The 288358-nt window shown below is 44.8% G+C and overlaps 6 protein-coding genes across 6 annotated transcripts; 5 read left to right on the forward strand and 1 right to left on the reverse strand.

The window, feature by feature from the left end:
- Positions 1-25434: 25434 nt before the first annotated feature.
- LOC124712453 (coiled-coil domain-containing protein 8-like) lies at positions 25435-26217 on the reverse strand. Its single transcript, XM_047242749.1, has one exon. The coding sequence runs from the start codon at positions 26215-26217 to the stop codon at positions 25435-25437; it is 783 nt and encodes a 260-aa protein (XP_047098705.1).
- Positions 26218-26296: 79 nt separating this feature from the next.
- LOC124712454 (antifreeze protein Maxi-like) lies at positions 26297-26989 on the forward strand. Its single transcript, XM_047242750.1, has 4 exons — positions 26297-26407; positions 26450-26647; positions 26690-26827; positions 26870-26989. The coding sequence occupies exons 1-4, from the start codon at positions 26297-26299 to the stop codon at positions 26987-26989; spliced, it is 567 nt and encodes a 188-aa protein (XP_047098706.1).
- Positions 26990-27016: 27 nt separating this feature from the next.
- On the forward strand, positions 27017-27856 carry LOC124712455. The gene has a single exon (XM_047242751.1). It carries the CDS (start codon positions 27017-27019, stop codon positions 27854-27856), a length of 840 nt encoding a protein of 279 aa, XP_047098707.1.
- An 844-nt stretch (positions 27857-28700) lies between these two features.
- Positions 28701-30014, forward strand: LOC124712456. Its single transcript, XM_047242752.1, has one exon. The coding sequence runs from the start codon at positions 28701-28703 to the stop codon at positions 30012-30014; it is 1314 nt and encodes a 437-aa protein (XP_047098708.1).
- Positions 30015-33914: 3900 nt separating this feature from the next.
- LOC124712457 lies at positions 33915-34808 on the forward strand. The gene has a single exon (XM_047242753.1). The coding sequence runs from the start codon at positions 33915-33917 to the stop codon at positions 34806-34808; it is 894 nt and encodes a 297-aa protein (XP_047098709.1).
- A 5-nt stretch (positions 34809-34813) lies between these two features.
- LOC124712458 lies at positions 34814-198440 on the forward strand. Its single transcript, XM_047242754.1, has 4 exons — positions 34814-36147; positions 129600-129729; positions 159727-159906; positions 198420-198440. Exons 1-4 carry the CDS (start codon positions 34814-34816, stop codon positions 198438-198440), a joined length of 1665 nt encoding a protein of 554 aa, XP_047098710.1.
- The last annotated feature ends 89918 nt before the right edge of the window (positions 198441-288358 follow it).

Raw genomic sequence — 288358 nt, forward strand, 5'->3', positions numbered from 1 at the left:
ATTCACTCGACTTCCTTACACCCGTCGGCTTAACCCTTTCCAGATCAGCATATCCCGCCTGTCACCGGACCACCCGGGTGACGAGAGACGCTGCGTGGGAAGTCCGCGTGTGAAGGAATAGCGACTTTTCTCTGCATGCAATTAGAGACGAAAATCGTAAGATAGAAATGTGAGAGGGGGCTCATGCCACCTCTCATAGCCCCTACGCCATTTTAGATTGTAATTGGTGAGCGGTTGCCTCACTTAGGAGCAAGGTAGTGAGTCAATCGCCCAAGAACAATCTCGCAAACTGGCTGCACATGCCGCACTCTATAAAGAAAATCACTGCAACTGAAAAATGCAGCTCATAGAGGGAGGATTATTTATGATGTAGCCAACTTCACCTTCTTAATATGGAACACTAACACTCACATCACACATCCATACCCAGGGAGCCCCTTCCAAACACCGATTCACACAGACATTCACTCTCTAAATATGGCCTGGGCATGTGAGCCAAATATGGAGCAATTTATTCTTTACAATCAGAGTTGGAGTGCTCCGCAATTAAATGCCCAAGATGTTACAACAATTTTAATCATTAAACTAACCTGAACTCACTCACACATGATACTATTTAAGTTAACAATCTCTTTGTGAGCTTTCAGAATCTAATTACAACCTCCGATTCATTCTGTCTGCCTGCAGCAAGAATAACCTTTACAAAATGTTCCCTGATCTGATGGTCCATTCACAATAACAGTGGTGGTATCTGCTTCAGTTTATGGGGACTTCAGGCACACTGTTTGCATACACACAACAATAAATACAAAATACAAAAAAAAAACATGGTGTGGATAACAATACAGTAATTTGTAATAAGAATTACAGTGTAAAACACAAACACATACAAGGTATAAAATACATTACAAACACAACACTAGAGGAAGAAATTTAAGAAAAACAACAAGGTTCATGGGGCATCAAGTTGTGCGTGCACAGTGCACAAAGTTCACGACTGTGCTGAGAATGAGGCACTAAATCACATTGTTAGAAATATTCGAAGCACTTCACAAATTCCACAGTACTGACATCACATAGGACTAAACGTCGGGTGTTGTTGCTACGTTGTTGCAACGGCAATAGGGTGTGCTGGAGCATCTGCAGTACTCTGTTGAGATTGCACCAAGACCCACGCATATGATCACGGCAGTACGGTAGGAAGACACAGTGATAGGCTCTCCTCACGTCGATTAATTGTCTCCGAGGTCTACTTGTTGGGATACATCACTAGTCTAGGTCTCTTCTCTCGCTGGACAGTACTTTACATTTCCCAATATTGCAGTTTGACGAGGGATGATGGCACGTGGAGTGACTCCACAAGTGTGTGAGGTCATCCATACAGGATCGAACTAGGAGCGACGATTGCTAAAACTGCTCTCTAATAGAGAGGAGAAGTTAGAAATGAGACCATACATTTGTTAGTGTGGCACGATACTGCTTTGCGTATGCAGATCAGCAAATGCTAGTGAGTATATAGCGTCCCTTTCTGTCCTGAGGCACATGAGGCGCAGGTTCTGACACGATACGTGATCTTCTTCATGTACTCACGACAACATGGTCTGCCACAGGGAATCCCTCCAAACGGCTGCCGCGTCCGGAGAGCTAGCAGGCTGTCGCGTGTGGGTCGCGTGTCAGTGTCAACGGCCAGCCTCTCTTTCGCTTGTGGCCCGGCGAGGGCTGTCTGCCGCCTAATCCCTCAGGTATACGGCCCGGTGACTGTCAGCTTGTAGGACCAGATGCTGTCGCGCCCTTCACGTCAGGTGGAGCGCTGACACTCTCTTCTTGCAGGTAGCCGATGACCTCTTGTTTTTGCTCCGGCTGGCCTCTGCATTGCCACGATTCCCGTCATCTGCACAGTTCTGACAAAAATCTTATGCCTAACTTTTTCCCATGACCTTCTATGTTATAATAAATTTACATAACGATACATTGATGGTCTGTCATTTCAGACACTCTCATTTTAATTTTATAGTTATCAATCTACGGCTATCACTATAACCAAATCTTGGTGTATCTAATCTAGACATGGAAATAATCTATCTTGATATTTGTGTAGAGACCGATCTCACTACTGTACGTGGTGTGTGACGCTATACTGGATGAACAATTAAATGTGCGGGCCCGCACTAATATTACTATTAATTATATAGATCGACAGTAGACATGCTCAAGAATTAACTACCATTTGCCAACGATCTACATTCTATGTCTTTTAATTAAATTATGTTGTTATGCAGGTCTAAGTTTTACTGTGCTGTAAAGAACATGCAACTATGCTACTTTCTCCCGCCCGTCGTCCCTCCATCTCGGGTTTGTGGTTTGGTGACCTGAAAAATAGCATCTCAACAGGCGCGCGCCAAACACTTGTGGTAGAAAACCGTCACAATATTAAGGATCTAGTTATTGTAAAATCCTAAAGTTTAATTTATCCTAGTATATGGTACTCTCTCTGTTATGGTTTTTTTTTTTTACCTTATACAACACTCTTACATAATTCCTGTTACGCTGAGATGTCTCGCTGCTCGCCGCTATTGACGACAGTGATGTGCGCGCCGTACGACATGGCCTCCGAGTTCTCACTACGCCTCACTGAAACTCCAGAGACTGGGTTAGCCATGGCTATACAAGACAATAAATTTATAGAGTAACTTCTTTTTCTATGTTAAGCAGTATTCGCGATCAAAGAACACCTTTCCAGAGGCAATATAATATGACCAAGCCAGGACTGGTTCCTGTTGAGGATTCCGTCGCCCACCACACATCAGCTACACAGTATGTCGCGAATTTCCAAGTATAATTCCTTGGCTATTCATCTGTGACAGTCACAAGCAGCACGCTAAATCCGCAACCAGCACATTGGGATGGTAGGCTTTATGCCCGCACTTCTACCGTCTAGGGCACCATTGGAGTCAAACGCTCACAGGTTCACCCCGACTTGCAAGACACCGATGCTGGCGCATCACTGTAAAAACTATACTGCACATGTTCATCCTCGAAATCACGCAATATACCACAATCTTGCAGTGCACTGACGCGTGCCTGCAAGCATTGGTATGAACGTCTCACGAACTGGTTGTGGCCGCTATGGAGCGTATCACGACTTCTCAGAACGCTTCTAAGTGCACGTTCTTGTATGCGCCCGTTTGTGCGATATCTCCTCACTCATCATTTTCCCTCAAAATGGACACCAGACAGGAAAGGACTAAAACATTGCATCATGGAAAGATAGTGTCTCCTACTCCACCGACATTGGAAGTCGCGAACAAAAAAAAAAAAAAGGATAGCAGCAGTAAATTCTTATGCGAGACAACGCAGCGTGTTAATACTTTAGCAATCTTAATCTATTAATGCAACGATTATCGTTCCCCGAAGGAAGGTTCATATATTTGCCTATTCTACTATGTACACCACTTACACTACTGCTATTCCACGAACTCCTTTATGTGAGAGATGTGGTGGAGTCCTATGGACTTCTTTCCTTTCAGCGTCTCCAATTCATAAGCATTGTGGTGAGCTGCTTTCCTTATACGGTACGGGCCGTTGTAAACAGAATAGAATTTTTGGCATTTCATTTTTTTGTTTGTTCGAAAGTCGGAAAGACTTCACGAGCACCTTTTGTTCAATTTGGAAGTGTCGTAGACGAGCTCCCCTGTCGGCACGTCTCTTCCTGACCTCTGCTGCAGCCCGTATCCTCTTGAGAGCCGAATCCACTATGGCTTGGTGCTGCGGTCGCGCCCTTGGTGCGAAGTTTACGACCTCGGTTATCAAGTCCTTGGGAATGCGGTTTTTCAGTACTGTAATGGGTGCCAATTTTGTTATCCCATGGGGTGCCTCATTGATCACCTCCTGGAAGTCTTTAAGGAAAACGTCCCATGTCGTGTGCTGTTTGTTATCTGCAGCATTCGAGCTCGGATGGTGTGAAGATATAAAAATGGGATCAATTTTACATCCACGCAACGTCTCCTTCCATGTTTTTGAGTTAAACTGTGGCCCGCTATAAGAAATAATTTTACTCACATGACCAACCTGTGGTAGGAAATCCCGGATTAGGGCTCGTGATACAGTTCGTCCTGTCGCCCTCTTCAGTGGCGTAAAGGTAACGTATTTGTACGTTAGTTCAACAAACACTGATACGTAAGTACATCCTCTTCTTGTTCTTGGCAAAGGTCCCATCAAATCTGTTGCTGCTAATTGCCTTAATTTGGTCGGTACGATTGGGTGTAATGGTGCCTGCATGCTCACAGTGGTGTGCTTAGCCTTTTGGCAGTCTTTACACACCGACAGTACCCTCCGTATTCGACGCTCCATGTTTCGAAAGTAACACATGGTCCTTAGCTTGAGATTGCACTTGCGTGGTCCGAAGTGTCCATAGCTGAGGTGAGTATGCCATATAACCTTTTTTATTAGGTATTCAGGGATGAATACCCCCCATTCAGTGTCATTGGCATAATTTCGGTGGAAAATTATGCCTTTCCGCAAGAGGTAGAACTGCCTGATGGTGGCGTGTCTTCTGTCTATCCATTTCTGTTTCAATAACACTAGGGCAGGGTCCTTGTCTTGCTCCTTCTTGATGTCCTGCATACTACAGGTAATAAAATTTTCAAAGGCTACTTTCTGCATATAGAAAAGGCAGTAGTGATTTTTCTCCAGATCTTCTTCCATGTTGTGCTCAAATCCTATCGGTGACCGTGATAAGGCGTCTGCAATAATGTTCTGACTGCCGGGGATATATTCTATCGAAAAGTTGTACTGCTGCAGATATGATTTCCACCTAATGAGCCGCCTGTGATTAAGCTTTGCAGTCATCAAGAACTCGAGTGCCTTGTGGTCTGTGTAGACCCTCGTCTTGCGACCAAACAGAAGGTATCTGAATTTTTCAAACGCCTCTAACTCGGTTACTGAGTAATTCCTCTCACTCTTGGCTAGCACTCTGCTACCAAACGGAATTGTCTTCCACACCCTGTTTCCTTCATGTACACAGTCTTGGAACACCATGACACACAGACCTGAGTATGAACTGTCCGTTACTATGCAAAGCTCTTCTGCTAAATTAGGATGTGAGAGGATGGGTGCTTGTAATAATGCGAATTTTAATGCTTTCCATTCGGATTCGGCCGCCTCATCCCATTCCCAAGGAATCTTCTTTCCTGTAAGTTGATGCAACCTAGGACTGCTCTGAGTTTTGACATGTATAAAGCGGATGTAAAAGTTTATGATCCCCAAGAACCCCCTTAACTGCTTCTTTGTCTTAGGAATGGGATACTTTTCAATCGCTTCGATCTTTTCGGGATTTGGCGCAATGCCCTCACCCGTGATGATATGTCCTAGAAATTTGACAGAGGACGTCCCAAAATTCGATTTTTCGATATTGATAGTCACTCCGTATTCCTTGAATGTCGCAAGGAGTTCACCGAGGACCGCATTGTGCTCTCCCCAAGATTTCTCCGCGATCAGCAAATCGTCCACATAGCTGGTGACATGACGTTTCAAATTATCGCTTAGTATGCCGTCCAGCCCCCGAATGAATGCGGCAGACGAAATGTTCAAACCAAATGGTAGACGACGAAACCGGTAACATCTTCCAAATGCTAAAAAGGCTGTGTACTGTCTGCAATTTGGATGGAGCTCGATCTGCCAGAAACTCGATTTTAGGTCAACTGATGAGAAGATTGATATTCCATGGAAGTTTTGTAAGTGTTTCTCTAATCGTTCCGGTCTGTCTGTTTCGGGTTCTATTATGGTATTCATTTGTAGCGAGTCCAAGACTAAACGAATACTACCATCTGCCTTCTCGACTACTCTTAACGGGTTGTTATAGGCTGAAGCCGTAGGTTCTATTATTCCTTCACTCAGCATTCGCGTAATTTCAGCTGCTACTTTCTGTCGATATGCCAAGGGGATTGGATAGGGTGGCACACGAAACTGGTTGTGCGGACGTACACGAAATTCATATTGGAAGATCTTTATTGATCCTGTCTTGGGAAGGAAGACCTCCGTATGTTCTACTAGTAATTTATGAAGGTCTTTGCGGTGGTCGCACCTTATGTTCTTTATTGCTTCCACTTTTTCTCCTATTTTCTCCTTTATTTCTCCCATTATTCCGACTTCATTCTCATCCGTGTCCTCTCCCCTACCCGCAACGTCGACCTGTTCTTCCTTTCTGTCTTTCAGACAGGCATAGTTTATCCGTACACAGTTAGACGGTAGTTGAGCTGGGATCAGCTGGTCGTCGAACTTAATGTGGACGGGATTCCCTTTCCTCAAAACCACTTCACCTCGTCCTAGATCAACTATCGCTTCATGTTCATTTAGGACGTCCGTTCCTATTATCATGTCGATCGCCAGATTTGGCACGATCCAGAAGTTAGACTCTATTTTGTGTCCTTGGCCGGAGAATTCCAGTCTTGTTTGTTGGGTGACCTCCGTACATTTACCCGCTAATGCCCCTTTTATTTTGGTTTTCTTAACCGATAGAACAGACCAGTCCATCTCCTCAGAGCACCTCTTGTATGCTGCCTCAAATATTGCTGTTATGTAGCTTTCACTATCTATTATCGCATTCATACTCTTTTCAGCTATTGCTACTGTGATAAGAGGCTGCCGATCTTGTCGAGGAGTTGCTTTATGTTCCTCGAGCAGGATTTCTGATTAATCTTCGTAATGTATCATCCGTAGTTGGCCAGGTCCGAGATTACGTGCGAAATTACGGCGGCCTGTGTTCGCACTAGTTGGCGTCAATCCCTTGTTAAGCTCCCCCTCCTCTGACGTGCATTAGGATTTGCGGGTCTAGTTTCAATCTCCTGGTTCCACTGTTGTCCTTGGTTTCACTCTCTCCAATTACGGTCGCTTTGCCGTTCCTTATTCCTCCTATCCCAGATTCCTTGTCTAGATTGACCCTGCTCCCTGACGTTCTGGTTTCCGTGTCTTTGGTTTGCATAACCTTGAATAGCGTAACCTTGACTTCCGTAACCCTGGTTTCCTAACTGACCAGTGCGATTATGCGATCTGTTGTCGTCTTCCCTTCCTGGCCCGTGGTATTTGTTACTTTGCCTCTTCTTCCTGTCCTTTGCGTCTTGTTTATCAAAGACTACTTCGAGTTCGCGCAATAGACTCTTGAATGCTTCTATGTCAGATCCACACTTCCCGACAAGTGTCTGTTGATACCTAACTGGTAATTTGGTAAAGCAAAATTTGATGATTTCTCCATTGCTATATGGACTATCTACAAACTGATTCTTCTTGAGTAAATCATCAAAAAATCTGGTTGCGCTCCTATGCCCGGACACTTCCAGTTCAGGACAAAATATTATTTCCTCTTTAATCCTGTCTTGCGTTTCCCTTGACCAGTAGGTCCGCAGGAATGCACCAACAAATTCCTGATAAGTCCGACACGTCACTGCCACACCCCGCATCTTTTCCGCGGCTTGGCCTTCGATGTGTCCACACATGAATTCTAATTTTGCCTGGGTTGGCCATGACGACGGTAATGAATTTGTAAACTGCATCACCCAGCTCTTGGGACGCATCGACCGTCCATTATCTTTGAACTTCTGGAATTTTAGTATCGACAGGAAGTGATTCTGATCAAAATCCTGTCCGATCCTCGCACTGGTGTTGTCACTCGTTTCCGATACTTGCACGTCTGCTGAGTGTCCTGATCTATCTTGCTGAAAACTGTGATGTGGTACCTCTGTATCACAGTGGAAGTGGCACTCAGAATTCACTCTCCTAAGTGGGCTATAATTATTGGAGCTATTACTCGCTGTTTCGGCGTGTGCACTGTTTGTTCCGCACTCTGTCACTGGGCTAGAGCACGGCGGGCTTTTCCTCGGAGACACAATTCTGTGTACTCCATCATTGGAATCCGAACGCGCAGTGCTCGTGTGCCCGTTTCGCTCTACTTTTGCTATTCGACTCTCTACTTCTTTCGTTCGTTTCGTGATGTTCGTAACCGCAATATTACCTTGAGTTTTTAAGACCGCTAGGGATTTTGAGTGGGCCTGTGTTGCACGTCGCAAGCGCCCTGCGAGTTGAGAAGTTGCTTTTGCGATTTTCATTGCCCCTTTTGCTGCCATTTTGGCTAGGCCTGCTGCTTTTTGTGCTACCATTGACATTTGTTTTACTTCTCCACATTCTTTCTTTATTGTTAGTAATTCCCCTCGAATTTCCCCTATATGCGAAATTATTGCCTGAGTGTCCTCGTTACGCTGTTCGTCAGCTTCTTCCTTCTCCTTCTTACGCTGTTTTTCCTCTTCTTCCTTCTCCCTCTTACGTTGTTTCTCTTCTTCTTCCTTCTCCTTCTTACGCTGTTCGTCAGCTTCTTCCTTCTCTTTCTTACGTTGTTTCTCATCTTCTTCCTTCTCCTTCTCACGTTGTTCGTCAGCTTCTTCTTTCATTGATCGTAGGAAGCTCAGTATTGGGTTAATGTCATCATTTTGATCCTCGTCACACATGGGTGATGTAACTCTGGACACCTGGGCGCTAGAGCTCTGACGTGGCCGAGCTGGCCCCTGTCTGCTCTCGTTCGTTTGATTATAAATTTCTGCTACCGTCTCGACCTGTGTGCCTGTCTCTGTTTCATCCTCTACCTCACTATCATAATCACGGCCGCGACGCTGCTCTATGATCGCGTCCAAATCACCCTCCTCATCAATGACCCTGGCGTCCTGTCCTGCTAAAAATGTGCCCATCTCATCTCCGAACCTATCCCCGTCACTAATCTGCCCCTTATCCATTATGCTATCCTCTTTCGTTTTAGCTACACTCAATAATAGTCGTGCCTTACTTCTCGTTATCATTCATGAAAAACAAATTTATCTAAAATGCACAATAAAATTAATCTACTCCACATATTTTTACACATAGACATAAAATTTCAACAACGTCGTTCCAACGATATAATTACATGCACGATTTGTTGTGGTACAGAAACCACACACAAACCTGACAAAGTGTGATGTGGTATGGACACCACATAAAAGAAACACAAAAAAACAATGAACAAACAAAAATATATACTTAAAACAAAAACTGTAATCATGCGCCGCTACTTAAAACTAATCGCGGAACTGCCAGAAAAAAACTTGGGTATTAATCAATAAAAAAAATTAAGCAAAAAAAATTCTGAATGTCCCTACTACTAATAATACTTGCTCATCAGCGATTCACAGGAAAGATCCGAGGCTAAGTGTCGCCATTTTATGCGAGGTGCTGGGGCTAGCAGTGTATTTAACACTAAATTCTTCTAGAATCTACATATGTAAATGATGCTCTAAGACCCCCCCTCCCCCCCTATTCTAATAACTCCGACTTTTGCTGTTGCACAAGGATTAAAAGAAATACGCGAACTGACTCTAATCAACCCTTCCAGTGGAGTAGAAGAGAGTTTGGCACCTGCATTAATTTAATTTGATGAATAAGTTAAATAAACGAAGGTTTCATTAACACAGTGAGGAATGATAGGGTTGCTCTACCGATTAACAGAATGAAAGTTCTGTCCAAAATAACAATATGATTTATTAAGACTAAACACAAAATAATAAACAAAAACACATGAAACATTTACAATACATCAAATTGGCTCAAATTGGATACGCAAACAAACGCTGTGAATGTGAAGTTGTCCCTAAACTAGATTGTGAGGATTATGACGAAGTGGTATGTGGAGCCAATTCCTTGCAACTCAAATCTTAAGAGAAAACACATAGCCAACCCAACATTGATTGCTGCTACTCAAGACAGAACAAAGTTAGAAAAAGACGAACAGGCGCGCTCTGCTGAGCTCTGATTATCACCTAGGAAAATCCCTGCCTGTCGGTGCTGCAGACATACATTACCAAACTGTCTTCTTAACTGCAAGAACACGATTTGGCGTACCGGAGGCGATGGCTGGTTGCTTCGACGTCCTCGACCGAAAAGCGAGAGCCGACCACCTAGAGCACCCGTACAGGCCGAACACACAACATTCCCGCCCCCACGACAGTGGCCGTGGTTAAACGTTCCAATCAGCAACTCGAAAACCGGCTGAAAATTCCACTCCATTGCCGGAGCACTACCATTCCACCAATGGAGATTCTTGGCGCCAATTTCTGCGCTGATTTTGCTACGTCACAGAGCTATGCCCTGAGCAAGCCAATCATAGTTACTATTTTGCAGAAAGCGCGGGAATTTTCCCGCCACAACTGCCTGGGTACACAAGTCATTCCCACGCCTCGCTGGTAGCCCGCCAGAAAGTGTTTTCGCTAAGTTTCTGCCAAGTAACGGAACCTCTAGCCCAGCCGCTACTTCAGGCCCCTCCGGGCATGTCTTTTGACAATGTCGGCGTCTGCAAAGCATTCACTCGACTCCCTCACACCCGTCGGCTTAACCCTTTCCAGATCAACAGTGCCCGCCTGTCAGTGGACCACCCGGGTGACGAGAGACGCTGCGTGGGAAGTCCGCGTGTGAAGGAATAGCAACTTTTCACCGCATGCAATTAGAGACGAAAATCGTAAGAAAGAAATGTGAGAGGGGGCTCATGCCACCTCTCAGCGTCACTTTTAAAGTTTTGTTTGAAACCACTGTGTTCCTTATGTGATGGTCTATGTGCTTGATATGCCACATGACACTATTTTCATTTGAAAATTACGAGTTGCATTGAAGATGGCAGTTTCGAAAATGGCTGCCACGTTGGTAACTTGAGGCCTAGGAATATAAGGTACCAACAGTGGCCTGATATAATGTGCTAATGTACTACAGCACACTGTAAATTTTGCACTAAAATTATGCCATTTCTCTTCGAATGCAAGATGTAAATCGTGTTAAGAGTACGCCATTTCTCTTCGAAAGCGAGTTGGTACGCAAATAAAATGGACGAAATGAGGTTTTTCAGCGCTCTCTCCTGATAAGTAGAAACCAGAATCGAGTGCTGAAACGATGGCCAGCCACACCACTGTCAACTGAGCCGACGAACCCATCTGTCAGCTGTCGACTGCGCATGCTCTGACGTGACGTCATACCTTCTGGCACTACACGTGCTATGTTGTTCAGAGCACTAGGTCAGTACTTTCCTTTGAAAGTGCGTTTTGTGTATCGTGCAAGGCAAACACACAGCTTGAGAGACTTTTGTAACTGTGCCAGGTCCGGCTGTAGCTGGCACGGTAGCTCAGCATGTTCGGTCAGAGGGTTAGCTGCCCTCTGTAGTAAAAGTACTGAGTGAATGGAGGAACTAAAAACTTGAACGGGTGTCGTGGGACGTCCTCACCAAACAAGTGCAAGAACAATTACGAACAAAATGAGATTAAAAAAAAAGGGGGTTTAAAGCACAGATTGGCAGGTCATTGACCTGGATTGGATTTCAACAGTTACCAACATCTTTTTTTTCATTTTATTCTATTTTATTTTTAGTAATGTTGAACAACTACCTATAAAATTTAAATATGTTCACACAGTTCAATTTATATACGTAAAATAAATATATTTAATTTAATTACGATTACTGCCTTTGTAAGTTCCAAGATGCCACTCCTTTGAGGTGTAAAATGAATGTGCGCAACGAAGAATAATAAACGCTAAAATGAAGATTTGGCCCTGTCTGACTACTCCCTGAAGCAGATCTTAGGATCTCTTAATTCTATAAATCACAATCTAAACATAAATGAATGATGAAGGCAAGTAATCCTACTAAATGACAAACGTTGTTCCTGCTTATATATTTATTGTGGATTAAAAAAAACCCTTATATTACAAAGTTTAAATTCCCTAAGTAAAATTACTGATCAGTTGCCCAACTCTGCCCCTTATTATGACTGCGCGGTCTAATATCAATAACGCGAAATGACTGACATCATCTACGCACCGAACAATAGAAGACACTACTTTCAAAGATGATCTACGGTGGTGTGGAACCTCAGTGGAAATAAACTAAAATGATCACAGTTGTTTAGCTTTATAGCCCTAATAATCTGAAGCAATTTGCGATATCACCATATGTACTGCGTCCGGTGCGTCGAAGTGATGGTTCTCGTACTCGTCTGCGACGATGGAAGAACTCCAGCCACAAATAAACTCTTTCAAACACTAGGACGGCCGTAGGCGGTCCTCTGACTAATGTAATACTGTCTTCTCCTCTCTCTGTTCTACAGACGAGAAACGCGAACTCCCAACGGCAAGGACTGAGTTAAGATAACGTCTCAACGTAAGTATAGACAGAGGAAGTGCTCAATTACTGAACGTGCGTACTCAACAACGACTTCCAACCTGGACGTGAAGTCGAGAATCGCATAGGTTCGCAACAGTACAGTGCCCATCTGCTCTAACTATCCTGAGAGTTTATAAGCAGCAAGTCCATCCACATCAATAAAGCTGATATCGAGCGACCGTCACCCACGAGCCCTCACAACGGAAGACCTGTCTCTCCAGCGCTGGCTTCCCAGCAAGGCTCAGCTCCCCACCATCGTAATTCCGAAAACGAATCATATCCCCGATACCACGGAATATTCTCCCTTTCTACAGATTCTTCCGAACGCCGACCAACCATATTTTAGTCTTTTGCTGTCCAGCGCGGAAAGTTTGCGAGGAAATACCTATACTCGTACAATGGTACGCTTCTGAGTAAAAATCCTTGGAAATAACCCAGCCTGCGTGGTTTCCGACGTGCCGCTTCTTCGTTCCTCTCACCTGCGCCCAAGATTTCCGTAGTATCCGAAGTATAATCCTTCTGGTTCAGTAACAATATCGGCCGGTCGCGACTCTATTGAGCTTCAGCACTTAGGTGCTACAACGTCCGTCTCCTACTTCCTGTGTTTAAGCTGGACCAAAACACCTGTGTGGGCCTTCCACCCAGGGCTTGAGTTCCGTCTGCCGTTTCATTTCCACTGTCGTTCCAACCTCTACTAGTATGATAATAAAGACACTCCGTCACCTTTCATGCAATAAGCGTTAACAATTATTTACAAGGCGTACGTGACAATGCCGGTTTCCTTTAAATATTCATATATACGATGTACTACTATCAAATAATACCTAATGTGGTTGTAGATCATGGCAAAGTATGTGGATGAGTGCTTGTAAGGTGCGAAATTATAGCCACCTTACAAAGTCAAAAGGCTAGAGGCACACTCCTAAAATTTTTCACGAGCTGCCACTAATAAAGACCCTTTCACTGCCGTGATAATGCTTGAAACGATCATCTAAGTCATACGAAAAAGGGAAAGAAGTCGAGCTTCTGTAATTACACACCGTACATGGAGAAGGTAAAATTTACAGTTCTGCTTATTTGTACGTGGTTTTAACAATTGAACGACTTGTTGTATTTGATTTACGCATGTAACAGTCTAGTTAAACTAATGCACACTGCAATTCACAATATTAATGTGATAGTTATTGGTTTGTGTGTGTGCGGGGGGGGGGGGGGGGGGGGGGTTGAAGGAACTAGACTGCAAAGGCTGACGGCCCCTGCGATAGTTACTATTCTTACATTTGGCCAGGTGCAATAGTAAATAAAAGCCTCAAACATTGTATTCCCAATTTTACAGTCGAATGAATTAAAGTTCTTCAGTAGGTTCGTCTTCCTGTTGCTCCCACAGTAGTATAACAGGAAACAACAGTGTGGCAGCGAACATTTAGTTTTTGAAGATTCCTGAACACTAGATGATTTGTTTTACCGTGTTTGTATATGAAATGAAATCCGTTTCCATCTATAAGGTAAGCGTTTGTGTTTTATGACTTTCGACTAATCCGTAGGCCGACAGGGTACCACAACAATATCAAGATAAGAATCATAATATACGCTGCCCTGTAAAACTTGAGGACGAGATAGATACGTAACATAAGATACTAATAACTAGGTGGCAATAAATGAAAGTGCGGGAGCGAGTTGTAGGGATGTCACCAAGTCGTGCGCAGAAAGCAGGAAGTCACATTCCGTGACGTCACCGTGAGCGTGGCGCCAAATGGGGCTGGTCTCACAACACGGCACAGGTGAATGAACGGGAGAAGACTGTGTGCGTCAGTCAGCTAGCAGGCACAGTGTACGGGCGCAGCTCCGAATCCTCCCGCGGTCAGAAAAATGGTACCGAATTCTCCCAAGCCCACAAAGGTCTGAAAAACGATGGGACCGAATCCTCCCGTTTGAAGCAGGTAGCAGTTCTAAACGTTATGAATACTCCAAGCAGGCAAAGGAAAGCATATGAAGCTACAGTATAAGATGTAAAAAAATTTTCGCGTGTATTGTGAGTATGTTTAAAAGTTTGATCTTTTAAGGTCACGCGCAAAGCGTGCATAAGTGAATCAATATTTTTTGTTTAAAGCGTGGGAGGGGTAGGAAAAGGAGATAACGAACATGGCAGAAATAATTATATTGTTGTTTGTAATCCAACATACAATGTGTCAGTTTGGGAGGTCCTGTTACCTGCTTACCTACCTGGTTTCGGGAGGATTCGGGGCTGTGCCCCAGAGTACTGTGCTGGTGATGTTCTCCATTACAACGTGACCCGGAGACAACATTTGGATGCTTCACGTCGGCAAGAATCGAAGGGAAATTGGAAGGAGGACGAAATGTGGCGAATGTAGCCCAGGAGTTTTGTATTGCTCAGAGCATTACTTCACGTGCATAGGGAGCGTTGTGGATGACAGGCACAGCTGGCCAAAGAAGAGGGGGTGGTCGGCCACAGTCGACTACAGCAGAAGGAGGCAGTTACTTTGTGCAACAAGCAAGAAGGGAGCCACGCCAAACAGCGCCTACAGTTACAGGGATATTTACCAGCGCTGCAAGGCGTGCAATCTTACACTCCACAGTGACACGGCGACTGTATGGGGGGTAGTGTCTTTGACTCATAACCATTTGTGTTCCGTTGACACCCGCACATCGGCAGCACCGTTTGCGAGGGTGCCAAGAGCAAAGGGAGTGGACCAACAGCAGTAGGGTCGCATGCTCACAGCGGAAGAATGGTTGGGTGGTTGGGTTGATTCGGGGAGGGGACCAAAGAGCGAGGTCATCGGTCCCATCGTATTAGGGAAGGATGGGGAAGGAAGCCGGCCGCGCCCTGTGGCAGGAACCATCCCGGCATTTCCCTGAAGCGATTTTGGGAAACCACAGTAAACCTAAATCAGAATGGCCGAACGCGGGTTTGAAGCGTCGTCCTCCGGAGTGCGAGTCAAGTGTGCTAACCACAGAGCGTCAACTCACTCGGTCGTATCGGAAGAGAGGAGATTTAGGGCGAGTAGTGATTCTGCACGTACCCTCATATGGCGACAGGTGGGAACACATGATGCTCCCAGGAACGTTGTCGAGTGTGACTGTTTTGGTAGTCCAGATGTTACGGTGTAGGGAGGCATAATGTTGCATTCAGGTATCATCATCATCATCATCATTTAAAACTGATTATGCCTTTCAGCGTTCAGTCTGGAGCGTAGTACCCCTAATAAAATTCCTCCATGAACCCCTATTCAGTGCTAACATTGGTGCCTCTTCCGATGTTAAGCCTATTACTTCAAAATCATTCTTAACCGAATCCAGGTACCTTCTCCTTGGTCTACCTCGACTCCTCCTACCCTCTACTGCTGAACCCATGAGTCTCTTGGGTAACCTTGCTTCTCCCATGCGTGTAACATGCCCCCACCATCTAAGCCTCTTCGCCCTGACTAATCATGAGTCACGGTGACTTCAGTGTAATTATTGTCTTTGAATAAAATTCTCATTTCTTTTCGGATCGTTGTGGGTATCTTTCAGTTACCTTCTTTACAATACTGTAGCTGTTCTTTCTATATATGATCGAAGATTCATCGAAGTACGTTACTTGGCAGTGACAGATTTTGTGAAGTTCACTTTCGTCCTTCAGTTCTGGATGGAAGTGTATTAGAAAAATTTGATTGTACAGAACGCCCTTGTGTCATCTCAGAATCTTGTAGGTCTGAGGGGCAACGTATTTTGACGATTATATGACGCTTATCGTTCAGTTCGTAATACCGGTGTTTCAAAATGAATATCGTGATTTTAAGACTTTGTAGCATTTATTGCATTCAACTTACAATTGTAAACAATAGGGCGGATAAGAGAGCAACTTGAACAGTTTTGCTGGTATACCTCTGTACATGCGCCTGCAGTATTTCGTGTGTCTTTCGCCAGGAAGCGCTAGTAGCAAAGATGACGATTAGTGAACAGGAAGATTTCTGGCTTTTACAGTCTCCAAGGACTGAGTCTGTTATTACAGTGGAACCTGCGTTCTGTGTTAAGTCTGTTGTAGTCCTTCAAGTGCTAATGATATCCGTAGATGGTATAATCAGTTTGAAGAAACCGACAGTCTTTGCAAAGGGGAGAGTACGGGACAGCGAAGAGTGACTAAAGAACATGTTCAGCGATTGCGAAAGTCTTTAAAGCGTAGCGCCAAGAGATCAGTTCGGAAGGTTAGTTGTGATTTGGCAGTTCAAGGGATGTCTGTGTGGATACTTTGCATCCTTAACGTCTCCAGCTGTTACAAGTCCTGAGGCCTTTGAGATTACGGTTTACGTGCCAGTTCTTCAAATCAAATGCTGCTGCTGTGTGATAAAGAATTTCTGGGTCGTACCATCCTCAGTGATGAATCGACACTCCACCTTTTCGGGTTCATAAAGTATCATACGCAATACCTCCGCTAACAGCTGCTTTACCCTATTTAACAAACAGTATTCATGCAGTTGTTACAACTATTACTCCAGACACACTGATCACGGTTTGGGGAGAAATCACTCACCAACTTGATGAGTTCCGTGTGACGAGTGGTGTTCACATTGAACACATGTAAGAAAAACTGTTCGAGTTGCTCTTTCACTTGAGGTGTTATTTGTAATTGTATGTGGAATGTAATTAATACTACAAAGTCTTAAGACTGCGATATTCATTTTGAAACGCCCAGTAATAAGGCACAAACATTTACTCTCAAACAGAAGACCGCTCGCATCTGCTTCGTTACGATAATCCACCTCAGCTTCCCTCTGTAAATTCACCGAGCTAATCTCGAGAGATATGTTCACGAATTTCTTTACATTTTGACGATGTGGAAAAACCAATTCTGGAAAGGGACTCAACTTCGCACCAACACCTGTTGCAGATTTCGTCACTGGTATGGAACAAGTAATTGTCTCCCTCCCTGGTGGCAACATGAAAGAGATACGTCGGCAAACGTGGCGCGCGCTCACTAGAGCCATCTCAGCGAGGACAAACGTTACGAAAGCGGAAGAAGCTGCCATTCGAGAACTACGAAAGGAACCTGATGTAGCCATTCTACCTGCGGATAAAGGAAATGTCTCTGTGCTGTAACCGCAAAATGTATGACCTACCAGAGGATCCAGCGTACAGAAAATTCAAGGGAGACTCGACCAGCAGAGTGAAGAAGAAGACTATTGAGGCTCTGTACCAGTCGCTGCAGAGGGAAGTCCTCAAGAAGTTTCGACCACGAGCTGTTGCACCACCAAGGCTCTAGGGCTTACCAAAGGTTCACAAATGTGATGTTGCTCTACGCAACATAGGAACGCCAAGTAACAGCTAGCCAAACATCTAACGCTAGTATTAAGTCCCTACGTCCGTAAAACGGTAAATGTCAACACTACATTAGGCACTCTGCACATTTCATTCAACAAATGCAAAAACTGCGCCTCCATGACCTTTAGTGAGCTTTGATGTGGCATCCCGTTTCACCACAGTGCCGCTTGCTAATTGCCTCAAGTTGATTACGAAGTAATTCATCCCGACAATGACTAATCTCTTCGAATTTGTCCTACCAGCAACATTTTTTCGCGTCTATTCTGAATAAACGGATGGCATCGCCGTTTATTCAGAATAGACTTGTTTACGGAGGACCTCGAAGAGAAAGTTCTGAAAACAGGTGTAAAGAAGCCTACATGCTTTTCAGATACGTGACACGCTTGTGGTGTGACCACATAGGAATGAAAGACTTCAAGGATTCTTGAAGTATTTGAACGTCGAATCAAGGGGATTCCGTTGGTTGCTCTGTTGTTTTTTCCGGATCGTATCCTCAAGGTCCGACTCTCTCAGACTTTTACTCTCTTTGATGCAGAATTTTTTGCGATCTTGAGGGCACTGGAGCAGATGAGACATTCTTCCTGTCCTAAATTTCTTGTCTGTTCCGATTCACTGACTACCCTTCACTCTTTGCAACCTTTGTATCCAGCAGATAAAATAGTCCAGACCATCCAGGATGCCCTCCTCCGACTACAGCGACTGGGGAAGGTTGTAGCTTTCTGCTGGGTTCCGGGGCATGTCGGCATTGCTGGGAATGAACGGGCAGATCTCGCAGCCAAGGAGGCGTGTCTTGATCCACACGTATCTCAGTGTGCTATCCCCCTGCAGGCACTCACCTCGCTGTTGAGCTCACGAGTCATGCGTCGGTGGGAGGATGAGTGGCTGGAAGTGACTGACAATAAGCTCCGTATAGTCAAGCCCACAACGCGTGTGTGGTGTACTTCCTTTCAGCCCCGTCGACGGGACGAGGTTCTCCTCACTCGGCTTCGGATAGGCCACAGCCCTATGATGCATGGCTTCCTGCTCTGGCGAGAGGACCCTCCAATGTGTGGTGCTTGTGGCGTCCAGGTCACTGTGCGCCACGTTTTATTGGATTGCGTTTTATTTTCTGACCAGCGGGCCGCGGCTGACTTGCCAGCGGACCTGCCATCTCTTTTAGGCAACACTCGGACGAATGTGGTTAAAGTTTTAAAGTTCTGTGCCATGTCAAATGTTTTTACAAAGATTTTAGGGAGAGGATCTTAATTTGCTCACTGTGTGACAAGCTCGCCCATATTTTATGTAAGTGGCCAGCCAATGACAATTTACTGTGGCATTCTTGTTGCTACGTTTTCCCTTTCCTTACGTTCTAATTTCTTATGTCCCATTTTCCTTCTTTTCCTGCTTTCTTTGCGTGTGTGTTTAAGTTTTATTAGGTCTGTCCACATTCGTTCCCGTTAATGTGTGTCAGGGCGCTGATGAACTCGACGTTGAGCGCCCATAAGCCCCAACACACACACACACACACACACACACACACACTCACTCACTCACTCTGCACCCCAGTATCAAATTGACCGTGGAGGTGGAAGAGTTTTGTGGCGGCGTTCGTAGCGACAAACAATTCGCTGTAGAAACGGCTTACGAAGTCACCGCCACACTTTTAATAGCGGGCCGACCGGTCCGCTGGAACAGTGAACAGAAAGATGAAAACCCAAACACTCTGATTAAATAAAAGTCGGTACTTATCTTTATTAACGAAGATACAAAACACAGTAGTGAACGCCGTGTCTACAGAGATCTGTCTAGTTCGAGTCGGAGCGGCTAGGTCAGCGTCGGCTGACGACAAACAACAACTCTGCTGCGATGAACACACGACTGACTAGCAAGTACACAATTCGGTGGCGAGTATACAACTGAGCGGCGAATACAGAACTGTCCTAGCGCTCGCGACGCCAGCGCTTAAGAAGCCAGAAGCCAGCGGTGGCGCGCGCAGACTTGCGGCGATTTCCTGTATCGCTGGCGCTGCTTATGCGGACGGCGTCCGGACTTTGATGCTGCCAACCTTTTGGCAGCGGGCTCGGGTGGGATTACTGGCTAGGATATAACAAAGAGAATGGCCAACTCCGTTTTTGGTCGTCTTAGTCAAGCACAGAATGGACGGCACTATAGGCCCCTGTGGAAAATCAGACGACGAAATCCTGCTAAGGAGCCTCAAGCGCTTTAAGCACGTTTCCAAGGAAATCGTGTACCACGAGAGACAAATCCGAAGTGCCTTCAGGCAGAAAGTGGAAGTCAGGAAACAACGAGGAGGAGAAGACAAAGACGTATCTGTCGTTCGCGAGTGAAGTATCGAATAAAATCGGTAGAATCCTGGCTCGACGTAACATTAAATATGTTTTCCTTCCATCTCCGAAAACGCGTGTCGTGTTAATTACGATGAAAGATGATTTAGGGTTCCATAAATCTGGTGTTTACAGTATTCCATGTAAATGTGGTACTTACGTCATGGAGACTGTACGGACAATCGAAAAACGGGGAGGCTTTACGGACAATCCAAGAAACGTGCAACTAAAATATTCTGCGTTACAGAACACTCCCTGGCTACAGGGGACTCCAGGAAGTACGAAGAAACGGAATGCCGAGACAGACGTCGTCCGTTTGGGTCTGTGTTCTGAAGGAGAGTACTGAAATACGAGTGGCTGAGGGGTTGATCAACAAGGACACTGAGTTCACTCTCAGCAGTGCTTTGTACGCAGCACTCAGCCCACTAAAACACAGTGTCGGCCGAGGGGGACTTCCGCGCCCGACGCAGACCGGAGGCGCACTCAGCCGTCACCCACTCCACTCCGCCGTTCACGACGTGCCACCGCCAGTGGAGGAAGGGCTGGAGGGCGATCGCAGTATAAAAGTGGTGGGGTCTAGCAAAGACGCTCGTTCTACAGGTGTCACTTGAAGATGATGGTAACGTGCGCTGTCGAAACATCATGTTATGAAAACGACTGACAAGGCTGGACACGCGAGAACAGTACAAACATTTTGGAAACAAGTTTACTGGTGGAACGTAAGATTAGTTCTTTCCACATGTCTTCCGGGACAACCAAATGCTGCACAGCACTGTACCATTGAAATAAAGAAACCGTTAAATATAAGTTGAACAATTTTCTAGAAGTTGTCTGAAAATGGATTCCCCCACTAGTCGGATCATCGAGATGATGTTCTCAATATAACGCTATCAGATGTGTGCTCTATACAGGGTGTTTCCGTAAGATCGGGCAAAAATTTAGCAGGACATAGAGGATGCTCCACTGAACAGTTTCAGGTAGGGAACCTGAGGTCTGAGAAGCCAGCTTGAGGGGATAATAGCAATAAAATCACATTACTTCGTACTTTTTTATTTACATTAATTACAGTTAACTGCAAATACCATCACTGACGCAATGAACGTATCATTTTTAGTGTATCTTACAAAATGTGCTGAAACTGATGGCCATCAACCTCATTACAAGCGTGACATCGGCGAACAAGATTCTGATGCACCCTGACGAATATACCTGGTATGTTTCGAATCGCACCACAGGCAGCTACAATTCTGGCAGCTAATTACATCTCCGTATCCGCTAGGGTTCTATACACAAGTGACTTTAGATATCCCCATTAGAAATAATTAAGGGGATTAAGGTCAGATGACCTGACAGGCCACGGAATAGGACCACCCCTTCCAATCCAGCGACCAGGAAATACAGCATTGAGATGGTTGCGGGCATCCCCACTGAAGTGAGGCGGTGTACAATCATGTTGTATCCACAGCCTCTCACAGACAGCCAAGAGTGCAGTCTCCAACAACTCAGGTAGAACCCTTTGCACCAACCTCAAGTACAGGTGTCCATTCAGACTGTCAGGTAAAAGATATGGCACAGTGAGATTGTCGCCTGCAATACTGGCCCACAAGTTCCCAGCAAAACGTACTTGATGGTGAGACACTACTACAGCGTGAGAGTTTACCCCATCCCACACATGGCTGTTCCTGCTGTTCAGCATACCATCGCAATTAAATGAGGCCTCGTCCATGAACAGCACAATTCGGAGGAAATCTGGTCGATCAATCCATTGTTGAAGCAACCACTGATACAATGCCACCCTTCGTACAAAGTAAGTGGATTCTTTGAGGGTGATTGTTGTATCCTGCCTAGTTGTCAAAGATTGGGTGTCTAGGAAACCTGCTTCTCAGGTCGCTAGACAGCAATATAAGAAAATCGTACTAATGAGTTTTTATTACAATAAGATCAATGACAATACTTAACTCAGAGAAATACGTGCATGTGTCGCATGCATAGGGCGACAGACAATATAAAAGTGTGTCCTTTAGTATACGATTCCAATACAAGTCAAGTAATACAGGGGATGTTTCTATCCAGTTCGCTGGTCTTGAGACCTTCTGTAGAAATGTCTGTTACCGTCTTTTTTTTCCTTTATTGTCATTTACATTCGCCATCAGGGGTGAGTTGGCAGCAGCATAAGTGCTGCTCTTCAGCCAAGAGACATAAATAGACAAGAAGACATTTAAAAAAATATTAAGGGGATAACACGGCAGAATATAGAAACAAAAAAGGCGGAACACAAGCAAATAAGACATACAAAGCGGTGACTGTAAAACGTGAATAAAAATCTCAAAAAGTTTGTTACACAAAAAAACCCACACACTATAATAAAAGGCACCAGGCAAAGTACAGCATAAAAGCCCGAAGAGCAAGTAAAACAGCCGCATGACGGGCGGCATAGCATGTAACAGTCATGGACAATAAACAGGTCGAGCACACAATTAAAACCCACATCACTAATGACACTGTAGAATGGCACCGAAACACAAAACTAACGTAGCACACAGATGTTGAATAAAAACCTGGGAGGATCTCCATGGGAGGGGGGGGGGACAAGGAAAATGGGAAGAAGGGGAAGGAGGCGAAGAGAGAGATAGGGGGATGAGATGGTGGGCACGCCAAAGGAGGGATGAGAAGGGAAGGCACAGGAGAGGAAAACAGCTGAGGTGGGGGTGCAGGGACTCAGGGAGGGAATGAGGAAAATCGGCTCTGGGAGGAGGAGGAGTGAGAGAAAAGGGGGCCCTGGAGGGGGGGGGGTTACAAGGCCAGGTTATAGTCAGAAGGAAGAGTACATGTCACAGTAAAATTCATCATCCAGGGGTGAGAGGCGGTGGAAATTGCCCTGATGAAGGAGATGGAAGGTGTGGAGGTGGAGAGAGGGAGGGATACAGTGATAGAGGCGTGGCAAAGGATGGAGGAGGGAGGAAACCAGGGGGTGGGGGAGGTTCAAGCCTGTGGACAGTGCAAAGGATGCGGATATGTTGGAGGAAAAGGAGGAGGTGGGGGAAGGGGATGAGTTCATACAGGAGCCATGTGGGGGAAGGAAGGTGGATATGGAAGGCAGGGTGGAGCACATGGTATTTGAGGATTTTGAGAGCCTTGTGAAAACAGGTAGGTGTAGAGATCCAGGCAAGGCTGGCATAACAGATGATAGGTGAGGGATTTGTAGGTGTGAAGGATTGTGGAAGGATGCAATCCCCATTTCGGCCAGACAGGAGTTTCAGGAGGTGGAGGTGGGAATGGGCTTTCTGCTGGATGGTAAGAAGGTGAGGGGTCCAGATGAGGTAACAGTCGAGGGTGAGGCCAAGGTATCTCAACGTGGGGGTGAGCTGGATGGGAGGACAATAAAGGGTGAGGTAGAAATCATGGAGACAGAAGGAGCAGGTGGTGCAGCCTATGATGATTTCCTGGGTTTTGGAGGGGTTTAGATGAAGGAACCACTGGTTACACCAGGTGGTGAACTGGTCAAGGTGGGTTTGGAGGGTGTGTTGCGACAGTTGAAGGGTAGGATAGAGAGCTAGGAAGGCGGTGTCATCAGTATACTGTAGAAGGTGGACAGGTGGGGGTGGCTTGGGCATGTCAGCCATATAAAAAGAGATAAAGGAGAGGGGAGAGAACAGAGCCCTGGGGGACACCAGCTGTGGAATAAAAGATACGGGAGTTGGTGTTGTGAAGGGTGACATAGGAAGGACAGCACGAGAGGAAGGAAGCGACCAGATGGACAAAATTGATAGGCAGGGCGTAGGTTTGGAGTTTAAAGAGGAGACTGGGATGCCATACACGGTGATAGGCATTTTGGAGGTCGAGGGAAACAAAAATGGCGGAGCGACGGGATTTAAGCTGGAGAGAGAGAAAGTGAAGGAGGTTAAGGAGTTGGTCTTCAGTGGAGGAGGGGGGTCAGAAGCCACACTGGGTTAGGGGAGGAGGTGGTGTTGATTAAGGTGCTGGTGGATACAGTGGGAGATGATGGATCCAAAGACCTTACTGAAGACAGAGGTGAGGCAGATGGGACGATAGGAAGAGGCGATTGAAGGGGGTTTGTTGGGTTTGAGGAATAAGAGGACGCGGGAAGTCTTCCACAGGTCTCAGCGACCAGTCAGGAGTGGTGCTTATATTCTTTTCGCCTAGAGGCCACTGCTCTAGGTCAGTGTGCTATTGGCTGACGTCTTCTTCTCAGCCCTCTCTGCCCTAACATTCTCAACTGGCGTACCGGCGCTTGACGTTACGCCGGAACGGTGATATTGGTGTAATTGTTGTTTTTGGAGTACTCGCCACACATGCAGCACAGCCCGCCCAGCTTGATGCGTGGTCTAACGCGATTCTTTTGGAGAGGGAAGGATATGAATCTTCCTGGCGGATAAGTGTCGAGGTCCAGTGTGCCTGCCAGTCTGTGGATGGTTTGTAAGGCGGTTTACCATCTGCCTCAGCGAATGTGGGCGGTTCCCATTATTTCGCCTCAGTTACACTATGTTGGTGCTTGGTGAAAAACGCTGTCTGCATGTACGCGTGCACCGTAATCACTCTACCATGCAAACATTTGGGGCTACACTTGTCTGGTATAAGATATTTTTATGGGGGTCCACTGGGGGCAAAACCGCACAATAACCCTCGGTTCGGTGTGGGGCGGCGGTGGGGTGGGTGGACTGCTGTTGCGTGTTGAGGGGTTTTGAACCACTGAGTGGTATGGCGGGATGAAGCGCCTCTGTCGTTTCTAGGTCCCCACTTCAATACACAATAAACACACGTGTAACGCTCATTTCGCGTGCAATACGATGAGTACTCGTAGTGGGATCCGCTGCGACATGTTTTAGCACATTCTCTTTACACATGAGGTGTGTCAGTGGTCCTCACGTTGGCAGGTCCCTCGTTCCTTCTTTCCAACGAACGAGTCTCCCGCGTTCGTCGATCGAGAGAAATAAACTCTCATTGTGACGGTGGCGCCTTTTAGGAAATCGCTCTCTGTACAGTCTTTAAGCAGCGAGAGCATTGCACATACTTCTCGATACACAAGAGTTCTGCGAAACTGTACCGGTACCACTCCATCGTATTGTACTGCATATCTCTGGATATAGTGAGTAATGGATGGGTCTGTCGTTGATTCATAATCCATTATGTCAAGGGACAGTGTAAAGACGATACAATAGAGCCACATTATAGATAAGTTAAGTAAACAAAACCTACACCATGCCTTTGAAGAATCAGGCTCGTCTTCCGTATTTGCAAGCTGAACATTAAGAATATGCATGTAAACAAACTGCACAGTATGTGTAAACTTGTACGCGTGTTAGTCGTAAATAAGATGAAAAACAGTAATGTTAGACAAAGTGGTTGAAAAATTCACTTGCTTATCTCCTTAAGCTGGTTTATCTGACCCCAGGTTCCTTATCTGAAATTGTTCCGTGGAGCGTTCTCTATATCCTGTTACATTTTTGCACGCTGCTACGGAAACACCCCGTATGTATCCAGAGTCTAAAGTAAGTCTCATTGTCTCAGAGGTTTTCCGCCATCTGATAACTGGCGACTTTAAGTATCTGGTTATCCACCTGTTTGTGTTTCGGAAGTGCGTTTCCACGTGTGTGGACCACGCAGTGGCTGAGGCCAGGCTGTGGTGAGTAGGATGTCAGCGCGCGTGCGCGTGGCCGCTGCCTCGGCACGCACGCTGGCTGTGGTGAGTAGGATGTCAGCGCGCGTGCGCGTGGCCGCTGCCTCGGCACGCACGCTGGCTGTGGTGAGTAGGATGTCAGCGCGTGTGCGCGTGGCCGCTGCCTCGGCACGCACGCTGGCTGTGGTGAGTAGGATGTCAGCGCGCGTGCGCGTGGCCGCTGCCTCGGCACGCACGCTGGCTGTGGTGAGTAGGATGTCAGCACGCGTGCGCGTGGCCGCTGCCTCGGCACGCACGCTGGCTGTGGTGAGTAGGATGTAAGCGCGCGTGCGCGTGGCCGCTGCCTCGGCACGCACGCTGGCTGTGGTGAGTAGGATGTCAGCGCGCGTGCGCGTGGCCACTGCCTCGGCACGCACGCTGGCTGTGGTGAGTAGGATGTCAGCGCACATGCGTGTGGCCGCTGGCTCGGCACGCACGCTGGCTGTGGTGAGTAGGATGTCAGCGCGCGTGCGCGTGGCCGCTGCCTCGGCACGCACGCTGGCTGTGGTGAGTAGGATGTCAGCGCGTGTGCGCGTGGCCGCTGCCTCGGCACGCACGCTGGCAGTGGTGAGTAGGATGTCAGCGCGCGTGCGCGTGGCCGCTGCCTCGGCACGCACGCTGGCTGTGGTGAGTAGGATGTCAGCACGCGTGCGCGTGGCCGCTGCCTCGGCACGCATGCTGGCTGTGGTGAGTAGGATGTCAGCGCGCGTGCGCGTGGCCGCTGCCTAGGCACGCACGCTGGCTGTGGTGAGTAGGATGTCAGCGCGCGTGCGCGTGGCCGCTGCCTCGGCACGCACGCTGGCTGTGGTGAGTAGGATGTCAGCACGCGTGCGCGTGGCCGCTGCCTCGGCACGCACGCTGGCTGTGGTGAGTAGAATGTCAGCACGCGTGCGCGTGGCCACTGCCTAGGCACGCATGCTGGCTGTGGTGAGTAGGATGTCAGCGCGCGTGCGCGTGGCCGCTGCCTCGGCACGCATGCTGGCTGTGGTGAGTAGGATGTCAGCGCGCGTGCGCGTGGCCGCTGCCTCGGCACGCATGCTGGCTGTGGTGAGTAGGATGTCAGCGCGCGTGCGCGTGGCCGCTGCCTCGGCACGCATGCTGGCTGTGGTGAGTAGGATGTCAGCGCGTGTGCGCGTGGCCGCTGCCTAGGCACGCACGCTGGCTGTGGTGAGTAGGATGTCAGCGCGCGTGCGCATGGCCGCTGCCTCGGCACGCATGCTGGCTGTGGTGAGTATGATGTCAGCGCGCGTGCGCGTGGCCGCTGCCTCGGCACGCACGCTGGCTGTGGTGAGTAGGATGTCAGCGCGCGTGTGCGTGGCCGCTGCCTAGGCACGCATGCTGGCTGTGGTGAGTAGGATGTCAGCACGCGTGCGCGTGGCCGCTGCCTCGGCACGCATGCTGGCTGTGGTGAGTAGGATGTCAGCGCGCGTGCGCGTGGCCGCTGCCTAGGCACGCACGCTGGCTGTGGTGAGTAGGATGTCAGCGCGCGTGCGCGTGGCTGCTGCCTGGGCACGCACGCTGGCTGTGGTGAGTAGGATGTCAGCGCGCGTGTGCGTGGCCGCTGCCTCGGCACGCACCCTGGCTGTGGTGAGTAGGATGTCAGCGCGCGTGCGCGTGCGCGTGGCCGCTGCCTCGGCACGCACGCTGGCTGTGGTGAGTAGGATGTCAGCGCGCGTGCGCGTGGCCGCTGCCTCGGCACGCACGCTAGCTGTGGTGAGTAGGATGTCAGCGCGCGTGCGCGTGGCCACTGCCTCGGCCCGCACGCTGGCTGTGGTGAGTAGGATGTCAGCGCGCGTTCGCGTGGCCGCTGCCTCGGCACGCACGCTGGCTGTGGTGAGTAGGATGTCAGCGCGCGTGCGCGTGGCCGCTGCCTCGGCACGCACGCTGGCTGTGGTGAGTAGGATGTCAGCGCGCGTGCGCGTGGCCGCTGCCTCGGCACGCACGCTGGCTGTGGTGAGTAGGATGTCAGCGCGCGTGCGCGTGGCCACTGCCTCGGCACGCACGCTGGCTGTGGTGAGTAGGATGTCAGCGCGCGTGCGCGTGGCCGCTGCCTCGGCACACACGCTGGCTGTGGTGAGTAGGATGTCAGCGCGCGTGCGCGTGGCCGCCGCCTCGGCATGCACGCTGGCTGTGGTGAGTAGGATGTCAGCGCGCGTGCGCGTGGCCGCCGCCTCGGCACGCACGCTGGCTGTGGTGAGTAGGATGTCAGCGCGCGTGCGCGTGGCCGCTGCCTCGGCACGCACGCTGGCTGTGGTGAGTGGATGTCAGCGCGCGTGCGCGTGGCCGCTGCCTCGGCACGCACGCTGGCTGTGGTGAGTAGGATGTCAGCGCGCGTGCGCGTGGCCGCCGCCTCGGCACGCACGCTGGCTGTGGTGAGTAGGATGTAGGCGCGTGTGCGCGTGGCCGCTGCCTCGGCACGCATGCTGGCTGTGGTGAGTAGGATGTCAGCGCGCGTGCGCGTGGCCACTGCCTCGGCACGCACGCTGGCTGTGGTGAGTAGGATGTCAGCGCGCGTGCGCGTGGCCACTGCCTCGGCACGCACGCTGGCTGTGGTGAGTAGGATGTCAGCGCGCGTGCGCGTGGCCGCTGCCTCGGCACGCACGCTGGCTGTGGTGAGTAGGATGTCAGCGCGCGTGCGCGTGGCCGCTGCCTCGGCACGCACGCTGGCTGTGGTGAGTAGGATGTCAGCGCGCGTGCGCGTGGCCGCCGCCTCGGCACGCACGTTGGCTGTGGTGAGTAGGATGTCAGCGCGCGTGCGCGTGGCCGCTGCCTCGGCACGCACGCTGGCTGTGGTGAGTAGGATGTCAGCGCGCGTGCGCGTGGCCGCTGCCTCGGCACGCACGCTGGCTGTGGTGAGTAGGATGTCAGCGCACGTGCGCGTGGCCGCCGCCTCGGCACGCACGCTGGCTGTGGTGAGTAGGATGTCAGCGCGCGTGTGCGTGGCCGCCGCCTCGGCACGCACGCTGGCTGTGGTGAGTAGGATGTCAGCGCGCGTGCGCGTGGCCACTGCCTCGGCACGCACGCTGGCTGTGGTGAGTAGGATGTCAGCGCTCGTGCGCGTGGCCGCTGCCTCGGCACGCACGCTGGCTGTGGTGAGTGGATGTCAGCGCGCGTGCGCGTGGCCGCTGCCTCGGCACGCACGCTGGCTGTGGTGAGTAGGATGTCAGCGCGCGTGCGCGTGGCCGCCGCCTCGGCACGCACGCTGGCTGTGGTGAGTAGGATGTCAGCGCGCGTGCGCGTGGCCGCTGCCTCGGCACGCACGCTGGCTGTGGTGAGTAGGATGTCAGCGCGCGTGCGCGTGGCCGCCGCCTCGGCACGCACGCTGGCTGTGGTGAGTAGGATGTCAGCGCGCGTGCGCGTGGCCGCCGCCTCGGCACGCACGCTGGCTGTGGTGAGTAGGATGTCAGCGCGCGTGCGCGTGGCCGCCGCCTCGGCACGCACGCTGGCTGTGGTGAGTAGGATGTCAGCGCGCGTGCGCGTGGCCGCTGCCTCGGCACGCACGCTGGCTGTGGTGAGTAGGATGTCAGCGCGCGTGCGCGTCTCCGCTGCCTCGGCACGCACGCTGGCTGTGGTGAGTAGGATGTCAGCGCGCGTGAGCGTGGCCGCTGCCTCGGCACGCACGCTGGCTGTGGTGAGTAGGATGTCAGCGCGCGTGCGCGTGGCCGCCGCCTCGGCACGCACGCTGGCTGTGGTGAGTAGGATGTCAGCGCGCGTGCGCGTGGCCGCTGCCTCGGCACGCACGCTGGCTGTGGTGAGTAGGATGTCAGCGCGCGTGCGCGTCTCCGCTGCCTCGGCACGCACGCTGGCTGTGGTGAGTAGGATGTCAGCGCGCGTGAGCGTGGCCGCTGCCTCGGCACGCACGCTGGCTGTGGTGAGTAGGATGTCAGCGCGCGTGCGCGTGGCCGCTGCCTCGGCACGCACGCTGGCTGTGGTGAGTAGGATGTCAGCGCGCGTGCGCGTGGCCGCCGCCTCGGCATGCACGCTGGCTGTGGTGAGTAGGATGTCAGCGCGCGTGCGCGTGGCCGCCGCCTCGGCACGCACGCTGGCTGTGGTGAGTAGGATGTCAGCGCGCGTGCGCGTGGCCGCCGCCTCGGCACGCACGCTGGCTGTGGTGAGTAGGATGTCAGCACGCGTGCGCGTGGCCGCTGCCTCGGCACGCACGCTGGCTGTGGTGAGTAGGATGTCAGCGCGCGTGCGCGTGGCCGCTGCCTCGGCACGCACGCTGGCTGTGGTGAGTAGGATGTCAGCGCGCGTGCGCGTGGCCGCCGCCTCGGCACGCACGCTGGCTGTGGTGAGTAGGATGTCAGCGCGCGTGCGCGTGGCCGCTGCCTCGGCACGCACGCTGGCTGTGGTGAGTAGGATGTCAGCGCGCGTGCGCGTGGCCGCTGCCTCGGCACGCACGCTGGCTGTGGTGAGTGGATGTCAGCGCGCGTGCGCGTGGCCGCTGCCTCGGCACGCACGCTGGCTGTGGTGAGTAGGATGTTAGCGCGGGTGCGCGTGGCCGCCGCCTCGGCACGCACGCTGGCTGTGGTGAGTAGGATGTCAGCGCGCGTGCGCGTGGCCGCTGCCTCGGCACGCACGCTGGCTGTGGTGAGTGGATGTCAGCGCGCGTGCGCGTGGCCGCTGCCTCGGCACGCACGCTGGCTGTGGTGAGTAGGATGTCAGCGCGCGTGCGCGTGGCCGCTGCCTCGGTACGCACGCTGGCTGTGGTGAGTAGGATGTCAGCGCGCGTGCGCGTGGCCGCTGCCTCGGCACGCACGCTGGCTGTGGTGAGTAGGATGTCAGCGCGCGTGCGCGTGGCCGCTGCCTCGGCACGCACGCTGGCTGTGGTGAGTGGATGTCCGCGCGCGTGCGCGTGGCCGCTGCCTCGGCACGCACGCTGGCTGTGGTGAGTAGGATGTCAGCGCGCGTGCGCGTGGCCGCTGCCTCGGCACGCACGCTGGCTGTGGTGAGTAGGATGTCAGCGCGCGTGTGCGTGGCCGCTGCCTCGGCACGCACGCTGGCTGTGGTGAGTAGGATGTCAGCGCGTGTGCGCGTGGCCGCCGCCTCGGCATGCACGCTGGCTGTGGTAAGTAGGATGTCAGCGCGCGTGCGCGTGTTCGCCGCCTCGGCACGCACGCTGGCTGTGGTGAGTAGGATGTCAGCGCGCGTGCGCGTCTCCGCTGCCTCGGCACGCACGCTCGCTGTGGTGAGTAGGATGTCAGCGCGCGTGCGCGTCTCCGCTGCCTCGGCACGCACGCTGGCTGTGGTGAGTAGGATGTCAGCGCGCGTGCGCGTGGCCGCTGCCTCGGCACGCACGCTGGCTGTGGTGAGTAGGATGTCAGCGCGTGTGCGCGTGGCCGCCGCCTCGGCATGCACGCTGGCTGTGGTGAGTAGGATGTCAGCGCGCGTGCGCGTGGCCGCCGCCTCGGCACGCACGCTGGCTGTGGTGAGTAGGATGTCAGCGCGCGTGCGCGTGGCCGCCGCCTCGGCACGCACGCTGGCTGTGGTGAGTAGGATGTCAGCGCGCGTGCGCGTGGCCGCTGCCTCGGCACGCACGCTGGATGTGGTGAGTAGGATGTCAGCGCTCGTGCGCGTGGCCGCCGCCTCGGCATGCACGCTGGCTGTGGTGAGTAGGATGTCAGCGCGCGTGCGCGTGGCCGCCGCCTCGGCACGCACGCTGGCTGTGGTGAGTAGGATGTCAGCGCGCGTGCGCGTGGCCGCCGCCTCGGCACGCACGCTGGCTGTGGTGAGTAGGATGTCAGCGCGCGTGCGCGTCTCCACTGCCTCGGCACGCACGCTCGCTGTGGTGAGTAGGATGTCAGCGCGCGTGCGCGTCTCCGCTGCCTCGGCACGCACGCTGGCTGTGGTGAGTAGGATGTCAGCGCGCGTGCGCGTGGCCGCTGCCTCGGCACGCACGCTGGCTGTGGTGAGTAGGATGTCAGCGCGCGTGCGCGTGGCCGCTGCCTCGGCACGCACGCTGGCTGTGGTGAGTAGGATGTCAGCGCGCGTGCGCGTGGCCGCTGCCTCGGCACGCACGCTGGCTGTGGTGAGTAGGATGTCAGCGCGTGTGCGCGTGGCCGCCGCCTCGGCATGCACGCTGGCTGTGGTGAATAGGATGTCAGCGCGCGTGCGCGTGGCCGCCGCCTCGGCACGCACGCTGGCTGTGGTGAGTAGGATGTCAGCGCGCGTGCGCGTGTCCGCCGCCTCGGCACGCACGCTGGCTGTGGTGAGTAGGATGTCAGCGCGCGTGCGCGTGGCCGCTGCCTCGGCACGCACGCTGGATGTGGTGAGTAGGATGTCAGCGCGCGTGCGCGTGGCCGCCGTCTCGGCATGCACGCTGGCTGTGGTGAGTAGGATGTCAGCGCGCGTGCGCGTGGCCGCCGCCTCGGCACGCACGCTGGCTGTGGTGAGTAGGATGTCAGCGCGCGTGCGCGTGGCCGCTGCCTCGGCACGCACGCTGGCTGTGGTGAGTAGGATGTCAGCGCGCGTGCGCGTGGCCGCCGCCTCGGCATGCACGCTGGCTGTGGTGAGTAGGATGTCAGCGCGTGTGCGCGTGGCCGCCGCCTCGGCATGCACGATGGCTGTGGTGAGTAGGATGTCAGCGCGCGTGCGCGTGGCCGCCGCCTCGGCACGCACGCTGGCTGTGGTGAGTAGGATGTCAGCGTGCGTGCGCGTGGCCGCTGCCTCGGCACGCACGCTGGCTGTGGTGAGTAGGATGTCAGCGCGCGTGCGCGTGGCCGCTGCCTCGGCACGCACGCTGGCTGTGGTGAGTAGGATGTCAGCGCGTGTGCGCGTGGCCGCCGCCTCGGCATGCACGCTGGCTGTGGTGAGTAGGATGTCAGCGCGCGTGCGCGTGGCCGCCGCCTCGGCACGCACGCTGGCTGTGGTGAGTAGGATGTCAGCGCGCGTGCGCGTGGCCGCCGCCTCGGCACGCACGCTGGCTGTGGTGAGTAGGATGTCAGCGCGCGTGCGCGTGGCCGCCGCCTCGGCATGCACGCTGGCTGTGGTGAGTAGGATGTCAGCGCGTGTGCGCGTGGCCGCCGCCTCGGCATGCACGCTGGCTGTGGTGAGTAGGATGTCAGCGCGCGTGCGCGTGGCCGCCGCCTCGGCACGCACGCTGGCTGTGGTGAGTAGGATGTCAGCGCGCGTGCGCGTGGCCGCCGCCTCGGCATGCACGCTGGCTGTGGTGAGTAGGATGTCAGCGCGTGTGCGCGTGGCCGCCGCCTCGGCATGCACGCTGGCTGTGGTGAGTAGGATGTCAGCGCGCGTGCGCGTGGCCGCTGCCTCGGCACGCACGCTGGCTGTGGTGAGTAGGATGTCAGCGCGCGTGCGCGTGGCCGCCGCCTCGGCCCGCACGCTGGCTGTGGTGAGTAGGATGTCAGCGCGCGTGCGCGTGGCCGCTGCCTCGGCACGCACGCTGGCTGTGGTGAGTAGGATGTCAGCGCGCGTGCGCGTGGCCGCTGCCTCGGCACGGACGCTGGCTGTGGTGAGTAGGATGTCAGCGCGCGTGCGCGTGGCCGCCGCCTCGGCACGCACGCTGGCTGTGGTGAGTAGGATGTCAGCGCGCGTGCGCGTGGCCGCTGCCTCGGCACGCACGCTGGCTGTGGTGAGTAGGATGTCAGCGCGCGTGCGCGTGGCCGCTGCCTCGGCACGCACGCTGGCTGTGGTGAGTAGGATGTTAGCGCGGGTGCGCGTGGCCGCCGCCTCGGCACGCACGCTGGCTGTGGTGAGTAGGATGTTAGCGCGGGTGCGCGTGGCCGCCGCCTCGGCACGCACGCTGGCTGTGGTGAGTAGGAGGTCAGCGCGCGTGCGCGTGGCCGCTGCCTCGGCACGCACGCTGGCTGTGGTGAGTGGATGTCAGCGCGCGTGCGCGTGGCCGCTGCCTCGGCACGCACGCTGGCTGTGGTGAGTAGGATGTCAGCGCGCGTGCGCGTGGCCGCCGCCTCGGCACGCACGCTGGCTGTGGTGAGTAGGATGTCAGCGCGCGTGCGCGTGGCCGCTGCCTCGGCACGCACGCTGGCTGTGGTGAGTAGGATGTCAGCGCGCGTGCGCGTGGCCGCTGCCTCGGCACGCACGCTGGCTGTGGTGAGTAGGATGTTAGCGCGGGTGCGCGTGGCCGCCGCCTCGGCACGCACGCTGGCTGTGGTGAGTAGGATGTCAGCGCGCGTGCGCGTGGCCGCTGCCTCGGCACGCACGCTGGCTGTGGTGAGTGGATGTCAGCGCGCGTGCGCGTGGCCGCTGCCTCGGCACGCACGCTGGCTGTGGTGAGTAGGATGTCAGCGCGCGTGCGCGTGGCCGCCGCCTCGGCACGCACGCTGGCTGTGGTGAGTAGGATGTCAGCGCGCGTGCGCGTGGCCGCTGCCTCGGCACGCACGCTGGCTGTGGTGAGTGGATGTCAGCGCGCGTGCGCGTGGCCGCTGCCTCGGCACGCACGCTGGCTGTGGTGAGTAGGATGTCAGCGCGCGTGCGCGTGGCCGCCGCCTCGGCACGCACGCTGGCTGTGGTGAGTAGGATGTCAGCGCGCGTGCGCGTGGCCGCCGCCTCGGCACGCACGCTGGCTGTGGTGAGTAGGATGTCAGCGCGCGTGCGCGTGGCCGCCGCCTCGGCATGCACGCTGGCTGTGGTGAGTAGGATGTCAGCGCGTGTGCGCGTGGCCGCCGCCTCGGCATGCACGCTGGCTGTGGTGAGTAGGATGTCAGCGCGCGTGCGCGTGGCCGCTGCCTCGGCACGCACGCTGGCTGTGGTGAGTAGGATGTCAGCGCGCGTGCGCGTGGCCGCTGCCTCGGCACGCACGCTGGCTGTGGTGAGTAGGATGTCAGCGCGCGTGCGCGTGGCCGCCGCCTCGGCACGCACGCTGGCTGTGGTGAGTAGGATGTCAGCGCGCGTGCGCGTGGCCGCCGCCTCGGCATGCACGCTGGCTGTGGTGAGTAGGATGTCAGCGCGTGTGCGCGTGGCCGCCGCCTCGGCATGCACGCTGGCTGTGGTGAGTAGGATGTCAGCGCGCGTGCGCGTGGCCGCCGCCTCGGCACGCACGCTGGCTGTGGTGAGTAGGATGTCAGCGCGCGTGCGCGTGGCCGCTGCCTCGGCACGCACGCTGGCTGTGGTGAGTAGGATGTCAGCGCGCGTGCGCGTGGCCGCCGTCTCGGCACGCACGCTGGCTGTGGTGAGTAGGATGTCAGCGCGCGTGCGCGTAGCCGCTGCCTCGGCACGCACGCTGGCTGTGGTGAGTGGATGTCAGCGCGCGTGCGCGTGGCCGCTGCCTCGGCACGCACGCTGGCTGTGGTGAGTAGGATGTCAGCGCGCGTGCGCGTGGCCGCCGCCTCGGCACGCACGCTGGCTGTGGTGAGTAGGATGTCAGCGCGCGTGCGCGTGGCCGCCGCCTCGGCACGCACGCTGGCTGTGGTGAGTAGGATGTCAGCGCGCGTGCGCGTGGCCGCCGCCTCGGCACGCACGCTGGCTGTGGTGAGTAGGATGTCAGCGCGCGTGCGCGTGGCCGCCGCCTCGGCATGCACGCTGGCTGTGGTGAGTTGGATGTCAGCGCGTGTGCGCGTGGCCGCCGCCTCGGCATGCACGCTGGCTGTGGTGAGTAGGATGTCAGCGCGCGTGCGCGTGGCCGCTGCCTCGGCACGCACGCTGGCTGTGGTGAGTAGGATGTCAGCGCGCGTGCGCGTGGCCGCTGCCTCGGCACGCACGCTGGCTGTGGTGAGTAGGATGTCAGCGCGTGTGCGCGTGGCCGCCGCCTCGGCATGCACGCTGGCTGTGGTGAGTAGGATGTCAGCGCGCGTGCGCGTGGCCGCCGCCTCGGCACGCACGCTGGCTGTGGTGAGTAGGATGTCAGCGCGCGTGCGCGTGGCCGCCGCCTCGCCACGCACGCTGGCTGTGGTGAGTAGGATGTCAGCGCGCGTGCGCGTGGCCGCCGCCTCGGCATGCACGCTGGCTGTGGTGAGTAGGATGTCAGCGCGTGTGCGCGTGGCCGCCGCCTCGGCATGCACGCTGGCTGTGGTGAGTAGGATGTCAGCGCGCGTGCGCGTGGCCGCCGCCTCGGCACGCACGCTGGCTGTGGTGAGTTGGATGTCAGCGCGCGTGCGCGTGGCCGCTGCCTCGGCACGCACGCTGGCTGTGGTGAGTAGGATGTCAGCGCGCGTGCGCGTGGCCGCCGCCTCGGCACGCACGCTGGCTTTGGTGAGTAGGATGTCAGCGCGCGTGCGCGTGGCCGCCGCCTCGGCATGCACGCTGGCTGTGGTGAGTAGGATGTCAGCGCGCGTGCGCGTGGCCGCTGCCTCGGCACGCACGCTGCTGGATCCCTCCAGCTGCCGCCAGTCTTGCAGACTCGGCCGTCCAGAGGTTTGTTCGGCGTCCGCGGCGCCCCCGCCTCTGGATGGCGGCTCCACGGCGCGGCATTGTGGGGTCGCCAGGCGGACCGCGCCTTTGTCTGGCGCTGCGGGGTTACAGCTTTTGTGCCGCCGCTGCTCGCGCCGCGTCGCGCAATTACTGCGGATGAAGGACTGGCCACTGGCACAGCGGAGCGCAGAATCTGCAGCTCAGCCCCGTGTGGGCGCTCCTGGCCTCCAGTCACCTGCGATCACTGTAGGGATGGCGGCTGCCGCTGAAACACCCGGCTGCCGGTTATATAACTGTTACTTGTTATTTCTTTTCAATGCCAGTTTAATCAGACTGTTAAAAAACCTCAAAATAATCGGTTTCTGAAGTAATCTAATTTCTTTCTTTTTTTCTCCTGAATAGAATTCGAATACAGATAGAAAAATTTTGACTCCCTCTGTTTTAAGAAACATAAAATCAAAATATTAAATTAAATAAGCTAATAAGTGAAAACTTAGTCAAGCCACTGTTGGCTGATTTTCTTGAAAAGTGATACATGCTTAGCTACTACAAAAAATTACCAGTATTTTCCTCTTCATAGTAATTTTCTGAAACTCTGCTCAAAAACCATGTTGTAATCAGGGATCCTACCAATATTTGGACATTACGAATAATCAGTGCTGAAGGATCAAAACTGAGGTTGGAGTTAATTTGTCCGTTTTCATTGTCTACAAGCATACACAGACATATCATGTCGATGCAGGCAGAAGATCAGCTGGTTTCTATTTTTATTTTAAACTATGCATGAACTGTTGAGCTTTCTCTTTGTACACTACTGGCCATTAAAATTACTACACCACGAAGATGACGTGCTACAGACGCGAAATTTAACCGACAGGAAGAAGATGCTGTGATATGCAAATGATTAGCTTTTCAGAGCATTCACACAAGGTTGGCGCCGGTGGCGATACCTACAACGTGCAGACATGAGGAAAGTTTCCAACCGATTTCTCATACACAAACAGCATTTGACCGGCGTTGCCTGCTGAAACGTTGTGATGCCTCATGTAAGGAGGAGAAATGCGTACCATCACGTTTCCGACTTTGATAAAGGTCGGATTGTAGGCTGTCGCGAATGCGGTTTATCGTATGGCGACATTGCTGCTCGCGTTGGTCGAGAACCAATGACTGTTAGCAGAATATGGAATCGGTGGATTCAGGAGGGTAATACGGAACGCCGTGCTGGGTCCCAACGGCCTCGTATCACTAGCAGTCGAGATGACAGGCATCTTATCCGCATGGCTGTAACGGATCGTGCAGCCACGTCTAGATCCCTGAGTCAACAGATGGGGACGTTTGCAAGACAACAACCATCTGCACGAACAGTTCGGCGACGTTTACAGCAGCGTGGACTATCAGCTCGGAGACCGTGGCTGCGGTTATCCTTCACGCTGCATCACAGACAGGACCGCCTGCGATGGCGTATTCGTCGACGAACATGGGTGCACGAATGGCAAAACGTCGTTTTTTCGAATGAATCCAGGTTCTGTTCACTGCATCATGATGGTCGCATCCGTGTTTGGCGACATCGCGGTGAACGCACATTGGAAGCGTGTATTCGTCATCGCCATACTGGCGTATCACTCGGCGTGATGGTATGGGTTGCTATTGGTTACACGTCTCGGTCACCTCATGTTCGGATTGACGGCACTTTGAATAGTAGATGTTACATTTCAGATGTATTACGACCCGTGGCTCTCCCCTTCATTCGATTCCTTCGGAACTCTACATTTCAGCAAGATAATGCACTACCGCATGTTGCAGGTCTTGTACGGGCGTTTCTGGGTACAGAAAATGTTCGACAGCTGCCCTGGCCAGCACATTCTCCAGATCTCTCACCAATTGAAAACGTCTGGTCAGTGGTGGCCGAGTAACTTGCTCGTCACAATACGCCAGTCACTACTCTTGATGAACTGTGGTATCGTGTCGAAGCTGCATGGGCAGTTGTACCTGCACACGCCATCCAAGCTCTGTTTGACTCAATGACCAGGCGTATCAAGGACGTTATTAGAGCCAGAGGTGGTTGTTCTGGGTACTGATTTAGGATCTGTGCCCACAAACTGAGTGAAAATCTAATCACTTGTCAATTCTAGTATAATATATTTGTCCAATGAATACCCGTTTATCATCTGCATTTGTTCTTGGTATAGCAATTTTAATGGCCAGTAGTGTATTACGTCTTTCTTGTCGGTCCCCCTGTTTTTAATCTTTTAAAACAAATGGAGTACTGTACTCCATTGATACCGCACTCCGTAGGGTACTTCCAGACTGGGGATGGTGCCGTTCTGTAATACAACTGATGTCTGATGACGACAGTGAGAAACTGCAGTGTAGACCAGATGAGTCAGCTCTTGCACACTGTATCTACATGTGTGCCACATCATAGTTCACGCCACACAGTAACAGGTACATTATTGTCTCAGCAACGCGGTACTTATTCTTATGCCGTGTGCTTGTTTTTCGTTTCTGCCTGAACCTTATTAAAATAACACTACTCGCTTTTCCCATTTTCTATACCAACTCAGTATTTCAAAGGAACGCCAATTTGACGAATAAACATTACTCGTTCTTTAAAAAAGGCTTTATTGAAAAACGAAAAATTTTAGTACTGCTACTGTGTGGCTAATGGATATTTCGTTTTTTTACCCTTTATTAGTAAAAAATGAAAAAAACACTTGTTATAACCGATACCAAACAAATACCGAGAAATACCGGTTATTCAGAATTAAAATACCGGTATCTGTTTTAACCGGTCGGTTTTTCGCATCCCTAATTCACTAAAGTGGCGAATAGTCATCCGAAGTCGACGATTCTGCACTGATTTTGGGAGCCGCTCTGAGAGGCAGTTATCTGTGTGAATAAAGCACTGATAGTGTCGCACTGTCACACATGCTGGCCCCCAGTCTAACTGCTTCCAGGTGCAACAGAAATTGATTTCCGGTGTTTCGTATAATTATTTCCCCAGTTCAAAAGCTTTAAATGTTGTTATAATCTGCTGTTTAAGAGGTATGATCTTATGTTAAAGCCTTAACAAGTATTAAAGTTAGAATCTGTGTATGTGTCTTGAGGCAATGTAACTCAGAGGGAACGAATTACCAATTGAGTCAGTACCTGAGAATGAGAACGCGTAGCGACTATTAACAAATTATATGTACATGCTGCAAATTGTCCTCACACGTTACGCTGACCTCTTCTTACAAATTAAAAATAATCTCCCTTTGCATTACTGTAGAACTACAAAAGAACGGCCTGTACCCATGACTGTACAAAGATAACCTTCAAAATCTCGCACATAACTCGCTTAGACTCCTTGCCCTCTACAGATACAACAGGAAAAAGAAGTGAGCCGTGGCGGTTGGCGCTAGGGTGTTCTACTTGCATCGCTGATATCGATATTCGGCTGCCTTGCTGTCTTTGACTGCTCCCACCCGGCGGTTTTCCGGGTGAACGTGTGACGAGAGAGTCTCCGGTCGGCGTTCAAAGAGCCAACTTGTGTTGAAAACAAGCCGGCGTCCCTAACCGTGGTGCATGGGCCTCGCCGTGCTCGCCGCCCTTGTCTTTTGTCGCGCCGGATGCACGTGCAAAATTGTGGTGGCTTCGTCGTCTCACGCTGAACAGCTTCCCAGCTCGTAATTTGCTAGCTCCAAGCTACGTATGACTTTTATTCTGTGTTTAACTAAGAAGATTGTTGAACCTTATTGTGGCGTGGGTAGCTGCCGAAGATGGTTCTGAACTTGTTTCCACATTGGCTATTTTAAGGAGGCTCATGTTCCTCATTTCGTTTCTCATCATCCGTGGAGTGTGTGTTTTAAGTGGTTTTCATGCTAGTTTGACCACTTGGTTGTAAGGTAGCAGATTTTACACCTTACATGATGCTAAATCAGTACTAATACACCGAATAATAATTGGCAATTGGCCCACCGGTAGGAGAAAATGGGCACAGAAAGGGAAGTTGTGTGTGTCATGTCAGACTAACGAGATGGGCTCAGAGGCTGGAACACTGCCGGAACCCCTAAGGAAGGTGTTTACGTCATGTCAAACTAACGGGATGGCCGCGGCCGGACCCCTTTGTCGGCTGGCACGTCAGACCACCAGAGACGTTCGGAGAGGCTGGGCCATCACAAGAAGCGATAAGGAGCTATATGCGAAACAGAGAAAGACGATTTCGCGCCACAGTGGAAAATTTGCGGAAGACTATGACGGGGTTGGCGCAGAGAGCGTAGAGATACGTGTTAAAAGTTTGGCGGCAACAGTAACCGCGGGAGAATTCTGTGTCGTGGTTGGGTACAAACGCGCACGGATACATGGAAGTCTGTGTCTCGATTGGCTACCAACGCGCACGGATCCGTGTGGCGAAGTACGGCAAGGTTTGCAAAAACTCTGAAGGAGGACTCTGGGGTCGGCTGTGGAGAAGAGCAGTCGCGGTGTCTGGCTGCCCTGCTTGGAGAGCGTGGAGAGAAGTAGGTTGGAGAAGTTACCGGCATTGAGTCCAGTGGTTACTGTCCAAGTCTGAATAGTGTAGAGCATACGACTCCACACACGTAGCATTATCTGTTCCTCTGAGGAGAGAAACAGATTTGTACTAACTTGTGGTGTTCATATGCAATCTGAAGTGTACCTTTGGTGCCACGCACTTGACTCGACCAACTGCTCTTGGCATACGTGCAAGTAGCTTGAGTATTGACTAGTGACGGATTCCACAATATAACACTTGCGTACAGGAGTTTACAGGCGCAAACCATGTCAACGTTGGAGATTAAAGCCAAGCTCGCTCACGGGAAAGACGTTATCACAACACTGGCTGGGCCGACCGTCGTAATCATCACGGAGAATTACGGTGATATTAGCAATCATCAGCCAAAGTAGGGCACTGTAAATCTAAATGAGTTCGTATTCCGCTACCTCTTTGACTGGCGCTCTCTGAGTCTGTGTCCGTTCAGGCAGAACTTCAATAGGGTCACTTGCGGGTTCAGTGTTGACTTAAATCGTTAGGAAAAGAGGATGCATTGTGCCAATGATAGACTAGTTAGGTTAGCGCGTGTATTGTATTGTCATGTTAGGCTAGAGATAGTGCTCATCCTGTTTTCTGAATAAATCTTAATTTCATTTCATATGGTAATCACCGCATTATTGATATTTTTGTTTAATTATTAGAGTGTAATGGTAATTTCGATGCAAATGATACTGGGGGCATAACCGCGCGTTTAAACAGAGACAACTTAAATCAGATAGCAACTCATGGTCGACTATGACTACCAATAGATATTTTTCAATATATCGATAATTATACAACAAACCCGCCCGTAAGTTGTCGTTGTGTACGCGCCCGGCAACCGTGGAGTTAATGGTTTAATAATTTGTCACTGCAGGATTCGGTATGTTTATTTAATGTTGAAAGTGCCTTAAGGCAACTTGAAGTGATCTCGAAGTTTCCTGCTAATTTACTGGGAGACAGGTAATGTTAGAGTGTTGCTCCATAATAATTTGGGGGAATGCTTATTATACATTCCATTATGGCTGTGATTTGACCTTGTTTTCATTGCAATCTATTTGTGCTGCAGGCCATTTGTTAAGTCTGCTCGATTCCTGGCATCGGTGCGGTTATGGATTCTTGTCAGGACGGCTCATTGTGAGCCCGGTCGGACTATGTGTAAATGTATACCGCCTGCTGCTGAGCCTGTGCCCAAGCCGTGGGGAGTGAACGCTCGTATTGCCTGCCGGCCGTAGCGTTGTTGCGTCCAAATACTGCTGTGCGTCTTAACGCTGTTCTCTGAAGTTAAGCGCAATTTGGGATTCATTCTGAGTGATTATGTCCGTTAGTTAAGTGAGGCCACTTTGTTAATATTAGCGTTTCTGTCAGTTATTTTACTGGTTGAGTTATTACTAGCCATTCTTATTTAACTATTATGTTAATCATTTGTGTATCTTTAATGAATGTGCAATTTGTTATTCTTCCTGTGCGTCAGTTTTGCGTCCTTTGTTGGCCCACTTTGCGTTTTTAGTATAAGCATGTTCCACTGTGGACCTTTATGTGGGCAGTTCAGTTTTATTAACCTTTAAGATCTTTGTTTATTTTAATGAACTTGTGGTATTATGTGGCTGTGTAACTTTGGGTTGGAAGTGTACAGTGTTACTAGTCTTTTGAGATATGGTTAAACAACAACGATTGTTTATGATTGATTATTCACAGTGCCTACTATTTATGATTTCTTTTGCGGGCGCAAAATACGATTCTTATTCGTGTTTATGTAATTCAGTTAAAGTGAAAATTTGTATATTGCATCAGTAAGGGGGCAACTGTCCGAATTGAAGTTTGTCATACAGTCTGAGTCAAATTAAAATTGTGAAACCGTCACAAGCTTGTCCTTCACCAGTGATCCCGAGCTTCCTATTTCCTTTAAGGGGGTGTAGGGCGTCAAACGGGCCGACTTGGAGCAGAAGAAGCACCACAGGACATTTAAATTTCCACTGTCTATACTTTTACAAATAAATTTATAAAACTTTGCCAGCATTTTCATAATTTTTTCACTTACTAATGGCTGCATTTGTTGCTATAGGTACACTTTTCTTCATAATTAAGAGAGATTCTTCGATGAATTTTGCACAGCATACAAACAATACTTAAAGGTGTATGGAACTCTAGAATTTTCCAAATCTATTAAAAACTGTGGTAAAAAGTAAAGTAGTTAACTACTAAATTTGTGTTTTTCTAAACATAAAGTTTAAAATAAAACAGCTCATTCGTTTTTTCATAAATTAAATAAATTCTAGAGTTTCATACACCTGTAAGTATGATATGTATGCTGTGTACAAAATTCATCGAAGAATCTCTCTAACTTATGAAGAAAAGTGTACCTATATCAACAAATGAAGCCATTAGTAAGTGAACAAATGATGAAATTTCACACGTAAAAAAAATTTATTTTGTTATGTTTTCGAACTTCCACTGCAATGAGTGTGAATCCAGAATCCTTCCTGGTCATTCTGACAAAGTTTTATGAATTTATTTGTAAATGTATAGACACTGGAAATTAAAATGTCCTGTTATGCCTCTCCTGCTCCAAGTCGGCCAGTTTGACGTCCTACCCCCCTTAAAAAAACTGTGGTGATATTGTAATTTTTGATTTTCTAAAGAATTGAGCAGTTCCACGGTTCAAGAACCACAATAACTAACAGTCGGCTCACTCAGCCCACTGTCTGGTGAAACTGCATGCTGTGGTTGTGAAGCTGTGCTGCGTGGAGATCGACTGCGCTGGCACCATTCGCCAGACCAGGCCTGAAAGTAGTTCAGACGCCACCCTGTAGCGACCCGGGGATGAGTGGAGCTGCTACGGTGCTGTCGTGGAGTGTAGCGTTTAGGACGCGCAGGTGCAGCTTGGCTGTGGCTATGAAAACGCCAGTGCAAGGTACAACATACACTGAGCTCACAATTTGAAACGTCCCCTTTGAACAATTATACAAGACTGTCCTTAACCTGACACAAAATATTTTTAGCGCAACGCAATCTGACTATCAAAGATCCCTGCAAAAGAATGGCCCTGACTAACATTAAACTATACCTTTCACAAATCACTTACCTCACAAAAATCTTCGCTGCTCAAGCTACTGCAATACAGCAAGCGCCACTACTGCCAGCTAAATAAAAGATTCAAACTATGGCAGGCACTAACTACTGATAGGGATAGTTAGCAAATGAAAGATATTAATAGAGAACAAACAATGTATTTACCTTAATATCATCACAAGTCATAATATATATATCAGTTCATGACAAATTATAAATCTCCGCCATCTCTCTCCCCACATCCACCACTGCTGGCGGCTCACCTCCAACTGAGCAACGTTACGAGCTGTTCACAGCCAGCTGCCGCTGCCCAACACTACAATGGCAGACAACAATGCAAACTAGCCACAGACTGCACACAGCACAGCCAGTGATTTTCATATTGAGCGCTACGTAACGTTGCCAATAAGAAAACATAAACAGCCTACTTACATAGAGAAAACATAAACAGCCTACTTACATACAGAAAACATAAACAGCCTACTTACATACAGAAAACATAAACAGCGTACTTACATAGCCCCCATGCTCCCCACAAAAAATTTTTACAAATGGTGTTGGGCACTGGCCAATACAGATTTGACAAAAATTTTTCACAATTACAGTAACAAAGATATAAAATGCACACACTTATTGATACAATGTTGGTCAAAAGCTAAAATTTTCTCACAGTCTATAAAGACAGTCTTGATCATTCATCACAGTGAAACTGCCGTTTCTTTTCTCAAAGTCTGAGCAGTAAAAGACAATGCACACAGAAGTAGTGGATTTCCATGCAGTCTTGAAGAAGTAGTGTTGTCCTTCCAACGGAAAGACAGTGCTGACTCTTGACATGCTGACAGGTAATGGGCTACAACAGAGTAAACCCACAGCAGAGTTCATTCGACGTTTTGAAGAATATTGTTAGGTAGGTCATCACAGAGCAGACCCACTAGAGTCCTGGTAGAGATTGTGGTATTGGTGGGCCACCAGAGGTGCAGACCCACTGCAGTCCTTGTAGAAATAATGGCGTTGGTAGGTCATCATAGATGCAGACCCACTGTAGTCCTTGTAGAGATAATGGTATTGGTGGGCCACCAGAGGTGCAGACCCACTGTAGTCCTGGTAGAGACGGCCAGCAGCCATCCGTTGCGACTGTGCAGGTGCACAATCACCATCGAAGATTCTTGCAGGGAATATAGCAAGTCCATAAACCACCACTTGTGCACTCAGAAAGTTTTTCTTTTAATTGTCCTTAGAACCAGCAATGCTGTTATCCAGTCCCTTGCTGAATTACCAACACACGTGCAAACACTAACAGTCCCTACTTCTCATATATTGTCCACATACTATGACCAACAGAAACGTGTGGAGTGAAATGTAACTAACAAGTTAATAATGTCATGAACTGGTGACAATTACAATTTTATAACATAAGAATACAATTACAAAGGTACAAAATACATCATTAAAAACATAATAATACAGATAACATTTGTAGTACAGGCTTTACAAAAGAATAGAAATAAACATATACATGAGTGTTACAAAAATAGTGACATAAGTACATACATAAAATAATGAGAATAGTTTTCGAAACATTAATTTCACACATGAACATTGAAACAGAACAGAATTGCAAACAACTTTACCAAGAAAATAACATATTATTAATGCAACTTATATTTGAGGATAACAGTATTCCTCCTCATAGTGAATATAGCTTAGTATTAGAAGAGAAAAAAATTCTATGAAACAGTACACAGAGACAGGAAGAAAACAAATACTCAAGGGTACACAAACACATAGTGGGATAACACCAATAGGAAAGGACAGGGTTCGTTTTCAGTGTAACATTTGGTACTGCAGTCCAACCCAAAACTTCATATATCTTTCCTCTTATTTCATCCTTTGTTTCCACCAAAAAAATTCTATCTAAGCATGCTTTCTGTATTTATATGTTCACACATTTCTTACCTCAACATTTATTTCCAAGAAAATCCTACCTAAACCTGTTTTCTCAATGCATTTCTTCCAATTCATCGCAACTCATTCTCTTAGAGGCTACCCCCTCTTAAGCTAACTTAAATCTACTGAGCTCAGATGCTAAACTAAGGGACGAGGCAATGCAGCATCACATAACAATTAATATAAACAGCAATTACCAAAAAATTGGAAAATTGCAAAGCAAGCTACCGTAAATCTAAATTAACAGATAAAATGCAAAATTACAACTAATATGAGCCAATGTGCAGCAACATGAAAAATCAATGAGTAGTAAAATTGGCTTAGCAGAGTAACACAAATTAAAGTTCAGTAGCACTATGCCTGGCAAACAGCAGCTTATATCTAAACATGACATAGCTCAAGAAGAAAAAATATTACAGTAAAAACAACAATGCAGATAAGGGAAATGTATATTCACATCTTAATGTCTATGTAATTAAAGTGGTGCACCACAACAACTTATTGTAAAAGAAATATTACCATGTACTTGAAAAGAATATTATGTATGCAGTTACTAGTTCCTTCTTATTGTTCTTTCCTTTCCAAGTGCTCCTTTTTTAAAGAATGTGGATCATAAAATAATTATTTAATAGATCTGTTGACAGAAAGTGTTCACATTAGCAAATGCATTTTATTTTATAAAAGCAATGCTGCAACACAGCTGGAAACCAGATATCAAGTGAAATAAGCAATTACGCAAACCAAAGCATAAAAACATCATTCAATAGTCATGTGGCATTTCGTAAGTCAGTAGCTCTCAACTCTCATAGAAAGACACTTGTCATAATCAGGTGTGCAGATGTACGAATATTTCCCATCAATTCATAAGCATTTCAGCAATTAGCACAAAGTGCGAGTAATCATATGTTTTCAAGTAACGAGGGTGTCGCATTAGCGATGAAAGGCACACCCTAATGGCTTGTTCTCCAGGTGTTTTCCTGTGCTCTGAAAGGCACGCGCTAATGGCTTTTTCTCCAGGCGTCTGACACAGCTGGGTGCCCACGACGCATTATGTGTAGGTGGTCCGTTAACTTTCTTACGGAAATATTTACGACAGCAGTTTCCGCTACAGAGACAGTCGCACATAAAAATATTTCACAGGTCAAGAATTAGCGTTGCAAATCTGTAGAAACAAAATCCTATAAATATAAGTGTCCAAAAAAAATATTGGTCAGCATTGTGATACAGTCACACATTTCATAACTCTTAAAGTACGTTTCTTGGTTTCCAACATCCTTTTCATAAATCAGAGTCCCTAAACACTACTCATTATTCCTTACCTCATTATACATATACATATTCGTCGACACTTCTTCAATATTTCATCATGAGAAATACGTAGCATAATAAACATTCCTCAACAACATAATACACATCGTCGTCGTAATAATAACATCATAACACTTCAGTCAAATCTCAAAATCGTCGTAACTTCCTCCAATAATTTCTAAGCCTAAAATAATTCTCTGCTCATGTCAAAAGTGTCAGCTGCCTCAAACGTACTTTAAAAATCATGATCTCATACCAAATACATCATTCAAAGCTCTCATAGTATCACAATGATTCCGAAAAAATATGAACAGTTTACAAAGTACAGACAAAATACAGTTTCATAAGTGTGAAGTTATCCAACTGTATAATTGCGTAAACATGTGTCACTGATGTAGTAAAATAAATGTTTGTCTCTCTCAGTTAAATAATCAGATAGCTGTGTAAATTGTGTGTTAGAGAAATATGGTACCGATGTGTAAAGTTGTATAAGCAAATACCATATTAGCTAGGGTTCCTTGTGGTTGCCACACACATGGTACACAAAGTAAGCGTGTACCCCCCTGAGGATTAATGTAATTATACCCTCAGGTGTTACAGATTACACCAATGGAATGAAATATATCACGGAAAACTTTCTTTGTAATTCAAAAATCTTTAAAAATAAATGTTTTAAGTATAAAATTGATCACTGAAATGCGTGTCCTGTAGCGCTAAATGTGCATCTTGTTGTAAGATAATCTCTGTGGAAGTGTCGTAGTTATTTTCCTCCGAAAGCTAAGTTCTGCAGAAGCCAATGTACTTACCTCATGATAAATAAAAGTGAAATGCTTTGCGTATAGATATCGTAGTTATTATTTGGCGTGATGAAGAAAGCACTGTACAGTAACGTAATGTTGTGCCACGAAAAAGGCTGTCTCATTGTTGCTATACCACAAAAGTTACTACTAAAACATGTTTTTCTTTCCAGAAGAATTCAGAAAACTGTGCAGATACAAAACAGATACACCGCAAAAGCAACATTGTAAATTGTCACTCATTAGTAGCATCGTTATAAAAATCGTATAGCTGTCACATAAACTAACCTCTGTGTCATCTGGTATCTCTCAGAAAGCACTTTAAATACTGAATGTATTTTCAGGTAACCAAAATGTTGCATTAAAATCTCATTAGCAGTACTGGTAAATGTTCTAAGTATGTGAGCCTTATAGTCGTTACGTAATCGTACAACTAACAAGCAAGAATGTACACACACAATAACACTGTGACGTCTGTTCACTATAACAATGCATTCGTCATTTCTGTTTAAATAAGTTCTCTTGGTTCTTGATTGGATATTTAACTTCAAACATTGTTGCATGGTAACAGTTTCTAAAGCATACTAGTAACGTGAAGTGAAACGTTTTATGGCAAAGACAAAGGTAAAAGGCAGATTATCTGTCAATAAATGGTTTTACATGTGAAATGTGGTGTAAACCTTTACTCTTCCTAGTACGCAGAGTTTCAACTTCAACGCAATTATCATGCGGTATACGTCGTTAAAGAATACTGGAATTTTTCTTAATGTTAGCGTCTATGTTATTTTTTCCTGAGCCAGCCGGCGCAGGTGGCTGCCTGCGGCGCGAGTCATTGTCTGCCTCTTTGTTGGCGCGCGTCGTTATTGGGATTTGGAGACCTAACTTCTACAAATTCACCGTGACGAGAAGGCCCTGCTCTGTTTGAATCCCGCCAGTTCTGATGCAATTCAGGTCTGTCGTTACGATCATATCGTCTGTCGTCATGTCGGTAGATTCCATAGTTTCTTTCTTGTCGGTCACATGGTGGAGAATTTCTCCCTGACTCGTAACTGCGCGCTGGTCCGTTGCGTCTAAAGTTATTCTGTCTCCCCTGACAATAATTGTTTTTGCTCCCATATTGTCTGTTTCTCTGATTGTCTCTGTGATAGTCATTACTGCGGAGAGGTGATCTTTCCCTGTAATTATTACTACTCTGCCAACGGTTGTCATACGGGTGGTGTCTGTTTTGGTCACGATATGTGTTGTGAGAATAGCCTTGTCGTGTCCAGTTATTATTTCTTTCATCGTGGAATTGTGACAGATGTGACCTGTAATTGTTGTGCTCCTGTTTCCGCGTTCCCCGATTGTCAGTGTCAATTTCCAGTTCTTGTAACAGACCCTGAAATGCTTCAATGTCGTCTTTGCAACGTCCTGCCAAAATAATGTGTCGTAAATGTTCAGGTAATTTGATTAAGCAAATGCGGATGAGTTCTGAGGGGCTGTATGGATTTGACAGATACTGATTCTTATGCAACATGTCTTCAAAATATTTCACAAGACTGGAGAATTCAGATTGTTCGAAATGTTTCATCATTATGATGCTATGTTTTACACGGTCTTGTGTAGCTTGAGACCAATACGCTGAGAGGAAGGCATGATAAAAATCTCCTTCACTGTGACAATCGTGAATGACCGATCGCATTCTTACACCTGGTTCATTCTCTAAGTAGCCACACATAAATTCTAACCTGTGCTCCAATGACCAGTTGGGAGGGAAACAATGAGAGAATTGATGGAGCCACGCTTGTGGATGAATGTCGTTGGCAGAATTCTTAAACGTTTTGAATTTACGTGTAGTAATGAACAGCTTATAGTCAAAATCATCGTGTCGGCGAGTAGCATCTCGGTCATAGTTACGTCGTGTCGGCGGTTCCATCTCAAAATTCGGTGTACCTTGCCAATTTCTTTCATAATTTCCGAAATGCCCTTTGTTATTATTTTGCGGCTTTTCCGTGTTTCTAAGTCCCTCTTCCCGTGTTGGAGCGCGAGTGTCCTCTGAAATACGTAATTCTTGTATTACCTGTGTCAGCTGATCTTGTACTTCCCGGATTTCTCTTTGGTGTTGTGTATTAATTTGATTCTGATTTTGTTTGAATTTTCTTATTTGTTCATACTCTTCTGTGTCAGTGACGGCTACGGGTCTTGTGTCATTCAGATCATCATCTACCTTTGTAGATAGGTTAGTGACCTGATCCGAAAGTTCGGCTACTTTCTCCGATAGTGTACTTATTTCTTCAGTGTGTTTTTCTGAACCAAGTTTCAGAGTATCTACTGTGTCCTTAAAGTTTTCCTGAGTTTTTGCGAGTTGCGTAACCGAATCGGTAGATGCAACTGAGTCAAATTTAGCTTGCAAGGTCTCATGATTTTCATGAACAATAATTTGCAGTTCTTTTATGGCTGCTTCGTGATTCTGTAATGCATTTTCATGCCGCGAAAAAATAGGTTGAAAATGCTCACAAATTTGTGTTTTTACGTCATTACAGACTTTTTGACATTTCGATTCAATGTTATGTAACTCAGTAGTTAAATCTTCACGTGTTTGTTCAAGTGTTTGTTCCAATGAGTCTAACTTTTTAAGATTTTGTTCCACTGTGTCTAACTTTTGAAGCTTTTGCTGTGTTTGTCTCTGATTTTGTTCCATTGTGTCTAACTTTTTGAGATTTTGTTCCACTGTGTCTAACTGTTGCTGTGTTTGTCTCTGATTTTGTTCCATTTGTTGCATTAATTGCAATAATAATGTATTAGTGTCTGGAATCTGTTTCTCTACGCTGTTCGGCAGTGCATTTGCACCGGCAACATTCACATTTTGACAAGCAGAAAATGTGTCTTGACTTATTTGAGAAAACGGTGAGGATCCAAAACCTGAATCTACAGTATTTGCGAGATTGTTTCCTGTCATTTCGGATTCCTGAGGCGAGCTGTTGCCGACCGATCGATCGATAATGCTTCCCTGTTCTCTACATGTTTCAATGTCTACACCATTATTTGACGCCCGCTCCATTTCCCTATGCACAGTTACCAAATTACTACTTTGAATATTTGTTAATTCATTACATGGTGGCGTTAACACACTGCTTTCGTCCTCACTGTCATTTCTCAGTTTACTTTGGAGCCTAGTATTACGTTTTTCACACGCCATTATTGTCAGAGTATTTCACACGATAACAAAGAAAAGCACAATTTGAAAATCAAAAATAAGAGAACACATTAACATAGCACTGAAAATAATATCTAGTTAATTACCAGCGCAGCTGCGAAATACTTGGTGCAAATCTACATGCATGCCACAACTGTTTTACAGTACAACAATGAAAGACTGCAACTACAAAGGAGATTCTCTCTACAATTACGCGCTAGCAATAAACAAAAGCTACACTAAATACACAAACTACAAGAAAAAAATCAGAAGATTCCAGTGAGGTATCCTGGCAGGGTCGCCATATGAAACGTCCCCTTTGAACAATTATACAAGACTGTCCTTAACCTGACACAAAATATTTTTAGCGCAACGCAATCTGACTATCAAAGATCCCTGCAAAAGAATGGCCCTGACTAACATTAAACTATACCTTTCACAAATCACTTACCTCACAAAAATCTTCGCTGCTCAAGCTACTGCAATACAGCAAGCGCCACTACTGCCAGCTAAATAAAAGATTCAAACTATGGCAGGCACTAACTACTGATAGGGATAGTTAGCAAATGAAAGATATTAATAGAGAACAAACAATGTATTTACCTTAATATCATCACAAGTCATAATATATATATCAGTTCATGACAAATTATAAATCTCCGCCATCTCTCTCCCCACATCCACCACTGCTGGCGGCTCACCTCCAACTGAGCAACGTTACGCGCTGTTCACAGCCAGCTGCCGCTGCCCAACACTACAATGGCAGACAACAATGCAAACTAGCCACAGACTGCACACAGCACAGCCAGTGATTTTCATATTGAGCGCTACGTAACGTTGCCAATAAGAAAACATAAACAGCCTACTTACATAGAGAAAACATAAACAGCCTACTTACATACAGAAAACATAAACAGCCTACTTACATACAGAAAACATAAACAGCGTACTTACAAATTCATTCCATAGAGATGTGCACGTATACAGATGCCAGAGGTATCGCGTGCACAAGCCATAGCTCGCGCAGCACACGGTCGCCGATGTGCAATCACGAGTTTTCGTCCAAAGAGCTGGACGAGTTAACTCGCTTGTTCAGAAGGGGAGGCCGTCAAGCCCTTGCCGCCTTTCGGCCAGTCGTCGATGAGAGAATCGACGCTCACGTGCTGCAACCTTTCTGAAACGATTTTACAGAAACTATTCGCCAAAATAATTTCATTTTTGCTTTATTTGTAGCTATACAGGGTGGTCCATTGATCGTGACTGGGCCAAATATCTCACAAAATAAGCGCCAAACAAAAAAAAAAACTACAAAGAACGAAACTTGTCTAGCTTAAAGGGGGAAACCAGATGGCGCTATGGTTGGCCCGCTAGATGGCGCTGCCGTAGGTCAAACGGATATCAACTGCGTTTTTTTAAAATAGGAACCCCCATTTTATTACATATTCGTGTAGTACGTAAAGAAATATGAATGTTTTAGCTGGACCACTTTTTTCTCTTTGTGATAGATGGCGCTGTAATAGTCACAAATATATGGCTCACGAGTTTAGACGAACAGTTGGTAACAGGTACGTTTTTTAAATTAAAATACAGAACGTAGGTACGTTCGAACATTTTATTTCGGTTGTTCCAATGTGATACATGTACCTTTGTGAACTTATCATTTCTGAGAACGCATGCTGTTACAGCGTGATTACCTGTAAACACCACATTAATGCAATAAATGCTCAAAGTGATGTCCGTCAACCTCAATGCATTTGGCAATACGTGTTCCTCTCAACAGCGAGTAGTTCGCCTTCCGTAATGTTCGCACATGCATTGACAATGCGCTGAATCATGTTGTCACGCGTTGTCGGTGGATCACAATAGCAAATATCCTTCAACTTTCCCCACAGACAGAAATCCGGGGACGTCAGATCCGGTGAACGTGGGGGCCATGGTATGGTGCTTCCACGACCAACCCACCTATCATGAAATATGCTATTCAATAGCACTTCATCCGCACGCGAGCTGTATGCCGGACATGCATCATGTTGGAAGTACATCGCCATTCTGTCATGCAGTGAAACATTTTGTAGTAACATCGGTAGAACATTACGTAGGAAATCAGCATACATTGCACAATTTAGGTAGCCATCGATAAAATGGGGGCCAATTATCCTTCCTCCCATAATGCCGCGCACCATACATTAACCCACCAAGGTCGCTGATGTTCCACTTGTCGTAGCCATAGTGGATTCTCCGTTGCCCATTAGTGCATATTATGCTGGTTTACGTTACCGCTGTTTGTGAATGACGCTTCGTCGCTAAATAGAACGCTTGCAGAAAAATCTCTCATCGTCCCGTAATTTCTCTTGTGCCCAGTGGCAGAACTGTACACGACGTTCAAAGTCGTCGCCATACAATTCCTGGTGCATAGAAATATGGTACGGGTGCAATCGATGTAGATGTAGCATTCTCAACACCGACGTTTTTGAGAGTCCCGATTCTCGCGCAATTTGTCTGCCACTAAGGTGCGGATTAGCCGTGACAGCAGCTAAAACACCTACTTGGGCATCATCATTTGTTGCAGGTCGTGGTTGACGTTTCACACGTGGCTGAACATTTCCTGTTTCCTTAAATAACGTAACTATCCGGCGAATGATCCGTCCAGGATACCGAGCAGCATACATAGCACACGCCCGTTGGGCATTTTGATCACAATAGCCATACATCAACAATATATCGACCTTTTCCGCAATTGGTAAACGGTCCATTTTAACACCGGTAATGTATCACGAAGCAAATACCGTCCGCACTGGCGGAATGTTACGTGATACCACGTACTCATACGTTTTTCACTATTACAGCACCATGTGTCACAAAGCGAAAAATGTGGCCCAACTAAAACATTCATATTTCTTTACGTACCACACGAATATGTAATAAAAAATGGGGGTTCCTATTATAAAAGAAACGCAGTTGATATCCGTTTGACTTATGCTAGCGCCATCTAGCGGGCCAAACTTAGCGCCATCTGGTTTCCCCTTTCAAGCTAGAAGAGTTTCGTTCTTTGTAGTTTTTAGGTTTGATGCTTATTTCGTGAGATATTTGGCCCGGTCACTATCAATGGACCACCCTGCAGATGTCAGATTCACTATGATGTGCCAATCATTTCGTTAATGGTCTTAGTTACTGGGATATTTACGTGGAAGTAAGACACTTCGCGAAATTCGAAAGTGTTTGCAATGAAATATAGAGGTCGCTATGATTTTGCGTTTGATGCGTATTACATGACATGTTAATGCGTGTGTAATTTAGCTAACATACTGAACTTTTCTTTATACTTTGTTGGAGGTCTGTATCTATCAGCAAACACGAGGAAGTCGATATGATCTAGCACACTAATTTGCGATCGCACCGCGCCAGCACTAAAGCCAGAGTGAAACATTCCTCACATTTCATAAGTCATGTGAGATATCCAAATGAGATTTTGGCAAATGATATCACGCAAGGAGAAGAGTATTTTACCATATGGTTATTATACAAAACTTCATTATCTCTCAGGTTATTGCCAAACTACAGACTTTTTCGATGAAGGAATGTAATGTTTAAGGACCATCAATAGCTGCTGAACGAGAAATGGTATGGGTTTTCGAACAATGTCATTGCTCGTTTGTCTTTACCAAGGATGTCCTTTTTCGTGAGATGCTGTCCTTACTTTTCCTCAGTTCCTCATTTGATAAACTTAATAAGCCACTGCTTCAGAATTCTCTAGCAGTTGCGTCTGCACAACATGTTAGTGAAGTGAAACTGTGTAAAATCGGCTGTTTCCGTTGCAAGAAGGAAATTTTAACATGGCAGCAAGAGAAATGTGTAGGTTTTAGCCAAAATTCCCCACTCCTCACTCTTCTCTGAAAGTGCAAATGGCTAACAAACCAGGCGAAAATGAATACCTGCATTATTTGTAGGTACTAACCAAAGCAGAGGTGAGAAATCTTTTTGAATAGTCACCATGCAAGTGTGGGCGTAGAGGGGCTCCATTTAATATTTAACAGAAATGTGTGCGTGTGTTTCAGTTTAGAGCGCAGCACTTCCCCTCCAGCGCTCGGGGTGACCCCCCCCCCCCCCCCGCCCCGCTGATGCTTCCCCCGCGCTTCCGCAGCCGGCTGCGCATACAGCGGCCACGGCATTTTGCGCGCGCTATGTAAAAGGGCAGTGCGTTGCCGTAGCTGTCATTTGCACTCAGGTGCTACACACGAAAAGCTTTCCGCATTGTGGAAGCACGACGGAATTAACAGCCTTTGTATGCGGAATGGTAGCTGGAGTTAGAAGCATGGGACATTCGATTTTGGTCGTTAGGAAATTTCGAGGTTCACACTGTGAATAATGTGCCGAGAATACCAAATTGCAGGCATTGCCTTTGAGCAGGGACAGTGCAATGGCCGACGGCCTTCACATGACGACCGAGAGGAGCCTCATTTGCGTTGAGTTGTCAGTGTTAAAAGACAAGCGTGAAATAACAGCAGAATTCAATATGGGATGCACGACGGTCGTATCCGTTAGGACAGTGCTGTGAAATTCGGCGTTAATGGACAGACGGGGCTGCCTTTGCTATCAGCACGAGATACCTGCAGCCCCCTCTTCTGGGCTGGTAGGTTCGACTGGAGATGACTGGAAAACCGTGGCCTGGCCAGGTGCGTACCGATTTCAGTTGGTAAGAGCTGATGGAGGGGTTTGAGGGTGGCTCAGAGCCCAGGCAGCCATGGACCAATACTGTCGACGAGGTACTCTGCAAGCTGGTGGTGACTGTGTTTACATGCTTTGGGCTGGGTTCCGAACACTGACTGGAAATGGTTATGTTCGACTACTTGGAGACCGTTTACATCTACATCTACATTTATATTCCGAAAGCCACCCGACGGTGTGTGGTTGAGGGCACTTTACGTGCCACTGTCATTACCTCCCTTTCCTGTCCAACTCGCGTATGGTTCGCGGGAAGAACGACTGCCGGAAAGCCCCCGTGCGCTCTCGAATCTCTCTAATTTTACATTCGTGATCTCCTCGGGAGGTATAAGCAGGGGTAAGCCATATATTCGATACCTCATCCAGAAACGCACCCTCTCGAAACCTGGACAGCAAGCTACACCGCGATGCAGAGCGCCTCTCTTGCAGAGTCTGCCACTTGAGTTTGCTAAACATCTCCGTAACGCTATCACGCTTACCAAATAACCCTGTGACGAAACGCGCCGCTCTTCTTTGGATCTTCTCTATCTCCTCCGTCAACCCGACCTTGTGCGGATCCCACACCGATGAGCAATACTCAAGTATAGGCCGAACGAGTGTTTTGTAAGCCACCTCCTTTGTTGATGGACTACATTTTCTAAGGACTCTCCCAATGAATCTCAACCTGGCACCCGCCTTACCAACAATTAATTTTATATGATCATTCCACTTCAAATCGTTCTGCACGCATACTCCCAGATGTTTTACAGAAGTAACTGCTACCAGTGTTCTTTCCACTATAATATAATCATACAATAAAGGATCCTTCTTTCTATGTATTCGCAATACATTACATTTGTGTATGTTAAGGTTCAGTTGCCACTCCCTGCACCAAGTGCCTATCCACTGCAGATCTTCCTGCATTTTGCTACAATTTTCTAATGCTGCAACTTCTCTGTATACTACAGCATCATCCGCGAAAAGCCCCATGGAACTTCAGACACAATCTACAAAAAATGGTTCAAATGGCTCTGAGCACTATGGGACTCAACTGCTGTGGTCATAAGTCCCCTAGAACTTAGAACTACTTAAACCTAACTAACCTAAGGACAGCACACAACACCCAGACATCACGAGGCAGAGAAAATCCCTGACCCCGCCGGGAATCGAACCCGGGAACCCGGGCGTGGGAAGCGAGAACGCTACCGCACGACCACGAGATGCGGGCACACAATCTACAAGGTCATATATATATATATATATGTATACAGGGTGTTGCAAAAAGGTACGGCCAAACTATCAGGAAACATTCCTCACACACCAATAAAAAAAAGATGTTATGTGGACATGTGTCCGGAAACGCTTAATTTCCATGTTAGAGCTCATTTTAATTTCGTCAGTATGTACTGTACTTCCTCGATTCACCGCCAGTTGGCCCAATTGAAGTAAGGTAATGTTGACTTCGGTGCTTGTGTTGACATGCGACTCATTGCTCTACAGTACTAGCATCAAGCACATCAGTACGTAACACCAACATGTTAGTGTTCATCACGAACGTGGTTTTGCAGTCAGTGCAATGTTTACAAATGCGGAGTTGGCAGATACCCATTTGATGTATGGATTAGCACGGGGCAATAGCTGTGGCGCGGTACGTTTGTATCGAGACAGATTTCCAGAACGAAGGTGTCCCGACAGAAAGACGTTCGAAGCAATTGATCGGCGTCTTAGGGAGCACGGAACATTCCAGCCTATGACTCGCGTCTGGGGAAGACCCAGAACGACGAGGACACCTGCAATGGACGAGGCAATTCTTCGTGCAGTTGACGATAACCCTAATGTCAGCGTCAGAGAAGTTGCTGTTGTACAAGGTAACGTTGACCACGTCACTGTATGGAGAGTGCTACGGGAGAACCAGTTGTTTCCGTACCATGTACAGCGTGTGCAGGCACTATCAGGAGCTGATTGGCCTCCACAGGTACACTTCTGCGAATGGTTCATCCAACAATGTGTCAATCCTCATTTCAGTGCAGATGATCTCTTTACGGATGAGGCTTCATTCCAACATGATCAAATTGTAAATTTTCACAATCAACATGTGTGGGCTGACGAGAATCCGCACGCAATTGTGTAATCACGTCATCAACACAGATTTTCTGTGAACGTTTGGGCAGGCATTTTTGGTGATGTCTTGATTGGACGCCATGTTCTTCCACCTACGCTCAATGGAGCACGTTATCATGATGCTAGGACATGTGCCTTTACAAGTACGCTACAACATGTGGTTCATGCACGATGGAGCTCCTGCACATTTCAGTCGAAGTGTTCGTACGCTTCTCAACAACAGATTCGGTGACCGATAGATTGGGAGAGGCGGACCAATTCCATGGCCTCCACGCTCTCCTGACCTCAACCCTCTTGACTTTCATTTAGGGGTGCATTTGAATGTTCTTGTCTACGGAACCCCGGTACCAAATGTGGAGACTCTTCGTGCTCGTATTGTGGACGGCTGTGATACAACACCCCATTCTCCAGGGCTGCATCAGCACATCAGGGATTTAATGCGACGGAGGGTGGATGCATGTATTCTCGCTAACGGAGGACATTTTGAACATTTCCTGTAACAAAGTGTTTGAAGTCACGCTGTGTGTTTCCATTCCATGATTAATGTGATTTGAAGAGAAGTAACAAAATGAGCTCTAACATGGAAAGTAAGTGTTTCCGGACACACGTCCACATAACACATCACACACATCCATGCCCGAGTCAGGATTCGAACCTGCGGCCGTAGCGGTCGCGCGGTTGCAGACTGAAGCGCCTAGAACCGCTCGGGCACTCCGGCCGGCGAATTATTTGTCCACCAAGAATGCGGGACATGAATCCTGCCAAATATTTATGGTACATAAGCGAGAAGTTAATTGGTGCACAAAATCCTGCGCCTGCAATAATTTCGCAATTCTGGATGGGTATAGAGGCAGCGTGTCTCAATATTTGTAACTACTTGTTGAGTTAATGCTGCACTACGCCAGGCAAATGGAGGATCTGCACGGGTTTAGGAGGTATTCCATGACATTTAACACCTCAGTGCAATTTATTCGACTTGGATAACAACGCCAGGGAGCTAAGGCGCTCCTTAATACGCCGTCTGCAGATGTGTCGTCCAGGGCGATGCCGATGACGCCCGAAAGCCGCGACGGTGTGAGGGCCAATGGACGTCCAAGTCCTGCTCTGGTGGCACTGTTTACCTCCCTCAGCAGTGTGTGTCTGAGCTAACACTCTGGGGCCTCGAGTGAGCAGTGCCAGCGACGCGCGCTTCCGCTGAACTGCCATTGGCGACCAGGGCTGCTGGGGTAGGGGAGCCCGCTGTGAAAGGATGGCGGCCGCGAACCTCTGCCATCCCAGGCAGGGGTTCGCTGGCGTTATGGTCCTTGAGGAATGATTGCACATTGTCGCCCGCGTGTGCGGCAGTGGGCTTGGAATAGTGAGCTTGTCTGGTGAAGCTGGCTGCCCAGACCGGCGTCAGCTGTTGGCTGGCCCATAGTGTGCTGGACTCTGACGTGGACGCGATCCAGTGGAGCCGGCCGCGGTGGCCGAGCGGTTGTAGGCGCTTCAGTCTGGTCGCAGGTTCGAATCCTGCTTAAGTTCTAGGGGTCTGATGACTTCAGATGTTAAGTTCCATAGTGATCAGAGCCATTTGAACCATTTGATGCCGTGGAGGGCGCTGCCAGACTGCGCCTGACTGTGCTAGAATCAGATGGTATTTATAGCGATATACTGTGGCGTTACACTGCTCCCAGGCACGTACAGATGAACGCCTCAGAGTGTAAATATACTACAGACCGGTCTGTCATTTCAAAACCTGTCTGAAACGTCACCATGACTGCGAGGCTTCACATGTTCTGCTTGTGGTGCACAAACAGGCTCGTTTGGAAATTACAGATCAGCCGCCCCTGTGCCCGCCTGATTGACCCACGCACAGGTGCCATGGTACTGCTACGATTTAATAAGGACAAAAACTTAGCGAAGGCGTGACAGAATATATATGGAGATGATATCGGTGCAACACTGACTTACTAGAAGATAGGTTGGCTCAGGGTGTGGAAGATAGTTGAAGGCTGCCATCCCCTTCTTCTGGCAATTAATAGTTTTGGTCTGTTGTGGGCTTTCTGTTGGATGGTTGTCAGGTTTCATTTCCATCGAAGTTCTCAGTCGAGTGTTAGTCCCAGCTATTTCAGTGTGTTGCTTAACAGGATAGGATCATCATAAAGTCAAGTAAAAGCCATGGGAACAGAAGCTGCAGGTTGTTTGTACTGTAATTATGCCTGGGTATTGGTAAGGTTTATTTTGATGAGCCTCTGGTTACGCCATTAGGGGTGATTAGTACCCTACTGGCCATTAAAATTGCTACACCAAGATGAAATGCAGATGATAAAGAGGTATTAATTGGACAAATATATTATACCAGAACTGACATGTGATTACATTTTGACGCATTTTGGGTGCATAGATCCTGAGAAATCAGTACCCAGAACAACCACCTTTGGCCGTAATAACGGCCTTGATACGCCTGGGCATTGAGTCAAACAGAGCTTGGATGGCGTGTACAGGTACAGCTGCCCATGCAGCTTCAACACGATACCACAGTTCATCAAGAGTACTGACTGGCGTATTGTCACGAGCCAGTTCCTCGGCCACCAGTGACCAGACGTTTTCAGTTGGTGAGAGATCTGGAGAATGTGCTGTCCAGGGCAGCAGTCGAACATTTTCTGTATCCAGAAAGGCCCGTACAGGACCTGCAATATGCGATCGTGCACTATCCTGCTGAAATGTAGGGTTTCGCAGGGGTCGAATGAAGGGTAGAGCCACGGGTCGTAACGCATCTGAAATGTAACGTCCACTGTTCAAAGTGCCGTCAATGCAAACAAGAGGTGACCGAGACGTGTAACCAATGGCACCCCATACCATCACGCCGGGTGATACCCCAGTATGGCGATGACGAATACACGCTTCCAATGTGTGTTCACCGCGATATCGCCAAACACGGATGCGACCATCATGATGCTGTAAACAGAACCTGGATTCATCCGAAAAAATGACGTTTTGTCATTCATGCACCCAGGTTCGTCGTTCAGTACACTATCGCAGGCGCTATTCCTGTCTGTGATGCAGCGTCAAGGGTAACCGCAGCCATGGTCTCCGAGCTGATAGTCCATGTTGCTGCAAACGTCGTCAAACTGTTCGTGCAGATGGTTGTTGTCTTGCAAACGTCTCCATCTGTTGACTCAGGGATCGAGACGTGGCTGCACCACCCGTTATAGCCATGCGGATAAGATGCCTGTAATTTCGACTGCTAGTGATACGAGGCCGCTGGGATCCAGCACGGCGTTCCGTATTACCCTCCTGAACTCACCGATTCCGTATTCTGCTAACAGTCACTGGATCTCGACCAACGCGAGCAGCAATGTTTCGATTCGATAACCGTAATCGCGATAGGCAACAGTTCGACCTTTATCGAAGTCGGAAACGTGATGGTACGTACTTCTCCTCCTTACACGAGGCATCACAACAACGTTTCACGAGGCAACGCCGGTCAACTGCTGTTTGTGTATGAGAAATCGGTTGGAAACTTTCCTCATGTCAGCACGTTGTAGGTATCGCCACCGGCGCCAACCTTGTGTGAATGCTCTGAAAAGCTAATCATTTGCATATCACAGCATCTTCTTCCTGCCGGTTAAATTTCGCGTCTGTAGCTCGTCATTTTCATGGTGTAGTTTTGCAATGTTATATGGAGGGTTAGGAAACTAGAGTCGTCAACGTAGCGAAGGAGGTTAACAGTGATGGTTTCGACATATAGTCAGCGTAAAGATCCAGTAACATGCGTTTGTATACTAACAGGCAAAATGTTACTTACAAATATGAAGATAGGAAAATATTAATTCAGACTGTTGCCGAGTTATTAATGGTATATGGAAAAATTTGTTTCATCAAAGAGTGTGGTATCCGCCTCCCAGCATCAAGTTACGAAGAATTCAGTATCCAAAAAACTGATGTGTTCTGATCAGTCCGTCGTTTGATTTATATACTAAACTGGCTAATGTGATATTATTTGTTTTATATGTATTTAGTTCAGTCTGCAGTTTTTTATTGCTGCATTAATCTGAGATAGTTATTTATTTCTTGTTTAGTCAGTTAGTATTCCTGTTGGGGTGGAACATTATTAAAATTCCCCACATGCGAACTCGAGGCTTTCAATTATGGTTCTTATGTTGGTAACGTAAATTTCTCAGTGTATTCTTATTTCACTCCAGCGGCCGTTCACCCGACGCAAGTTATAATAAGCTGAACTTTTAATGAACTTCAGTTCTTACCTCTTAATGGTTCAAAATGGTTCTGAACACTATGCGACTTAGCTTCTGAGGTCATCAGTTGCCTAGAACTTAGAACTAATTAAACCTAACTAACCTAAGGACATCACACACATCCATGCCCGACGCGGGATTCGAACCTGCGACCGTAGCGGTCGCTCGGTTCCAGACTGTAGCGCCTAGAACCGCACGGTCACTCAGGCCGGCTATCTCTTAATCTTCAGATAACTGAAGGAGCCGACACAAGTTCCCGAGTGAGACGTAAATGCCATATGTCGCAATGGCGAATAATGTTTTCGCCGCGTAACTGACGTCTGTCTGATGCACGCACGCATGAGTGCGAGGCGGCTCCACCTACGACATTACTGCCGCGTTGTAACTGCTTCCGCCCCTCACCGCCGTAGCTCGCTGACAAGGCAGTCGTGCCTGGCCGGAGAAACACCTGGGGGTCGGCGGGCCTGGAGAGGTGTCCAGCTGCCTAACACAGCCGGGCTGGCGGCCAGCGCGCGCGGTTCGCCCGTCTCGTCTGTGCGGCCGTGCGGTCGCGTTAATCCCGGCGGGGAAACATAATCTGTGAGCGCCTGGTCGCCACGCGTTTCTGTGGAATTAGTTTGCGCTCTTCGAAACCGGACCGCTCCTATCCAGTTTCCAATTACTGCGAGGCATCTCCGGCTGCTGCCGCCGTTTCTTCTAGCTAGGACCTTTTTCCGTCCCCTCCCGGTCAAGAGCCATATGCTAGCGAACGGTGGCGATCTACAGTAGCTGTTTCTGGATCTTCTCAGCGCAGTACGGAGTGCTGCTTTCGACATGCAGGTGTGCCATCTGCGAAAGTCTTTCACCCGCGAATTACTTCGTCTTGTAATGCAGGTTTTGCAATGTACGAGGGTTATTCGCGGGGCGTGTAGCTTTACGTTGGAATCTCCCTGGCGGAAGTTGGTACGAATGTCGTGCAGCGGGAAGCCAGCGGAAGGAACGAGCGTTCCCAACAATCAAAAGTTCGTCGATTAGTGTTGTGGTGACTGTTAGAAATGAACGTTCTCATTGGGTGGTGGTGGTGGTTGTTGGGACTAAACAGCTAAGGTCATCAGTCCCCCGCTTCCGCAAAGTGTGAAGTACGCGCTGTTATTCGCTACATGAATGCTAAGTGCATGAACGGCACTGCGATTCATCACAAAATTGTTTCTGTTTATGGAGAGAACGTAACACCAAGGCAGCGTATGGCGAAATGGGTACGGAATTCCAATTCTGCAAGGACGGAAATTCACAATGAAGACAGAAGCGGAAGTCCGTCTGTTACGACTGATGATGTGGTGCACAAAATTGAAGAACTTTCTCTCTGATCACCGTTCTACAATTGACGACCTGCATGCAGTTTTTCCAAACATTTCATGAACTGTCGTTCATGAAATCGTAACTTATCGACTAAATTATCGCAAGTTGTGTGCGTGATGTTTGGCCATGATGCTTACTGAAGCACACAAAATGAACTGAGTAAGTGCCGCTCACAAATTTCTTGAGAGTTTTGAGATTGAAGGCGAGGCTTTTCTCAACTCTATAGTGGCAGGAGATGAAATTTGGGCTTGTCACCATACTCCAGAGAGCAAATGACAGTCGATGCAGTGCCGCCATACTTTTTCCACTTCAGCCAAAAAATTCAACACTCGGAAAACAGTGAGGGAAATACTGGTGTCACTGTTTTGGGACAGAAAAGGGGTTCTGCCCGTTGATTTGTTTTGGAAAGAGGTGAAACAATAAATGCTGCAAGAAATTGTGAAACCATGAAGAAACCTTGCAGAGCCATCCAAAACAAACGTCGCGGGATACTGACAAAGGGAGTCTTTCTCTTTCATGACAACGGGCGTCCGCACACCGCTCATGCAACACAAGAGTTGTTGGCTTCGTTTGGTTGGGAAGTTTTAAGCCAGTCCTCTCACAGCCCCGATCTCGCACCTAGTGACTATCATCTGTTCACCGAATTGAAGGAACAGCTTCGTGGAAAACACATTTCAGGCGACGCCGAGGTGAAAATGGAAGTGAAGAACTGGCTCAAAAAGGCGCGGGAGATTTCTATGACACAGAAACGAAAAAAAGATCTGGTGCCACGCATAAATGTACTGCGGTAAGTGGTGATCATGTGGAAAAATAACGCAAGATCTATACTACAATGCATGAAAATTTTTATTAAAATAAATTCATTTTTTGTATTCAAAACATTCTTGTAACCTTACTTTTCACATTAGCCAAGCATCTTTTATTCAGTGATAAGATGTAATAAATGGGATAACTCGGTGCTCATAAAATGTGCGAAGCGATGCACCCTTCATTCTTTTATAATATGTAGTAGTGTCTTATTTTTTATTCATACATTGAAGCTACAGGTGAAATAATCAGATCGTCCACTTTTGGCCGAAAATAAAATTTTGCATAATTTTACAATTGCTCGATCGTATAGTGCAAGAACGAGACCTGTCCGTGGGACCGACTCAGAGTAACGTAGGGAATGGGCTTGTCGACGACTGGTGTTTGGCGAAATAACAAGGCATGTTTAGGATTTGACAAACAGTACTCAGATTCTGGCACGTGAGGTACACCCCAGAAGTTGACTGTGGTGCATGTAACACAAATTTATTTTCAGACTTACAGTGTCACCCAAAAAATTGTTTCGGTCTAATAACAAGAAGTTTGTTATTTCAGAGTACACGTTCTTTGAATACTCCACACAACACAAATATATGCTTGTCTGTAGTGTATCATTATCACAATTTATTTATCAAGTTTTCGTCATTATTCAGAAAGCGTCAACTACATTGAATTTTTCACTGTAGTCGACATATCGGAAGGTTTATTGATATTCAAAATAGTTTTCACTTATTCTTCAGTCATTTTTAGTTACATGACATGCTTCGACCATCTTTAGAGGTACGACAAAGTTAAAAAAAAACAATATGTACCGTCAAATATTTTACAATAAATAGAAAATAATTGTACATAAATGTAGAATATATCTAAATAGTTGCGTCAGCAATCCATCTGGTCTATTCAGCACAAAAGATCACAGTACGGTGTTTTGCAACTGCGATCAATGTTTTAAACAAGTATCTGGTGGAAGTCAGGCAAAAGGGAGGGGGAGATGAAAAAGAGGGGACAAGGAAGGGTAATGTAGAGTGTGGGTCATTGGGGGAGAGGAATGAAGCAGAGAGAGGAAGTAATGGGAATGTCATGAGTTTAAGGAGAGGGAGCCAGCTAAAATTATAGAAACTATAATTACGTGAACACTGTCGTTAAAATATTAATAGCGTAGAGCGACGCGTGTGTACACTGTACACGACGTAGAACAATAAAATTATAAAGTGAATTGAGGGCGATTGAGTTTGGGGAAAGAAGACAGGAAGGCGGAGAGAGAAAAACTTCATAAATGTCTCTGTTAGTCCAATATGAGAAATATATACACAATGCGATCAAAAGTACCTGGACACCTAAAAAAACATGTGTTTTTCATATTAGGTGCATTTTGCTGTCACCTACTGCCAGGTACTCCATATCAACGATCTCAGTAGTCATTAGACGTTGTGAGGGAGCAGAATGGGGCGTTCCGCGGAACTCACGGTCTTCGAACGAGGTCAGGTGATTGGGTGTCACTTGTGTCACACGTCTGCACGCGAGATTTTCACACTCCTAAACATCCCTAGTTCCACTGTTTCCGATGTGATAGTGAAGTGGAAACGTGAAGGGACACGTACAGAACAAAAGCGTAAAGGCCGACCTCATCTGTTGACTGACAGAAACCGCTGACAGTTGAAGAGTATCGTAATGTGTAATAGGTAGACATCTATCCAGACCATCCACAGGAATTCCAAACTGCATCAGGATCCACTGCAAGTACTACGACAATTAGGCGGGAGGTGAGAAACTTGGATTTCATGGTTGAGCGTCTGCTCATAAGCCAAACATCACGCTGGTAAATACCAAACGACGGATCGCTTGGTGCAAGGAGCGTAAACATCCGACGACTGAACAGTGGAAAAACGGTGCGTGGAGTGACGAATCACGGTACAGAATTTGGCGATCAAATGGCAGGGTGTGGGTATGGCGATGCCCGGTGAACGTCATCTGCCAGCGTGTGCAGCGTCATCAGTAAAATTCACAGACGGTGGTGTTACGGTGCTATTTTTCACGGAAGGGGCTTGCACCCGTTGTTGTTTCGTGTGGCACTATCACAGCACAGGCCTTCATTGATGTTTTAAGCACCCTCTTGCTTCCCACTGTTGAAGAGCAATTCGGGGATGACGATTGAATCTTTCAACATTATCGAGCATATGTTCATAATGCACGGCCTGTGGCGGAGTGGTTACACGACAATAACATTCCTGTAATGGACTTGCATGCACAGAGTCCTGAGCCAAATGCTATAGAACGCCTTTGGGATGTTTTGGAACGCCGACTTCGTAAGCAGGCCGCTGTGAGCGAGCGGTTCTAGGCGCTTCAGTCTGGAACCGCACTGCTGCTACGGTCACAGGTTCGAATCCTGTTCGGGCATGGATGTGTGTGATGTCCCCTTAGATTAGTTAGGTTCAAGTAGTTCTAAGTCTAGGGGACTGATGGCCTCAGATGTTAAGTCCCATAGTGCTTAGAGCCATTTGAACCATTTTCGACTTCGCGCCAGGCCTCACCTCCCTTCAGTGCAGCACTCCGTGAAGAATGGGCTGCCATTCACCAAGAAACCTTCCAGCACCTAACTGAACGTATGCCTGCGAGAGTGGAAGCTGTCATCAAGGGTAACGGTGGGCCAACACAATATTGCATTCCAGTATTACCGATGGAGGGCGCCACGAACTTGTATGTAATTTTCAGCCAGGTGTCTGAATACTTTTGATCACATAGTGTATGAGAAATATAAAGATGTCATGAAGCCTGCCAAGAAGTATGTGCTAGCTTCAGACATGGAATTTTATAATAAAGAGCTATCTGGCAGAAATGTTACCGTTGCTGTGTGTAGTTCATCAGAAAGAGAAACACAATGATTTTCTTTTTGACCATCCGCACCTACTATTTCTGTTAGGGTATCATTTCTTTTTAATGCTCAGGCTCTTTACAATATTCAGAAACCACTAAAGAGCTAATGGTTATTGTATCTTTAATTACTTCTTCAGTTCTTGACATCATATTTAAAAATGCATGTTGCAGGAGTCCAGTTTTTTAAAATACAATAAATTGCATAATGAATCTTTCTTTTCTTGTGTAATAGGTGTTATGGTGTGTTGGTGGAGTACATAAAGGTTTGGAAAGACAAGAACGGTTAATAAAGTTTTCCAGTTTTTGAACTGTTTTTCAGTGTTCCGTGCCTCAATGTGCTGAAACGGAATCCTTTTGGGATCTCCCTGTTGTCCGTCTGCCTGCCTCTCTGTCCGACTGTTAAGAACCGTTTCTGTCGTGGACGGGTGGACGTATCAGGTTCAGATTTATACAGTGTAGAAGTCAATTCAACCAAATGATACGGCGTTTCATGTCATACACTGAAGAGACAAAGAAACTGGTACACCTGCCTAATATCGTGTACGGCCCCCGCAAGCACGCGCAATAGCCGCAACACGACGTATCATGGTCTCGACTAATGTCTGAAATAGTGCCGGAGGGAATTTATACCAGCCTGCAGGGCTGTCCCTAAATCCGTAAGAGGACGAGGGGATGGAGATCTCTTCTGAGCAGCACTTTGCAAGGCATCCCAGATGTGCTTAGTAATGTTCGTGTCTGGGGAGTGTGGTGTTCCGTGGAAGTATTTAAACTCAGAAGAGTTCAAATGGCTCTGAGCACTATGGGACTTAACATCTGAGGTCATCAGTCCCCCAGATTTAGAATTACTTAAACCTAACTAACCTAAGGACGTCACACACATCCATGCCCGAGGCAGGATTCGAACCAGCGACCGTAGCGTTCGCGCGGTTCCAGACTGAAGCGTCTAGAACCGTTCGGCCACTGCAGTCGGCGAACTCAGTAGAGTGTTCCTGGAGCCATTGTGTAGGAATTATGCATTTGTGGGGTGTCGCATTGTCCTGCTGGAATTGCTCAAGTCCGACTCAATGCAAAATGGGCACGTGTGGATGCAGGTGCTCCGACAGGATGCTTACGAACGTGTCACCAGTCATCGAGTCGTATCTAGACGTATCAGGTGTCCCATATCACTCCAGCTGCACATGTCCCACGCCATTACAGAACCTCCACCATCTTCAACGGTTAGGTGCTAAGATGCAGGGTCCATGGATTCATGAGGTTGTCTCCGTACCTGTAGACGTCCATCCGCTCCATACAATTTGAAACGAGACTCGTCCGATCAGGCAACATGTTTCAAATCACCAATAGTCCAATGTCGGTGTTGACAGGGCCAGGCGAGTCGCAAAGTTTTGTGTCGTGCAGTCATCAAGGGCACACGAGTGAGCCTTCGGCTCCGAAAGCCCGTCTCGATGATGTTTCGTTGAATGGTTCGCACGCTGACACTTGTTGATGGCCCAGCACTCTGCTGCAGTTTGCCGAAGGGATGCACTTCTGTGACGTTGAACGATTCTCTTCAGTCGTCGTTGATCCCGTTCTTGCAGGATCTTTTTCCGGCCGCAGCGATGTCGCAGATTTAATGTTTTACCGGATTCCTGATATTCACGGTATACTCGTGAAACGGTCGTACGGGAAAATCCCCACTTCATCGATACCTCGGAGATGCTGTGTCTCATCGCTCTTGCGCCAACTATAACAGCACGTTCAAACTCACGTAAACCTTGATAACCTACCATTGTAGCAGCAGTAACCGATCTAACAACTGTGCGAGACACTTGTTGTCTTATATAGGCGTTGCCGACCGCAGCACCGTATTCTGCCCGTTTACATACCTCTGAATATGCAACACTAGTTACTTGGGACCTTCAGTGTATTTTGATACTCATCAAAATCTGTAGGATTCTTCTCCTTGATATGGAATCCTGAAAGTTGGCAAGAAGCAAGGTTTCAGATTAGAATTACAGTAAGGGAATCAGAAAATTGTTGAATTGTAACTACAGCACATATAAACATCTTTCTGCCGTCAGAATTGTAATAGCACGAAATCCCCCACTGAAATCAAGGCAATTATAAACATACTGAAAAACAAGAGATAATGTGGTGTTGATGGAGTCTCTAACAGAATTTTGAAGTGTTGTTCTAATTTAATAAGTGAAGTCCTTAGCGATATATGTAATTCTTCGCTGGCATAGGGAATTTTTCCAGACAGATTGAAATACGCAATTGTCAAACCTCTTCATAAGAAAGGGGACAAGAGTGACTTAAATAATTATAGACCAGTCTCATTGCTGACTTCATTTTCTAAAATATTCGAAAAAGTTAGGCATTCAAGAGTAGTCTCACATTTAAGTGAAAATAATTTACTCAGCATGTCACAGTTCGGATTCCGGAAGAATTACTCGACTGAGAATGCTATCTATACATTTACCCGTCAAATAGTACAAGCCCTAAATAACAAATTATCGCCAGTTGGTATTTTTTGTGATCACTCCAAGGCAGTTGACTGTGTGGATCATATCACACTCTTAGAAAAGCTCAGGTTTTATGGAATTGAAGGCTATACACACAGCTGGTTTGAATCATACTTAATGAACAGAAAGCAAAAAGTTGTGCTGAATAGCACAAATGATGATGGGAGTTATCACAAGGGGAGTGCCACAGGGTTCAATTTTAGGTCCTCTGCTGTTCCGTATTCATGTGAATGACCTCTCACTTAACGTTCAGCAAGTGGAACTAGTACTTTTTGCAGATGACACGAGTCTTATAATAAATCTCATTCCAGAAAAAGCTCCTGAAGATATTGTTAAGGATGTCTTTCAAAGAATTATTAAGTGGTTCTCAGAAAATGGACTCTCCCTGAATTGCGAAAAAACTCACTATACCCAGTTCTGTACAGCGAATAGAGTCATACCGACAGTTTATGTAGCATATGAACAGGGCTCAATTAACAGGGTAGATTGGGTGTTCACATTGATGACAACTTGAACTGGAAGAAGCATATTGCTGAGCGTCTCGAACAACTAAGGTCAGCTTCTTTCGCTCTTCCTATAATCGCTAGTCTTGGTAATAAACAGATCAGCCTCCTAACGTACTTTGCATATTTCCGCTCAATAATGCCTTATGGAATAGTTTTCTGGGGTAACTCACCACTTATACATAAAGTATTGATTGCACAAAAGAAAGCAGTGAGAATAATTAGTAGTGTTCACCCAAGGACGTCACGTAGGCACCTTTTCAAGGAGTTAGGTATTTTAACTGCACCATTAGAGTACATATTTGTTACAAATAATGCATCTCAATTCGCGAAGAACAGTGATGATCATTTGTATAACACTAGAGGGGAAAATGACCTTTCCTATCCGTTATTGAAGCTGTCAGTTGCTCAAGAAGGAGTACACTATTTAGCAACAAAAATCTTTGATCATTTGCCCAACAACGTAAAGTGTCTGACAGGTAGCAGATCAAGTTTTAAATCTAGCTTAAAATCATTTATTTTGTACAACTCCTTCTACTCCATGGACGAATTTTTGTTTCAGAAATGGTAAAAAAAAAATTGTACCTCTGAATGTAGTTGCATGTGTAGAACTAAAAATTTCAGTAATATTAATATTAGCACTACTCGTGTGTGTGTGTGTGTGTGTGTGTGTGTGTGTGTGTATATATATATAACTTGTAATCTGACTCGTTCCACATCATATCGATAAAATAACCAGGAATATTATCTACGGAACATGACATAACTAAAACTAAAGTGAAAAACTAAAAGCGTAGTAGACGAACGTTACTGTAAGCAAACATAAAATATAAGTTTTAGTTAAGTAAACAAAAACATTTTATTTAAATCTTCTGTATTCACACATATAAACTGAAGTTCACTGCTCGTTTCTTTCTGTGTGTCTGGGCAAATCTAAGGAACCGCTGTAGAAGTTTGATACAGTCTCGGATTTTCCAGAACCGATATCTTGCTAGCATCTACATGGAAAACAGGCAAAAATCGAAAAGTTTGCACGGAACTCGCAGTGAGCAAGTGGCCGATTTCATTTGCTTTACTCGTAAGTATGTGAATGTGATTTATCTGATTATTGCACCAATTTCTTGAATCATCTTGGTCGCATTTGCTGTGTTTTTGACTGTTCACCAGTTTCGACCCTAATAAGTAACAAACGGAGTTACAAAAATCAAGAAAAGGCAACAGCACAAGATTACTATTAAATACGGGCAGGATTACATTTCCCATTACAGTCTTTTGGAATTGCAGAAGGAACTTAGTAGAAAAAGTTATCATAAGAAACCCACGTGATTAAACGCACCGTTCGGATGTAAAATGAGTGTTAAAATGAGTTTTCAAATCTCCCTGTCGAATGTACGTTATGGTAGAGTTGCACAACGCACGTACCGGGAACGTTTCCCGTATCGCCTCGGTCTATCATAGACCACTTCCGTCCACATCAACTGTTGCGATAGACTGCTGGGCCTTCACTCGCACCAGCGAACACACCCTCCGCAGTAATCAGAACTCGTTACCTCCGCTGTGTGCGTACCGCGAAGCGGGAGATTCGAAAGTGATCCTATCTCCAAATTTCTTTTGCGTCCAAACGGTAAATCACGGACACGGACTCCTTATTAAAACTTTCTCTACTAAGTACCCTTTTCAACACCTACAAGTATGTTATATGAATTGTGATAAAAAGTGCAAGGTAATGAGAAAGAATGAAAATTCACCCACCCCGTCGTTATGGAACTAACATGTCAAGTCGTCGTGTGCCAATCATTGCGATGACTTACAGTAAAGTCAACTGCCGTGCTTGCTCATGCTTTGTAGTTTAAACCTGGAACAGTTATGTTCGAAAAGGTCGCGTGAACGTACTTGACCCACATGTCGAGAATCACAATTTAAATAAATGTTGTGTCACGATAACTATAGCGTAATTATTGTTTTTCGTTTTTTTAAATACAATGACTACAGTTCAGATTGTTTAAAGAATCGTAGATGGAGGGGATCCACTCTGCCGATGAAACGAAGCGAACATATTTACAAAACAGATAGCATTCTGTATTTCGACAGTATCAGATTTCATCTTCCTTTCTCACACAAGAACGGGGCTTTAGAAAGAGACTACGGTACAAGTTCATTTCAAAGCCTCCAATTGGTTTTTCAAAACTAGGTTCCAAGGTACAACTTTCACTCTCATAAATGAGGACAGATAATATGTAACACTCATTCTGGATCTCAGTTGCAAACTGAGATGTGAGCACATGAAGTATTTTCTAATTTTGATGCGTTGTTTTCTAGCCCGTCTAGTTCTGGATTTTAGCGTGAAGTTGTGTTGTTAGTTCAAAATGGTATTTGAAGGAGAAGAGTTATTCAACTGTACTGTCTTCTGTAGATAGTTTTTTTGGTATTCCCTTTAGAGAGTATCGTGATTTTGGTCTTTGAAGAGTTAACAGATAGGACAAATCTCCACTGTGCGGAACTAGGCGGGTTTATCTTGCATTCGAGAGAAGGCCTTGTCTGCTGTCATTACGATGTTGTGCTCGTATGTGGAGTCATCACTAACTTTCCCATTTATCGTGCTCTCTCCAGAATCTTCTATCATCCCTTCCTTGAAAATTACGTTACAATAAAAAGAAATGGTAATTCATAGTCTTGAGCAACACCTTTCACGAAAGTGGTGGTTTATAAAGTTCCTTGATTAACTAATCTGCTGTCTGATTCCAGTACAGAGCAGTGATTACGTGAACATGATTGCGGACAATAGCGGAATGTCATAAAATATCTGTTTGTTTTTCGTGATGGATACTGTGAAAGGCCTTTTTCTAATCTATAAAACAGGCACACACACACAACCATGTCCATATCCTTGCGCCACTGTAGGCCTATCAGTATATTTAACGAGAAAGTCGTCTCACATGGACACTACCATTTGCCGGAGACCGAAGTGACTTTGATCCATGAAAGATTCGCCTTTCTTTCAGTTGCAGATTAGCAATAGGATGGAGTAAAAACTGTTCTAACGATCTGAAATCACTCAGTGCTTGTATAGGGACCACGTCTGTCATTATCATCTTGCTGAAGTCGAAGGTTGCTATTTTGTGTTTGCGTTATCATATTCGAGATTATAAGACTTCGCTATCAGCAATGGACAAGCGTGTTTCCTTTTCTTTTTACCCAAAGATATTTCGAGGTGTGTGATCTTCAGTCGGTCTCGTTCTAAATCTATTTTAGATCTCGAATTTTCATTGTTCTGTGATTGCTCACCTGAAACTCCTCAACAAAATTGCTAAATCATCTGGTTTGTGTGTGTAAAGTAAGTGAAGAAGATGTGAAAAATAGTGTATGTAGTTGTGAGCCACTAAGAATCTTAAAAAGCTATAATGAGCCTAGTGTTTTTAAAACCTTCCGAACTTCGGATGGAAAGTATGAGTGGGCAATATACAAATTCTTATTACTGTTATAAATTTTTAAATCTATCCAATAGTCACTCACACTTGTAACGTTGATGCATTAAGTTGTTCTGAAAGCGGTGCTAATATTCAAGACAATAAAAGTGGGTTAAAAGCTGTGAGCTATCTGGGGAAGTTAACCTTGCATTACTGAGCAACTGTTTCAACAGGTATCCAGTCTAGCTTACCAAATTCCCAACCAGACTAACATTAATTATTATCTTTTAATAGTCATACGACAACTGGTGATATATATATATATATATGTAAAAAAGAGAATTTAAATAAAAAGAAATAAATCAGTTTATATTTGGAAATTTATTTTAACATTGCTCATTGAAATTTCAGCATATTAAACTTGATTCATATCTACACTGGTGCCTTATTTAGGATTGTGAAAATGTGAGTTTGTAATCTTACGGAACACATCAAATATGGAGCCAAGATTGGGAGACTGCATACAACACTGCATTCATAAAATAACACACAAAGGACGTTGAAACATATGCAAGAGGAAATTAACCACAACCAACTGATTCAATTTTCACCCAAAGAAGTTACGTTCGTAGCACAATCCTGTCCATCATGAAATTACCACACACTGGTACACTAAATTCATACTAACTCTCTGTGAAATCTTCCCGAAAAGAATAGCTGAGGGCTACTTTGATGATTACACCACATGCTTCACGTCGTCAACTTGGTTCACACAAAGAGTGTAACTCCACAATAATTTTGATAATTAAAATAAATTACATCGAAACTCAATTTACAAAAGAAAAACCTCGAACTGGTTACTATCGTCTTACTATTAACCTGATGGGTCAAACAGCTGTATAAGCACGTGGTACTGGTCTCACAAAGTACACCCTACGTTGGTTGAACATAAAGAAAAGTTGCTATATTGAAAAATATTGTCAAGACGAGACGTTATAATCACACGAGCATTCGCATTTAAGATTGATCATCTTAGTTACAGTTACTGATCAACACGTGGTTCCACTTTACTCACAAAGTAGTGACAAAGCAACTACCCGAATATATTCCGAGCTTCACACTCGAATTACACTGAGTTGCAATTTAAGATAACATTAGATATTTTAGATCTAAACCTGAAATAAAGGTGATTACATTTTCAGTTAGGCTGAACTTAAGAAATCTATGTCCTACGGACTTAGCAGACACGCGCTTAGCCGGAGATCTTACCACCTGAGACGCTCGCCGCAGACAGACTGGCCTGGGCCCCTACTGAGGGTGCTTAAAAGATGCAAACGGAAGTAACCAGAGAGGCAGCTTCCTACACCAACATCACAAGGGACGGACAGGACCATACTAAGAATAGAAACCTCTTTGCTTTTAGAAAGTGTAGCTACCTGTTCTGACGTTGGTCCCACTGTTCTCTAGCAGACATACTTGTTTGCTACCATCGAGCATGCAACTAGAAACACATTTGCTCATTCATCCTCTCACACAGAAGGGAAGGGGGATGACAGTATCTTATCATATACAGTATATAAAAGAAGGCGGATGTAGGTTCCGTATGAGACTGTGTGACATGAATTACATATAATCTGTGTTTTAAAATGTAGCAGTGTGACAGATCGTTCTTGTTTATGTGTAGAAGTAACACGTTTCACTGCTCAGTCTCCTCCCAGGTATTCAGAAGCACCACAGTAAATTTAGAAGTGGAATGTATGCCGTAAATGACAACAGTCTTAAGAAATTAACATGAAAGGAATCCAACAGAGACCTTTCACACTATCGGCTCATTTTTTATCGTTTTATTATTAAGTAAACAGGTGATCGGGAAAATTAGATTCAAGGAACGTAAACTAAGCTTAAATTTTCATTTTTATTTTAAAATTCATCAGTGTTCAATAAAACGGTTAACACACGCTATGTCTGTCTCAAAGCTGGTGCCTTATTTACTATTGTAAATTAATTAAGAAAAGTGTTACCCGAGGGGGTTCAATTAACGTAAATTTTGATTTTCTAGGGATAGGAAACAAAAAATGGCAACAGGATGGGATACGACATTCAAACAAGCTCACGAAGATAGTTCAAGGGTACACAAAAGAAAAGGAACTGAACCATTACCAATCAATTCTAGGCAAAGAAATTCCGCTCCTCGCGTAGTAGCGTTCCCAATCCATAACCACACACTGATAATACAAGTTTAGACAAAGATCACGTGGTTCGATATAACCAAAATCTTTAAAAAATGCTCTATAATAAAGTTTCTAGAAATTGTGAAGCAGGAAAAACTGCTCGCGCCAGTGAGCGAAATATTATGCAAAAGGATAAATGAGGGCTAGTTTCGTTACTGCAGCAGATGTTCCACGTGCACAAGTACATTTACAGATAATGTGTAATCTTAAAACCATTTTAATGACGAAATCAAATCGAAACACATTAGTTACAACAGAAACTTCCGAACTGCGTTAATATCGGCATAGTATTGATCTGATGACTCAAACAATTTTACTAGCACGTGGTACTGCTACTACAAAGCACACACCACGTGGTTTGAACACAAATAGAAATTATTAATTTCAAGAATTTAAACGAGAGAAAACGCTTTTACGCGCATTCACACTAAAGAGCGATGATTTTAATCAGAATTACGCTTTACGACAACGTGCTTCCACTTTCATTTATTGGAGTGGAAACAAAGCAACTACAGCAATAGACTCCGAAACCAACACTGAAACCGCACTGCATCCCGTTTTAAAATGTATATAAAACATTTTCGATGTAGATCTGTAAGAAAAGTAATCAATATTTCAGTTAGGCTGAAAATAATATCATTGTCCTTCGGAGTCACCAAAGACGCGCTTACCCGGAGGTGTTACCACTGCCCGCAGACTGATTAGTGTGGGCCGCGTCCGAAGGCGTCCCACAGATACGATGGGAAGTGACCAGAGAGGTAGCTTCCTCCACCAACCTGACAAGGGAGGGACAGAATCACTCCAAGGAGACAAACCTCCTTGCCTTAGAAATCGTATCTACCTACTCAGACAGAATTCTCTGCTACCACCGAGCATACAACTACAAATACTCACATTCATCCTTTCGCTCCTGAAGGGAAGGAGATGACAATATCTTAAGACATCATATACACTACGTAAACGAGGCGGATGTGTGTTTCATAGCAAACTGTATGATAAGAATTACACATAAAAATGTGTTTGAAAATGTTGTGAGACAAGTCGTCAATATAACATATTCCACAGCTCAGTCTCCTCCCAGATAAATTCAGAAATATCACAGTAAATTTAGAGGTGCAAATGTATGACGTAAACAACAATAAATCGAGGAAAATAGCATGGAAGGAATCTAACAGAGACCTTTCAAAGCATGTACAACACGACGGAAAACGTAAGTACAGATCCTCCACTACTGCCACTCTCCGCAAAAGTAGGTGTACAAAACTACACTGATATGCCAAATAGTGGAGGGATACATCCTAATATCGTATCGAACCACCTCTTGCCCGCCGAGGACGTGGCATGGACTCAACAAGTTGTTGGAATCCCCTGCAGAAATACTGATCCATGCTGCCGCTACAGCGGTAAATAATTGTGAAACTGCTGTCGGTGCAGGATTTTGTGCACGACCTGACTACTCGATTTAGCCAGAAAATTTGCGGTGGGATTCATGTCGAGTGATCAGGGGGGGGGGGGGGGCGAAAGATTCGCTCGAACTGTCCAGAATGTTCTTCAAACCAATCGCGAACAACTGTAGTCAGATGGTGCGTTGTCATCCACAAAAATCCTGCCGTTGTTTTGGAACATGAAGTCCATGGATGCCTGTAAACAGTCTGGAAGTGCCCGCAGTTAATCATCTCGAGTCAGTGATGGGGTCAGTTGGGCCAGACAACCCAGTCCACCGCGCACACCATTATGGAGCCTCCACCAGTTTGCACAGTGCCCTGTTGATAACTTGGCTTTACAGTGTCTGAGGCACACTCGAACCCTTACCAACTGAAATCGGTACTGGCCTAACCAGGCCACGGTTTTCCAATAGTCTAGGGTCTACACGATACGGTCACGAGCACAGGAGAGGCGCTGCGTGCGATGTCGTGCTGCTAGCAAAGGAACTCGCGTCGGTGGTCTGTTGCGGTGGTTCTCTAACTCCCAACTTCGGCCCACTGTCGTAACGGAAATGTTCATCGCACGTCCCACATTTATGGATTGATTGTGTGTTAGCGCTGAGAACTCTACGCAACCGCCTCTGCTTTTGGTCGTTAAGTGAAGTCCGTCGGCCGCTGCGTTGTCTGTGTGAGAGGTAATACCTGATATTTAGTATTGTCGGCACAGTCTTGACACTGTGTATCTCGAAATATTGAATTCCCCAACGGTTTCCGAAATGCGTGTAGTTCCATTGTTATCACATGACTTCTGTCCCTCAGTGTTATCACACTTTGAACAAAGACCCACAAACTTCGGACTACTATGCATCTACATCTACATTCATACAAGGCAAGCCACCTGACGGTGTGTGGCGGAGGGTACCTTGAGTAACTTTATCGGTTCTCCCTTGTATTCCAGTCTCCACGAACGTGGACCGAAAGATTGTCGGTATGCCTCTGTGTAGGCTCTAATTTCTCTGATTTTATCCTCATGGTCTCTTCGCGAGATATACGTAGGAGGGATCAATATACTGCGTGACTCCTCGCTGAAGGTATGTTGTCGAAACTTCAACAAAAGCCCGTACCGAGCTACTGAGCGTCTCTCTTGCAGAGTCTTCGACTGGAGTTTATCTAACATCTCCGTAACGCTTTCGGGATTACTAAATGATCCTGTAACGAAGCGCGCTGCTCTCCGTTGGATCTTCTCTATCTCTTCTATCAACCTTATCTGGTACGGATCCGACACCGGTGAGCAGTATTCAAGCAGTGGGCGAACAAGTGTACTGTAACCTACTTCCTTTGTTTTCGAACTGCATTTCCTTAGGATTCTTCCAATGAATCTCAGTCTGGCATCTGCTTTAGCGACGATTAGTTTTATATGGTCATTCCACTGTAAATCACTCCTAATGCCTACTCCCAGATAATTTATGGAATTAACTGCTTCCAGTTGCTGACCTGATATATCGTAGCTAAATGATAAAGGATCTTTCTTTCTGTGTATTCGCAGCTCATTACACTTGTCTACATTGAGATTCAATTGCCATTCCCTGTACCATGCGCCAATTCGTTGCAGATCCTCCTGCAATTCAGTACAATTTTCCATTGTTACAACCTCTCGATATACTACAGCATCATCCGCAAAAAGCCTCAGTGAACTTCCGATGTTATCCACGACGTTATTTATGTATATTGTGAATAGCAACGGTCCTACGACACTCCCCTGCGGCACACCTGAAATCACTCTTAGTTCGGAAGACACCTCTCCATTGAGAATGACGTGCTGCGTTCTGTTATCTAGGAACTCTTCGATCCAATCACACAATTGGTCTGATAATGCATATACTCTTACTTTGTTCATTAAACGACTGTGGGGAACTGTATCAAACGAATTCCGGAAGTCAAGAAACACGGCATCTACCTGGGAACCCGTGTCTAGGGCCCTCTGAGTCTCGTGGACGAATAGCGTGAGCTGGGTTTCACACGATCGTCTTTTTAGAAAGCCATGCTGATTCGTACAGAGTAGATATGACACGTTGTCAAGCCATGAAAGACATAAAAATAGTTTAACCTGTGCAAACCTATTTTTAAAATTAATATATTTTCAGGCGAACAAACACTATAAAATTGAAACGTATGTGCTCTATTTATAGACCCAAGGTAGGAAACCAAGTAAAAATTTTGCACAATATTTTACAGAAATAAAATGAGGCCCATGTTTGCATAAAGAATAAAAAAGAGAAAAAACCTTCTTTGCTGCAGAATGTAGAGTTTTAAGAACTTAAATTTGTATGAATAATGTTTACCAATGGCAACTATGTGGTAACTACACTGCCTGACAAAAAATGTGAAGCACAAAGATGACACAATCGTTTGTCAGCGTAGCTTCGTGGAGTTATAGACTATGGGCGCCTAAGTAAATTAGAGTTGCAATTTTCTGTGACAGGTACAACGGCCACAACAGTTCATTTGTGCTGTGTGGTGTTAAGTGTTGTTCCTAGGCGTAAAAGGGTGTGTGAGGGGCGCGAACAGCGTTAAATATTGAGTGATCATGAGAGATGAAAAGGTAATGTGTTAAATATTTAACGTAAAGCGTGTGAAACCTCTACAGTGCACGAAAAAAAAAATTGATAACTGCTTCATGTATTCATGTAAGACCGTTTTTGGCAAATAGTTCGTTGTTTTAAGTAGAAGCTAGTTTTTAACACATCCGAATGTTTATGATGGAACGCCTCCTAAACTATGTGTCCTACAATTTTATGATTTTGCAGGTTGATATGGAAACAGTGCATTGCTCATACAGTTAGTAGTAAAGAAGTAATAAATTAAAATGTCATAGCTGATACCGACGTTTTACTGCTTGAGGAGCTAAAAATGTAATAAGCGGTAAACTATTTTCCTTTCAACATTTACTGGGAGTTGTCAGCGAGAAAAAGTTTCGATGAATTTTGAAATCTTGTATTAAGTTTGTTGGAAGTCAGCAGTTGCTTTCACTCTCAAACAGAGGATGAATATTGCCCGGATAATTTGCGCGCCGTCAGCTGTGCTGCCTCTAGACATGCAGGGTGTAACTAAAGTGCTTTTACAGACGTTGAGGACTTTTAGTGGGGCCAAGAGGGTTACGATTAGCATAGGAATTCATGTCCAGAAACGTAGCGGCTTCCCGTTAAATAGAAAATACAACAACGGACGTTCAAATTTCCCTCATTTTCGGCGCCACTGGTGGGGTATTACGTACGTTGCTCACAGGTCACCTGATCCCCCATGCCCAATTAAGATTTTTTTTTTTGCATGACGTTCAGTTCAGTTCGTGATCTGCCCACAGAGATCTGTAACTGCTGTTGTACTTGTGGTTTTTGTTCGTAACGTAGAGCTCTAGAGTGGTAATCATTCTCTACAGTATAGAGCCAGCTTGCGTGGCCGAGCGGTTCTAGGCGCTACAGTCTGGAACCGCGCGACCGCCACGGTCGCAGGTTCGAATCCTGCCTCGGGCATGGATGTGTGTGATGCCCTTAGGTTAGTTAGGTTTAAGTAGTTCCAAGTTCTACGGGACTGATGAGCTCAGCAGTACAGAATGCAAGCACTTCGTACTATTCATTTTGCTTGTGTTGCTGTTGAACGTGTTGTACTACACGTTTGCGAAATACGCCGGCACTGTGCTCGGTGCCACGAGAGGGACGCTGGTCAGTTGTATGCGGAGCGTTCCCCACGCCGCCAGACACCTTCGCAGTCCGTTTTTGCCACGGAGTACCAGCGAGCCTCAGAGAGGGGAACATTCACCACCAGCTGGGCTGGCTGCGGTGCTCTGCGGCGGCGCTGCACACTCGAGTTTGGAGGGGCTGGACGTCACACAGTAGACGTGGACGCGAAGACGAGAACCAGAAACACAGCAGGTAGACCGAATGTGAATCACCGCCTCGTTTTTCACATGCGGTCCTGGATCACCGAATATGAGAAGCAGCAGGCAGGTTCTGGTGGCCCGATTGATTGTCCTGCACGTTGTCTCGACTTGAAGCTGCTAGATTACTAGCTGTGGGGTCACAACGTATCCTTGATCTGCGACATCGCTGTGGCATCCGGAGTTGATCTACGGGTATGGGTTATGGATGCGTCTGGTGCTGGAGAACCAGGGGCTGGTGATGGTGTGTATCGGGACATAGTACGGAGGTACCGTATCTGTGCACACGTCGGTGGTCGTCACATCGAGTCCTGCTTCTAAGTGAACGCAGAGAATAAACATCAGGAATCAGAGAGCAATGCGTGTCACGGTGTTTTGCGTCTAGTGGGAAAACGATACGTTTCCACACATGTTAGACGTAACTGCCTTTCGTCCACGCTCCACAAATCCTCAGAGTCTGTAAAGGGAACTTAGTTACACTCTGTGTACACAGTTTCTCTTTTCAGTACTTGTCTATTATATTACACCTTTAACATAAAAGAATACCTGTTGATCAATTGATTAAGATGCCAATAATATTTTGAAATTCGGTCAAAAATTGAATTAAGTACTGAAAATCAACTTTTTTGTCCTTGGAATTCATGTACCCAGTTTGCAAATGGGACCAGGCACCTTTTTGCCCGTTTAGTACTGTAGATGAGATTCATGTTGGAAGTCAAATTACTAATAACAATGAGGGTTCCAATCATGAGCAATTTAGATATACACATGGCCAAATACGAAAGGCAGACAGTATGTGACGATGTGTTACTGGAAATGCAAGCTCCACGAACTCATTCGTTAAATACAGTTACATAAGCCACGGAGTGAACACACTAGGAAAGTGGGTAAGAGGACATAAAAAAAAGTATACGGGACGCAAGAACTTTTGTGTGGCCCAGAACAAGTGTTGAATTCCCATACGATTTAGTAATCGCGAAAGCGTTACGGAGATGATAGATAAACTCCAGTGGAAGACTCTGCAGGAGAGACGCTCGGTAGCTCGGTACGGGCTTTTGTTGAAGTTTCGAGAACATACCTTCACCGAGGAGTCAAGCAGTCCTCCTACGTATATCTCGCGAAGAGCCCATGAGGATAAAATCAGAGATTAGAGCCCACACAGAGGCATACCAACAATCCTTTTTCCCACGAACAATACGAGACTGGAATAGAAGGGAGAACCGATACAGGTACTCAAGGTATCCTCCGCCATACTCTGTCAGGTGGCTTCCGGAGTATGGATGTAGATATAGATACACGATCACGTTCAAGGGTGGAATCCGCGAAATCAAACTAATCGACATTACGAGGTCATAAAATGCCAAAACTCTGGGCTAAATTTTGTCTGATAATTAATTCAAATTACAGCGATGATCCAAGAAGACACTGAGCCTGCGAAATGTACAGAATGTCGCACGGGGAACGGTCAGTATTGAGGGATATGGCAAAAACGATTATTCGAAGCCGAATAGTGTTGGGTTCTAAAAAGAGCTACGAGCACTTGTTCAGCAGAAGAGACATCTTTCGCAGCAGCGAAGATGAATAAACCATCATTCGAAAGATTGTTCCTGTCATATTCCTTAATATTGACCATTTCTCCTGGGACACGTTTTGTAGTTGTTGTAAAACATAGCCCACTAGCTATAACGTTGCTTATGACGAATCTGTAGCGATAATAAGTTCTTATCGTCATTCACTTACTCTTAGACTCTTAATGAGTAAGAGATAGACTGAAAATGTTTATAGATATTAATAGGAATTATGAAGATTTTCGGTAGCAACTCCAGAGCTCACAACGTTGCCACATGACGCTTCTCTGTCCTACATTCAGCAAAACTTCGATTGTATCATAGTATCTTTGCTACAAAAAGTGCCTCCTGTGCTGAAGGCTCAGTAGTACTAGTACAGCCACGAAAATAAAAAGTTGTTGTTGTTGTGGTCTTCAGTCCAGAGACTGGTTTAATGCAGCTCTCCATGCTACTCCATCCTGTGCAAGGTTCTTCATCTCCCAGTACCTACTGCAACGTACATCCTTCTGAATCTGCTTCGTGTATTCATCTCTTGCTCTCCCTCTACGATTTTTACCCTTCACGCTGCCCTCCAATACCAAATTGGTGATCCCTTGATGCCTCAGATCATGTCCTACGAAGCGATGCCTTCTTCTGGTCACATTGTGCCACAAATTTCTTTTCTCCCTAATTCTATTCAGTACCTCCGCATTAGTAATGTGATCTACCCATCTAATCTTTAGTACCAAAATCAGTAATCAAAAGGATAAAAGTTCATTGTTGTATATGTAGGCAACTCAGTCAAATTTCAACCTGTTTGGATGTTCCGTACCCTCTATATGACTGGGACTGAGGACGCTGCAAGGCAAGTACAATGCTGGGTGCAGTCAGTGCTTTGCCACGTACTGGCAGGGAATCTGCCCAGATTTCTGTATGGGGAAAGTACGGGCAACTTGCCGGCAGCGGCCATGGTGGGCCCATGGCGCTGGTGCTTATACGCTGACCGCTACAGTTTACATGGGCGTTTTATTAAATAAGCAAGCTCAGGTACCCACGCGCTGCTAAAGGGGAGCACAGCCTTCAAACAGAACGTTCAGAATTGTCGAGAACAAAAAATGGAAGCATAATAAGGTGAAAACATGAATTTTCTAACTAGGTCAAACCTCAGTTTTCATTATGGTTGCATTCAATGACAGCTACAACGATAGATTTCGTGGTTATTACTACAGCTGCAAGCTCAAATAGTTATTATTGCCGTAAGTATTTGTAGGTCCCAATTGATAAACTCGAATCGTAAGAATGTAACCAAAACTAGGCTACAAAACATTGTTTTTACAAGGACATTTCAAAGCTCCGGGACAAACACCGACATTATAAAGCAGATACAGTGACGAATTGAGAAAAGAAAAAAACGTACGAGTGTAATCCCAAAAGTAAGGTCTCCTATTTTTTATAAGTACATAGACCTGTTTATTTCTACAATGGTTTACGTCAGTTTACAGCTTGAACATTTACCTATTTTTCGACATAATCACCATTACTGTCGATGCATTTTTGTAGACGCTGTGGCAGTTTTTGTATGCTCATGTCATACCAGCTCGCCGCCTTGCTGTTCAGAAAGTTGTGAACCTCTTCTTTCACCTCGTCGTCGAAGCTGCATCGCTTTCCGGCCAAATGTTCTTTTAAGCTAGGGAACAGGTGATAGTCACTGGGCGCCAAGTCAGGACTATAGGGTGGGTGGGTGATTATGTTCCACTGAAACTGTTGCAGGAGTGCAACGGTTTGCCGACCGATGTGTGGACGAGCATTATCATGGAGAATGTGTACGCCCTTGCTCAACATTCCTCTTCTCCGGTTCTGAATCTCCCGTTTAAGTTTTTTCAGAGTCTCTCAGTACCTGTCAGCGTTAATTGTGGTCCCAGCGATTCAGCTCCGACGACAAGGCGAAAGAAGAGGTTCATAAGTTTCTGAACAGCGTGGCGGCGAGCTGGTATGACATGGGCATACAAATAATGCCACAGCGTCTCCAAAGTGAATCGACAGAAATGGTGATTATGTCGAAAAATAGCTAATTGTTCAAGCTGTAAAGTGATGTAAACCATTGTAGAAATAAACAGGTCTGTGAACTTATAAAATAAAGTATGTGACCTTACTTTTGGGATTACCCTCGTAGTTATAAAACTGATATACTAGTAGAGTAGCTCCTGCGACGTTTTCCTAATCGCTCATTCATTATCAAGGCAGAATCACAGTCTGCAGCTCGTGAGCTAGAGGCTCCCGTTGCTACCTCTGGATCACGTCCCAGGTTCGATTCCCAGCTGGGTCGGGGATTGTATCTGCCTGGGGACCGGGTGTTTGTGTTGTCATTATCGCCTCATCAACATTCTGGAAGTGGCGAGATTAGAACTGGACAGATTGGGACTTGTACGGTCGCTGTTTAGCGCCCCACAAAGCAACATCATCACAGTACAATATTATGTAGTATCTAGTATCTGGTAATAGTTTCGTAATTTTGGGGAGGAATTTTTATTGAAACAAAATACTGCCCAAAACGTTTTTGTTATGTAAATAATAGCTTTCAGCTATCAGTCGTCCTTCTGAAAAATTTTTATTGGCCGATCTAGATTTCAGCTAGAAACTAGCCATTCTCAATGCACTATCATTTTTGATCAATGCATGGAATGACTGTTGGTCGGACTTCACACACAGTTCATTGAATACTAATGTTATGGTTAATGGAAAACACAGCGAACACCATCCTTAGTACAGATCTATTAACAAAGCACGAATAATTAACAGCACCCTTTCCTGATAGCTAACAGATCACACATGCTTATCTTTAGTGCAGTTAATTTTATATGTATGTCATGTACAGATGGCTGTACTTCGGTTTTGAACCTTCCGCAAATGTAATTCTACCTACATATTAAATATGGCGGTGGGGATGGAGGTAGTGACAAAAGTGTACACATTTCATATCATTTCTCCCTTCATAAGGAAGCCTAATAAAGTTTCCCTGCCTTCTGGGCCTCAAAAGTGCGGCCGAAAGCATGTCACTGTTGCACTAACACGAAACTTACGATAATACACAAGACTTCCAACGTTACACAAGCAACGTACAGATCCAGTTTGGCGGAAAATATCGCGTGATTAGAGTTCAGCGAATGACGATTAGCAGACGGCGGCAAGCGCTGGGGGGGAAAAGGTGGCCATACTTTCCCTACACAGAGCTTCAGACCTGCTTGCAGCTTCGACGCGGCCCGGACGATTGCTGCTGGAAGTGCCTCTTTTAGGCAGAGTGGCTCTTCAGCCAGAGGGACAGGTGGAGGGCGGGGCATTCACAGCGGGCTGGAGGGCATTCAGCGCTCCAGCCGCTGCTCCAGCGGCGATTCTGCGCCTTCCCTGGCTAATGGCTCAGTTCGCAACGGGAGGTACACTGTTGGTCATAAAAATAGCAACAGCACCAGCAACAACGTCTTTAATTGCCAGCGTTTAAGATTAGATTTTATCGCCACTATTATTGATATCAATTGAAACTACAAGTTAACTGACGTGATATCCCCGTAGCAACCTCGTGTAAAATCTTCTCGGTGTCCAGGCCGCCTCAAATCAGGTTTAAAACTCGAGCTTTCGAAGATTATCACCATCTTCTTCATCAGGAGATGACTGTCAGCAGCGAAGTATACTTTGTTAGTTGCGGCGTTTAAGCTTGTCATTGGTCAATGACGTTGCCTGGAGATCCTTTTGTAGGGGCCTAGGTCGAGACCCCTACTGATGTCTGGATGACAGAGTGTGGAATGTGGTGCAGGCCAGTTGTGTGCTGGGTGCTAATGATACAGTATTAGCAGAACAAGAATTTATTTGATTGAAGTTTAAAATCGTGTATATTCTGTGCATCAACAAGTTAGGAGCCTGCCTATCCCCCCTAGAGCAAGAATTGAAAGGAAAACGGTGAACGTTCGCGCTTTTCGATAACCATTTTGCTAACAATGATAACTGCATGTAAGGGGCGCGATAAAAGATGTCTGACGGGTCCGTCGTTCGGTTTCGTGACATATCGGGTTTGTCCGGAGTCCTTCATGTCGACTTCATTGTTTTTTCCATCTCTGCAAACGCCAATGGCGTAGCAGTTGTAGTGCCAAAATTGCGTGGTGAAGTTAAGGGTTGCAGTTTATGTTGGTAGCGCCGAGCGCCGATTACGTCAACATTTCCCCTCATACGTCTCTGCCCACCGCCAAGACTACTTTCGTCACTTAAATTTTTGTTCATCATTTTCAGCAATTGTGTTTAAAGAATCCCGATGTTAAGAAACAACACACTACTTGCGTTAAAAGTTGTTTTCAACGCAGCTGGTGTGCTATTGTTTCACATTTGAAATCTTTTTATTCCACTTACACAGCAACCCTCCAGTGCAATCGGACTCCTTCTTTGTGCCACCTATAACTGCTTCATACAATCAAAGAGAGAGACTAAACATGATGAAAATTCAAAAAGTTTTTCGACTACTTCACACAGCGAAAGTAAAATTATGTTCTAGTACAATTTCAAAAGAACAATTTAAAATATTCACCGAATATTCCAAATATATATGCTGACAGTCATCTTCTGATGATGAATATTTGAAATTGTTCGTTTCAAATTTTACTAGAACATAATTTTACTTTCACTGTGTGAAGTAGTCTAACAACTTTTTGAATTTTCATCATGTTTAGTCTCTCCCTTTGATTGTATGAAGCAGTTATAGGTGGCACAAAGAAGGAGTCCGATTGCACTGGAGGGTTGCGGTGTAAGTGGAATAAAAAGATTTCAAATGTGAAACAATAGCACACCAGCTGGATTAAAAACAATTTCGTTCTTTGTAGTTTTTTCGTTTGATGCTTATTTCGTGTGATATTTGGTCCGGTCACTACCAATGGACCTCCCTATCTATCTATCTATCTATCTATCTATCTATCTATATATATATATATATATATATATATAATACAATCTCCATTGATCTCAATTTTACAATTCCCATTGCCGACTTTGGCCCATATGAACAGGTACTCATCAGCATTTAATTTTTTCTTCCTTCTCGTACTTAAAACAAATGGCATGCTTGGAACAAGTGTTCCATAAGGCTGTTTAGCCAAGAGTCCTGTAGTCTCAGCTATACTCCACGTCTTCCAAGCCAAGATGTTAGCATCTGGAAATGCTTCAAGGCCACCATAATCTGCTTGGTTGCCCCATACAACAGCAAGTGTCAACCAGGTACTACCTCCAAACACTGCTTGTACATCACAGGTGAAGTTCAGATGGAGTCCACGAAAAACATTTGGACCTCCAATCAATTGCTGTTTATTAAACTGCTCAGCCAAGTCAATATCAATCGCCTTCAAACTGCGATACACTGGTGAATATATAATATATATATATAGGGTGAGTCACCTAACGTTACCGCTGGATATATTTCGTAAACCACATCAAATACTGACGATCCGATTCCACAGACCGAACGTGAGGAGAGGGGCTAGTGTAAGTGGCTAATACAAACCATAAAAAAATGCACGGAAGTATGTTTTTGAACACAAACCTACGTTTTTTAAAATGGAACCATGTTAGTTTTGTTAGCACATCTGAACATATAAACAAATACGTAATCAGTGCCGTTTGTTGCATTGTAAAATGTTAATTACATCCGGAGATATTGTAACCTAAAGTTGACGCTTGAGTACCACTCCTCCGCTGTTCGATCGTGTGTATCGGAGAGCACCGAATTACGTAGGGATCCAAAGGGAACGGTGATGGACCTTAGGTACAGAAGAGACTGGAACAACACATTACGTCCACATACTAACACCTTTTTATTGGTCTTTTTCACTGACGCTCATGTACATTACCATGACGTGGAGGACGCATAAGTTGGCCAGCCCGTTCTCCTGATCTTACACCTCTGGACTTCTTTCTGTAGGGTACGTTAAAGGAGAATGTGTACCGTGATGTGCCTACAACCCCAGAGGATATGAAACAACGTATTGTGGCAGCCTGTGGCGACATTACACCAGATGTACTGCGGCGTGTACGACATTCATTACGCCAGAGATTGCAATTGTGTGCAGCAAATGATGGCCACCACATTGAACATCTATTGGCCTGACATGTCGGGCGACTGCTTCACGCTACGCGCTGCGGCGCGCTTTTCAAAGCTAACTGTACTACGGCTCAGTGAACAATGAAAATGTTTTACTGTTACTAGTCACAACTTATTTTATTTCCATTATGCATGTCAGAGGTTTCAAATTTCCATAACCAAGTTTCAAACCTCCATCATCAGGTGGATTTCTGTAATTATACGATGTATGTGTGTAGTCTCTACACCTCTGGGAGTAGCCTGTGGCATTAGCTGTTTATAACCTCAAAACAATACGAAAAACACGAGAAAACATAACATAGTAACGTACTTGTAACTAATACATAATGCTTTTATTACATATATAAAAACAAACACGTTTTGAGGGCCGCTGAAGATACTGTGTAAATAAGACAAGCAAAACATATACAGCAGAAAACAAACTGGCCTAGATTATTTACAAAATCGCAAAATCACTCAGTGCATTTTGGAGCAACTAAGGGACGGCGGAGGACGGAAAACATGACAAGAATAACTCTACTGAAGTAAAAAAAAAATATTAGTAGTTGTAAAACTGACATTTTCAAAATCATACCGAAAGCTGACAGATATCACGCAAGTTACTGACAGCGGGAATGTGTCAAACCGTACCTGCTAATTTACGTCGTTACTTAACAAACAGCTATATGTCCTCTGCAGAAAAATTGAGCTATGTTGCATCTATAGCCGTTCATGAAAACAAAATGTTGTCGGTGCAGGATTTTGCGCACAAACTGACCTCTCGATTAAGAGTCGCGTAAATTTTCGATGGGATTTGATAAGATTGTGTATGGAGGTGCGTTTGCGCTGGACTGTTATTCCCTCCCATGTAAACTGTTCGGTTGACTGCTTCTGTATATTTCACGCTTTTATTTAGTTGAGGGAAGATCGATTGTGGTGCGTGCATGTGGCATGTGGAAGACACGTTTGCCTGTTCTCTAGACATGGGAAAGACCTCAGTTGGCTTGTAAATTATAGAGATGATTTGGAATTTGTTACATCACTGAAATCGGTTTTCGAGAGTGGAAATAACAGTTTCTTCTATTTGTTTCTAGTTACTCAGTGGTTTACAGCACGATGCACCTCGCTAAGTTTGGAGTTTGTAGAGCAATAATTTCCAGTCTATATCTTGGGAATTATGTTGCGCTAGCGATCGGTAGGATGCTGCCTAGTGCTTGATATTGAGAAGTACCGCGAAAATGATATAAGATTATGGAGAACCATGCGAAAAAACGAGTGTTCTTGTAATCCCCAAGTCCGGAAATGTGCGTAGAAAAGCGAGCAAGCAAGGAAGCAGAAACAGTAATGCGTTTATGCCGAGCGGAAACGATTCCAAATTTGTAGAACAGTTCTGAGGTGCTGTGGGCACCCATCAGGCATAGATGCCCTAGTGCTGAGGGGAGAATATATATGGTACTGTCCGTCTTCATGGTATATGTACAAATGACGTAAAAGAAATGATTTTGTGTGCCTGAGGATATGAATTGTATGTTTATTACATCGACCTGGTAGGCGATGATATATTGCCGGGTTTGAGATTGGTTTCGCGGACCAATATTCAAGTTCCTGTCCTTGGTGGGAGAGTAGTGTAAATGATTAAGAGTCTTCGCATATTTGACGATATGTATGGCACTTTGCGAGGTTTAGTTGTCGGTGCAATATGGCGATCAGAGTAAAATAGTTTATCGCCGTTGAATGTCACGTCTGTAGAAAGAAAGAAAAGATGGATGGTGCTTCCCTAGGACTGAGGAGCATTGTGACATAAAGTCGGTTTTTACGGATACTGTACAGATATAAAGGATAACTGCACTGTTGGTGTAAAATGTGTATATATTATATTGTAAAGTTACTGTGGCTTATTTTGCGTAAAATGTGTGTATATTGCATTGTAAAGTTTATATGGTTTATGTTATGACTAGACGGATGACTGTGCGTCCTATCATGAGGGAAGAATAGATTCAGCACATCGACAACGGCAAGGATATGAGAGAAATTTTTTACGTGGAAAATTATATGTGCTATAGATACTGAGACTCGTTCCAGAAGCACAACCATCAAGAGGAGACATTACCTGTACATCGATTGGCGTCAGACTGTAGCAGCCATCGTAATATTTAATTGTAGTGACACTGGTAAATATCTTCCTGGCTTCCAATATTCTTGTGAGTCTCATACGTTTTTGATGATCTGTAGTCAACTTTGCAGGTTTAACTGTCCATGCAATTTAGCGACCTGTGCAAAATAATTTTATCTCTAAAAGTTCCAGAAAGGAAAGGTCGATGGTGCTTCAATACTGGCGGTATCAGTAATTCGGTGGGTAAGTTCGATAAGAGCAATCATAAGCTCTATTCATTCCCAGCCTTTGTGCTGGGATATAGGAGTCTCTGCACAGAGGTGAGAACACTTGTGTATGTTGAGAGCAGGAAGGCTATCATGTTAGGTTCGTGAGGAAGACTGAATTCGGAGTTATTTTCGTAAACAGGTTCTGTTAGGGTAAGAATTTTCGTGCATACAAGCTGAGACATCAAGAAAGTGAGCGTTAACTATTGCTGGGACACTATACAGTTCCCCAGAGGTCGACTTGGCTGTTATTTTTTACAAAGCCATGTGACATAAGATTAACGTTGAGAATATTTTAGATGGCGAGTCGCCACTCGGGCGTATTGCAGCGAGGCGAGGCGTGAGCCACGCTGGGGCGGGTACGCATGGGTGAACACATCACGCATGGTCTGTTACAAATGCTAGGGGGAAAGCAGCCTGTGCTATTCTGTCATCAGTGGTAAAGACAAGTGCTGCCTTGAGGAGAGGTGTCTCGAGTATGAGACAGATGTGAACGCACCTTGGAGTTCTGTGAAGTCTGTATAAGCGTGACTGTATACTCTGAAATAGTGGCAATTTACCACTGCGTCCGGCAGCGGCTCGAGCAGCTGTGCATGCCCCTGGAGCACCTGCACTCCCTCTCATTCACGTCTGCCGTGTCGACCACACGCGTGCACTGCCCCGCTTCTAGCATCTGCGCTCTGTAAATAAGTCCGATCGCATCATCGTTTATTGTGATAGGATCTGGTATCAAGTATGAAAGGGCTGTTGACACCTCATGCCTGAAGCCACCTGCATGTAGTTTGAAAGCTGACGACCGCGTCACTCCGCGGGGGGAGCAGGGATGGTGGGGGATTCTTGTGCACATTGATTGCATTATTTTGTGAGCAGATCTGTGGGCAGCGTTATGCGTTATTTGGACAGTTTACGAGTACTGAGAGTGTCTGCACATCACTGTGTTGCATTATTTAGGATTAGTTTGCCAGTGTGTACTGAAATTATTTCTTTACTTTAGAAGTTGTTTGCGTGTTTTGAGAGCGTTATTTAGTAGTAGTTTACAAGTCTGTGGGCTGTGTGACATGGCCCCAAGCACATCAGGGCTAGTGTTTTGTTTCAGTGTGCTAAATGTACTCCATCCATAAATAAAATGTTCCAAAATAAATAGAGTGCATTCCTTCCTTACTCTATACTGCAACCCAGTGCAGGCTGAGTAATTTTCGCGCCATTTTCCCCCTACAGACCACTATCTTGGATTATGTCACAGGAGAGATAACAGCACAATCTGGTGGCAGTACTGTGTACTAGGCCAGTTGGAGTCTAGATCTCATGGTGGAGACACTGCCTGCAAAATAAAAACTTATGTGCAGCACAGGCAGAGTCGTTTTCATGCCATTTAGCCCCACCATCTTGGATTACATCACGAAATGGATGACAGCGCCCTCTGCTGGTGGTACTGAGTACTAGGTCCAGACCTTGTGGTGAACACACTGTTTGATGCCAACTTGGATAACAGTATTTGTGTCATCACCTGATGTCACGGTAGCGCCCTCTGGTGGTGGTGCTGTGTATGTCCTAAGTCAGTTGGAGTGCAGACCTTGTGGTGAATGCACTGCCTGCCGACATCTTGAATTACATCCCAGATAAGAGCGCCCTCGGGTGGTGGCGGTGTGTACTAAGTCAATTGGAGTTCGGACCTCGTGGTGAACACATATGATGACCGTACTACCCGTGGTCTAGGGGTAGCGTCTTTGATTCATAATCAAAAACGTCTTCGGTCCCGGGTTCGATCCCCTCCACTACCTAAATTTTGATAAATAATCAGCATTAGCGGCCGAAGACTTCCGGCATAAGAAGTCAGCCTCATTTTGCCAACGGCCTTGTCAAAGAGGGCGGAGGAGCGGATAGAGGTTCAGGGCACTCTCTTGTCCTAGGGGTGGGAAATTGTCCCTAAAGGCGGAAGAATCAGCAATGATCAACGACATGAGGGTGCAGAAGGCAATGGAAACCACTGCATTAAAGACACGTAAAGTGTATCCACAGGACATGTGGCCTGTAATTGAAGAAGTGTCAAGATGATCTCTCCATTGGCAAAAGATTCCAGAATAGTCCCCCATTCGGATCTCCGGGAGGGGACTGCCAAGGGGGAGGTTACCATGAGAAAAAGAATGAATAATCAACGAAAGGATAACGTTCTACGAGTTGGGGCGTGGGATGTCAGAAGCTTGAACGTGGTAGGGAAACTAGAAAATCTGAAAAGGGAAATGCAAAGGCTCAATCTAGATATAACAGGGGTCAGTGAAGTGAAGTGGAAGGAAGACAAGGATTTCTGGTCATATGAGTATAGGGTAACATCAACAGCAGCGGAAAATGGTATAACAGGTGTAGGATTCGTTATGAATAGGAAGGTAGGGCAGAGGGTGTGTTACTGTGAACAGTTCAGTGACCGGGTTGTTCTAATCAGAATCGACAGCAGACCAACACCGACAACGATAGTTCAGGTATACATGCCGACGTCGCAAGCTGAAGATGAACAGATAGAGAAAGTGTATGAGGATATTGAAAGGGTAATGCAGTAGTTAAGGGGGGACGAAAATCTAATAGTCATGGGCGACTGGAATGCAGTTGTAGGGGAAGGAGTAGAAGAAAAGGTTACAGGAGAATATGGACTTGGGACAAGGAATGAAAGAGGAGAAAGACTAATTGAGTTCTGTAACAAGTTCCAGCTAGTAATAGCAAATACCCTGTTGAAGAATCACAAGAGGAGGAGGTATACTTGGAAAAGGCCGGGAGTTACGGGAAGATTTCAATTACTCGTAGATTACATCATGGTCAGACAGAGATTCCGAAATCAGATACTGGATTGCAAGGCGTACCCAGGAGCAGATATAGACTCAGATCACAATATAATAGTGATGAAGAGTAGGCTGAAGTTCAAGACAATAGTCAGGAAGAATCAATACGCAAAGAAGTGGGATACGGAAGTACTAAGGAATGACGAGATACGTTTGAAGTTCTCTAACGCTATAGATACAGCAATAAGGAATAGCGCAGTAGGCAGTACAGTTGAAGAGGAATGGACATCTCTAAAAAGGGCCATCACTGAAGTTGGGAAGGAAAACATAGGTACAAAGAAGGTAGCTGCGAAGAAACCATGGGTAACAGAAGAAATACTTCAGTAGATTGATGAAAGGAGGAAGTACAAACATGTTCCGGGAAAATCAGGAATACAGAAATACAAGTCGCTGAGGAATGAAATAAATAGGAAGTGCAGGGAAGCTAAGACGAAATGGCTGCAGGAAAAATGTGAAGACATCGAAAAAGATATGATTGTCGGAAGGACAGACTCAGCATACAGGAAAGTCAAAACAACCTTTGGTGACATTAAAAGCAACGGTGGTAACATTAAGAGAGCAACGGGAATTCCACTGTTAAATGCAGAGGAGAGAGCGGATAGATGGAAAGAATACATTGAAAGCCTCTATGAGGGTTAAGATTTGTCTGATGTGATAGAAGAAGAAACAGGAGTCGATTTAGAAGAGATAGGGGATCCAGTATTATAATCGGAATTTAAAAGAGCTTTGGAGGACTTACGGTCAAATAAGGCAGAAGGGATAGATAACATTCCATCAGAATTTCTAAAATCATTGGGGGAAGTGGCAACAAAATGACTATTCACGTTGGTGTGTAGAATATATGAGTCTGGCAATATGCCATCTGACTTTCGGAAAAGCATCATCCACACAATTCCGAAGACGGCAAGAGCTGACAAGTGCGAGAATTATCGCACAATCAGCTTAACAGCTCATGCATCGAAGCTGCTTACAAGAATAATATACAGAAGAATGGAAAAGAAAATTGAGAATGCGCTAGGTGACGATCAGTTTGGCTTTAGGAAATGTAAAGGGACGAGAGAGGCAATTCTGACGTTACGGCTAATAATGGAAGCAAGGCTAAAGAAAAATCAAGACACTTTCATAGGATTTGTCGACCTGGAAAAAGCGTTCGACAATATAAAATGATGCAAGCTGTTCGAGATTCTGAAAAAAGTAGGGGTAAGCTATAGGGAGAGACGGGTCATATACAATATGTAGAACAACCAAGAGGGAATAATAAGAGTGGACGATCAAGAACGAAGTGCTCGTATTAAGAAGGGTGTAAGACAAGGCTGTAGCCTTTCGCCCCTACTCTTCAATCTGTACATCGAGGAAGCAATGATGGAAATAAAAGGAAGGTTCAGGAGTGGAATTATAATACAAGGTGAAAGGATATCAATGATACGACTCGCTGATGATATTGCTATCCTGAGTGAAAGTGAAGAAGAATTAAATGATCTGCTGAACGGAATGAACAATCTAATGAGTACACAGTATGGTTTGAGAGTAAATCGGAGAAAGACGAAGGTAATGAGAAGTAGTAGAAATGAGAACAGCGAGAAACTTAACATCAGGATTGATGGTCACGAAGTCAATGAAGTTAAGGAATTCTGCTACCTAGGCAAAAACTGTAGAGGAAGACAGAGATTGGAATACGTCAAGCAAATAATTGAGGACGTAGGTTGCAAGTGCTACTCTGAGATGAAGAGGTTAGCGCAGGAAGGGAATTCGTGGCGGGCTGCATCAAACCAGTCAGTAGACTGATGACAAAAAAAAAAAAAAAAAAAAAAACTGCTTGAAATTGGTTAAATAAAGACTTATGTCCAAGTCCTTTTCCCACAAACCCTTAGGAGGAGGTGGCGGTCGGGCGACTGAGGTTAGTACGAGTGTCCTTTCTTTCACGCCATTTTCTTAGATTAGTAACGAAAACCCAATTGACCTTTGTTTACTGCCAAAATGCAAACTTGGCGCCAGTTCATAGGAGGAATTGTTGGTCGGATGACTTAGGTTAGTGGAAGCAGTCCAAGTGGTCTATCTTTCCGCGATTTTCTTTGCTTAGTAGAGATATCCAGGGTGTGGTGCATTATCCTGTTAGAATTGAAACTTCCCGCCATTTTCCTGGGTGAGGGGGGCATGGCAATTTCCCACCTAAAGCCACCATCTTGGATAACTGTATTTGCGTCATCAGCTGACATCGTAGCCGCCATCTTGGATGACATCATGCACTGTTGCTAAGTCTACACGCCGCCATCTTGGATACGTCTGGCAACAATGCAGTGTGTCCCAGAACCCACCTTCTCCCAATACTAATGATAGGTTCAGTTGGACCAGAGAACCCAGTCCATTCCATGTGTACACAGTAACACCATTACAGAGCCACAAACCTGACCAGGCTGTGGTTTCCGATATGGTCACGAACGCACGAGAGGCGCTACGGGTGATGTCGTACTTAGGGCAAAGGCACTCAAATTCGTCGTCTGTCGCCATAGCCCGTTAACATCAAATTTCGCCACCCTGTCCTACCAGATACGTTCGTCGCGCGTCCCACATTGATTTCTGCAGTTATGTCACGCAGTGCTTCTTGTCTGTTAGCACTGACATTCTACGCAAACGCCGCTGTTCTCGGTCGTTGTGTGAAGGCCATCGGACACTGAGTTGTCTGCGGAGGGAGGTAATACTTGAAATGTGGTGTTCTTGGCACACTGTTGATTTCGAAATGTTGAGTTCCCTAACGATTTCCGAAATGGAATGTCCCATGCATCTAACTCCAATTGCTATTCCGCGTTCAGAGTCTGTTAATTTCCGTCGTGCGGTCATTATCACTTCGGAAACCTTCTCACACAAATCACATTAGTAGAAATGACAGCTCCGCCAATGCGATGCACTTTTATACGTTGTATATGGGATACTATGGCCATCTGTGTACGTGCAGCATGAATGTAATCGAACGTTATGGGACATAATCGGGAGCTCAGTTCGTGCAGAAAATCCTGAACAGGCAACACTGTCAAAATTATGGACAGCTATAGGAACTGCATCGCTCAATATTTCTGCAGGGGCTTTCAAGGACCTGTTGAGTCCACGCCGGGTCGGGATACTGCATTACGCTTGGTGAAGGAAGGTCCGACACGATGTTAGGAGGTATCGCATGATTTTTGTCACCTCAGTTTATATGCTACGTTGGCAGCAGATGGCGTACTGGTAGTTCTCAATCTTTACCACACCGTAGGATTAAGGACGTCAATTGTTCAGGAAGCCCCTGTTGCATGTGATAATATTACTTACGCCTACGTGAGTGCGTGTTCGACTGCTGGGGACTACAAGTTAAATGACTGGGAGTGATGACCTAGGAAACCCGAATCCACCGCACGTCAGCCCTGGGCCAGACGTGAGCCAGCGACATCGTTCGCAGTCACAGTGGTCTCAACCAACGGTATTTGTTTTTCCTTTTTTTTTTTATTCACACAGAGCCCATTTCACCAAATACAGTTATTACACATAATGGTGCAAACAAAACGTTCACCGGACTGCATTACATATTATAAAACAAATCAGAACGAATTAAGCAGTCAGTAAGGCAAGGTACATTACTCTGACTGCACCATTACATAAAAGCAACGAAATTTTGAAGTAAAATCCAGTTATATAGATATATATGTATCGAAATATAAGAAAATATTCTCGAATTTTCAAATTTCCTTTCACAAACACGGATGAAATTTCAAATACATTTGGGAACGGACCTATTCAACTAAGTGTTATTGTTAGAGGAAAAATAGCGCAAAATTTTCAAAATGTTGTTCCTAGGTGATTTATTTATAAAATTCTGTTAGGATATGTACTGTTCAATGACCTTATCACCACTCGTAAATAGAGAGAGGGAAAAACGACTGTCTATGTGCCTCCGTATGAGCCCTAATTTCTCGTATATTACCTTCGTGCTCCTTACGCGCCATGTGTGTTGGTGGCAGTAAAATCGTTCGGCAGTCAGCTTCAAATGCTGGTTATCTAAATTTGGTCAGTGCTGTTTCTCGAAAAGAACGTCGCTTTCCATCGAGGGATTCCCATTTCAGTTCCCGTAGCATCTTCGTAAGACTTACCTGTTGCTCGAACCTACCGGTAACAAATGTAGCAATTCCTTTAATCCGACCTGGTACTGATTCCAAACAATCGAGCAGCGCTCAAGAATATGTCAGACTAGCGTTCTATATGTGGCCTCCTTTGTAGATGAACCACACATTCCTACAGTCCTCCTAACAAACCAAAGTCACCCAGCCGCCTTTCCTACCACAATCCTCACATTCTCGTTCTATTTCCTATCGTTTTGCAACGATGTGCCCAGATATTTAAACCACGTGACTATGTCAAGCAATACACTAGTAATACTGTATCCGAACATTACAGTTTTGTTGTCTCTATGCGTCCGCATTAACTTACACTTCTCCACATTTAGAGCTAGCTGCTGTTCATCACACGAACTAGAAATTTTGTCTAAATCGTCTTGTATCCTACTACAGTCACTCAGCTTCGACAACTTACCACACACTACGGTATCATCAGCAAACAATCTGAGATTGCTGCTCACCCTATCCGCCAAATCATTTACCTCGAAGACAACGGTCTATTGACACACAGTCAACATGGGTTTAGAAAACATCGTTCTTGTGAAACACAACTAACTCTTTATTCACATGAAGTGTTGACTGCTATTGGCAAAGGATTTCAGATCGATTCCGTATTTCTGGATTTCCGGAAGGGTTTTGACACTGTAACACACAAGCGGCTCGTAGTGAAATTGCGTGCTTTGGAATGTCGTCTCAGTTATGTGACTGGATTTATGATTTCCTGTCAGAGAGGTTACAGTTCGTAGTAATTGATGGAAAGTCATCCAGTAAAGCAGAAGTGATTTCTGGCGTTCCCCAAGGTAGTGTTATAGACCATTTGCTGTCCCTTGTCTATACAAACGATTTTGGAGACAATCTGGGTAGCCGTCTTCGGTTGTTTGCAGATGACGCTGTCGTTTATCGACTAATATAGTCATCAGAAGATCAAAGCAAACTAGAAAAGGATTTAGAAAAGATATCTGAATGGTATGAAAAGTGGCAGTTGATCCTAAATAACGAAAAGTATGTCATCCACATGAGTGCTGAAATGAACTCGTTAAACTTCGGTTACACGATAAAGCAGTCTAATCTAAAAGCCCTAAATTCAACAAATATCTAGGTATTACAATTACGAACAACTTAGGGCGAGCGGTTCTAGGCGCTCCAGTCTGGAACCGCGCGACCACTACGATCGCAGGTTCGAATCCTGTCTTGGGCATGGATGTGTGTGATGTCCTTAGGTTAGTTAGGTTTAAGTAGTTCTAAGTTCTAGGGGACTGATAACCTCAGATGTTAAGTCCCATAGTGCTCAGACCCATTTGAACCATTTTTTGAACAACTTACATTGGAAGGAAAACATAGAAAATGTTGTGGGGAAGGCTAACCAAAGTCTGTGTTTTATTGACAGGACACTTAGGAAATGTAACTGACCTACTAAGGAGACTGCCTACACTACGTTTGTCCGTCCTCTTTTAGAATACTGCTGCGCGCTGTGAGATCCTTACCAGATAGGACTGACGGAGTATATCGAAAAAGTTCAGGGAAAGGCAGCACGTTTTGTATTATCTCGAAGTATGGGAGAGAGTGTCACAGAAATGATACAGGATTTGGGCTGTAAATCCTTTAAAGGAAAGGCGTTTTTCGTTTCAACGGAATCTTCTCACGAAATTCCAATCACCAACTTTCTCCTCCGAATGCGAAAATATTTTGTTGACACCGACCTACATAGGGAGGAACGATCACCAAGATAAAATAGGGGAAATCAGAGCTCGTGCGGAAAAATATAGGTGTTCATTCATTCCGCGCGCTATTCGAGATTGGAATAATAGGGAATTGTGAAGGTAGTTCGATGAACCCTCTGCCAGGCACTTGAATGTGATTTGCAGAGTATCCATGTAGATTTAGTACATGTAGATATATGTATCTAGAGAATAACAACGGCCCTATCAAGCTTACCTCTGGCAATCCTGACAACAGCCTTGTCCCTGATGTACTCTGCTGCCGGTCGTCCTCAGTCTAAGGATTAACTCAGACGCTGGTGTATCTCAGCAATATTCGCTACTCTCACAGCATTCAGTTCAGCGCTATCACATACAACTGAGTTGCCTCTTACTGTGCCTTTTTTCCCTAGGTATTTTCAAAGTCCCTTCCCAAATATCCTATTTGCTAATTCATTCAATAATTGTTGCTTTTCTCTGTCTTTTATTGTACCAATGCCTGTTGTGTCTGCACATACTCAGGGGCAAGGTACTACAGTGCAGTACGGTCTGGTGTACCACTGTCGCCAAATGCACACTTGTTTGTCGAAAGTTTCTCTATCACGAAAGTGGTAATGATCAAAACTAGAAGAAAATTCCCAGTATTCAAATGTCCGAAAATCAGTATTTCTTGAGATATGGTAAGTTTTACTTGTGACGAGTAATGTATGTTATTTGGTGATGAGACAGAATTGTGAAAGAGGTGGTATAGTAAGTTGGTGCAGTATGCACAATGGGGAAGATGGAAATTCTCTAGTAATCAAATGAGGCATCAGAATAGCTTCATCATATGTGTGTTAGTAGGAACTGTTGGGGAAAAGCTCACAGACCTATATACTTTAAAAGCACATTAACATGTGCTGTGTGTCATGCATTTCCGCACAATGAATTACTATTGGACAATATTAGCATTGCAGAAAGACAATGACTGTGCTTCGCGCACTAGAGGCACCACCCCATTTTCTATGGATTGTGCGACAGCTTGCACTATGGGTTATATAACCCCATTATCTGTGGATTGTGCAGCAGTACACACTATTGGGTACCACTCCATTTTCTATGGGTTGTGCATCAGTATGCGCTGCGGGCACCACCCCATTTTCTATGGATCATGTGACAGTAAACACTATGGGGTACCACCCCACTACCCCATTTTCTATGGATCATGTGACAGTATGCACTATGGGGTATGACCCCATTTTCTATGAATCATGTGACAGCATGCACTATGAGGCTGCACCCCATTTTCTACAGATCGTGTTAAACTGCCTCACCGGAACGTTTCATGGCGATGGACTGGTCGAGGAAGTCCGGTAGCATGGTCTTGTAATTCAGCAGATCTGATCTGTTGGAGTTGGGTTTGTGGAGACATTTAAAAGCACCGGTGTATGCCCATCTGAGGCCAACTTCCAGATATTACCGGAGGATGTGACTAATGTATTTGATACAATGCAAATGAGCTAGGGCAAGATTGTGTCTTTCACTGTGAAGAAAACGTAAAGGATGTGTCAGGATGTGTGGTAACCACAGATGCTTCAGTGCCTAAGGTGGCCACTTCTATGTAAAAGGCAGATGGAAATCAGGGGAAAGACTGGCCCATACCTCAACGCCATTGGTTTCAGGACATATCACTACAGGAACTTTTCTCCTACTTTTAACCAAATCTACCAGTTGTAGGAAAATGAGGCACTGAAAAACCTGTACAGCATTCAGGGTAAGGTTCTTGATCTGTAAGATAGTGAATCATGCCTCTTAATGGGTAAGGATCGTCTTCTTGATTTTAGGGAATGCCATCTACACTGCGGCTTATCGCGATCTCCCAGTCTAGGTCATTCACGCACTTGGCGTAATTTTAGCTGTAATGTGGTCAGTTGGACGGCCTCCCGAAACAACGCGCTTCTGCCGGCACAGCCGCGCTGTGTACTGCAGACGAAGAGCCACGGCAGCGGCTTGCCAGTGCGGCCGCAGGCAGGGGACCCTAAATATTTGTGCCAGTCGTAAACAGCGCCACCCCCGCAGAACTGCGAGCTGTGTGTAGGTGGCGGTGGTGAAGGGGGGGGGGGGGGGGCGGAGGCGGCAGTACTGCGTGGTCACGTGGTCCTCGTGCTGGGTTGCGGCCTCGGAGCGAGCTGCCTGCTGACTGCGCAACAAACGCAGCGGGTGTCTGCAGGAATGCCAAGCGCCGTATTTTGCGGGCAGCGTTCCGGACCAACGAACTTGCACCGTAAGGAATATCTCAGACGTAATCCGTTGCAAGCATGAACTAGATTCACACTGCACGAGACAGTAACTGTGTGATCACTTTACAGAAATCAGTGTCTTGGCCACACATTAAGAGTAGAGTGTTAAATTCTTTGTCTGCTAAAGGCATTGACATACAGCGTATATAAAAATAACATACACGCTGCTTGAAACCGAATCTCTCTTTAAATAAAGCTGATAGAAATTAATTTTTTTAAAAGTGGTACATGCTCAAAATGACCACCTTCTACCGCAATGCATCATCGACAACGAGTTGGGAGCGACGTACCAATCGTGTTGTTTGCAGTGGAACATCATCGCAGACTTGCTTAATTAGCCGCCTTAGATGATCTGTTGTTTGTGGATTGGCGCTGATACTATTCTCTCGACAATACCCGAAAGATAGAATTCCAGATGGATTATATCGTCTTCATGCTATCCATCTATAAGGTAGTGCGTGACTGAGAAATTCCATCACATGAGGCTGAAAGTCAGGTGACGTCCCATCCTGTTGAAATCAATAATAATCGTTGTGATGATGTTTGGTTTGTGGGGCACTCAACTACGCAGTCATCAGCCCCCGTACAGAGTCCCAATTTTTTCACAGTCCAGTTTTGTACGCAGTCCAATCTATTCACTGTCACGAATGACGAACTTTTGCTTTCATTGGATAGTATGTGTCTATTTTCAAGAGTCTATCAGTTCATTTCTTTTAGCATTTCCGTGACGTCCTCCCACACGTCAAACAGTCCTGTGACCAATCACGCTGCACTTCTTTGTACACGTTCAGTATCGCTTGTTAGTCCCCTTTGGTAGTGGCCCCACACGCTTTACCAGTATCTCAAGCTTGATCGCACAAGTGCTTTCTGAGCAATCCCCTTTATAGACTGTTTGCATTTCCCTACTATTCTACCAATGAACCAAAGTCGGCCACTGGCTTTACCTGCGACTGACCCCACGTTATCTTTCCATTTCATATCCCTATAAAGTGTTACACAGAGTTATTTGTATGAGGTGATTGATTCCAGATCTGACTCACTGATCTCATAGGGTGCTATGTTTTTGAAGTACACAGTTGTACATTAATGAACATTTTAAGCTAGTTGTCATCCTTCGCACTAAGTTGAAATGTTATCAAAATCTAACTGAATACTTGCGTGGCTTATCTTCCACAGATCACTGCGCCATCTGCCAACAGCCCGTCGTTACAATTAACAGCACCAGCAAGCTCAGAGGTTCACAACCAGTCACTTGTGTAGAACAGATTTCTCTGATTCTGTAAAGAAATACTGAAAAATCTGTTTCATTAGGACGCTAAAGGGAAATAAATTACGTGCAGGAAATTTTTACCTTAAACAGTAAAATACTACCATTTATTAGAAATGCAATAGATCTGAGAGATGTTCAGCATTTTTGTACGATCAAATTTTTTGTCACTTCTAATTTTAAATCCGATTGCATTTTACTCATTAAACAGATATATTGTAGTATTTACCAAATATCTAAGAAGAATAAGCGCAGTATATATTTATGTAAATTATATTTATTTCCACTCCGCGGAACTTCATCGTAAAAACATCTACAATTTCCATTACGATCCAGTGCTCTTCCAAGTTTTTTAATGTTGCAAGTACAGTTGGTGAGTTTGATCTTCACTTATTTCGATTCCACGTTGAGTTTAGCCTTAGAATTCAACTTTACATATCTATACCGGCTAGCACTCAGAACGTATTATACAGGGTGGTCCATTGATAGTGACCGGGCCAAATATCCCACGAAATAAGCGTCAAACGAAAAAAGTACAGGAACGAAACTTCTGTAGTTTGAAGTGGGAAACCAGATGGCGCTATGGTTGGGCCGCTAGCTGGCGCTGCCATAAGTCAAGCGGACATCAACTGCATTTTTTTTAATAGGAACCTCCATTTATTATTATATATTCGTTTAGTACGTACAGAAATATGAATGTTTTAGTTGGACCACTTTTTTCGGTTTGTGATAGATGGCGCTGTAATAGTCAACAAACATATGGCTAACAATTTTAGACGAACAGTTGGTAACAGATAGGTTTTTTAAAATTAAAATACAGAACGTAGGTACGGTTGAACATTTTATTTCGGTTGTTCAAATGTGATACATGTACCTTTCTGAACTTATCATTTTTGAGAATGCATGCTGTTACAGCGTGATTACCTGTAAATACCACATTAATGCAATAAATGCTCAAAATGATGTCCGTCAACCTCAGTGCATTGGGCAATACGTGTAACGACATTCCTCTCAACAGCGAGTAGTTCGCCCTCCGTAATGTTGGCACATGCATTGAGAATGCGCTGACGCATGTTGTCAGGCGTTGTCGGTCGGTGGATCACGACAGCAAATATCCTTCAACTTTCCCCACAGAAAGAAATCCGCGGACGTCAGATACGGTAACCGTGCCGGCCACGGTATGGCGCTTCGACGGCCAATCCACCTGTCATGAAATATGCTATCCAGTACCGCTTAAACCGCACGCGAGCTATGTGCCGGACATCCATCATGTTGGAAATACATCGCCATTCTGTCATACAGTGAAACATCTTGTAGTCAAGAAGACTATGAACTGTTTTTTGATGAACACACAGGACGTGGACATCAATGGCAGTTTAAAAACGCAAAATCATGCTGTGCGCGGGCATGGAACCTGTGACGTCACTTTCAAGCAGTAGCAGCATCACGTCCACGTCGGAATAACACAGACTGACTCGTTCTGTCCAGTAGACCTGCTGATCGCTTATCTTTAAGGTCTGACTTGTGTTCCCATGAACCAGTAATACGTCTTAATAAGGGGTAGTCGTCATGTTTTAATTTTCACCTCAAAAGTACAGTTACGTAGTATATGCCTGCAGTACAGGAACACAAAACAGCAAGTGTCAGCTCAGCGATAAAGTACACGATCGTGCGATAATTCGTTTTCTACATTTAGTGGAGAACAACGCTCTGGCGGTCCGTATTGACTTGGAGGTGTACGGTCACAATGCACGATCACATGACACAATGGTTAGGCGCTGCCGAAGATCACAATGTGGTCAATCAAGTCCGAATGACAAAAAAGCAAGCCGTCTGATTATGAATAACGGAGAAGAGCAAGAGCAGACGAAGCGTTGGGTTCGAAGCCGGGCGTGTCACAATCCAGGCGGTAGCGAAAACTGAGAATATCAAGACTGTTCAGTTTTCAATATTTTGCACGATATTTTAAACGTGACATAGGACGACGCCAGCTGGATTCCGCGGCTGTTCACATTCATTGGAACGTTTCAGCTGTTGTCAGGCCAATCCGGACTTCAGCCGCATAATCACCGTTGACTGGTGCTGGGTGTGTCACTATCTCACTGAGACCCCGAGACGAAACAGCAGAGCGGGCTGTGGAAACATTTGCTTCCACCATAGCCGAAAATGCCGGGCAGCCAATCATCGATGGGCAACATGGTGCTGTGGTTTAGTGCCCGGAAGTGGCAAACCGTCACAGGAGTGAACCGTGAAAACCTCCTGACGAGGTTACGGCAGGCTTTCGACCCGGTCAAGGAGGTGTGTTTCCTCCAGTGCAACGCCGTAGTTCATCCTGCACACCACACACTCACCAAACATGCTGTTTCCTTGTAGAATCAAATCTGCCTTCATTCCCGTATCCTACTTGTAAGAGGTCCATGATTAAGGAATTTATTGCGACCAGTCTGGTTTATCGAGTTGGCTGGGCCGGTCGTTGGGATCGATGGCAGTGCCTGAGCGTTGTAGTATAAGGTAAAAGCAGCGTCGCGCATATGTGCTATTGTTATATCAAGTCCCATGTAAATGTTTTTAAAAACAAATCTCTTAATAATAATCTTTCGTATAAAAATTAACTTTTGACAATCACTCATCTCAATTTAAAGAATTTACTAATTTCTCCAATCCATGGTCATCCCGATTATTGCAAAGAAAATCAGTTGTTTCTTTTTATACATGACAAATCTATCGGCCAGCATTGCACTGGGCTGTGCCAGAAAAATTTCTTATAGGAGCAGATATATACGCGTTATCCGGCGACCTTATTGAGGTAAGAATTTTCAATTTATTCAGTATCATTTTTAGGACCATGACGCAGCACTGCTGACGTCCAAAATTTACCACTTTAAATTCACAGCAATTATTGAAAGGTTATAAGTGAAGCACAATTTTATTGAGAGGTTAGTCATTTTATTATTGGTAGGTTAGGGAATAATGAACTGTTGGGAGATTACGCTAAATGCGAATGCTATAATTATATATAATTATATTTTTTGCTGTTGGGAGGTATTTTGTTATCTGTTGGTAGGTTATACTAAATATGAATGCTATACTTATATTTTTTACTGTTGGGAGGTTACATACTGACATGGCAGCCATTGACTTCTTCCTCTTTTCTGGGATCAAGAAACCATAGCGTGGCACATATTTCCAGAATGGAATGACGAGAAGGTGGGTCGTTTACCGAACCGACTAACGGCAAAATTCTATAATAAACGTCTCCGGGATGTCGTGCGTTGCTGGGAAGAAGTGTCGCATTGAAGGGTAAATATGAAGAGCAGGACCACTTAGATCATTACCAATTAGCAAGACAGCAGTACGAGTTTTTTGAGATGATAATTCAAACTTTATCCGTGCTTTTCGGGCGTGGTAAAACGTGTACAGTGTATTGGTGTGTCTGCTCCTACGCCACGGCTATGAACCGATTTGTTAATCCTCCGTAGCACTGTCAGGACGTAGCTGAGGCGTTCCACTGTTCCAGTGACCTCTCGGCGTCCTGGCAGATAACCTGTTTGAAGGCCAGTGACGATACTCCCCCTCTGTCGTTTCTTTCCTACCACTGTCACCAGCTGCTAGGTTCCCTTAGGGCGTGTCTCGTTCCTTTACTGGCCTCAGCCGTGACGGCCTGAAGCGCTTTAGGTATTCTTTGTTTTCCCAGAACGGCATGCCCGTATCAACCCACTCAGCTCTTTCATATCGACATGACCTTTCTGCCTTTCCCTTCATGTTGTTTTTTCTGGGGAAAAGTCTTAAGCATCTTCAGGTTCCTCCATGGAACGCAGTACGCTTTCACCTGTTACTGCTATATTTACTCGGGTGCAGCCTACATCCGTGTCGACTATAATGTCATGAAAATGTAAATGTATTGCAGCAGTTTCCTATTTTCTGCCCAGCAATCCTGTAATTAACACATTCGATGGCCTGTTACGCATCCTTGGGGTACACGTGGTGCTACGTACTTTTTTACTGATCATTTATCATTCCTCACAAAACTTAATACGAATCGTAATTCAATTTGCACATACGTACTGTAGAGCTACGTATAAAGTTCGCAGAAATTTCCTTCTTGAAATATTGAATACATGAATTTCTGTAGATTAATTAACATTTTTCCTGAGGCGATTCCTGTAGTTTCAACATGTGTTCTGAAACTGATCGAGAATACGAACTGAGCAAAAAATTCCCGCTGATTACAGCTTTAATCAATGAAGACAATTTCGCAATAAATGTCTATCTTGCAACGATTACAGCAGTGTTGTGATAAAACAAAGTGTATTTTATTATTTTATGTAATTCTCTAATCGATTAGGACAATTAAGCTACACGCTGGCGAAACCAAAACCCTGCGACGACTGTAATCTCTCCAGGTACCAGAGGCCACACTCAAGAGTGCAGGCTACAGACAGAATGTGACTGCGTTTGCATAACATCAGGCAGACGATGATTTCCAGCAGGACAATGCCCACCAATGTACACTCACCCACGTGCTCTCCGCCATGTTTGTAACATTCCGTGTGCAAACAGGCACCAGAGGCGGCCCCACTGATCAAAGCCAGGAAACATGACAAAGCATTTCTTTGTTTATTTCGGTTTTTGCCTCTAAAGGCGGACCCAGCTGAACGAATAATTGTAAAATCGGGGGGTCGGGGGGGGGGGGGGCAGGTGTGTTGGAACTATTTTAGTTTATTTCTGGGCAAATACTTTTTTTTACACATATTGCATTCCTACTTGTGAGAGTTGTACAGGCTGTTGTAGATAAAGACATTGTTCTTCGCAGCTAGTTGGCTGATAGTGTGAGAGAGGGGGGTCTTGACTGGGAACATTTGAGAGAAAATTTCTGGTTCCTCCAGTTGCCTGATGATTGTTTCTGGCGCATTCTTGTCCATTGTTTGAGATAAAAGTAAACAGTGTGTGTGTGGTTCAAATGGCTCTGAGCACTATGGGACTTAACAGCTGAGGTCATCAGTCCCCGCCGGCCGGGGTGGCCGAGCGGTTCTAGGCGCTACAGTTTGGAACCGCGCGACCGCTACGGTCGCAGGTTCGAATCCTGCCTCGAGCATGGATGTGTGTGATGTCCTTCGGTTAGTTAGGTTTAAGTAGTTTGAAGTTCTAGGGGACTGATGACCTCAGATGTTAAGTCCCATAATGCTCAGAGCCATTTGAACCATTTTTAATCAGTCCCCCAGAACTTAGAACTACTTAAACCTAACTAACCTAAGGACATCACACACATCCATGCCCGAGGCACGATTCGAACTTGCGACCGTAGCGGTCGCGCGGTTCCAGACTGAAGCAGTTAGAACCGCTCGTCCACACCGGCCGGCCAGTGTGTGTGTGTGTGTGTGTGTGTGTGTGTGTGTGTGTGTGTGTGTGCGTGTGTGTGTGTTTCTGTATGGGACTGTAATGGTTTTCTTCGTCTTTTATTCAAAACTCGTAAGAACAGGGCGGGCTGTTGAAGAGCAAATATCCTAGCAGGGCGGGAGTGTGGTAGAAGGAATACCAACTGGAAATATTGCGCAAGGGCTATGAGGGCATTCACCTTAAAACCAAGGGAAATGTCCCCGAAAGCCTCAGACGGACTTGGGGGTTCGCACTATTTTGATTTATTCCTGCGACAGTTCTTTGTTCTAACCAGGGATCAAAAACTCCTTTCTGTGTTGCATAAGTTGGTTGCTGCCAATTACAACACCCAGCCTGACCTGTATTACCGACGTTATATTTCCATACATCTGCGAACGGTGGCGTGTAATACTATCACTGACAGCTACATCCAGCATATCTATGGCCATTTCTGTGTGCTTCTGCAGAACTGCGTCGTAGCTATAAACTGAAATTGTGGCCAAATGTTTTCGCATCCACAGACACAATAGTCCACTGTGATGTTCCTGCACACGATTCTCTCAATAATCATGACCGTCACCATTAGTTTTCTGCTCTATGACAGGTATTTACTATCTCCTCTTATTACAGTCCATCTCTTTCTTTCTCCAGGTTCTGTTCTTTAAGCAGATAGTCCAGGGTCGACTCTTCTGCCCTTCTTCTCTTCATCTCTTCATCTCCACAGTTTCTTCTCAAACTGTTCCTAAGGTTTCTACACAATTTCTCAGTAATGCTGAAAGCAATTTCATTTTCCCATGTCCAGCAGTTGTCTCTCTTCTCCCCTCTCCTCAGAAACCCATAGATACTCGCTTTGTCTCGATTTTTCTTTTTTTTTCTTTTTCATTTTCCGCATTTCAGAAATCCTCAGTTTCTTTCTGTCTACGCTCCTCATGGTTCAAGTTTCGCCACATTGCAGGAGAACGCTTCACACAAAACGCTGTCAACCTTCCCTTTAACTCTATTTTCACTACACTGCATAAAATCTTCCTCATCTTACAGAATGCCAGTTGTGGCGCAGGTGTTCTCGATTAAGTGTTTGTAATGCATCTCCAAATGCTGTCTATTGTAATTCCTATAATCTTGAAATCCTGACATTCCAAATTCTCTACAACTCACATTAATGTTTTTCTCTACTTTTATTTTTTATCCTACAACCTTTCCCATTTGTTTAGATATTCTCTACTATTTTTTGGACCTCTTCCATAACCGTAGCAACCGATTTTTATTCTCTTATCTATTATAAAACGATATTCCATCATGTGTGTCGACGAGTGTGCGTGACAGATGCAACCATACCTTGGAGCTTTCCGCAGTTCTGCCCTTTTCTAAATCTGGCTTTTCAGTGTTACCGCAGGTGTTGATTGAGATATAGTGTGTTTATAAGCCGTCTGACTTTCTAGACGAACCTTTTTTTCTTGCAACATATTCGTAAGCTTTCCCCAGCTCAAGCCGTCAAAAGCTTTTCTTGCATTTTTCAGCGTCATTTTCCGTGCTGTGAACATATTAAGGAACATAAAAATCAATGAAAAGAAAAAAAGTAGAAGCTAACCTGATTCAAGAATAACGTAATGCGATTTGGAAGAAACGTGGAGACAAAGATTGCAGTAGCGCAATATTCAATACTTTCAGTATAGTATTTAGATATACTAAGTCTGACGCCTGTTTTACCTCAGAGGCATTACAGAAGCTGATAACTACTGTCAATGCTAGTGACAATGCAGGATTGATTGTCGAAGAAGTAGTTCATTTACGGGAAACGAAAGTCTTTTATGAATAAACAGGCGCTTCAAAAAGAACAATAGTTAGAAACAGTTGCATCTTCATATTACATCTTCCTCAGCTAACAACTAATGCAATATGTTACGTGAGACGGCTGTGTTATTATGTTTTTGGAGTTCACGACCTTCACACTGGCGAAGCCACAACGTTAGCATGGAGGAATAGCCAAAAGGGCTGTACTGAAACAGCTCTTAAATTTAGTACAGAAATATATGATACACAGTTTTTAGTGTATTGTTCGGTACATTGTATCAAGAAGTACGTTATTGCTGATTACATTTGTTTCATATTTAATTTTCATTGTTTAACATTACTTAGAATGGTTGAAGCTCGTATGTGACACGATATCATTAACACACCTACGAAGTTCAATAATAGAAATAACGTTTTTACGAGTTGATATTTAGTTTAAACAAAATTGTCACATTTAGAATCGGTTAGAAAATTGCAGAAAGGCAGTGCGGGAAAAGTAGAAAGTAAGTTGCGGAATCCAAAAATTTAACATTATAACTGAAATATACAGTATGTATATGTTTCAAATCGTACTAACTAAGTCATTTAGTAGAAATTCGCATGTTTTAAAAGTAATTGTTTACAACTGTTGTTTTACAAAAATTTGTGTACAGAAGACATAGAATAAAACTATGATGTCAAATTTTTACTTATTTACTGTAAAATTAATTGATACACACAGGTTTTGGTGGAAACACAATTTCCAATAGAAATTTTGCAAATTAATGTTTTCTAATAATGTTGTATTGCAGTTGTAATCGTGTGGGTTTATACTAGAGTGTATAGGTCAAAGGACCTCACCATTGTATCATTACTTCACAAATAGTCAAAATTTGGAAAAAGATTCAGTTCTGATTTTCGATGGGAACGCTTATCAAAATGAAAACCATAATGCTCCACATGGCCTCGACCTGGCACCATCCGAATTTTATCTGTTTCTAAAACTTAAATAACATCTTCGAGACTCCACTTTGATAGTGAAGAAGTGATGGAAGTAGAGGTGAAGTTGAGCCTCTGTCAGCTAAGTCGAACATTCTACGATAACAGTGTGAACAAACTGGTCACTTGTTGGGAGAAATGTGGTCGCCAGGGAGATTATGTTATGAAATAAGTATGTAGAAATGAAAACTAAAGATGTGGAACGTTAATAAAATTTGTTTTATTTAAAAATCTGAGGCACTACTTTTCAGCACGCGCTCGTACAGGGTGAGGCAGAAAGGACAGACGTTTTTAGAACAGATAGTATTCAGGATCAGGTAGTAGGAATGGTGGGATCCGATGTGGTCACGTGTTTGATAGCTCCTGCCATTTTGTATAGTCGAGGCTATGGAGCCGTGGACTGTGCGACATCGTGTGTCTGCTTACGATAGTTTTGTGCATAATGAGTTTTTCGTTGCAGTTCAGCGTGAGTTTCGTCACAATTTCAGTCTTGCGGGACATGACAGTGTTCCCATTAGTAACACCATTTTACGTTGGGCTGAATCATTTCGTTTTCGAGGAACGGAGGCGAACAGAAAACCGCCAGGTGCCCCTCGCCCAGTACGCACTGAAGAAAACGTTGAGAGTTCGCAAGCCGTACTGCCGTAGTCCCTGTCGATCTGCTAGGAGACATTCTGCTGAACTGCGCCTCAGTAATCGTTCTGAGAGGCGTATTTTGCATACTGATCTAGCATGTCATGCTTAAAAAATGGCCATGCTGCAACAATTGAACCCTAGAGATAATGTACAGTGGCAAAATTTTGCTCAAGAAGTTGAGGCCATACTAGAGCAAAACGACAATTATATTGTGTTTATGAGTGATAAAAGCGCATTTTTATTTGAACCGCATGGTAAATCGACAGAACTGTCGTTATTGGCCCAGTGAAAATACAAAACTAATGCAAGAGAGACCATTACATATTCCCAAAGTGACTGATGTGCTGTAACCTATACAGATGTTATTGATTCATACTTTTTCTAAGACAATAACGGGAACGCTGTAACTTTAACCTCGGAACGTTATAGACAGATGATCACTGAATTCTTCCTACCTGAACTAGGATGAAAACGTATTCCTATCCGCCGAGTTTGGTGTCAGCAGGGCGGGGCCATAGCTCACATAGCAAGAACATCAACTGAAGCTATTCGGACTGTTTTTCGAGATCGCGACATTTCCCGGTTTGATGACATTAGTAAGCCTCCTCGTTCCCCGGACCTGTCCATGTGAGAATACTTTTTGTGAGGTTACATCGAGTCTCGCGTATACGAACTTAAATCGCGTATACTTGAAGAGCTGGAGGATGCAATTAATGTGGAAGTCGTTCAATTTGACAGAGCGATGTTGGAGAGAGTGGAAGATAACTTCCGAAAGCAGCTTGAGGGGTGCATCGCTGAAAACAGCCGTCACCTGGAAGATGTTGCTTTCAAGCATTAATTTTTATTCTGTAAATAAAGTTTTTTTGAAGTACAAGTAACGATATATTGTTTTCTTTTAAACGTTCATCCTTCACGCCTCACCTGGTATAATGTCAGAGGAATGCTTTAGTTATGCCTCGGAAGTAACATAAAGTTATAACAGACAAGAAAATGATTTCAATTTTACCGCTCCCTTTTAAAATATAAAATTTTGTCGCGGTCTGCTTTTTAATTCTTGCACATTCTAGCAGAGAGACTTACTGCCTGCATAGTTGTTGTTGTGGTCTTCAGTCCTGAGACTCGTTTGATGCAGCTCTCCATGCTGCTGCTTCATCTCCCAGTACCTACCGCAACCTACATCCTGTGGTGTCACCGCCAGACACCACACTTGCTAGGTGGTAGCTTTAAATCGGCCGCGGTACATTAGTACATGTCGGACCCGCGTGTCGCCACTGTCAGTGATCGCAGACCGAGCGCCACCACACGGCAGGTCTCGAGAGACTTACTAGCACTCGCCCCAGTTGTACGGACGACTTAGCTAGCGATGCAACACTGACGAAGCCTCGTTTATTTGCAGAGAAGATAGTTAGAATAGCCCTCAGCTAAGTCAATGGCTACGACCTAGCAAGGCGCCATAGCAATTGATAGTTATCGTATGAAGCATGTCTCATCAAGAACGATGTATACAAATGATGGATTAAAGTTAAGTATTCCAGCAGCTACGTACTTTTCTTTATACCATTCATTACGTATCCTGTTTCACCGAGCGAGGTGGGGCAGTGGTTAGCACACTGGACTCGCATTCGGGAGGACGACGGTTCAATCCCGTCTCCGGCCATCCTGATTTAGGTTTTCCGTGATTTCCCTAAATCGTTTCAGGAAAATGCCGGGATCGTTCCTTTGAAAGGGCACGGCCGATTTCCTTCCCAATCCTTCCCTAACCCGAGCTTGCGCTCCGTCTCTAATGACCTCGTTGTCGACGGGACGTTAAACACTAACCACCACCACCACGTTTCCTGTTTCAGACCTCACGCCATCCTGCGTGAGCTTATAGCGTGCATTTCGGCCTTCCCTAGCTATATAACACATCCTGCTTAGTGTATTCATCTCTTGGTCTCCCTCTACGATTTGTACCCTCCACACTGCCCTCCAATGCTAAACTGGTGATCCCTTGATGCTTCAGAACATGTCCTACCAATCAATCCCTTCTTCTAGTGAAGTTGTGCCACAAACTCCTCTTCTCCCCAATTCTGTTCCATACCTCCTCATTAGTTATGTGATCTACCTATTTGATCTTCAGCATTCTTCTGTAACACCACATTTCGAAAGCTTCTATTCTCTTATTGTACAAACTATTTATCGTCCATGTTTCTCTTCCATACAAGGCTACACTTCATACAAATACTTTCAGAAACGACTTCGTGACAAATCTATACTCGATGTTAACAAATTTCTCTTCTTCATAAACGCTTTCCTTGTCATTGCCAGTCTACATTTTATATCCTTTCCACTTCATATCCTCTCCACTTCGATCATCATCAGTTATTTTGCCCCCCAAATATCAAAACTCCTTTACGCCTTTAAGTGTCTCATTTCCTAATATAATTCCCTCAGCATCAACCGAATTAATTCGACAACATTCCATTATCCTCGTTTTGCTTTTGTTGATGTTCATCTTATATCCTCCTTTCAAGACACTGTCCATTCCATTCAACTGCTCTTCCAAGTCCTTTGCTGTCTCTGACAGAATTACAATGTCATCGGCGAACCTCAAGGTTTTTATTTCTTCTCCATGGATTTTAATTCCTACTCCGAATTTTTCTTTTGTTTCCTTTACTGCATAGTATGTCAGTTGTGTTTCAGTTACACGGCACCGTCGATTTGCAGTTTTCGTAATTCATTTTATAGTGTTGTACGTTCTACAATTATGTTTTGAGGATTCTGCCTTGGGCAAAAACACAGCTCGAAAAGGAATTCTCAAAATGTAGGGCACTGTTTATTGAAGCGAATGCAGACGCAAATAAGCGAGCATCCTGCAGAACATCACTTAAAGAAAATTGGCCGTCCTTACGGAATGCCGGCCGGAGTGGCCGAGCGGTTCTAGGCGCTGCAGTCTGGAACTACGCGACCGCTACAGTCGCAGGTTCGAATCCTGCCTCGGGCATGGATGGGTATGATGTCCTTATGTTAGTTAGGTTTAAGTAGTTCTAAGTTCTATGGGACTGATGACCTCAGAAGTTAAGTCCCATAGTGCTCAGAACCATTTGAACCTTTTGGACATTGGGGAATATTAGGTGAAGGCAGGGGTCATTATCTTGGAACGTACAACTCTCATACAGGGTGTTTCAAAAATGACCGGTATATTTGAAACGGCAATAAAAACTAAACGAGCAGCGATAGAAATACACCGTTTGTTGCAATATGCTTGGGACAACAGTACATTTTCAGGCGGACAAACTTTCGAAATTACAGTAGTTACAATTTTAAACAACAGATGGCGCTGCAAGTGACGTGAAAGATATAGAAGACAACGCAGTCTGTGGGTGCGCCATTCTGTACGTCGTCTTTCTGCTGTAAGCGTGTGCTGTTCACAACGTGCAAGTGTGCTGTAGACAACATGGTTTATTCCTTAGAACAGAGGATTTTTCTGGTGTTGGAATTCCACCGCCTAGAACACAGTGTTGTTGCAACAAGACGAAGTTTTCAACGGAGGTTTAATGTAACCAAAGGACCGAAAAGCGATACAATAAAGGATCTGTTTGAAAAATTTCAACGGACTGGGAACGTGACGGATGAACGTGCTGGAAAGGTAGGGCGACCGCGTACGGCAACCACAGACGGCAACACGCAGCTAGTGCAGCAGGTGATCCAACAGCGGCCTCGGGTTTCCGTTCGCCGTGTTGCAGCTGCGGTCCAATGACGCCAACGTCCACGTATCGTCTCATGCGCCAGAGTTTACACCTCTATCCATACAAAATTCAAACGCGGCAACCCCTCAGCGCCGCTACCATTTCTGCACGAGAGACATTCGCTAACGATATAGTGCACAGGATTGATGACGGCGATATGCATGTGGGCAGCATTTGGTTTACTGACGAAGCTTATTTTTACCTGGACGGCTTCGTCAATAAACAGAACTGGCGCATATGGGGAACCGAAAAGCCCAATGTTGCAGTCCCATCGTCCCTGCATTCTCAAAAAGTACTGGTCTGGGCCGCCATTTCTTCCAAAGGAATCATTGGCCCGTTTTTCAGATCAGAAACGATTACTGCATCACGCTATCTGGACATTCTTCGTAAATTTGTGGCGGTACAAACTGCCTTAGACGACACTGCGAACACCTCGTGGTTTATGCAAGATGGTGCCCGGCCACATCGCACGGCCGACGTCTTTAATTTCCTGAATGAATATTTGGATGATCGTGTGATTGCATTGGGCTATCCGAAACATACAGGAGGCGGCGTGGGTTGGCCTCCCTATTCGCCAGACATGAACCCCTGTGACTTCTTTCTGTGGGGACACTTGAAAGACTAGGTGTACCGCCAGAATCCAGAAACAATTGCACAGCTGAAGCAGTACATCTCATCTGAATGTGAAGCTATTCCGCCAGACACGTTGTCAAAGGTTTCGGGTAATTTCATTCAGAGACTACGCCATATTATTGCTACGCATGGTGGATATGTGGAAAATATCGTACTATAGAGTTTCCCAGACCGCAGCGCCATCTGTTGTTGAAAATTGTAACTGCTGTAATTTCGAAAGTTTGTCTGCCTGAAAATGTACTGTTGTCCCAAGCATATTGCAACAAACGGTATATTTCTATCGCTGCTCGTTTAGTTTTTATTGCCGTTTCAAATATACCAGTCAGTTTTGAAACACCCTGTAATTTAGGGGCACGAGGTCGCTTTAGGAAACGGCAGGAGTTGTCGCACAACCTCACCCGTGTTGGGAGGGCTGGAGCTGTGCGCCGGTCACATTGCCGGGCAGCGACGACGGACTCGTGCTGTGGAGAGCACGGGCGCGATGGCTGGCTGACCCGTGACGTACGGCAGTCGAACAGGATCTCAGATAGCGCCGCGCGCCCGTTGCGTCACGCCGCGTTTATCTGTGTCCGGGACTCCGCCGCCGCGTCTTCACGTTTCTTCTGCTTGCTCGCGCTGTGACTGCTCTGCACTCTCCAAGACGCACAGCTGCTGGCGTAGCGTACGCAAACGCTGCCGACAGAAAAACAGTCAATTTCTCTGTCTGACTAATACTTCCTTTCACGCACACACACACATACACACACACACACACAAGTAAGAAGAAGCTGGTAAAGGAATGCACTACCAAAGTCTCTCTAGTCGAGTTAGGAACTTTCACTGTCATTATGAGGCCAGAACACGTGAGCAGATAAAGTGAATTCTTTACGTATTTAGCTTTCACAGTTAATGAAGACGTGGAAAGTGTAGCGACGGACAAATTAATGTGCGTACTAACCACGTACGTGTTTCGACCGTCCGTGGCATTAAAACACTCTGGACATTATTGGTGAGCACTGCATAGGTACAGATCTTAACTTACACAATTCGTCGGAAATAAACTTTTCGAATTACGAGGCGTACTAACATGTCTCAATAATTTTATTTTTAGATGAAAACCTGTACCTTAATCTACTTTTCTACATAATTTTCTTCAAAACTGAGGTACTTGTCATAACGTTGTATCAGTTTTTGAGTACCCTCCTCACAGAAGTCTGCCGCCTGACTTGTTAACCACTGCATCGCCACTGTTTTTACTTCGTCATCGTCCTGAAGACGCTGACCGCCCAGGTGTTTCTTCAAGTGCAGGAACAGATAGTAGTCACTGGGCGCAAGATCGGTGCCGTACGGAGGATGATCTAGAGTTTCCCATCGAAAAGATGTGATGAGATCTTTGGTCTGATTCGCCACATGCAGACGGGCCTTGCCTTGCAGCAAAACGATGCCCTTGCTCAACTTGCCACGTCTTTTGTTCTGAATTGAACGGCGCAGATTGTGGTGACTACCATCTGTTCCTGCACTTGAAGAAACACCTGGGCGGTCAGCGTCTTCAAGACGATGACAGTGGTGATGCAGTGGTTAACAAGTCAGGCGGCAGACTTCTATGAGGAGGGTATTTAAAAACTGGTACAACGTTGTGACAAGTGCATCGGTATTGACGGAAATTATGTAGATAGTAGGTTAAGGTACAGGCTTTCATCTAAAAATAAAATTATTGAGATATCTTAGCACGTATTTTTTAAATTTCTAAACGGTACTTACTTAAAAAACACGCCTCGAACTTGAAAATCGCTGGAATAGGATTGTGGGATCTCAGATTACTTCTTCATAATCTTCTGGGAAGTAGTAGGCGATTCATCTCTTTCTGTCAAAGAGGAATGTGTTGCCAAAATTCACTCGGTCACACAATATCTCTTCTACCACTCGATATATGTGACAAAGCATATGTTACGGTAGTCTTCTTTCCTGCATTTTGCCCAGGTGAACCAGCCGCTTTGGCCGAGCGGTTCTAGGCGCTTCAGTCTGGAACCGGACGACCGCTACGGTCGCAGATTCGAATCCTGCCTCGGGGATGGATGTGTGTGATGTCCTTAGGTTAGTTAGGTTTAAGTAGTTCTAAGTTCTAGGGGACTGATGACCTCAGATGTTAAATCCGATAGTGCTCAGAAGCATGGTATGAGAACCATCAATCATTATTTTTGTCGATTCTGTCTTCTATTTTAAAAATGTTCCCTTCTATCCACAGATGGTCGTTTTTAACATGATCTAGTCTCGTGCAGTGTTCCACAGATCTCTGGAATCTCTTTTTCTGGTCCCTGTACCTCACTGAGTGTTTAACATTCGCCCGCCACGCCTCTCAGCTGTCCAACAAAATTGGCGCAGACATGTCTTCATAAAACTTCATTCTTTTTTTTTTTTCATCCCATTTTCCTTCGAGCTCTTCCGCATTTGACTGTTAATGATTCAAATTCTGATTCATAGGAAGCCGAACAGTTAGGTCACAGCAAAGGTACTAGTACTCAGACGCGTGCTCAATAGGTGTATTATGCAGGGACGGAATAAAAATATTATTATCCGCCCTCGATATACCGAAAAAAATTATCGATACATGGCCGGAAAATGTATCGACGTGCCGGAAAAAAAACAATCCGCTGTACATTGTAAATATATTCCGTGCGTCAACAAGCTAGCTGCCCGCTCAGCAAGAACTGAAAGGAAAACGATGAACGTTCACGCTTGGCGGTAACCACTTTGATAACATAGGTAACTGCACGTAAGTGGCACAATAGAAGGTATTCTACGGGTCTATCGTTCGGTTTCTTCACACATCGGTTTTGTCGGGAACACTTCATGTCGACCTCTCTGTTTTTTTTGCCATTTCTGCAAACGCCAGCGACCTAGCGGTCGCAGTGTCAAAATTACGTGATGAAGTCAAACGTTGTAGTTTCTGTTGGTAGCGCCGAGCGCCGATTACGTCACCACTTCCCCTCACACGTGTCCACCCACTGCAAGGACCAATATTGTCATTTAGATTTTTTTTTCATCATTTTCAGCAACTGTTCTTGACGAATGCCGATGTGAAGAAATAGCACACTAATTGCGTCAAAAATTGTTTTTAACGCCACTGGTCAGCTATTTCCTCACATTGTATATCTCCTCCCTCCTCCTCTCCCCCCACTGCAAACGGACTACTTCTTCGTGCCATCTATATTTGCTTCATACAGCGAAAAAGAGGGACTGGATGTTATAAAAGCTCAAAAAGTAGTAAGACTACTTCACAAACTGAAAGAAAAATTATGAGCTACTACAATAAAAATATCGGCGCTCGATATGGATGTAATGCTGTCTTGGTGAAATATATGTCGGCGATGTATATCGATAATTTTTGGAAAAACGTTGATATATGGTATTTTATCAACAGCCCTATTCCTCGAAGCTACTGTTTTCCTCGTTTTTGCAGAAATTTTCGTTTGTACCCGAAATAGATCTGTTGAAGATGACACACATTTCTCTGAAGGTCATACTCAGTTTTTGAATAAAACTTGATAATCAGCAAACACAATCATACTGAAGTATATTTGTCATCATTGGTTTTATTATGGACACTGGTGAACAGTGTTACGCTCGTCAGACATTAATAGCCATGTCAGGTAGAGGAATTCTCATTTTGCAAGATGCTGTCCGCTCAGCGGCACATTTCCTGCGCTGTTGAATGAACATGACCTCCAAAATTGATTTCGTAGAAGATTAAAATACTTTCCTTTCAGGGCGCCCACTCACAACTACAATACTACCGCTGAAATCGCGAAAGAATCGCCATGATACTTCATCGTTTAAGAAGACCGCCTGGGCCATGTCCTTTCCTTAATGTTCCCGATAGGGTACACATTTGTAGCTCGAAAGAATGTGAAAGGAGGTTCAGGGCATCACACCATAAGCTAAAGCCCGATCTTTGCATTCGCCTGTTTACAAGAATTTCAGCAATCACATTTTGTACGTCTTGTTCAGTTCCTTAGTCACTAAAATCAATCGCGCCTATTCCTGGTGTGTTTTTCTGTTCCATCCTTGCTAAACCCCAGTATGTGGCCATTATTATGACCCTCTTCTATCAAGGAACGTTAGAGGTATTCCTGCTTTTCCTTTCTGCGACACAAGTGAGAATGTGAAACTGTAATTCCACCAACAACTTCGCGAATTTGATTAGCGGGGAACAGGCGTCTTCTAAAAAAATGGCTCTGAGCACTATGGCACTTAACATCTGTGGTCATCAGTCCCCTAGAACTTAGAACTACTTAAACCTAACTAACCTAAGGACATCACACACATCCATGCCCGAGGCAGGATTCCAACCTGCGACCATAGCGGTCGCGCGGTTCCAGCCTGTAGCGCCTAGAACCGCTCGGCAACTGCGGCCGGCCGGGCGTCTTCAAGGACCATTTCTTTCTCCTTCAAGAAACATTAACCAGAAAATAGAACGACAAGATAAAAATGATTAAGCACCGCGATTCTCTTGAGTACCGCCATGTTTTTCACAAGTGGGATACGAATCGGGGTTTTATTCTGTCGATTTCTGTCTGCGCGAAAGAACTACAGTGTAATACGAAACCCAAACAACGTCACCTGCCTAGAGAATAAGCTTCAACAAGCCCTGGACGGCTGAAGTAGCAAAATATCAAACTTTCCTTTACTGAAGCCGCAGATGAATGCTGGCGTGCCGTATTTTCCATATAAACAGCATTTCACACAGAATGATGTAGTGATTACGGTTTGAAGCAACGTAGAAATGGGGGAAAAAGCGTCAATGGGAAGATGGGAGGGGGGGGGGGGGGGCTTGGAGGGGTGTCTTCTTTAAAATATTAACTTTTACGCAACATAACGGAGATCTGTCTAACACTGATTACACGTTGTGCAGTGTTGGGTGTAAGCATTTGATTAGCACGAGACTGTGCTTGCTTCCCCGTCTCCCCTTGCAGTCCCCTTTCAGTCCCCTTTCAGTCCATTGTTCCACCTAATTCAGGCTCCTCTCGGCTCCTTTTCATTAAACCTTCACGACCCCCGCCCCATCCCCCACAATGCGTCGGAGCGACCGATACAAAGAGCTCCACAAAATGTGTACACCAGGAATAGAGCAGCTACTACACTGTGGGCCACCCCTGCTGCTAAACAACCGTAACCTGTTTACAGTTACAGATTGCTTATCAAACAGAAGCTCATAGTCTAATTTACTTACAATGAAGTACAGAAGTAGAGTAAATTCACTGCTCATGGTCCCACTGTGGTGCCTCCGTCGGAACCAACACTTTCGTGTACTTTTTATTGGTAGCCCTCCACCCCTTCTTTTTTTTGGGTGAAGTCGCCTGCAGTGCAGGCGAGCGAATCGTTTAAAGGCCGCGTATAGGGCAGGCTGGCGCCCTCACTATGTTGCCATAGTTACATCGGTTCGCAGGAGAAAAGCGTTTGGGTAAACCCATTATGCCGATCGCTGTGGCCGTGCGGTTCTAGGTGCTTCAGTCCGGAACCGCGCTGCTGCTACGGTCACAGGTTCTAATCCTACCTCGGACATGGATGTGTGTGGTGTCCTTAGGTTAGTTAGGTTTAAGTACTTCTAGGGAACTGATGACCTCAGATGTTAAGTCCAATAGTGCTTAGAGCCGTTTGAACCATTTTTAAACCCATTATTTTACACAAGTCGCGCGGGACTAGTTTTGAGATCTGTGATTCAACCAGTATCGTGCTTGTTAGTCAGTAAGTTTCATGCAGGTACACATTGATAGTAGAACGTAAAATGAAAAGGTATCAGTAATCAGTGAATATCTGTTTAACTAATGCGGAAACGCTAAGTAGCAATGGTTATGTGAATGTGGCTGTGAAGTGAAATTGACAGAAGACTGGATGATTGTAAGTATCGTTAGATAAGTGTGTCACGTGCCAAAGGCACAAAAAACCAATGTAATTTGACTTGTACAGTTACTATTTCAAAGTTACATTTTCCATTTTCAACTGAATAACGTTAATATTGGGAAAGAATAATAAACACTGCTTCGTATAAGGAACATAGCCAAGATTGTTTCGTAACGGAGCACGTTCTCCTAGTAAAGCCACCATACTCGAATCCAAAAGCAGCAAAAAATACGTTCACAGACTAATAGCAAAGCCGGCCGCTGTGACCGAGCGGTTCTAGGCGCTTCAGTCTGGAACTACGCGACCGCTACGGTCGCAGGTTCGAATCCTGCCTCGGGCATGGATGTGTGTGATGTGCTTAGGTTAGTTAGGTTTAAGTAGTTCTAAGTTCTAGGGTACTGATGACCACAGCAGTTAAGTCCCATAGTGCTCAGAGCCATTTGAACCATTTGAACTGATAGGAAAGGAACAGACTTATTACTTTGTCTCTGTGACAGGACACAATTTATATTTTTTCACCACAACCTGTCACTATATTTTACTTGACTTACCATTAAGGGACAACTGCTCCTTACCGAGGATTAGTAACTAGATTTCTTCACACCATGAGCATAGGATGCGACGCTCAATAAAACTCTTGCCTACAAAGGACATATATTGTGTACAGTACCATACTCGTTAATGACCCAAAGTTTACAATTACCAACAAGTTGAAATGGAACGATGACAGCAGTCATTCTTACCACTTGACAATGACTGAGGAGAGCTCGGTCGAAAGCTCGTGGGATTTTAACCACCTGACGCGGCTGGAAGGTCGAGAAAATTTTATTAATTCATATCGCCGCGAAATCATGTATTCATACCTGAGGAATGATATTTCGCACAGAATCAGATCTCGTTTTTGCAGCACGCCATTCGAATGTGGGACTCTGCAGGAATAGTTCCAAGGTAGTTAGATGAACTCTGTGTTAGGCACATAATTGTGAATTGCAGAGGAATCACGTAGTTGTTATGAAAGTCATCACGTATGTAATTTGACAACAATTGCAGATTACTTGACTATGAAGCATACGTCACACTTTAAGTGCCAGGAACAGTATAGAGTACAGTTGTACAGCATGTACTGCTGGGAGAGCCCGAAGGGCAGCGTTTGCGCCTGCTCGCATCTTTCTTTCGCGCAGTATCAGAGCTGTTTGGGTAAGTGTATCTGCTAGGTGTAAGCGACTGTAATGCGTGTGTGAGTAGTGTAGTTTGTGCAGCAGATGATGAGGGAAGGGGTACGATGAAACTCAGTGCTGGCACGTAGGCTGCTCATCTCGGAGAGCACCAAGGGCGAGTCCGAGGATAGCGTCCCCAAACGGCGGAAGTATCACCATCAGTAGCGCCACGTGCCCCCACTGTGGAGAGTTTCGAAACTAAATCCCGGACATCAGTGCATGCACTGGTCATCAGAGGCCGTACGCCACCACCACTCCTGTACAGCTGTCACCTCTGCCGTAAAGGCAAAGGGAAAAATGTCAACAGCGCGCGGTGTACCCGGACGGTGATCCATCCACGTACTGGCCATGCCCGACATTGACTCAACTGCAACGGTATGACGGGAAAAGGTGTATCCACGTAGCCACAGCCGTTGATAAGGACAGAACCAAGTGGTAGCTTCGAGAGAGTGCAACAAAACATAAATGTGATTAGTAACGATACAGACTGGTGTTCACTGGTCCAATCGGCGGACTGAGAACAGATAAATTTCTGTCGTTGACTGACAGTGACTTAAGAGATAATAGAGAGGTAAGATGTCCACGGACAGGTCACGAAACTGGCGTAAAGTATGGGCTGCAGGTTTGAGCGTGTGTAGCTGGTGCCCGATAGCGTCTCAGATGTGTCCCATCGGGATCAGATCAGGCGAATTTGCTGGCGAAGACATCAGTATTACGGTCTTCAAACCAATTTGGCATGATTCTTGACTCTTGGCAAGGAGAGTTATCCTACTGGAAAATGTCATCTCCACTGGGGAAGGGATCGAGCGTGGAGGGATGCAGTTGGTCCACAGTAATTCCCGTGCCTGTGGTGAGGCCTCAGATTACTTCCACAGTTCCCATGGAAGGGAAGCTGGGTGTCCACTGTAGCATCACACTGGCCTGTGTACGTTGGGGCGGCTCATATTTCGAGCAGACGACCGCCTCGATGAGACCGGATCCGAACAGGATCACCGCCCTGGTGTAACAAATAACGTGATTCATCCGACCGAACTACAAGTTTTCTTTGATGCACGGCCCAGTCTCGATGAAGCCGTGTCAACTACAATATTAATTGATGACGTTGTTGGGACAGCATGCGAACAAACGGCGGCCATTAGCTGCGGAGCGTCATGTTCAACGACGGGTCCAGAACGGTGCGGTCTGAAACACTTGCGCCTGCACCAGCATTGTACGCTAATGTCAGGTCTCCCACAGATCTTACCTTACAGAGCGAGCAAGCTCCTCACATCGATGTTCTATGATGACGCATGGTAATCCGAGACCTCATCGCCCATTGGTGGGTTGAGCGTCCTTCAACAATTTTCCATAGATTCTGACGACAGTAGCGCACGAACAGCCGACCAGATTCGTCGTTTCCGTCATGTTCGTTCCCAGGCGCCGCACGACAATAATCTGCGCTTTGATCGAGGTCGCTTATGTCAGTCGATTTCCCGATTAGGCCTCCGCATCGTCGCCAGCATCAGTCTCTGTTCCACTTTCGCACGACAGGCGTTCAGTAAGTAATGCAACACTTTTTTTCTCGGACAGTTGCAGTTGGAAAAATGCAGAATGTGTTGTGGGGAAATCGTGGAATATTACCGCTTCAGCCGCTATAGTTTCATGAACTTCAGACATACGTAGCCCCAAAATGGCGTCTGTAACGGAGGTGCATTCCAAGCAGGGAGCTGTCATTGGCTTCCTTTTGGCTGAGAACCAGAAAATCGCAGATACTCATAGGCGCTTGCAGTAAATCTTCGGAGACCTGACAATGAACAAAAACACGGTGAGTCGTTGGGCGAACCGTTTGTGATCATAATAACAAGTTCACGCAAACCTGTCCGATACCTCCCGAGCCGGCCGGCCGCACACAGCTGAGAGTCCTGCAGTGCTGGAACGTTCTGAAACTGTCATTCGAGATGATTGACGGTGCACCATAACAACGCAGAGCCTCACGCAAGTCTGCGCACCGAGAGGAGCTCACAATTTCCTGCACTTTCATACCTTACGCATCCCACAGCCTGGATCTCGCACATCCCGACTTTCATCTGTTTCGTCCAATGAAGGATGCACTCCGATCGAAGTAGTACGCAGGTGATAGGGAAGTGACTGATGCAACAAGTTGTTGGCTCTGACGTCAACGAGTAGAGTGGTAGCATGCGGGAATACAGACCCTCTCAGTAAGGTGGCGTAAGGCCGTCCGCATTGAACGGAGATTATGTTGAAAAATAGAATACTGTTCCATAAAGAATGGGGAATTAATGATGCATTGGAATCAAGAATAAATCTAACTTGCTTTCAGAAAAAATACGTGTTGTATTACGTAATGAGCGCCCAACGCACTTTCCTTAGCGCATGCTGCCCGCAACGCCGCAAGGTGGCATTCAGTTTCGCGGTGGACGGTGATCATTATATTTCGGTTCATTATGCAGTACTCACAGAATGTAAGGTATAATATAAAATCCACCAAATAAGGGCTTCAAATGCATAGATATAGTACAGTAAGGTGTCTCCTAAACCCTTACTTGCGCCACAGAAAGACATGTATGTGGTGCGAAAAGTCACATTGATCCTAAAAAATAAAAAGTGTGTGGTCTTCGAATCGGTACCAAAATTATGCACTGAACTTCGGCTACACGATAAATCACACAAATTAAAGTTATCCGTTCAAAATGATACTTGCTCACTGTTCTGCTTGTCGAAGATGAGTTGTTTCGTCATTAGTTTTATTTGATGTTTAGTTGCATGAACTTCATCAAACACACGAGGGACTGAGATGCCAGGAGTGAGTCATTGTAATCCTTGCCGAAAGGTGTTATTGAATTATAGTAACGAAATCATGCCATGAGATTCGAATGAAACTTCATGTTCAGTGAGTGCTTCTATCTTGGATGACATATCGTACTTGTAAATTACTATTCAATGTTCTTGCGCGACAGATGCATTTCAAAAATGTACAGACTTCCCCGTTCAATTGATATACAATTTATTCAGTTCAGAAGACTACAACTATATCTAAAATACTTTTGAAATACGTTCTGTTTGGGTGCGACCCACTGTGCCGCTATCAACTGCTGCCAAATGTTGTACTCATGAATCTACATGCTCATCATGTAGATTTTAGTTATATGAGAAAAAAAAGTGTTACAAAATGTGTGTTGTAGGTAACCGGTGATAGTTCGATGTGTATCGTTCGCTCGATTGTCGTGTGTTTCATTTTCATTTACTCTTTTGTAATCCTGAAAATATTTGTACTGAATTCTGTTCATTGAAGTATCTGTTTTCTTGGAAGAATTATCATAGATAAATGTAAAGTGACTAGAAATCCTCTGAAGGCTTTTAGGAAAAGGGGAAATGTTGGCAAGCCAAAGTTATGTGATATTACCGTAAACAATGAAGAAGATAAGCAAGCGTGTGAACCTATCCTCGCTGGTATACCTACCTATTGCAATGCAAGTCAGAAAGAAACTACTTCGCATAGGAAGCTTGGCTCCGTTATCGACAAGTGTGAATATTTTATGGGCGAATGGGATGTGAACGAAATAAGAGATATTTCAGTTCTCAACCGAATTTTTGCTAACTGTGTAAGATGTATGCAGTGTAGCGAAGTTGGTCTGGAACTCTCTGTAAAAAAAACCACGTAGGACTTGGCGGTGAAACGGAACTGAAGTGTGGTGTGTGTTCAACATTAGGTTTGCTCATGCCTTGCGTACGATTGGTAAGGCTGCTGCCGCAGGTGCAGTTTTCTGTGGCATGATGAATCTTCCAAATACAACAACCAAGTTTACGAACAATAATAAATTTGTAGGGTGTAAAGTATAAGATGTCTGTATAGAATCTATGAAGAAAGCTATGGAAGAGGCAGTAATAGAAAACAGTGGTATTAGAGACTTGACTGCAGCATTCGATGGTATCTGGCATAAATGGGGGATGATGATCACGATGTTTCGTTCGTGGGGCGCTCAACTGCGCGGTCATCAGCGCCCGTACAAAGTCCCAGTGTTTACGCAGTCAAATTTTTTCACAATCCAATCTAGCCACTCTCACGAATGATGATGATGATGAAATGACGAGGACAACACAAAGGGCCGGGACTCGAACCCGGGACCCCGTGATCCAGAGACAGCAACACTACCCACTAGACCATGAGTTTCGGACATAAGCGAGGACACACACCTCTTCATGGTGTAGTATCTGCCATCAGTACGTATACAGGGAATGTCTTAGATGTAGCAGTAATATCTAAATATTGGAGGCTTCCACAAAAATACAAAGTTACACGTGAAAATAATTCCACAGCTAACTGTAGTGAGTGTAGTGGAGGAATGGAAGTTGCTGACGGTGATTCTAAGACTTTCAAACATATTCAACAACTGAAGCCCTATGGTGATGACGTTGTAGTGCAGAAATATGAGTGTACTAGACACACAGAAACGAATAGGGTCAAGAATTCGGCGACTGAAAGCTTTGTGCAAAAAACAAAAACTCAGTGATGGTAAAGGATTGGATAGGAAGGGAAGATTAACTAACAGTGTAATTGACAAAATATAGAACTATTATCGAATGGCTATTAGGCAAAACAGGCACAGTGTCGATGAAATAAAGAAGGCCGTTTGGGCTCTTTTTTCCCTATTTTTCCATCCGATGGAAGTCCCCATCATTACTTGTATCCCAGAGGAGAAAAAACTTCCTGTATGTACAATAAGGGATTCCTAACTGGTAAAGTGTTCACTCATAAACGTGGTCTGGAGGTAATAAAACCTGTTTTATGAGACTCAGCAGCACCTGAACTGTTGAAACAGTGTGTTCATGGAAAATCTCAAAACCCCAATGAAAGCGTAAATCGTCTTATATTGCCAGGAACCCGCCAAGACTGTGTTTGTTGGAGTAGAAATACACTCCTGGAAATGGAAAAAATAACACATTGACACCGGTGTGTCAGACCCACCATACTTGCTCCGGACACTGCGAGAGGGCTGTACAAGCAATGATCACACGCACGGCACAGCGGACACACCAGGAACCGCGGTGTTGGCCGTCGAATGGCGCTAGCTGCGCAGCATTTGTGCACCGCCGCCGTCAGTGTCAGCCAGTTTGCCGTGGCATACGGAGCTCCATCGCAGTCTTTAACACTGGTAGCATGCCGCGACAGCGTGGACGTGAACCGTATGTGCAGTTGACGGACTTTGTGCGAGGGCGTATAGTGGGCATGCGGGAGGCCGGGTGGACGTACCGCCGAATTGCTCAACACGTGGGGCGTGAGGTCTCCACAGTACATCGATGTTGTCGCCAGTGGTCGGCGGAAGGTGCACGTGCCCGTCGACCTGGGACCGGACCGCAGCGACGCACGGATGCACGCCAAGACCGTAGGATCCTACGCAGTGCCGTAGGGGACCGCACCGCCACTTCCCAGCAAATTAGGGACACTGTTGCTCCTGGGGAATCGGCAAGGACCATTCGCAACCGTCTCCATGAAGCTGGGCTACGGTCCCGCACACCGTTAGGCCGTCTTCCGCTCACGCCCCAACATCGTGCAGCCCGCCTCCAGTGGTGTCGCGACAGGCGTGAATGGAGGGACGAATGGAGACGTGTCGTCTTCAGCGATGAGAGTCGCTTCTGCCTTGGTGCCAATGATGGTCGTATGCGTGTTTGGCACCGTGCAGGTGAGCGCCACAATCAGGACTGCATACGACCGAGGCACACAGGGCCAACACCCGGCATCATGGTGTGGGGAGCGATCTCCTACACTGGCCGTACACCACTGGTGATCGTCGAGGGGACACTGAATAGTGCACGGTACATCCAAACCGTCATCGAACCCATCGTTCTACCATTCCTAGACCGGCAAGGGAACTTGCTGTTCCAACAGGACAATGCACGTCCGCATGTATCCCGTGCCACCCAACGTGCTCTAGAAGGTGTAAGTCAACTACCCTGGCCAGCAAGATCTCCGGATCTGTCCCCTATTGAGCATGTTTGGGACTGGATGAAGCGTCGCCTCACGCGGTCTGCACGTCCAGCACGAACGCTGGTCCAACTGAGGCGCCAGGTGGAAATGGCATGGCAAGCCGTTCCACAGGACTACATCCAGCATCTCTATGATCGTCTCCATGGGAGAATAGCAGCCTGCATTGCTGCGAATGGTGGATATACACTGTACTAGTGCCGACATTGTGCATGCTCTGTTGCCTGTGTCTATGTGCCTGTGGTTCTGTCAGTGTGATCATGTGATGTATCTGACCCCAGGAATGTGTCAATAAAGTTTCCCCTTCCTGGGACAATGAATTCACGGTGTTCTTATTTCAATTTCCAGGAGTGCACTTCACTTAAGTGTGTATGATGCTGTTACTACTTTCAGTGATGATAACACTGTAAATGTGCTGGCGCAAGCACACCGTTCGGCAAAGATGTGGGATGAAGATCTATTACAGGTGCTGGATCAAGTGTGCCTAATCACGAGAGAGCGGGCAAAGATAGACTAGCAAGCAACATGCCGCCAAGGCCCTCTCGACCGGAAGTATTTAGATAGCCGCCACTGACCGGAGGTCAGTTGCTCTGTCTCAGTCACTAGCTAGTCTCTCAATCAGTCTCAGGCACTAGCGCAATCGCTCAGTCACGCACCAGTTCGCACTCCAGTTTGGCGTCTGTCATTCATTGCATAGTGGGATTTCGTCTACACCAGGAGTGAAGCTAATATGGACTATTAGTGAAGAGCTTGGACCACATCACATGGTCTCTTAAAGTTAAGTAGCTTCCTGTTTATGTAAATAAATAACCCTGTTAATACATTAATACATGTGTGCAGTTGTGTTGTAGGAAGAGAGGGTACTGACCACCAAACATCCTTTCCCTTCATTCCTATCGTACAAGACTCAACAGTAAGGCGCAAATTATTTAGAAATATGGGAATGAAGATAGGTGTCAACATGGTAGAAACGATGCTCTGCTTTAGACAAGGAATGTCTTTGGGCTGCTGACAGAGTTGTAAATAGCCTAGAAGCACAAGCCAGAGTAAACAGGAGGAGGACATAGAGGAAGCTGGACGAGGAGTCTGCAGAAGACGAAGATAATCATCCTATGAATCTGGAATGTACTAATAAGGTAATCCAGACTTTGTCGCTCGATTCCCAAAAGTTTCTTTTTTTTTTTGTCATACAAATTACTTGTTTTCTCAGGATCGACCTCGTTTCCTTCAAATTTTTAGGAAATTTTACACAGTCCCTTCTGCGTGACTTGACAGTTTTTTTCTCCAAGAACCTGTATATTGTTTAATTTATAAGCAAAAAATGGCACCAAGTTAGTGAATTTAATTACAATTAGTCTCTAACAACGCAGTTCAATTTTTTAAAAATCCTTGTGTTAAATTGTAGCCAGTACTCCAATAAATAACGTGCAAAAATTTCAACTACCTAGTTCAAATAATTTCTGAGAACACATGTAATTTATAAGCGCTATTTCAACATTGGAAAGATAGGACTTTTCGGTGCCCATTAAAGATTGCCGCGTTGGTGCGAACTTAAAAGCAAACTACTGTAAAACTCGCGTAGTCACAGCTCAGGGAGATGTTATTTGTACTCGTATCGATCGAGATACAGCAACGGTTACCAGCTATATAACTAAGAATTAGAATGACAAGCAACTATTGGAAGCAACAGAAAGAAAATACTGTGGGGAAGACGAACCAAAGGCTGTATGTTATTGGCAGAATAGTTAGAAGATGCAACAGATGTATTAAAGAGTGCGCCTACACTACGCTTGTCCGTGCTTTACTGGATTCTAGCCGCGCAGTACGGGCTCATTGCCAGATGGGGTTGGCGGAACACATCGAAAAAACTCAAAGGACTGCTTCTTTTGTATTAGCGTGAAATATAGGACAGAAAGTCGCGGGTGTGATCAGCGAGGCGGGGTGGCAGTGATGAAAAGACGGGCTTTTCAGTTGCGCCCGTATCATAGCACTGAATTCCAGTCACCAATGTCCGACTCGAGTGTTGCTGGTTACCACCTATGTAGGGACAATGACTATAGTAACAAATTAAGAGCTCCCACGGAAAAATGCGGGTGTTAATTTTTCCCATGTGCTGTCCGACAGTGCAGTGGCGGAGGAAAAGTGTGAAGGTGGTTCTACGAAGCCACTGCCAAGGTTAAATCCATCCTCTCACGGGACGTGAAAAAGGACGCGAACTTGTAGCGAAGCCGACGAGAAAGACAGGCGGCGGCGCGTAAATCACAGCACGTGACACTGCAGGTCTCAGGAGTATCAGCAGCCGTCCCCGGCGGTGACCCTGTAACTATTTCAGACGAGCGTAATAAACTTTGTCTGCGTGTTTAAATGCATGCAAAATCTCTACAGCACACGAGAAAATTAAGTTTTTTTTAGTGGGTACCTTCTCAGTTAAATATCAATTTCCCGTGGACCCTCCACGGAGCCGAGCATTCGCGAAGTGTCGCGGACAAGCCGATTAGAGTGACGTCACAAGTTCGTTGCGGGGCCCGTATTTCTCGTAGGTCCCAACTAGGAAGTGGTGACGTCACACCATTGAATTACACGTTCCACTACACTGCGGAACGTGAAAGTAAGAACACCACTTGTCAGATGTTTTCCTGACGGAGAGGAAAGTGGCCGGTGAGATGCGCGACGCCACGTCTACAACTCAGCCGCCATATTGCATTGAGTTAAGCTACGTGTTTAACGGGTTTCATTTGTCATAGAGTACGTGGTATGCGCATAAGCTATTTCATAGTATCTGAAAATTGAGGATGTCTCAAAAACACGTCATTCTAGTTACGATTTGTTATAATAGAATTAAAGGGAAGTACGTATCGGTAGGTAAAGGCTTCTTGTAGTTTTTTATGTTGTAACTTGTGTGCTACGAAAGTATACCATTTAGATGCTATGGCACAATGATAAACTATAAGAAGCGCGTCTTTTTGGTACAATTTGCATGATAAATCTCAAAAACTGACAATTGTAAATACAGTCTTTAGAAATGTATGCTATTTTTTTAAGCCGCAGTAACAATGTTAAAGGTGGTTGGTAGCACTGTGAACTGTGTAGAGAAAGGTAGCAGATTCGTTTTCACGTCCTTCCGAACTTGATTTTCGCGTTTTGATTTCTTATTCATTTAACACAAGTATTACCTCAAAAGTCGATGTTATTCATTACAAATAATGTATTTGCTGCAATTCTTGTTGCAAAAGCCAACGACTCGAATGTTTCCCCAGTGGCTAGGAATATTAACGTGACTGTCAGTGTATAACAGAAAGTAAAAACAAGTTACACACTGCAAGGTTTTGCTACAATTAAACTTTCTGTAAAATGCTCGTACATATACCTATCAGTGGTGTTTTGGACTGGGTCATGTTTGTATGTTACCGGAAATATACGAGGGTTATTCCAAAAGTAAGGTCCGATTGATTGCCAAATTGAAACCACAGTGAACATCAGAAATGTTTTACTTGTAACAATTAGCTACACCTTTCAGCTACTTCTCTACGTAGTCGCCGTTCTGACTTAGACTTTTGTCATAGCGTTGTACCAACTTTTCAATAGCCTCATCATAGAAGGCAGCCGCCAGTGCTTTCCGCCAATTCTCCACGCTGGCCTACACCTCGTTGTCTGTGTCAAAATGTTGTCTTCAAAGACAGCGGTTCATGTGACCAGAGATGAAACTCAGGGGGAGACAATTGCGGACTGTATTGTGGGTAATCTCACATTTCCATTTGAAAACGATGCAGGAGCATCTTCATTGCCCCTGCAGAATGCGGCTGAGAATTGTCGTGAAGACGAAACAGCACGACAGTTATGTAATGTTGGCTGCATAGCTTCAGGCGAAATTTCTCACCAGGCCCTCGTACTTGGCGGCAGACACTATTTTCTAGACATCTTTACGCACTCACTGCGAGCTCAGAAATGAGAAGAGCGACGTGATGCTAACTGGGGTTATACTAGAGACACTACCCAACACATCTGTGCAAAGCTTTATCGGATTTTCATAGTCGTTTCCATTTCGCGACCGATCGGACCTTACTTTTGGAATAACCCTCGTATTTTTCGACGATGAGATCTCTTCTTCCATTCGAATGAAACAGCGAAACCAGTCTCGATTTTGAAAGCTGTGTGATGAACAACGTTACTTCAGAGTGTTGATAGTCAGTGCAACATCCAGAATATGTGTGTTATGCATATTCAGACTAACATTAGACACTATACATGTTAACTATATTGAATTTAAAACTGAGAATGGGATGAGAATTCAACTGAGCCAACGAATTACTTCTACTAGAATGTATCTCAGGGCATTATACAGCATTATGCATGTAAAAGCAATTCTCTGTTGAAACCCTCAACGAGTCCAAAAACGTTTCGTGATTTTCTCCGCTCGTCTTCGATAATCGCTAATTGAGCTAATGCGGGTACTATAGTGCGTCCATTTTCGAGGCAAATAAAACCGAAAACTACCGCTGGAGAGTGCTGGGAGCGCAATTCACGTTAACCACTCGTCCGGCGTGCCAACAACGCCGGCCGGAGTTGATTGCAGTGGTTAGCACACTGGACTCGCATTCGGGACGACGACGGTTCAATCCCGCGTCCGGCCATCCTGATTTAGGTTTTCCGTGATTTCCCTAAATCACTCCAGGCAAATGCCGGGATGGTTCCTTTGAAAGGGCACGCCCGTCTTCCTTCCCCGTCCTTCCTTAATCCGATGAGACCGATGACCTCGTTGTTTGTTCTCTTCACCTCAAACAATCCAAAATCCGGCCGGAGTGGCCGTGCGGTTCTAGGCGCTACAGTCTGGAGCCGAGCGAGCGCTACGTTCGCAGGTTCGAATCCTGCCTCGGGCATGGATGTGTGTGCTGTCCTTAGGTTAGTTAGGTTTAAGTAGTTCTAGGAGACTGATGACCACAGATGTTAAGTCCCATAGTGCTCAGAGCCATTTTTGAACCATTTGCCAACGACACTCTCTCTCCTGAGGGCGTATGTCCCATCACTGTCAACGTCAACGTTAGCTGCCTCGTCCTGTGTGAGGAGTCGTCGTTGAGATGAGCATGTGAATATAGATTTAGACATATTTTTAGACACATGTCTTTCCACGGTGCAAAAATCCGACTCATCCGATTCAGCCCTTCACAGCCCTAAATGTTCGGGAAGTGAGAAATGCGGGCCTCGCAACGAACGGGTGACGTCACGCTACTCGGCTTGTTCGCCTCACTTCGCGAACGTTCGGCTCAATGCAGGTATCACAGGAAATCAGTCTTATCTTTGTCACTATCGAGACCTTGCATGCATTTAAAAACGCAGCCAAGAAGTATGAAAACTCCCGCTGGAGATGGCTGCTGGCAGTGTAAGACCTGCAGCGTCACGTGCGCTAGCAGCGCTCGGCGACTAACAAGGGGAAGGCCTCAGATACGGCCAACCGATTCTCCTCAAATTTGGCAGGTCGCTTGTGTACAACCTAAAACGAAGGACTTTTAAGATATCTTGGGTCAAGGCCCCCGCGATTTTGAGAAAATCGCCCCTAAAGGTTATGACGAGCAATCGACTCAAAATTGGACGGATCGATAGATAATTGTAAATAGAGCATTTTTAATCATCATGTTTGGGGTCCGCAAACGCAAACTTTTCCAGAAACCGAGAAAAGAAACTTTTACAACTGCCGCTTCCGTACCCACATGGTAAACGCTTTTCGTCAACTGCACCGATAGCGCAACGGCCTAGGTAACTGGCAGGGAATCGCAAAACCAAATTTCGAATCTCGAAGAAACCTAACGGATGTTATTCTTTTCGTTTGTATTTTTCCATATCTCAGTTGATAGGGGTAGGAGGGTTAATAAGGTAAGTAAATCAATAAGGAATGATGATAATAAGGTAGGCAAACTAATTTCCCAAACGCCGTGAGTTAGTAAAGTATTAAACTTTTAAGCCTTGTCACATGAAAACAACTCCGAGTAAGAGTGCTGCGTATTCCTCACGAGGGATCACAGAAAACCAACTGCGCGACGCTCGTTTACAGTGAGGCATGGGACAGAATGCACGCGGGGAGAGTTATTTTGCGCCGGTTGCCTCTTCGTCATATCATAGTTATGAACCTGGAAGAGTGAAGGTGTCCAGCACAAGCCTTATAGAAGTCAATCGGAAAGAGTTGTTTTCCGTCATTAGGCTGCCGCGAACCTCGCGGATACATGTAGTGATTTTTCCATAGTTAGAGCGCCGAATGAAACACGTTTTGTGAATGAATACAGTGTTCCTCCGTTTCGTCTGTTTATGCCGTAGTAACTTAGTTATTATTTGTTGTGTCATATGTTTCAGGTGCATAATCTGAATAATGGAGGATGTACACCCTTCGACTAGTGCTGTAATATATAGCTGCGAGCCTGTCACATGCGGTGGCAAGCGGGAAGTTACCGACGCTGTGATCTGGTTTGTAAAAGTGTTGCAAGACAGATGCATTAACAATGCACTACCGGAAGCAGGCAGTTCTGTTTCTTTGCGTTCCAGATTGATGGGAGCAGCTGTCGTCGAGCGATTTTTGGAGCTGACGAACGAAATGACTTTGGTTGATACTGAAGTACTATACCATGAAGACGAAGCAGAAGGTGATTCTGTTGTGGATTGGCAAGACAGCCAACCCACTAATAGGAAGCCGAAAGGCACGCGTTTAAGCTCATGCAGGCTGGCGTGAGGTCTGGAACAGGTAAAGTAATTGAGACTAGCAAATAAAGTACATAGCTGCTGGAATACTTAACTTTAATCCATAATTGGTGAACATCGCTCTGTACAGTACATGTTTTGCCCGCATCTCGTGGTCGTGCGGTAGCGTTCTCGCTTCCCACGCCCGGGTTCCCGGGTTCGATTCCCGGCGGGGTCAGGGATTTTCGCTGCCTCGTGATGGCTGGGTGTTGTGTGATGTCCTTAGGTTAGTTAGGTTTAAGTAGTTCTAAGTTCTAGGGGACTGATGACCATAGATGTTAAGTCCCATAGTGCTTTGAACCATTTGAACCAGTACATGTTTTACAGCATCAATAGTAACTGGTAATGGCGCCTTGCTAGGTCGTAGCAAATGACGTAGCTGAAGGCTATGCTAACTATCGTCTCGGCAAATGAGAGCGTAATTTGTCAGTGACCTATCGCTAGCAAAGTCGGCTGTACAACTGGGCCGAGTGCTAGGAAGTCTCTCTAGACCTGCCGTGTGGCGGCGCTCGGTCTGCAATCACTGATAGTGGCGACACGCGGGTCCGACGTATACTAACGGACCGCGGCCGATTTGAAGGCTACCACCTAGCAAGTGTGGTGTCTGGCGGTGACACTACAGATTCAGTGGAAGATAGGCCGACTAATGAATCGCAAAATGGTCATAACACTTTGGAAATCTCCGTCACTGGGAATACGTGCTTCATCCGTTCCCGATGAACATTACGAACCGGTTACTAAACGATTGAACTACGGCGCTATACCCTTGAAGTAAAGGTAAAGGCGGTAGCGCTAGCCAGGAATGATCCAAATTGGAACTTACAAACGCTGCAAAAGAATGGAGGAACAACGGCCCTGAAAAGGAAGAAGGACTTGAAAGTGTGGGAAAGTGATATCGTTAAAGGAGGGACAAGATAAGACAAATACCAGGCGATAAATAAGTGGACATACGACCGATTAGTCGAATCTCGTTGTCGTAACGAGAATGTAACAACGAGAATACTTCAGGAGTGGGCTGCAGGTGCAGAAATTTCAAATTGGAGTATAAAACTGCACGTCACTAAATACGTCTCTCATAAGGAGGTACAAAATATAGAAGATATACAGAAAGTGGCAGCTCTTTTCTGCACCCAAACGGCGTCACTTATGACCAGTTTTAATCGTGATTACGTGATCAATACCGATCAAACAGGATGCGAGTATCGGGTGAACATTCGACGCACGTTATCGCATAAGGGAGAGAAACGAACCCTTGTCGCAATTGGTAGTAAAAACAAACCAACACATTCGTGCACGGCGCAATATGCCATCACAGCCTCTGAAAAAGTGTTGCCTGAAGTTTTCCTGTGTTTACAAGAAACGAATGTTACATTTGGTCCTCGGGTTATAGAAGAGGTCAATCGTTTAACCGACTCGTTGAAAAATGTTTACATTACCTGCTGCAAATCCGGGAAACTGACGAATGCGATTTACAGAACGTTTCTTGAGGATGTTTTAAAACCATACTTTTCTGATAACAAGTCTTGTCTAATATTGGATTCCTGGAGTGGACAAATTAATACTACAGTATATGACACAATGTTTACAGATGGCGAGGGTCAGCCGACGTGCACAGTAAAAGTAATACCGCCAAACTGCATACCTGTGTGCCAGATGTGTGATATTTATTTCTATCGCCGGGTTAAAAACTTTATTTCCAGGCTTCAGAATTGCAGTGTGCTTCTGGAAACCCAGTGGGAATTGCACAAGCACACGGATGCAATAACTATTCACAGCATAATTCATAACCAACTTTCAGCACCGATTTTTCAGGCAATGATAGCGGACACGTGGTACGCATCAAAATTAATTCCCGAAAAGGACATATTTTTAAATGTAAGCCGTTTGTTTTCCGCCGACTCTTCGGAAGGAACAGTGTAGTTGTTGAAAGATTGCATTCATTAGATGTTCTTGGTCCTGTGACTTTGTTTGTTTCTAATATTTGTATGACAAGTACTAGCCATCTAGCTGTTCGAAGAAAAGTGAGGACACGTAACAGTGAGTGGAAGAGCCATTGTAAAGTAACCTGGAGTAACATTTTAGTTGTTTACTATCCCAAGAAATTTAATAACTTTATTTGCCTACCTTATTATTATTCCTTATTGATTAACTTCCATTATTAGCCCCTCTATCCCTATCAACTGAGATATGGAAAAATACAAACGAAAAGAATAACATCCGTTAGGTTTCTTCGAGATTCGAACCCGGGTTTTCCGATTCTCAGCCAGTTATCTTGACCGTTGCGCTTTCGGTGCCGTCGGCGAAAGCGTTTACCACGTGGGTACAGAAGCGGCAGCTGTAAAAGTTTCTTGCCTCGATTTCTGGAAAAGGATGAGTTTTCGGACACCATAGTTGATGATGAAAAATGCTCTATTTACAATTATCTATCGATCCCTCCAATTTCGAGTCGATTGCTAGTCATAACCTTTAGGGGTGATTTTCTCAAAAACGCGGGGGCCTTGACCCAAAATATCTTAAAAGTCCTTCGTTTTAGGTTGTACACAAGCGACCTGCCAAATTCGAGCCGAATCGGTTGGCCGTGTCAGAGGCCTTCCCCTTGTAAGTCCCGTTCAAGGTCACACAGAGATGGCTCATGCAGAGTACAGGGCCTCGGATTCCGCATTCTGACATCACACGACTCGTCGAGCTCTCCCTGAAAGTCCGTTTTCGCGTCCCGTGTGAGGAGGTTTGAGCCGTGGTGTGAACGGCCAGAGCAGGTGAGCTGGGAGTACAGTAGCAGAGTCGCCGAGGGCCTACAGCCAGAGGCGCCCCCACCGTGCTGGCTGCCTCGTTAGCAGTTTGGGCGGCTGCGCGAGGAACCGCAGGACCGGCCGAGCGCTCGTAAACCATGGCAGAGAAACAACGCGCCCCGTCTCTGCTGCACCAACCATTATCCGCCGAGGCAGGTGTTAATCCTGTGGCGAGCGCCGGCGCTGCGGGCAGCTTTGTCTCTGTCCGCGTGACCGCGCTGTTCACTTGGCCAGGCTTTGCAGCAGCTGCCTCTACCTCCCCATCCGCGTGTCTTTGTTCTGCCTGGATGGAAAGCACTGCTTTCGGAGTACACATCTTTAGCGTGTCTGCAAATTCCTGTCCTGTTCATTACCCGCCAAATTCCTGCTACCCGAAAATTTTCGATCGCTCTGTACGTGAGTAAGAATTATCGTACATTTTTATTTTATGTGTTTATTCAACTTCTCTCACATCGGACGAGGGTTTCATGCATAAAGTACCATTTTTACAACATGGTTTCTTAAAAATGACAGTTTTAATGTGAGAAATAGTATTAAAATGATTTGAGTTGCTATACTGACAATGTGAATAAATGACACTGACTATAAACTAATGAACTAGTCCTGGCACTACTACTACTACTACTACTAAAAAGTGGTTCAAATGGCTCTGAGCACTATGGGACTTAACTTCTGAGGTCATCAGTCCCCTAGAACTTAGAACTACTTCAACCTATCTAACCTAAGGACATCACACACATCCATGCCCGAGGCAGGATTCGAACCTGCGACCGTAGTGGTCGCGCGGTTCCAGACTGTAGCGCCTAGAACCACTCGGCCACAACGGCCGGCCACTACTACTACTACTGCTGCTCCTGCCAACAGTAATGACAATAGTTGCTGTGACCAGACGAAACTACAACTGTCTGGGCATAGTTGTGGGCTCTTTGGATGCTAGGTGAGGTAGCATGTAGGAACCGTAACTCATGAAATACACTGATGACCCAAGGAAACTGGTACACCTGCCTAAGATCGTGTAGGGCCCCAGTAATCGCGGAGAAGTGCCGCGACACGACGTGACATGGACTCGAGTACTGTCTGAAGTAGTGCTGGAGGGAACTGACACGAAGAACCCTCCAGGGCTGTCCATAAACCCGTAAGAGTACGAAGGTGTGGAGGTCTCTTCTGAACAGCACGTTGCAAGGCATCCCAGATATGCTCAATAACGTTCATGTCTGGGGAGTTTAAACTCGAAAGACTGTTTCTGGAGCCGCTTTGTAGCAATTCTGGACGTGTGGGGTGTCGCATTGTTCTGCTGGAATTTCCCAAGTCTTTCGGAATGCACAATGGACATGAATGGACGCAGATGATCAGACTGGATGCTTATGTACGTCTCACCTGTCCGAATCGTATCTAGACGTGTCAGGGTTCCCGTATCACTCCAACTGCACACGCCCTACAACCATTACAGAGCCTCCACCAGTCTGAACAGTTCCCTGCAGACATGCAGGGTCCATGGATTCATGAGCAATGTTGGAGATTTGATGTTTGGCTGGATTCCTGATATTCACGGTACACTCGTGAAGTGCTCGTACGGGAAAATCCTCGCTTCATCGCTACCTCGGAGATGTTATGTTCCATCGCTCGTGTGGTGACTGTAACACCACGTTCAAACTCACTTAAATGTTCATAATCTGCCATTGTAGCAGCAGTAACGGATCTAACAACTGCGCCAGATACTTCTTATCTTCTGTTATTATAGGTTATCTGTCTTGAGGTGACTGCAATGTATCTTGTATAGGCGTTGGCGACGGCACCGCTGTATTCTGCCTGTTTGCATATCTCTGTATTCGAATACGCATGCCTATCCCAGTTTCTTTGGCGCTTCAGTGTATTAGTTCACTTTATTACTTTAATAAATAAAAGATTTACCTGAATATGACAAGCGTCTTTGCCATAGGAGTACTCAATTACTCACAACATTGACTAGGTAGCAAAGCACCATAATTGCCATACTGTCCGCTTGGGGTACAGTGTTCAACTTTTACTACTGTATGAGTTGATCATAAACTTTAACAACTCGTTGATTCTATACGATGATGCTGAGTCCTTCTGGTGAGACCACAAAGTGGACCAGTGCGGTTCCATGATCGACTCTACAGAGGGGTCCAAAAAAATGTATCCACTATTTAAAATTCCATAACTGGCAAACTAATTGACGGAGTTGTCTCATCTTTGATAGTCTAATAGTTTGTAGTTCCGGAAATCGGCACACAAGCGCTGTATTGCGTTGTTTTGTTTTGTCAGATGACAGCCGCCAGATAGTCAGTGTTTTGTTCTTAGTTGCACCTAGTTACTCGAGTAAACATGGCTGGCGCAAGGCTTACATTCGATGAAAGGAAGTCAGTTTTGAAGTGGTATTTTAAGTACGAAAACATTAATGAGATTGCAATGGCGAAATGAGTATCAAACAGAGCCACCGACCGGCTTAACGATTCGTCGCATTCGAGACAAATTTTAAGCCGAAGGCTGTGTTAAAGATGTACACAAACAACGATCTGAACGATCCGTAACAGTAACAAGTTCAGCTAACTCCCGTCATGTGTTACAACAATTCACTCGCTCACCACAGATGTCTGTGAGACAGTGTGCTCGTGAAACTGGAGTGAGTCGCTCAAGTGTTCGGCGAATTTTGAAGACAGCAAAGTGGAAGTGCTACATCCCACGGTTGCTACACGCAATGAACGAGGACGACCCAGATCGTGGAATGGAGTACTGCCAGTGGTTTACTAACTTGGTGCGCAACGATGAAGAGTTTGCAGAGATGATTGTGTGGTCTGATGAGGCACAGTTCAAACTCAATGGCCACAATTGCATCTACTGGGCTGCCGAAAATCCTAACGTCCCCGTAGACAAAGCCGTGAATTTGCCAGGAGGAAGCTTCTCGAGATAAGCTTAAATATTCTCTGGCTTCTCGAAACCCTTTAGTAATTGCGTGGAACGCAAATCTTCTCGAGATAAAGTTAAGGATTCTCTGGTTTCTCGAAACCCTTTATTAAATTAACTTTCTTGGGTTCTCTGGCTTCTCGAATGTCGAAACCCTCTATTACATTAATTTTCTTCGGAACTCTTGGGCACACACCGGGTTGTCTTACCGGGGCTTGATTGGGCCATTTTTCTTTGACGGCAGAGTTACCGGTGAGGTGTACATTCAGAAGCTTCAGACAACCATTTTACCTGCCATCCGGGACTTGTATGGACGGAAGAGTTTACTTTCAACAACATGGTGCCCCAGCCCACTACCAAAATCGTGTGGTGGTGAATCTCGACGAAAATCTACCAGGAAGATGGATAGGCCGTTGAGGTGCTGTGGAGTATCCACCACATTCCCCAGACCTGGCTGCACTCCGTACAAATACTTTCAGAAACGACTTCCTGACATTTAAATCAATTCTCGATGTTAACAAATTTCTCTTCTTCAGAAACGCTTTCCTTGCCATTGCCAGTCTAAATTTTATATCCTCTCTACTTCGACCATCATAAGTTATTTTGCTCCTCAAATAGCAAAACTCCTTTACTACTTTAAGTGTGTCATTTCCTAATCCAATTCCCTCATCATCACCCGACTGAATTCGACTACATTCCATTACCCTCGTTTTGCTTTTGTTGATTTTCATCTTATACTCTCCTTTCAAGACACTGTCCATTCCCTTCAACTGCTCTTGTGCCGGCCAGTGTGGCCGAGCGGTTCTAGGCGCTTCAGTCTGGAACCGCGCGACCGCCACGGTCGCAGGTTCGAATCCTGCCTCGGGCACGGATGTGTGTGATGTTCTTAGGTTAGTTAGGTTTATGTAGTTCTAAGTTCTATGGGACTGATGACCTCAGAAGTTAATTCCCATAGTGCTCAGAGCCATCTGAACCATTTGAAGGTCATTCTGGACAATTCGAGCGAATGATTTGGCGGCCCATAGAATATTTGTGGGATATAATCGAGAGGTCAGTTCGAGTACAAAATCCCACACTGGCAACACTTTCGCAGTTATGGACAGCTACAGCGGCAGTATGGCTCAACGAGTTGAGTCCACGCCACGTCGAGTTGCTGCACTGTGCTGGAAAAAAGTAGATCCGACACGATACTGGAAGGTATTGCGTCAGTTTTGTGGTCTCAGCGTACACAGACACTGCCGTGCTCTAAGTCACATTGAATTAAAACAGCGGTTAGCTGCGTATCACGCCGACACGAACCGCCGGCTTAAGGTAGCTGAGTGGTGAGAACGCTGTCCAGCAGACGGTGGGGATTACGCTCTCCCCACTAGAGTGGCCCCCGGCTGCGGGCGTGACTCCGCACCGCCTCCGGGGATTAGTCCGGCCTGGGGAGAGAGCCCCGTATTTATCACGCTAAGTGCCGCACATTTTTCCTGCTGCATAATTTCTTACGTCGCGTCCCTGAGTAGCTCGGCGCACGGGACATTTAGCAGGAAACCGCAGCACACGTATAGTAGTACATCCCCTGTGTGGTCTCTAGATGGTGTACACAAGCGGTGCGGTTAGGTTCTGTTAGGGGTGGGGTCACAGTTTGTTACACTCTCTCGTCCCTCCCCCATCAAACATTAATGCTACCGCTACCAGTTTTAACATGTCACACATGAATACTGTTTTCTTCTTCTTGCGTAGAATCCAGCCTTCTGTGGAAAACAATAATACAGAGCAGTCGTTCTTTACAATGAGATTCTTCTTCCTGTCTTTACGTTGCGTTTTCTTTTCTCTCACTTTCTGCTGTTTATTTTGTTCCTAGCTAAGATTCTTTCACGATTCCACCTTTTGTGGTTTCGTTCCTCAGTTGGTAAAAAAGTAACCCTTATAGAATCTATTTATTGTTATTTTACAATAAAAAGACAGCAAGCAAACTGGCAAGGCAGCTACCCATAGCCAGACCCTATTTCTGCTGGTACATTTTGTTATTAAAAAAAATAGTTGTGTGATAATACTAGTGTTAATAGATCAATGAATTCATATAGTTCTGGTAATGCAAAATTTTTATATTTAAGTAAATTGTTTTTAATTATTTCTATTGTTTCTTTGACCGGTATGTTTGTGTAGAGATTCGTGATGTCAAGTGATGCAAACCTAGCAGTGTCAGGAATCTGAATTTCCTTTAGACAATTAATAAGTTCATAACTGTTCTTTACTGAGTATGTCTCTTCAAATTTGAACGTGTTGCTAAGGATCTCATTCAGTTTCTTGCTGATTTTGTAAGTTGTGCTACTCCGAGAATTAACAATTAGACGTATGGGACAGTTGACGTTATGGGTCTTAGGCTGTGCTCGGAGACGTGGATAAGGGTGCATAACAGTGGATTCATGTATATCTTTCGCATTTAAGAGGAAATAATTTTTTTTCATCATATTTTTAACTTTATTCTGCAACTTAAGAGTGGGATCAGACTGAATTTCTACTATATTATTGTTACTGAAAAATTCCGGTAGTGCGCCTGTGTAAAATACGTGACAAAAAGTGTTTGTGTTGTTACAAAAAAGAAGAAAAGCCAAGAAAAAACGAGGAGAGCAGAATGTAAGGAAAATGAACAACTGATAGTGCGTAACTTTAAATTCGCGAAATTGAAGTAAATGATTGGAATCGTTGCTTTTGCACAGACCAGCTGCAGCATCCAAATTACTGTCGAGATTGTACCACTGTAGAAACTGAAGATACATGTAATTTGACAGCTGAAGATGGGTGCAAACACGAAATGCATATTGGCATAAATAAAACGCATTAAAAAAGTGGCTGGTTGCTGTATTTTTATAGTAAAATGTCATTATCCATGGCCACGGAACTCAACAGTCCAAATAAAATGGACAAATTGTTATTCTTTATTGTTCGTCTGTCTGCCCGTTCAACTGTTAAAAAGACTTCTTCTCGGAAAGACGTGTCAAGTTACAACTTACATTTGTTACTAAGGTCCATCCCCCCTTAGCAGTGTAGGAAATTGAATCTTCTAAATCAGTGCAATCAAAAGATACGGCCATTTATGTGACATGTCTTGATACTTGCAAACTCAATCATCGAAACCTATAGTGTACTTCCCGCAGACGTAGACTGGTGATGTTTGGAAAGAAGCAAGAGTTCACAGTACAAGTAAAGGAAAAAAGCCGAAAATTGTTAATCTGTAATTATATCACACGAAAAAAATATTTTGTCATTTGTTATCCAAGTGTCTGTCTGTCCTCCTGTCAAGATCCTCTTTCTCAGGTTTTCTCAGGACAGAGTATCTTGCCTTTCTCGATATCGATAACAGACCAAAATCGTCGAGATTTTGATTCCGGGGATGGGTGGTCTATTTGCTACATACGTAATTTAAGTTTGTGCGAAAGCGTCGGTGTGTAAGCCCTGCTAGCTCTCCTTCGTTTTTATTTTTTTTATATTTGTTTTTTTCCCTCAAAACCCTTCAAGTTCCAAATCTTTTTCGCTATCTCTGATCCATTGATTTTTCTTCTTGTTATTGAAATAGCGAAGAATTCCTTTACTTAATCGGTTGTCTCCATTCTTTTCAAACATCCAAAGAAATCGACATGCTGCCTATGAGCGCAGAACAGGGAGTCGCTCATAGGCAGCGCAACGCGCCTGGAACACGCGGCGCTCGGGGACCACAGCACAGTTACGACACCTGAGAATGGGCTTATAACAGGCCGAAACCGCTCGTGTGAAAATAAAATAATTTACAACTGAAGCGATATTTTCAACCTCTGCTATAATGCGGATGTTCTTCCAACAGGATTGTTTGCTTTACCAGGTTGTGTCTGAGAGTTCGAGATTTCCGATAGAGTTTTTTTCTTGCTTGTCAATTTGTACTTCCCATTTATATCAGTGACAAATTCCTCAATTTTTGGAGGATTAACTTTGCTGCATAGATATCTTGCGGTTTCAAAACTTGTTTCATAGGCTCTCATTTTCGCATTAATACAGTTTTACTTGGGAGGTTGATACGCCATTTCCGTCTTCTGCAACGTTGCGTTGATTTCCGCTTTTGTCAGTACATTGCTTTTGTTAAAGTATTTCCGCACTATCTGTGCGGAACGTAATGTTTGTGCCAGTACCTGACACGCTAGATCTCCCACTAAATCTGTGTGATTCGGGCAACGGTACCAAGAGGTTGCATGAAGCTTAACCAGTAATTAATACAGGCAAGAACGCTACGTTGTGGTTGCAAGATCATACGAACATCGGATACTAATTCCCTGAGTAACTATTAAATGAAAGATGTGATCCAGCAAATAATAATAATAATAATAATAATGATAATAATAATAATCCCGCGGAGGCCCGGGAAAAGAATAGGCCTCCGGCATGTTCTGCCAGTCGTAAAAGTGCGACGAAAAGAACAAACCACTAATAGGGCTAACCCCCCTTTTAGTATGATTACTTGTTTCAGGACAGAACTAAAGAAGCCTCGGACAAGCGCCGTCATGGTCGGGGACGACGCTTGAACCCTATGCCCGTCCACAATGCTAACGACACTGCTAGCCACACGGAAAATGATTTAAATCCAAATAGAGGTGTTTTGCAGGATATTCTTCCTGCAACCACTCTAGAAGGAAAACAAAGACAGAGGATGAGATGGTCAGATGAAGTTAACCGACACCTCATGTTCTGTTATTACCAAGCAACAAATTTAGGAACCAACACAACTGGATACAGGTCACAAGTATACACAACATTTATTACCAGATACCCAGAATTAAATTTTTTTAACAGAACAACGACTAGCTGATCAGATCCGTGTAGGCGCTTCAGTCTGGAACCGCATGACCGGTTCGGTCGCAGGTCCGAATCCTGCCTCGGCCTTGGATGTGTGTGATGCCCTTAGGTTAGTTAGGTTTAAGTAGTTCTTAGTTCTAGGGGACTGATGACCACAGGTTTTAAGGCCCATAGTGCTCAGAGCCATTTAAACCATTTTTTAGATCCGTGTAATAATAAAAAATAACAGGATACCCCAGTCAGAATAAGAAAACATCAAACAACAAGTACAACAAATACTGGAACAAAATAATGTGGAATCAGACCGGAGTCACACCACACAATATCCACGCAATACAGCTACATCCAAACGTATATATACAACTACAGAAATCTGTAATTATTGATACAAGTTCAATTAGCCGAAAGTTCCTAAATGCAATGTAACATATGAAATGAAATGAAGTCCCATGCTTCTTTACAGAGCGTAGGGGAACGATGCGGGAGACCCGCACCGCCTTACTAGGCAAGGTCCTAATGGAGGTGGTTTGCCGTTGCCTTCCTCCGACCGTAATGGGGATGAATGATGATGATGAAGACGACACAACAACACCCAGTCATCTCGAGGCAGGAAAAATCCCTGACCCCGCCGGGAATCGGAAAGTCACGCTTGATCAAGGTCCGTGTCACTTTCCATTCTTAACCAGACATAATGTCTGAGGAAGGAATATAATAATAATAATTAATAATAATAATAGTCATTAGCCAATGTGATGACTTGGTGATGCGGCCAAATTGGCCTCCAGTCTAGTAGTTGTTTTGACCACCTGCCATCTTTTCTTTCAGCGACATAAGCAGTCCACTGACATTTCAAAGTATTCACTCTTTCCATTATGTTAGTGACCTTTGCTGTCTGTCGGATATCACTGCTTTCTTTCTGTCTTCCTCTGTGTAGCCCAGCACTGATCTTTCCATTCCTCTTTCGGCTACTATTAGTTTCCTGACAACAAACTGATTTAATCTCCATGTCTCACAGCCATAAGTTATTACTAGCAGTTTACATTGGTCAAAAATTATTTTCTTCAATTCGGTCCACATCTTGTTCTTCCAAACTGAGGCATATCTTTCATAAGCTTACCATCCTAATTTAATACGTCGAAATATTTCTGGTTTTAAATGTCCTTTCATATTTAGCAACGACCCAGGTATACATATTCTGTAACCATTTGAAGTTGCATATTTCAGACAGATATATTACCCTCCAGTGTCCATTCTATCATCCAACGAAACGATTCATTAACTAAGAATAAACACAAAATTCGAGTCGCCACAAGTGGCTTACACGCTTGAAAATGATTTTGTGTTGCGTGATCTTTCGTCCAAGGGAAGGTAAGAGGACATTGGTACAGAACTAAATCAGAAAAAAAACTACGAAATTCGACATGTAGCATATATTCGTACTGAGAAGTAGTCGAAGACACCTTGAAAGAATAATTTTATTACCAAAACGAGACTCAGATATAATGTCCTTGGATGAGTATCCACACAACTACACAGAACAGAAATATTTATCCCGTGACGTTGTCCGTGATATGCCTACACGACAAATCAAAGAGCTGCGGCAGGCTGCTGTGTGAAGACCTGCGACGATACCGGGCCGGTGCTGAGGGCGTGCAGCTGGCAGCTGGCGAGCTGCTGGTGAAGACCAGTGCGAACGGGTAAGGGGCTGCCGGCGTGCAACGTTCAGACGAAACCTGCTGGCACTAAAGACCGGTAGAGCTGGAACTGAACTGCCGATACAGCCGGACAGAACTGCCGGTACTGTCCGCGTGAAGTTCAGGCCGTAATTGACTCCGCAGGCTCTGACGGGCGGCCTCAGTAGTCGGGAGCGGATGGATTCCGCGTGACGCGTCTAGGGTGCACGTGACCTGGCGTAGCAAAGTAGCGCCCTGCCGGCAGCGCTGTCTGCTGCGAAAGGCTAGCCGCCTGTCGGAGAGGTTGGCGCTTTCAGGCGCTGTCTAGGGGAGACCATGTAGGACTGTTGATATTTTTTAAAAATATCGCGAGTCCGATAAATCGATGTTTAAAGAAACATTATTATAGGATATCGATACACGGAAAAAGTTATCGATATATCGATGAACAAAGAATCGGCTACAACATTGTAGAGATACTGACAGTTTTAGAGCCGTATACTTAAGCATTGATTTGTTATTAGATATTCTGTACATCATCAAGCTAGTAGCTTGCTTATTCCCCATAGAGCAAGAATTGAGAGGAAAACGATGCACATTCACGCTTGGCGATAACCACTTTGCTAACAATGGTAACTGCATGTAAGTGGCGCAATAAAAGGTGTCCGTCGTTCGGTTTCGTCACGTATCAGAATTGTCTCGAATGCTTCATATCGACTTTCCCGTTTTTTTCGTTTCTCCGAACGCCAGCGACCTTGCCGTTGTAATGCCGAAATTGCGTGCTGAAGTTAAACGTTGGAGTTCCTGTTGGTAGCACTGAGCGCCAAATACTTCAGAATTTCCCATCAGTCGTCTCGGTCCACTGCAGAGACCAGTCTTGTCATTTAGTTGTTCATCAGTTTCAGCAACTGTTTTTGAGGAATGCTGATGCGTAGAAATAGCAGAATAATTGCGTTAAAAATTGTTTTCTAACGCAACTGGCGTGCTGTGTCTTCCTATCGGATACCTTATTACTCCATTAACACTTCATCCGCCATAGCAATCGGACTTTGTCCCCTAAACATGAAGGTCTAGTTCTCCACCTGGCTTCGCAGCGCAACATCGTTCCCGGCCCCCTTCACCAGTAGTTATACAGGCAAATGTGGCTCGCAACCAATATCTCCGTAATAATATTTGATGCCATACCAGTGCTACTACTGTAGAACGGTTAAGCAGACATGCTCTTACAAGAGGGCAGATTCGCGCAAATGGTTCAAAATGGTTCTAATGGCTCTGAGCACTATGGGACTTAACATCCGAGGTCATCAGTCCCCTAGAACTTACAACTACTTAAACCTAACTAACCTAAGGACATCACACACATCCATGCCTGAGGCAGGATTCGAACCTGCGACCGTAGCGGCCGCGTGGTTCCAGACTGAAGCGCCTAGGACCGCTCGGCCTCAGCGGCCGGCAAAATTCGTGCCCAAAATTTCCCCTACTCGGTTTATATGCACAGCCGCAACCATGTTTTACCTCCTCCACAAGAATGAGAGCTTAAGCCGAGCATGTAACTGTTCCTGGCGTCTTATTTCCACTAGGTTGACAAGTAGGACGGGAGTTCAAAAAGTAATGCAAAACATTTTCGGCCAATCCCGGTTGAAAAAATACGGAATTTGTTGTGGGACATCGTGGAGACACTGTAGTTTCATAAAGTTCCGGTACGAATTGCACTACACGTAGCCTTCAAAACGGTGTTTGTGTTGAGGATTGGCAGGAGAGCCAACCCAGGATTATAGAGGAAGCCGAAAGGCACGCGTTTTAGCTCACGCAGGCTGGCGTGAGGTCTGGAACAGGACAAGGAATTTAGACTAGAAAAAAAAAAAGGATGTAGCTGGTGGAATACTTAACTTTAATCCATTAATGCTGAACGTATCTCTTGTCTGTACATTATTTACAATATCAATAGCAACTGATAATGGCGCCTTGCTAGGTCGTAGCAAATGACGTAGCTGAAGGCTATGCTAACTATCGTCTCGGCTAATGAGAGCGTAATTTGTCAGTGAACCGTCGCTAGCGAAGTCGGCTGTACAACTGGGGCGAGTGCTAGGAAGTCTCTCTAGAGCTGCCGTGTGGCGGCGCTCGGTCTGCAATCACTGATAGTGCCGACACGCGGGTCCGACGTATTCTAACGGACCGCGGCCGATTTAAAGGCTACCACCTAGCAAGTGTGGTGTCTGGCGGTGACACCACAGTTTGTACCGGAGGTGCATTCCAAGCAGAGAGCTGTCATTGAGTTTCTTTTGGCGGAAAACCAGAGCAATGCAGATTCATAGGCGCTTGCAGAATGTCTACCCGAGCGGTCTAGGGCGCTGCAGTCATAGACTGTTCGGCTGGTCCCGGCGGAGGTTCGAGTCCTCCCTCGGGCATGGGTGTGTGTGTTTGTCCTTAGGAGACTTCAGGTTAAGTCCCATAAGATTTCACACACAGAATGTCTACGGAGAACTGACAGTGAACAAAAACACGGTGAATCATTGGGCGAGGCGTCTGTCATCATCGGGAGAAAGTTACACGACCATGTCCGATCTCCCGCATGTCGGCATGCCACACAATCCTTCACTTCTGTAGTGTTGGAACGTGCGGACACACTCATTGGAGGTGATGGACGGATCACAGCCAAACACCTCGCTGCACAATTGGCCCCGTCGGGGTGCTGACACACTCGTCCACCACTTGGGGCACTCAGAGGTCTGTGCCCGCTGGGTTGCACACCTCCTAACAGGAGACTCCCGTCTGTTTGGCCCAGTGGAGGATGCACTGCGCGAGAAGCAGTAGGCGAGTGATGGGGATGTTACCGATGCAGTAGGGCGTTGGCTCTGGCGTTGACCAGCACAGTGGTACCCCGCGGCCATCCAATAAGGCGGCTTTGGCCGTCGCAGTGAACACAGATTATGTTGAAAAATACAGGGTTATTGCCAAACGACTGTTTTATTGAAATCCTGAATAAAAGCAATCTGCTTTCAGAAAAGAAAGTGTTACATTACTTATTGAACATGCTCGTATTTCATCTCGGCCGTAATCTTCCGTTTCCTGCTTTCTTCGTTCACAAATTTCTTTGCGCGAACGTGCAAGGCCGCCGGCCGTACCTTAGTCACGACCCCCATGTGTTTATCTTTCCCGGAGGCAGACCGTAACTCCCTCTCTTCATAGACCTGCCAAAGGGGGCCTTCGTCCCACCCTCACGATCAGCTCGCACAGGAGGGCCTCCTAACAAGTTACCATTTATTCCAACCTAACAGAAACATAGAATTTCTGCATAGTTCCCAGGAATTTATGTACCTTAGTAAATTTTAAAAGTTAAAGGAAAAAAGAAATGGAAACTAAGTTGATGTTCCACTAAGTGAATGTCTTAGATCTTCATTCCAGTATAAAATAAACAACTTTATATCAAAATTACCATCGAAAACGATTAATTAGAATTTTATTTAAAACTACACTCCAAGGACAAACAGAATCGATGGCTGTGACATTTTCATAGAAACAAATGATTACAATTTCAGCAAAATTGTATGATTCACTCAAGAGAAAAAGCTTCTCAAATTGAGGAAGTCAGCGACCCTTCTGCAAGAAGCTATTCTGCTTGGCGTTGATTGATAACTGTTGTTAGATGTCTCCCTGAGGCATATCGTGCCAAATTCTGCCCAACTGGTGCATTAGATCGTTAAAATCCCGACCTGGCTGAAGGGCAGTGTCCATAATGCTCGAAACGTTTCCAATCGGGGCGGGGAGGGGGTGTGTGGTAGATCTGGCGACCTTGCTGGCAAAATTGGAAAATTGGGCTTTGGCAAGCACGAAGACAAGCAGTAAACGCTCTCAGCGTGTGCGGACGGGCATTATCTTGCTGAAAGGTAAGCCCAAGATAGCTTACCATGAAGGACAACAAAACTGCACTAGAATATCTCTTACGTATGGCTGTGCTGTAAGTGCGCCGCGGATGACAACGAAAGAGGTCATACCATGAAGAAAATTAGCACCCCAGACCATCACTCATGGTTATCGGGACGTATGGCATACAGTTGGTATCCCACCACTGTCTGTGGCGTCTCCAGACACGTCTTCGACTTGAGAATCTCATTGGCTGGAGTAAAATTGTCTCGAGTGATGACTACTGCTTGGAAGCCCGCCCGGTTAGCCGTGCGATCTGTCGCACTGCTTTCCGGCCGGGAAGGCGTGCCAGTCCACGACACGAATCCTCCCTGCGGATTAGTGTCGAGGTCCAGTGTGTTGGCCAGTCTGTGTATTGTTTTTATGACGGTTTTCCATCTGCCTCGGCGATTGTGGGCTCAGTTAGGTTATGTCGGTGGTTGCTGCAGAACACTGTCTCCACGTTCACGTACACCAGAATTACTCTACCATGCGGACATTGGGGTTACACTCGTTCCCGGTGTGTGTGTGTGGGGGGGGGGGGAGGGAGTGGGGTCCACTGGGGACCGAACCGCACATTAAATCTTGGTTCGGTGTGGTTCGGCTGTGGGGTGGGTGGACTGCTGTAGCCTGTTGTGGGGTTGTGTACCACTGAGGGCTACGGCGATAACAAAGTCTCTCTGTCGTTTCTAGGTTTAATACAATACAATACAATGCCGCTTAGAACTGATCCCCAGTGACCAGCAAAGGCATGTGTGGAGACACCCCAGACAGCGGCGGAATACCGGCCTGACTGTCGCACGCCATACGGCGCGTCAGCTGCGATCGATGGTTTGGGATGCCATTTCAGTTTATAGGAGGACGCCTTTGGTTTAAACCGTGGCACTCTTACGACATAGCGCTACGCGAACGTTATTCTAGGCCCTGTTTTGTTGCCGTTGATGGCTAGCCGTCCTGAGGTTACATCTCAGCAAAATAATGCCTAACCGCACACGGCGAGACTGTCTATTACTTGTCTTCGTGCTTGCCAAATCCTAACTCGGCCAGCAAATTGGCCGGATCTTTCCCCAGCTGAAGACACTTGGAAAATTATGGGCAGGGCCCTCCAATCAGATCGGGACTGTGACTAGCTAACGCGCCAGCGCGCCAGTAGGAAACAATTTGGCACTACATCCCTTAGGAGGGCGTCCAGCACCTCTGTCACCCAAAGCCAGACCGAATAACTGCTGGCATACGGGCCGTAGGTGGACCATAGTATAGCTGACTTGCCCAATTTGTGAGAGGAATGGGTCTCAGTGGACTGATGGGACTGATGTCTCACAGTTTTAAATTTGCGGAGTTTCTTATTTTTTTAAAGGATCTGCGAGTACCTACGGTGTTTCTCATATCTTCTGTTTTGGACGTCGAGACTTATTGGTGTGATATCCCTGATATTTTTCCAAAGACTTATATTTGGGTAACAGGTAATTCTATGTTTGCCAAAGATTGCATGATGATCCAAAAAGACATGACAGTTGTTTTCGATTCCTTTGTGTTTCGTTCCTAGTTTTATTTGTTGATTTTTTTTCCAGCCTTGTGGAATGCACTCGTCCATCCTGTTATAATTTTTTTCCAAAACGCAGTTAAAGAGACCGGGAAGAGTCCATCACCTTGTTGGACTCACATTGTGATTTAAAACGGTGCAGACATTTCACGAAGAAATGTAGCTTCTAGTGTAGCTTTCGTGAGACATTGTTTAATAAAATAAAGTAACTTGCTGTCAGCTCCAAATTCTTGTAGTGTACTCAGCAGCCAGTCGACAGAGTTGTAAAATTTTTTTAGAGTTGGCAAAGGTGGTGATATAGTTTTCATTTATCATATAGAACCTTATTACTAACTTCAAGATTTGTTCCAACCATGATTGCTATTCTATTTGATATTCTCCTGTATCTTAATGGGCTTGATTCTACAACTCTGTAAGAAATTCGAAATCTGCTCAGTGGAGCAAGATTACTCTGTATTTACTAGCAGCTGTTCTACCTTCTTCTTTGTGGAGAGAATGGGTTAGCGCAGATTTCCATCCTTCTGGTATTTATTTTACATCCCAGATGTTTATAATTGCATTTGATCAGCTTTTTGTTACATTTGGACCTTATATTTTTCACATTTCTATCAGCTGCCATCTTCTCCAGATTCTTTATAACTTTTTAGATTTTTTGATATTTTCTTTAATTCCTTCGAAAGTAAGAAAATAAGAAATTATGTTTTGCGTTTCAGATGATACAAAATTCAGTAATTCCCTCGTTTCTTCGCAAGTGGGCAGTGTTTCAAAGTAATCAGCTAGCAGTTCACATTTTTCTTTGTTGTTCAGTGTTCGTTCTCTATTTTCTCTCCGGAAGCACAAACTTGGAGACCGCTATTTCCATAGTTCTTTCCTAAACATTTTGTAAAACGTATGTTTTTCTGGCATCCTTAAATGTTTTAGCAGTTGGCGTCTGTTTTGTTAAGTTTTCTTGGGATTTATTGCTGCCTCATTTTTTGCGTGTTAGCATTCTACTGGCTAGGGCTTCATCACAATGTGCGTTTCACCATCTGTGTTTCAGACATCTTCTTGGAGGGCCCACTTCTGTAATTCTCCTGGAAATATGCGTCTTAGTGTCTTTATTGTCAGTTTCTTCAAGTTGTCTGAATGTAATGGAGTCTTTTTGAAGTTTTGTTTTGTCTACTATTTGCTTTTTCTGGGTGTGTTTGCGGGAGGGATAATTCGGACTTCCTTAGATAATGATACGTTTCGATATGTAACATCTTGTTGAGATGGGCATTCATAATTTCCTTCAAATGTGGCTGGATATTGCGACATGCTATTTTCGAAGTTGTTCACGTTCAGGATTTGATGATACCAAACCGTCTTGTTTTTTGGAAAATTTTTTGAAGTGTTTCGATGTTAATTTAATTCTAAAGGCCGTGCAGATCTCTCCTAGCCTTACGCCGTTTTGATTTTTTTTTTACCTGCGTTGAATAGCAATGTCAATATTTGTAAATAATTTTTCTTTCCAAATCTGAGTGTTAAGTACTGAAACAGCAGTTTTAAATTTTCGTTGGAGGCTTTATTTATTTCTTCGAGTTGTTCGCAAAATGTCTCTATTTTTAGAAAATTTTCTTTGTTGTCTTCATTAACTGGGTTGTGATAAGTGGTTGGTCTATAAAACTTGTTTGTACATATAGATGTTAAAGATGATAGCCTTTCTGATAGCGAGTGGAACTTAATGAAGAAGAAAATGTTTACTTAGAAAAAAACAAATAAAATGCTTGGAAGTGTAAATTAGTGTTACTTCTTTATGTCAGAAAGGACTTGTAGTCCGGGGTGATATGTTACAGTACAGCATCACCGGTCTATTGCGGTCTAACTGTGTTGGTGAGGCAGTAAATTTCCACAGGGCAGTGACTGCGTCACTGCAATTGACTTTGGAGGTGTGGCGGTGGGACTTGTAGTCCCGTACCACCCTCTGACGGTGATAGTACTACATGAGTCAGGCAGTAAAATTTGGCCTAACAGAGGCAGGTGAGGGTGTGGCGGTGGGACTCACCCTCCGCATGTGTGGTTGTTTATGTCAGTGCTTAGTACATCGCTTTAGCATAGCGTCCATGAAATTTCAGCTGAGAGAAATACGGCATCTGGTAAGGACCCGTTCGAAATTTTTGAATACATGTGTCATTCATGTAATTTAAGAACTGTAATCTCTGACGACTAGAAGAAGACGATATGAAATCGTGGCGCCCGCTCACGGGTTATCAGTGTTGCACTGTTGTGTACACAGGTCTGCAGGGTGTGTGGCAGGAAAACGCTGTTCGAGAGGTCAGCTTTTTGTGAGTATTTCCTGTTACGTTTTCGGCATATTCAGTTGTCTATAGTTTATCGGTCTCACCTATGGACCCTCAAATCGCGTGTGATTTGTTGTTGACAGCAGGAATGGTCTCGTAGGCGGCATCTGCCCACCTACGTGGAACTGCCCTGTGCTAAACGCTGCTTGTATTTTTGCAGAATTATTTGCTATTTTACAGACACTTTTTTGTTTTCATCCTAATTTACTCTCCGACAGTTAGCTTAGAATTTTGGCAATTGATTTACGTAAAAATATGAACGTTTTTGATAAAATGTTTGCTTCGGGGGAGGGTAACGTGATTATCATGAAAGCTCCCCCACCCTTTCCACAGATCCGCGTCCTGGCACACGAGCAAATAAGAACAGTACTAATGGCATGTCAACGTGAGATGCAAATCATTTCGATTGCGACTTCAGAAAACTGTGTATTCCATCAAACGTTGGAAGATAAAATATTCATTTCACAAGTTATTGTTGTGACCAGGCGAAACAATTTTCGTCTGCCCATAACTATGGGTTCTTTAATTGCTCTCGAAGAAGATTCATCAAACTAGAACATATGAAACACTAAATTCCTCATTTTTGTGGCCTTAGTGTCCGTATTTGTTTTACAATTCTTCAGGGTACTTTGTTCTGTCGTTGCAACCACAAAAATGCGTGATTTGTTTTTCACCAGACGCATTTCGCTTTATTGAGGTAAAGCATCATCGGTGTCTGTAATTAAGTTATTTACATTTTGATTTGCTTTTACCCGGCAGGATATCCGAGAGCGCTAACGCGCTGCTTCCCGGACTCGGGTAGGCGCGCCGGCCCCGGATCAAATCCGCCTGGCGGATTAACGACGACGGCCGGTTTGCCGGCCAGCCTGGATGTGGTTTTTAGGCGGTTTTCCACATCCTACTAGGTGAATATCGGGCTGGTTTTCACGTCCCGCTTCAGTTACACGACTCGCAGACATTTGAAACACATTCACACTATTCCATGATTTACACTAGACACAGACAGCTGGGGTACACTAATTCTGTCCCAGGAGGTATGGGGTGGTGGCAGGAAGGGCATCCGGCAACCCCTTGAAATTCACCATGGCAAATCCGTATTTAACCCTGCCCACCCTGCGGGATCACGGCAGTAGCGAAAGAAAGAAAGACATTTTGATTTGCTTTTAGGTCGAGAAATTAAGTGAAAATCACCGTGAGTACAATTCAACATATTCTTAACGAACTGTTTTTCGATCTATGCGAGGGTAATCAATCTCGTGGACAGCGTCGGACAATCAGTGAGGCTGCCTCGTGGACGATAGCGTTGTCTACGGCGAGGTTTCGGCGCCAGGAAAACTGTACCGAGCTGCAGGGGGTTGACGCCTGGGGTAGGAACTGGCAGCCGACAGTGAACATAAACAGGTGTGATGTACTGCGCATAAACAGATGGAAAGACGCGCTGAATATTTCGCCCATAAAGAACGGCGTTACGAAGGCTGCGACTGTTAATAAAGGCAAATAAAACAGCTTTCTGCCTCAGTCACTTGTTTATTTTGCCACTACACGTTTCGAGGGTTCAAACCATCATCTTCAAATGGAGAATAATTTATTTACATAGTTTGTGTTGGTCAAAAGTACAATCGTCTTTCCGCAGTGGCAGACCAATGGTAGTATATGTTATAGTGCGTCTTTTACCGATGATAAAAATTTCCATTTCACATCCCTAAAATTTTCTAAATAAGCAATTTTTATAATTAACAAAATACGAACATAGCCTACACTGCCCTTGGTCTGCTACTGGGAAAAGACGTCTGTACTCTTCACCAACATCAGCTATGTAAATAAACAATTCTCCACGTCAAGATTATGGTGTGAACCATTGACAAAGTAAACGAGTGAATGACGCGAAAAATTGTTTTATTTGAAAGATGCATTACAGTTTGATTACCTGTTGGCAATAAATAACTGGAAAGAGAAACGACTTGAAATATGTAGTACTGAGAGGAGATGTGAAGAGGAATTGTTCTTTTCATCGCGGGTACATTTGGTAAACGCTAGAGCATCGCGGGACACTCATCGAATTCCAGTTGCAGCCACTGCAAGAGCGGCGTTGTACGTCAGTCAGAGGTTTACCGATGAAATTCCGAGAGGGTGTATTCCAACAAGATCCAAGCAACACATTACGTCGTTAACCAAACATTTAGCGAACACACCATGATTCCATTCGCCTCACACGTAGAGAATACATAATGACGGTACAAATTTGCAAATTCCAGCTTGTATGAAAGCTTACGGACAGCCACTATTTCCGAGCGTCATTCACCAATGGGACAGAAATTGCGAAAAATTAAGGTTGTAGTAGTAACAAGCGTAACTAACGATGACATTCAATAGAGTTTTCTAAGAAGGGGAGGCCGCGACGGTCAAATTACGCATTTGGTTCAAACTTTGTACGCTCTTAGGAGTCCATTAGGATAACATAATATGTAAGTCGTACGGCGTACTACATAGACGATTTCGAGAAAATCGCAAGAGAAGTTTTAAGCTTCAGTGATGTACCGCAGCATTGCGACTCTGAGCACGAGATCGCGGCGGTCATATGCGTTCGAACTCCGTAATAGGTTGATCGCTGGGTCGAGTCCCGCTCTTGCCCCTTTTTTATTTCAATTTTTTTTCAACACTTCCCGTGTTATTTCATACACGCTATATTTGAAAGGTAATATGATGAAAACACACGTGTGTTTGCACGAACTTTTAATGGATTCCCAACGTCATTTGGTTGTTCGCAAATTTTATCATCAGAACAAATATTATATTTATAACTATAAACAAAGAAACCACAAACCTGCAGTCGGGTAAGCTACCGAGGACTGCTTTGCACCTGGGCGCTTCGATCTGCAGACACAGGTTTCAAGGAGGAGGGACAGGCTTGGAAAGCCCAAGTCAAACATCGATAAATAAAAATGTAAATAATACAATGACTTACAATATGCCAGAATATGAGAGTACTGAACGATTAATCGTCGGATATGCTTTCGACATTACGTATTGCAGAATGATATTTTCCTTACAGATACGGAAAACATAAATTAAAACATCTACTACACCAAGGGAATGTATTTTTTCCGAATGCACAAGAAATCTTCCTAGTTTCTAAAGCAAAACAAACCAGAGTGACATTTTGAAAAATTTCTCTTTTTTTCAACAGTTTCAACGTCTAACGCAAGATTTTCGTAAATATTGGTGCCGAAATTTTGCGATCTACGGCTCAACGTATTTTCAAGAGAAGCAATTTCTCGTTCGTTGTCAGTCAAATATGAACGAAATTGAAGGCGTTTTATGAAGTTTTCAACTTGTCTATAAAAAAAAAGTCGCATAATATATTACTTTTGAAATGTAATATTTACGAAATAATATGACTAGTATTGAAAGAAATATAAGTAAAAAAAAACATGACCAGGAGTCGATTCGGCGATCCAACGGTTACGGGCCTTTAATCACATGGCCACCGACAACTCGTTCTCAGGGTTGCAACGCACCGGTACATTACTGACTTGTTTTGTAATATTTTCTAAATCAATCGTCCGCTGTGACAGAGCGGTTCTAGACGCTACAGTCTGGAACCGCGTGACCACAACGATCACAGGTTCGAATCCTGTCTCGGGCATGGATGTGTGTGATGTCATTAGGTTAGTTAGGTTTAAGTAGTTCCAAGTTCTAGGGGACTGTTGACCACAGCAGTTGAGTCCCATAGTGCTCAGAGCCATTTTTTTGGTATCTGGGTGAGCAAAAGTGTGCTATTGGCGGCAGTTTGATATCGCCAAGGAGGGGTCTTATCGCGGCCGGAAGCTGGAGTCAGGGGGACCGCCAGATAACGCCCAGGAGGAGATGCCCAGCTGTAGGCGGCTTCCAGGGGCGGGCACTTCAGCGATGCGCCTCAAATTATCTCAGCCGTTCCTGCTGGCCAGCGTCTTGAGGATGCTCGGCGTGGTATTGAAAACTTCCCGTCTCCTCTATACCTCTTTTGTTGTTGATAACCTTCTCTTTTACAGTAACCTATGAAACCTTTCCTTACGATTTCTATCTCTTGCTTAATAATAACAAATGAAATCTTCCCTTTGAAATTATTCTCTTTCTCTATCGTCGCATGCAAATTTAATTGCTGCTTATTAAAAGTGATTTTGTGATTATTTCGACGAAACATAGAATGTGTCATCGTCGTGGCCCTCAGTCGTTATCTGCAATAACCCAAAACTGTTCCTTGCCTTTTTTACTGTTACTGGATCGCCATCTGGCTGCTACATCGAACTGCGACATGAATATACTTACTCTGTTTTACTATACTCGATTAGCTTCTGGTGGGCTTTCGTAATAAGCGGCTGTATTTATTACCAAAGCTGACGTTATTCTTTAATACCAAAGCTGACGTTATTCTTTAATTAATTTGACTGAGTTACGTAATTCATACTTAAACTTTTTCTTGACAACAATAAAGTTTTGCAAAGTTTTACGTTGATGGTTTTTGGGATGGATTATAATTAGAAATGCAATATTGCTGGCAAAAGTTAATTATATTCTGAATGAAATGATTTTAGAAACGCTCAAATGGGACTTACTTTTTACAATAATCTTACAACTAGCAATGCGCAAACATACCTTCAGTAGTCTTGAGTTTCTCAAAAAAACTAATTCAGTAACATTAGTTCCTCTTATTATAGTAGTTAGCTGATGTCTCTGTACATCCGTTTATAATCTCTTGTAAATCATAGCTAGTGGCTGGCAGGCACACCGCTCCTCTCAACCTCTCGCATCAGACCTGCCAACGACTCGCTTCACTTCTCGCTTACTACTGACATCCTACGAACCGTAAAGTGCGGTCTCTCCTGCCAACAATGCTTTCTGGTGCAGACAATCCCTGCTACCATTACAAAATGTATCAATGCGCGGTCTTTCCCGCACTTTTCTTAAAATGTATCCATACGCGGGCTCTCCCGCCCTTTTTAAAATTATATCAATTTGCGGTTTCTCTTGCTAACAATACTTTGGTGCAGACATTCCCTGCTACCACAGTATTTCCAACATGACAAATATTAATTATTCCCACTTAATCCTATTAATAAAATATAAACATCTTTCATAAATTGTGATTTGACAATAAACAATAGAAATATACACGACTTACAATTTACTACATTTACCAAAAAATTTTGGTCGTACGTAAAATCTATGAACGCTTCAAAGAATTCAATACCTTCTCTTGCTGGCAGTACGGGCAATGTAACTGATGATGGTAAACAGAAGGCCCAAATTCTAAGCGTAGCTTTCAAAAACTCGTTTACGATAGAGGACTGCAGCACCATTCCCCCTTTCAATTATCGAACGAACTAAAGGATGGCTGACATAGTGTTTAGTGTATCTGGGATTGTAAAACAGTTAAGATCCTTAGACGCCAGAAAGGCATCTGGCCCAGACGGTATCCCCATAAGATTTTATGTTGACTCTGCTACAAATATAGCACCATTCTTATCGGTCATTGGAACGGCGCAAAGTTCCACGGGACTGGAAGAAGGCCCAGGTCACAGCAATCTATAAAAAGGGTAGAAAATCGGATGCACGTAATTACCGGCCAGTTTCACTGACATCGATTTGTTGTAGAAGCATGGAACATGTTTTGTGTTCAGACATAATGACCTTTCTAGACTCTGAGAAGCTCATCTGCAGAAACCAGCACGGTTTTAGGAAACAGCGGTCATGCGAGACACAGCTGGCCCTCTTTGTGCGTGATATACAACAGGCTCTAGATACCGGCTCCCAGGTTGATGCCATATTTCTCGACTTTCTAAAGACATTCGACTCAGTTCCGCACTGTCGCTTGCTATAAAAAATGCGCGCTTACGGTCTATACAGTGACATATGCGGTTAAATAGAAAGTCTTCTAACAGACAGGGAGCAGTATGTCGTCCTGAAGTGGATAACTTTAACAGAAACAAGAGTGACTTCAGGTGTGCCCCAGTGCAGCGTAATAGGTCCTCTGCTTTTTATGATTTACTTAAACATTCTGGTTGATGGTATTGACAGCGGCCTTAGACTGTTTGCCGATGATGCTGTAGTCTACAGGAAAGTAGTATCAAACGAAAGTTGTGAAAAATTCAATGAGGATTTGCAGGAAATAAATGCGTGGCGTAATGACTCGCAGCTATCTCTCAATATTAGTAAGTGTAACTTACTGCGTATAACAAGGCGAAAATCCCCATTAATGTATGAGTACAAAATAAATGATCAGTCTTTGGAAGCGGTAACATCCGTCAAGTATTTGGGTGTGACTATTCGAAATGATCTCAAATGGAACGACCAGACTACACAAGTAACGGGTAAGGCAAACTCTAGATTACGGTTTATTGGTACAATCCTGAAGCGCTGGAGTCCTTCAGCAAAGGAAATAGCTTACAATACGTTAGTTCGTCCAGTCTTAGAGTATTATTCGTCTTTATGGGACGCTTACCAGTTGGGTCTGATTCAAGAGATTGAGAAGGTCCAAAGAAGATCGGCAAGATTCGTGACTGGAACATTTAGCCATCGCGAGGGCGTTACAAATCTCATAGAAAGTTTGAAGTGGGACACACTTGCAGATAGGCGCGCTAAACGGAAGGAGCTGCTCACTAAATTCCGAAATCCGATCTTCACCGAAGATGTAGAGCATATATTATTACCACCAACTTTCAAATCGCGTGATAATCACCATTCAAAGATAAGGGAAATAAGAGCTCGTACTGAAGCGTTCAGACAGTCGTTTTTCCCTCGCGCGATCCGCAAGTGGAACAGAGGGGGGAAATAAGACTTTGGCGCGAATTGTGCCCTCCGCCACACACCGCTTGATGGCTAGCGGAGTATATATGTAGATGTGGATGTAGAGTTTAGTCTGGAACACACAGTGAACAACATGGCAGAGGATATTACCCCAGTTTACAATTTGTTAGGCCTTCTTCCCGATGCATTTGCGTTTGCTCGAATGCCCTGAGCCTGTAACTAGTCTAGCGTCGTCTTGTCGGTCTCTACCGGAGTGTTACGTAGACGCCTGTTGTACAGTGCTAGCTTCCTCACTTACTGCTGGTTCTTGAAGCTTTTTAAGCGGGCTTTCGCGGAATAGACGCAGTCAATTTTCAAGAGTCTGCTAAGTCACGTTTTACTCCATCTGCGTGGCGCGCTTTCGTGGTCACGGGTGTAACAAACCTCTGACCATATATACTGCCGTTCTTCTTCTAAGTTCAATGTTCTCTGATGCTACATACTTGAGCAATATTCTAGCATTTGTCAGACAAGTCTTTTGTAAGCAGTCTTATTTATAAAGAGGCTCGAAATGTCTTACCAGTGAATGGAAATGTGTCACCTGCTTTATCTACGACTGCAATTTTGTGATGATCCCATTTCACATCGCAACATATTATTACATCGTGGTATTTTTATTATGCATTCCTGTTGTGACTCACTAACATTGTAACCATACAGTACAACGAATGACGTTAGTAAGTAATGCAGCATATGTCTTTTTACTGAAAGCAGGTATGTTTTATTCAGGATTCCAGTACACCAAATTATTTCGCACTGTCTTGGCTACAAAACCATATTTTTCGACACAGTCTTCGTTCAGTGCGATGGCCTTACGTCATCTTACTGGGAGGGCCTGTATACCTGCATGCCTTTACTGTGTGATGTCGGAGCTGACGAAAATACACTAACGGCTAAGAAACATCTGGAGTGTAAGTGCGAGGTACGGGTTGCGCGCCGTAGTAGCCAGCCTCCGATACGATGCTTTCCCATTGGAAGACCGTGCTCCCAGGAAATTGTTGGTTTTCATTTAAACATTATTAATTGTTTCCCTATTATCAGTTTACGGTGTTTAGTAAATAAATAAACCATAATAGCATCCCTTTTGAAAGTGATTGCGAATAATATAGCTTCTGGTTTCATGACGTGGAACCGCAGGAAGAAGAGTTGCACTTTACAGAGAACCCGACGGCGCTGATACTGTGTCTGCGAGGGACATAAACATCGAGAACTTCTCGGTAAAACGTGTAGAAAGGATCATACACGCCGACTCACTAATATAGTCCAAGGAAGGATGGTCTTTGTCTCCGAAAAATTCTGATTGGAAATTACGACCTGTTATACCACCCTCCACGGACTCTCTGGCAAAGATGAGACATATCTGCAAGTTTAGTACAAGTGGAGGGTAGGGGGTTTGTTGAAAGCTGGACGAGCGTATACAGGCAGGTGACACTGTGTTCCTGTTCTGCTTAAATTATGCCCAAGACGTACTGTTCTCGCGTCTTTACGCAACGCGGGTCGTTGTTCCGGATTCGCGTTAAACGGTCGCATCCAGTCCAATCGCACGAAAATATACAAACAAATTCTTGATAGGATAAAGTAGTGGCCAAATCTGTAGAGTCTTGCACCACACGGAAGCAACGGGGAGGATGTTGTTATGGGTGGCCAGTATCGTCTTTCCACAACACAAATGTATACCTGGATCATGCTGTTCTTTATTCACATGAAGCCGTTACTTGACTTGAATAGAGTCCATGTTCGTGGTACAAGCTCATCAGTAATAGTCCTCTAGCAGACAAATCGGTAACCTTGCTATTACAAACTTTGGTCTCGCTATAGTCACTGATGTAGTTGCTGTGTACTGTCGTAGCCTGAGTGAGCCAGTGCGACCCTCCGGTCAGCGGCGGCGGCCTAAATACACTACTGGCCATTAAAATTGCTACACCAAGAAGAAATGCAGATGATAAACGGGTATTCATTAGACAAATATATTATACTAGAACTGACACGTGATTACATTTTCACGCAATTAGGGTGCATAAATCGCGAGAAATCAGTACCCAGAACAACCACCTCTGGCAGTAATAACGGCCTTCATACGCCTGGGCATCGAGTCAAACAGAGGTTGGATGGCGTATACAGGTACAGCTGCCCATGCAGCTTCAACACAATACCACAATTCATCAAGAGTAGTGACTGGCGTATTGTGACGAGCCGGTTGCTCGGCCACCATTGACCAGACGTTTTCAATTGGTGAAAGATCTGGAGAATGTGCTGGCCAGGGCAGCAGTCGAACTTTTACTGTATCCAGAAAGGCCCGTACGGGACCTGCAACATGCGGTAGTGCATTATCCTGCTGAAAAGTAGGGTTTCGCAGGGATCGATTGAAGTGTAGAGGCACGGGTCGTAACACATCTGAAATGTAACGTCCACTATTCAAAGTGCCGTCAATGCGAACAAGAGGTGACCGAGACGTGTAACCGATGGCACCTCATAAGATCACGCCGGGTGATACGCCAGTATGGCGATGACGAATAGACGCTTCCGATTTGCGCTCACCGCAATGTCGCCAAACACGGATGCGACCATCGTGATGCTGTAAACAGAACCTGGATTTATCCGAAAAAATGACGTTTTGCCATTCGTGAACCCAGGTTCGTCGTTGAGTACACCATCGCAGGCGCTGCTGTCTGTCATGCAGCGTCGAGGGTAACCGCAGCATGGTCTCCCAGCTGATAGTTCATGCTGCTGCAAACGTCGTCGAACTGTTCGTGCAGATGGTTGTCGTCTTGGAAACATCCCCATCTGTTGACTCAGGGGTCGAAACGTGGCTGCACGAACGTTACAGCCATGCGGTTAAGATGCCTGTCATCTCGACTGCTAGTGATACGAGGCCTCTGGGATCCAGCACGGCGTTCCGTATTACCCTCCTGAACCTACCGATTCCATATTCTGCTAACAGTCATTGGATGTCGACCAACGCGAGGAACAATGTCGCGATACGATAAACCGCAATCGCGATAGGCTGCAATCCGACCTTTATTAAAGTCGGAACGTGTTGGTACGCATTTCTTCTCCTTACACGAGGCATTACAACAAAGTTTCACCAGGCAACGCCGGTCAACTGCTGTTTGTGTATGAGAAATCGGTTGGAAACTTTCCTCATGTCAGCACGTTGTAGGTGTCGCCACCGTTGCCAACCTTGTGTGAATGCTCTGAAAAGCTAATCATTTGCATATCACAGCATCTTCTTCCTGTCAGTTAAATTTCGCGTCAGTAGCACGTCATCTTCGTGGTGTAGCAATTTTAATGGCCAGTAGTGTACATTGTGTCGAGAGGCCGTTGGCGGCACGTTGCTTGTGGGTGTGTCTCTGGCCTCTCTCGTGATAGGCGCGCTTTACCCATCGCCTACTATCGATCTTCGCGCTATATCTTTGCCGACCGGTGTGCTGGCGACAGCTTATGCCAGCACATGCCTCCCCGCCGAAATGCCGCACCGTGGTCATGGAGGAAGGATGCGAACGACAACGGGGAGGGAGGGCAGGACGCTGGACATAGAGATGAGTCGGGAGGACTGTGAAGGACGGCGTACTCCCGACTGTACGCTGCCATCTGGCTAGCGAGGCAACAGGGACACCCTCCGGAGGACTGCTGTCAGGGCTCACGTCCAGGCCAGAGGGTGTGTCCTGAGGCGACGAAGACGAAGACGACGACGACGGATCCACGTCCATCGAGTCGGCGAGCGGAGACGGCGTGGGCGACGGCGCATCGTCCATCCGATCCTCCTGGGATGCCCTGGTGGGACTAGCGGGCGGCTGCGAAGGCCGAGCAGTCCTGCGAGGCCGTGAATCTAGGAGAAGAAAAGCACCAGAATCACGGGGAAAATGCCACTCACGAATTTGGTTCTGGTGGCGGCGCTGCAAACCATCGGACCTACAATCAAGTCAGTGCGTTCCTAGGTCACGCCTCTTTTTCCAGCGCCCACGGTTGCCATACACCCACTTGCGGACCATAGGCTGCAGTGGTTGTAGCAAGTGTAGCAGCGTCCGATGGCGATGTCCATGCAGAAGTTCCGACGGTGGTGGTCCGCCTCGTGGGTGGGAGCGATAGGAGGTGAGAAAGTGTTGCAGCGCCTGTTCCCATGCATGGGAGGTGCGAGGCTTGGCCATCTGTTGTTCAAAAGTGCGTACGAAGCGTTCTGCTTCTCCGTTGGTCAAACGGAGCACTTTTTAGATGACGAATACCATTTCATTCACAAAACTGTTCCAAATCACGTGAAGTGAACTGTGGTCCGTTGTCCGACACAAGAACTTCTGGCAAACCTTCTATGCAACATGCGGAGAACAGCGCTTGAATGGTGCTACGTGATGTGGTAGCAGCCATAGGCACCGCAAATGAGGACGTGCTAGAGGAGGCTACCACTATGAGCTAGCGAGTGTTCAAAAATGGTACTGCACTCGTTGTCATGGCGACTGAGTCTTATGCCAACCTGTCTGTGAAGAAGTGGATTGGTTTTCCGCGCATGCGCGACACGTTGACGTCATCTGTTCAACGTGGGCGTCCATGCCCTGCTAAGTAGGGTGCCGTCATGCTAACAGTTCGGTGCGAACAACTCCGCAATGTCCTTGATGGAAAAATCGCAATGCATTGGGAATAAGCACATACGATTGTCCACTGTCGTTTTGAACTAGAGCCACACCCTGTTGAACTGAAAGGTTATGTCGACGTGCAAAATACAGGCGCACAACTGAGTTCTGGATACTGTTCAATGAACGAGTTCAAGAGGTGCGAAGGCAATGCAACAAAATTTGAGATCTGGGTCTGCTTCCATGGTCTGTGCAATTTTTCAGTAGTGAAAGAGAAAAGATTCCAGCAATTCAGAGTCCTGCCCATCGATTTGGCAACAAGATGCGGCAGATGCATCAAAATCAGAGTCTGGGGCAATCGGAAGGCGAGATGGGGCGTCTGCATTGCTATCCTTTGCCATAGGTCTGTACACAATTTTACACTGATACTGCGAAAGCATCAAAGCCCATTGTTGCAATTTTTGAGCAGTGCGTGTAGGAACCGGCTTTGACGGATAAAACAATGACTACAAAGGCTTGTAATCTGTCAATAAATAGAACTTGTGACCATACAAATAGTGATGGAATTTGGTCACACCATAGACAATAGCGAGAGTCTCTTTGTGAGTTTTAGAATAATTGCACTGAGTTTGAGTTAACGACTGTGAGGCAAATGCAGAAGGTCTGTCTTGTGCACCAATTCTCTGCGAAAGCACAGCGCCGATTCCGTAGGAAGAAGTTCAAATGCCTCTGAGCACATGGGACTTAAATTCTGAGGTCATCAGTCCCCTAGAACTTAGAACTACTTAAACCTAACTAAGATCGCGGCTACACTGCATCGCTTGCGTCACAAAAATATACTTTTTGTGTGGAGTGTGCTCCCTGCCGCGGTTGGATAAGCAGCTGCAGCAGCAAGTCGTATACTCCTAGCTCAATCATTTGTTACATAGTTAAATTCTTAATTTCTTTGCGTGTTTTTGGTACTTGCATTGTTTAATTCATAAATTTCGGGCATATTATAGTATTTGAGGGTTGTAGCATCGCGTTTTAGTACCTGAATAGTGTAAAATCGCGTAGTCTCCTTCCGCCGCCGAGCAGTGTCAGCAGTGCGCAAGTACCAGCATTACTGCATTTACTAGGCAATCTTGTATTTTAATAACAGTTTAAATTTTGTCGATTTGTTTGCGCTCTCTGTAGATTAGTTCACACGTTCTTTGCAAAACAGTTTTTAGCATGGATAGGGACTGCAACTGCTGTGTTCGGATGCAGGCTGAGTTGGCTTCCCTTCGCTCCCAGCTTCAGGCAGTGTTGGCTTCGGTCACACAGCTTGAGGCTGTTGCCAATGGGCATCACTGTGGGGGTCCGGATGGGGGTTTGTCGGGGACGGCCAGCTTGTCCCACGCATCCACCGATCGGACTACGACTGTGGTTGCCCGGGATACTGCCCGCATTGAGGCTGATCCCTCACCTGTGGTAGAGTGGGAGGTCGTCTCAAGGTGTGGCAGGGGGCGAAAGACATTCCTGAGGGCTGAACGGAAGGCCTCTCCAGTTTGTCTGACGAACCGGTTTCAGGCTCTGTCTCAGGCTGATACTGATCTTCGGCCTGACATGGCTGCTTGTCCTGTTCCAGAGGTTGCCCCTCAGTCTGCAAGATCCGGGCAGTCGCAGAGAGTGGGATTACTGGTGGTTGGGAGCTCCAACGTCAGGCGCGTAATGGGGCCCCTTAGGGAAATGGCAGCAAGAGAGGGGAAGAAAACCAATGTGCACTCCGTGTGCATACCGGGGGGAGTCATTCCAGATGTGGAAAGGGTCCTTCCGGATGCCATGAAGGGTACAGGGTGCACCCATCTGCAGGTGGTCGCTCATGTCGGCACCAATGATGTGTGCCGCTATGGATCGGAGGAAATCGTCTCTGGCTTCCGGCGGCTATCTGATTTGGTGAAGACTGCCAGTCTCGCTAGCGGGATGAAAGCAGAGCTCACCATCTGCAGCATCGTCGACAGGACTGACTGTGGACCTTTGTTACAGAGCCGAGTGGAGGGTATGAATCAGAGGCTGAGACGGTTCTGCGACCGTGTGGGCTGCAGATTCCTCGACTTGCGCCATAGGGTAGTGGGGTTTCGGGTTCCGCTGGATAGGTCAGGAGTCCACTACACGCAACAAGCAGCTACACGGGTAGCAGGGGTTGTGTGGCGTGGACTGGGCGGTTTTTTAGGTTAGATGGCCTCGGGCAAGTACAGAAAGGGCAACAGCCTCAAAGGGTGTGGAGCAAAGTCAGGACATGCGGGGACCAAGCAGCAATTGGTATTGTAATTGTCAACTGTCGAAGCTGCGTTGGTAAAGTACCAGAACTTCAAGCGCTGATAGAAAGCACCGAAGCTGAAATCGTTATAGGTACAGAAAGCTGGCTTAAGCCAGAGATAAATTCTGCCGAAATTTTTACAAAGGTACAGACGGTGTTTAGAAAGGATAGATTGCATGCTGCCGGTGGTGGCGTGTTCGTCGCTGTTAGCAGTAGTTTATCCAGTAGTGAAGTAGAAGTGGATAGTTCCTGTGAATTATTATGGGTGGAGGTTACACTCAACAACCGAGATAGGTTAATAATTGGCTCCTTTTACCGACCTCCCGACTCAGCAGCATTAGTGGCAGAACAACTGAGAGAAAATTTGGAATACATTTCACATAAATTTTCTCAGCATGTTATAGTCTTAGGTGGAGATTTCAATTTACCAGATATAGACTGGGACACTCAGATTTTTAGGACGGGTGGTAGGGACAGAGCATCGAGTGACATTATACTGAGTGCACTATCCGAAAATTACCTCGAGCAATTAAACAGAGAACCGACTCGTGGAGATAACATCTTGGACCTACTGATAACAAACAGACCCGAACTTTTCGACTCTTTAAATGCAGAACAGGGAATCAGTGATCACAAGGCTGTTGCAGCATCCCTGAATATGGAAGTTAATAGGAATATAAAAAAAGGGAGGAAGGTTTATCTGTTTAGCAAGAGTAATAGAAGGCAGATTTCAGACTACCTAACAGATCAAAACGAAAATTTCTGTTCCGACACTGACAATGTTGAGTGTTTATGGAAAAAGTTCAAGGCAATCGTCAAATGCGTTTTAGACAGGTACGTGCCGAGTAAAACTGTGAGGGACGGGAAAAACCCACCGTGGTACAACAACAAAGTTAGGAAACTACTGCGAAAGCAAAGAGAGCTTCACTCCAAGTTTAAACGCAGCCAAAACCTCTCAGACAAACAGAAGCTAAACGATGTCAAAGATAGCGTAAGGAGGGCTATGCGTGAAGCGTTCAGTGAATTCGAAAGTAAAATTCTATGTACCGACTTGACAGAAAATCCTAGGAAGTTCTGGTCTTACGTTAAATCAGTAAGTGGCTCGAAACAGCATATCCAGACACTCCGGGATGATGATGGCATTGAAACAGAGGATGACACGCGTAAAGCTGAAATACTAAACACCTTTTTCCAAAGCTGTTTCAAAGAGGAAGACCGCACTGCAATTCCTTCTCTAAATCCTCGCAGAAACGAAAAAATGGCTGACATCGAAATAAGTGTCCAAGGATAGGAAAGCAACTGGAATCACTCAATAGAGGAAAGTCCACTGGACCTGACGGGATACCAATTCGATTCTACACAGAATACGCGAAAGAACTTGCCCCCCTTCTAACAGCCGTGTACCGCAAGTCTCTAGAGGAACGGAGGGTTCCAAATGATTGGAAAAGAGCACAGGTAGTCCCAGTCTTCAAGAAGGGTCGTCGAGCAGATGCGCAAAACTATAGACCTATATCTCTGACGTCGATCTGTTGTAGAATTTTAGAACATGTTTTTTGCTCGCGTATCATGTCGTTTTTGGAAACCCAGAATCTACTATGTAGGGATCAACATGGATTCCGGAAACAGCGATCGTGTGACTAATGCGAATGCGACCAGAAGGCTTAGGCAACAAAACGAGAGGATTTCCAATGGGCTAGCTTGAGTGGTAGCAATTACACCATTATTTTGGAACTGCCCTGGCTAGTTTTTCTCTTAAAGCAGTTCGAACGGGGCGGGTCGGGAAAAACTTGAACCGTGCAACGTCTTTCAATGTAACACGCGCGACAAAGTTATTAGCTTTTCCCATTACATCAGAAAAAAGTTCAGGAAATACTTTTAGCAAGCTAGCTACTCTGTCTTTTAGTGCAATAGACGATGCTGAAAGTACATTGTGTTGGATACTGTTCTTTTGTTGTTGTGGTCTTCAGTCCTGAGACTGGTTTGATGCAGCTCTCCATGCTACTCTATCCTGCCCAAGCTTCTTCATCTCCCAGTACCTACTGCAACCTACATCATTTTGAATCTGCTTAGTGTATTCATTTCTTGGTCTCCCTCTACGAATTTTACCCTCCACGTTGACCTCCAATACTAAATTGGTGATCCCTTGCTGCCTCAGAACATGTCCTAGCAACCAATCCCTTCTTCTAATCAAGTTGCGCCACAAACTCCTCTTCTCCCCAATTCTATTCAATACCTCCTCATTAGTTATATATCTAACCATCTAATCTTCAGCATTCTTCTGTAGCACCACATTTCGAAAGCTTCTATTCTCTTTTTGTCTAAACTATTTTATCGTCCATGTTTCACTTCCATACATGACTACACTCCATAGAAATACTTTCAGAAACGACTTCCTGACACTTAAATCAGTACTCAATGTTAACAAATTTCTCTTCTTCAGGAACGCTTTCCTTGCCATTGCGTCTACATTTTATATCCTCTCTACTTCGACCATCATCAGTTATTTTGCTCCCCAAATAGCAAAACTCCTTTACTACTTTAAGTGTCTCATTTCCTAATCTAATTCCCTCAGCATCACCCGACTTAATTCGACTACATTCCAGTATCTTCTTTTTGCTTTTGTTGATGTTCATCTTATATCGTCCTTTCAAGACACTGTCCATTCCGTTCAACTGCTCTTGTAAGTCCTTTGCTTTCTCTGACATAATTGCAATGTCATCGGCGAACCTCAAAGTTTTTATTTCTTCTGCATGGATTTTAATACCTGCTTCGAATTTTTCTTTTGTTTCCTTTACTGCCTGCTCAATATACAGATTGAACAACATCGGGGAGAGGCTACAACCCTGTCTCACTCCCTTCCCAACCACTGCTTCCCTTTCATGCCCCTCGACTCTTATAACTGCCATCTGGTTTCTGTACAAATTGTAAATAGCCTTTCCCTCCCTGTATTTTACCCCTGCCACCTTCAGAATTTGGAAGAGAGTAATCCAGTCAACATTGTCAAAAGCTTTCTCTAAGTCTACAAATGCTAGAAACGTAGGTTTGCTTTTCCTTAATCTTTCTTCTAAAATAAGTCGTAGGGTCAGTACTGCCTCACGTGTTCCAATATTTCTACGGAATCCAAACTGATGTTCCCCGAGGTCGGCCTCTATCAGTTTCTACATTCGTCTGTAAAGAATTCGCGTTAGTATTTTGCAGCCGTGACTTATTAAGCCAATCGTTCGGTAATTTTCACATCTGTCAACATCTGCTTTCTTTGCGATTGGAATTATTATATTCTTCTTGAAGTCTGAGTGTGTATCACCTGTTTCATACATCTTGCTCACCAGATGGTAGAGTTTTGTCAGGACTGGCTCTCCCAAGTCTGTCAGTAGTTCTATTGGAATGTTGTCTACTGCCGGGGTGTTGTTTCGACTCAGGTCTTTCAGTGTTCTGTCAAACTCTTCACGCAGTATCGTATCTCCCATTTCATCTTCATCTACATCCTCTTCGATTTCCATAATATTTTCCTCAAGTACATCGCCCTTGTATAGACCCTCTATATACTCCTTCCACCTTCCACCTTTCTACTTTCCCTTCTTTGCTTAGTAACTGGGTTTCCATGTTCCATCTTGGATGCTAAGTCCAAACAAATCAAACGCACGTAAACCGAATATGTTCTCACTGACTCTTGATTTCAACACAGTAAAATTCACTGTCCTAGTGTGTGATTGGTAAGTGGTACCCAAACTGCTCTGTCCAAGCACTGGAATTTCCTGTCCATTGTAAGCAGTGGGTTGCTTGCTAGATTTAGAAAGGCTTGGTGAGCCTAACTGCTCGTACGTACCACGATTAAGCAAAGTTTCTGAGGCACCTGTGTCTATCAAAGTTCGCACGACAGCCAACAGTTCGCAACGAAACAAGTAGTTTGTTAGAACGCCGTTGCACAGCACTAGGGCGAGAAAGAGGCACAACCTTAATCTTACTTTTGTCAGAACCTGTTTTACGTTTTGAAAACACAGCGTTAACTGCATGTGCACGAGCCTTTTTCTTGTGTGAGCGGGCAAAATTTGCGTTTTTGTGCCGTTGTCAACAAACTGCTTGGACATCGCCTTTTTTCTTCCGTTGCGTTACCACGTTGCCTCACATTATGGGCAATTTTGTTTTTTTTTCTGGCGAGCAAAACATCAAGGGCAAGACTTCACTAAATTCAAAGGCCTGTTTACATGTCTACTTGGCAGTCCACGGGGCTTGTACGCACTCGTCGTTTCGGCTGCTTGGGGCATTCGCGAACAGGGGGCGACTAGACCCGACAAATCTGGTCGTGGTCAAACATAGCGGTCGCTATGGCAGATAAATCATATTGCTCTGAGAGTTGCAATACTTTGGGAGGTGATGGATAAGAATACTTTGGCGTATTGTAGTAACTGGACACTGAATGTTTTTGCGCCCCTAAACATTAAATCACTGTAAAAGTTGCCACAACTACACTTGAGACGGCCGTTGTGACCGAGCGGTTCTAGGCGCTTCAGTCCAGAACCGCGCTGCTGCTACGGTCGCAGGTTCGAATCCTTCCTCGGGCCTGGATGTGTGTGTTGTCCTTAGGTTATGTTACGTTATGCTTTGTTATGTTAACTGGGCACCTAGAAACGATGGAGAACCTCCGTCCCCGCCGCAGTCGCAATCGTCCGCAGTCCCACGACTACCACCTTAGTCCACTTGACCCCTCCGCCGCCCCACACCGAACCCAGGGTTATTGTGCGGTTCGGCCCCCAGTGGACCCCCCCAGGGAACGTCTCACACCAGACGAGTGTAACCCCTATGGTTACGTGGTAGAGTAATGGTGGTGTACGCGTATGTGGAGAACTTGTTTGAGCAGCAATCGCCGACATAGTGTATCTGAGACGGAATAAGGTGAACCAGCTCGCATTTGCCGAGGCAGATGGAAAACCGCCTGAAAACCATCCACAGACTGGCCGGCCCACCGGACCTCGACACAAATCCGCCGGGCGGATTCGTGCCGGGGACCAGGCGCTCCTTCCCACCCGGAAAGCCGTGCGTTAGACCGCTCCTTAGGTTAGTAATGTCTAAATAGTTCTAAGTGTAGGGCACTGATGAACTCAGATGTTAAGTGTCATAGTGCTTAGAGCCATTTGAACCAACAAATCTTAAATTAACAGTTTCTATTCATGCTTGTAAATTCTGTGTACCACTGGCGGGACGTATCTTCCGGCTTTTTCTGCAAGTGAAAGAACTGATATCTAGCTGTAGCTGCTTGGACTTGCTGATCATAATATTAATACAGCGATTACTTGGTCATAGCTGAGTTCGTCTGGAGACGCAGTTGGGAATAGTTTTTCTATTAACCTGAACACTGGAGACCCCGCAATCGAAAGGGTATTGAAACTTTACAGTACCATGAACACAATGAAGTTGAGAATGCGCTTCGAACTGAGTCAGGTATTCGCGCCATTTTTCAGTACAGGCTCATCAGTAATGGTCCTCTTGCAGACAATATCGGTAATCTTGCTATTACAGACTTTAGTGTCCCTGTTAGTCCCACTTTGGTCGCTATGTGCTGTCGTAACCTGTGACGTGAGCTGAGCTGCTCTGCGATGATATTGACAGACACCAAGCTGGACTGTGAATCAGTGGGTCAGTGAGGCCCTCCGGTCAGCGGCGGCGGCCTAAATACCTGCTGTCGGGAGGGCGTTGGCGGCCCGTTGCTTGTGGGTGTGTCTCTGGCCTCTCTCGTGATAGGCACATTCGATCCAGCACCTACTGTCGATCTTCGCGCTGGCGACTACTTACACCACCACAGAACTGTTCTTCTTTTCTCTAGATAATCCTGCCTTTATAGGTGGAGTGAAGCAGAAATAGCAGTCATCTCTGTTGTTTGTAGGCTCCTACCAAACCATAGGCATAGCAAAAGACATAGATCGTTTCTTATTTTCAGCCATTCTCTCAGTGTGACTGAAGGTGTGGAGTGCAAGACTTACCCTGCCCCCTACTTTCATACTGAAATAATGCTGATAGGCATTCTTCACAAGAGGCATCGGATTCTGTGAAGAAAATGTTATTTAACCCTGAATGTAACCAAAATTATTCATCTTATTTACATATTTTCGTGGCATTTTTACGAATTTTACACAACAAAAGCACTCTCAAACCACTAATTCTGCTTTACTTACAGACGTGTGGTAGGTCCGCTGTTGTTTTCTATCTGCATAAATGATCTTTTGGATAGGGTGGATAGCAATATGCGGCTGTTTGCTGATGATGCTGTGGTGTACGGGAAGGTGTCGTTGAGTGACTGTAGGAGGATACAAGATGACTTGGACAGGATTTGTGATTGGGGTAAAGAATGGCAGCTAACTCTAAATATAGATAAATGTAAATTAATGCAGATAAATAGGAAAAAGAATCCCATAATGTTTGAATACTTCATTAGTAGTGTAGCCCTTGACACAGTCACGTCGATTAAATATTTGGGTGTAACATTGCAGAGCAATATGAAGTGGGACAAGCATGTAATGGCAGTTGTGGGCAGGGTGGATAGTCGTCTTCGGTTCATTGGTAGAATTTTGGGAAGATGTGGTTCATCTGTAAAGGAGACCACTTATAAAACACTAATACGACCTATTCTTGAGTACTGCTCGAGCGTTTGGGATCTCTATCAGGTCAGATTGAGGGAGGACATAGAAGCAATTCAGAGGCGATCTGCTAGATTTGTTACTGGTAGATTTGATCATCACGCGAGTGTTACGGAAATGCTTCAGGAACTCGGGTGGGAGTCTCGGGAGGAAAGGAGGCGTTCTTTTCGTGAATCGCTACTGAGGAAATTTAGAGAACCAGCATTTGAGACTGACTGCAGTACAATTGTACTACCGCCAACTTATATTTCGCGGAAATACCACCAAGATAAGATAAGAGAGATTAGGGCTTGTACAGAGGCATATAGGCAGTCATTTTTCCCTCGTTCTGTTTGGGAATGGAACAGGGAGAGAAGATGCTAGTTGCGGTACGAGGTATCCTCCGCCACGCACCGTATGGTGGATTGCGGAGTATGTATGTAGACGTAGATGTAGATATGTGAAACTCCCATTCGTAGCAACAGTATCTATCTTTATGACATACAGGCGGCTTGAAGGCATTTGTGGTTTGTTATTGGATAGGTGCACCACCTCCAAATACAAAATTTCCCCCAAACTGAAAACGTTGACTATAAAAATTAAATGTCACTTTATATCCAAAGCAAGAACTAATCTCTTATTTTTGTTGTGATTTTTTTTAATTCAGCAGGCGGACATATATAAGAATTAAGTACTTCTGAGCCCAAAATATTTCCATTGTTGGCCAATGTAATCAGCCTCCTTTGACAAATGTCTTCGAGATGAATTTCATCACTTATCTGCGTGCATCAACGGTACCAAATCGTTGGCACAGTGTATGGAAATTGTTGTATACTACTACATACACAACAGTAAGGAGAGGTGAGCAGAGAGAGGTGCTGCGTCTGTCATCGTAGGAAAAGCAGACAGGAGCAAAAATGTTTAGCAAAGACGTAAATACAATAAACAGAAGCGTTACGTAAGTAGTAGCTTTCTCCAAGCTTACTAAGTCTTTGCAAATGAACATGCAGCAATAAAGTCCAGCTAATACTGTAGTAACAATAGTAGCATCACGGAGAGAGAAGCTCTCTTGACTAATGCACTAGTGCTAGTCAGGGCCGCGACGAGGATTCGTCTCGATGACGATTGCATTGCAACTGGGCCGTGCCTCACTGCGAAAGGGGCGAGAGGCTGCTGGTGACCGCCCTGTACCACAGCAGCTGAGGGTGCCCGTGGTACACAGCTGGTACAGGCGTGGCGCACCGGGCCTGCACCATTGGGTCTGTTAGCGGCGTCTGACGGAACCTGCCTTGGCGCTACCAACTGTGGGACACCATCGTGGTGGCATCGATCTGGCATGCCACACAAATCATCTCCTCTTTCCCGAATGAAAAATTTTAATTTCACTTCAAGATAATGCAACCATATCTGTAGAATATTAACATATTTGCATCGATAAACTGAGTATCGTCCAGTAAGTCTTTTTTAGGAGCAACAGAAATATTGCAGCTGTGTCAGGCCCTGCCAGGTGACATTTTCACCAGTTTGGATTTGTCCGACAGCGCTTCAGTATTTCCGTTGCCGCCTAAAATTATACTTCATCAGTAGGCTGCAGAATTCTGTTTTGGCTCCTGCAGTAGAGTGCTTACGGTCCTGCATCATGGGGATTTCAGTGGGTACGACGACTACAGACACGTAGCTGCAAACACAAGAAATATATTAAGCAACTTTATTTTTTCGTGGTGATAATTAGAACCGTACGACTGGCGCCCGCTGACGGCCGCCCCCCCCCCCCCCTCCCCCTGGCCACTGCAGCAGCCATACAGGTGCCCAGCTGCCTGCCTAATACCGCTAAGTGGTATCGACCCGCCGAGACAGGGGCCCAGCAAACTTCCTCTTCATAGCCCTCTTAAACTGTCGCCTCCGGTAGTTTCCCGCCCTCAGAGTCGGAAGACACTTCGTCATGACACCACTTGTTGGTGTACACAGTGCTCTATAATCGTGGAAGCACCTTTCTAAAAGAAAAAAAAAGGATGGGTGAAGACAAATTGAAAGTCAAGTGGTATGAAATGGGCGAGAGGGAAAAACGGTGTGAAAGAAAAGTGCATGGATAATTAAAGAGGAACACCTTCACAAATTCAGTAAGTAAATAACGCGTTGGTGCAGTTCTGGTCCTTATGTAAACAGTTAATCGGCTTGTCACTGATGGACAGACTTGTTGAATATCCTCCAGACGGATGTCGTGGCAAATTCTGTCCGTCTGGAGCTTTCGATCGTCAAAATCTCTAGATGGTTGGAGGGCCCTTCCTATAATGCTTCAAACTTTTTTGACTGGGGAGAGATCCGACGAACTTGCCGGCCCAGGTGCGGTAGGGAAGCACGAAGACAATAGAAAGTCTCGCCTTGAGCAGGCGGGTATTATCTTGCTGAAATGTAAGCCCAGGATGGCTCGCCATGAATGACAACGAAGTGGGGCGTAGAATGTCGTCTACGTATAGGTGTGCTGAAAGGGTGCCGCGAATGACAGCCGAAGGGGTGCTGCTATAAACTGAAATGACACCCTAAAAAGATACATAACATGAGAGTCGTTTGACTCTAGCCCCAGCAATAGCTTAGAAATATGTAAAATAAATAGTTTATATGATGATGTGTACAATAACAGTGTAACAGGTGCTCAGTTTGTAATGTATATCGTCAACCTACATCTGTTATACGATAACAAGACGTGCAGAAGTCATGTAAACATTTGACACCACATAGATCGACAAATCGATAGTCAAATCGAAACCAGCTGTATTTCGACCGACATCTTGTCCACAGAACTGCAGATTTGTTTTTGTGATCGTGTTTCCAGGTTACTGGTACATTTATGAAAATTTGTGAACAGTGACCAAGAGAGCCACGGAAATGTAGACACCTCAGCGCATCACAACGAGACTGCCACGCCAGAAGAACAAAGTGAGTGACTTTTACAAAACATTTTCGTGCAAATATCAGGCCAGTTTCCAAAGTGACATCGCCTCTTACTAAGTTTTCTCTTCTTCCACAGGATAACCACATCATTTACGAAAAGACTATGTAACATCAGTATGACCTTATTGTAAAATTGTTTTTGTAATGCCTTTTAACCTGAAGATGAGGTATTCCCTCGAAACATGTCGCTAAATAAATAAGTCATACAATAGTCAACTAAGTTTGTGACTGGTAGCGGTAATTTAAAAACCTTTACATATTTGTTGAGACAGTCACGGTCGAAAAATAGTCAATGGCTTCAAATTCTGGTACCTCACCACGGTCCAGGGCGTCTCCAGAGACGTCTCCGTCCTGGAATCTCATTGAATAGAGTAGAATCTTCTTCAGTGGTGAATCCAGCTTCGAACTGAGCCCCGACGACCAGCAACGACGTGTCCGGAGGCGACCGAACCGGCTGTGGGATCCCAATCTGACTTTCACCTGCCATACGGCCGGACAACCAGGAGTCATGGTTTGGGGCGCCATTTCTTTTCATAGCAGGACTTCTTGGGTTGTCACCCGCTGTGCCGTTACAGCACAGCGGCGCGTCTACGATATTCTACGCTCCGTTTCGTTGCCATTCTTGGCAAGCCGCCCTCTGCTTACATTTCAGCAAGATAATACCCGCCCTCACACGCCTAGAGTTTCTTTTACTGCTTGTCTGCTTGTTTGCCAAATCGTACCTTCGCTAGAGTGGCAGTCGGATCTCTTTCCAGCTGAGAACGTAAGGATCATTATGGGCAGGGTCCTCCAATCAGCTCGGGATTTTGACGATCTAACGTTACAACTGGACAGAATTTGGCACAGTATCTCTCAGGAGGTCTTCCAGCAAATTCCTCGCTCAATGCCAACCAGAAGAATTGCTTGCATATGGGCCAGAGGTGGACCAACGCTTCATTGACTTACTCAATTTGTGAAGCTATTTCACTTCAATAAATCGTCCACTTTTTCTGAAATTTTAATCATTTGTTTGTCTGTACATGTACAACACATCTATCGATTTCCGTCCCATTCAGACAATTTCTTCGTGGTGTGTCGTTTTTTTGTCGTATAGACCATATAATCAAAATAGCGGCGTTTTCTCAAAGCGCGATGTTGGATGCAAATCCTAATGTACAGTTGGAAAGGATATGTGTGACACATTGTACAGTTAGAGGATCACACGAGAAACACAATGGCGCTTTTCATTCGAACATAGCTTCATTTACTTTCGAGTTCTTCCATTAGAGGTGTCGTGAAACCTCATGGCGTTGACACGGGTGCAACGTATTGAAGTCATCCTGATACCAGGAAAGATGAGCTCACATGCAATCGAAGTTAATTTCAACCAACGCCATTGACATGGCCCATCCCTACCTTTTGCGGAATAGCATGAAACGGGCATTGTCGGACGCCAATCGTGAAAACAGTAACATCGATGGCTGTTCTGACATCGTTCAGTAAGGGTCCAGAGGTGGCACTCGCTGCGTCTCGCAGGAAACTGGTGGCAGCCATGCATCTATAATGAGACTTCGGACACGCACAAATTCCGCGAAACATTGTCACGTTCCCCGGATTTAACTCCGTCAGATTTGTTTATCTTTAGGGGTATGAAGAAGGCAGTTTAGGAATATGTGAAGGCAGTTGCGCATGCGGTGAACAACCTCAGGCAGCAGATTGTCGGTGCTTGAGCTGCAATTCCCGTACAAGTGTTGCTTAAATTCAATGTAGAACCCGTGAATCGGATAACAATCACCTTAGATCGTGTTGCTCAACACGTCGATTACATCCAGCAACATTTATGTGTTATCACAAGCGTTTGCCTTGTTCTGTACTAAACTCTACCCAACTTGCCAATGAATAAAGTTACGCTCAGCTGAAAGGCACAATTGCTTTTCTCGTGTGGTCTACTGTTCGATATGTCATATGACCTCCCTTCCATTTCAAAACTACGAGTTGCATCCAAAATGTAGTTCTATCAAACACATTGATAAGTTTGTTAACAAGAAGTGGGAAGTAGAAAACACTTTTAATAATCATTTTTTAATTGCTGTAGAGAAAATAGGATCCAGATATTCATTAGAAAATACAAGGCAGTATAAGTATGAGGCAGTACCTAAGAAATTTGATAAAATTGAAATTAAACCCACCTCTCCTACTGAAATTAGGAAAATAATAAATTCACTCAAAAGTAAAAGCTCACATGGAATTGATGGCATTTCCAACACAGTACTAAAAGCTTGTTCCCAACAAATAAGTAGGCTTCTCAATCAAATATGTAATAGCTCACTGAAACAGGCCATTTCTCCAGATAGACTGAAATACGTTATTGTTAAACCATTGCATAAAAAAGGGGATGGGTCTGATGCTAACAACTACCGCCCAATCTCATTTCTGACAGGTTTATCCAAAATTCTTAAAAAAGTAATGTATTCAAGAGTAGCATATTTGTAAAAAAGAAGTACCAACAATATGTCAATTTGGTTTTAAAATAGGATTTTCAACAGAAAATGGTATTATGCTTTCACTGATGAAATATTAGATGCACTGAATAACCGAATATCACCCATTGGGATATTTTGTGATCTCTCAAGGCTTTTGATTGTGTGAATCAGGAAATTCTTCTAGATAAACTTAATTATTGTGGTAAGAGTGGGACAGTGCTCAAATGGTTTATTTCATACTATACTGGAAGAATGCAGAAGGTTGAAATTAACAGTACAGATAGTCTGCAAAAACCAGCAGAGTCCTCTAACTTGGGATGTATCAAGAATGGTGTCCCACAGGGTTCAGTCTTGGGCCCCTTATTGTTCTTAATATATATTAACGACTTGCCACTCTGTATTCATGAAGATGCAAAGCTAGTTCTTTTTGCTGATGATACAAGTATAGTAATCATTCCGAAAACGCAAGATTCAGTTGAGGAAATAGCAAATAATGTCTTTCGAAAATTGTTAAGTGGTTCTCTGCAAATGGACTCCCACTAGATTTTGAGAAAACACAGTTTATACAATTCTGTACAGTAAACGGCGTAACACCATTGATAAATAGAGATTATGAACGGAAATCTGTTGCTATGGCAGAATACTCAAATTTTCTGCGTGTGTGCATTGATGAGAAATTGAAATGGAAGAAACATATCAATGATCTGCTGAAACAGTTAGGTTTAGCTAGTTATGCTAGTAGGATTATTACAAATTTTGCTGATAAACGTATCAGTAAATTAGCCTACTATGCCTATTTTCATTCACTGCTTTCATATGGCATCATATTTTGGGGCAATTCGTCATTAAGAGAGAAAGTATTTATTGCACAAAAGCTTGTAATCGGAATAATAGTTGGAGCCCATCTAAGATCACCTCACATACATTTAGTTAAGGAAGTCAGGATATTCATTGTACCTTCGCAATACGTATATTTTCAAAAATAACAGCGAAGTACATGGCAACAACACCAGAAAGAAGGATGATTTTCGCTATTCTGGATTAAATCTGACTTTGGCACAGAAAGGGGCGAATTATGCTGCCACAAAAATCTGTGGTCATTTGCCAAATAGTATAAAAGCCTGATAGCCAACCAACATTTAAAAGGAAATTAAGAGAATTTCTGGATGACAACTCCTTCTACATTGTAAATGAATTCTTAGATATGAAGTAGTAACTGTAGAAAAAAATTAATTAATTAATTAATTATTTTGTGTAAAGAAAACTTATGTTAAAGTGAAACTTTCCACATCACTACGAAATGTCGTATTCATGACCTATGGAACAAGGATTAATGTATGTATGTAAGGCATCTTCCAAAACGGCCTCACAGATTTTCTCCCCGCTCCCGTATCACATTAACTTTAAATTTCTTTCTCACAACTAACAACGCCGAGTGAAAGAGACACAGAAGTCTGTGTTAGTTATTATAAAGCTTAACAGTCTTGATGGGAATAAAATGTAATTACAACTTGATGATTTCCAATTTCGGTTCTCTAGCAACAATCCTGAGGTGTTTAAACTCGTGTTCCAAGATAACCACAACCTCGTGCTGTGCAACGCATCCGAGAAAATGGCGATCAGCAATTTGCAGGGGAGCTAAATTCATGATGGTTTTATTGACGAGTGTTAAAGCCGACCTCTACGAGCAAAGTCAAGACAGAAAAAGTTGAGTTTGAGCGCTTGAAGCAAACTGTAATTTCTGGCTATCATTGATTACCTGAAACTATCCTCTCACGGGCTACACGACCTGCCGTATTAACAAGCGATGAGGAGTCCTCGTGGGCACTTGGTTGCAGATTATAGACGACACAGGCAGATTATAGACAAAAATAGAGTGACAGGTAGAAAAATAGGAGCAAATAAAAAAGCCAGTACGATGAAGAAAACGACGTGGCTAGGAAGTAGATACAAAAAAGTACATTTAAACCAATTAATTGAATGAAAATGATAAACTCTTTTGGTTAGGTTTAGGAAGAAGTAATGGCATTACGCGGGAATCGAACCGATGATCTTCAATAGGCCGAGTTGAAACGCTAAACATTAAACTGAAATACAATAGAGAATGATCTGCTGGCCGGCCGGTGTGGCCGAACGGTTCTAGGCGCTTCAGTCTGGAACCGCGCGACCGCTACGGTCGCAGGTTCGAATTCTGCCTCGGGCAGGGATGTGTGTGATGTCCTTAGGTTAGTTAGGTTTAAGTAGCTCTAACTTCTAGGGGACTGATGACCTCAGATGTTAAGTTCCACAGTGCTCAGAGCCGTTTGAACCATTTTTAGAATGATTTGCTTATATGTTTTTACTGTAAGCACCCTGGCACAATGATGAACTGAAGTCTTCAAAAACTCCGTTTCACGCAGTATCGTGCGAATCTTAGCTAATGTAAGCCGATCTCTGTGATTATGATAGCTGCATGTGTTGCCGCTGAATCGCATTTTGTACAGAAGTATCGATTATAGTTTAGTTAATGCTGTGTATGAAACGAGTGCATGTCATTAGCATCGTTCTGTGTGTGTGGTGTTTATGGTGTGGTTATCACGTATGATGAAATGCGAAATTAAAGTACCAGACTTATAATTCGGGATCCAAACACGTGCCAGACAAGGAACTGGAGGTGAACTGAACAACTGCTGTGGCAGTTTGTCAACGGCGAACGGTTATAGCGTGACGTGGAGCGCTCTGGTTGGAGGAAACCAGCTGCAGAGGTCAACTGACGACTGTCAAGTAATTTTAATCAGACTATAGTGGCGCTCTCTGAAAAATTTATTTTGCAGGGTGCCAGGAAATATGCTGAAGCACAGCAGATGATAGTAGTTTGCTGAGGTTTTGTCGTTTAGTTGGAAGACGGGGACACTCGGTAAATAATGTAAGGAGGGGGAGGTGCTGACCCGGCGGCGCTCGAAGAAGCGGCCGTAGAGGGTTTTAGCGGGGGGGGGGGGGGGGTTGTATCGCTTCCATTACGTGCGGCGCGCTGCGGCTCTGCTTTTTACGCCTCCATTTTTGCGGCTGATGCCGCCGCAGACGCAACGCTGCCTTTATTTATTTAGCGAGAAAGCGCTGTCGCCGTAGGGGCCGGGAATCTGCGAGGCCGCGAGGCAATAACGCGGGGGCTCCTCTCGCCTCCGTGCAGTCGGTGTATGGCTGAGGGTGCTCTGTGCGCCGCCCGAGACGCCACCAGCGAAGCGCGGAATAGCGGAGCCCGCTTTGAGCCGCGCCCGCTTCTAAAATGCGACTCCCCCGTCTCTGGTGCTCCTCCGAGGACTGTTCGCCTTGGCAGTGGGACCAGCATTACGCCGAACTGAAATACTTTGAAAAAGAATCTTACAAGTCCGAAGTTTTCCAGGCAGTGTAGATAACTCTGGCACAGCTGTTAATGAATGTTATATGAATACTCTCATACATTTTCATGCTTATTCATGTAATACAGTACAACTGAATTTTTTCGATGTGGTGAGTACAGACGTTCCTTTTTTGAAGACTCTGGTAGAACGGAATTAATTAATTTTCGTACAAAGTTTGATATACCATTATTACATACAGGGTGACAAGTATTTCATCCGACAAACTCTGGTAGGTTGTAGGGTTCAAATGGTTCAAATGGCTCTGAGCAATATGGGACTTAACAGCTGTGGTCATCAGTCCCCTAGAACTTAGAACTACTTAAGCCTAACTAACCTAAGGACATCACACACATCCATGCCCGAGGCAGGATTCGAACCTGCGACCGTAGCAGTCGCACGGTTCCGGACTGCGCGCCTAGAACCGCGAGACCACCGCGGCCGGCAGGTTGTAGGGTACATCAAAACAAATATTTTCCCCTAGTGTCATTTTTCCTATGACGATTATTTAAACTGGTGGAGGCCGTATTACTCTCTTCAGTTGTTAAAGGGCGTATTACTCTCTTCATTTGTAGGCAACTGCCGTCCTCCAGTGTAGTAGTGTATTGTCTCTGTTCACTAATGCAGCGATACACCTGGAGTGAGTACACTGATATGGTTGGTGCGTACTACGTAGCGCACCACATCGGACGAGCTGCACAGCGGGTTTATCAGCAACAATATCCTAATCGCCGTATCCCCCATCATGCTGCTGTGTACCAACGTCTGCGTTAGAGGGGGTCTTCTAGCAGACAGGGACGCCGTTGCACGGTAAGAACGCTGCAATTTGAAGAACCTGTCTTGCAGCATGTGGAGCTAGATCAATCAATCAGCACTCGTGCAATTGCGCGTAACATGGGGACGAATCAGACGAATGTAAGAACAGTCCTTCGTCCATTTCACTTACAGCGTGTCCACGACGTGGAACCAGTTGGTTATCCACCCAGAGCACAGTTTTCGCAGTGATACCTGGAACAGTGTGAAATGTATCCTACATTTCCATCCTCTGTGTTGTTTACCGATGAAGCAACTTTCGGGCGTGATAGATTCTTCAACATGCACAAATCGGATGTTTGGAGAGGATATCCCACATGACACAGTTACTAGCGCTCATCAAGTGCGGCTTTTCGTTAATGTGTGGGTCGGTGTTGTTGGGAACTGTTTAATTGGGCCATATCTTCTACCTAGGCCTTTAAATGGCAGGCACTATTACAATTTTCTCGCCACAGCATTGCCAGAATTGCTGAAAGATATCGCTCTCCATTCAAGACAGCGCATGTAGTTCCAACATGACAGGGCGCCGGCACATTTTAGGCGTCGTGTGCGTCGATTCCTGGACCGACGGCTCCCAGAAACGTGCACTGGCAGAGGTGATCCTGTACCATGGCCTGCTCAGTCCTCAGATACGTCCACTCTGGACTATTATGTTTGGGGAGAGATGCGCAACCTTGTTTACGCAACTCCTGTTGCATCAGAAGAGGATCTGGTTGCCCGGATAGTAGCACCAGCAGGAACAATTCAGGATACTCCTGCGATTTTTGCCCGTGTCAGACAGAACATGAACCGACGGTGTAACCTTTGTTTACGTGTCAATGGAGGCATTTTTGAAAATCTACTGTAATTGAAATTGCGTTGTGTTAATGTGTTGTCTCTTGGTCATAAAAAAAATGGAAAAGTGTTTGTTGGTTTAATTAATTTGCCGCCAGAGGAATCTTCCTCTACCACTTTAAATACTCCTCATAGGAAAAAATGACTTAAGGGAAAAATATTTGTTTTGATGTCCCCTACAACCTCCCAGAGTTTGTCGGTTAAATACTTTTCACCCTGTATATCTGGGGAATAGAATACTGGTATCTTCTTTTACTGGAATTTTACAGCTCCCCAAGTTTCTGTGGGAAAAAAAAGAAGAACACTACTTAGGACTTTTCTCTTACGTAAGTACCTTACTATTGTAGTAAATGAAAATTCTTTCCACAGAATGTTTCACTAGAGTATTGATTAATTGCATGCCTAATTCAGTGGTTTGTGAGGAAAAGGTATATAAAGTTACCAAAATGTAACTTACGGCTTATACGACTCAAAGATTTGACAGTGATTGTATTAGACCTTGCCTTATCTGGGTGTACTAGTGCAAACTATATTCGTTCTCCTCCTCATTCTCAAGCAGTATTTTCTTTGTTGTTCTCTTAACCTTACCGATTTTCATGTTATCGGTTTCCTTCCATATCGTCAGTGAGAAAGCTCCTGGATCAAATCATAGCCTATGTAGAATGCGTAGTCTATCAAGTTTAGCACAGTTGAAAACTAAACAAGCACCATACGCTGCAACTCCATCAGCAGTTGTGGAAAGAAATGTTGTCTAACAGCGTGGTTTTCCTATCACTGATTTGTAACTTCCATTAGGATTTTGAATTTTTACTTGTTCAGCTTTTGTGAAAGTTGTGGATCCGCTAAACACCGAAATATTGCCCATATTGTGACTGCATAAAACTGGAGGAAAACGCGGCAGGAATAAATAATATGAGGAAATACAGAACCACAAAGGGGCGTGGCCCCATGCAAGCATTTATTAATTATTATTTTTATCACATTTAGGAGTGGAATTGGACCTTAATACTCAGGAATTGAAATTTAAATACCATGTAGTAAATGAAGATTCAATAAAAATTATTTCACAATTTTGATCGCTTTCGCTTAGTACCTTTCTCGTTGATGCATCAACCAGAATAAACTGTCATTCCAGCTGTCAAAAGTATTTCTCGAAAATATTTTATACAAACAAAATTTACGTGATTATAGTGATCTAGCAACAGTTTACTCAATGATGTTATATGGGCATCTATTCCAACTAGATGTAAGCATGTATGTAAACTGACCTTTCTGTACATCTTTTATAAACGTAAGTAGACTCACCAAATGTAACGTCTACAGGTTTACTTGAGAATGCTGCTGTAGCCGAAACAACCTTCTAGTAATGAAGAAGGATTGCCAATTAAACCATTCGCAGTTTACCTGGAATTATTCATTACAGAATGTCATATTATGACGTATTCTATGCTGCGGGCCTGACTTAAAATAAGGAAACAAAGTTATTGGAGTTTTGCTTCTTCAACCATAAAGGGCTTACATGCTTAACATAAAATGTTTAACACACGAGCTGAAAAATGCTATTGCCGTAGCACAAAAAGGCGAATATGCTGCTCTTTAAAAGACTCTGACACAAAAGAGGGAAACCAACTGCCTCATTCGGCATTCGTCATCTAAAATTTTGGCATGGGAACACAGCCACGCTATTTCAACATAGAACATTCTAAATAGTTTTTCCCGTTTTCTCCATTTCTAATGAAACACCTTCATACTCAGCATCTCGTTCTCCCTGCTACTGTGTGTGTGTTCAAAAAAAATGTTCAAATGCGTGTGAAATCTTATGGGACTTAGCTGCTAAGGTCATCAGTCCCTAAGCTTACACACTACTGGACCTAAATTATCCTAAGGACAAACACACACACACACCCATGCCCGAGGGAGGACTCGAACCTCCGCCGGGACCAGCCGCACAGTCATGACTTCAGCGCCTTACACCGCTCGGCTAATCCCGCGCGGCACTGTGTGTGTGTGTGTGTGTGTGTGTGTGTGTGTGTCTCTCACACCACCACCTGCCTCCTTTTTCTCCATTGGCACTTCCTTCAGTCTGTCTCTGGCACTGTCGCTGTCTTCAGGCCTTCTCTCGCTCTTCCTTCTCTGCCGCTTCCACCGTTTATCTGTTCCATTGCCATTGTCTTTGTCCCGTTTTTTTTCTGTACCATTACTACTGCCTCTTTCTTTCTCGCTTATAGTCTGCTGTCTTTCTCGTCAGCCACCACTGCGCCTCCTGCACACATGTCTCTGGGGATTTTGACAACTACACCGGGAAACTTCAACACGAGCTTATGGGGGTGTTCCAACTGGGTGTGGTGGTTAACTGAAAGCAATTCTGTAGGCCTATATAAAAAAAGTTAACGGTTTGTTTATGTACTTCGACACACTCAATACTTTGATACATATAAACCAAAAATAACTACGCATATTATAACGTTAACACAAAATCGTCTCCCATCCAACGCAGGTTCACTTTACACTACTTTACGTAAAAATGTACACCATTTCTATGCTATTCCTACAGTATACCGAAAAATGCAGTGTTTTGTATGACATCATAACTTCTTGTGTGGTGCTCCATCGAATAACTGCCAGGTCAAGACATCTTTTACAGGTGTGAAGTGCTCATTACATATTCATAAAGTTTTATTCGTGAAAAAATGGCGACTAAGAACATAGACCTCAAACCGTTGAGACGGACCCAGAATCATTTCCATATCTTCACTACCTCAGTTAAAACATTTGCCGGCCGGTGTGGCTGAGCGTTTCTAGGCGCTACAGTCTGGAGCCGCGCGACCGCTACGGTCGCAGGTTCGAATCCTGCCTCGGGCATGCATGTGTGTGATGTCCTTAGGTTAGTTAGGCTGAAGTAGTTCTAAGTCTAGGGGACTGATGACCTCAGATGTTAAGTCCCATAGTGCACAGAGCCATTTGAACCATTTGAAAACAACATTTACGCCTCATACTGGATATTACACTCATATTTTACGAGCGTAACAACGGTAAATGTAAACCTCACATTTCGATAATGGCTAAAGACATCGTCATTTTAGGAATATATGGTCAAAAATTTCCACCATTTGTCATGAACAGAAATTATGAAAATACGCATCCTCACAACTGGTACTTTTCGTACTCAAAAACCATATTCTTTTGGCGTTTTCTCAGAGGCACTCATGAACAAATGCTGTCTTCATAAGCCCATCCTAGGCCACACCTAATGGAAACGTACCAATCAATTTGCTCAATTTGCCTGTGTTCGAGAAAGTTTTTAATGCTTAAATCACGACGTTGCTCTGTAACATAGCTACAGTATGCCCATTCTTCCGATAGGTATGCAAATGATGTCTAAGTTAAGGGCTAGTCAAAAAACCTATCTCTAGATAGATCCCCAGATATGCCGCCCTGATAAATCTCATTTTCACTCGCGAGCTTTTGGAATGTATTGGTGCCAAGCAATGTCGTGCACCAACTTTCTCTTTCGAATGCGTGAATATTTTGTTGACATCTACCTACGTAGGGAGAAATGGTCATAATAATAAAATAAAAGAAATTAGAGCTCGAACGGAAAGATTTAGGTGTTCCTTGTGTTCCTTTTTCCCACGCGCCATTCGAGAGTGAAATGGTAGAGAAGTAGAATGAAAACGGTTCGATGAACTTTCTGGCGGGCACTTAAGTGTGAATTGCAGAGTAACCATGTAGATCTAGATGTAGATGCACGGACCGATGAACTCATTTGTAAAATAATCAGTCGTTTGAATCTGTTTCTCGCAGTGGGTTCAGTTCTTTGGTCTGTAGGTGTAGCTGTCCACACAGTAGTATCCAAGAACAACACAACGTCTCCTCTTTGCAGCAAACTCTGTGTTTAGACAAATAGTGTCCAAAAATACGGATATACCGACTTCAAACGGTAGCTTTTATTTTCAAACAGAAAGCTACAAATTACAGAACTCTACATACGCTATAGCGGGCATGAATTTATTCTCCGGTATAAAACAAATTTCCGTTTCAATAGGAAGACAGAGCACGCCACGCAAACCACATACGCTTATACCCAAATCTCCTGACCTGTGACTCTCAGATCGATAACAAACGTTGTATGTCGGTAGAGAATGCACCAAGACACAGACTTCGTTCGTGCTGTGTTCTTTCTTCCAGTACAATATACGTAAAGGACAATTAAAAGTATCGCCAGAGTTACGAAGCAGAGGACAAGCGTATCTGTACGGTCTGTATTATAGATCTCGCATGGGTGAGAAGGTCGTTCGGTCGTCGTACCGAAGATCCCTCGTTCAGATCCAATTGATCACAATGTTTTTAATTGTTTACGCTTGAACCCCCCCCCCCCCATGAGCAATGGACCTTGGCGTTGGTGGGGAGGCTTGCGAGCCTCAGCGATACAGATAGCCGTACCGTAGGTGCAACCACAACGAAGGGGTATCTGTTGAGAGGCCAGACAAACATGTGACTCCTGAAGAGGGTCAGTAGCCTTTTAGTAGTTGCAGGGGCAATAGTCTGGATGATTGACTGATCTGGCCTTGTAACACTAACCAAAACGGCCTTGCTATGATGGTACTGCGAACGGCTGAAAGCAAGGGGGAACTGCAGCCGTAATTTTTCCCGAGGGCATGCAGCTTTACTGTATGGTTAAATGATGATGGCGTCCTCTTGGGTAAAATATTCCGGAGGTAAAATAGTCCCCAATTCGGATCTCCGGGCGGGGACTACTCAAGAGGAGGTCAATATCAGGAGAAATAAAACTGGCGTTCTACGGATCGAAGCATGGAATGTCAGACCCCTTAATCGGGCAGGTAGGTTAGAAAATTTAAAAAGGGAAATGGATAGGATAAAGTTAGATATAGTGGGAATTAGTGAAGTTCGGTGGCAGGAGGAACAAGACCTTTGGTCAAAAAAATGGTTCAAATGGCTCTGAGCACTATGGGACTCAACTGCTGAGGTCATTAATCCCCTTGAACTTAGAACTAGTTAAACCTAACTAACCTAAGGACATCACAAACATCCATGCCCGAGGCAGGATTCGAACCTGCGACCGTAGCGGTGTTGCGGTTCCAGACTGCAGCGCCTTTAACCGCACGGCCGGCCGCGGTGGTCTAGCGGTTCTAGGCGCTCAGTCCGGAACCGCGCGACTGCTACGGTCGCAGGTTGGAATCCTGCTTCGGGCATGGATGTGTGTGATGTCCTTAGGTTAGTTAGGTTTAAGTAGTTCTAAGTTCTAGGGGACTGATGACCACAGATGTTAAGTCCCATAGTGCTCAGAGCCATTTGAACCATTTTGAACCTTTAACCGCACGGCCACTTCGGCCGGCACCTTTGGTCAGGTGAATACAGGGTTATAAATACAAAATTAAATAGGGGTAGTCAGGAGTAGGTTTAATAATGAATAAAAAAATAGTAGTGCGGGTAAGCTACTGCAAACAGCATAGTGAACGCATTATTGTGGCCAAGATAGACGCGAAGCCCACGCCTACTACAGTAGTACAAGTTTATATGCCAACTAGCTCTGCAGATGACGAAGAAATTGAAGAAATGTATGATGAAACAAACGAAATTATTCGGATAGTGAAGGGAGACGAAAATTTAATAGACATGTGTGAGTGAAATTCGGTAGTAGGGTAAGGGAGAGAAGGAACGTAGTAGGTAAATATGGATTGGGGGTAAGAAATGAAAGAGGAAGCCATCTGGTAGAATTTTGCATAGAGCACAACATAATCATAGCTAACAGTTGGTTCAAGAATCATAAAGAAGATTGTATACATGGAAGAATCCTGGAGATGCTGACACGTTACATGTAGATTATATACTGGTAAGACAGAGATTTAGGACCCAAGTTTTAAATTGTAAGACATTTCCAGGGGCAGATGTGGACTCTGACCACAATCTATTGGTTATTAACTGTAGATTAAAACTGAAGAAACTGCAAAAGGGTTGTAAATTGAGGAGATGGGACCTGGATAAACTGAAAGAACCAGAGATTGTAGAGAGTTTAAGGAAGAGTAATAGGGAACGATTGACAAGAATGGGGGAAAGAAACACAGTAGGAGAAGAATGAGTAGCTTTGAGGGATGAAGTAGTGAAGGCAGCCGCAGATCAAGTAGGTAAAAAGACGAGGGCTAGTAGAAATCCTTGGGTAACAAAATAAATATTGAATTTAATTGATGAAAGGAGAAAATATAAAAATGCAGTAAATGAAGCAGGCAAAAAGGAATACAAACGTCTCAAAAGTGAGATCGACAGGAAGGGCAAAATGGCTAAGCAGGGATGGCTAGAGGACAAATGTAAGCATGTAGAGGCTTATCTCACTAGGGGTTAGATAGATACTGCCTACAGGAAAATTAAAGAGACCTTTGGAGATAAGAGAACTACTTGTATGAATATCAAGAGATCAGATGGAAACCCAGTTCTAAGCAAAGAAGGGAAAGCAGAAAGGTGGAAGGAGTATATAGTGGGTCTATACAAAGGCGATGTGCTGTAGGACAGTATTATGGTAACGGAAGAGGACGTAGATGAAGATGAAATGGGAGATACGATACTGCGTGAAGAGTTTGACAGAACACTGAAAGACCTGAGTCGAAACAAGGCCCCGGGAGTAGACAACATTCCATTAGAACTACTGACGGCCTGGGGAGAGCCAGTCCTGACAAAACTCTACCATCTGGTGAGCAAGATGTATGAGTTAGACGAAATTCCCTCAGACTTCAGAAGAAAGCAGGTGTTGACAGATTTGAAAATTACCGAACTATTGGTTTAATAAGTCACGGCTGCAAAATACTAACGCGAATTCTGTACAGACGAATGGAAAAAGCCGACCTCGGGGAAGATCAGTTTGGATTCCGTAAAAATATGGGAACACGTGAGGCCATACTGACCCTTAGAAGCTAGATTAAGGAAAGACAAACCTACATTTCTAGCATTTGTAGACTTGGAGAAAGATTTTGACAATATTGTCTGGAATAGTATCTTTCAAATTCTGAAGGTGGCAGGGGTAAAATACAGGGAGCGAAAGGCTATTTACAATTTGTACAGAAACCAAATTGCAGTTATAAGATTGAGTGACATGAAAGGGAAGCAGTGGTTGGGAAGGGAGTGAGACAGGGTTGTAGCCTCTCCTCGATGTTATTCAATTTGTATATTGAGCCAGCAGTAGAGGCAACAAAAGAAAAATTCGGAGCAGGTATTAAAATCAATGGAGAAAAAGTAAAAACTTTGAGCTTCGCCGATGACATTGTAATTCTGTCAGAGACGGCAAAGGACTTGGAAGAGCAGTTGAACGGAATGGACAGTGTCTTGAAAGGAGGATATAAGATGAACATCAACAAAAGCAAAACGAGGATAATGGAATGTAGTCGAATAAAGTCGGGTGGTGCTGAGGAAATTAGATTAGGAAATGAGACACTTAAAGTAGTAAAGGAGTTTTGCTATTTGGGGAGCAAAATAACTGATGATGATCGAGGTAGAGAGGATATAAAATGTAGACTGGCAATTGCAAGGAAAGCGTTTCTGAAGAAGAGAAATTTGTTAACGTCGAGTATAGATTTAAGTGTCAGGAAGTCGGTTCTGAAAGTATTTGTGTGGAGTGTAGCCATGTGTGGAAGTGAAACATGGACAATAAATAGTTTGGACAAGAAGAGAATAGAAGCTTTCGAATTGTGGTGCTACAAAAGAATGCTGAAGATTAGATGGGAACATCACGTAACTAATGAGGAGGTATTGAATAGAATAAGAGAGAAGAGGAGTTTGTGGCACAACTTGACAAGAAGAAGGGACCGGTTGGTAGGGCATGTTCTGAGGCGTTAAGGGATCACCAATTTAGTATTGGAGGGAAGCGTGGAGGGTAAAAATCGTAGAGGGAGATCAAAAGATGAATACACTAAGCAGATTCAGAAGGATGTAGGTTGCAGTAGGTACTGGGAGATGAAGAAGCTTGCACAGGATAGAGTAGCATGGAGAGCTGCATCAAACCAGTCTCTGGACTGAAGACCACAACAAACACTTGAAACTGTTATATGGGAGAACATTTTCCTGACGTGTAGCCATGTTCTTTAGCAATCTGTTTTCGCTTCGTTATTTGAACGTTATGTACTTATTATTGATCATATTATTTTGTTTATTATTATGCATTGTTATTATTCTTTTATCCACACATGTGATGCAGTTGTTTCTTTATTTTTCTGTTCTGATTGCATACTATATGAAACTACAAATATACTGTATAGATTTACTACTCTCAAAGAAACGAAGTGAGAGCAGACTGCCAAGAGAATATTGCTGCAAAGTCCATACAGACCATTTACATGTCATAAACTCGTCGTCCCATATAACACTTTCACGTATAGTGCAGTAACAAAATAATTGTCGTCATTGGGTTTTGGACCCGGGACTCTCGATATGGGGATGCAACGTTTTAACATCCTCCCGACGGAAGCAACATGCATTAGTTAGTCACCATTCCGCTTTTCGTGTGCTCCGTAGTTCTGGTGTTACTTTTAATTAACGTTTACGCCAGTTTTGGTGGACGACAGCACACAGTACGAAATAAATCGGAGGTTTGGTTGATACTCCATCGACATACAAATCTTGGTACCGATCTGAGTGTCTGACATCTGGAAGTATGGGTGTTAGTGGACAAAATATTTGTCACCTCTCCCACACCGATGCCTTTGGAGCTCTGTCGATTCTGTAGAACTGGTACATGGCGGTCATGTAACGATCCACTAGCGACCGAAGTCATGGCAGTGTAGTGGCGTTTATGTGTCAGTCCACTGTGTCCAGCAGAGCTGTGTCGACGTGGAGACAGAAACGGGCTGCCCCATGACAGAGGTGCCTATGACCAGACTGCTGACGAAGGCGCTCGATTTGTTGGTATACCAGCACATACTGTAACGCGTCTTTTATGTCGCAGCGATGTAACACAGCATAAGAAAAGCCGGCGAAAAAATGTCGAAATACGCAACGACCGGAGACGTGTGTCTCGCCTTGACAATGACGATAGGATTGAAACACACAAAAAAATGATGTTGACCGTGTCTGCAGTTCCATCTGCAGCTATAAGAGTCAAGGGATAGCAGTAAGTGAGAAAGAGGTGGGACAAGGTTATAGCTTACCGAACCTAGTTTCGTACTGAACATGTCTTTAATTATGATTGGCACAACATTACAGAGAGAAATATACTGGAGTAAAAATAACTTATTGCTCCTTCCTTTATTGCAACCGAAGTTACACTTTAACCGTGACAACAAAAACAAAGACATAATTTTATAATGTCACAGAACTCGGCTGCACACAGAATGAACACAAATATCTGGTCCACTCACACCACGAAAACTGAAAATGGAGCCACTAAAGAAAACTCAATACTACAGGCTCACTGCTGTCAACACTCCTACTCATGAACCAGGATGTTTATTTCAACATTTACGGCGCCCAAGTTCTTTTATGTCTTAATGCAATTTTGTCATATGATGACACGGTAGGAGATCGTGGCTGTTATTTGAAGACAAATGTTGATGGTGTTGGGTCTTAGTGGTGAAAATGGTCCTGACACTTCCGTTTCGCAAGATGGCAACAGCGCGTTCGCGATTCAACTTCGACTTACGATGAGACATTCAGTGACATCTCGACTGACCAACCAAATCACCGGCTGCTGTGTTGTCGTTGTTGTGGTCATCAATTCCGAGACTGATCTGACGCAGCTCTCCACACCACTCCATCCTGTGCAAGCCTCTGCATAACTACTGCAGCCTACATCCATCTGAATCTGCTTAATGTATTTATAGTTCCGTCTCGCCCTATAATTTCTCCCACCCTTTCCTTCCCATCGCCCCCCTTCCCATGCACGCACAAACACTCACTCACGTCCCTCAATTACCAAACTGACGATTCGTTGCTGCTTCAGGATGCGTGCCACAAATTTCTTTTCTCTGCAGTTCTGTTCAGTACTTCATCATCAGCTATCGGATCTTCTCATCTAATCTTCAGCATTCTTCTGTACCACTGCAGCTCAAAAGCACGTATTTCATTCCTGTTGGAATTGTTAATCACACATGTTTTGGTTCTATAGAAGCCTGCACTCCAGACAAATGCCTTCAGAAAGATATAAATGCTATTCGGAATGTTAGCTCCACTCGGTTGGAAATAGAAACCACAGTGAAAGTTCGATGATGCCTTGCACTGGTGTGTTGAGTAATGTCTCTAATATGCTTGTCGACCCCGTCACGTTGCTCTTTTCAGTTCTGAGACCACAGTAGGCACGTAAAGATGCCTAGAACAATACTGTCTCCCGCCAAGTACGTGTGCACGCCGAGAAGATTTGCCTAATTTTAGGGAACCCCACATAACGTATCTGTCATGCGTTTCCTTCTTCGGGACAATTCTCGGCCACACGCAGCATGGGAGGATGCCCCTGCATCGTTTTCGATGGGAAGCGTTCGATCGTCCACCACACAGCCCACATTTGGCTCTCTCCGATTTTCATGTCCGCCCACATGATCCGCCGGCTATGTAGACAACATGTTGGCACAGATAACGAACTACACACCAGCGTAGAGAAGTGGTTGAGAGCACAGGCGATAAGCTTCTACGACGAAGGTATTGAAAAGTTGGCATAACTCTACGACAAATGTGTAAGTCTGGGTGGTGACAGTGTAGGGAACTTTCTGGAAAGTATATCAAACTGTTGCAAATAAAACATATTCAGTTTTCACGGTGGTTTCCATTCCGCGACCAATCGGACCTCGTACTTCCTAAAACTAAAATTTATCTTTTTCATTAACGTTTTTTTCCTCTGTTACTAGCCGGCCGGTGTGGCCGAGCGGTTCTAGGCGCTACGGTCTGGAACTGCACCACTGCTACGGTCGCAGGTTCGAATCCTGCCTCGGGCATGGATGTGTGTCATGTCCTTAGGTTAGTTAGGTTTAAGTAGTTCTAAGTTCTAGGGGACTGATGACCTCAGAAGTTAAGTCCCATAGTGCTCGGAGCCATTTGAACCATCTATTACTAGTTTGCATTTTATATCCTGTCTGCTTCCGCTATCGTCGGTCATTTTAATGTCTAATTAGGAAATCTCGTCTACTACTTTCAGTGTCTCATTTCCTAGTCTAATTCCCTCAGCGTCGGTTGACGTAATTCGACTACATTCCATAACTCTTCCCTTAGGATTGTTGATGTCCATCTTATGTCCTCCTTCCAAGACCTGTCCATCCCGCTCAAATGTTCTTCAAAGTGCTATGCCGTCTCTAACAGAATTAAAATCTCATTGGAATATCTGAAAAATTTGCTTGAGCTTTAATTCTCTTTCCAAAATTCTCTTTGGTTTTCTGTATCGCTTGCTAATGTAAATGCTGCGTAACATCGAAGATTGACTGCCGTCCTGCCTCTTTTGCCTTACGAACTGTTGCTCCCCTTTTAATGTCCTTTGACTATTGTAGCTGAATCCTGATTTCTGTAGAAGTCGTAGATAATTTTTCACCCTAAGTATTTTACCCTTCCTACCTTCAGAATTTCAAAATGGGTATTCTAATCTCCTTCCTCTAAATTTTTAGTGTTAAACGATAAGGCTATTACACCGTATTAGCGTTATGTCTTCTTGTGTACCAATTTTTGCCCAGTGTTGTCATATATCGGTAATGGTCACTAAGAAATCTGGAATTTTAGCGGTATAAACATTAGTTCTTGGTGGTTTCAGCATTATCTAATTTTTTTTCCTTTTGTTTCAGGTAAGTGACAACAGAGGATGAATATTACACCCAAAGTGCAGCAGTCGAATTCCTCTACAGATCTGGGGACAACTCAGCAACATAGATTCGCAGTAAGTGTTGTCCGTCACAACAATGCATTTCGGAGGTTTCGATATTGTAATTCAAGCAGTCACGTAGACAGTCGTTAACAGTGACTATCACAACGTATAAACCCAAAGGTATACGTGAAAGTACATTTCGACTTGTAAGGAAAAAGAAATGCCGTAGAAAGAATATTGAAAGGAACCGGGGAGTTATGGACTATTTTCCGTACAAACCAATATTTACGAAGTTATCGTTACTATTCTGTGGCTTACAAACACGTCAGATGAACGAAAGAACTACTAATTCACATGCAGACTGATCACATTATAAAGGTTCCATGAAGCGGCTTTATCTGAACGAAGCAAACCGGTTGCAAAATACACTAAAAGAGGGTCATAACTCTGGAAACGATGTACTATCTCTAGGTTCGGCCCGCAGAGTTACTGGACCAATGTCTCCAAGCGAATCCGGCGTTCTTTTTCTTGCATCTGTCCGACTCTTGTAGGCTCGAGCCAACTTTACTTACAAGGGAACCTCCCCAACGCACCCCCCTCAGATTTAATTATAAGTTGTCACAGTGGATAGGCCTTGAAAAACTGAACACAGATCAATCGAGAAAACAGGAAGAAGTTATGTGGAACTATGAAAAAAATAAGCAAAATATACAAACTGAGCAGTTCACGTGTAACATAAGCAACATCAAGGATAATGTGAGTCTGAGAGCGCCGTAGTCCCGTGGTTAGCGTGAGCAGTTGCGGAATGAGAGGTCCTTAGTTCAAGTCTTCCTTCGAGTAAAAATTTTACTCTCTTCATTTTCGCAAAGTTATGATCTGTCCGTTCGTTCATTGACGTCTCTGTTCACTGTAATAAGTTTAGTGTCTGTGTTTTGCGACCGCACCGCAAAACCGTGTGATTAGTAGACGAATGGACGTGCCTCTCCAATGGGAACCTAAAACATTTGATTGCAAGGTCATAGGTCAACCGATTCCTCCACAGGAAAACACGTCTGATATATTCTATAAGACACTGGTGACGGCATGTGCGTCACATGACAGGAATATGTTGTCGACCCACCTAACTTGTACACTTGGCGAATGGGTAAAAAGATTCTTCTACCTTGCCCGATTTAGGTTTTCTTGTGGATGTGATAATCACTCCCAAAAAAGTGATGAAAACGTAAGAGTTTGTCACATAAACTGCAACAAATGAATGCAACAGTTTCATAGTCGCACAGTTTTCCCTGTGCTCTGTCAAAACATATGTTTTTAACGTTTTCAAGTTTTTCCGTTTGTAGACCGTCAAATCCTGCATATGTCCAAGCAAATCTGAACATGTCCTGGAATTTTGGAGAGCGAAGTTGATTATGTGTGAGTGCCTGAACTTTGATAATTGACACACGATCACGTAAACTATACTGCTGTGTGTCCCTGTGCAGCTTCGCAAAATAATTGTCTGACGATAAAAAATTAAACTTTTCGCTCGAGGAAGACTTGAACCAAGGACCTCTCGTTCCGCAGCTGCTCACGCTAACCACGAGACCACGGCACTGCTGAGCTCACTGGTTCCTTGATGTTGCCTATGTTGCGCATGGACTACTCAGTTTGTATATTTTGCTTACTTTTTCATAGTTACACACAACTTCTTCCTGTTTTCTCGAGTGATCTGTGTTCTGTGTTTCAAGGCCTATCCACTGTGCCAACTTATAACTAAATCTGAGGGGGGGTGCGATGGGGAGGTTCCCTTGTTAGTATTGAACATTGTCAGCCGAATAATAAAAGGGAGTGGAATTTTTGTCTGCACGTTATCTTTTCGTATCCACACACATTAAGAAGTCACCTAGTATGTGTTTTTTTATTCGGCTTCCTGCTTTCAAAAATATTAGCTGTCAAAACTTAGTAACCTCTTCTAATTTGGCGGAATACTATTCGTTCATTTTGACATATGTGGTATAGGGTGCGTAACGCTGTAGATGAAGTATCCTGCTTGACAATCGCTAAGGAACAACTGACACTTGTTAAGGAACAGCTTCCAATTGCTGCGGAAAAACCGGCCATTGATAGTAGGGGGACGGGACGTGTGAAGTTCTACAATCTTGTGCACGAGCGCTCCGTATGCAGTCGACACGACAGGTCATGCAGTACGGTTTTTGCCAAAGATTTTTTTTAGAACGGATTAGTTCAACATTCTCTGTGGCAAGTGATTCTGGCCACCAGTTAGTACGGAGGAAAAGGGGAACACGTAACGTGCCACAGAATGGTCACGAACGTCATTGGCCTGGCGTAGGCTTTATGAAGTTGGCCAGTGCCGCACTGCTACAGTACAGCTCTTTGCAGAGAGATTATTCTGGATCGTGTCCGTCTTTTGAGGGGTGTGGTAGGGCCAGAATTCTGTTTATGGACGACAATGCCCACTTACACAGAACAGCCGAGGTATCAGACACACTGGAAAGTGAAGATATTGAACGTATGGTTGGCTCTGAGCACTATGGGACTTACCATCTGTGGTCATCAGTCCCCTAGAACTTAGAACTACTTAAACCTAACTAACCTAAGGACATCACACACACATTCATACCCGAGGCAGGATTCGAACCTGCGACCGTAGCAGCCGCGCAGTTCCGGACTGCGCGCCTAGAACCGCGAGACCACCGCGGCCGGCGAACGTATGGAATGTCCTGCTCATTCCCCAGACCTAAACCGCTGTAGTGCACACCTGGAATGCTCTTGGCAGACAGACGTGTTTCTCAACGATCATCCGCTCCACGAACTGTACCAGAACTGAAAAACTTCTTGAGAGAGGAGTAGGACAGTATTCACCATGGCCTCCTGAATAGTTCGGTAGCCAGCATGAACAACAGATGCAAAATGTGCCTTATTGCCCGAGGAGGGCCTATTCCTTATCGAGTGTCTGGTTTCGAGATTTAAGATGCGAGTCTGCACAGTGTCAAACATGAATGCTGTTTATGTCTGTTATCCTGCTTTCCCATCTGGTTAAAGCCGTATCATTTTTCGTTATATATGTTCCACTTGGCCTCTACTACGTATGCTTTGTGTCTCATGTCGTCAGTCATTGCCTTTGATCATTCCTGTCCAACAGTGTCTCTGTTCGTTAGCAGTTGTCAAGCAGTGGACATGACGTTATATTTGAATCTGACGTGTCTGCTACCAGGATGAATCCATTACGAAAATAAGATTTTACTGCTAGATATACTGCAAACCGATACGTAACCATATTCTGTCATTAAAATGCTTACTTGATTTCTTTTATTAAATTCTACACTGATCTTGCCACGTATATTTCTACGTCTTCTTTCACTGACACGATATCCATTCCTGCTTGCATATACAACAACCTGGACACTACGAAACAAAGGCAATGACCGAGTTTCAAGAACACTCTCGAAAAGTTAGCTTACGATGTTCTGTGCCCTATACGCCCATTTCACTAAACTAACGGAGAAACAGTCATAACTGAGATGTTTTCGCAACAATGCTCATTATTAATTTCCTCTTCTTTGGGGGATGGGGAGAGAGGGAGACCTTGCAAAACTTTTGTGAGTGATTGTGTAGATCAGGGATGGCACCTTTGAACATCTACCTGCATTTTTTCTACAGGAATTAATACGAATTTGGCGTGCCATCAAAATAATTATAGAACTAAATTTTGAAACAATATATTACTCTCTTCTTCTTGCTTATTTTGTGCGTGTTTAGACATGTGAAATTGCATGAATGAATGCGTATTTTAAGATTTGATAGTGCTTAGAAATTTGGACTGGGCTTATTAATGAAGAAAACCTTAGTACATCAATACTGATACTCTTTATTTTCAGCTAGAGATAGGCCGGTATTCAGTACTCATAAAATAAACATTTTTAGTTCATCTAAATGAACGAAAACGTAATGTGATTTCTGCTGTTGCAAATTCGATGCCAAGTAATTTATATTAATGGAATGAAACTACTTGGATCCAGAGCCCTTTCAAGTCTCATACATCAATGACGTATATATTCAGACTGAAGCAATTTATGTTGGGTGCATACTCTTTCTAACTTTTAGCAGAATGCAAGTTGAACGCAAGTCATCTGACAAATGGCTTCTTATTGAGTCTTTAATTTTATCAATTTCAGGAAATAATGGCACAATTGCATAGGTAGTTCAAAAGATTGTCTGGATAGCAAACTCCAGTTTCTGTAGATAGCTATATGTGCTTGGAATTCAATTCAACGTTTCCATAATTTCAATGTCAGCATTTTTGCTCATATTGCCTGATAGTATTTCTAATTCGTTTACTTTAAAATATTTTCTTGTTTCGATGAATTATTGACTCCATATTGAAGTAAGTGGAATTGAATCAGATGCGTTTCAATTTCTTCATTTTTCAATCAGTCAGCTTTAGACAAGTTCTGTTTATCGAGTGAAGTCACATCTGGATACACAATAAACCTTAGTGTTAACGCCAGCTCTTTGAACTAAGAAAATCTCCATGCAAATTCTTCGATTAAAGAACTTTTACCGAAGATAATTCCTCGGCGACTCTTTTCTTGTCTGGCTTTTCCTGTAAATCCAAATCGCTGGAATTTTTTTTTTAAATTTGGGAAATACTTGTAGTTTTTTGAAATAATATCACAATTACAAACTTGCAGTTTAACCTCAATAGAGCGGACAAGATACACCATAAAAATGACTAGTTTGTCCCTACAAATTTTACGACGTTCGAACAGTTGAAATACTGGAATAAGTCAGTACAAAACATTTATTTTATAAGCCATGTAACATGCATTAACTGTTTTTTCCTTATTTTGTAAAAACAGCCTGATGGCTTCCAAGCTACCCTCAAATCTTTGAAGTACGTTGCCGCGGCTCAACCAGCGATCATTGTTATACGTCAGTAAGCCATTGTACACCGGATTGACTTAATCTAACAACGCTTCGAACCTTTTTTGTATTAGAAGCTTCAGAATTTTTGCGACTACTGCTTCCCTATCAAGAGAAAGCACCCTTTGCACACAAGGCGTTTTGAAGTATGCTGCTGTGGAATTCAAGAATAGAATGACCAATGTGTAATTCGAAGAAATTAAGAAAATAATTTTTTCTTGCCCATCATATTGGGAGCACCATCATTCGTTATGGAAACAATTGTGCCTTATTTCTATTTTAGTAAGAGAATTTTTAACAGACGTAGAAATAGCTGTGCCCTTAGTAGTTGCTGGAAACGATATTATCGCAATCAGTTGTTTTCTGTTGTCATTTGCAGTACAGTATTGTCCAAACATAGTTGAATGGGGAAATGTAGCTAAATCTGTACCCTCGTCAGGACAGACCGAAATATAAGGAGAGGACTTGGTTCTCATATTTTTTCCTTGTTTTACGTTTTCCTCCAGTTCTAGAATTCTCTCTTTTACAATGTTTCTAGATAAAGAGGTACCTTCAAAATCTTTCAAAACCTGAGGGGTGCCCACTAAGCATGTTTTCTTCGAAATTCTCAGTCTCCAAACGGTTTACCATGCAGGGCAATGACATTTGCAGCCAGGAAACTTACAACACTAGCATGAAAATCCCTGCCAACATACATAACCCTCCTACCACCACGATTTTGTTGTCTCACTGAGTGCTGCTGGCGTCATATGGACCCCAAGTAACTTACACCGGACATATAGGCAATATTTTAATGACTTAATATAAAAATGTGAACTACTGTTGTTCCGTGTAACAGTAATGACTCTCTTTTTGTAATTGTTACGTTCAAGAAACAAAAAGAAATTTTATGAGATCGGAAACTAACCAAGTGATGTAAGACGGGTTACTGAAATGAGGGTTGCTGAAAGCGGTACGTACAACTATGACCATAACTTTTTAAAAATCAGCAGGAAAACTAAAGGTACGTTATAAATATTTTGTTTGGTTATTAGAATGTCACTGTTATCTTGGTACACAATGAAAAAATGGGACACCCCACTCGTTAAATGAAGTATCGTGCGGTAATTAGTTTTTTGCATTTGATATGGAACAACATTGCTGAGTTGCTGTACGTGTACGCCAACAAGGCGCCATTACATGCTGCAGTCATCACCTGGTGCTCACGTCTTCGATGTGCTCAAACAAAAACCCCCTCACCCTTCCCCCCCCCCCCCCCCCACCCCTCCTAGCACAATATGTTCCAGCGCCTTCAAAGAGAAACACTGACCTGGTGCTGCGACCAATTTAATACTCATAATGCCGGAATGGATAACGTCCCGTAAGAGCATGCGCAGTCGAAAACGGACAAGTGCGTTCCGTCTTTGGGTTGATCGTAGTGTGGTTAACCGTAATTTTCGCACTAGAACCTGGTTTCCAGTTATCTCGGAGAGAGCACTACAAAACGTGTTTTAGTCCTTTTTTATATGCATAGCAGCACACATTCGAAGAGAAATGGCGTAGTTTTAGTGCGATATGCGGCTCACATTATAAGAAAAATGGCGTAATTTTAGTGAAATTTCCATTTCACTTTCGAAGATAAAGGGCATAATCTTAGTACAATATTTAAGTGCTCTGTAGCATATTAGCATATGATAATTGTCCGCCACTGTAAAGGAACAAAGAAAAGAGTGAAATTATCTGGATCCACCTCAGTGGAAGAGGGTGAGGATCCTGTACCTTTACAAGTATGTAGGTGAGCAGTTTGGCCGCCTAGAGCTGGTACGAGGGGAGGTGAATTTGCTTACAGTTGAGCGCCAGATCGCGCGGCCTGGCGGCAGAAGCGACAGGTAAGGCCCGACACCCAGGTGCATTCACGTGGAGCGAGCAACAGGCAGTGGGTGAGACACGGTTTGGGGAATATGGACAGCAGTCACTCGTGTCAGAGGACCAGCGGTGGCGGACTTCTAGACAGTCTCAAAAATGGCTACTTGCAGCTATACCGTAGTAAAATAATAGAGCAAATCTGAATACATCGCCGATCTCATATGAATGAGACGTGTCCAACGAAACAACAATTTCTTCAATATTTTTAACTACTGAAGCCCACATTTTGCAGTGACACATTTTAACAGTGAATCTTAGAATTCAACTAACTCAACTCAACTCGGTCCGAACAGGCCATGAAGGCCCCAATGGTACCGACCTGCCGCCGTGTCATCCTCAGACCACAGGCGCCACTGGATGCGGATATGGAGGGGTATGTTGTCAGCACGCCGCTCTCCCGGCCGTAAGTCAGTTTCCGAGACCGGAGCCGCTGCTTCTCAGTCAAGCAGCTGCTCGGTTTGCCTCGCCAGGACTGGGTGCAGCCCGCCTGCCAACAGCGCTCGGCAGACCGGATGGCCACCCATGCAAGTGTTAGCCCAGCCCGACAGTGCTTAGCTTCGATAATATGACGGGAACCGGTGTTACCACTGCGGCAAGGCCGTTGGCCATCTTAGAATTAACAACTTTTAAACGCTTCATGCGAGTTCGACAAATGGTATCTCAGATGACAGCACTGCAGAATAGCTATCATCCCTGAAAGCTACGTACGTGCATCTATTTTATTTATTGTTTTATTATGTTTTTTGATAATTTTCACTATGCAAAATTTCTCTCAGAACATCGTATTCTCCACAACAACACAGCAACTGAATGCAGCATGAATACCTCATGCCTTGTCATACTTGTGCCTTTAATTAATCAGTATGTTACTATTTTTTCTAGATAGTTATTTAACTATCGATTGCAATTGCTAATACAAAATCTTAATCTGAGAAGTTTTCGATTGCATGTATTAGCTGACACAACACTGTAAAAGAGTCCCGAAAGATGCTTCCATCAAGCACACGTAAATAATAGTTAACACAATATTTCAGAACAGTCTGTTGTCATATAATGAAAATGCACTTGCGCAAGAATGATGGCTTATTTTCTTATGAGAAAACTTATATTTATATGTATTATGCATTGTCTGTGTGTGACTGAACATTTAAAACATTTTGTTATTTACATATTATTTTAATACGTTAGTTTAGTGCAGGAAGTGGTCATGTTGAGTCAAACCATGTCTGTAGAATGTAGGAGCAATGTATTTTTGTTGGGGACGGCCTTCAGCCAATGGGGAAGCAGACATTGTGGCGGCACACAGCTGACGTCAAGTGGAGAGAGAGACACTTTTCTAGTGAAGAGCTCAAGGTAACGATTGTGGGCACTTTCAGTTTAGCTCTTCAAGAAGATACTTTTGGGCAAGTTCTTGAAGAAGGCAGATCTGCCAGTGATAATGTCTGTTATTCGCTAATGTGGGTGACTGATTCTGGACAGGAACGACCACTACAGTACTTTTGGTGGGACTTATTTTTCGCTAAATCTGAATATGCCGCAGTGCGGAACTAACTTTTTACTTTTGCAATGCGGAATTGAGAACAGAGTACCAATGTCCACTCGTTTTCTCTCATGTGTTGTGTAAAGTGTCATACCGAACTCTGACTTATTCACAGCTAGTCAGTGTTTCATATATTGTGATAACGATGCGTTTTCGCGAGTATTTGATGACTATTTAGCTTGGGCATTTTGGTACCATTCTCGTAATGATCTGTGCGCAACTTTACTGCATTTTAAAAGGTTATTTTCTGCCTGTATTTCAACTGGATGTCATAGGACCACTTTCCGTTTATTTGAGATGTGCTTTCTTGAATAAATTTACCCAGCGTGATACTCTGTCCTTGCCGCAGTGGATGCACCGGCTCCCGTGAGATCACCGAAGTTAAGAGCTGTCGGGCGTGGTCGGCACTTGGATGGGTGACCATACAGGCCGCCATGCGGTGTTGCCATTTTTCGGGGTGCACTCAGCCTCGTGATGCCAATTGGGGATGCCAATAGTAGCGGCTTCGGCCAAGAATTCCATCATAACGACCGGGAGAGCGGCGTGCTGACCCCACGCCCCTCCTATCCGCATCCTCCACTGAGGATGACACGGCGGTCGGTTAGTTCTGATGGACCACTTGTGCCCTGTTGACAGAGTGGTAATACTCTGTCGCATGCATCAATTACAGACTTTAGAATAGAACCCTTTTTAATAAATTATGCATTTATCTTTATTAATTCGCAGTTACGGCCAATATATAGGCTATTTGACTGCAGGATCGCAGCTATTGGGTATCATTTGCAGCGATTAGCTGCTAGGTATGAAAGCATACATGTACGTCTCGACCCTACGACATTATCGAGCTATTCTTTTAAACCGAGCCATCCATTACCCAGTGACCTATGGTACGAGTAACATTAAATAAGGTCGCTCGTATGGAATACTAGCTAGAGAGGAACCACTTGGCAGAAAAGCGTTGGGTAACAACGCAATCCAGAGATCGTAATGCAATATGATGCTGATGGTTTCTTGGGACGGCCGTGCCTTGTTAATAGCAGAACGTGCTCTTAAGGGAAAACCATCACAGGGGCAAACTACCGAATTCATCTGACGACGCTACGGGAGGCTGTCAAGATCAGGCATAACGGCGAGTTGACCGAGGGGCATTTTTTTTTCCTCCACCATATTGGCAACTCATTCCGCACAGTACAGTCACACGTGTTGATTCTATAGGCTGTAATCCACTGTATGATAGGCCTCTCCAGAATGACAACGAGTGATTCTATAGGCCATGTTTCTTCAATAGCGCAACTGCAGACTTCCACAACTACAGTCTCCGCAAAGAGAATCCATCGTTGGAAAAAAGTATAGCAGTGAAGTGTTGAATATACACTGTCTGATCAAAAGTTTCTGGACACTTAGTACAGTTCATTAGCATGGGGTGTGCCCACGTTTCGGCTTCATAACGGTTTGAACTCTTCTAGGTACACGTTCAATGGGGTGTCTTAACGCCTCTGGAGGAGTGACAGCACATTCTTCCTTAAGAGCTCGAACCAGAGGATGTAGTGATGTTGAAAGCTGGGCTCTGCAGCAGAGTCGAAGTTCTAATTCATTCCATACGTATTCCATTGATTTGAAGTTCAGACTCTCGTTAGGACAGTCAATTTAAGAAATGTTGCTGGCCGGAAAACATTTTGTCACGGCTACAGCTTTGTGAGTGTGTGCACTGTCATGCTGGTACAATCATCACCTCCGAACCATGCAGCTCTACACAACTACACAATGTTATAAAATGTCTTCATACCCTTCCGCATCAGCGTTTTCTTAAGGACAACAAGGTGTGCACATCCTAACTATGAAAAACACTCCCATATCGTAAGATCATCTACTCCATACTTCACTGTCGGCCGTACAGTTGATGGCAGATAACGCTTTGCAGGTATTTCCAAAACCCAACCCCTTCGCCGTTTGCAGTCTCCAGTGACTTCCCCTGCTACGCGTCCGCGGGAACAACTAAGTACAGACACCAGGAATTGTAGCTTATGAGGACCTGTACTTCGTCCTTTTGTCTCCCTAAGCAGAGTGATTGCGCAAACTGGACTCCAGGCAGCAGCTTGGAACGTACGAGTGATTTTTTCCGCTGATTTCATCCGATTTTATCAACCACCGACTGTAATTCTCGACGGTACCTGTGCAACAGTATAACAGCTTTGCCTGACCTTGGTTTAATTGTGGTTGTTCCTTCGCATTTCCACTTCCCTGTCACATCACCGACGGTCAGCTTGGGCAACTTTAGAAGGGTTGAAATGCCAGTGGCAGATTTGTTACTCACAAGGAACGTCTCCCTAGTCGAAGAGGAATTTGTAGTCATATTTTCGTACAGGGACCCATCTCACATTTCTGCCTGCGGCGTGCGACAGTGTTGTTTGGTTTGTATACGACAGAGCTTTCTGTCTTGAAAGAGGGGAGGATCAATACGCCAGTCAGTCTGTTACCTCAGCAAGTAGCTGACGTTTTTAGTATACACGTGTCAGTACTGTCGCATACAGACAGCAAAACTAACCGAAACCATTAATTTTAGGAACATTTAAGTATTAATCGTCAGTTGTGGCAGTTGGCCAAAGATGCTATATGTTTGCAGTTGCTATGGTGTGTTGACGTTATCATTTTGTGCTGCATGTATGATCTTTGTAATCGATAATTCTGTGCCTAGTTCTTTGTATCTATCCGTTATCTTTCTTTAGGAGTTCAATAAAATTTTGTATGAAATGCTTATGCTCTAAACCCGCTTGTTCATTTAAAATATCATCTACACAGTAGAACGCCCTGATGACATTTTGAACGAACAGGCGGATTTAAAAAAAAAATCATATAAAATTTTATTGAGCTCCTAACGAAAGGAAACGGATAGACACAAACGACTACATACAGAACTATCGATTACAAAGATCACACATACAGACCCAATTAATAACAAAACTAGTAACTGCAAACATATAGCATCTTTGGCCAACTGTCGCAGCTGTCGGATCACACTATAAAAGGTCACATTATAAAAATTACGAGAAAGGATGATTAACAGCAGCATCAGAACACAAAACAGCTTGTAAGGCTCCTAAAAATGCACCACGTTGTTACTGAATAGAGAGTGACAGCGACAAGTGATGACATATGGACATAAGTACAAAATTTGTGTACCCGAAAATACGATAACAAACATTATAATGAATTTAAAATATTTTGTAGCTACAGCAGATCGTCTGAAGATAGCAGCTCAGCCAAAATGGATTAAATAAATACTTGCGAGTTTGTCGCTTTAAATGACGACGCATTTTACACATTTCAATGTAGCTATAAAAAAGGGGGGAGTTTACCCGCATAACGTCCGTCTTCCACGTTGGAGTGTATTTTTAAGCCTAATAATTTTACTTGTATTTTATATATAAAACAAAAGTTTTCTTGTTAGAAGTTGTAGCTCCGGATGTCGCAGTATTGAGTGTTATATGGGCGGCCTCTTTATCTGAAATTACGGTCCTGTGCTTTTAATGTTCTCGTTCTAGTGGTATATGATACGTAAAATCTGTTTATGTACTGCATCTGTGTGTTGTACTATACACCTTGTTTTTTCATTTTAAATTTACCGCCTTCATTTATATTTTACTTCGTCAGAATTTTAGGATAAGTTATTGCACAGGTGTTGCCCCTAGTAATTCCGTCTTATCAATGTTTTATGTGCATTACATTTATAAAGTTATAGTGGGTATGTGTATCCAGTTTACGATCTCTCATTCTTATCACTGTTGCGTGGCAGCGCCGCCTGTTGAGGAGATCCTGTATTAGGCTTCAGTACTGGCACACGACGCTGTGCTGCATTATGCTTACTGCCTGAGCCCCCATCTTACTCTGTTACTTGCTCCTGTGAACGCGAACGCGTTATGCAGATCTTGGTGTCTTTCGCGTCCATCTCGAAAAGATAATGATTTTACTATATTTCTAGTTTTTACTGAGTTTAACGAAGGCGATGTTGGCCTGATATATTCGACGATGCCCTTTGGCTACACTGACTAAGGTTGGTTCAAATGGCTCTGAGCACTATGGGACTTAACTTATAAGGTCATCAGTCCCCTACTTAAACCTAACTAACCTAAGGACACCACACACATCCATGCCCGACGGAGGATTCGAACCTGCAAGCGTAGTGGTCGCGCGGTTCCAGACTGTAGCGCCTAGAACCGCTCGGCCACCCTGGCCGGCGACTGACTAAGAGGATTCTTCTAAGAAATACCAAATTAAGGTATTTACTCTTTCAGTATTCGATCTGTTTATACATGTTTTTGGGTTATCCAAGTCTGCACAACGCGATGGCGATTCTTAAGAAGATGTATTTGTTCTCTGTTTTCTATGTAGATAACCTGAAGACGCCTAAATAAGGTGAAACGCGTCGTTGAAAAATAAAAAAAAATAAAATTGTAACCAAGTCTGTTTTTAACCAATACGATTAAATAAATAAATAGAAAATAAAAATAAAGAAGCCTATGCAGCAATTTGGATATAATTACATAATTACTGTAAGATACATCTTGAACGGTGCGGGCCCACTGGATCGTAAAATATTACCACTACCATTACTGTGCGACGACCAGTGGAGCACAGGACACTTGAGAAGGAGTCTGGAGCAGCTGGAGAAGCCGTGAGCACGGCAGCAGCCTGGAAGGCGGCAGCCCACACACGAGCTGGAGTTAGGAGCGCGGTCGCGGCCTCAGATATTCATAACTTGGCTAAATTAGCGCCCACGGGGGGCAATTAGGGTGCGGCTGCAGCCCTCGGCGGTTAGCTAAGCGCTCCTGGGAACCGCCTGCTCTGCCGCACCCCCGCGAGGTACCGTGGTGTGGCCGCCCCTGACGCTGGCTCTCAAGAGACGGGGGAGGGCACGCAGCGTGAAGGCGCCGCCGTTATTCCAAACAGGCCCAGAGGCGTGGCGTAGGACATCACATAGCACTAAAAGATTACTGCACGTAAACTCACAAGGGAACCTCCCCATCGCACCCCCCTCAGATTTAGTTATAAGTTGGCACAGTGGATAGGCCTTGATAAACTGAACACAGATCAATTGAGAAAACAGGAAGAAGTTGTGTGGAACTGTGAAAAAATAAGCAAAATATACAAATTGAGTAGTCAATGGGCCACATAAGCACAATAATGGACTCTGAGAGATCAGGAGCGCCGTGGTCCCGTGGTAGCGTGAGCAGCTGGAGAACGAGAGGTGCTTGGTTCAAGTCTTCCCTCGACTGAAAATTTTACTTTCTTTATTTTTGCATAGTTATTATATGTCCGTTCGTTCATTGACATCTCTGTTCACTGTAATAAGTTTAGTGTCTGTGTTTTGCGACCGCATCGCAAAACCGTGCGATTAGTAGACGAAAGGACGTGCCTCTCCAATGGGAACAGAAAACATTTGTCGCAAGGTCATAGGTCAACCGATTCCTCCACAGGAAAACACGTCTGATATATTCTATAAGACACTGGTGATGGCATGTGCGTCACATGACAGGAATATGTTGTCGACCCACCTAACTTGTACACTTGGCGAATGGGTAAAAAGATTCTTCTACCTTGCCCGATTTAGGTTTTCTTGTGGATGTGATAATCACTCCCAAAAAAGTGATGAAAACATAAGAGTTTGTCACATAAACTGAAAATAAAAAATTAAACTCTTCACTCGATGGAAGATTTGAACTTAGGACCTTTCGTTCCGCAGCTGCTCACGTTACCACGAGACCACGGCGCTCCTGCGTTCCTATCGTCCTTAATGTTGGATATCTTCCCTTGAACTATTCAGTTTGTATATTTTGCTTATTTTTTCACAGTTCGACACAACTTCTTCCTGTTTTCTCGATTGATCTGTGTTCAGTTTTTCAAGGCCTATCCACTGTGCCAACTTATAACTACATCTGAGGAGGGTGCGATGGGGAGGTTCCCTTGTCAGAATGTACTGATGTACACTGACAGAAGAAATCGCAACACCAAAATACCGGGTGATCAAAAAGTCAGTATAAATTTGAAAACTGAATAAATCACGGAATAATGTAGATAGAGAGGTACAAATTGACACACGCTTGGAATGACATGGGGTATTATTAGAACCAAAAAAATACAAACGTTCAAAAAAATGTCCTACATGTCCGACAGATGGCGCTTCATCTGATCAGAATAGCAATAATTATTACAACACAGTAAGACAAAGCAAAGATGATGTTCTTTACAGAAAATGCTCAATATGTCCACCATCATTCTTCAACAATAGCTGTAGTCGAGGAGTAATGTTGTGAACAGCACTGTAAAGCATGTCCGGAGTTACTGTGACGCATTGTCGTCGGATGTTGTCTTTCAGCATCCCTAGAGATGTCGGTAGAACACGATTACACTTGCGACTTCAGGTAACGCCAAAGCCAATAATCGCACGGACAGAGGTGTGGGGACATGGGGGCCAAGGATGACGAAAGTGGCGGCTGAGCACACGATCAGCACCAAACGACGCGGGCAAGAGATCTTTCACGCGTCTAACAATGTGGGGTGGAGCGCCATCCCGCATAAACATCGTACGCTCCAGCAGGTGTTTATCAGCCAGGCTGGGGATGATGAGATTCTGTAACATATCGGCGTACCTCTCACCCGTCACGGTAGCAGTTACAAAACCAGATTCACGTATTTCCTCGAAGAAAAAAGGGCCGATAACGGTAGATGTGGTAAATCGAACCCATACCCTGACTTTCTCGTCGTGCAATGGAGTTTCCACGCCAGTTCTAAGAATTTCGGTAGCCCAAATTCTGCAGTTGTGGGCGTTGACAGACCCTCGGAACGTGAAATTAGCTTCGTCGGTCCACAACACTTTACTCAACCAATCGGCATCTTCCGCCATCTTTTGAAATGCCCACACCGCAAATGCCCTCAGCTTCTGTGCCCGTGCACAGACGTACCCGCTACAGCCTCCATTTCTTCCTGAACTGTCTCAGCAGCATTACGCCTTGTGCTCGGTCGGCCACTACGGGGTCTATCGTCTAAACAACCCGTGGCTTCGAACTTCGAAATCATTCTCGCCACAGCTGCATTTGTCAACGGACCTTTACCCGTTCGAATCCCCTTCCTATGACGATAGGATCGTAACGCTGAACTAGCACATTCCCCATTCTGATAATACAGCTTCACTAAAAGCGCCCTTTCAGGTAACGTCAACATGCTGCGACTGCTGGCGCATCTCATTCTCTCTCTCATTACAGCTCCTTTTATACACGATTGTCATGTGCAGTCACTGACGTTTTTCTGTCCAGCGCCATCTTTCGGACATTTTGTGAACTTTGCTTTCATTTTTTCCCTTGGTTCTAATAAAACCTCATGTCATTCCAAGCATGTGTGTCAATTTTACCTCTATATCTACATTATTCCGTGGTTTATTAAGTTTTCAAATTTATACTGACTTTTTGATCACCCGGCATAATGGAAGTAGAGTTATGAAATTTGTGGAATACATTTGCCTAGGTAACATATTCAAGTGATTAACATTGCAAGATCAAAGGTTAATGTAAATGGAAGATAAGCCGCTGCAAATCCGACGTGCTGGCACATTAATAACCGGTTTAACCGTCAGAATGTTGAACTCAGACATGCAAATCTGCAGGTATTGTGTTGTACAGGTGCCGGATGTCTCTTTGTGGGATGGAATTTCATGCCTGTTGCACTTGGTGTGGTCAATACAACGACGGTTACTGCCGTTTGTGGATGACGTTGGAGTAGTCTTCCCGTAATGTCTCATATGTGCTTCATTGGAGACAAATCTGATGCTCGAATAGGCCAAGGAAACATGTTAATATTCTGTAAAGCACGCTGGATTACAACTGTGGTATGTGGGCGAGCGTTATCCTGTTCATGAATGGCAGCACAACAGGTCGAATCACCAAAGTGACGTACCAATTTGCGGCCAGAATGCTCTTGTTATCCTGTCAAATCGTACTCCAGACCATAACTTCAAATGTAAGTGTTGTATCCACGGACCCAACCAACCGACCAACTCGCGCACGCGCGCCCTGACGGTGACATCGCTGGCCACAGTTCCCGTCGCGGCCGTCGGCGTCTCAGGGCGCTACCGCCGACGTAAGAGGTCGCGCCATGGCTGAGCTCGGGTCCGCAGCGCCCTCTGCCTTCTGCATATAAGGAGGAGCGCTGGCCCCGAGACGGACAGTCTGTTGTCGATTGTCTATTGCTAGCCTCTCGTGGAGTTCATAGCGGAGCCACTGCAGTGTGATATTTGCTATAGTATTCGGCTAGACTCAGTGCGCGGATTACTCTTGGATATTACTTGGACTTGTGTTGCTTGTGCACGTTTCATCAGAAATAAAGATAAGTTATCTCTTCATTCTAGCTGTGGCAATTCTATTAATTAATTTTTATTCGGCCAACAGACATAGCTACATCCTGGTCACTACCCACGCTTTATACAATTTGTGGTGCCTGCCCCAAAAGTACCGCCGAGGAGCTTGGGTTTGGGAGCCGTCACAAAAATAAGTACGGTGCCCAAGGACAGGTTGGTTTGAGACCTCAACTGGCCTCCTCCTAACCAAAACACGGCCACCATTGGCACCGAAGCAGAACCACCTTCCATCAGAAAGCACAACAGCCATCCACCTTGCCCTCCAATGAACTCTCGCTTGACAACCGCGAAGTCGCAAATGGCGGTCGTTTGAGGTCAGTGGAACGCACGCTTTTGGGCGTCTGGCACGGAGCTGCCCGTGAAGTAGCCGATTTGTAACGTTACTGTGGGGCCAACATTAATCAGATTGCTGCTGCAAAAGCAGTACGCCGCGCCAGAGCCGTACGCCGAAAACGATGCTCTTCCCCCTCGGTCGTGCCACGTGGCCGTTCGGAAACCCGTCTTCTTGCGAGCGTACATTCTCGTGACAGCGGTCATGTGCAGTGGCTACAGTCCTGCCAAATTCTTCTGCAATATCGCAAAAGGAACTTCCAGCTCGTCGTACCACTATTACACTACTTCATTCAAACTCAGTGAGGTGTTGATAATGCCGCCTTTGTCACCTTAAAGGCATTCTTGACTAACGACTCACCATGTCCAATCTCAAAGATGGCTAACACTAACACAATGTGGGTTTAAAGCAAACCTGATTTTCATCCTCATAATGGCGCTATTCTTATGCAACTGGCGCGAAATTTGATAGATAGCATTTTTCAAATGTACCTACCAACTTCCACTTAATTAGAATTAATTTAATACCTTCAGCTGCTCACGGACGTTGATACATATCAACTGGGAAAGGTGAAAATGTGTGCCCCGATCGGGACTCGAACCCGGCATCTCGTGCTTACATGGCAGACGCTCTATCCATCTGAGCCATCCAGGGAACAGAGGACAGTGCGACTGCAGGGACTATCTCGCACACGCCTCCCGAGAGCAGGTGATCCCGGATTCGAGTCCCGGTCGGGGCACACATTTTCACCTGTCCCCGTTGATATGTATCAACGCCCGTCACCAGCTGAAGGTATTAAATTAATTCTAATTTCGTTCTAGATGGCTGCAGGTCATCAATATAACTATATAGTTCTGGCAATACCGGCCATGACCTCCTTTTTCTGTGCAGATGCACTCATATTCCCCGAACTCTTACGAGACTTGGTAAGAATGTTTTCTACGAGTAATGAGTGTGTTGGGGTGGGACACTACAAATGTAGTGTATGGACATATAAGGTGAGAATGTGGGTCTCGCGAGAGGCGTGCGCGGGATAGTCCCTGCAGTCGCACTATCATCCGTGCCCTCGATGGCTTAGATGAATAGACCGTCTGCCATGTAAGCAGGAGATCCCGGGTTCGAGTAGCGGTCGGGGTGCACATTTTCACCTGTCCCCGTTGATATGTATCAACGCCCGCCAGCAGCTGAAAGTATTAAATTAATTCCAATTTCATTCTAGACGGCTGCAAGTCATCAATGGTCACATAGAAGTATAAACATCCATTTACGTCGCACAGATACTGCCTGGTGTTTAGATTTTCTTACCGTCAATGTATCAAATGCAATATAAGCTCTCCGTAGAAAGAATCAGTCATCTGCTAAAAGTCGCACAATGTTCGCTTTGGAACGAAAAGGTACCAAGCAGTCATGATACACTCCACCGCTGACAAGGTCATGGCACTAAAGTGGTGTAGATGAGCCGTTCGATGGTACGAAATCAGTGAAGTAGGTCTGGTCGCCTTGGAGACGAGAGAGAGTGGCAGGTACGAGCGTTCCGGTATGGTCTTGCCCAGCGCAGCAGAAGTGACGGTAGACTGACGACGTAGCAGGGTGGCGCAGGAAACTTGAGTGGTAGGCGTTCTTGCGCACGAAGCAGTATTCAGACTGCTGACATCGCGGAAGTCTTGAGCTGGGGCTCCTGGAAAACGAAGTTGTGACACCTTCGCAGCACACCGGGACTCAACAGTGTCGCCGACTTAGTGGAAGGATTGGGCCGCCTAGGCAGCGATGTCATGTTTGCGCAATGACTGTGTGTCACGCCCCGGCTCTGCTGGAGCGAAAGCGCTGCAGTTTCTGAAATTCTGTTGGACCGAGCTCTTATAAAAACCAGGGTCATACGGAAAGTCGCGAGCAATCTATTGTTATGATTCAAATTTCAACAATGTAACAAAAAGACAACAGAGTTGTAATCGTAATGTTGCCATATTGTGACGTCACTAACGTCCTTCACGTGACATCAGGCAATACTTCCAAAATGGCGGACATCGATGTTTCGTTTCGCCAGTGTGCTGTCACTGAATTCCTTGGTAAAGAGCCAAAATCTGTTGCTGAAATTCACTACAGACTTCAGTGTGCCTGTGGAGGCATGGATGCTAGCAGGCGAGGGATGTAAGGTATCAAAATTGGGAAAACGAGTGTCCAGGAGGAGTCTCATCGGTTCCAAAATGTTCCAATGGCTCTAAGCACTATGGGACTTAACATCTGAGGTCATCAGTCCCCTGGATTTGGACCTACTTAAACCTAACCAACATAAGGACAGCACACACATCCATGCCCAACGTAGGATTTGAACCTGCGACCGTGGCAGCCGCGTGGTTCCGGACTGAAGCGCCTAGAACCTCTCGGCCACAACGGCCGGCTTCTCATCGGTCACCCGCGATCTGCCGCCATGAAGCGCAACAAGGAAAGAGTTGATGAGATCATTAGAGAAGATAGATTTGTCACAGTGAGTGAAACCGCTGCAAAGCTTGCAGTAGGCCACAGTGGAATGCAAGAAATAATTCAAAGCTTAGGTTATCGAAAAGTTTGTGCTGTTGGGTCCCACCTTTGTTGGCAGAAGGTCTCAAAACTTCAGAAAAGAAACACCAGCCAAAAAATTCTTCAGAGATTTGAAACCGTAGGTGCTGCTTTTCTGACGAGTATTGTGACAGGGGATGAAATCTGAAAGGAACAGATGCAAGGATATTCAGGAAACGAAACATTGCGTCACTGTCTTCGCGCAGCTGGAATGAAATTGTGTCGTAGGTGTATTTTCAAACTCGCAGAACGATGGGGGAAACGTGTGCGGGGAAGTTAAGCCTACGTAGAAAAGTGAGAGAAAAGTCTGTAAATTACGATGATGATCTTCGTTTCTCTAAAAAATAAATATCAGGAGATTTACAAACCGTTGCTCACTACTTTCATAGTGACCCTTGTACTGCCAGTTTCCGACAAGCAGTATCAGAAACTACCAGCAGGCAGCTGTGAGGATATGTGTACGCCTCTCACTTTCTCAAAATGGATCACCAAGCTGTCGCCATTAGACTCTGTCTTTGCTAGCACTTAGTCTGCCTGAGTTTGAATGCTGCTGACCTATTAGCTTCCAGCATGTGGACCACTTGTTGCCTAACTGCCATTCACTGTATGGCACCTAACTTGGGGATCCGCATTTGGTGCCTGGGGCATTTAGCTGTCTAACCTGCGCTGTGCATGCTAACGCTGCTGCCCTTTGTCTCCCCCTTTTTTTGGCAAATACTGCTTTTGTTCATTGCCCTGCATGGGTAAACTCCTTGCCTGCCAGCACTGATGCTGACATCTACTCTGAGGTCCACGGTTCGACACTGCATGCCTTGCACATCCTGTATTGAATCGCGCATCTGCCCAGTGCAGAATCGGGCGCCGCCCAGCTGCCTGGGAGCAATATAGTAGGAGGTCTGACCGTGCAACACTGCCGGCTGTTAAGCGAGTTGATGCTGCCTGCCCTCACGTGAATCTGCTTATTGACTTCTGCTAGCTTCACAGTCCGCGGCCAGCCAGTGTCTGGGAAGCACTGACCAGTACCTAGCCCCACCAAAACCTGAGAAATAAAGGAATGTATGGTATTGCTGTCTTTATGACTGGACGTTGGACATCCACCTTGTACCTACTGAGCACACGACTGCAACTGTGCCATTGGTGGAGAGCTGGAGGCCCGACAGAAACCAGCAGTCAAGCTCCACCACCAACCGTAGAAGTCATTCACCCCTGGCCTCTGTAAGTGGTGCCAGAAGCATTCCTGCCATTGACAGCTCCACGAAGGACGACATTAACAGCCGAAGTGGGCAGCATCAAAAGTGCAGTTCAGTGAACGGACTGACTGTTTCCTCTCTCCCTCTCATGTTTCGAACGCAAAGGTTATCAGTTAGGACGTAAGACTGCAGTAAGAACTTGGAAGTAAAATTAATTAAGCCACAAGAACCTGTAGAGCTTTGACAGTTCCAGTGTTATAAATAAACAGAAGATCTCGGTGTAAACTGATATAATTAAAACATTTAGTTACTTGGCGATTTCATCTCGTGAACAGGTTTTGGTTAAAGCTGAGTATCCCATATAGCACATCGTAAATATCAATGGTTCCAATGCCACAATATTCTTTTTTGACAACATATTAAATGCTGTTTAGAGAAGTATATCATATGTCGACAAAATTTACAGTTACATCTTGTAAGGGATCCGTGATCCCACAAACATAGATGCCTGTATCCGACATACAGGTCGATAGCAGACAGGAATCGATTGTCGACCGCTGCAGGAGGGAGTGATACGAGTGTTGAATGAGTATTAGTACTGGAGAGACGGGCAAGAATGGTGGTCGAGTGAGCAGTAAACTGTAAATTCACCCAAGTATGACGAATGAGCGTGTCCCCATGATCGTCGTGGGGTTGACCCTCGCCAATACCGATACGCGAGTGATATGAAACCAAACGGACAAGTGCCGAATTACGTGTATCGCATCAACCTCGTCGGCCAGCAACAAACATGGATTGCAGCGAGGATTGTTGTGAATGTTAATCATCAGCATTGCGTGTGACGAAGTACTCAAAATCAGCAACCAATAAAAGATATAACCGTAACTAAACGTGAAAGATGAAGGTAGAAACTGCCTCAGAATTTCTGTGTTATTACAGAAAATACATATCAGTTTGTACGTCGCAATCTTTATGGTCTTTAATAATAGATAAACTTTCAATCATTAACTACTCCGTCTTAGAACAACCGCACTCGGTTGAAATATCCTCGAAACCACAACAGGGAAACCGATAGCCTTCCATCAATTAAGCCTAATTATAATAATTAATTGTTTTGCGCCTTTGGTAAATCACGCAAAAACCCAATAAAGGACAAAACGGGGGTGTTTCAATCTGTATCTCGATAAATAAAAATGTTTTGAGTGTTAATCGTATGGCAATATACGGACCTCTTTGCGTGGAGTCATTTGTAAAAATATCTAGTTTGATATCCTGAACCGTTAATGAAATGGGACGGGAACACATGATCACATGATTCACGTTCCGCAAGGAAATAACACTGGGCGCAGTTTGCTCAACCCTCCCGTGGATATAAGAACCAGTATCTTGAGAACAGTGATACTCGTACATATCGATATGTTCTCCACTTTAAATAGAATTTCCATAGCTACATTTCACCTACTGGAATCAATGACGCAAAGTCTACGCAATGTGTTTTCACCCCTGCAAAAATCTTAAAATATTATGCTGTTCCCTACTTCATCGGATGCAGCACAGGAACTAAAACGAAAAGTAATTCAGTTCTTTATCAAGCAAAGATATCATACTGTAAGATGTGAAATAATCTGTTGTTTTCTCAAACTAGTTTTCGCATAATGGTTTTACAAGTATTTCTTTAGCGGCTCGCATGTCCGCTCAACCGCATGCTGACCTTCGTGAATGTAAAACGTCGAGCGAAAAAGTTATTACAGTAATGAATTTTTCGCTCTACGTTTTACATTCACGAAAGTCAGCGACCGCTCAAGTAATAAAGCGATATCACTGATGCATTCGTCCATTCCTTGAGTTACTATAGGTATGGATATTTGTAGGATAGCAGGCTTATGGAAGGGTATCTCTGGAAGAACACCATGTTACTTCTGATATGAATCGCAAGTCACACTTCTGTTTCGTCGCAGGCTTCTGGAGAGATGCAGCTCGTATGCGTAAGACAGCATTGTCATACCTGAGTATTTCCCTATGCAGTAATTTCTTGCTAGAGAAGTTTTAAAGTCAAAAACTTAAGCAGCAGACACTTGACTATCCAGCTCGTTACTATCCAGCATTTTTGGCCTATTTTAACTGATACTGTAATAATACTTTTCCCTGGTAAAATGAGGATTAGTTTATTGTCTGTACTGTACTTGTCCAAAACTTCAGCAAGTGGGGACCAGCTACAATGCAGTGTGGCCTTTCAAAGCGTTTTATGGGTCTCTTGTGGTTCTAGAACATCTGCAGTCACAGTTATGAGATACATACTGTATTGTTAATTCTGAAGAAATATCCAGAACCACCCTTGAACAAACGATACTTAGTAGATGTCTTCCAGCATCACAAACAACAATTAACACACGTAGAGAGCAGCTCTCTTGGGAACGCAGTGTTCTTTGAGTCTCCACGTGCATAACAGACATCCAAACTGCGTGCATTGCGAAATTGTTGTATTGTGTGGTCCTTCGTGTTTTAATTAAAGAGTCCGAATGGGTACCATGTATTACGTAAGAGGTAAGAAAATGTTAGTAAAATCAGGTTTTAGTGTAAGAATAAATTGTTTCCGATGGTACGACAGTCGTCGATAGAGAGAATTTACAGAACTCGAGTGTGTCGTGCTTTTTTGTTTTCCTGCTTGACCTTCCAACACTTTAAGTCGGATAGTCAAGAGTCTACTGTATTTTGTACTGGGAGCGGCAAAAATACAGACCAGCAGTTGAAACCGTCCCGTCAAGCGCTCCAGGAATATTCAGCACGGTGGAATTGGACCGTGCGGCAAAACCAATTCATAGGTAGCCGGTGGAACTCTTTATGTCCCAGTGCGAGCAGGAGTATAAGGCTGACAGCAAAGCCGTGCTGTCCATGGAATGCAGCGAGCACGTTTGTATGAAGTGACGGCAAAAAGTAAGTTACACGTTATTTTGGCAGACCAAGTAGTTTCTATTGAATAGTGCAGTCCCAATTCAAAGTATCGTAAATGGAAGACAGTATTTGTAAATATAGTCACGAAGTCTCTGTAAAAAATGGTCGTAACGTTCCGTCACTCGTTCATTTCATTGATGGTCGAAATCAGCTCCTTGGTGACGGTGGTATTGGAGAATCGCTGCGTGAAGGCCGCCATCGTTGGAAGATCTCTTTCACCCCAGCTGTCCTTTCAGTTTGCCGAAAAGATGGAAATCGCATGGAACAAGATCTGGAGTTTACGGTAAGAAAGGAAGAGTGAATTGATTGTTGGTGTTAATAACGATCATCCTACTTTACCTCCTCTGCATTACTGCAGATGACGTGTCACTGAGCACATTTGTTCTGTGCATGCAGTACACGTGAAGCGTCTAGTTGTTTCCACTGCACTGTGTGGAATACGAAGGTTCTGTTATAGTTCACTAACCTGCTGTCTTCAGGTTGATGTCCCCAGCGCAGAAAACAGCACGCAGGTCGTAGGTTCTGTACCTTGAGGCTGAAACTGACGTATAGCGAGGTTCTGTTCTGAAATAATGTATCACTTCATTGGGATGCCACTCGTGTATTTTAATATAGCCACACGAGAAGACTACATGATCTTAATGCAACACATTGTGACACAGCTCATGGCTACCGGAGTGAATCTTTTAATACTGAATACTGGCAAACATATCCTGCCACAGACAACATGTCTATTCTTTTCGACTGCCTAATCCAGAGTGACGAACAGCCCGAAACACTTCGCGCGCCATACCAGAAAAAGCGTGACCCGAACGCTTCCGAAGTGCTTTGTCTGCAATTTAAATTGTTTTTTAATAATTCTAAAATGACTGACTGATAGTCAGCTGTTGAGAGATATTCATATTAAAAAGTGAAGTCATTCCAATGAGTAGTTTAGCTAATAATAATAACTATAGTTTAACGTTTTGGCGCTCTTACTACGAACACAGCAGCCAATCACAGAGCAGTGGCATTATGCAGGCGGTCTTTCTCACGGGAATGGTACCGAATCTAACATCTGTCACTGGTACCCCACACCACATTTCGTCACCTATATACTCCTTCCATCTCCACTGTTCTGGGAACAGCTTCTTGGAGCCTAATGTGATGGCTGACTAAGCCAGAAATATTACAAGTTTCCCATCGGCATCGCCAGCGTCTGTGCAGCCTTTCTCAAATTTTTGGCACCATTTCACTACTGCTGGAGGCTACACTGCATTTTCTCCGTATACCGCCATAATTTTATGATAAATCTGTGTGGAATTTACATGTTTTGCCCAGAAGTATCTCACTGTCGCATGTCGTTCAGCTTTGGAGTGCGTTCGCAGATGGCGCGCCATTTTATTCGCACTCTGAGATGGACCTGTTATCCGTATTGCAGCAGAACTGCGTCTGCGTGGTACACGTGACATGCAATCCCTTCTGAAAACGCGCCACTGTGTTTGCGTGGGACGACGTGTGTAACATACTTTCTGAAGTTCAGAAATAAGTACTTTGAGAAATGTTCTGATAGTGGGTTAGTTTTGCATTAATATTTATACCGCATAGTTTTTCAGGAGAATAAAAGATTTTTAGTTCGAAAATGCAGTTGCGTTGTCGACTCCTGGTCAGTCAGTGGAGCAGATGCGAGGTCGGCTGCCGGTCCAGCTCACAGTTTCGCGAGGGCCATTCAATAAGTAATGCAGAACGCCTTTTTCTCAGCCGGTTTCGGTTAAGCAATATGGAATTTGTTGTGGGATACCGTGGAATATTCCCGCTTCAACTACTATAGTATCATGAAGTTCTGATTGGTAGTGGCGCTATACGCAGCCTTCAAAATGGCGTCTGTAACCAGGAGCGTTCCAAGCGGAAACTTGTCACTGAGTTTGTTTTGGCGGAAAATCAGAGCATTGCAGATATTCACAGGTGCTCGTAGAATGTCAGCAGAGACGTGGCAGTGAATAAAAGCACGGTGAGACGTTCGGCGACGCGTCTGTAATGGTCGCGACGAGGTCGCCCAGACCTGTCAGATGTCTCGCCCGCCAGCCGGCCACACACAACTGCAGTGTTGGAACGTGCGGACAGGCGGATCGCAAACAAACACCTCGCTGCACAACTGGACACCTCTGTCGGTAGCGCCGCCACACTCGCCGACCAGTTGGAGTGCTCAAAGGTGTAGGCCTGCTGGTTTCCTCGTCGCCTAATACAAGACAATAAAGAACAACGAGTTACGAGATGCATTCAAGTTCTAAGGCCTCCGATTTTTTTCTAATTAATTACTCACCCGAAATCGATGAAACTGGCGTTACTTCTCGACGTAATCGCCCTGCAGACGTACACATTTTTCACAACGCTGACGCTATGATTCCATGGCTGTGGCGAAGGCTTCTTTAGGAGTCTGTTTTGACCACTGGGAAATCGCTGAGGCAATAGCAGCACGGCTGGTGAATGTGCGGCCACAGAGAGTGTCTTTCATTGTTGGAAAAAGCCAAAAGTCACTAGGAGCCAGGTCAGGTGAGTAGGGAGCATGAAGAATCCCTTCAAAGTTCACGAAGAAACTGTTGCGTAACGTTAGCTCGATGTGTGGGTGCGTTGTCTTGGTGAAACAGCACACGCGCAGCCCTTCCCGGACGTTTTTGTTGCAGTTCAGGAAGGAATTTGTTCTTCAAAACATTTTCGTAGGATGCACCTGTTACCGTTGTGCCCTTTGGAACGCAATGGGTAAGGATTACGCCCTCGCTGTCCCAGAACATGGACACCATCATTTTTTCAGCACTGGCGGTTACCCGAAATTTTTTTGGTGGCGGTGAATCTGTGTGCTTCCATTGAGCTGATTAGCGCTTTGTTTCTGGACTGAAAAATGGCATCCACATGTCATCCATTGCCACAACCGACGAAAAGAAAGTCCCATTCGTGCTGTCGTTGCGCGTCAACATTGCTTGGCAACATGCCACACGGGCAGCCGTGTGGTCGTCCGTCAGCATTCGTGGCACCCACCTGGATGACACTTTTCGCATTTTCAGGTCGTCATGCAGGATTGTGTGCACAGAACCCACAGAAATGCCAACTCTGGAGGCGATCTGTTCAACAGTCATTCGACAATCCCCCAAAACAATTCTCTCCACTTTCTCGATCATGTCGTCAGACTGGCTTGTGCCAGCCCAAGGTTGTTTCGGTTTGTTGTCACACAATGTTCTGCCTTCATTAAACTGTCGCACCCACGAACGCACTTTCGACACATCCATAACTCCATCACCACATGTCTCCTTCAACTGTCGATGAATTTCAATTGGTTTCACACCACGCAAATTCAGAAAACGAATGATTTCACGCTGTTCAAGTAAGGAAAACGTCGCCATTTTAAGTATTTAAAACAGTTCTCATTCTCGCCGCTGGCGGTAAAATTCCATCTGCCGTACGGTGCTGCCATCTCTGGGACATATTGACAGTGAACGCGGCGTCATTTTAAAACAATGCGCATGTTTCTATCTGTTTCCAGTTCGGAGAAAAACAATCGGAGGCCTTAGAACTTGAATGCACCTCATAGATCCACTGTAGGGCACACTCTGCGGGAAGTAGTACGCGAGCGATGGCGAGATTATTGATGCAGCAAAACACTGGCTCTGACATCGGCCAGTAGACCGGTGCCATGTGGCCCTACCAGCAAGGTGTGTAACGCCGTCACACAGTGTTGAAAAATGGGGTTTTGTATTTAAAAGAATGGGCAGTAGTACGGTGTACTGGACTCATCAATAAAACCGATATGCTATCAGAGGAAAGATATTGCATTGCTTGTATGTATGCATTGTATGTTAACTGGGGACCAAGAAACGACAGAGAGGCTCCGTCCCCACCTCAGCCGCAGTGGTCCACAACCCCACGACGACTACCGCAGTCCACTTAGCCCCTCCGCCGCCCCACACCGATGCCACGGTTATTGCGCAGTTCGACCCCCAGTGGACCCCCAGGGAACGTCTCACACCAGACGAGTGTAACCCCTATGTTTGCGTGGTAGAATGATGGTGGTGTACGCGTACGTGCAGAACTTGTTTTCGCAGTAATAGCCCATGTAGTGTAACTGAGGAGGAATAAGGAGAACCAGCCCGCATTCGCCGAGGCAGAAGGGAAACCGCCTAAAAACCATCCACAGACTGGCCGGTTCACCAGACCTCGACACTAGCCCGTCGGGGGGATTCGTGCCGGGGACCAGGCGCTCCTTCCTGCCCGGAAAGCCGTGCGTTAGACCGCACGGCCAACCGGGCGGGCTTTGCATTGCTGACTGAATGCCCCTCGTAAATTTCCAGAAAGCTTCAGATCATAACATATGTTTTTGAATGGGGTCGGCCTTTAGCAAAACACAATTTTGTTTTTTGTCCCAGACATGTTTCACAGGACTTGCAGTAAAGAAAACCAGTCACTGTAAAAACGTAATACAGCAGGAAAACCACACTATGTGGTAAGAAGGTATGAACGCACAATTTTATGTACTCATCCGAAATTGTAATTACAATTTAGAAATTAATATTTATATGTATTTAAACAGTAAAGAACATTTCTTATGTTTAACAGCCAGAATCATAAAAAACCCGCTGATGATGCTGCAACTGCAGTGAAACATGTCTGGGACAAGAAAGAAAACTGTGTTTTACTAAAGGCGGACCGCGCTCAAAAACATATGTTATTGTTACAGCAAACACAGACAAAAGAGCTTCAAGATCAAGATGATTAATAGCTTCAGATCAGTTTGGACCCCTCTTTTGTGCGAAAATTCCGTCTAGATGTACCGGGTGAACAAAAAGTCAGTATAAATTTGAAAACTCAATAAATCACGGAATAATGTAGATAGAGAGGTACAAATTGACATACATGCTTGGAATGACATGGGGTTTTATTAGAACCAAAAAAATACAAACGTTCAAAAAATGTCCGACAGATGGCGCTTCATCTGATCAGAATAGCAATAATTAGCATAACAAACTAAGACAAAGCAAAGATGATGTTCTTTACAGGAAATGCTCAATATGTCCACCACCATTCCTCAACAATAGCTGTAGTCGAGGAATAATGTTGTGAACAGCACTGTAAAGCATGTCCGGAGTTATGGTCAGGCATTGGCGTCGGGTGTTGTCTTTCAGCATCCCTAGAGATGTCGGTCGATCACGATACACTTGCAACTTCAGTTAACCCCAAAGCCAATAATCGCACGGACTGAGGTCTGGGAGGCCAAGAATGACGAAAGTGGCGGCTGAGCACACGATCGTCACCAAACGACGCGCGCAAGAGATCTTTCACGCGTCTAGCAGTATGGGGTGGAGCGCCATCCTGCATAAACATAGTACGTTCCAGCAGGTGTTTACCAGCCAGGCTGGGGATGATGCGATTTTGTAACATATCGACGTACCTCTCACCCGTCACGGTACCAGTTTTGCTGTCCAGCGCCATCTGTAGGACATTTTGTGAACTTTTTTTTTTTTTAGTTATAATAAACCCCCATGTCATTCCAAGCATGTGTGTCAATTTTTACCTCTCTATCTACATTATTCCGTGGTTTATTAAGTTTTCAAATTTATACTGACTTTTGATCACCCGGTATATGCTTTTAGCGGTTGTGTGTATCAGTTCTTGTAACCAGTATGGTGTGCATGCATCTCTTTTACGTAAGCAGCTGTGAGAGTGGAGCTGCGGGCAGCGACATTTTGCAGTTTTCGTAGCGTTGGGTGGCAAAGTGGCCGCCGCCTGCAGCTGGAGGCAAAATTCTGCGGCGTCGCCGAGTGAGCTGGCGGAGTTTTATCAGAGCGCGCCGGCCATTATGGGCGGTGGGCGCTAACGAGAGCCACGGTCCGTGGGCGGCGGGCCCTGGGCACTGCGCGTGGGCGGCGCCGGGTACTCTACTGCAAAGTGGCCGGCGCGGCGCGGCGAGAAGACACAGGGGCGCTGTAGCGCAGCCGTGGAGCGATTAAAAGGCGCTTTCCCTGTCCGCCACTGTGGCCTCGTAGCGTCCAGCCCGCTCTTACCGCTGCTGCTGGGCGCATACGGTAGCCAAACGCGAGGGGTGGTAAAAGATTTTAATTATCACGTCAAAAAAAAAAAAAGTTACGTGATTAATTTCCTGTTGTTTGCAAGTGTATGACTTTGTATACATTGAAATCCTCGTGTCACAGAAACGTAAGCACGCCACTAGAAGTAGGGCTGCTATTAAATACAGATATGTCGGTATCTATATTGGCAATCAGTTTTTCCACTGGCAAATCGATATATCAGTATCAAAATATCAACATCGAGTGTCGATATTTTCATTTTATATCATACTTTTTTCACAATTTTCCGTAAATACTTGAAGTTGTTCTTTTGAAATTGTAGTAGAACGCAATTTCACTTTCACTGTGTGAAAGAGTCTTGCTACTTTTTGAGCTTTCATCACGTCCAATCTTTCTCTTTCACTGTGTGTAGCAAGTATAGATGTTACAAAAGAATAACTCTATCCCACCGAGGGGTAGCGATGTGAATGGAACCATTGTTAGCAAAGTGTTGAGCGTGCATCGTTTTCCTTTCAGTTCTTGCTCTAAGGCGAACAGGCGGGATGCCAGCTTGGTGATGTACAGAATATGTAATTATAAATCAATACTTACCATACATAGCTGTAAAACGGGGAGTATATTTACAATGTGCATCCGATATTTTTATAGGAACGGACGTCGATCATTTTTTCGTCGACATATCGATACATCGGTACGTTTCTTCCATATATCTAGAGCAGATAATGATATTTCTTTTAAATATCGGATACCCGATATTGTTAAAAATATCAGCAGTCCTAACTAGAAGTGCCGTAGCAAAATGCCGCAGCCTATAACTGAGTCGGTAGCTTGAAGAAGCGAAAAGCGCCAAAAATTAGATTTCTACTTTTCTTTCATTAAACGTATGTTAGCATACGGATGCACATGGTGAGCTACAAAAAGGTAACGAAAATCACTCATATGCCGGCTTAGTCGGACTTTGAAATAATCATTTATTTGAAGAAGGGGACATATCCCAGTCTCGTGTACGTTCATCCTCAATCCTGGTGGTCGTATCTGCTCGCCAGTTGCTTAAAAACGTATGTTAGCAGTGCATAAATGTATTGTTTTGTGTTTAATATCGGACGTCATTACTTAGATAGCCTTAATTAAATGTAAATGAAGAACAAACCCTAGTTTTTGATATAGTAGCTGTTCTAGACATTTCAAAAACATGTCAGTTTGGCGTTTGTAACGTGATGTCATGTCTTTTTGTTGTAGGCCTACGTTTCCTGACAAAGTATGTAGCATGCTGATGGTTAAAATAAACAATATGGATCCTGAGATAAAAGAACTTCATCTTTTCCATGACGCCTGCGAAGTTCAAAACTGCAAAACTTACTCTTTCTCCATGCGTTGGTTCCTACTGGCCGATTTGCAAAGATATATTAGTAATTCCCATTGCCAGTGCAAGTTTGGGGCTGCGAAAAGGAAAATCAGGCGACTAGCCATAATTTAAACATCACAAGAATACATTGTTTTCATTCAGTCCATAAGGAAGACAAGATTCAAATGGCTCTGAGCACTATGGGACTCAACTGCTGTGGTCATCAGTCCCCTAGAACTACTTAAACCTAACTAACCTAAGGACATCACACACATCCATGCCCGAGGCAGGATTCGAACCTGCGACCGTAGCGGTCGTGCGGTTCCAGTCTGTAGCGCCTTTAACCGCTCGGCCACTGCGGCCGGCCAAGACAGGATTCAATTTTACTCAAATCTCTGATGAAAGAACCCTGGATTTCAAGAGCTAGTGGCCCAAGTTCTACAAACAAAGTTCTACAAAAACTCAATAAAGTTCCTGGAAAAGTCGTCGTTTCCGATTTCCAAGAGCAGGTAGTTAGAATATTTCTTACCTAAAGGTTACTTAGCCGTATCTAAGTCCATTGGTGGTGCGGTGAAAAACACTTTCTTGCTGCAGAAGGACAAGGCGCGAGTGACCCGCATTGCTACAGAAACAGCGAACAATGGAAAAATTACGATACAAGACAAGGAGATCCAGGATGTACGCAAGACAGTTACATACATTCAGTACGAGTACAGGCCCTTTATGAAGAGCTGTTAATGTGATCAACAACATCGACTACAGAGGACAATTAAAGTGAAGGACAGTAATGATTTTCATAGTAAATTTCATCGCTAAGGCTTTCAAAACGTGTGAGAACTAAGATGTGAAAATTTTTCCCGTATATTTCGTCTACGAATCCTTTGTGAAAATATAACAATTTCTTACGTTGTAATAAGAAGTTTTAATGCCTAACTCATGATGATTTGAAGAACAGAACAAATCTTCTGTTGTTAATATCGTGATGCCTCCTTCAGGACAATCCAATTCGTCTTTCCAAGGTATCTGATAGGAGATTAGTGTAAAGGATCGGATACAACTGTTTGCTTAGGACAACACTGAAAACGAGAACAGGAGAATATTTTTTTGTACTTTCCCACGGAGGGAGGTATTGGATTAGTTTCCTTCTTCAAAATACCAGTTCAATTGACGAAGTGTAGTATCGTGCAGTGCTCTGTACTCTGCTATTTGCCGATGAGCAGTCATGATGGCCGGAGACAAAGACGACTCCAGTTACGTGTTCATGAAGTACTCAAAAATGGGGCCTGGCATTAAGCACAAGAAGAACAGATTATATGGTTGAGGTTCAAAACATTTAGATGTAGTACTCTGAAAAATTAAAAATGTCCATACATTTAAATATTTGGGCAAGGAAAACCAGTAAATGGGCAACTAAACTCCTTTCTGTGGAGTCAAAAAACTGCAAAGAGAACACAGGTCTTGCCGTACAAGTGAGTCGTCGACAGAATCACCACGTATGTAGCTGAAATATGGGAGCTAACCAAAAGGAGAAAAATAAACTGATGTCCCTTGAGATGAACTTTTGGCGAATATGCTCTCGCATCTCCATACTAAAACACATCTGAAATGACTGAACGAGGGAATTTTTTTAGAGAAAGATACTATTCTCATTGCCATGGATATTAACTTGGTATGACCTCCTCCTAACGAATGGATGATAACTGATGGCCAAAGAGAATCGATGAACGTACGTCAGGTGAGCAAAGAATATGGATGCGCAATGATCAAGACGCAATGAATTCAATGAGCATTCAGAAAGAAGATAGGAAACTAGGGAAGTTTAGAAGCTGCATGTATTTAGCTTCCTAAATTAAAATGGGAACAATTCATGGTGAATCACTGGAAGTAGACGGCAACAATGGACTATCATACAACGCAGTGGTTACTTGGTTGGAATATACGCTTCTAGTGTAACCAGACAAGTTCGAAATGCGAAGGCGAAATGTCAGATCGTCTCTGTGTGAAGAAGTGGGATCACAATTCAATTGGCGGGGCCCGATGCTTAAAGACTGGCCTGTCACAATCGTGCTGACAATGTGAGAAAGGATAATCAGTCGTGGATGAGTTTTCAATATCTTGCATGACATTTTGAACACAAACAAGGTCACCATCCATCATGTACAGTAACCGTTCACACATGCTGAGGCAGCAGCAAACTTGTTGACGTCTTTGCCGTCTCATGACCATGGGCGATTGCACGCCACATCAGTATGACATTGACACAGAGAAACAAAGGCAGCAAGTGGGTTCACTGTTGCTTAAAGAGCCGAAAATGCAACTATTATCGGGCAAGATGATATCGAGTGTTTTCTGGGTCTGTCGTAGCTTGGTGGTGACATATTATGTTCGTAATTTTTATCCCATTAACCACTTTTCTACCTAAAATTCCTGACGGGCTTATGGAAGGCTGTCAAGACGAAGCTTCACACAAAGCCATCCAACCAGACCTTTTCTCTGTGACAACAGCCCAGCTCATTCTACACGGGACAGACTCACTCATGCTGCTTCTCACACTCAGTGCCAGCAGCTTTTACCTCAATCACCATATTGTCCTCCCAGTGAGTCCCTCTTTTTTTCTCGGGTGAAGAAACTGCTGTACCGGAGCTTAATGCCCGCAGTATCAGCAGCCAACATCACATCAGTGCTCCGAAGATGCCTAACACACAGGGGACAATTTCCTGTTACACGTACGGCCATGCTGTGACCGTCTACCAGAAGGCGACGGAAGCATCGCTAGAGGGCGCAGACTGTAATAACAGTTCTCTACAGCAATACATGTGATCGAAAATGTGCTAAGTGCCATTTGGGCAGCCCTCAAGCCAGACCAGTTCACCCTGACTGAGTTTTCCGGGGCCAGGCGCCAATTCCACAAGGGTTCCATCAGTCAGGATCCTCACAGGAGAGCCGCCTCCACGACGTTGCTGCCGTTCACGTCTGACTTGGAGATCCTGCGAGCTGTGGACGTAGACTGTTCGTGGTCTCTTTGCCGAAAAGGGCAGGGACTCTGTGGTAGTGGCAGACTTGTCGACCTGAACATTTATTCTTGTTTAACTTCCAAATGGCTACACGCCAGACTTAAACAGTAGCTCCCGATGGGAATTAAAGAAGGCGTATTCAGTCTGAACTTTAACACAGAGCGTTCTACGACACTGTGACTTCTATAAAGTGTGTGTTTAATGAACTTCGACTCAGTGACAATCTAATCGGCCTTCAGCTGTCAAAAGTATTGTTGTTCTACTTCAAAAACTGCTTTTATATTTTGTTTCAGTCAATGTTGGAGTAGACGTGTTAGTAATCTTGGGTAAATAAGCTTGTCAAATTATTACTACCTGCGTAATTTTTTCTTTTTGTGCCACTGTCGACGGGCATTCGAAAACCATTACTTGACTGGCATTTTGAGAATGACGCCGGGTCATTTTGGACGTGCGACGTTTCCCCAACAACCAAAACGCAGACTTCGCGAAGTCTCGACTCAGTAATCCATTTTGCCTTCTGCAGCCTCGCGCCACCCATAATTGCTGATTCATCCGCCGTTTAGAAGCAGTTTGTCGTCAGATGAGCAGGAGGGTTCCTCAAGCCTGTGTCCGCTGCTCTGCCTTCCTCGATATAGTCTTTGGGAGACTGACAGATACATACTTATACTGCAAGTTTTCGAACTCTGGTCCTAGGGCGATACGATTACTAGTCAAAGACGCTACGTCAAGACCTCCAGTAAAGACTCACTTTCCTGCACATAGGTTGAAACGACTGAAGTAAAACGTTTTTTCCTAATTTACACTCTCCCTTAGCCACAGTCTTCAAACCTGTATTCTAAGCCGTTGTTCTAAGCTGGATACGGATAACGGCGAGTTGACTCTTTTGTACTGTGTAACTTATGACGTCGTCAGAGCTGTAAGAGGTTGTTACCATTATAGTACATAATTTCGTAACATATGTTCTTCTTAATTTTTAAAATCGTAGGTATCTGTGACACGTTACAAGTTTGGGTGATAATTATTAATATTTACCGGGCCCAAGCGGCACATTAAAAACCTGTGACATCACAAAGAACTGATCCTTGCACCCTATCCGACCTTATATTTTTTTCCGATAACTTCACTTCCTCTCCTCAAGACTGGTTCAGAAACGTATCACAGTATGCTATTAAAAGCATTGCGTAAAACTGACTGTGACTCTCCTGTATTAACTCACATTGTAAGTTCTCGGGTTAGCGTAACTCGTAACTTACTAGAGTTGACAGAAACCAAATGGAAGAAAAACCTGCATACCGTTCATTCAGTCGAGCGTCCGCATGTCAAGGTTTGTGTGAGTACGATGTACACGGACAGTTTATTCAGGTCACGTCTAGTATGACGAAAGAATCAGACTCAACTGTACCGAGGCTAGTAAGGCTGACAGTTATAGGGCCTACATGGCTGTGAAACCTGGGCGACATCTGCAGCTGAACAAGCGATCTGTCTCTTCGCGGCCAGGGTACTTCGAAATATCTGAGGACCACATACAATACCACCGAAGGTAAATGGAAAAGAAGAACAAAAGAAGACTTGTGCCACTGGTTTGGAAAGCCGCACATTGGCCGAATATTAGGGGAGAAGAGGCTGCAGTTGTTTGGCGGGGTATTTCCTTGATACTGTTTGATCAAGTCTCATACATTTATGTCGGTGAAATTCTCTTAGGAGCTCCTTTCAAAAGCCACAAAACAGCATACCGTACAGTTTTATCAGAAAAAAAACAAAGTCGGTGTCCTATTATGGCAACAGTAAACAGTAAATATTATTGGCGAATGTGAGAAAATTCACCATATTGTCCGCTGTAAATTGGCAAAAACCCCAACCCGATGTACACTCCTGGAAATTGAAATAAGAACACCGCGAATTCATTGTCCCAGGAAGGGGAAACTTTATTGACACATTCCTGGGGTTAGATACATCACATGATCACACTGACAGAACCACAGGCACATAGACACAGGCAACAGAGCATGCACAATGTCGGCACTAGTACAGTGTATATCCACCTTTCGCAGCAATGCAGGCTGCTATTCTCCCATGGAGACGATCGTAGAGATGCTGGATGTAGTCCTGTGGAACGGCTTGCCATGCCATTTCCACCTGGCGCCTCAGTTGGACCAGCGTTCGTGCTGGACGTGCAGACCGCGTGAGACGACGCTTCATCCAGTCCCAAACATGCTCAATGGGGGACAGATCCGGAAATCTTGCTGGCCAGGGTAGTTGACTTACACCTTCTAGAGCACGTTGGGTGGCACGGGATACATGCGGACGTGCATTGTCCTGTTGGAACAGCAAGTTCCCTTGCCGCTATAGGAATGGTAGAACGATGGATTCGATGACGGTTTGGATGTACCGTGCACTATTCAGTGTCCCCTCGACGATCACCGGTGGTGTACGGCCAGTGTAGGAGATCGCTCCCCACACCATGATGCCGGGTGTTGGCCCTGTGTGCCTCGGTCGTATGCAGTCCTGATTGTGGCGCTCACCTGCACGGCGCCAAACACGCATACGACCATCATTGGCACCAAGGCAGAAGCGACTCTCATCGCTGAAGACGACACGTCTCCATTCGTCCCTCCATTCACGCCTGTCGCGACACCACTGGAGGCGGGCTGCACGATGTTGGGTGTGAGCGGAAGACGGCCTAACGGTGTGCGGGACCGTAGCCCAGCTTCATGGAGACGGTTGCGAATGGTCCTCGCCGATACCCCAGGAGCAACAGTGTCCCTAATTTGCTGGGAAGTGGCGGTGCGGTCCCCTACGGCACTGCGTAGGATCCTACGGTCTTGGCGTGCATCCGTGCGTCGCTGCGGTCCGGTCCCAGGTCGACGGGCACGTGCACCTTCCGCTGACCACTGGCGACAACATCGATGTACTGTGGAGACCTCACGCCCCACGTGTTGAGCAATTCGGCGGTACGTCCACCCGGCCTCCCGCATGCCCACTATACGCCCTCGCTCAAAGTCCGTCAACTGCACATACGGTTCACGTCCACGCTGTCGCGGCATGCTACCAGTGTTAAAGACTGCGATGGAGCTCCGTATGCCACGGCAAACTGGCTGACACTGACGGCGGCGGTGCACAAATGCTGCGCAGCTAGCGCCATTCGACGGCCAACACCGCGGTTCCTGGTGTGTCCGCTGTGTCGTGCGTGTGATCATTGCTTGTACAGCCCTCTCGCAGTGTCCGGAGCAAGTACGGTGGGTCTGACACACCGGTGTCAATGTGTTCTTTTTTCCATTTCCAGGAGTGTATTTATTCGTTGGTAGCGTAGCGCCCGCTGTTTCCCTTGCGTAGACTGTATCGCCTGCAGAGATGTTTTTTTTATTTAATCGAATTTTTGTGTTGTTTTCAAGTTGCAACACCTCGTAAGCTTTTCACTCTAATTAAGGCCATACAAGTATGGTCTTTTCCGAATGTACTTCTGACCAAAAAGCGATTCTGCTAACTGGAGACCACAGGTTTTGTTAATTATCCGCTGTGCATCCTTGTGGAGATTTCCATTGCAACTTTCATCTCCAACAAATATTTATTTATATCTAACCGAGAAGTGAAATACAAATTTTCATAAATTTAGCTTTAACATTTTTTTAACATAACTAAGGATTTTCTTAAAATTTTTATGCCCTGTTGCACTGTCTTAGTGGTTGAATTTCCAGAAACACTGAAACTCGTATTTGTTTTTTATTTCTTAGCGAGGAGTAAAACGCCAGTTGTCAAAGTTGTGGCTTTAAAAAACCTGTGGAAGATCTTTACTAATTATTTATTTTCAAAAATCTTTCACCAACTATTTTACCTGTTCCGGCGTAACGACAAGCGTCGGCACGACGATGAAGAACGGAAGGGCAGAGAGTGATGTGAGACGGCGTCAGCCAATAGTACGCTGACGAACCCCTCTCTAGGACGTCACCGACACAGGAGCGGCTCTACACGAAGAGAACACAAACGCCGCGCCGCCTAGCCATGGCCGGGGTGGAAGACGAGCCGTCATACAAACGCTACAGCTGTGATTTATCAACTGTATTGTTTTGATTGCATTGGAATTCTGTGCACCGAAGGACATCGATTATTTGCATGTCGCTGTTTGCTTGCGACACACGTTTGTGAATACGCAAAGCTAAGTATTGTCAATTTAACTTACTGTAATAAACTCCATTAATACACTACTGCCCATTAAAATTGCTACACCAAGAAGAAATGCAGATGATAAACGGGTATTCATTGGACAAATATATTATACTAGAACTGACATGTGATTACATTTTCACGCAATTTGGGTGCATAGATCCTGAGAAATCAATACCCTGAACAACCAACTACGGCCGTAATAACGGCCTTGATACGCCTGGGAATTGAGTCAAACAGAGCTTGGATGGCGTGTACAGGTACAGCTGCCCATGCAGCTTCAACACGATACCACAGTTCATCATGAGTAGTGACTGGCGTACTATGACGAGCCAGTTGCTCGGCCGCCATTGACCAGACGTTTTCAGTTGGTGAGAGATCTGGAGAATGTGCTGGTCAGGGCAGCAGTCGAACATTTTCTGTCTCCAGAAAGACCAGTACAGGACCTGCAAAATGCGGTCGTGCATTATGCTGCTGAAATGTAGGGTTTCGCAGGGATCGAATGAAGGGTAGAGCCACGGGTCCTAACACATCTGAAATGTAACGTCCACTGTTCAATGTGCCGTTAATACGAACAACAGGTGACCGAGATATGTAACATCTGGCACCCCATGCCATCACGCCGGGTGATACGCCAGTATGGCGATGACCAGTACACGCTACCAATGTGCGTTCACCTCGATGTCGCCAAACACGGATGCGATCTTCATGATGCTGTAAACATAACCTGGATTCATCCGAAAAAATGACGTTTTGCCATTCGTGCACCCAGGTTTCCTTGAGTACACTATCGCAGACGCTGCTGTCTGTGATGCAGCGTCAACGGTAACCGCAGCCATGGTCTCCGAGCTGATAGTCCATGCTGCTGTAAACGTCGTCGAACTGTTTGTGCAGATGGTTGTTGTGGTGTGCGTACTGTAAGACCTTCGGTACACACACCATCAGTTATTTGACTTGTCGCTCTAGCGAAGTAGGCGAGTGTCAGCAATATGTCTCGTGGTCTTATTGTGGCGTGTTTATCTTCTGCCGTTAGGTCAGACGATAGAAATGCCACTTGCACGCTTAGGGTAGAACATTGACGGTGACCAGTTTTAAACAGAACTTGATTAATTTTCACACACATTTATTAGAAATAATAATAAGCATAAACATTACTCAACTTGATTCTGGATGCTATTTACAATTGACAATCTGAAGTTCCTTTGGTCTTGGTACGTTAATCTTATTCTCACATATCTGTGACACTTGACAAAGTGTCTATTCATTTATCTTCATGGCTATGTACAGGAATATGATAATCTTATTAGGCGCAGACTGAAACTTGACTACATACTAATGCAGACTGACTAATCGGAAGTGTGTACACCCGTTATTATACCTCGCGCGTTCAGGTATCACTGCGCGAGTATGATCCGCGAGGAGAAAAGGTTCCACGTTAGCAGCAATCTCATTGGCTGCGTTACATACACTCCTGGAAATTGAAATAAGAAAACCGTGAATTCATTGTCCCAGGAAGGGGAAACTTTATTAACACATTCCTGGGGTCAGATACATCACATGATCACACTGACAGAACCACAGGCACATAGACACAGGCAACAGAGCATGCACAATGTCGGCACTAGTACAGTGTATATCCACCTTTCGCAGCAATGCAGGCTGCTATTCTCCCATGGAGACGATCGTAGAGATGCTGGATGTAGTCCTGTGGAACGGCTTGCCATGCCATTTCCACCTGGCGCCTCAGTTGAACCAGCGTTCGTGCTGGACGTGCAGACCACGTGAGACGACGCTTCATCCAGTCCCAAACATGCTCAATGGGGGACAGATCCGGAGATCTTGCTGGCCAGGGTAGTTGACTTACACCTTCTAGAGCACGTTGGGTGGCACGGGATACATGCGGACGTGCATTGTCCTGTTGGAACAGCAAGTTCCCTTGCCGGTCTAGGAATGGTAGAACGATGGGTTCGATGACGGTTCGGATGTACCGTGCACTATTCAGTGTCCCCTCGACGATCACCAGTGGTGTACGGCCAGTGTAGGAGATCGCTCCCCACACCATGATGCCGGGTGTTGGCCCTGTGTGCCTCGGTCGTATGCAGTCCTGATTGTGGCGCTCACCTGCACGGCGCCAAACACGCATACGACCATCATTGGCACCAAGGCAGAAGCGACTCTCATCGCTGAAGACGACACGTCTCCATTCGTCCCTCCATTCACGCCTGTCGCGACACCACTGGAGGTGGGCTGCACGATGTTGGGGCGTGAGCGAAAGACGGCCTAACGGTGTGCGGGACCGTAGCCCAGCTTCATGGAGACTGTTGCGAATGGTCCTCGCCGATACCCCAGGAGCAACAGTGTCCATAATTTGCTGGGAAGTGGCGGTGCGGTCCCCTACGGCACTGCGTAGGATCCTACGGTCTTGGCGTGCATCCGTGCGTCGCTGCGGTCCGGTCCCAGGTCGACGGGCACGTGCACCTTCCGCCGACCACTGGCGACAACATCGATGTACTGTGGAGACCTCACGCCCCACGTGTTGAGCAATTCGGCGGTACGTCCACCCGGCCTCCCGCATGCCCACTATACGCCCTCGCTCAAAGTCCGTCAACTGCACATACGGTTCACGTCCACGCTGTCGCGGCATGCTACCAGTGTTAAAGACTACGATGGAGCTCCGTATGCCACGGCAAACTGGCTGACACTGACGGCGGCGGTGCACAAATGCTGCGCAGCTAGCGCCATTCGACGGCCAACACCGCGGTTCCTGGTGTGTCCGCTGTGCCGTGCGTGTGATCATTGCTTGTACAGCCCTCTCGCAGTGTCCGGAGCAAGTATGGTGGGTCTGACACACCGGTGTCAATGTGTTCTTTTTTCCATTTCCAGGAGTGTATTAATACGCGGATCGGCGGAAGCAGAATTTGGTCCGTCTTTTTGTCAGCGCCATCTCGTAGAGCGGAGACGGACGAGCGCTGTGCCTGCGCTGTTGTGCTTAGCGGGGCGCGCTCTAGTGGGAAAGTTGTGTACGCGCTGACTACGCGGAACTATGTAGACAACAGTTGTTGTCTTGCAAACGTCCCCATCTGTTGACTCAGAGTTCGAGACGTGGCTCCACGATCCGTTACAACCATACGGATAAGATGCCTGTCATCTCGACTGCTAGTGGTACGAGGTCGTTGGGATCCAGCACGGCGTTCCGTATTAGCCTCCTGAACCCACTGTTTCCATATTCTGCTAATAGTCATTGGATCTCGACCAACGCGAGCAGCAATGTCACGATACGATAAACCGCAATCGCGATAGGCTACAATCCGACCTTTATCAAAGTCGGAAACGTGATGGTACGCATTTCTCCTCCTTACAGGAGGCATCACAGTAACGTTTCACCAGGCAACGCCGGTCAACAGCTGTTTGTGTATGAGAAATCGATTTCCTCATGCCAGCACGTTGTAGGTGTCGCCACCGGCGACAACCTTGTGTGCATGGCCTGAAAAGCTAGTCGTTTTTATATCACAGCATCTCCTTCCTGTCGGTAAATTTTCGCGTCTGTAGCACGTCATCTTCGTGGTGTATCAATTTTAATGGCTAGTAGTGTATGATTTGCTTGAATTGTTGTCTAGCGATCCGAAAAAGCAGCTTCCTATGCACCCTATATTAGATGAGTGGACAGACAGAATATTACCCCCCTTGCAAGCAGTAAAGAAAACAGAAGAAAAATTCGGAGTAGGAATTAATATCCATGGAGAAGAAATAAAAATTCGCCGATGACATTGTAATTCTGTCAGAGACAGCAAAGGACCTGGAAGAGCAGTTAGACGGAATGGACAGTGTCTTGAAAGGAGGATATAAGGTGAACATCAACAAAAGCAAAACGAGGATAATGGAATGTAGTCCAGTTAAATCGGGTGATGGTGAGGGAATTGGATTAGGAAATGAGACGCTTAAAGTAGTAAATGAGTTTTGCTATTTTGGGAGCAAAATAACTGATGATGGTTGAAGTAGAGAGGATATAAAATGTAGACTGGCAATGGCGAGGAAAGCGTTTCTGAAGAAGAGAAATTTGTTAACATCGAGTATAGATTCAAGTGTCAGGAAGTCGTTTCTGGAAGTATTTGTATGGAGTGTAGCCATGTATGGAAGTGAAACATGGACGACAAATAGTTTCGACAAGAAGGGAATAGAAGTTTTCGAAATGTGGTGCCACAGAAGAATGCTGAAGATTAGATGGTTAGATCACATAACTAATGAGGAGGTATTGAATAGAATTGGGGGAAGAGGAGTTTGTGGCACAACTTGACTAGAAGAAGGGATCGGTTGGTAGAACATATTCTGAGGCATCAAGGGATCATCAATTTAGTATTGAAGGACAGCCTGGAGGGTAAAAATCGTAGAGGGACACCAAGAGATGAAAATACTTAACAGATTCAGAAGGATGTAGGTTGATGTAGGTACTAGGAGATGATGAAACTTGCACAGGATAGAGTAGCATGGAGAGCTGCAGTAAACCAGTCTCTGGACTGAAGACCACAACAACAACAGTGATTGAGTTTCCAAAATTGCTGGAACAAGTATTTCTTTATTTTCTGACTGAGATACCAAATACTGCTTTTCCTAGTTCTAGCTTCAAAATTTCGTTAATAGCTACATACTTTCAAAAAGTCTTTCACCCCTTATTGCACCCTCTTAGGAGAGGAATTACGGACAATCCCTTCTTGAACGATGCCTACAGTATAAGGTCTATAATCTCTCCAAACTTCAAGTTTCTATTCTTAACGGTTTCGACTGGGCAGTGATGACTCAGTCAGGACATTGCCTTTTATGTATATAAAATGAATATATTTGGAGGGGGGGAGGGTGGAGGTCCCGTCCTAAGTGCTTCACTTTGTACGCGCAGGGTGTCCCAGGAGGAATGGCCTGCATTCCGTATACGAAGCAGAGTGGCCCAGTAAACATGAGCTCTGAAATCCATACCACAAGAGCAATGAGTACTTGTTCATCTGTTTCACTGAGCAATTGCTCGTAGCTCTTAAGGTATGCACTTCAGTGAATATATCAAACAGCCTTATTTCGCTTCGAACGATGGTTCCTGTCATATTACTGAATGTTGAGTAATCCTCCTGAAACACACGGTGTGTACACAGAACCCGGTGTATATACAGGGTGTTTCCGTAAAGGCGTGCAAAATTGAACAGTTTCAGGTAGGGAACATGGGGTCGGAGAAGCCAGGTTAGGGAGATACTGGAAGTAAACTTGTCCACCGCTTTGTCTAGCGTTACTGTTTTCCGGCTTATTTACAACCAACATGCGTACAAGTTCACACGTACTGTGCTGTTTATTTGCATCTAAATTCTTTATTTACTCCAAGGAAAGGAGGAGGACGAGTCTCATTACCAGGAAGTCATGATGCAGGTTTTGTTTACTTTACCTGTTCATAAGATGGCTCTATTGTATTTACATTGTCCCATGACAGAACGTGTTATGAATGCACGACCAGACCCATTTCTTATTCAGTGCTATTCAGAGACTTACAGTACTGTACGGTGGAAAGGTGTCGGTACACTATTTCCTGGTTGCTGGCGACAGTCTCACTGGGCCGTTTCTTCTACCTGGCCACGTGAATGACCACTTCTACGAGTAATTGAGGTTCGTGCAAAGAGTTCTGCCTGACCTCTTGGAGAACGTAGTCTTGGGCTGTTGGTGAGAGGATGTGGATACAACATGGCGGGGCACCGCCTCACTTCAGTGTGGATGTCCGCAACCACGTTAAAGCTGTATTTCTTGGCCGCTGGATTGGAAGGGGAGGTCTTAGTGCATGGCAAAAAATGGTTCAAATGGCTCTGAGCACTACGGGACTTAACTGCTGGGGTCACCAGTCCCCTAGAACTTGGAACTACTTAAACCTAACTAGCGTAGGGACATCACACACGTCCATGCCCGAGGCAGGATTCGAACCTGCGACCGTAGCGGTCGCGCGGTTCCAGACTGTAGCGCCTAGAACCGCTCGGCCACTCCGGCCGGCCTTAGTGCATGGCCTGCGAACTCATCTGACCTGAATTCCCTTGATACTTTCCTTTATGGATATCTAAAGTCACTTGTGTATGAGACCCCAGTGGATACCGATATGGAATTAGTTCAAATGGTTCAAATGGCTCTGAGCACTATGGGTCTTAACATCGATGGTCATCAGTCCCCTAGAACTCAGAACTACTTAAACCTAACGAACCTGAGGACATCACTCAACACCCAGACATCACGAGGCAGAGAAATCCCTGACCCCGCCGAGAATCGAACCCGGGAACCCGGGCGCGGGAAACGAAAACGCTACCGCGCGACCACGAGCTGCGGACTATGGAATTAGTTGTCACAATTGTAGCTGCCTGTGATGTGATTCGAAACATACCAGACATACTCGTCAGGGTGCGTCACAATCTTGTTCACCGATGTCGTGCTTACATTGAGGTCGATAGCCGTCAGTTTTAGCACATTTTGTAAGATACAGTAGAAATGGTACCTTCATTCTGTCAGTGATAGTATTTGCAGGTAACTAATGTAAATAAAAAAGTAGACAATAAGGTAATTTTATTTCTATGATCTCTTTAAACTGGCTTCTCCGACCTCAGATTCCCTACCTCAAATTGTTCAGTGGAGCATCCTCTTTGCCCTGTTATGCTCCGTGTCCCAGAATCGTCGCGACAAAGTTCTATGGGAGATACAGTTTATCATAAGAATTAAGGATTGAGAACTGCGTAGTATCGCATTGCCGCATATGCCAAGTGGCAGTAAATGTGGAAGTTCGGAAATGAAACAAGAGATTCATTTGAAACATTTATTGGAGATGATGACTACACGTGGTGTACGACATGAATGCAGCTCCAATGTTACGACAGATGCTTGAAGTTTGCACCACCAGACGTCATGCTTGACAACGACAAAGCACTGGCTGCCGGACACGCTCGACCACACCGGGAGTTTCTCTGGCAGCAGCCGCTGTGCAGACGATTCTTGCGACGAGATCAGTTTTAGAAGCCACAGGGTCGAGACACGTGACAGATGCCATGGCTTTCCACAGAAAGAAACGAAGGCTCGATAAATTCGATGAGCGTGGGGCCAGGGAACTCGTAAACCGCGCCCAATCCATCGATGTGGGGATAACCTTTCAGACGCGTATGAACAGCTAGCCCAAAATGAGCAGGTGCCCTATAGTGTAGGAACCATACCTGACATTTACTGGAACATCTTGAAGAAAGTCGGAAAGAATCCGTTCCAAAAAGGTCTGATAAGTCGCGGCGGTCAAGTGGTATGTTCGAATGTACGGCCTGTATAAGCAGTCTGCCACCAAACCCATCCACACATTAAGTGTGAAGTTTAGTTGTTGCAGAAACCATTGCTCGAAACGTACACGCGCAGGATGGTCATCGGGGTGCAATAACGGCGTGCTTTGGAGATGAACACCGTGTAAGAACTCGGCGTTCAAAATACGTTGGACACTGCTGCGAGACATTCTTATGTCCCAGGCAACGGTACGTATGCTGGTGCTTGGATTGGCCTCCACAGTCTCCAGCACACTTCCTTCGCTAACCACCGAAGGCGCCAGTCGCGGCCTGACCTCACTAGCTCTGTATTTCTTAAGGTCGGATGCAGGCGTGCAAACAAACTACGGTGCGGTCGACGTCTGTCTGGGAAGCGGTCTCGATAGGTGCGTTCAGCCGCTCGTCCATTGCACTCAGCTATTCCATACATTAAACGCATGTCTGCAAGCTCACTGTTGGTACACCACCTTCCTCGTATGGTGGCTAACTGCATCTATTCACAGAGCTCCAGTGGGGGTTGTAATTATCCTGTGGTACTGAAACTTGGTAGACATGCTAATGCGTTAATGTGGAATCATATTACGCTGCAAAGAAATTGGTTCCACTTGTGACGACCAGGAGCAAATCTCGCACTGTACAGTGTGTAATGGTATGACATCCACTCCATCTTTTGACAAAGCACAAGGTGAGTCAACAGTAGGGCTATCGGGCCGAGGGACCGTGAGCGGTCAGTGAAACTGTTTTATGTGGACGGCTGCAATTACACTGCTGCATTGAGAGAGTACCGCCGACTCAAAGGTCCGAGGAGAGGCCTGATGTCATTAAACGGTTTAAAGAAGGTGATAGGGTTGATAGAAGAGATAGAGAAGATCGAACGGAGAGCAGCGCGCTTCGTTACAGGATCATTTAGTAATCGCGAAAGCGTTAAGCAGATGATACATAAACTGCAGTGGAAGACTCTTCAGGAGAGACGCTCAGTAGCTCGGTACGGGCTTTTGTTGAAGTTTCGACAACATACCTTCACCGAGGAGGCAAGTAGTATATTGCTCACTCCTACGTATATCTCGCGAAGAGACCATGAGGGTAAAATCAGAGAGATTAGAGCCCACACAGAGGCATACCGACAATCCTTCTTTCCACGAACAATACGACACTGGAATAGGAGGGACAACCGATAGAGGTACTCAAAGTACCCTCCGCCACACACCGTCAAGTGGCTTGCGGAGTATGGATGTAGATGTAGATGTAGATGCAGATAACGAAGCCAGACGGTGCGGCAACTGAAATATCATGAACCGCAGCAACATCCGAACTTGCCTGTTCAGTTTTTGGCACGGATCAAAGTTGATCACATGTATTCAGGCAATATTATATGGAGTGAAGAGGCACATTTTACACTAAAAGGTGCAGTGAACATAAAGAACTGCCCAATTTGGGGTACTGTTAAGTCTGAAGTTTTGCATCGAGAACCATTGCACTCGCCGAATGTGACCGTGTGTCGTGCATTCACAAGCATTATTGTCGGTCCATTCTTCTTTGAAGAGAATACACCCAGAGGGCCTGCCAGGTATACCGTGATGTCTGCATGTTTTCGAGACCTCCCTGTACAACATGTGTCTGCTGCTTTGGAAGAGCGCAACTGTGTGGAAATCAGCGTTTTCATGGAAACTCGAGCAATGTCACACGTCACTCCCCCAGCGAAATATCTGTTTAATGCAACTGTCCACGAACGTGTTACCTCCAGAGGCTTTCCAGAGGAATCTCCTGAAATGTGCCTTTCGGCTCTGGGGATATCTGAAAGAACGTAGTTATCAGGGGCACGTTCGGTGTCTACTGGATCAGCAGCCCAGTATACAGGAACATGTCGCTCAGATTCCGGCGGATCTGCAGCCAGCAACTGTTGATCACGTCGTTTTACGGATGCAGCATCTGGTTGACTTCTGCAGTGCTCATATTGAACAAACTGTGTAGGCGACAGTTGATAATAGAACAAACATTATGTCTATCTCAGTTGATTAAACTTTCCTGCCCGTATGCCGTTCCTAAGGGAATACATATGGAAGTATCCCTGCCAACGATAACTACAGCCCATACTGTACTGAATGAGCAGCTGAACTTCAATTGCAACCATATATACACTACCTCTCATTACTTTCAATACATCCAATAAATGACAGCTAGCTCTCCGTAGATGCGGTCTGATACTGTGGGTACGGTTGGGGAAGCGAAGGAGTAGTACTACAGTTGTACACATGTCATGATTTTTGTTTGTGGTCATCGACATACAGTAATATCCAACAAACAGTATTGTGTACATATACGTTATGTACGTATCTGATATGTTTGTTTACCTTTTTGCTGGCGGGCGCCGCATTTGGGGCACCTGTGTTGTTCCCTGTAGGCCGGTCGGTGTGGCCGAGCGGTTCTAGGCGCTTCAGTCTGGAACTGCGTGACCGCTACGGTCGCAGGTTCTAATCCTGCCTCTGACATGGATGTGTGTGATGTCCTTACGTTAGTTCTAGGGGAGTGGTGACTTCAGATGTTGAGTTCCATAGTGCTCAGAGCCATTTGAACCATTTTGTTCCCTGTAGTGATGTGATGTCCCCAGCGAACGGCAAGCATTGTTACGATACGTAACATGTGGATCCTGCACGTCAGATCCTTCGTGACACTGAAGTGTGCACATCGCTAGTACGGCTCCAAGAGTGGAGATACCCATAGAAAAACGTGCTGAAATTGTTGCATTTAGCCAAGCAGGTTTATTTATTCGGCAAATTGCGGAACAGTGTAGTGTGTCTATAGGGGGAGTGCAATACAGCCTTCACAACAGGTAGCAATAAGGACATACCACCACCAGGACGACCTCGTAAAACAACTAAAAGTGATGGTAAATATATCATAATTACCAGTAAGAGAAAAAGATTCGAAACAGCGCCTCTAATTCACGCAGAATTGGTACAAATGAACACGACAACAATTTCTGTTGCAACAGTAAGAAGGAGACTGACTGAAGCCGGCATGAAAGGATGTGCCACAGCAAGAAAACCCCTTCTAAGGCCCATATATGAACAGAAGAGACTTCAATGGGCTAGCAAACATCGTAATTGGACATCGGAAGAGTGGACGAAGGTGTTATTCACCGATCCATCTAAGATCGAGACTTTTGGAAAAAGATTTCAAAATGGTTCAAATGGCTCTGATCGATGTGGGACTTAACATCTCAAGTCACTCCCCTAGAACTTAGAACAACTTAAACCTAACTAACCTAAGGACATCACACACAAACATGCGCAAGGCAGGATTCGAACCTGCGACCGTAGCCGTCGCGCGGTTCCAGACTGAAGCGCCTAGAACTGCTCGGCCACCAGAAGCCGGCCCAGATTTCACTGGGAACGGGTAGCCCAGCAGTGTGATCTACTTACTGTTAAACATGCTGGAGGTTCTATTATGGTCTGGAGATGTTTTGCTGGAGATAGAGTTGGCGACATGTGAAAATACAATGATATATGGATCAGAAGCAGTACCACCGCATACTTCTGTATCGTGTAATACGAAGTGGATTGCGCTTAATAGGGAAAGGGTTCACCTTGTTGTTGTTGTTGTTGTGGTCTTCAGTCCTGAGACTGGATTGATGTACCTCTCCATGCTAATCTATCCTGTGCAAGCTTCTTCATCTCCCAGTACCTACTGCAACCTACATCCTTCTGAATCTGCTTAGTGTATTCATCTCTTGGTCTCCCTCTACGAGTTTTACCCTCCACGCTGCCCTCCAGTACTAAATTGGTCATCCCTTGATGCCTCAGGACATGTCCTACCAACCGATCCCTTCTTCTAGTCAAGTTGTGCCACAAACGCCTCTTCCCCCAATTCTATTTAATACCACCTCATTAGTTATATGATCTAACCATGTAATCTTCAGCATTCTTCTGTAGCACCACATTTCGAACGCTTCTATTCCCTTTTTGTCTAAACTATTTGTCGTCCATGTTTCACTTCCATACATGGCTACACTCCATACAAACACTTTCAGAAACGACTTCCTGACACTTAAATCTATACTCGATGTTAACAAATTTCTCTTCTTCAGAAGCGCTTTCCTTGCCATTGCCAGTCTACATTTTATATCCTCTCTACTTCGACCATCATCAGTTATTTTGCTCCCCAAATAGCAAAACTCCTTTACTACTTTATGTGTCTCATTTCCTAATGTAATTCCCTCAGCATCACCCGACTTAATTCTACTACATCCCATTATCCTCGTTTTGCTTATACCCTCCTTTCAGGACACTGTCCATTCCGTTCAACTGCTCTTCCAAGTCCTTTGCTGTCTCTGACAGAATTACAATGTCATCGGCGAGCCTCAGAGTTTTTATTTCTTTTCCATGGATTTTAATACCTACTCCAAACTTTTCTTTTGTTTCCTTTACGGGTTGTTGCAAGGGTTTCACCTTGCAACAGGACAATGACCCAAAACATGGGTCGGCATACTGTATGAACTACATTGCATCAAAGGAAAAACAGAGAGCACTGGTATGGCCGTCTCAAAGCCCCGACTGTAATCCCGTTGAAGTGGTTTGGGATGAAGTGGACAGACGTATTAGGGAAGTAAAATATATCCAGCAAGGAACATCTCTGGAATATTGTTAAGGATGTGTGGGGGTCGTATAGATTCACGATACCTACAAAAGCTGATCGACAGCGTACATCGAGTTTGTGAGGCAGTCATTAAATGCAAAGGATTTGATGAAAGTAAAATATAATGATTGTGATTGTATTATATATGTGGAAGTTAATACACTCCTGGAAATGGAAAAAAGAACACATTGACACCGGTGTGTCAGACCCACCATACTTGCTCCGGACACTGCGAGAGGGCTGTACAAGCAATGATCACACGCACGGCACAGCGGACACACCAGGAACCGCGGTGTTGGCCGTCGAATGGCGCTAGCTGCGCAGCATTTGTGCACCGCCGCCGTCAGTGTCAGCCAGTTTGCCGTGGCATACGGAGCTCCATCGCAGTCTTTAACACTGGTAGCATGCCGCGACAGCGTGGACGTGAACCGTATGTGCAGTTGACGGACTTTGAGCGAGGGCGTATAGTGGGCATGCGGGAGGCCGGGTGGACGTACCGCCGAATTGCTCAACACGTGGGGCGTGAGGTCTCCACAGTACATCGATGTTGTCGCCAGTGGTCGGCGGAAGGTGCACGTGCCCGTCGACCTGGGACCGGACCGCAGCGACGCACGGATGCACGCCAAGACCGTAGGATCCTACGCAGTGCCGTAGGGGATCGCACCGCCACTTCCCAGCAAATTAGGGACACTGTTGCTCCTGGGGTATCGGCGAGGACAATTCACAACCGTCTCCATGAAGCTGGGCTACGGTCCCGCACACCGTTAGGCCGTCTCCCGCTCACGCCCCAACATCGTGCAGCCCGCCTCTAGTGGTGTCGCGACAGGTGTGAATGGAGGGACGAATGGAGACGTGTCGTCTTCAGCGATGAGAGTCGCTTCTGCCTTGGTGCCAATGATGGTCGTATGCGTGTTTGGCGCCGTGCAGGTGAGCGCCACAATCAGGACTGCATACGACCGAGGCACACAGGGCCAACACCCGGCATCATGGTGTGGGGAGCGATCTCCTACACTGGCCGTACACCACTGGTGATCGTCGAGGGGACACTGAATAGTGCACGGTACATCCAAACCGTCATCGAACCCATCGTTCTACCATTCCTAGACCGGCAAGGGAACTTGCTGTTCCAACAGGACAATGCACGTCCGCATGTATCCCGTGCCACCCAACGTGCTCTAGAAGGTGTAAGTCAACTACCCTGGCCAGCAAGATCTCCGGATCTGTCCCCCATTGAGCATGTTTGGGACTGGATGAAGCGTCGTCTCACGCGGTCTGCACGTCCAGCACGAACGCTGGTCCAACTGAGGCGCCAGGTGGAAATGGCATGGCAAGCCGTTCCACAGGACTACATCCAGCATCTCTACGATCGTCTCCATGGGAGAATAGCAGCCTGCATTGCTGCGAAAGGTGGATATACACTGTACTAGTGCCGACATTGTGCATGCTCTGTTGCCTGTGTCTATGTGCCTGTGGTTCTGTCAGTGTGATCATGTGATGTATCTGACCCCAGGAATGTGTCAATAAAGTTTCCCCTTCCTGGGACAATGAATTCACGGTGTTCTTATTTCAATTTCCAGGAGTGTATAGTTATATTTTGTGAGAAATAACGTTTGATTCGTGTTCTCAATCTGTAATACTAGGGTATGTTGAAATTAATGTGGTAGTGTGATCCTTCCTTAATTGGTTTGTGTTAGGCGTTAAACGGTGGAATATCATCACTGAAGAAAAAAAATGTTCAAATGTGTGTGATATCTTATGGGACTTAACTGCAAAGGTCATCAGTCCCTAAGCTTACACACTACTGGACCTAAATTTCCTAAGGACAAACACACACACCCATGCCCAAGGGAGGACTCGAACCTCCGCCAGGACCAAACGCACAGTCCAGGACTGCAGCGCCCTCGACCGCTCGGCTAATCCCGCGCGGCATCACTGAAGATGTCGCTGGTGCAGCGAGTACATAAAGTTTTACAGCCGGCTGCTGGGACAGGAACAGTGGGCGTTTATGGGCTGGGGCTGTCCGCCTGACCTCCGCCAGCCAGGCAGGATGTGTGATGGCCAGGCCTCCACAACCGCACGAGTGGTCGACTGCGAAGAGCGGACAAACTGAATAGCTGGGCGGCGGCCATTAGAGTGGTAAACTGACGCGCGGAGTTCGAATGTTTATACATCGCTTTTGGTTATAAAATGCCTTCCTTTGAGTTAGGTCGCAAACATAATGCCTCATTTAAATACGTGACTACAGTATACTTTTTGATTTATTAACAGCAACTAGTCACTGTTTATGAATTTATCTTACGTACTACATGGAATCTGCCGTAGCTAAAAGTTATGTACTGGACCCCTAACATTTTTCGTAGTTCATCTACGATAGATGTACGCAAAATGCATCAAAATACTCGAAGATTTGCCCACTATATTAATAGATATTTTCTGACTCTACCTTGCTTTAGATTTTATGACGAGAAGTGCGTTATATATGGCATAGTGCTTTGGCAACTCACGACCAAATTATCAAGTTTCAACCTAACCTAGACCATGAAAACACTACCGATAAGCCAACTTTCTTCAAAATGATCAGAACATGTAAAATGGTATTCTGGCGGTCGGAAATCTTGCTTCCCGACAGCGTGTAACCATTTTTGTAACAGCTGTGGTTTTGAGAAAGGAAACCTGCAAATAGATGGACAGACATTATGCTAATACCGTGTTACAAAAACATTTATTAAGCAAGCGCACTGACATACAAAACAACTTAAAATATTCACATACCTGTGAAATGTAATATTCGTTCCTTTCACGAATTTATTTGTACAATTAATCGCTGCACAGCTCTTCACCATTGTACTTCTTTTGATTGGAATGTACAGACAGTAGAATTACGAGTAACAAATACTGTATGTACGCCCCAACAAATATATAACGTTGAATCAGGGTCCTCATAAACAACAATACTACACATCAGATTACAACCACTATAATGGCGTCCAGCCGAAGGTTCAAATTATCCCGCGACTGCAGCGCCATCAGTGAGTCTAGTTATTTTTTACAAGGTCTTTGGTGATGGCTCAGCTCACAGGAGACAACGCGCTGGCTGGAGGCACGCTGGCCGCCTGCACTGGCGCGTCCCACAGGCTAATTGGGCTGCCGTACAGTGGGACTGGACTCGGCTGGCGACTCTTTTGTTGGCGCCAAAAGGCGGCGCTCGATTTGCAGCGTGTGCCGTGTGGCGGGTGGTCGGTTGCTGGCGCCGCGCCAGCGCAACCATTGTCAGAAGCAAGCTCATAAAGGCGGCGCAGCCCCTAGCGTGCCCCGGGGTCTTCCACATCTGGCCACGTTCCTTCCGTCTCGCTATGTACTCTCCACTTAGTGCCGTTTTACCATTTGTAAAGATCGTGGCTTGGATTATAAACACCACAGTGCTTCTACTTATACGCAAATTGACCTCCGAACGCAACGGCCACGCACAGCCTGAGGTAGTATGCTGAGAATATGTCAGTTACATTAAGTGCGCCGCTAATCATCGCCTCCGGCGACAGTGCGTCAGGGGCCTAGCCGGTGTACCTGCCACCGCACCCACCACGTATTTCCAGCGGACAAATTGGTTACCTCCCTCCGAGCCGCTATCCGCTCCGCACACCCCCACGCGCTCTCCATGTAGGTGCACAGGTGTGCATGCAAGTGCACGCGCGCATTTTTTTTTTTTACTCGAGCATTACTCTGAAAGTTAGCAAGTATTTTTTTCTTTTTGGATGTGCCTATCGACAACTCAAGCGCTTCTGCTTTTTAATAAGTGGCTTCTTTTAATCCAAAAATACAGGGTGTGTCCGTAAAATAACTGGACTATTGCTGTAAAAAGTTCTGGTACAACAAAAATTGATATGTAGTTATTGGCAACCTCTATATACTCCCCTCTTCCACCTTCACAACGCTCCATGCGGATTTTCGATCGATAGAAACAGTACCGGAAGTCTTTGTTGTGGCGCATCGAGGCATATTCCCACTTCAGCCACTTCAGGTTTTTTAAAGTTCCCATAGTTAAACGTAGCCTTCGGAACAGCATTTGCAACGGAAATGCGTTCGAACCTGAGACCTGTCATTGAGTTTCTTTTGGCGGAAAACCAGAGCATTGCAAATAATCGCAGGCGTTTGCAGAATGTCTGTAGCGACCTAGCAGTGAACGAAAGCACGCTGAGTCGTTGGGTGAGGAGTCTGTTATTATCCCCTAGAACTTAGAACTACTTAAACCTAACTAACCTAAGGACATCACACACATCCATGCCCGAGGCAGGATTCGAACCTGCGCCCGTAGCAGTCGCGCGGTTCCAGACCGTAGCGCCTAGAACCGCTCGGCCACACCGTCAGGCTTTGTGGGCATTAGAAGGGGTTTTCTTGCTGTGACGCATCCTTTCAAGCCGGCTTCAGTCAGTCTCCTTCTTACTGTTGCAACAGAAATCGTTGTCGTGTTCATTTATATCCGATTCTGCTAGAATTTGCAGCGCTATTTCGAAACTGGTTCTCTTACTGGTAATGCTGATATATTTATCATTACTTTTAGTTGTTTTACGAAGTCGTCCTGGCGGTGGTATTTCCTTATTCTTACCTGTTGTCTTCTGGCGGTGAAGGGTGTATTGCACTCCCTCTATAGACGCACTACACTCTTTCGCAACTTGCCGAATAAATACACCTGCTTGGCTAAATGTTACAATTCCAGCACGTTTTTCTATGGGTATCTCCACTCGTTGAGACATACTAGCGATGTGCACACTTCACTGTCACGAAGGATCTGACGTCCAGGAAACACATGTTATATATCGTAGCAAAGGTTGCCATTCGCTGCGGAAATCACATCACTACAGGGAATAACACAAACCGTCCATCATCACCCATTCTACAGCCACGATCTCACACCTCTCTCGCTTTGAATCCTGATGTGCTCATTCGGGCATTTTTCGCTCTAGGCGAAGTTGGACTCTTCCAGACCATGGACTGGAGCTTAGTTTCTGGATCATAAGTGAAAAACCGAGTTTCGTCACATATCACTCTTTCCAAGAATTATGATAACTTTCAGTGGTGGTCATAATGTCACTACAAACATTTTCACGAGCTTCGTTTTGATCCATCTTGAAAATTTTCGGCTCCATTTTTGGACACACTTTTCCCATGGTGAATAGGTTAAGTAAAATATGCCTTGCGCGTTATTTGTCAGTACCTACCGTTTGAGCAATCGATTGCATACTCAGCCAACGGTCAGATCTAATTATATTATCTACTCTTCCGATATACTGATCCGTTTTGGTGTTGGACGTCCCGGGCATGAGTCATCTTCGGTGTCTTCTCAGTCATCCTGGAAACGCTTGAATCACTTAAAAACTAGCGTAAGTAATAAACAGTCTTTGTCATACACTTCTGTCAGTAACAGATAGGTTTCAGTAGCAGTTTTTTCGAGTTTCATGTGAAATTTAACGGCAGTTCGTTGCTCTATTATCACACTTACTATTTTCCCGGCTATACAAAATACTCTAAGGAAGGTGACGGCCACAGTGATGTGTGTGCAGACACCAGAGATGCCACATTCGAATGAGAAAGCATCATGCTGGATAGCTATTCGTCGTTCGTCTTTGGCGCAAGCGTGCTTACTCTGTGACAGAATCAGTCCAGTTATTTCATAGCCACACCTGGTATTTGCATTCTTCCAGAACATTCGCACAAAATTGCAGAACTGAATTAGGAGGTGGTAAGATGACCATCAAGATAAGTAAAGCAATGTTAGTGGCATGTGGTCAGCTTAATTCAGAACATACTGAAGGGATTAAATTACAAAGAGTAAATACAGAAAGTAGATAATAAGCTTTGCTGTTTGGATAGTAAAATAACTGACGATAGCCGAAGTTGACAGGATGTAAAATGAAGCAGCGTTCATGTTGAGTAGTGGCCACTTCCTGCTTCTTGTCACTTGCAAAACGATTGCTGTCAAAGAGAGGTTGAAAATGTATGTTACTGTGGGCAGAAGACGGTCATTAATACGCTTCATCTTTTGCACTTTAATCTAACTCATGTGATGGAAATGAAGCATGGACACTTAGAGCGGCTGCTTAGAAGGTCGTTTTCTGTAAGCTGCAAGCGGCGGGAAGCGTTCGTCAAAGAGAAATATGGCAGATACACCATCAAGTCGTCCGTTCCGCGGAGACTGAAATCAGTGAGGGAAGAATCATGAGTGACCGTAACATGTAATGAATGCGACGTCATAACCCAAAAATTTTGTGCCAGACCGGGACTCAAACCTGGATTTATTTCTCATCGCTAGTATCCACCTCAACACATTTACAGGCCTGATTCAAACTTTTATTGCAACTGACGTTTTCACCCTTAGTTTCCAGACACTACTATCAGGGGTTCGCCCGTGGGGTACGTGGGAAAAGTAGCACTTGCAGATATGCGTGGCTCCCATTGATGAACCAAAGCATTACGACCACTGCCCACCGATAGACTGGATGCCGGCTGGCTTCTGTGCGGGCAGGCGATGTAGTAAGGGATGTACACAAACGGAGCACAGGAGACTGTGGAATAATTCTGTCGGCGATACGGGCCGGAAGTGGGGAAGTGTACTGGCGCGTGCAACTCTGAAAAAAGGCACATTGTTGCGACACTCTGGCTGGGAAAGAAAATCTCGAAAACGGTGGGGCTGCTGGTTTTCCGCGTGCTACTGTCGTGAGCATCTATGTAAAATGATTGAAGTATGGTGAAACCCCCAGTAGGCGAGTAGGTGTTGGATTTCCACCCCTGATCACATAATGTGGGCGCTGGGAGTTTGCCCACTATCTGAAGCAGGACATGGCGAAATCTCGAAGACTCACTATACAGTACAGTCCTATTGCAGGTACAAGTAATTCGCAGAATACTGTTCAGCCAAAATTGCTGCACATGGAGTCAAGTGGCTGATAAGTTGTTACGACGTGACGGAACTACAATCATCTCGTCGTAACTGTGTGTTCTTTGATTGGTCTTGGAGATAGCTGATTTGTAGTATAACATGTGAAGCATTAGTTCGCTTTATTACAAGAACAGTAAAATCATTTACTTAACGTTATATAGTCCATTGATACAGGAATGTTTCGCACATTTATAACTGTCTTTGAACACTAAAGCTTCACTTGATGCACACGATTACAAACTCTTCTCTTGAAGTACGCCGGTCGAAGTGGCCGTGCGGTTCTACGCGCTGCAGTCTGAAACCGCGAGACCGCTACGGTCGCAAGTTCGAATCCTGCCTCGGGCATGGATGTGTGTGATGTCCTTAGGTTAGTTAGGTTTAAGTAGTTCTAAGTTTGTAAGTAGGCTGTTTATGTTTTCTCTATGTAAGTAGGCTGTTTATGTTTTCTTATTGGCAACGTTACGTAGCGCTCAATATGAAAATCACTGGCTGTGCTGTGTGGCTGCTTTGCATTGTTGTAATACTCGCCATTGTAGTGTTAGGCAGCTGGCTGTGAACAGCGCGTAGCATTGCGCAGTTGGAGGTGAGCCGCCAGCAGTGGTGGATGTGGGGAGAGAGATCGCGGAGTTTCGAAATTTGTCATGAACTGCTATATTTATATATGATGATATCAAGGTAAATACATTGTTTGTTCTCTATTAATATCTTTCATTTGCTAACTATCCCTATCAGTAGTTAGTGCCTTCCATAGTTTGAATCTTTTATTTAGCTGGTAGTAGTGGCGCTCGCTGTATTGCAGTAGCTTAAGCAGCGAAGATTTTTGTGAGGTAAGTGATTTGTGAAAGGTATAGTTTAATGTTAGTCAGGGCCATTCTATTGTAGGGATTTTTGAAAGTCAGATTGCGTTGCGCTAAAAAAAAAAAATATTGTGTATCAGTTTAAGGACAGTCGTGTATAATTGTTCAAAGGGGCCGTTTCATGTGGCGACCCTGCCAGGATACCTCACTGGAATCTTCTGATTTTTTTCTTGTAGTTTGTGTAATTAGTGTAGCTATTGTTTATTGCTAGCGCGTAATTATAGAGAGAATTTCCTTTGTAGTTGTAGTTTTTCATTGTTGTACAGTAAAACAGTTGTGGCATGCATGTAGATTTGCACCAAGTATTTCGCAGATGCGCTTGCAATTAACTAGATATTATTTTCAGTGCTATGTTAATGTGTTCTCTTATTTTTGCTCTTCAAATTGTGCTTTTCTGTGTTATCGTGTGAAATACTGTGACAATAATGGCGTGTGAAAAACGTAATACTAGGCTCCAAAGTAAACTGAGAAATGACAGTGAAGACGAAAGCAGTGTGTTAGCGCCACAGAGTAATGAATTAACTAATGTTCAAAGTAGTAATTTGGTAATTGCGCATAGGGAAATGGAGCGGGCGGCAAACAATGGTGTAGACAGTGAAACAGGTAGTGAACAGGGAAGCGTTATCGATCGATTGGTCGGCAACAGCTCGCCTCAGGAATCAGGAATGACAGAACACAATATTGCAAATACTGCAGACTCAGGTTTTGGGTTCCCACCGTTTTCTCAAATGAGTCAAGACACATTTTCCACTTGTCAAAATGTGAATGTTGCCGGTGCAACTTCACTGCCTAAAAGCACTGAGGAACATGTTTCAGACACCAGTGCATTGTTATTACAATTAATGCAACAAATGGGACAAAAGCTTGAAAAGTTAGACACAATGGAACAACATCCGAGACAAACACAGCAAAAGCTTCAAAAGTTAGACACAGTGGAACAAAATCTTAAAAAGTTAAACTCATTGGAACAAACACTTGAACAAACATGTGAAGATTTAACGACTGAGTTACATAACATTGAATCGAAATGTCAAAAAGTCTGTAATGACGTAAAAACACAAATTTGTGAGCATTTTCAATCTATTTTTTCGCGGCATGAAAATGCATTACAGAATCACGAAGCAGCCATAAAAGAACTGCAAATTATTGTTCATGAAAATCATGAGACCTTGCAAGCTAAATTTGACTCAGTTGCATCTACCGATTCGGTTACGCAACTTGCAAAAACTCAGGAAAACTTTAAGGACACAGTAGATACTCTGAAACTTGGTTCAGAAAAACACACTGAAGAAATAAGTACACTATCGGAGAAAGTAGCCGAACTTTCGGATCAGGTCACTAACTTATCTACAAAGGTAGATGATGATCTGAATGACACAAGACCCGTAGCCTTCACTGACACAGAAGAGTATGAACAAATAAGAAAATTCAAACAAAATCAGAATCAAATTAATACACAACACCAAAGAGAAATCCGGGAAGTACAAGATCAGCTGACACAGGTAATACAAGAATTACGTATTTCAGAGGACACTCGCGCTCCAACACGGGAAGAGGGACTTAGAAACACGGAAAAGCCGCAAAATAATAACACAGGGCATTTCGGAAGTTATGAAAGAAATTGGCAATGTGCACCGAATTTTGAGATGGAACGGCCGACACGACCTAACAATGACCGATATGCGACTCGCCGACATGACGATTTTGACTATAAGCTGTTCATTACTACACGTAAATTCAAAACATTTAAGAATTCTGGCAACGACATTCATCCACAAGCATGGCTCCATCAATTCTCTCATTGTTTTCCTCCCAACTGGTCGTTGGAACACAGATTAGAATTTATGTGTGGCTACTTAGAGAATGAACCAGCTGTAAGAATGCGATCGGTCATTCACGATTGCCACAGTGAAGGAGAATTTTACCATGCCTTCCTCTCAGCATATTGGTCTCAAGCCACACAAGACCGAGTAAAACATGGTATCATAATGATGAAACATTTCGAACAATCTGAATTCTCCAGTCTTGTGAAATATTTTGAAGACATGTTGCACAAGAATCAGTACCTGTCAAACCCATACAGCCCCTCAAAACTCATCCGCATTTGCTTAATCAAATTACCTGAACATTTACGGCATATTATTTTAGCAGGACGTTGCAAAGACGACATTGAAGCTTTTCAGGGACTGTTACAAGAACTAGAAATTGACACTGATAATCGCGGAATGCGAAAACAAGGACACAACAATTACAGGTCACATCCGTCACAATTCCGTGACGACAGAAACAATAACCGGACACGACTGGTCTATTCTTACAACGCAAATCGTGACCAAAATAGACACCACCCGTACGACAACCGTTGGCAGAGTAGTAATAGTTACAGGGAAAGATCACCTTTTCGCGGTAATGACTATCACAGAGACAATCAGAGAAACAGACAATATGGGAACCAAAACAATTATTATCAAGGGAGACAGAATAACTTTAGATGCAATTGTCCAGCGCGCAGTTACGACTCAGGGAGAAATTCTCAACCACGTGACCGACAAGAAAGAAACTGTGGAAACTACCGACAAAACGACAGACGTGAATTTCATCAGAACCGGCGGGATTCTAACAGAGCTGGGCCCTCTCGGCAAGGCGAATTTGTAGAAGTTAGGTCTCCTAATCCCAATAACAACGCGCGCCAACAAAGAGACAGACAATGACTCGCGCCGCAGGCACCCACGTGCGGCGGCTGGCTCAGAGAAAAATAACATTGACGCTAACCTTGTGAAAAATTACCGACGTATACTGCATGACAATTGCGTTCAAGCTGAAATTCTGAGTACTTTGAAGAGTAAAAGATTGTACCACATTTCACATGTAAAACCGTTTATTGAAAGATAATCTGCCTTTTAACTTTGTCTTTCCCACAAAATTTTTCGCTTCACATTACTAATATGATTTGTCAGACTTAGAATCTGTTTGCGGTGTTTCTGTTTCATATCTGCACAGTTTTTCTGTATTATTCTGCAAAGTAAAACATGTTTTAGTAGTAACTTTTGTGGTATAGCTACAATGAGACAGCCTCTTTCGTAGCACAACAATACGTTACAGCACAGTACGTTCTTCACCACAACAATAAGCATAATAACTAAAATATCTATACGCAAAGCATTTCACTTTCGTTTACCATGAGGTAAGTACATTGTCTTCTGCAGAACTTAGCTTTCGGAGGACGATAACTACGACATTTCCACAGAGATTATCTTACAGCAAGACGCATATTTAGCGCTGCAGGACACGTATTTGAGTGATTAATTTTGTACTTAAAACATTTATTTTTAAAGATTTTTTAATTACAAAGAAAGTTTTCCGTGATACATTTCATTCCATTGCTGTAATCTGTAACACCTGAGGGTATAATTACATTAATCCTCAGGGGCGTATACGCCTACTTTGTGTACCATGTGTTTGGCAAGCACAAGGAACCCTAGCTAATATGGTATTTGCTTATACAACTTTACACATCGGTACCATATTTCTCTAATACATAGATTACACAGCGATCTGATCATTTAACTGAGAGATAAACATGTTTTTTACTACGTCAGTGACACATGTTTACGTAATTACACCGTTGGATAACTTCACACTTACGAAATTGTATTTTGTCTGTACTTTGTAAACTGTTCATATTTTTTTTCGGAATCATTGTGATACTATGAGAGCTTTGAATGATGTATTTGGTAAGGGAGCATAATTTTAAAGTACGTTTGAGGTAGATGACACTATTGAAATGAGCAACGATTTTTTTTAGGTTTTGAAATTATTGGAGAAAGCTACGACGATTTTGAGAGTTGACTGAGGTGTTATGATGTTATTATTACGATGACTATGTGTATTATGCTGTTGCAGTATGGTTATGATCAATAAGCTGATGCTATATGAGTTATTTGAACATGCTACGCATCTGTTATGATGAAATATTGAAGAAGTGTCGACAAATAAGGTAAGGAATAATGAGTGATTAGGGACTCTGATTTGTGGAAAAGGTTGTTGGAAACCAAGAATCGTACTTTAAGAGTTATGAAATGTGTGTATATGCGTGACTGTATCACAATGCTGGCGAAAATTTTTTGGACGCTGTTATATTTATAGGATTTTCTTTCTACAGATTTGCAACGCTAATTCTTGACCTGTGAAATATTTTTATGTGAGACTGTCACTGTAGCGGAAACTGCTGTCGTAAATATATCCGTAAGAAAGTTAAGTGACCACCTGCACGTAATGCGTCGCGGGCACCCACCTGGGCGACAGCCGCCCGAAAAAAAAGCCATTAGCCTTTCAGCGGCACAGGTAGAAAAAAAAAAGGGGGGGCCATTATACTCGCTATTGACATTTCCTTGTTGAAAGCATACTGTGGAGCTCGTAATTTATGATATTTACTGAAATGCCTAATGAAATGACGAGAAATATTTGTAGATCTGCACACCTGATTACGACAAGCGTCTTTCTACGAGAGTTGAGAGAATTTCTACTAACTTATGAAATGTCACATGACTACTGAATGATATTTTTATGCTTTGCTTTTCATAGTTGCTTATTTCATTTGATATCTGGTTTCCAGTTGTGTTGCAGCATTGCTTTTATAAAATGAAATGCATTTGCTAATGTGAACACTTTCTGTCAACAGATCTATTAAATAATAATTTTATGATCCACATTCTTTAAAAAAGGAGCACTTGGGAAGGAAAGAACAATAAGAAGGAACTAGTAACAGTAACACATAATTTTCTTTTCAAGTACATGGTAATATTTCTTTTTACAATCAGTTGTTGTGGTGCACCACTTTAATTACTTAGACATTAAGATGTGATTATACATTTCCCTTATCTGCATTGTTATCTTTAGTGTACTATTTTTCCTGCTTGAGCTATGTCATGTTTAGATATAAGCTGCTGTTTGCCAGGCATAGTGCTACTGAATTTTAAATTGTGTTACTTCGTTAAGCTAGTTTTACTACTGACTTATTTTTCTTGTTACTGCACATTGGCTCATATTAGTTGTAATGTTGAATTGCTTGGTAATTTAGATTTACTGTAGCTTGCTTTGCGATTTTCCATTTTTTTATTGCTGTTTATATTAATTGTTTTATGTGCTGCTTCATTGCCTCGTCCCTTAGTTTAGCATCTGAGTTCAGTAGATTTAAGTTAGCTTAAGAGGGGGTAGACTATATAAGAAACTAACTATTATAAATTTATAAGAAATAGGATACTGTACAGTGGAGAAAAACTATTATTGACAGAGGATGTGAACAAAATACAGAAAGCATGCTTAGATAGAATTTTTTTGGTGGAAACAAAGGATGAAATAAGAGGAAAGACATATGAAGTTTTGGGTTGGACTGCAGTACCAAATGTTACACTGAAAACGAACCCTGTCCTTTCCTATTGGTGTTATCCCACTATGTGTTTGTGTACCCTTGTGTATTTGTTTTCTTCCTGTCTCTGTGTAGTTTCATAGAATTTTTTCTTCTTTTAATATTAAGCTACATTCACTATGATGAGGAATACTGTTATCCTCGAATATAATTGGCATTAATAATATGTTATTTACTTTGTAAAAATGTTAGACATTATTTATTCTGTTTTGTGTTAATGCTCATGTGTGAAGTTGATGTTTCAAAAGTTATTGTGATCTTTTATGTATGTACTCATGTCATAATTCCACTGATGTATATGTTAGTTCGATTCTTTTGTAAAGCCTGTACTACAAATGTTATCTGTATTATTATGTTCTTCAATGATGTATTTTGTACCTTTGTTATTTTATTTTTATGTTACCAAATTGTAATTGTTACCAGTTCTTCAAATTAAGTAACATTTCACTGCACACGTTTCTGTTGGTCATAGTACATGGACAATATGTGAGAAGTAGGGACTGATAGTGTTTGCACATGTGTTAATAATTCAGCAAGGGACTGGATAACAGCATTGCTGGTTCTAAGGACAATTCCAAAAACTTTGTGAGTGCACAAGTGGTGGTTTATGGACTTGCTATGTTCTCCGCAAGACTCTTCGATGGTGAATGTGCACCTGCACAATCGCAACAGATGGCTGCTGGACATTTCTACAAGGACTACAGTGGGTCTGCACCTCTGGTGGCCCACCAATACCATTATCTCTACAAGGACTACAGTGGGTCTGCATCTTTGATGGCCCACCAATACCATTATTTCTACTAGGACTACAGTGGGTCTACACCTTTGCTGCCTCACCAGTACCATTATTTCTGCAAGGACTGCAGTGGGTCTGCGCCTCTGATGGCCCATTAATACCGTAATCTCTACCAGGACTGCAGTGGGTCTACTCTGTGATGACCTACCTACCAATATTCTTCAAAACTTCGAATGACTCTGCTGTGAGTTTGCTCCATTGTGACCCATTACCTGTGTGCATGTCAAGAGTCGGCACTGTCGTTCCGTTGGAAGGACAACACTACTTCTTCAAGATTGCATGGAAATCCACTACTTCTGTGTGCATTTTCGTTACTCTTCAAAATTTCGACTGACTCTGCTGTGGGTTTGCTCCATTGTGGCCCATTACCTGTCAGCATGTCAAGAGTCAGCACTGTCTTTCCGTTGGAAGGACAACACTACTTCTTCAAGACTGCATGGAAATCCACTACTTCTGTGTGCAATTTCTTTTACTAATGAGACTTTGTGAAAAAAAACTGTAATTACTATTATGATGAATGATCAGGACTATCTTTATGGACTGTGAGAAAATTTGAGCTTTTGACCAACATAATATCAATAAGTGTGTGCATTTGATTTCTTTGTTATTGTAATTATGAAAAATTTTATCAAATCATTATTGGCCACTGCCCAAAAAAAAAAAATTGTAAAATTTTTTGTGGGGAGCATGGGGGCTATGTAAGTACGCTGTTTATGTTTTCTCTATGTAAGTAGGCTGTTTATGTTTTCTTATTGGCAACGTTACATAGCGCTCAATATGAAAATCACTGGCTGTGCTGTGTGGCTGCTTTGCATTGTTGTAATACTCGCCATTGTAGTGTTAGGCAGCTGGCTGTGAACAGCGCGTAGCACTGCGCAGTTGGAGGTGAGCCGCCAGCAGTGGTGGATGTGGGGAGAGAGATCGCGGAGTTTCGAAATTTGTCATGAACTGCTATATTTATATATGATGATATCAAGGTAAATACATTGTTTGTTCTCTATTAATATCTTTCATTTGCTAACTATCCCTATCAGTAGTTAGTGCCTTCCATAGTTTGAATCTTTTATTTAGCTGGTAGTAGTGGCGCTCGCTGTATTGCAGTAGCTTGAGCAGCGAAGATTTTTGTGAGGTAAGTGATTTGTGAAAGGTATAGTTTAATGTTAGTCAGGGCCATTCTTTTGTAGGGATTTTTGAAAGTCAGATTGCGTTGCGCTAAAAAAAAAAAAATATTGTGTATCAGTTTAAGGACAGTCGTGTATAATTGTTCAAAGGGGACGTTTCAAGTTCTAGGGGACTAATGACCTCAGAAGTTGAGTCCCATAGTGCTCAGAGCCATTTGAACCATTTTTTTGATCATTACGCATCCGGAATGTTATCAGGCGCCACCTCTGCACCATACCACCAGTACCACCAGTCCATAATTTAAGAGAATTGTATGAGCTGTGCATAGACATTTGGTGCCATATACCTGTGGAAAATTTCCAAGGACGTGTCGAGTCGAAGCCATACATTCTGCTTCTGCATTGCATTGCAAAGGTGAACCAACCTCACCCCCCCCCCCCCATTTCTCGTAAACTATGGGCTGGTGGTCGGTCGTAGCAGAGATGGCGCCTAACAGCATTCTGGATATGTAATGATCAAGAGAATTGATGGCCGATACGTCAACGTGACTTCACTACAAAACACCATAGCACAGTTCTGGACTTGCGGCATGGATAGTTTTTCTGATACAATATGAACTTAGCAAAACCCTGTTCCCACAGTGAAACTTCACCATTTGTGACAGGTCATGCAAGAGTAGGCTATGTTAGTAGTCGGTTTCAAGCAGCTCGATACCATTGCCATAGCCAACTGTTCGTCATAAAGGGGTCAACACGAATCTGTGCAGCAGCGCTCTGTCTGTGGTGATAAAGAGTGGCCGTAGGCCCGGTTTTGCTGCAGCTTCATCTTCCTCAGTATTGTCCCTCTTGGATTCCGGGATTCTGTTGGTAGTGCCGGTTGCTACTACTCCCCCACTCTCACACTACTCAGGAGATCTATGGCGGGGGTCGTTCCATCGCCTCAGCTTCGCTACCCTTCGATGCGCTTCCATGTGTCATCCAAGAAGACGATGACGTCTTCTCTGCATGCTGCCTACTGTTTCCATAGTTGGCGATTGGCTTCTTCAGCACGTGCCGTGAAGGTGGCTATGCATGAGTCGCTTTTTTTCGCTGTTGCTTCTTTGAGACGCTCTGTTCCCCACTTGACGAGATCAGGGAATGGGACTGCCACCTCCTCCTCTTCCTCATCGTCCTCAGGTGCCGGCTGCGCCGTCCTCTCTTCCGTTCCCGGGCAGTCTCCCTATAGAATTGGTAACAGTGTCAAGAAATCATAGGTACAGACGTAACTAAAAATGTAAGCATCACTCAGGCCTGAAGCCTTGCTCAGATACGATAGACTAATTGTTAACACAACTGCTCGCATTAAAAGAATTCATTACGTTTTAGGTTCACCATATGTGTACGATTGACAAATATACAAGGGACATTCAATAGTCAGTACAACACTTCTTTCTGAAAGCAGGTTGGTTTTATTCACGATTCCAATACGACATGCTTTTACCTACTGTTTTGGCTACAAAACCCAATTTTTCAACAAAGTCTCAGCTCAATGCCACGGCCTTACACCACCTTCCTTTATGCCCACATGATACCACTCTACTAGCTGACATCGGAACAAACGTCTTGCTGCATCAATAACCACCCCCTGACGCACGTACTTCTTTTCCAGCAGACTGCATCCTTCTTTGGACCAAACAGATCCAAGTTGGAAGGTGCAAGATCAGGGCTGTAGGGTGCATGAGGAAGAACAGACCAACGAAGTTCAGTGAGCAGTAGCAACAGGGACGTCCAGTTTTGCAGCAAGGTGTTTCATTGTGGTCCGTCCATCACGTCGAATGGGTATGTCTGTGCGTTCCAACATTGCAGTATTCACAGCTGTGGCGGCCGGCTAAAACGCGGGAGATAGGACAGATTTGTGCGACCTTGATGCGACGGTGGCAGACGCCGCGCCCAACAACTCATCGTGCTTTTGTTCACTGCCGGGCATCCGTAGACATTCTGCAAGCGTCTAAGAATACCTGCTTCCCGCTGAAAGAAACGCATTGACAGCTGTCTGCTTGGACCGCGCCACTGTTACAGATGGCATTTCGAACGCTACATGTAGCGTCCCTACCTATCGCAACTTCATTAAACTGTAGAAGCTGAAGAAGGAATATTTCACGATGTCCCACAACAAATCCCGCATTTTCTCAAGTGACAAGAAACAAAGTGTTGCATTACTTATTGAACACCCCTCGTATTATTTCATGTCATTGCACCCAATTTCATTTCTTCACACTAAAGTCCACTCATTTTATATCTGGTAATGTAATGTAAAATAAAAATACAAGGTGAAAGGATATCAATGATACGATCGCTGATGACATTGCTATCCTGAGTGAAAGTGAAGAAGTATTAAATGATCTGCTGAACGGAATGAACAGTCTAATGAGTACACAGTATGGTTTGAGAGTAAATCGGAGAAAGACGAAGGTAATGAGAAATAGTAGAAATGAGAACAGCGAGAAACTTAACATCAGGATTGATGGTCACGAAGTCAATGAAGTTAAGGAATTCTGCTACCTAGGCAGTAAAATAACCAATGACGGACGGAGCAAGGAGGACATCAAAAGCAGACTCGCTATGGCAAAAAAGGCTTTTCTGGCCAAGAGAAGTCTACTAATATTAAATGCCGGCCTTAATTTGAGGAATAAATTTCTAAGGATGTACGTCTGGAGTACAGCATTGTATGGTAGTGAAACATGACTGTGGGAAAACCGGAACAGAAGAGAATCGAAGCATTTGAGATATGGTGCTATAGACGAATGTTGAAAATTAGGTGGACTGATAAGGTAAGGAATGAGGAGGTTCTACGCAGAATCGGAGAGGAATGGAATATGTGGAAAACACTGATAAGGAGAAGGGACAGGATGATAGGACATCTGCTAAGACACGAGGGAATGACTTCCATGGTACTAGTAGAGGGCAAAAACTGTAGAGGAAGACAGAGATCGGAATACGTCAAGCAAATAATTGAGGACGTAGGTTGCAAGTGCTACTCTGAGATGAAGAGGTTAGCACAGGAAAGGAATTCGTGGCGGGCCGCATCAAACCAGTCAGTAGACTGATGACCAAAAAAAAAAAAAAAAAAAAAAAAAAGTAATCAGTTTCAGCTTAAAAGTTATCTCATGAAGACAGTAAAAAGGTCGTGGTAAGCGTTTCAGCCGCTCTACATTAACCCATAATTCCTAATAAGCACGTCAGATTTATCTTAGATTGAGAGGTATGACCTGCGTCCACTCAGCTTCAAAAATTAAAAGAGTGCTACCTCCAGTGACAAAAGAAAGTGATAACGAGACAAAAGTCATGGATAAGTCTTGCTGTGGGCCGCATTTGAGGGACTTACTTGAAAGAACATTGCTGGCGATTACCAAAGAAGCAGGGTTGATGAGTTATTCGGCACAACTTCTGTGTGGACAGAATTATCCAAACATGAGTAGGACCCTGGCGGAGTTTGTTGCTTGTGATTGTGTACGTGGTCAAAAAATACTTTAGTGGGAGGGTGTCACTGACAGTGATTACATCATCTTCGTGGGCAATGAGGTATTTTAGCGTGGCTTTATAGGTAAATTTTGCCTATCACAAGGTCATAACTTTTAAAAGTGTGTTAAACTGCAGTATACAGCGAAATCAGAGAAGTCCTAGAATAGAAAGGAAGCTGTTATGTTAAGTGAGGAGAGGATATTTTCAATTTTACTTGTTGGGCTGCCACAGCTTTGCATTTCTGTACGTTGTGGTTTACACTGATGTTTTTATTGTTGAAGTGGTCTTCAGTCTGGAGATTGTTGTAAAGAAACTCTCGACGGTAATGTATACTGTCCAAGCCTCTACATCTCTGCTGCAACATGAACGTCCCTCGGGGTTCGGTTTTGGGTCTACAAAGGCACATTTGCATGCCGTGCGTGAGTTTCCTCGGAAACGCGAAATCTTAATTAAATAATTAATCTCTGACAAATAAATAAAGCCTATGGCATAGAACTGCAGCGCTATGCCGCTGATAAAACAAAATACAATTACGACACTCTTATGTTTCATTAAGAAGAAGTAGCTCATGTACAATAACTGGTGTGGGAAGGACGTATATTTCATTAACTGGCACACCGTCATATTTGATGTTATATAAGAACACCGCGAGTTGCAATCTCACTAGGCACTCGACTCTGTAAAGATTCAATATTTATGAAAGTAAGTTGAATTATTTAACTGTAGGCTTATTCGTTGAATATATCTGATTTAACTAACTGTGTAAACTTTTTTATGTTTAGTAGACAGTCACCTCTGTACGACGTATTGACATGGCTGGCAAATTATTCTAATATTGAGATTTAGATTTGAGTCCGCACCTACCGCAGCAGTCTTTGGAAACGATTTAAACACGAAGTCCGATTATTTGAATCTTATTTCACGGTCAACTACGAATAACATTGCATTTACGAAAAAGCCATTGTCAAGCGTCTGATACCAAATAAGTAAACGTCCACGTTCCAGATAAGCAAATATTAATTACAACCAATCACTATCATACATATACAATAACAAATATTATATTTTATTTATTTATTTTATAGGTCCTATACTCATTTCATTATATGTCAGTTATGTGTCATCAGTTTTGACCTCCAGTTGTATCCAAGTGAAAAGCCAATAAACCTGAAGTCAGCTGTCGAGGGTCTTAGTACCTACCTGTGAGTGCTACAAAAATGGGCGCAGCATACAGGTTTAAAGCTTATCCCAACCAAGTGGTACTTGTTGGTCATTCTTGGCTCATTAGCGCAAAAAAAATGGTTCAAATGGCTCTGAGCACTATGGGACTTAACATCTTAGGTCATCAGTCCCCTAGAACTTAGAACTACTTAAACCTAACTAACCTAAGGACAGCACACAACACCCAGACATCACGAGGCAGCGAAAAACCCTGACCCCGCCGGGAATCGAACCCGGGAACCCGGGCGTGGGAAGCGAGAACGCTACCGCACGACCACGAGATGCGGGCTCTCATTACCGCAAATGCTGGGAATCCCTACCATCTTTAACCCCAAATGGGGTAAATCCTCTTCTGTCCTTCACTAAAGAGTGTAGAAGTAATAATAGATAAAAGACTAAATTGGACTGACTACATAACTGCAGTGAACAAGAAGTCATTTGCATCTCTCCATGCCCTACAAAACTGTAAAAGGCTCTTCTCTCTTGACCTGAAAAAGAACTTGTACACTCATACTTCCAATTATTGACTACAGCGATTTTATCCTGCGACAGCCGGCCGGAGTGGCCGAGCGGTTCTAGGCTTTACAGTCTGGAACCGCGCGACCGCTACGGTCGCAGGTTCGAATCCTGCCTCGGGCATGGATGTGTGTGATGTCCTTAGGTTGGTTAGGTTTAAGTGGTTCTAAGTTCTAGGGGACTGATGACCTCAGCAGTTGAGTCCCATAGTGCTCAGAGCCATTTGAACCTTTTATCCTGCGAGACCTTTCTCAGGAAGCCTCAGGGGGCCTGGAAAGGGTTACAAATGTCTGTGTTCATTATATCCGTGATGTTCGACACTCTGATCATATTTCACTATCATATACACAGCTATCCTAGCTGTGTGCAGACAAGCCCAGAGAGTTCACTATTATTAATATACAGTGTCCCCCCATCCTTCTCCTCAACCTTAACACTTTCGTCTGAACAACATGGCATAAATACTAATCATAATAATTGAATCCTTTCTGTCCCACTATGTCTTCGCAAGCGCTTTCTACAAGTCCTTCTCATTAGCAGGAACCCAACTCTGGAACAACCTTCCTCATTACGTTAGGGAAGTGAATAACATCTGCAGCTTCAGAAGACAGATAATAACATCTCTACTAAAACAACAATAAGGACTACTGTTGTCCCTGTACACACTCACTACAATTGTACGTCCGTCTTTCCAACCAGATCTTCCTCATTTCCCAATATCTTCACCGCTTGCAGTCTCCTTAAATTTCGTACCCCAGAATTCTCTGTATCAGATAACATCTATTTCGTACAACTATAAATTCACTTTCATCTGCCACTACAATTATTTCTATTACTGTCATTGTTGTCATTATTATTATTATTGTTATTATTATTATTATTATTATCACTATTAGTGGCAGCAGCAGCGGCAGCAGTAGTAGTACAACCATCGCCAATACTAAATGTATTAGTTCATTATCAGTATTACTTACATTATCACTGCAGACTCTCAAATTATTTTAATGTTATTTGTCATTTTAAAGTCGTTATTCCTTCGCTAGCTATAGTGTAAATACATTACTGTATGTGTGAAACCCTAGTCCGATGTAAGAGAGGAATTGCTGGCCCTAATCAGATCACTTTAAATGAATAAATGAGTAAGTACATACATACATACATATACTTGAAGCTGCCTCCTGTGCCCATGCCTTGGTCTTCCTCTACAATTTTTATCACCCACATCACGAAACACCACTACCAAATTGACGATACCTTGATGCCTCGTGATGTTTTATATAAGTCAATCCCTTATTGTGGTTAAGTTATGTCACACATGTTTTTTCTCGCAAATTAGTTTCATTAGTATTGTTATTCGATCTGCTCACCTAATTTTCAGAATTATTCCTTAAGTGCATATGTGAAAAGCTTATATTATCTTCTTGTCTGAACTGTCATCCACGGTCGACTACCGCGCTGACTCCACACAAATACCTTCAAAAAAGTCCACCTGACACTTAAATTTATCTTAGATGTAGAAAAAATTCTCTTTCTCTGAAATTCTTTTCTTATTATCAACAATTTGCATTTCAACATTTCGCATCCATGTCATCGACAAAACTCAAATTTTTTATTTATTTCTTATGAAATTTAATTCTCTTGTTAAACTCTCCCAAGTTTTACTTTACTGTTTTAGGCTACATCAATGTCTTACTCCCTTCTAAATAGAGAGGACGTTCAGTGTGGACAATCGCGGCCAATGATCGGTTCCCCATCAGCTCCTTTCACGCAGAAGGCTTGTCAACCAGGAAACGTATTCGATGTGTGTACGGGAGTCAAAGTGACGTGGTGCTGATACAGAATCGGTTCCAATTGGCAGAAAGAGTTGAGGGCTTACAACATATTGGTCGTCCTCGTTCGACAGGGGCACAGAGTGATGGATATCTACGAGTTTAGAGCCGAAGAAACAGTGGGGTGAGTGCTCCAGAACTACATTCGGCTTTCGAAGAAGCTACAGGGAGTCTTTTGTCGCATCAGAGTATTAGTAAACGTTTGCATGATGCGAATCTGCATTCCTGAAGGCCATGGTGAACACTACGCCGTACACCACACCACCATGGACGCCGTGACAGATGGGCGAGAAGTCATACGGAATGAACACCACATTATCTGAGCCGGGTGTTCTTTTACAGAGGAAACTCGGATCTGTTTGTACCATGATCGTTACAGACAACGTGTCTGAAGACAAACTGGTAACACTGAACACGTCGAACACTGTGTCCCACATGTTCAACAAGGTGGTGGTGGAGTGATGTTCTGGGATGGGATTACGTGGGGCCACCGTACGCCTGCCTTGGTTGTCCACAGCAATCTCACTGCTATGCGGTACGGGGTCGAAATTCTATAACCATTGGTGGAACAGGATTGCGAACAGTTTTGCGACAATTTCATCTTGACGGTTGATGGCTAACATGATGATTGTGCGGTTCTCATGAGCACATTACTTCAGCATAATAGGATCACGAGAATGGCGTGACCTCCCTGTTCCTCGACCCAATCGAACATGTATAGGATCCACTGAAGTGAGGTGTTTTTGGACGGTAACAAAGATACTGTACTCTGGGTGACTTCCGCCGAATCGCAGTTAAACAGAGCGACGATTACTGCCAGGGCTGATTTGATTATCTCATTGATGGTTACCATGACGTCCAAGCAAGGGGGACGTACCCCCATACTAACATTACTGAGGAGTGCTGTGGACCCCCCTCCCCCCTCCCTAATCCCCCCTCCCCCCCTCCCCACCCTCTCCCCCCACACCCCTCCCCCCCTCCACCCACCCCACACTCCACACTCCATGGCAAACAGACGATTTTGTCATTCAACTTTTTTTTTTTAATTTGCTGGACATATTGAAAATAATACACAGGGTGGTCCATTGATAGTGACCGGGCCAATTACCTAACGAAATAAGCTTCAAAAGAAAAAATTACAAAGAACGAAACTCGTCTAGCTTGAAGGGGGAAACCAGATGGCGCTGTAGTTGGCCCGATAGATGGCGCTGCCATGGGTCAAACGGATATCAACTGGGTTTTTTAAATATGAACCCCCATTTTTATTACATATTCGTGTAGTACGTAAAGAAATATGAATGTTTTAGTTGGACCACTATTTTCGCTTTGTGATAGATGGCGCTGTAATAGTCACAAACGTATAAGTACGTGGTATCACGTAACATTCCGCCAGTGCGGACGGTCTTTACTTCCTGATACATTACCCGTGTTGAAATGGACCGTTTACCAATTGCGGAAAAGGACGATATCGTGTTTATCTATGGCTATTGTGATGAAAATCCCCAACGGGCGTGTGCTCTGTATGCTGCTCGGTAGCCTGGACGACATCATCCGAGTGTGTGGACCGTTCGCCGGATAGTTACGTTATTTAAGGAAACAGGAAGTGTTCAGCCACAAGTGAAACGTCAGCCACGACCTGCAACAAATGATGATGCCCAAGTATGTGTTTTAGCTGCCGTCGTGGCTAATCCGCACATCAGTAGCAGACAAACTGCGCGAGAATCGGGAATCTCGAAAACGTCGGTGTTGAGAATGCTACATCAACATCGATTGCACCCGTACCATATTTCTATGCACCAGGAATTGCGTGGCGACGACTTTGAACGTCGTGTACAGTTCTGCCACTGGGCACGGGACGATGACAGATTTTTTTGCACGCGTTCTATTTAGCGACGAAGCGTCATTCACCAACAGCGGTAACGTAAACCGCCATAATATGCACCATTGGGCAACGGAAAATCCACGATGGCTTCGACAAGTGGAACATCAGCGACCTTGGCGGGTTAATGTATGGTGCGGCATTATGGGAGGAAGGATAATTGGCCCCAATTTTATCGATGGCAATCTAAATGGTGCAATGTATGCTGATTTACTTCGTAATGTTCTACCGATGTTACTACAAGATGTTTCACTGCATGACAGAATGGCTGTGTACTTCTAACATGATGGATGTCCGGCACATAGCTCGCGTGCGGTTGAAGCGGTATTGAATAGCATATTTCATGACAGGTGTATTGGTCGTCCAAGCACCATACCGTGGCGCGCACCTTCACCGAATCTGACGTCCCTGGATTTCTTTCTGTGGGGAAAGTTGAAGGATATTTTCTATCGTGATCCACCGACAACTGTTCGTCCAAAGTTGTGAGCCATATGTTTGTGACTATTACAGGGCCATCTATCACAAAGCGAAAAATGTGGTCCAACTAAAACATTCATATTTCTTTACGTATTGCACGAATATGTAATAAAAAGATAGGGTTCGCATTAAAAAAAAAAAGCAGTTGATATCCGTTTGATCTGTGGCAGCGCCATCTAGCGGGCCAACCATAGCGCTGTCTGGTTTCCCGCTTCAAGCTAGACAAGTTTCGTTCTTTGTAGTTTTTTGTTTTACGCTTATTTCCTGAGATATTTGGCCCGGTCACGATCAATGGACCGCCCTGTATACGTATAGCTTAGAGCTAATTTATGTTTCCTGTGTTGTGGATTTGGAAATAAAGTGGTGATGCAAAATGTTCATTGATGTGTGTATTTTATTTTTAAAGCACTAATAAATTCGTGTTTTGCCGGTGTGATTACTGTTTATCTTTCGATTAGCATTGTCAGATCTCAGTCTTACTTTTCAGTAATGTAGAAGCCGCTCGTCTACCCCAAATGTGTACCGCAGAGGTAACAGTATGAATCGCGAAATAGCGTCACTCTTTATGGCCGTTGATCCGCTACTTTGGCAAAATTCCAGTCTCCTGACTCATAATATTCTCATTCCAGATGTTATCCAGCTCTTGCTTAATTCTGTTTGAGTTGGCTCCAACTCTATCGAGAGGAAAGTTAAATCCACAGCCAAAGTTTCACGACGGACGTTAATAATTCGTGCCCCCAGATTACCGCTGAGGCGCGGACTGACGCAGGAGGTAATGTGGTTAGCATCGGCCTAGAGGAGCCGCACCGACTGACTGCCTGCCTGCCACGTTAATCTTCGTCGCGTCGAGTTGGATGCAAGAATTACGGCGCTAGCAGTCTGCCGGAGATACGGCGAAATCCTAATAAACTCAGCACTAGAGTGGCCCTAAAACTTCAAGGAGTGCTGTTCCAACTGCTGTTTGCATTTCATCAGAGATGTGTTCCAGGGTCAGTCTTAAAGTTATATTTATTTATTCATTTATTTATGCATAATTCAGCTGGCAAGATTGGGGCCTTCAGGCAGTCTGTCATACCTAACCAGACTTCTTCTGTGAGGGAGCATTACAATTAATATGATAGATGAGCAATACACACTTAAACAAAAGTTGGGAAAATTATAGTTTACTACAATGACTTGTTACAGTACACCCAGTGAGTACAATGCCTTATTAACAAAATAGACTAAATTCCTCCTGAAAACTAGAAGAGCGAAAATCTGTGTCTCATGACGATGATTAGCAGTCTTTAGTAGTGAGTATGTCCTCTCCGAATACGGAAGAGTTCTTCCACTCTGTAAGGCATGCTCTGGATGTCACCATCAAGTTTATCTTGGGATATGAGGTTCCACTCCACAATGAAAGCTTCAGTGAGGTCCTGAAGATTCATACAATGTACTCAGTTGAAACTTCCGGGCTGAGAGGCCGTGGTCAGCGTATAAAATTTCCACCTGACGTTTCATCTCCATCTGCGGGAGACATCTTCTGAGGTCGTCCGGCTACTGCCACTGAGGCTCCAGGTATTCTCGCATTTATAGAGCGCATAGAGGGCACCACCATTCGTCACGTGATGCCGACGTTATGCCTGTCTTGGGAAGGCGTCATCATTCTCGATTGTCATTCTGCTGGCGCAACGTCGACATCCATATTTTGTCCCACTTTAAAGCTTCCTCTTTTCGATTAAAATTGTTATGGTGTTTGTGAATTTCTATTGCTTCTCTATATATGCGAGCATGATAATGGGATGTTCGTGTTAGAACGCTTGTCTCATTAAATTTAATTTCGTGATTCCCATTTCGAAAAACATGATCAGCCACGGCCGGTTTTTCGGTGTCCTAAGCAACAGTTTCTTTTATGTTCGGCTAAGCGGGTGTTTACACTTCTTTTCGTTGTTCCAATACATACTTGTCCACAGCTGCATGGAATTTTGTACACCCCAGGTGCTGCTAGGGGATGTCGGGCGTCTTTTGTAGTTCTTAAGTATTCCTTAATCTCCTTGGTGGGTCTGAAGATTGTTTCGATCCCATATTTGGCCAAAACTTCCCCGATACGGTCCGTGATCTTATCTGAAGATTATCAGGAGGATTCGCACGCTTTGCATGGCCACCTTCAACAAGTCCCATGCATGCTCAATTGAATTCATGTCCGGGAACGGTGCTGGCCAATGCATTCGGTTGACCTTACATCATTGAAGATGCCGACACACTGCTGGAGTACAGTGTGGTCTTGCATTGTCATTGACTAGGATGAAGTTGTTACCGACTTCATGTCTGTAGGGCCTTACACTCGTTTGTACGACCTCTTTGATGTATCTAGGACCAGTCAAATTGCCGTAGATGGGAATCAGATGGGTCTTCAGTCCCATCATTATTGCCACCCAGAACATTACACTTACAACTGCAAACACATGGACTTCCTGAAAATATCGGCGTTCCTGGTGTCGTCTAAGGCTTCTCCAAACCCTAACACGTCTAGTGTCTGGCCAGAAACCAATCCTGGTCTTGTCAGCAAACGTGACATTACTCCATTCTGCAATGGTCTAATGTTGATGTGGAAGAGTCCAGGTCCTTCAATTGCGTCGGTTCCGTTGGTTCAATGTAAAACTTCTCATTTGGTCTTCTGGAATGAAGACCACCTGATACAATCTTCTACGCACTGTTTGGTCTGAGATACGAATGCCTGTTGCCCAGGAGAAGTCATTTCAATATTTCTGGCAGTTGATGTTGAGCGCCTGCGAGCCGACAGTTGGAGGAAACTATCCCGCATTGGTGTTGTTATACGTCACTTAGAGTGACATATAACCGATCGGCTACATCCTGCTCTGTATCACCCGCTGAAAGTAAAGCCACTATCCTGACCCTCTCAAAGTGCTGTATGCCTCTACGTAGCACGTTACTGCTGTGCTGAACACAAACTAAACAAGGCTGTTGTTGATATTGGACCTGACTGGTACAGCAGTTATGTTTGCATGACTGGGAAACGACGACAAAGTATGCCAGGAGCAAACACCGTCGAGCATAAGGGCTCTAACTGGATAATGCATGAAGTGTCTAGCTCAATGAGATCTCTAATATCGTAGACTACATTTCACGATAGTATTCCAAACTTTTTTTGAGCAGTTAATACGATTATGTTAATGACCGTGGTATCACTGTCATTATTATCTTTTTATTTATTTATTTATTTATTTTTTTTTTTGTAGAAAACTGAATTCTTACGTTTAAAGACAGAAATCGCCATCCTGAATCCAACCGACAGCCCTTGACAAAATCACACAGCAAAATCACCTCCAGTAAGTAAAAAAATGCATTGGGGTTAGTGCAATACCGATACAGCAAGAAACATGTGAAGACCGACAAAAATTGAGCACTATAAGATATTTATAAAACCAACGGTCCTCTGCGCAAGCGAAACACTGACACTTATCAGAAAACACGAAATTGGAGAAATCAAGAAAGAAGACAGAAAGATGGTTAAGAAAATTTTGGAATCAAGACGGTTACAAGCTACAAAACGATAGACAAACTTTCGAAAATGGAAATTTACATTAAAAGAGGCAAATGAAATTCTTTGGTCATCTCAGCAAACTATCAGAAAAGCAGTTGTCAAAAAGTGTGGTGGACTATGTAACATCACTTAAGAACTCCACACGTTGGCTGAACGAAATTAACCTTGCGGCTCCTACGGTCACAGGTCCGAATCCTGCCTCGGGCGTAAATGTGTGTGATGTCCTTAGGTTAGTTAGGTTTAAGTAGTTCTAAGTTTAGGGGGCTGATGACCTCAGACGTTAAGTCCCATAGTACATAGAGCCATTTGAACCATTTGGAACGAACAAACACAGTACAGATCAAAGTGGTCGGAAGCATGTAAGGAAAGAATGAAAGCCTACCGGAAAAACAATAAGAAAAATTAATTGAATTATTTGCTTAACGTCTTACATTTCCTTGGAGAATTCTCTAACAATAATAATAATAATAATAATAATAATAATAATAATAAATCCTGTGGAGGCCCGGGAAAAGAATAGGCCTCCGGTATGTTCTGCCAGTCGTAAAAGGCGACGAAAAGAACAAACCACTAATAGGGCTAATCCCCCTTTTAGTGTGATTAGTTGGTTCAGGACAGAAGTAATGAAGCCTCGGACAAGCGTTGTCATGGTCGGCGACGACGCTTGAACCCTATGCCCGTCCATAATGGTAACGACACTGCTAGCCACACGGAAAATGATTTAAATCCAAATAGAGGTGTTTTGCAGGATATGCTTCCTGCAACCACCATAGAAGGAAAACAAAGACAGAAGATGAGATGGTCTGATGAAGTTAACCGACACCTCATGTTCTGTTATTACCAAGCAACATACTTAGGAACCAACACAACTGGATACAGGTCACAAGTATACACAACATTTATTACCAGATACCCAGAACTAAATTTTTAACAGAACAACGACTAGCTGATCAGATCCGTGTAATAATCAAAAATAACAGGATACCCCAGTCAGAATTAGAAAACATCAAACAACAAGTACAACAAATACTGGAACAAAATAATGTACAGTCTGAAGAAGAAGAAGAAGAAAATATAGTAATGAACTCAAACATCCCAGAGCAAACAAACCGAGAACAACACGCATCAATTAAACAATCAGAGGGAAACGAAATCTTAAGACAGCCACCAGAACAAGCACAAATAGAACACGAAGAGACACACATGTTAGATATAGAAGAAAAATTTCAGCTGACATATATAGAATACAAAGGCACAAATACAGACATTAGACCATTCTTGCATAGACCAACAAATAACCCACAAGTCGAAACAACAATAACAACTATCAACACAATCATACACAACAAAATAAATGAAAATACAACTATGGAAGAGTTACAACTACTGGTTTATATAGGAGCACTCACTACACTAAATATATACACTAGGCAGAGATCAGAACCAACCAACACACAGAAGAAACCCACAAAACCAGCATGGCAACACGGGCTACAGATCAGAATAGAAAAACTTAGAAAAGACATTGGACAGCTAACACCATTTATAAGAAATGAAATATCAGACAAAAAACGAAAAAGGTTAGGTAAAATCTCACAACAAGAAGCGATAGAGCAATTAGATGGAAAGAAACAAAAATTACAAGCATTGGCCAAACGACTTGGAAGATACAATAAAAGTGAAAGTAGAAGGAAACAAAACCAAACATTCAACACAAACCAAAAGAGATTTTACCAGACAATAGATGACACACACATTAAAATAGACAATCCACCAAACATAACAGACATGGAACACTTCTGGAGCAACATATGGTCAAACCCGGTACAACATAACAGACATGCACGGTGGATACAAGCAGAAACATACAAGATGATACCGCAAATGCCTGAAGTGGTAATTTTGCAACATGAAGTCACCTGAGCAATTAATTCTACGCACAATTAGAAAGCCCCTGGAAAAGACAAAATAGCAAATTTCTGGATGAAGAAGTTCACCTCAACACATTCACATCTAACTAAATTATTTAACAGTTATATTGCAGACCCATACACATTCCCTGATACACTTACACGTGGAATAACCTATCTGCTTGATCAAGCAGACACAGCAAACACAGCTAAATATCGCCCCATAACATGCCTACCAACAATATACAAAATATTAACTTCAGTCATTACACAGAAATTAATGACACATACAACACTGAACAAAATTATAAATGAAGAACAAAAAGACTGTTGCAAAGGAGCACGAGGATGTAAAGAGCAACTGATAATAGATGCAGAAGTGACATATCAAGCTAAAACTAAACAAAGGTCGCTACACTACGCATACATTGATTACCAAAAAGCTTTTGATAGTGTACCCCATTCATGGTTACTACAAATATTGGAAATATACAAAGTAGATCCTAAATTGATACAGTTCCTAAACATAGTAATGAAAAATTGGAAAACCACACTTAATATCCAAACAAATTCAAATAATATCACATCACAGCCAATACAGATTAAGCGTGGAATATACCAAGGAGACTCATTAAGTCCTTTCTGGTTCTGCCTTGCTCTGAACCCACTATCCAACATGCTAAATAATACAAATTATGGATACAATATTACTGGAACATACCCACACAAAATCACACATTTGCTATACATGGATGATTTAAAACTACTGGCAGCAACAAATCAACAACTCAACCAATTACTAAAGATAACAGAAGTATTCAGCAATGATATAAATATGGCTTTTGGAACAGACAAACGTAAGAAAAATAGCATTGTCAAGGGAAAACACACTAAACAAGAAGATTACTTATTGGATAAGCACAGCGACTGCGTAGAAGCGATGGAAAAAGCAGATGCCTATCAATATCTAGGATACAGAGAAAAAATAGGAATAGATAATACAAATATTAAAGAAGGACTAAAGAAAAATATAGACAAAGACTAACAAAAATACTGAAAACAGAATTGACAGCAAGAAACAACACAAAAGCTGTAACTACCTATGCTATACCAATATTGACCTACTCATTTGGAGTAGTGAAATGGAGAAACACAGACCTAGAAGCACTCAATACACTTACACGATCACAATGCCACAAATATAGAATACATCACATACATTCAGCAACAGAAAGATTCACATTAAGCAGAAAGGAAGGAGGAAGGGGATTTATTGACATAAAAAACCTACATTATGGACAGGTAGACAATTTAAGAAAATTCTTTCTAGAACGAGCAGAAACTAGCAAAATACACAAAGCAATCACTCATATAAACACATCGGCTACACCACTGCAATTTCATAACCACTTCTACAACCCTTTAGATCACATAACATCAACAGATACGAAGAAAGTAAATTGGAAAAAGAAAACACTACATGGCAAGCACCCGTATCATCTAACACAGCCACATATCGATCAAGACACATCCAACACATGGCTAACAAAAGGCAATATATACAGTGAGACAGAAGGATTCATGATCGCAATACAGGATCAAACAATAAACACCAGATATTACAGCAAGCATATTATTAACGATCCCAATACCACAACAGATAAATGCAGACTTTGCAAACAACAAATAGAAACAGTAGATCACATAACAAGTGGATGTACAATAGTAGCAAATACAGAATACCCCGGAAGACATGACAATGTATGAAAAATAATACATCAACAACTTGCCATAAAACATAAACTAATAAAACAACACGTTCCCACATACAACTATGCACCACAAAATGTACTGGAGAATGATGAATACAAATTATACTGGAACAGAACCATTATAACTGATAAAACAACACCACATAACAAACCTGACATCATACTCACCAATAAAAAGAAGAAATTAACAAACCTAATCGAAATATCCATACCCAATACAACAAATATACAGAAGAAAACAGGAAAAAGAATTGAAAAATACATCCAACTGGCTGAGGAAGTCAAGGACATGTGGCATCAGGATAAAGTTGACATTATACCGATTATACTATCAACTACAGGAGTGATACCACACAATATCCACCAGTACATCAAAGCAATACAGTTACATCCAAACTTATATATACAACTACAGAAATTTGTAATTATTGATACTTGTTCAATTACCCGAAAGTTCCTAAATGCAATGTAACATATACCGTACAGTTGAAAGGAAGTCACGCTTGATCAAGGTCCGCATCACTTTCCATTTTTAACCAGACATAACGTCTGAGAAAGGAAAGAAATAATAATAACAATAATAATAGAAGAAGCACTCAGCGAAACGCTTTAAGTGTCTGCTCAGAATGAGTGGCTATAGGTAATCATGTGTTCACCTAGCTGTTGTGGATGCAAACGAAGCTCTGGAACTAACAACCACATCAGTGCTGTTTAGCTAGCGAAAGACAGACTCACAAACTAAGTGTAGACACCAATCGTGAGAGGAACACCGTCAGTACCCGAGCTGGTAACCAGTGCACCGGTGTGCACCATAGCACCGCAACCGTTTCATCGGGAGTTTTCCTGCCACGAAAACAGAGGGAATCGAAGGCCGCTGGCAAATTTCACACTAAAGTGAATACGTGGAGGTACACAGAAACACTGAATATCAATATACTAATCAGACCAGGGAAATTACAGCAATTGGAAAAGACGCTGGACGAACAAAACATATTGATTTTGGCAGTTTCAGAGACCCGTTTAACAAACACCACCACAGACTTTGGTAACTACAGACACCGTAAGGAGACCCAAATTTTGATATTAGACTGCTCGCTAAAAAAATTGAAACACATCTAAGTCTCAGTTGAAATGATGTCTACTACTTATGAGAAAGTACTTCAGGGACCTCTAACACTCACAAATTTTTGTTGAGTTATTTAAATTATTTAATGAGGCAAAGTGTTTCGAGGCTTCAAGCTAAAATGGCAAGTCAGATAACGTTTAAAAGAAGTACACGTAGATAGTGGAATTGTTCTTTACAACCTTGATATGTAATGTGGCCATCCTGTTGAGAAAGAAAAGGGAAACCTGATGCGGAAGAATAGTTAATTCGTTTGTTGGTCTGCTGTTTACATGAAAAAAAGTAAAATAATTAGTCATCTTGTGAGTATGCAATGGCCGTCTGCCTGCGGTGTATTCAGTTACATCCATTGTTGCGGCTCCTTCGATCTTGATAATCACTGTTTATACACTTGCTAAAGAGATTTAAAGCACGTCATCACAGTCAAATCTACACTACAATGGAAACAAAATGGTAGTCAAAACAAATCTTGTTTAGATTTAACTGTCGATGTGTCGATCCTGCCGTTATCCGCCACTTTCAATGTTATTGCACACGTTGGTGACTGATTTCTCATTTTGATCGGCGAAATACACTCTAAGCGAAGAAAACATACATCATGAAGGAACTATCCGGATGAGACGGAAACTGTTAGGCGTGATGTATATGTACAGACAAACAAACGATTACAATTTCAGAAAAATTGGATCATTTATTGTAGGGAACCAAGTTCCCAAACTGAGCAAGTCAGTAACGCCCCTGTCCACCACTGGCCACTATGGAAGCAATTTTCCAGTCTTTAGGTACGAATCTTTCTGTGAGCGAGCGGTTGCATATAATTGCTAAATATGGAGCTATTGTTTCAGTATACTCTCACAGGTACCTGACTGGTATACAATTTGGACCGGAAGCCTTGCTTTTATTAACTCTTTTTAAGATGCTTTGCGACACCGACGATATATATTTCTATGTTTCTCATCTTGGGAGTTGTTCTTGATTGGAATTCAAGAATATTTACTTCGCCTTCTTTGGTGAAGGAGTTTCGGAAAATCGTGTTTAATAACTCGGCTTTAGTGGCATTGTCATCAATGACTTCACCGTTGTTATCCCGCAGTGAAGGTATTGACTGCGTCTTGCCACTGGTGTGTTTTATGTATGGCCAGAATCTCTTTGGGTTTGATGCCAACAGAGTCGTTCTGCAGTCATCTTCAAATGACGGCTCTCTAAACTTCCAAAATAGTGCTCTACAGAAAGAACGTCGCCTTGTCTCCAGGGATTCCTACTTGACTTCCCGAAGCATCTCCATAACACCTGCGTGTTGTTCGAACCTACCATCATCAAACCTAGCAGCCCGCGTCTGAATTGCTCCCTTGTCTTCCTTTACTCTGACCTCGTAGTTATCCCAGACAGTCGAGCAGTAGTCAAGAATAGGTCACAAAGGCGTCCTATAAGTGGTCTCTTTTGCAGATAAACCACATTTCTTAGATTTCTCCCGATAAACTGAAGTCGACCATTCGCCTTCCCTGCCACAATCCTCACGTGTTCGATCCAATTCGTATCGCTCTGCAACGTTAAGCCCACACATTTAAACGACGGTACTGTGTCAAGCAGGTCACTACTAATGCTGTATTCGAATGCTTATAGTTTGCTTTCCCTACTCATCCGCATTAACTTACATTTTACTAGTTTTAGACGTAGCTGCCATTCACCATACCAACTAGAAACTTTGTCTAAGTCATTTTGTATCCTCCTACAGTCACTAAACTTGGACACATTACCGCACACCGCAGCGTCCTCAGCAAACAATCGCAGATTGCAGCTCATCCTGTCTGCCAAATCATTTCTGTACATAGAGAATATTAGCGATCCTATAATGATTCTCCGTGGCACTCATGACACCACCCTTTTCTCAAATGAACAGTCGTCATCGGTAACAACACGCTGTGTTCTATAAGTTAAGAAGTCTTCGAGCCATTCACACATCTGTGAACCAATTCCATATGCTCGTACCTTCTTTAACAGTCTGCAATTGGAGCACCGTGGCAAACACTTTCCGGAAATCTAGAAATACGGAATCTTCCTGTTGCGCTTCATCCATAGTTCGTAGTTATCATGTGAGAAAAAAGGAAGCTGAGTTTTTTTACAATTCATGCTTTCTAAAACTATGAAAAATGGAAATGCGCGTACGGCAGTGTGGGCCGTGAGCCCCCACTCGGGGAAGTTTGGTCGCCGAGGGCAAGTACTTATTGCATTCGACGCCACATTGGGCAACTTGCTCGCCGGGGATGGGAATGAAATGATAATGAGGACAACACAACACCCAGTCTCTGAGCGGAGTAAATCTCCTGCCCCATCCGGGAATCGAACCCGGGCCCCTTGGCGTCGCATTGCGCCCCGCTGACCGCTCAGTTAACGGGGGCGAACTCTAAAACTATGATGTTAGTGGACATAAGCTTCTAGGTCTTAAGAAAGCTTATTATATTCGAACTGAGAATGTGTTTAAGGATTCTGCAGCGAAACGATGTTAGGGATATCGGCCTGTAATTTTTCAGGTCCGTTCCTTTATCCTTCTTATACACAGCTGTCACCTGTGATTTCTTTTTTCAGTCGCTTGGGACTTCCCGCTGACCAAGAAACTTGCAATAAATGGAAGCTAGGTTAAGGAACCTATGCCGTAGAGAACTTGTCGAAAAGAATCAAATTGGAACTGCATTCGGGCCTGGTGACTCTTTCAGTTGCTTGAATGCGATAGGGATGCTTATTACTATATCGTCCATACGCTTTCGTTTTTCTATCTTCTTCACACCAGACTGGTCAACAAGTGACTGGATTTTACATAGGACCAGAATTTTCTCCGGTGCTCTGCCATACCTTTTGCTAAGGTGCTTCGCGCGTAGATCTTTTCACAGACGCACGAATCTCTACTAACCTTTGCTTGTCGTCATTTGAACATTTTGTTTTGAAACGAGAGTGCAACAAACTCTGCTTCCTCACAATTTTGCGAATTTCTTTTCCGCCCTAAATCCAATTACTAGACACACAATTCTCCAGACACCGATTTACGATCTGCTTAAACTTTGCCCTTAATTCCTCTGCGTCATTATAACTAAATTTTCCTTGAGACATTTAAGTCTCATCTTTATCTACGATAATGATGGACGCCGAAGATATGAATTAAAATTTATGCCACAGCCGGGACTTGAAACCGGGTTCAATTCCCGGTCTTGGCACAAGTTTTCATTCAGTTCTTCGCCTTCCATCATTATCCTCTACGACCATCTCACTGGAACAACGTGATGTCAGTTTACTGTCTAAGTGAGATGCTAACAACTGCTTATCCGCTCTGTCTGGCAGAAATCCTCTCGCAGCCTTGTTAACTGATTAATTAAATTTCGTAACCATAGTTGGTATAGTGACATCGTGATCATTAATCCTCCTTTCTACACGTATGTTGAGAGTAAGGTGTAGACTATTTATAGCTACAAGGTCGAATACGTTTCCATTGGGTGTCGGCTCAAGGCAGTTTTCCGAAAACGTGTTCAAGAGCACCCCCTGCAGTGAATCCACAAATATCTGAGTCTATAGTCAGTGAATTAAAGTTGTCTCCAACTAGTAGAGCATGGTCTGGATATTTATGCGCTATTGACCGCATAACACTAGAACTGCCTCAGCGTATCGGGCGGCCGGTCGTCGCCTGAGACGATGTTCAGCGAAAAATTGTCACGATCAGCCTGGCAACTGGCAAGGAATTCCACACAGACGGTCCTCCTTCGTGGCTCTTTATGGTCTTCTGTAAGGAGGTGAGGACCCCAGCGGCCACACACATTTGAGTACCGAAACTAGTGGACGAGTGGGTCAGCACTACCATGGGTGTCGTCTAATTGAGCAGCGCGGAGTTTGTTACCCGCCGGTCAGCGTGAATGAGAGTGTCCGCACGTCCCAACATTGCAGGAGTCACATTTGTGTGCGACCGAACGGCACGTGGCAGATCGGACAGGCATTCGCGACCTTTTTGCGATGATGACAGTCGTCTCGCCCAACGACTCAGATTGCTTTTGTTCACTGCCAGGTGTCGATGAGCATTCTACAGGTGATTATGAATCTCTTAGATGCTTTGGTTTATCGTCAGAAGTAACTAAGTGCCAGCTTTCTTCTCGGAAAGCACCTCTATTACGGACATTATTTTGATGGCACGTATAGCGCAACAACCTATCGGAGCTTCATGGAACTGTAGGGCCTGAAGCAGGAATATTCCACGATGAACAACAAACACATTCAACTTTTTTTCAACTGAAATTGGCTGGGAAAAAAAAATACGTTGCATTACTTATTGAAAGGCCTTCGTATTGAATTAGTACCGTCCATTTAAATAATATTTTGAGTAGTGCTTCATTTTTACTAAACACACTTACTAGTTTATAAAATTTACTCAATCTGCGTAGAAAAGGTTGCAGAAACGTAGATTTCCGAGAGAAGAAGAGTGGAGATAGTTTCTACAGCTGTGTTAGGGTGTCAGGGTTATCTCGGCACGACTACGTTTCCCATAACTACATACTTCCCTAAGTGTCCAGGTGTCACAGTCGATCGGACACTGTTATTGCAACCGCACTGGTCGAACCTGTCAAAGAGCTTGGCTCACGAGTGAATTTACTACACAAAATAGCCCGAAACAGACAGCGAAGCAAATGCTCCAACTTCACTTCTGTTCTTAGCCAGTGAATATTTTGCACCTGCATAAAAAAAGCAGCCCACATAAAACTAAGGTATAAGGAGCAGTGAAATCAAATCGAGAGAGGTAGAAAAAAGTAAATAAACTGTTAATTACACTCCTGGAAATTGAAATAAGAACACCGTGAATTCACTGTCCCAGGAAGGGGAAACTTTATTGACACATTCCTGGGGTCAGATACATCACATGATCACACTGACAGAACCACAGGCACATAGACACAGGCAACAGAGCATGCACAATGTCGGCACTAGTACAGTGTATATCCACCTTTCGCAGAAATTCAGGCTGCTATTCTCCCATGGAGACGATCGTAGAGATACTGGATGTAGTCCTGTGGAACGGCTTGCCATGCCATTTCCACCTGGCGCCTTAGTTGGACCAGCGTTCGTGCTGGACGTGCAGACCGCGTGAGACGACGCTTCATCCAGTCCCAAACATGCTCAATGGGGGACAGATCCGGAGATCTTGCTGGCCAGGGTAGTTGACTTACACCTTCTAGAGCAGGTTGGGTGGCACGGGATACATGCGGACGTGCATTGTCCTGTTGGAACAGCAAGTTCCCTTGCCGGTCTAGGAATGGTAGAACGATGGGTTCGATGACGGTTTGGATGTACCGTGCACTATTCAGTGTCCCCTCAACGATCACCAGTGGTGTACGGCCAGTGTAGGAGATCGCTCCCCACACCATGATGCCGGGTGTTGGCCCTGTGTGCCTCGGTCGTATGCAGTCCTGATTGTGGCGCTCACCTGCACGGCGCCAAACACGCATACGACCATCATTGGCACCAAGGCAGAAGCGACTCTCATCGCTGAAGACGACACGTCTCCATTCGTCCCTCCATTCACGCCTGTCGCGACACCACTGGAGGCGGGCTGCACGATGTTGGGGCGTGAGCGGAAGACGGCCTAACGGTGTGCGGGACCGTAGCCCAGCTTCATGGAGACGGTTGCGAATGGTCCTCGCCGATACCCCAGGAGCAACAGTGTCCCTAATTTGCTGGGAAGTGGCGGTGCGGTCCCCTACGGCACTGCGTAGGATCCTACGGTCTTGGCGTGCATCCGTGCGTCGCTGCGGTCCGGTCCCAGGTCGACGGGCACGTGCACCTTCCGCCGACCACTGGCGACAACATCGATGTACTGTGGAGACCTCACGCCCCACGTGTTGAGCAATTCGGCGGTACGTCCACCCGGCCTCCCGCATGCCCACTATACGCCCTCGCTCAAAGTCCGTCAACTGCACATACGGTTCACGTCCACGCTGTCGCGGCATGCTACCAGTGTTAAAGACTGCGATGGAGCTCCGTATGCCACGGCAAACTGGCTGACACTGACGGCGGCGGTGCACAAATGCTGCGCAGCTAGCGCCATTCGACGGCCAACACCGCGGTTCCTGGTGTGTCCGCTGTGCCGTGCGTGTGATCATTGCTTGTACAGCCCTCTCGCAGTGTCCGGAGCAAGTATGGTGGGTCTGACACACCGGTGTCAATGTGTTCTTTTTTCCATTTCCAGGAGTGTATTTAAAAAGAAATTGCCATAAATGTTAATACATTTATCCCTCTGCGAGAGAAGATGGTCAATGTCTTCATGAAAGAATGATTCCGTTTGCCTTCAGAACTATGATTGGAGGCAGCATCGGGAGAGGAATGTGTAAGGGCTTCCCAGCGAAACTTCTGCAGCGTAGTCGAAACACTCTTGCAATACGTGGGAGGGAATAATGGTATCCGTCAAGATTACTCGGCGCACTTCAATTTCCTGTAAAGTACCCACGTACCGCTGTACGTTAATTGTGGTACCGTGTTCCAGAACGTCAACGACTCCGTGCCGTCAAGGAATAAGATAAACTTACTTTGCCAGAGCTGGCGTGCACTGTTTCGGATTTTCTTGGTGCGGGCCAATCTATGTCCTTCCACTGTTGTCTCTTAAGCTTGCTGCCCCGCCCAGCATAATGACACCATGCGTCATCTCCCGCGACAGTAAG

The sequence above is a fragment of the Schistocerca piceifrons genome, chromosome 8 (assembly GCF_021461385.2).
Source record: "Schistocerca piceifrons isolate TAMUIC-IGC-003096 chromosome 8, iqSchPice1.1, whole genome shotgun sequence".
Taxonomy (NCBI): Eukaryota; Metazoa; Arthropoda; class Insecta; order Orthoptera; family Acrididae; genus Schistocerca; species Schistocerca piceifrons.

Coding starts and splice junctions, on each gene's coding strand:
- LOC124712456 (XM_047242752.1), top strand. CDS start 28,701: ATGTCAGCGCGCGTGCGCGTGGCCGCCGCCTCGGCACGCACGCTGGCT.
- LOC124712453 (XM_047242749.1), bottom strand. CDS start 26,217: ATGCGTGCCGAGGCAGCGGCCACGCGCACGCGTGCTGACATCCTACTC.
- LOC124712454 (XM_047242750.1), top strand. CDS start 26,297: ATGTCAGCGCGCGTGCGCGTGGCCGCTGCCTCGGCACGCACGCTGGCT. Junction 26,408..26,449: donor CGGCACGCACGCTGGCTGTG/GTGAGTAGAATG, acceptor GCCACTGCCTAG/GCACGCATGCTGGCTGTGGT. Junction 26,828..26,869: donor CGGCACGCACGCTGGCTGTG/GTGAGTAGGATG, acceptor GCCGCTGCCTAG/GCACGCATGCTGGCTGTGGT.
- LOC124712457 (XM_047242753.1), top strand. CDS start 33,915: ATGTCAGCGCGCGTGCGCGTGGCCGCTGCCTCGGCACGCACGCTGGCT.
- LOC124712458 (XM_047242754.1), top strand. CDS start 34,814: ATGTCAGCGCGCGTGCGCGTGGCCGCCGCCTCGGCACGCACGCTGGCT. Junction 129,730..159,726: donor TATTACAGGTGCTGGATCAA/GTGTGCCTAATC, acceptor TATTGGCGGCAG/TTTGATATCGCCAAGGAGGG. Junction 159,907..198,419: donor TCTTGAGGATGCTCGGCGTG/GTATTGAAAACT, acceptor CTTTTGTTTCAG/GTAAGTGACAACAGAGGATG.
- LOC124712455 (XM_047242751.1), top strand. CDS start 27,017: ATGTCAGCGCGCGTGCGCGTGGCTGCTGCCTGGGCACGCACGCTGGCT.